This window comes from Myotis yumanensis, unplaced genomic scaffold (assembly GCF_028538775.1).
Source record: "Myotis yumanensis isolate MYYU_CA2020_CCGP unplaced genomic scaffold, mMyoYum1.0.hap1 SCAF_3, whole genome shotgun sequence".
NCBI lineage: Eukaryota > Metazoa > Chordata > Mammalia > Chiroptera > Vespertilionidae > Myotis > Myotis yumanensis.
Window position 1 is genome coordinate 120857068 of NW_027223754.1, and position 266962 is coordinate 121124029.

Genomic DNA, 266962 nt, shown 5'->3' on the forward strand with positions numbered 1-266962 from the left:
AGCTCAAGTGCTCAAACCCAATACAGACTTTCTGAAAACCTTCTTTGTCTAAGTTCATAGGTCCAGGCTATAAACTCCAGTGAGAGAACCCCAGCCATGCCACTTAACACTCAATCACTGTGGCATCTCAGCAACATGTCTCGGTTTCCAGACGGTGATGCTGGGCACTGATGAGAGTCAGAGCTGTTGGTTTCGGGTTTCTCAGTCTTGTTATCTAAGGACCGGCTGCTTGGGATTTGATCAGGGCTGGTTTGGGAGAGAGGCAGACGCCGTCTTTTCCCCAGAACAGACTACTCTTTGAGCTCTGCCGCCACCCGGACTGGGGATGGAAGAAAGAAAACAAAAATCCCCACTGTATGTGGTTGTCCGGAATTTAACTTGGCCCTGGAGAGGGAAAATGAAAAAGCAACATTGCTCTTCCACTTTTAACGCCCTCTGCAGGCAGCAAACCTCACTAACGCTGAGGCTGTCAGGACTGAGAAGGAAGGGGTTCAGGGGTGGGCAAACTTTTTGACTCGAGGGCCACAATGGGTTCTTAAACTGGACCGGAGGGCCGGAACAAAAGCATGGATGGAGTGTTTGTGTGAACTAATATAAATTCAAAGTAAACATCATTACATAAAAGGGTACGGTCTTTTTTTTTTTTAGTTTTATTCATTTCAAACGGGCCGGATCCGGCCCACAGGCCGTAGTTTGCCCACGGCTGGTTAGGGTCTGGACAAGAATGATTTCTGACTCTCTCAGCAGTGAAAGCGGCTCTCATCTCCTCCCTAGGTCAACACTGAGTGCCGAGTGGGAGTGTCTGATTTAAAGTCAGTTTGCAAAATATAATTGAAATAGAACATTCTCATCTGGCTAAGCTATGAAGAAAGGCCATGAACCCAATTTAGTGATTTGGATTTTTTTGTTTGTTTGTTAATCCTCACCCCAGGATATTTTTTCCATTTTTTTTTGGAGAGAGTGGAAGGGAGAGGAGAGACAGGGAGAGAAACATCGATGTGAGAGAGACACATCGATTGGTTGCCTCCCACATGCTCCCTGACGGGGCCAGGGATTCAGCCTGCAACCAAGGTACGTGCCCTTGACCAGAATTGAACCCGAGACCCTTCAGCCCGAGGGCTTATGCTCTAACCATTGAGCAACCGGCCAGGGTGAGGAAGCTTTATTTTGTTTTCCTGCTCCCTCTTGTATTAGCCACATACTGTGTGTGTGTGTGTGTGTGTGTGTGTGTGTGTGTGTTGCAAGGTGGTCAGGGCAGGTGTTTGGTATCCGAATGGTTTTTTTGAAAAAGCAAAGTGCTGAGTTCTTTCTAAACATTCATATTGCCCCGGCGCTTCCAAGTCTTCTGCTTAACGAAGATTCTACTCTTCAACCAGGCATTTTACCCTCCAAAGAGGACTGTCAGTGTAGGTCAGTGAGAGATGTGCATGGGAAAGCTTGCATGCTGTCACCCCACATCTTCTTAGAAAACAGTTCACACTCTCCATTTTCCTTCAGAGCATTTAGAAAGTAAACTCAGATACTTCCAATCAGTCTCTGAATTATTTTTCTCATCTAGGTCAGCTACCCTTTGCTATACAATGTCCGATCCCTGTGTTTTGGCTGTCTAGGTTGAATATTTTGCATTTAGGTAAGTTTCCCCTAAATTCTATAGTATTCTCAAGAGACCTTACTCCTGATTTTATTTTATTTTTTTTACTTTTTGGTTGTCAAATAATCTTTAATGGAAACATTTTCCTTTGTAGTTCTTAACTAGCTAGGCATTTCACTGCACCACTGTTGATATCATCTATGATGTCATGAGGGTGGCAGCCACAGACTGGGCAGTCCCCAGGATCCCTTTAATGGTTCCAGAGAGTTCTCTAGCTAAAAATCGGTGCTGCATCTGTCTGGCAATGCAGACAATCTCATCAAAAGTGCTTATTTCCATTGTGCTGCTTCCTTCTCCTTCTCCTTCTCCTTCTCCTTCTCCTTCTCCTTCTCCTTCTCCTTCTCCTTCTCCTTCTCCTTCTCCTTCTCCTTCTCCTTCTCCTTCTCCTTCTTTTTGCTTCTTTCTGTCTCTTGGCGATTCTTTGAAGGCCTTGATGATCAGGGCAGAGGCAGAAGGCACTACCTCAATCTGGGCCTGTCTGTTCTGAACGGTCACTTTCACTGTAATCCTCAGACCCTTCCAATCACTGGTTGCTTTGGCGATGTCATCACCAAACTTTTTTGGAGACAGGCCAAGGGGGCCATTCTTGGGGGCCAGGGCAGACGTGGCACCCACTTCCCCACCAGTGTCCCTCAGGTATATCAAGGGGGGAAAACAGTAAGTGCCTCTGCAGAGCCCCAGCCACAGCCCTCTCCACATTGCTCTGGGCTGACCACCCACACTTTGCCTCTTCTCTACTCCTGATTTTAGAGACCTTTAGGAAAAGAAACCCCAAATCATTCTCACCATTAGCAGTTGAAGTCATGGAAAAGCATGAGATCATGTAGGGAGAGGACACGGGTGACTAGTGGAGAGAGTCTCAGTCAGAATCCTGGGAACAGCAACATTGAGGAGACAAGTGGAAGAGAGGTCAAAGGAGTGGGCATGCCCAGCAGACACAGGAGTCAGATGAGCACAGAAAGCTAAGAAGCGGGAGAGCAGGGACAATGTCCGTGCAGATGTGGACAGGGCAGCACCCCCAAATGCCAGTGCCCAGGAGGTAAGGCTGGGAGACCTGCTGTGATGCACCAGGAGACAGGAGGGATAAACTCAAGAGGGATCTAGTCAGACTGAGTTGATGTAAAATGCAGAACCCTGAAGATGTTACAGAGGATCTAAGCAGAGAACATGTAGAGCAGCGGTTCTCAACCTGTGGGTCGCGACCCCTTTGGCGGTCGAACGACCCTTTCACAAAGGTCGCCTAAGACCATCCTGCATATCAGACATTTACATGACGATTCATAACAGTAGCAACATTACAGTTATGAAGTAACAACGAAAATAATTTTATGGTTGGGCCACAACATGAGGAACTGTATTTAAAGGGCCATAAGGTTGAGAACCACTGCATAGGGAAGTGATATTCACTCTACTTCTAAATCTGTCCCTTCCTCTCTATTCCCAATTCTCTTTAGCTCAGGCCTTGAATTTCTGTTCTGGATAGGGACTGTAGCCATCTCCTCTTGTCTGTTTTCTGTACGCAGTGAGCTGTGACAGCACTGTCTGCTCTGTTGCAAATATTATAGTAAATCTTAGTAGCCCAATTAGTGTGGTGTGGGTGGAGAGGCAGTGAGAAGCATAAGACTGGACCAAAAATAACATAGTCATAGGCTATTCTGTTGGAAAAAAAATCACATATATTTCAGTGGATAAAAAGGTGACTTGCCCTAGCTGGTTTGGCTCAATGGATAGAGCGTCTGCCTGGGGAATGAAGGATCCCGGGTTTGATTCCAATTAAGGACACATGCCTGGGTTGCTGGCTCCATCCCCAGTAGGGGGCGTGAAGGAGGCAGCTGATCAATGATTCTCATCATTGATGTTTCTCTCTCTCTCCCTTTCCCTTCCCATCTGAAATCAATAAAAAAAATATATTTTAAAAAAGGTATCTTATTATTAAGTTACTCATATGTAGGCTAGAAGAGAAAATTGAAAAGGCAAAGCAGATGACACTGATGGCTCTTTTGTAAAGATCTTTTGCACCATCCTTTGCTTTGTTCCTGCAGATCCTGAAGTAAATCCTGGTATTGATTGTTCTTTGCCTTAATCTGCAGTATAAGGATTTCCTAGGAAATAAACATTTCATTTATTTTTTTTGTTTTTTTTAATTAAATCTTTATTGTTCAGATTACATTTGTTCCTCTTCCCCCCCCCCCCCAACTCCCCTCCTCCCAGTTCCCACCCCACCCTCCACCCTCACTCCCCACCCACTGTCCTCATCCATAGGTGCACGATTTTTGTCCAGTCTCTTCCCGAATCTCCCACTCCCCTTTTTCCCCCAAGAATAGTCAGTCCATTCCCTTTCTATGTCCCTGATTCATTATGATCACCAGTTCATTCTGTACATCAGATTATTTATTCACTTGATTCTTAGATTCACTTGTTGATAGATGCGTGTTTGTTGTTCATAATTTGTATCTTTACCTTTTTCTTCTTCTTCCTCTTCTTAAAGGATACCTTTCAGCATTTCGTATAATACTGGTTTAGTGGTGATGAACTCCTTTAGCTTTTCCTTATCTGAAGCTCTTTATCTGACCTTCAATTCTGAATGGTAGCTTTGCTGGATAAAGTACTCTTGGTTGTAGGTTCTTGGTATTCATCACTTTGAATATATCTTGCCATTCCCTTCTGGCCTACAAAGTTTCTGTTGAGAAATCAGCTGACAGTCGTATGGGTATTCCCTTGTAGGTAACTGGTTTCTTTCTCTTGCTGCTTTTAAGATTCTCTCTTTGTCTTTTGCTCTTGGCATTTTAATTATAATGTGTCTTGGTGTGGTCCTCTTTGGATTCCTTTTGTTTGGGGTTCTCTGCGCTTCTTGGACCTGTAAGTCCATTTCTTTCACCAGGTGGGGGAAGTTTTCTGTCATTATTTCTTCAAATGGGTTTTCAGTATCTTGCTGTCTCTCATCTTCTGGTACCCCTATAATTCTGATGTTGGTGCGTTTGAAACTGTCCCAGAGGCTCCTTATACTATCTTCGTATTTTCGGATTCTTTTTTCATTTTGCTTTTCTGGTTGGGTGTTTTTTGCTTCTTCGTATTTCAAATCTTTGACTTGATTCTTGCGCTCCTCTGGTCTGCTGTTGGGTGTCTGCATAATATTCTTTATTTCAGTCAGTGAATGCTTAATTTCTAGTTGGTTCTTTATCACAACATTGAGGGTCTCATTAGATTTCTTGAGGCTCTCATCAAGTTTATCGGCAGTTTCTAGCAAGTTATTGAAAGCCCTCAAAAGTGCGTTTTTTAGCTCTATATCCTCCATTTCTGTCATGTTTTTTTGTCTCCGCATTTTTTATGCTTTCTTGGTGCACCCCCTTGTGGTCTTTGTGCGCAGTCTTGTTGTAGTTAAGCCTTAATTGTTGTCGGCAATACTAGGGGTAAATTGTCCTCCAGGCTAACTGGCTATGAGAGTCAGCTGTGTCTGCAGTGGGAGAGCTTCTGTGATGAATCTCTAGGGCGGAGCTAATCCAGCCTTTGCCTGAGGCTATCAGGCAAATGCCTCTGTGCAGGGCTTGGGCGGGGCGGGTCCCTGGGGATCTACAGGGTGGGCGGGGCGAGCAGTTATGGCTGCTCTCAGTTCCGTCCCCAGCGGCTCTGCAACCGCTGCAAACCTCGGAGAGAAAGCTGCCTTCTTGCTTCTCCCATTTGAGTCTGGGTCCCTAGAGACTCTCCCGGATCTGGAGCTCAGAGTCTGAAACTCCCTCCCGATTGAAAACAACAATCACGCCCTACGCCGCCGGCCCGCTCCACGAGCACCTCCGCACCTTGGTATTTCACCTCCACACTGCGCCTCCTCTGATTCTCGGTATGGATTTCTCTTTACTTCTAGTTGTAGAATCTCTCCTCAGCCAGCCTTCCTGTGGTTCTGGGTGATGTCCGTTCCGTCTTTTAGTTGTATTTTTGAAGTGGTTGTTCGAGGCAGCAAATTCCGGCGTTAACCTATGCCGCCATCTTGGTTCTCTCTCATTTATTTGTTAATGTGTGATGCTTCTGCTCCACCCTAACTTTTAAGAAAGTGAGTTTGCACTTCAAATTCTTTCAATGCATGAATATCACTAAATATTTCTGATGCCGTTTATTCCCATTTTAAGTTTTCAATTCATGCAAAAGGTAATGAAATATTTGACTTCACATTATTGCATTAAATGAAATTCATGTATTTCTTTTGTCCTATATTACATAACTTTGTCTCCTGTCCTTACACTTTCCAAAACATTCCATTCTTCCATGCCTTCATACATATTGTCCTTCTACCTAGAATGCCCAAATTCTTGTCTGACTCCAAATTCACTTTTACAATTCAGCTCAAATATGACCTAATTTAAGTCACCTTCTCTGCTGTTGTGTGTGTGGGTGTTTTGTTGTTAATCCTTACCTGAGGATATTTTTCCCATTGATTTTTAGACAGAGTGGAAGGAAGGGAGGGAGGGAGAGAGGGGGAGAAGTGAGGGGGCGGGAAGAGAAACATCAAAGTGAGTGACACATTGATTGGTTGCCTCCTGCATGTGCCCTAACCAAAGACTGTTTTCAAGTTCTCTATAAATTTAAGATTCAGCACAATTTTTAGTACATACAAAACACCTCAGAATAAGATGCTGAATGAAGAAATGAATGGTATTAAATGCATGTTGCACCCAGCTGGTGTGGCTCAGTGGTTGAGTGTCGACCCATGCACCAAGAGGTCGCCAGTTCAATTCCCAGTCAGGGTACATACCCGGGTTTCGGGCTCAATCCCTGGTGGGGGCTGTGGAGGAGGCAGCCAATCTATGTCTCTCTCTCATTGATGTTTCTATCTCTCTCTTCCTCTCCCTTCCCCTCTCTGAAAAATAAATAAAAACATATTTTTAAAAAGGATAAATGCATGTTGGAATTTGACTAACAATGGTGGGCTCTTGATAGGAAGTCAATTCAAGCCAAAATATAGATAATAGTTAACCATTATTGAATACCCACTATATGCTGGGCACAAAACTAAGCTATTTTACCAAGCTTTTAAAAAATATACAACCCATAAAATCCATCCTTTTAAAGTATACAATTCAGTGGCTTTTATTGTTTTGTAACCATCACCATTAATTCTAGAACATTTTCATGACCCCAAAAAGAAACCCTACACCTATTAGCAGTCACTCCTCACTCTAAACCCCTCTCCTCAGCCTCTGGCAACCACTAACCTACTTTATTTCTATAGATTTGCCTATTGTGACTTTTCATGTATATGGGCTTATACAATGTGTGGCCTTCTGTGTCTGGTTTCTTTAACTTAGCATAACATTCTTAATGTTCACCCATGTTGCAGGATGTTAGTATTTCATTCCTTACTACATCTGAATAATATTCTGTTGAATAGATATGCTGCATTTTGTTTACTTATTCACCTGTTGATAGACATTTGGGTTGTTTCCAATGTATGGCTATTATGAATAATGCTGCTATGAGCATCTGTGCACAAGTTTTTGTGAGCATGTAGATTTTCATTTTTCTTGGGTATATACTTAAGGAGTGTAATTAATGAATTATGTGGTAACTGTTTAACTTTTTGAGCAACTCCCGCCGTGGGAGTGCACTGACCACCAGGGGGCTGCTCCTGCATTGAATGTCTGCCTCCTGGTGGTCAGTGCACATCATAGCAACCAGTCGACCAGTTGTTCAGTCATTCGGTCACTTAGGCTTTTATATATATACTAGAGGCCCGGTGCACAAAAATTTGTGCACTCGGGAGGGGAGGGGGGTCCCCCAGCCCGGCCTGTGCCCTCTCGCAGTCTGGGACCCCTTGGGAGATAACGACCTGCTGGCTTAGGCCTGCTCCTGGGTGGCAGAGGGCAGGCCCAATCCCTAGGTGCAGCCCCTGGTCAGGCTCAGAGCAGGGCCGATAGGGGAGTTGGGGCACCGCCCCCTGTCACACACAGAGCAGAGCGGATAAGGGGGTTGGGGTGCTGCACCCTGTCACACTCAGGGCAGGGCCAATGGGGAGGTTATGGCTCTACCCCATCACACACAGAGCAGGGCCCACGGTGGGGGGGGGGGGAGGGATTTGGGGCGCCGCACCCTGTCACACACAGAGCAGGGCCGATCAGGGGGTTGGGGCGCCACACCCTGTCACACACAGAGCCGCAGGGCGATCAGGGGATTGGGGAGCTCCCCCGTCACACACAGAGCCGCAGGGCGATCAGGGGATTGGGGAGCTCCCCACTATCAGGCACAGAGCAGGGCTGATCAGGGGGTTGGGGCGCCTTCCCCTGTCACGAACAGAGCAGGGCGGATAGGGAGGTTGTGGCCCCGCCCCCTGTCACACACAGAGCCACAGGGTGATCAGGGGGTTTGGGCTCTACCCTCTGTCACGCTGATCCCGGTGCCAGGAGGCCTCGCGGCTCCGCTGATCCTGGTGCTGGGAGGCATATTACCCTTTTACTATATAGGATAGAGGCCTGGTGCACGGGTGGGGGCCGGCTGGTTTGCCCTGAAGGGTGTCCTGGATCAGGGTGGGGGTCCCCACTGGGGTGCCTGGCCAGTCTGGGTGAGGGTCTGAGGGCCGTTTTCCGGCTGGCAGGTGACTAAAGCTCCCAACTGCTCCTTTTATTCTTTTTTTTTTATTCTGGGCCAGCTTTAGCTTTGAGGCCTTGGCTGCTGAAAGCCGGTTTCTGGCCTTTGTTTTTCCTTCTGTATTTGATACAATGTTGCGGTCCGGCTGGCTGAACCTGGCTGACTGAAAGCCGGTTTCAGGGGTTTTGTTTAGCTTCTTATTTGCAACATAGTACATAGTTGCTTAGAGTTGCAGCTGAGAGGCCAGCAAGTTAGGCGGGGAACATTGGAGCCAGCCGTCACTGGAGCAAGCAAGCCTCCCTGTTCGCTTCAGTGCATGGCTGCCGTCCGCCATCTTGGCTGACAGTTAATTTGCATAAGGATATGCTGATTAGCCAATGGGAAGGGTAGCGGTCGTACGCTAATTACCATGTTTCTCTTTTATTAGTGTAGATATAGATAGATGATCTCTAAATCCTTCTTTCTTTGAAATTATGATTCAATAGAGTCGGTGTTTTGCCCAGCATCAAAACAGTAAGTAATGAAAAGCCAATTCCTAAAGTATTAGGACACAAGGAAGAACCATCCACTATGTACATCCCTCTAAAGCTTAGGACTGGTACCTCTGGGAATTTCTGTCCCAATTTATTAGCTGCTATCATCAGCTCTCTCTTTTTTAAAGGTAGCATCTCCTACCAACCACTTAATTACCCCTTTCCTTAACACAAATATGAAAACCTAAGTTCTTTCTATGGGTTTGTCCTGGGTAAATCATAAGATGCCATACTAAGCTAAGACCAACTAATTTCCCAGAGGCTGTCCAGGTACACTCACAATTACTTTGACTCAAATGCATAGCAATTTGCCTAAAAGAGGATATAGATGGAAAAATGGAAAAGTATTAGTGTCATCATCTTTAATACTATCTTTGCTACCTCCAATACCAGACAACTTCAAGGGACACATTTAGGAAAACTTTGATACTTGTTTGTACAGGACTGTAGAGACCATGGAACAAGTAAACCGAGTCACTAACAAAGTATAAATGTGCTTTTAACACGAAATTATAGAAAACTCAAAGAGAATATTTTCATTTACATATTTTATTAAAAAACAGTTAATTTAAAATATATAAATTATTTAAAAATGTTATTGGTACAATACTGAACTTTTCATACAAGGATTATTTAAGTTTTACTCACTCTTAACCAGAGTGGCAACTTTATTTTCCTAGATACATTTTGCCTAAGAGCAGGGTCTCTATCGCCCTCTGGTGAAACTTTGAGATTGGGTGTCCATAAAAGTAATTCAGGCCTCCCAACTCTCAAGTGAAGAAAATTACATAGCAGAATTACTGCCTATTCACACCCCTTTGTCTCCTCAAGGAAAGTGTTCCTCCTAACAACACTCAGCCACGCTCATAGCAAACATCCTTCCTTCTTAAGTTTTCACGGTCACTGTTTTCTTAAAAAACAAAAACCTCTCATTATAAAAGGGAAAAATATGTGGTCTCTAAGTAATTTAGGTTATACTCCAGACTAACAAAACACACATACAAAAAAGCAAAAACGGTGAATAGGACAGCAAAAATTATACAGTTTAGTACGCAAGAACGGCTTTTTTAGTGGTCCCTGATTCTTCACCCTGTCTTTATAATAATGGGTACCACCATTCTAGTCAACTCTGCCCAGTTTCTGGGAGAAGATGACATTTTTCTCAGATTTCACGAAAAAGACTCACTACAGACCAGGGCCGTTTCTAAAACTAAATATCAACAGAGTCTAAGTTCATTCTCCAGACCAAATACTTTGGACTTTAGGTTCTTCAGTTCTCCTTGTATCTTATGTGCTCGTTTATTGCTGTCACGAACCTCACACAGAATGGCAAGATCCTGGTTTGCCCGGGCATTAACTGTTACCTAGAGATTTAAAAAAAGAAGAAGAAGAAGAAGAAATGATTACAGCATATGCCAGAGGAGAGGAATCAGTCATAAAGACCAAACTATGATGGGACATCATAGTTTATAAGACATTTAGTACTCAAGGTAAATTCAGTTCTTAGTTTTAGTAACTAACAAAAAGATAGTAATGTAGAATAAAAGAGACAAATATAAACATCACTGGTAAATTTGTCAAAGAAAGTACCTCTTCTTTTTTACAACCAACTTTGGAGTATAGTGATGATAGGTGGACAACTGATTTAAGTCTCTGTAAAAAGGTTCTTGAGGCAACTTTGTTTCTAAATAAAGCTGTGTATGGTAGGGAAAATTACTTTATTATTCAATTACTCACTTTCCTTGCTTGTAAAAAAGACATGGTTCTTTTAATCTACTTCTTCAATTGGGAGGGATGAAAATTTCTGTTAATTTTAGCTTAGATGAAAGTATAATGATGCAGTCATTCAATTATTTTTGTCTTCTCTCTAGTGTGTACTTGTTTTAAAAATATATTTTTATTGATCCCAGAGAGGAAGGGGAAGGGATAAAGAGTTAGAAACATCAATGATGAGAGAGAATCATCGGTAAGCTGCTTCCTGCACGCCCCACACTAGGGATCGAGCCTGCAACCCAGGCATGTGCCCTGATGGGAATCAAACTATGACCTCCTGGTTCATAGGTGGACACTCAAACACTGAGCCACGCCAGCTGGGCTAGTATGTACTTGTTAAACTAATTTTAGTGAGACTGAAAGGATGCTGACCCATCAGTACCTACTATCAGGGAAACAGCACATCTTTCTTCTGAGGAGCCCTGTGGAGCATGTTTTCTCACTTGTACCCCTTTATCCCTTTTAGTAATTCAGGATTTGGAATTACCTTATAGAGCATTTGTTCCAAGTCTTTCAGTTTCTGCCTGAGAACCTTAATATCTGTTTTAAAGCCTTCTACTTCCAAGATACGCCGATTCTCCAAGGCCTCATAGCGTTTTGTCATTAGTTGTAAACGCTTCCCCATCTTGTTAGAGCGATCCTAAATACAGGCAAATGGGAAGGCGTATGAAGATGAGGGGAGCATTCCCTGAGCCATCAGACTTCACACACTATCATAAGTGGCAGAGAATTTTATACCTTGAAGATCTCTCTCCTCATTCCTTCTTCCTCACGAATCCGGGCAAGTTCTTCTTCTAGGGAAATGCACTGCTCTTGGTACATGTTGGACAGCTTTTTCTCTTGTATTAACTTATCCTTTAGGGACTGCAGGTCAAAAGTGAAAAACAACACAGCTCTATAATTTAGATAATTCAAATAGCATTTAGGTAAAGAGAAAAAGGAATGAAAGGATTTCCAGTACAAATGAGTTAAGTAACAAGACAGCAAGGGACTTTGGAGAACATTTGAAAGACGATTCTGTTAGTCTTTTTCTAAAGTATACACAGTAGCCGTAACCGGTTTGGCTCAGTGGATAGAGCGTCGGCCTGCGGACTGAAGGGTCCCAGGTTCAATTCTGGTCAGGGGCATGGACCTTGGTTGTGCAGGAGGCAGCTGATCGATGTTTCTCTCTCATCGATGTTTCTAGCTATCTCTCTCCCTTCCTCTCTGTGAAAAATCAATAAAATATTAAAAAAAAAAAAAAAGTATACACAGTAGAAATCCTTTAAAATAAAACAAATATTTTTGGCTCTTTGAAGAATAGATAATGAAGTTCAGAACTGTCCCAAGTAAGGCATAATATAGTCGACCCTCCTATCTACAGGTTCCACATCCATGGATTCAACCAAACAGGAAACAAAAACAAACAAACAAACAAAAGGTACACTGTTGCTGACACATACTGTGTAGTTAGGCCTACTTAACATGTACAGATTCCTCCGCAACCCCCCTGCTCCCCTCCGTCATTATTCCCTAAACCAATGATTTTCAACCTCTTCCATCTCATGGCACACATAAACTAATGACTAAAATTCTGCATCACACCAAAAATATATTTTTTGCCGATTTGAAAAAAAAAAGGTATAATTTTGGTTCATTCATATCAGATGGCGATTGTTGTGTTGGCTGTTGTCATTTTTTAAAAATATTTTTTTATTTATTTCAGAGAGGAAGGGAGAGGGAGAGTGAGATAGAAACGTCAATGATGAAAGAGAATCATTGATCGGCTGCTTCCTGCACACCCCCTATTAGGGATCGAGCCCACAACCTAGGCATGTGCCCTTGACCAGAATCGAATCCGGGACCCTTTAGTCCACAGGCCAATGCTCTATCCACTGAGCCAAATCACCTAGGGAGGCTATGGTCATTTTTTAATTTGACAATCTAAAGGAAAAGAGGTCAGTGCCCTGACCAAAGAGTCGGGTATTGAATATTTTAAAAGTCTTGCAGCACACCAGTTGATAATCGCTGCCCTAAATGATATAGTATAACAACCATTTACATAGCATTTACATTGTTGTTTCTTTAAAAAAATACTTTTTTCATTGATTTCAGAGAGGAAGAGAGATAGAAAAATCAATGATGAGAATCACTGATAGGCTGCCACTTTTGCACGCCCCCTCCTGGGGATGGAGCCCACAACTTGGGCATGTGCCCTAACTGGGAATCGAACCATGACCTCCTGGTTCATAGGTCAGTACTCAACCGCTGAGCAACACCAACTGGGCTACATAGCATTTACATTGTATTAGGTATTATGAGTAGAGATGATTTAAAGTATATGGGAGGATGTGTATAGATTAATACAAATACTATGCTATTTTATATATGGAACTTGAGCAACCATGGATTTTGGTGTCTGGAACCAATCCCCTGCAGATACCAAGGAACTACTGTACATGTTTGGGGCACATTTCTGAAGTTCTTTAAAAAGAAAGAAACATCAACAATACTTATACATGTCACACTGAGAAGTCAGAATGATCTTTAAAAAAAGCTAAGTAAGATCGTGTTACTTCCTTAAATACAGACCTGGGGAAAGAGCATTCTAGGCAGAGAAAAGAATAAGTTTAAAGGTCCTGGAGTATGGACAAGCAAAAGGAAGAATATAAGGTTAAAGAGAAATAAGCAAGGAGGAAGTGGTACACCAGGAGGCTGAGGGTGTGTGTAGCAACCAGTCATGGAGGGCCACCCTTCAACCTCCCTGTATACCACTTCCTTTTTAAACATACGTACTCCAGGGCCTTTAAACTTGCTCTTCCCTCTCCCTGGAATGCTCCCCCCTAGATCTAACGGCAAGCTAAATCCCATTTTTCAGGCCTCAGTTAAAACACCAGGCTTAAGAGAGTGTCTCGATGCTACTCCATAAAACTAGATTTCCAGCAACTACATATTATCTTCATATAATCCTTTTACTTCCTTAACATCAATTTATCATAATAATTTTCTCTTTTAAATTTTTTATTTTTATTTATTGATTTTAGAGAAAGAGAGAGAGAGAGAGAGAGAGAGAGAGAAACATCTACTTGTTGTTCCACTTATTTATGCATTTATTGGTTGATTCTTGTATGTGACCTGACAGGGGATCAAACCCACAACCTTGGTAATCAGGACAATGCTCTAACTACCTGACCCAGGCTCATAATCTATCCTTTTTTAAAAATATATTTTTTTATTGATTTCAGAGAGGAAGGAAGAGGGAGGGAGGGAGGGAGGGAGAGAGGGGGAGGGAGAGAGAGAGAGAGAGAGAGAGAGAGAGAGAGAAAGAGAGAGAGAAAATATCGATGAGAGAATCACTGATCGGCTACCTCCAGCCTGCCCCACATTGGGGATCAAGCCTGCAACCTGTGCATGTGCCCTGACTAGGAATCAAACCATGAACTCCTGGTTCATAGGTCGACACTCAACCACTGAGGCACGCCAGCTGGGCTATCCTTTTTCTTTTTTTCAGTATATTTTTTATTGATTTCAGAGAGGAAGGGAGAGGGGGAGAGAGTGATAGAAACATCAACGATGAGGGAGAATCATCGACCAGCTGCCTCCTGCATGCCCCACACTGGGATTTAGGCTGCAACCTGGGCATGTGCCCCTGACTGGAGTCGAATCCAGGACCTTCAGTTCATAGGCCGATACTCTATCCACTGAGCTAAACCAGCTAGGTCTGGGCTACCCTTTTTTGATTGTTAATGTTTCTGTTTTCTCACCCATTAAGATATAAATGCCATGCATAGCTGGTGCGGTTCAATGGCTGAGCCTGCACCCATGAACCAGGAAGTCACATTTCAATTGCCAATCAGGGCACATGCCCAGGTTGCAGGCTCCCAGGTGGGGAAGGGGGGGGGGGATATAGGAGGCAGCCAATAGATGATTCTCTCATATCATTGGTGTATCTATCTCCCTCTCTCTTTCCCTTTATCTCTGAAATCAATAAAAACATATTTTTTAAAGAGATGTAAATGCCATGATAGCCGACCTGGTCAAGCTTATTTACTGCTATAGACCCAAAGCCTAGCCCATAATAGGAGTGCCTTAATATCTGTTGAATGAGCCCTGACTGGTGTGGCTCAGTGGGAAAGCATCGGTCCAAGGACTAAAGGGTTGTGGGTTTGATTCCCAGTCAAGGGCACGTACCTGGGTTACAGGTTCAATCCTTGCCCCAGTCGGGGTGCACGTGGGAGACAACCAATCAATGTGTCTCTCACATCTATGTTTCTCTCTCTCTCTCTCTCTCCCCTTCCTTACTTCCTCTCTTCTACCCTCTCAAAAGTCAATGGAAAGGTATCCTCTGGTGAGAATTACAAAAGAAAATATTTGTTGAATGAATGAATGAATAAATCAATTGATTGATCGATCAATCAATCATTTCATTTTCTAAATCTCTAAACACTGTAATGATGAGCTATTCTTTGAAACCTGTTTCTTGAGGTTGTTGCTACATCAGCTCTTGGACTAAATGGATCTTGTATGATAATTCTGGGGTTCTTTGGAATTCTCTGAGTTTTTCAAATTCTTGCAGAAAAAACAAAAAAGAATTTCTGTAAATATACAGAAACTACCTTAATATATTCATTTTGCTTGCGATGACTCTCATGAACAACCGGGCAATCTTTTCCAATTTTATCTTCTTTCTTCTTACACTGTGCCCTGTATTGCTTAATCTTTGACATCAACTGATCCTTTTCAAGCATCCACGACTTCTCCTTATTTTGGTTTTCAAATCTAAGTTGCAAAAAGTCTTTGGTGCTCTCATAGAGCAGTTCTTGGGTGTGATGGAGACTATGAAAGAAAGTACAAAAGTGGACATGAAGATGCTTACATAGCACGTATGACATAGTTATTCCAAACAAAGAAAAGATACAGATTCTTTAAAAATTATATAATAAGTTTTGTAAATTATTATTAGCAGTTTTAAAAAATACAATCTGATTACTGACAACCACAGAGGTTTTACTGAACCAAGTGTAATGTATGTACCCATGCTCACTGTTTCACAAACTGGTCTTTACATATATTTTTCCAAGTACTAATTGCAGGGTATATAGTTATTAGGACTACAGAAATATTTACACATAGCCTGCATAAGTACGGACTATCCCAAGACACTAGACTACAATAAAGAAGTAACTCATAGTGTTCTGACCGAGGGTTAACACAAATTCTAAGATATCAAAAACAGCTTTGTGTTTGTTTATGCTGTGCTCCATATGTAAACTGCACAATATCAAATCTTGTTTTGTTTTCAAGATCAACTTCCTTTCTGCAGTCATCTTGACAACTTCAGGCCATTTAATTTCTCCATTGTCTGAAATTCTTTTTTTTAAAATATATTTTATTGATTTTTTACAGAGAGGAAGGGAGAGAGAGAGAGTTAGAAACATCGATGAGAGAGAACTTCGATCAGCTGCCCCCTGCACACTCCCCACTGGGGATGTGCCCGCAACCAAGGTACAAGCCCTTGACCGGAATCGAACCTGGGACCCTTCAGTCCTCAGGCTGACGCTCTATCCACTGAGCCAAACCGGTTTCGACCTGAAATTCTTTATCAGTTTAAATCTGGTCTCCTGTGTTATAATTCAACTTGCTTATAAACTGTCAGGTTCTAACTGTCAACATGCATGTTTTCCAACCTGAGTGAAAGCATATACTTACTTATCATATATCTTTGTCCCACTATCACCAAACTAACAGACATACACAAGGTACTAAACAGATTCCTGCTGATTATTGAAATATAGAAAAATGATGTTTCTCTCTATAACAAAGAATATCCCTAGAAGTAAGCAACCCATTGATTTAATAGCAACACCTAGAAAAATACTGTATCAAATAATCTAGCTGTTTGCAAAGAATATTAAACACTATGAGACAATCACTATAATTTTCCACAGAACAAATAATGTCAGATCCATTTAGTTCTTTTCATGAGTAAAAGATAAGAGAAAAATGATAGCCTAATGCCAGGCACAAGGTAGAATAACTGTCAGTAAGTTAAAATATATATATTTAGATATATGTATGTGTATAAAGAGGGAGGGACTGATTCAGTTACCACAAGGTTTCTCTTCCTTTCAATGAGTTATTTTATTCTATCTGACATTATGTTCTCAATTACAGACTGGGAAGTATGGTCTTGTTAATGTATCAATGGTTTGAAAGTGACACCAAAAGGGCACTTGGATTTCATGCCATTTAATATCCTTAGGATGACATAATGGAAGGAACTGATCATGTGGACAGACATGCAGATGATGCTAAACAAGGATGGTTATTAATATTCTGAAAAACAAATATAAAATTACAAATTACTATGACAATTAAAAAATACTGTTCCCAGGAGGAGGAGCCAAGATGATGGCATAGGTAAAAGCAGCTCTTGCATCCTCCCACGACCACATCAAAATTACAACTAAACCACAGAACAACCATCATTCAGTACCACCTCAAATCTGGCTGAATGGAAGGCCCCAAACTGCAGAATTAAAGCAGAAGCCACGTTGAGACTGGTAGGAAGGGGGGAGGTGTGGAATGGTTGGTCACACAGCCACGTGTGGAGTTTTTTTAATCCAGAGGGATAGCTTGGCCGCAGAGCCCCCCCTCATTTTCTCGCTCCATTGTAAGGAATAAGAGGTCCCAGCCCCACACCAGACTCCTCAGCCCAGGGTTCCAGTGCTGGGAAGAGAAGTCCCCATAACTCCAGGCTGTAAAAACCATGAGTGACATGGGGGCTGCTGGAGTACCAAGCAGTACCTCTTAAAGGGCCGGTCCACAGACTTACTCTGACTCACTCTCTCTGAGCTCCAATGCTGGGGCAGCAGCTTGAAAGGATCTAGGGACATACAGGGAGGAACTAAATTGTCTGGCATCAGGGCAAGAACTGGGGGGCAGCTTTCTCTCAGACAAAAGTGCTGGCAGAGGTCACTGTCCCTTTGCTGAGACACAGTGCCAACAGGAAGTTGCCATATCTGAGTTTCCCTCAACCTGGCTCACACTGTTAGCTCTGCCCTGATTGGATTCACTGAGACCCTGCCCCACCCAATTTGTAGCCCCACCCAAGCTGTTTGCAGTGGCTTTTCTATATGAATGGCCTGTCCTGGCTCAGGCTTCAGACTTTCCTAAAATCTCTCAAACAAGCAACAGCTGGTGTCAGTATGTCCCATACCACTCAATAAGAGGCCCCAGGCCCAGCACTAGAAGCAGCCTGCCTTGCTTCACAGCTTGGCCTCTCCAAACTCAATGCAAGTAGCAGCCATATGCAGATGACCCTGTAGCTCGTGCTGGGTGGCCCCAGGCAGGACACAGGCAGGAGGACCTACAGCCAGAGCACCTGGTGGTCAGCTTCAGACCACAACAGATTACAACCCTACCACATCAACCAGTGACATATTCAAGGGGTAGACTTGATGAGCACCAAAGCCCCACTGAAGTCCTGCTCCATAGAGGCATCTCCTGCAGAGCAGCTCTTCTTCCGCTGCAGTTGCAGCTGGTTCGCACAGCCAATTGGCCTGGAGGTCAATTCCTCCTAGTGATGCCATCAAGCTCAACTACAACAGGATGGTGCACACAGCACACACAGGGGCGCACCTAGAGGGCCCAACTCAGATGACTGGGGAGGCTGAGCCACTAGGCCCTACAGGACACCTACTACACAAGGCCACTCTACCAATTCCAGGAGACATAGCAGCTTTACCTAATATAGAACCAAATACAGCAAAGCAGCCTATATGCAGAGACAAAGAAACATGTAAGAAATGAAAGAACAGGAGAAATCTCCAGAAAAAGAAGTAAAAGAAATGAAGCAAGAAAACTACCATATACAGAATTCAAAACAATGGTTACAAGGATGCTCAAGGAAGTTGAGAACTTCAAGGAACTTAGTGAGAACATCAACAACATAAAAAATGATCAGTTAGAAATGAAGGATTCACTAACTGAAATTAAGAATAACTTACAAGGAATCAACAGTAGAGTAAATGGGCAAAGGACCTAAATAGACACTTTTCGAAAGAGGACATTCAGAAAGCCAAGAGACATATGAAAACATGCTCAAAGTCACTAATCATCCGAGAGATGCAAATCAAAACAACAATGAGGTACCATCTCACACCTGACATAATGGCTATCATCAACAAATCAACAAATGACAAGTGTTGGTGAGGATGCAGAGAAAAAGGAACCCTCCTTCACTGCTGGTGGGAATGCAGACTGGTGCAGCCACTGTGGAAAACAGTATGGTGTTTCCTCAAAAATTTAAAAATGGAACTGCCGTTTGACCCAGTAATACCATTTCTAGGAATATATCCCAAGAAAACAGAAACACCAATCAGAAAGGATATATGCACCCATATGTTCATAGCAGCACAATTTACAATAGCTAAGATCTGGAAACAGCCTAAGTGCCCATCAGCAGATGAGTGGATTAGAAAACTGTGGTACAGCTACACAATGGAATACTACGCTGCTGTAAAAAAGAAGGAATTCTTACCATTTGCAACAGCATGAATAAAACTGGAGAGCATTATGCTAAGTGAAATAAGCCAGTTAGTGAAAGATAAATACCACATGATCTCACTCATTTGTGGAATATAAAAAACATTATAAAGTGTTGAACAAAAATAGATAGAGGCAAAGAAGCATTGAACAGACTGTCAAACTACAGCGGGAAGGCAGGGGAGGGGGAGGAGGTAAGAGATCAACCAAAGGACTTGTATGCACGCATATAAGCACAACCAATAGACACAAGACACTGGGTGGGGAGAGGGTGAGGGCAATTGCTAGGGGGTAGAGGAGGCCGGGTGGAGGTCAATGGGGGGAAAAAAGGAGACTTATGTATTATTTGTAATACCTTAAACAATAAAATAAAATTAAAATAAAAAAACAGTAGAGTAGAGGACACCAAGAATCAACTCAGCAATTTGGAATATGAGGAACTAAAAACACCCAATCAGAACAGCAAAAAGAAAAAAGAATCCAAAAAATATGAAGACTAAGGAGCCTCTGGGACAACTTCAAGCAAACTATTCACATCATAGGGCTGCGAGAAAGAGAAGAGAGGGAGCAAGAAGTTAAAAACCTATTTGAAGAAATAATGACAGAAAACTTTCCTTACCTGGTGAAAGAAATAGACATAGTAGTACAAGTGCAGGAAGCACAGAATCCCAAACAAGATGAACCCAAAGAGGCCCAAACCAAGACACATTATAATTTAAATGACGAAGGTTAAAGACAAAGAGAAAATATTAAAAGCAGCAAGAGAAAAGCAGTTAGTTACCTACAAGTAAGCACCCATACGACTGTCAGCTGATTTCTCAACAGAAGCTTTGCAGGCCAGAAGGGAGTGGCAAGGACACTATTCAAAGTGATGAATAGCAAGGACCTACAACCAAGATTACTCTACTCAGCAAAGCTCTCATTTAGAATTAAAGGTCCGATAAAGAGCTTCACGGACAAGAAAAAGTTAAAGGAGTTCATCATCAACAAACCAGTATTACATGAGATGTTAAAGGGTATTCTTAAGAAAAGGGAGGAGGAGGGAGGAGGAAGGAGGAAGGAAAAAGGAGGAAAGAGGAGGAGTAGAAGGAGGAGAAAAAGATCACAATATAAACAATAAGATGGCAATAAATACAAATTTATCAAAAACTGAATCTAACAATCAAAATAAATGAACAAGAAATCTAATGAACAAAATTAATTGATGAATAAAATAGAACCAGAGGCATGAAAACATTAAATAGACTGATGAATCTCAGAGGGAATGGAGGAGGAGGGACGGGAAGAGATTAACCAAAGAACTTACATGCATACATGCATTACCCATGGACACAGACAATAAATAGGTTGGTGAATGCCTGGGGTGGGGCAGGATCCAGTGGAGGGGGACAATTGGGGGGAAAATTGTGGGGGAACATCTGTAATACTCAACAATAAAGAGCTAAAAAAATACTGTTCCTTTAAAAACAATTACAATCCAGTGAAAAGTGAAAATGCTATTATGCATAAGTACAATATACCTAAGATAGGAAATTTTCTAGCCTGCATTGGTCATAAATCTTAATTTGAATATCTTAATTTGAATATGCAACTTTAATCAAGAACACTTTAAAATGAAGGAAGAGACACTATGAAAGTTTGAGAAGACAATAAAAAAACAATGAAGGGATGAAGAATATATGAATAAGTATTTTAAAATGTAGGAATGTTTAACATAGAAAAGAGATGGTAAGATGCAACTTGATAAATATCACCAAGTATTCAACAGATGTTTATTGTGCACCTATTATGCACACAGGGCAAGACCCTGCAGGAAAAAAGGCATCCTATATAATAAAACCCTAATATGCAAATCAGACGAACAGCGGAACAACCAGTCACTATGATGTGCACTGACCAACAGGGGGCATACACTCAACGCAGGAGCTGCCCCCTGGTGGTCAGTATGCTCCCACAGGGGGAGCACAGAAGCCGGGCTCACGGCTGGCGAGCGCAATGGCGGTGGCGGGAGCCTCTCCTGCCTCCACAGCAGCACTAAGAACCCCTCGGGGGATGTATGACTGCTGGCTTAGGCCCGCTCCCCCTGTGGGACATCCCCCAAGGAATCCCAGACTGCAAGAGCACGCAGTCAGACTGAGGGACCCCCCCACCCCCCAGTGCACAAATGTTATGCACCAGGCCTCTAGTAATTACAATAGGCGATGATAAGTGTCATCGTAGAAGCATGCTAATCATTATGGGAATATGGAGGAGGAATAATTTAATTCTGCCTTGGGAAGTCTTCAGAGAAGAAGTAACACTGCATTGCAAGGTATCTACCACATAGCAAGTGTTCCATAAACAACAGATATTATTATTCTGGCTGAAGGACAAGGTGAACTACAGCAACAGAAAAGGAGGTGAGACTGAAAGGTTAATTTAGTGCCAGATGAAGTACCTAATAATTTATGCTAAGGTATTAGGCCTTTATCATAAGCTAAACAGGGAACTATCAAATGTTTTTAAGCACTTGATAAGTTCTACTGCAGGAGCTACTAGTAATAGTGAGGAAGACTATAGAATGAATACAAAGAGACCAATGCTAGGAAGAACACTTAGATTATTTCAACACTATAAACAGGAATATAACTTGAACCAATATGGTAAGAATGAAAAGGCAGAGAATGATTTGAGAGGCTTCTTAGACTTGCACTCAATAGGGCCTGGAATTAGGGAATAAGAGTGAAGAGTTGAAGATAATCCTGAAGTTTCAAGCCTGGGAAACTGGATGTGATGTCATTAAACTAAATGGGAAAGAGAATGAAGTGGGAGGTTTGAGATGGGGGAAGGGGTGCTTGTTGGGAAAAAAAAACAACACACAACAGATTGGTTTCATGGTCAATTTGAGGTGTTCAAACATATTCAACTGAAGATGACTTTAGAGCACAGGTCAGGCCACTGGAACCAGACCAAAAAAACGCTGAGAAGGATTAGATAGGTTAGAAGAACCAAAAAAGACAGGTGTTACAGATATCAAAAGAGATTAATTTCAAAGACAGAGTTATGGAAGGTTCCAAATATGCAAAAAGATACTAATTACAATGAGGACTGTAAAGAGATAATTGGTCAGCCCTAGGCAGTTTGGCTAAGTGGATAAAGCATCGGCCTGGGGACTGAAGTGTCCGGGTTCGATTCTGGTCAAGGGCACATGCTCGGGTTGCAGGCTCAATCCCCAGCAGGGGACATGCAAAAGGCAGCCAATCAACGATTCTCATCATTGATGTTTCTATCTCTCTCTCCCTCTCCCTTCCTCTCTGAAAGCAATAAAAAAAATTAAAAAAAAATAAAATCATAAAAAAAAAGAGAACTGGCCAGAGAAATGAAGAAGTCAGTGATGACCCTAGAAAGGGTATGCTTAGAAAAGGATGGGGATGAAACCACATTACAGAAAGGTGAGGAAAGGCAGGCAGGTAAGAAACAAAAGCAGTGAGTACAGAGACAATGTAAAGTCACGCTTTCCCAGATTCATGAAGGACCAAATAAAAGAAAAGGGCTCTACTATATTGTCAGATAACATATCAGTGGATAAAGTACAGTTCTTAATCACTAAGATCAAGCTGAAGTACTAAAATGGGTTAAATTAAGCATGTGAAATACGTACCCACCAGCTCTTCAAGAGAAGAACAGCATTCCTAGAAAAGCCTGGATCCCTACCTACCTAGGCGCAGGGGTGTCTGATAAAGGCAATTTTTTCAAGGTCCCTGTCAGTTCTATGACACTATGCTGCTAAAAGGATAGGACTGTTAACTTTAAAGCCACTCAGAAAAATTTAAAAATCTGTTAGGTACAGCTTTCTTCAACACTCACTTTTTGGTAAGCTCTTTGATTTTGTCCTGATTTCTTTGGTGATGAACCTGTATTTCCTCAATGCGGATCCGTCTATCCTCCATGAGCCCTTCAACTTGCTCTCTAGAAAGCTTGGTTTGTTCTTCCAGCTGAGCCTGCAGGGCTTCCACCTAGACAGGCCAGAAAGGGTGAGGTACCCACTCTTTTTTTTTTTTTTTTTTAAATATATTTTATTGATTTTAGAGAGGAAGGGAGAGGGAGAGATTGAAACATCAATGATGAGAGAGAATCATTGACTGGCTGTCTCCTGCACGCCCCCTACTAGGGATTGAGCCTGCAACCCAGGCAGTGCCCTTGGCCAGAATCGAACCTGGGACCCTTCAGTCTGCAGGCTGATGCTCTATCCATTGAGCCAAACCAGCTAGGGCAAGGTATCCACTCTTCCCTGCTCCCTCTTAGTCCTTATCTCTAAAAGTGAGCCATTCTCCAGAAAAATTTAAAAAACAAACAACCCCGCCTCCCCAAACAACCCTCGCAGGCATTACTCAGTGGTTAGAGGGTCCGCCCATCCACTGAAGGGTCTCAAGTTCAATTCCTGGTGAAGGGCACATACCTGGGTTGCAGGTTCCATCTCTGGCCTGGTCAGGTGTGTGCAGGAGGGAACCAATAGATGTGTCTCTCTCACATTGATGTTTTTCTCTCTCTTCCCCTCCTTCACTCCCTCCAGTGCGGATTTACACAAAAACAACAACCCATAGATAAAAAAAAAACAAAAGCAGAGCAGCAAAACAAATAGAAGAAAATCCTCAACAGGCACTCCTCTTTATTTAGTGACTTGTAAATGTGGTTAGGCTACACAAGGGCAGACTGTTCACACAGAGCAAAGCATTTGCATCACACAGAGAAAGCATGAAAGCCCTGTTTCCCCTACCCTAAGATTCTCACCTCTTCACTATCTCCTCTTTTAAATTTTTAGCATTGTCTCCTTTTAAATACTCCCTAGTTGCACAGAAACAGAATGATTCTTTTGTTTTTTTCATCTAAAAAGTGGACCAAAATGAGTTTAATGTAATTTCCTTTCTTCTCTGAGTCTGGCTGACTGACAACAAATGGAGATACAGTACTAGCCAAAGACAGAAACTGTCATTTAAATCAATAGATCCTCCCCCCTCCCCCAATAAGGACAGGAACTTGAGCATAAGTAGATGAAAATCATGGTTAAAATGACAGAGTATTGCTAGGTAGTGAGAGGATGATTCGTGACTTTCCCAGATTTAGAACACACACACTCAATAAATTTATATACCTCCCAAAGGCTGATCTATCAGCACAACTGCAACTACTCTGTGTATCCCTCAGGCAACCATAAAGGGAATGCTTACTGTATGATGGTTTTGTTCTGTAGGGCCTAGCATACAAGCTGAGTGAAATGAAGATTCAGAGTAACATCTCTAGAATGGTTAATACAAAATAATTATTTTCTGTAAAGTAGGAATAACCTCAGTTTTCTTAATCACATGATGCCTAGATATAACATGTGTGCAAGGAGATACTTACATGGCAGTGAAGGCGTGGTACGCAAAGCTAAGCTCATGGGTAGAAACTGCTCTGATCTGTCAAAATAAATTCTTTACCTGTAGGATGAGTGTTTGTATGTCTCTTTGGTACTTCTCAGAACGTTCTTCCTTCTCTCTCATTGCTGGTTTTCTTTTGCTCACTTTAGAATCTAAAATAGAAAACAAAAATAATACAGATCTTTATTTAGCTTTTGTTTTCCTCTTCAAGTTCAGCATTATTTTTGCAGAGGAGTTCGGTTTCCTTTACCTAAAAGAGAAGGAAAGGTAGAAAAAGGAAAACATACAATAACTTTAGTGCTTAATTTTTCAAATAGGAGTCTCTATAAGGGAACTCCGCTCGGATGTCACCTGGATAATAATATCCATCTTTCTGAAGAACAAACTACTAAATTTTCCTTTGAGGCTGTGTCTATTTTCTTTGCAAAATCTTAATCAGAAAGGGCAAGGAATAAAAAAAAACAAAATCTAAACATTTTGATTATGATGTAACACCCAGTTTTTAAAATTATTGTTAAAATAAGCAACACTGCACAGCTGGTGTAGCTCAGTGGTTGAGCAATGACCTACGAACTAGGAGGTCACAGTTCAATTCCCAGTCAGGGCACATGCCCGGGTTCTGAGCTTGATCCTCAATAGAGGGTGTGCAGCCCTAACCGGTTTGGTTCAGTGGATAGAGCGTCGGACTGTGGACTGAAGGGTCCCAGGTTTGATTCCAGCCAAGGGCATATACCTTGGTTGCGGGCACATCCCCAGTAGGGGGTGTGCAGGAGGCAGCCAATCAATGATTCTCTCTCATCATTGATGTTTCTCTCTCTCTCTCTCCCTCTCCCTCTCCCTCTCCCTTCCTCTCTGAAATCAGAAAGCATATACATACTAGAGGCACGGTGCACAAAAATTTGTGCACTGGGGGAGGGGGGGTCCCCAGCCCGGCCTGTGCCCTCTTGCAGTCTGGGACCCCTCAGGAGATAATGACCTGCTGGCTTAGGCCTGCTCCCAGGTGGCAGAGGGCAGGCCCAATCCCTAGGTGCAGCCCCTGGTCAGGCTCAGAGCAGGGCCGACTGGGGAGTTGGGGCGCCGCCCCGTCATGCACAGAGCAGGGCAGAACGGGAGGTTGCGATGCCACCCTCAGTCACGCTCAGGGTAGGGCTGATTGGGGGGTTGGGGCACCGCCCCCTGTCACACTCAAGGCAGGGTTGATGGGGAGGTTGCGGCGCCACCCCCTGTTACACACAGAGCAGGGCCGATCAGGGGGTTGGGGCGCTGCCCCCGTCACTCACAGAGCAGGGCCAATCAGGGGGTTGGGGAGCTCCCCCCTGTCACACACAGAGCCGCAGGGCAATCAGGGGATTGGGGAGCTCCCCCTATCAGGCACAGAGCAGGGCTGATCAGGGGGTTGGGGCGCCTTCCCCTGTCATGAACAGAGCAGGGCGGATAGAGAGGTTGTGGCCCCACCCCCTGTCACACACAGAGCCACAGGGCGATCAGGGGGTTGGGGAGCTCCCCCCTATCAGGCACAGAGCAGGGCTGATCAGGGGGTTTGGGCGCTGCCCCCGTCACAACATTGGTTGCGGGCACATCCCCAGTAGGGGGTGTGCAGGAGGCAGCCAATCAATGATTCTCTCTCATCATTGATGTTTTTCTCTCTCTCCCTCTCCCTCTCCCTCTCCCTTCCTCTCTGAAATCAGAAAGCATATACATACTATATGGTCACCCCTAACTGCTCGCCTGCCTGCCTGATCGCCCCTAACCGCCTCTGCCTCGGCCCCTGCTGCTGCGGCTTTGTCAGGAAGGACGTCGGAATGATGTCCAGAAGGTCGTTTGGCTATCTGGTCTAATTAGCATATTATGCTTTTATTATTATAGATACTAGAGGCCCAATGCACAAAATTTGTGCAGGGGAGGGAGGTCCATCAGCCCAGCCTCTACCCTCTCGCAATCCGGAACCCCTTGGAGGATGTCCCAATGTAATCTGGGACCCCTCACTCCTAACTGCCTGCCTGCTCAATCCTTACTGCTTGGCTTGCTGCTCCTTAGCACTGCCGTGGAGGCAGGAAAAGCTCCCACAACCACTGCTGCGCTCACCAGCTGTGAGCCCGGCTTCTGGCTGAGCAGCGCTCCAGCTGTGGGAGCACACTGACCACCAGGGGGCAGCTCCTGCGTTGAGCGTTTGCCCCCTGGTGGTCAGTGAGCATCATAGCAACTGGTCGTTCCATTGTTTGATCGATTTGCATTATTAGGGTTTTATTATATAGGATATTTTAAAAAGCAACACTAAAATTGTACAGAACAAAATTTAATTCCTTGGATAATTCAAGAAGCCCATGCTAAGAGAATAAATCTTAAAAGAACTCACCATAAGAAAATTTGTAACTATGTGTGATGATGGATGTTAACTAGACTTACTGTTGTAATCATCTTGTAATATATAGAAATATCAAACCATTATGTTGTACACTTGAAACTAATATAATGATATATTTTAAATTATCCTATATAATAAAAGGCTAATATGCAAATTGTCCCTTTGACTGGGAGTTCAACCAGGGCCCCCCCCCCCCCAAATCGGGGGCAGGGCAGGCAGGCAAACCACCCGGTCCCTCCCCAAGGCCGATCCGGCCCAATCGACCCCGATTGGGGCGGACTGGCTGGACCTCACCCGTGCACAAATTCGTGCACTGGGCCTCTAGTATATCAATAATAAGAAGAAAATTAAGATTTTCATTAAAAGAGAGTGATAAGATGACTGAGGCTTAGAGAGGCTAAGTAATACTCTGCTTCCAGAAGTTGTCTAAGTCTGTTTTATAACTTGTCACTATAAGCATTATATACATTATTTTTTTTTTTTAAAATACCTTTATTGATTTCAGAGAGGAAAGGAGAAGAGGAGAGAGATAGAAACATTAATGATGAGAGAGAATCATTGATCAACTGCCTCCTGCAGGCCCCACACTGGGGACCAAGCCGGAAACATGGGCATGTACCCTTGGCCAGAATTGAACCTGGGCCCCTTCAGTCCACAGGTTGACGCTCTATCTACTGAGCCAAACCAGCTGGGGCAATTATATATTCTTTATTTCTACTCCATTGAAACATCATGGAGCTCTGGCCAGGTAGCTCAGTTAGAGTGTTGGCCCAATACGCCAAGGTTGTGGGTTCAATCCCCAGTTGGGCACATAAAAGAAGCAACCAATGAATGCATAAATAAGTGGAACAACAGGTTGATGTTTCTCTCTCTTTCTCTCCCTTCCCCCCTCTCTAAAATCAATAAATAAAAATAATTAAATAAACAAACAAAAATATCATGGAAAGGTAAAAAAAAAAAAAAATACAAAACAACCTCAAGCTTACCAAGAGGCATTATTATAAACATTCATTATCACTGTATAGTAAGAAAAAAATCCTAATTATTTGCACTGTGTTTCTGAATTCTACACCAGTGAGAATTTATAATATAGTTGGTACCTGCTTTGAAAGCTGAAGATTCATTCTGTTCACAAATATCTACAGTCTGGATAGTCTTTTGGAGAATGCTGACCTGAAAAAGCAAAAAAAAAAAAAGTAAAGAAATAGTCTTTCTATATATGTAATGTTTTACTTTTGAGCTTTAGTGCCACAGATCAGCACTATTCATAAATTAAACTGGTCAAAATTGATATACTCACATAGGAATGTCACACATATGAGATCAAAGTGGACAAAGTAACAAACTAGATAAAACCCAGTGTTGGTAATATAAACTAAAAAAAAATAAAATAAAGAAAACCTTCAGGATAATTTCGTAATATCTGGTTTTTTAAAAAGTGGTCTTTGCCTGGCTGGTATGGCTCAGTAGTTGAGCATCGACCTAGGAAACCAGGAGGTCACGGTTTGATTCCCGGTCAGGGCACATGTCCCGGTGGAGGCTGGGCAAGAGGAAGCCGATCAATGATTCTCTCTCATCACTGATATTCCTATCTCTCCCTCCTTCTCCCTTCCTCTCTGAAATCAATAAAAAAAATATTTTTTTTTATTGATTTCAGAGAGGAAGGGAGAGGAAGAGATAGAAACATCAATGATGAGAGGGAATCATTGATTGGCTGCCTCCTGCAGGTTGGACCAAGCCCGAAACCCAGGCATGTGCCCTTGACTGGAATCGAACCTGGGACCCTTCAGTCCGCAGGCCAACGCTCTATCCATCAAGCCAAACTGGCCTGGGCAAAAAAAATATTTTTTTAAAAAGTGGTCTTTGCCAAAGCCGGTGTGGCTCAGTGGATAGAGAGTCGGCTTGCGAACTGAAGGGTCCCAGATTTGATTCCGGTCAGGGGCATGTACCTGGGTTGCAGGCACATCCCCAGTGGGAGATATGCAGGAGGCAGCTGATCGATGTTTCTCTCTCATCGATGTTTCTGGCTCTCTGTCTCTCTCCCTTCCTCTCTGTGGAAAATCAATAAAATATATTTAAAAAATAAAAATAAAAAAAAATAAAAAGTGGTCTTTGACAAGGGCCTTTAGGAAAGTAATGGAAACAGAGAAGTATACATATGTAGATATGGATAAAGATGCTCACTGGGGCACTGTTTAGAGAAGTAAAAAAAAGGAAATAGTATATACCAGTGATGGCGAACCTATGACATGCATGTCAGAGGTGACACGTGAACTCATTTTTTTGGTTGATTTTTTTTTGTTAAATGGCATTTAAATATATAAAATAAATGTCAAAAATATAAATCTTTGTTTTACTATGGTTGCAAATAACAAAAAATTTCTATATGTGACACGGCACCAGAGTTAAGTTAGGGTTTTTCAAAATGCTGACACGCCGAGCTCAAAAGGTTCGCTATCACTGGTATATACACATATATTCCTATATGAATGGAATGTTTACAATATGGGAGACTGCCATTTTTATGATAGATTTCTGTGTTTATTTTTAATAAAGACCATGCATTATTTTTATAGTCAGCATAAACAAAGATTAATAAAGAAACTTGAGTATTGAAACTTAAGTCTGGCCCTAGCCAGTTTGTCTCAGTGGATAGAGTGTCAGCCCATGGACAAAAGGGTCCCAGGTTCGATTCCAGTCAAGGACACATACCTCAGTTGCAGGCTCGATCCCTGACTCTGGTAAGTGGTGTGTGTGGGAGGCAACCAATCAGTGTGTCTTTCTCACATCAATGTTTCTCTCTCTGTCTCTTCCCCTCCCTTCCCTCTCTCTAAAAATCAATGAAAAAAATATCCTCGGTGAGGATTAAAAAACCACCACAAAACAACCAATTTTCCTTTCTTATCTCATCTAAAACATCTACTCCTCTGTGCTTCAGATTTCCAAGTAGTGAAATGGGTAAATAATGCTACTTTCCAAAAATTTTGAAGTAAAAGAATAAAATAAAAAAGCATTTTGTAACTATATAGAAAATGCTTTGAGAACTTATGTAGACATGGGAATATGATAACTAATTCTCCTTCTAACTTCTTTAGCAAGCACCAAAATATCTCTGATTATGGACCCAAGACCATAGTTTGTTAAAGCCATGTTTACCATGCTATCTATACCAAAGATTACTTACTTTGTTGGGAGGCTCCTTATAAAAATAGGTCACTTCTCCAGTGTCTGTTCCCACAAGGGCCAAGAGATTCTGAATCTTTCTCTTGTCTTCTAGCTCCCTGTAATTCTCATAAAGAGTAAGCACACATTATATCCAGAGTAAGTAAATTTTTTTAAAGGATCTCCCTTCTGACTTACTTGTTTAAATAATGATAACCTCAAACTAAAATTGAATAGGATTTATTTAGACCTCAGCACTAATTTTGAAAACATCAGGTACTTATACTTAGGAATTCAGAGAGAAGGGGCCAGAAACTAATTTCTTAGTTGGTTCTAGAAAAGCACTGTTGTGGGTGGTAGGCACATTGCTCCTCTTCAGGACTGATATAAGTTCACTAGAGGCTTGGTGCACGAATTTGTGCACGGGGGTTGGGGGGGGGAGTCTGGCTGGCCCACTCTGATCAGGGCCCATCAGGCCTGGCCGGCTGGGTGGAGGGGATGTGGGAGGTTGGCCAGCCCCACCCCCAGGTTGAACTCCCAGTTGAGGGGACAATTTGCATATTAGCCTTTTATTATATAGGACTAGAGGCCCGGTGCACAAAAATTTGTGCACTCGGGGGGCGGGGGGAGGGGGGTCCCCCAGCCCTGCCTGTGCCCTCTCACAGTCTGGGACCCCTTGGGAGATAACGACCTGCTGGCTTAGGCCTGCTCCCGGGTGGCAGAGGGCAGGCCCAATCCCTAGGTGCAGCCCCTGGTCAGGCTCAGAGCAGGGCCGATTGGGGAGTTGGGGCGCTGCCCCATCATGCACAGAGCAGGGCAGATTGGGAGGTTGCGATGCCACCCTCAGTCACGCTCAGGGTAGGGCTGATTGGGGGGTTGGGGCACCGCCCCCTGTCACACTCAAGGCAGGGTCGATGGGGAGGTTGCAGCGCCACCCCCTGTCACGCACAGAGCAGGGCCGATCAGGGGGTTGGGGCGTTGCCCCCTGTCACTCACAGAGCAGGGCCCATCAGGGGGTTGGGGTGCTGCCCCGTCACTCACAGAGCAGGGCCCATCAGGGGGGTTGGGGCTCCGTACCCTGTCACACACAGAGCAGGGTCAATTGGGGTTGGGGAGCTCCCTCCTGTCATGCACAGAGTAGGGCCGATAGGGGAGTTGGGGCACCGCCCCTTGCCACACACAGAGCAGGGCGGATCAGGGGGTTGGGGCGCTGCACCCTGTCACACTCAGGGCAGGGCCAATGGGGAGGTTATGGCTCTACCCTGTCACACACAGAGCAGGGCCCGTGGAGGGGGGTTGGGGCGCCACCCTCTATCATCCACAGAGCAGGGCCGATCAGGGGGTTGGTGTGCTGCACCCTGTCAAACACAGAGCTGCAGGGCAATCAGGGGATTGGGGAGCTCCCCCCTATCAGGCACAGAGCAGGGCTGATCAGGGGATTTGGGCGCTGCCCCCTGTCACGCTGATCCCGGTGCCGGGAGGCATATTACCCTTTTACTATATAGGATAGAGGCCTGGTGCATGGGTAGGGGCTGGCTGGTTTGCCCTGAAGAGTGTCCTGGATCAGGGTGGGGGTCCCCACTGGGGTGACTGGCCAGCCTGGGTGAGGGGCTGAGGGCTGTTTTCCAGCTGGCAAGTGACTAAAGCTTCCAACCACTCCTTGTTTTCTTTTCTTTTCTTTTTTTTATTCTGGGCCAGCTTTAGCGCTGAGGCCTCGCTGCTGAAAACATGGATTCAATGTTTCGGTCCGGCTGGCTTTCAGTCAGGCTGGTTTCTGGTGTTTTGTTTATCTTCTTATTTGCAACATAGTACATAGTTGCTTAGAGTTACAGTTGAGAGGCTGGCAAGTGAGGCGGGAACGTTGGAGTCCGCAGCATGCAAGCCTCATGCTCGCTTCAGTGCCTGGCTGCCGGCCGCCATCTTGGCTGACAGTTAATTTGCATGTACTCACTGATTAGCCAATGAAAAGGGTAGCGGTCATACGCTAATTACCATGTTTCTCTTTTATTAGTGTAGATTCTCCTAACTATCAGCCGTACTACAGGCTGATGCTCACAGCTGAATCTCTCTCCAGAACTGACATCAGTCAAGGGGGACTGCCTTAGCCAAAGGACAGTCTGCACCCAGTGCCTCGCTAAGGAGGGGTACAAAAGCCCAATCCCCTTATCTTAATTCAGGATATTGAGATACCCTGTGGCATTGGCTGAGTCAGCTGTAATTGAATCACAGTTCAACTTCTGCCCAAACTTTCCTTATTACCTCATAAGTAGTTATTCTTGAAAACACTCCCCAATAAATCTCCTGCAAGTAAATTTCCATTGCAGAGTATGTTTTCCAGGGAACCCAACCTAAGACAGTTTATATCAGACTAGAGGCCCGGTGCATGGATTCGTGCACTTGTGGGGTCCCTCGGCCTGGCCTGTGCCCTCTCACAATCTGGGACCCCCCGGGGGATGTCAGACTGCCAGTTTTGGCCTGATCCACACAGGCCAGGCCAAGGTACCCCACCAGTGCACGAATCCATGCACTGGGCCGGTTTCAACCCGATCCCTGCAGGCCAGGCCGAGTGACCCCACCGGTGCATGAATCCACGCACTGGGCCTCTAGTATGCATATAAGATATTTGGTTAATCTCTTCCCACCCTCCCCTCTGAGATTCATTAGTCTGTTCCCTGTTTCCATGCCTGTGCATTGAGCATCTGCCTCCAGCTGGTCAGAGCGCATCAAGCTACCGGTCAAACAGTTGAACAGTCGCTTAGGCTTTTATATATAAAGACAAACAAACTCTAAACTGAGTTTTCAGAGCCAGTGATATAGAGATGATTTATGGAACATAATACTCTTAGCAGCAAAACAGATGGGAGGGCTCAACAGGCAAACAGGATATAACTTAAACAACTGAAATAAATCAAAGAGGGAGGGAGTCTGTTCATGGTGTCCTATGTAAAATCACAATCTCCATTTTCCACACCTCAGCCAGTTTTAAGACCCAGAGACTATGACCTGAAAGATGAACTGGGTCACCCAGTGACACCAAAGCAAGTGTACATGATAACGATTTCCCTGGTCCTTCCCCAAAGGGCTTATGGCCATTTATTCAAGTAATTGTACAACGGGGAAAAAGAAATACCCAGGCATTTCAAAGATTGCTAGATATATGGTCTGAGCTAACATTGATACCTGGTGACTTGAAGCATTATCATGGCACTAGGGCATATGGGAACCATGTAATAAATGGAATTTTAGTCCAGGTCCAGCTCACAATGGGTCCACTGGATCCAGGCTCAATCAGTGATCATTTTCCCCATCTCCATATGAGTAAGTGGAATGAACATATTTGGTAGTTGCCAAACCTCCAAATTGTTTTTTTGGCTTCTGGGTTATGCTAAGTTGGAAGCCTCTGTAACTGCCCTTTCCTCACCCCAAGATGGTAAATAAAGATCCAAAGAATGTACAGGTGAAGGCCTCCATCAAACCCTCATTTCATTCACAAGTATGACCTATGCAAAACCAGACTGATAATAGTAGACAACTACAAAGTCGGTCCCAATTCAGTAACTATGCTCAATGTATTATTTTTGCTATAGCAGATTAACTTGGTTTTAGATATATGGTAATTGGCTACTGATTAAGCTCATGTATTCCTACCCATTCCTAACAGGACCATAAGCAGTTCTCACTCATGTGTGATGAAAAATAGTGTACCTTTGTAGTCTTTCTCTAGGACCAAGTCTTTTCTGCTCTCTATCAAATCCGTCCAAAGCGACCAAGATCTGACCATCCTATAGATCAGTGGTCGCCAACCTTTCGGACCTCACGGACCACCAGTGGGCCATGGATCACCAGTTGGTGACCGCTGCTATAGATTACATTAGTTCACTATTGGTGATATATTAAATCAGACTGGATAGACAAGAAATGGTGCCCAGCTGGTGTGGTTCAGTAGTTGAGCACTGACCTATGAACCAGGAGGTCAAGGTTCGATTCCCAGTCTGGGCACATGCCTGGGTTGTGGGCTTGATCCCCAGTAGGGGGCCTGCAGGAGGCAACCAGCCAAGCAATTATTCTCTCTCACCACTGATGTTTCCATCACTCCCTCCCTTCCTCTCTGAAATCACTAAAAAAAAAAAAATTAAAAGAAATGGCAAATGCATTAGAACCTTGGTAAGATACATGTGCTCCAGAAGGTCTGACGTAACCTTACAAAGCACATCAGTGAAGTTTTAGGGGTCCACTCTATGCATGCCAGAACATTCCCTTCAAAGTAAAGGAAAAATTACTGCATCTCACACCTACCATCACCAAGAAGGAAGTATAATGCTGAGAAGGACTCTTCAGGTTCTGGAGAAAACATGTTCCATACTTTTGAATAATGCTCTGACCCATATATCAAGTGACATGGAAGGTGAGCTTTCAGTTGAAAAGAAGTTCTGCATTAGGTCAAAGCTAGACCTATTAAGGAGATAGAAGGACTAATAAAAAACCTGACAAACAAAAACCCTAGACCTCATAGCTTCACTGGTGAATTATACCAAACATTTAAAGGTCTACACCAATCATTCCCAAACTTTTCGAAAAACTGAAAAAGAGGCGATACTTGCTAACTCATTCTATGAATCCAGCATTCCCCTGATACCAAAGCCAGACAAAGATAATGTAAGAAAAGGAAACTACTAATGACCAATATCTGTTATGAACACTGATGCAAAAATTCTCAACAAAATACTAGCAAACCAAATTCAGCAGCATACTAAAAGGATATACACCACGATTAAGTGCAGTTTATTCCTGGAATACATGCATAGTTCAACATAAAAATCAATCAATGTAATATACCACATTAACAGAATGAAGGGGGAAAACATACAATCATTAATTGATAAAAAAAAATGCATTTGACAACATTCTATACCCTTATATGACATAAACACTCAACAAACCAGGAATAGAAAAAAAATAACCTCTATAAAATAAAAGCTCTGTATGAAAAACCCAAGCAAGCATCATACTCAATGGTGAAAGACAAAGTTTTCCTCTAAGATCTAGAACAAGAAAAGGGTGCCCACATTTGCAAGTTTTATTTAAAACTAGAGGCCTGGTGCACGAGATTTGTGCACTGGGGGAAGGGGGGGTCCCTCAACCCAGCCTGTGCCCTCTCGCAGTCCGGGACCCCTTGGGGATGTCCGGCTGCCGGCTTAGGCCGGATTCCCCTAGGGCAGTGGTCGGCAAACTCATTAGTCAACAGAGCCAAATATCAACAGTACTTCTTCAAAATAGACTCGCCCAGGCCGAAAACCGATTTCTGCGCATGGGCTATGAAGTTTCAATCGCACTGTACGCGCACGCGGTATTTTGTGGAAGAGTCACACTCAAGGGGCCAAAGAGCTGCATGTGGCTCACGAGCCGCAGTTTGCTGACCACAGCCCTCAGGAATTGGAGACAATGATTTCTTGAATATGACACCAAAGGCAGAAGCAACAAAAGGAAAATACACAAATTGGACCATATGGAAATTAAAATTTATGCATCAAAGAACAATATCAACAGAGTAAAATGAAAGCCCTCAGAATGGGAGAAAACATTTGCAAATCACTCATCTGATAGGGGATTAATATCCAAAATATATTTTAAAATTCTTAAAACTCAACAGCAACAATAAAGCAAACAATCCAATTAAAAATGGTCAAATGTCTTGAATAGACATGTCTCTAAAGAAGATATAAGAATGACTAATAAGCATGTGAAAAATGCTCAATATCACTAATTAGGGAAATGCAAATCAAAACCACTTGAGTTTTGATTTGCATTGCCCTAATACAATGATGGCTATTATTTCAAAAAATAGAAAACCAATGTTGGTATGCATATGAAGGAAGTGAAACCCTTGTGCATTGCTGGTGGGAATGTAAAATGGTATGGCCAGTATGAAAAACAGTATTATGGTACCTCAAAAAAATTAAACATGGGAACAGCATTTGACCCAGCAATTCCATTCTGGGTATTTATCTGATGAAACCCAAAACACTAAACTGAAAAGACAGAGGGAGAACCAAGATGGCGGCATAAGTAAACTCTGTACTCGCCATATTCCGCAACTACATCAAAATTACAACTAAAATACAGAACTATCATTCAGAACCACCTGAAATCTGGCTGAATGGAAGCTCTACAACTAATGAATTAAAGAAGAAGCCACACTGAGACTGGCAGGAGGGGTGGAGGCATGTATCAGGCAAGTCCAACACCTATGTGTGGCATTTCTTTTCTTTTCTTTTTTAATCATATCTTTTAAAATATATATATATATTTTATTAATTCCAGAGAGGAAGGGAGAGGGAGAGAGAGATAAAAACATCAGTGATGAGAGAGAATCATTGATCAGCTGCCTCCTGCACTGGGGATCGAGCCCACAACCCAGCATGTGCCCTAACTGGGAATTGAACCATGACCTCCTGGTTCATAGGTCAATTCTTAACCACTGGGCCACGCCAGCCAGACACGTTTCTTTAATTGGAAAGGATTTAAGAATTTTAATATATATTTTGGATATTAATCCCCTATGTTGTGGAGGCCTCCCCTGAGGAGCAAGGGATCCTAGTCCCACACCAGACTCCTCAGCCTAGGGTTCTAGTGCTATGAAGAGAAGCCCCCATAATTTCAGGCTATAAAAACCAGCAGAGATTGTGGCTGGGTGACAAGGTGGCTAATAGAGACCCAGACAATTCCTCTTAAAGGATCATGCACGGACATACTCGGATTCACTCCCTCTGAGCTCCAGTGCTGGGGCAGTGGCTATGGGGGATTCAGGGACATACAGGGAAGAAGTGGATTGTCTGGCATTGGAGCAAGAACTTGAGGGTGGCTTTGCCCCAGACAGGGGTGCTTGTAGCAGTCATTGTTCCTATGCCGAGACCTCTCCCCCTCCCAGAGCTGACTGGCAGGGGCCATATCTGAGTCTCCATCAACCTGGCTCATACTGTTAGCTCTGTCCTGGTGATTCACTGAGACCCTGCTTCACCCAATTTGCAGCCCCACCCAAGCTGTTTGCAGTGGCTTTTCCATATAAATGGCCTGTCCTGGCTCAGGCTTCAGACTTTCCTAAAAACTCTCAATCAAGCAACAGCTGGAGTCAGCATGTCCCATACCACTCAAGAAGAGGCCCCACGCCCAGCACTAGCAACAGCCTGCCTTGCTTTACAGCTTGGCCTCTCCTGGGCACTTCCAAGCCCAACAAAAGTAGCAGCCATGGGCAGATCGCTCTGTAGCTCCTCATGGGTAGCCCTAGGCAGGGCACAGGCAGTGACTGACTTTGTACCTCCAGCAGGGCCCCAAAGCCAGTGCACCCAGTGGACAGCTTCAGACCATGCCAGATTACAATTCTACACATTCACGAGCGACACACTCAAGGGACAGACTCAGTGAGCACCAAAGCCCCACTGAAGAAAGTCCTGCTCCATAGGGGTGTCTCCCACACAGGAGCTCTTTCTCTGTAGTCACAGCTGGTCCTCAAAGCCAATTGGCCTGGGGATCAATTCCTCCCAGTGATGCCAACACCAATCAAGGCTCAACTACAAGACTGTGCACACAGCCCACACAGGGGCACACCTAGAGTGCCCAGCTCAGGTGGGGAGGCTGAGCCACTGGGCCCTACAGGACACCTACTACACAAGGCCACTCTACCAATTCCAGGAGACATAGCAGCTCTACCTAATACATAGAAACAAACACAGGGAAGCAACCAAACTGTGGAGACAAAACAACATGTCACAAATGAAAGAATAGGAGAAATCTCCAGAAAAAGAAGTAAAAGAAATGGAAGCAAGAAAACTACCACATACAGAGTTCAAAACAATGGTTATAAGGATGCTCAAGGAACTTAGTGAGAACTTCAAGGAACTTAGTGAGAACATCAACAATATTAAAAAAGGATCAGTTAGAAACGGAGGATACACTAACTGAAATTAAGAATAACTTATAAGGAATCAACAGTAGAGTAGGGGACACTGAGAATCAAATCAGCAATTTGGAATATGAGGAAGTAAAAACACCCAATCAGAACAGCAAAAAGAAAAAAGAATCCAAAAATATGAAGACTAAGGAACCTCTGGGACAACTACAAGCCAACTATTCACATCATAGGGCTTCCCAAAAGAGAAGAGAGAGAGCAAGAAGTTAAAAACCTATCTGAAGAAATAATGACAGAAAACTTCCCTTACACCTGTTGAAAGAAATACTCTTACAAATCCAGGAAGCGCAGAGAGTCCCAAACAAGATGAATCCAAAGAGGCCCAAACCAAGACACATTATAATTTAAATGCCAAAGGTTAAAGACAAAGAGAAAATCTTAAAAGCAGCAAGAGAAAAGCAGTTAGTTACCTACAAGGAAGCACCCATATGACTGTCAGCTGATTTCTCAACAGAAGCTTTGCAGGCCAGAAGGAAGTGGCAAGGACACTATTCAAAGTGATGAATAGTAAGGACCTACAACCAAGATTACTCAGCAAAGCTCTCATTTAGAATTAAAGGTCAGATAAAGAGCTTCAGAGACAAGAAAAAGCTAAAGGAGTTCATCACCACTAAACCAGTATTATATGAAATGTTGAAAAGTGGAGGAGGAGGAAGTGGAGAAAGAGAAGAAGGAGGAAGGAGGAAGAAGAGAAGGAGAAAGGAGAAGGAGCAGGAGGAAGGAGGAGGAAAGAGGAGAAAGAAGAAGGAGGAGGAGAAGAAGAAAAAGAAGGAGGAGATAAAAAATAGAACAGTAATATGGCAATAAATACATATCTATCAAAAATTGAATCTAGCCCTAGTTGGTTTGGCTCAGTGGATAGAGTGTCGGCCTACGAACTGAAGGGTCCCAGGTTCGATTCCAGTCAAGGGCACATGCCTGGGTTGCAGGCTGGATCCCCAGTGGGGGGTATGCAGGAGGCAGCCAATCAATGATTCTCTCTCATCATTGATGTTTCTATCTCTCTCTCCCTCTCCCTTCCTCTCTGAAATCAACAAAAAATTTTTAAAAATTGAACCTAAAAATCAAAATAAACAAGGAATCTAATGAACAAAATAAACTGATGAATAAAATATAACCAGAGGCATGAAAATATAGAAAAGACTGACATATCTCAGAGGGAAGGGAGGAGGAGGCAGGAAGAGATTAACCAAAGAACTTATATGCATAAATGCATTACCTATGGACACAGACAATAGGGTGATGAAGACCTGGGGTAGGGCAGATGAGTGGAGGGGGGCATTGGGAGTTGGGAAGGAAAGGAGGACATCTGTAATACTCTCAACAATAAAAAATTTTTTAAAAAAGGGAAGACATATGCACCCATATGTTCCACTGCAGCATAATTACGGTAGCCCAGATACAGGAGCAACCTAAGTGTCCATCAATAGATGAATGGATAAGAAATGTTGCACTATACAATGGAATATGACTCAGCCATAAAAAAATAATGAAGCCTTGCCATCTGCAACAACATGGACCTTAGCGAAATAAATCATACAGAGAAAGGAAAATGCCATATGATTTCAGTTATATGTGGAATCGAAAGAATAAACAAACAAGCAGAATAGAAACAGACTCATAGATAAGAGAATATTTGATGGTTGCCAGATGGGAGGGAGTTTGGGGAATGGGTGAAAAACAAAGGGATTAAGAAGTACAACTTGGTAGTTACAGAACAGTTATGGGATATAATGTACAGTACAGGGATTATAGTCAATAATATTGTAATAACTGCATATGGTGCCAGGTGGGTACTAGTTTTATTGGGGTGATCACTTTGTAAGTTATATAAATATCTGATCATTGGGTTGATCACATGAAACTAATGATACTGTACATCAACTGCAACTGAAAAGTACAAAATTATTGTTTTTTGGAAGTGTACTATAGTGGATGCTGTGGAACACTGCCCAGATACCACCTTCAGGACCAAGATCCCTAACCCTCAATTTGTTGAGGCCTTCTCCAGGAACTGCCTTTGGCTGAAGGGGGCTGCCTCTCTCAAGTTTACACCCCCTCTCTGGTGGCAGCCTACATCAAATAACTGATCACTGTGAAGGTACAAAAGTCTGCCTCCTTCGCCTCTGAAAGGCTGTCCCAGCCTCAGAGCTCCCTGTAGGGCTGGCTGAAGTCTCTGTTACCACTGTATCACAGTTCAAATTCTTCCCCTGCTCAAGTCTCCTCACAGATGTCATTCTTGAGAGTCTCCCTACTAACCTGCAGGCAAATCTCCATCTCAGAGTCTTTTCCCTGGAAAATACAACCTAACAGGGTTACCACAGAGAAACTTACCTTGGTTTAGAAATGTAACTCCCACATTTCCCTTCTCCTACTTGTTACCTGATTCTCAGTCGATCATTTTCTGAGTAGAGGCGCAAAACATGTTCCCGTTCCTGGAACAGGCAGACTTGCATATCACTTAGAGCTTTCTGCAATTCAGCAATCTCTTCTTCCCTCTGCTGCAAATCCCATTCTAGTTTGTGCTGGAAAAAAAAAAAAAGTAGTTGAAAAGATATTGAGCCTCACAGGAGTATCTCTTATTGGATAAGAGATATAACTTCTAAGGAACGGAAAAGTGAGTTTTTTAGAAATATTACAATGTGAATGTTTTCACCAATATAGACTTCAAATGACAGCAACAATAAGTTGTATACTGACTTGAGTTTAAAAGCTACAGGGTGAGTATGATATTTGCATATAATGTCAAAGCTCTCATATCTTCCTTCTACAGACTACAAAATCCAGAATGCCAGATGACTCACCTGTTCTATTCACAACTTTTAAAAAATGCTTTCTATTCAATAAGCATTATGAAATTTTGGAACACAAAGATGAAACGGTATGTTTCCTGTCTAGAGCTGAGGAATTTTGTGGACAGACATGCAAACAATTAAAATAATTATTTAATGGAGGAATATGCCTGGTAAAATGATAGAGGGGGAAAGTACAGCAGGAGTAAAATCTCTGAAGCCTTTCTGGAAAGTCAGAGACCACCATCAAAAAGTTGAAACTTGGCCGTGGCTGAATGGCTCAGTTGGTTGGGCATTGTTCCATACAACAAAAGGTTGCGGATTTGATTCCTGGTTCAGGGCACATACCTAGGTTGTGGATTCAATTCCCAGTCAGAGCACGTATGGGATGCAACAAATCAATGTTTCTCATGGGTGTTTCTCTCTTTATATCTCTCTCTCTCTGTCTCATTAAAATCAATAAAAAACGTATTCTTGGATGAGGATTAAAAAAAAGTTGAAACTTGAAAGATGAAGACTGCTAGAGACAAGATGAGGATGGGTACTCTCAGGAAAGAGAACAGTAAATACCGAACCATCAAAAAGTCTTAAATGTTTGGACAACTACAAGTATTTCAATATTACTGAAGTGAAAAGTGAGAGGCAGGCTGAAGAGGTACGAGACTGGAGGCTGGGATACTGGTTAAAGAGGATATTGCAATAATGCAGGTGAGTTATAATGAGAGTTTTAACTAGGGTTGAGGCAATATGATGAAGATATAATGGATTAAGGGATATTTAGGAAGCAGAATCAATAGAACTTACTAAATAACTGAATACGGGGGCTGGGCATAATTACAGGCAATCATACCACTGAGTAAGACACAGAATAAAGAAAAGTTAAGAGGTAAGAAATGGAGGGAAAGAAAATGGTAGGGGTATATGTGGATGTGTGGATAGAGTTGAAAAGGGAGGTTAGTTCAGATATAAACATATTAACATGGAGTTCAGGAAAAAAGACTCAACATTAGCCACTCGGATGTTATCATTCCTGAGGTGGTATGGACAAAAATAAGACCATTTATGGTGGAATGTGCAAAAACGTTGGCATTTAAGATTAAGGAAGGGGAACCATTAATGGAGACTGAGAGCTGAGATAAAAATGGGAAAAGAAAAATGACACAGAAATCAAAAAAGGAAGAAAGTTTCCAGAAAGCAGAGATCAATAGTGACAGATACTACAGAAGTCACAAAGAGAAGAGATCATTTTGGCAAATGGGTATTAGAGACCACAAGAGTAGTTTTAGTGGAACAGTAAGGAGAGAGACAAAACTGCAGTCACAGAGTCATGAGTGGGTGATAAAGTCAAACTACTCCAGAAGTGGGGCTAAGAAAAGAAAGAGCTATCTACACAAGAGAATAGAGGGGGAAGCACAGCTCAAGAATGGTGTTTATCATATAAATTCTAGACCTCCACATTACGGAGGAGTTCAAACGTCAATCCTTCTAGAAAAAAAAGAAGAAAAAGAAAAAGAAAAAAAAGAATGGTGGTTTTTTGTTTTTTTTTGTTTTTAAGTTGGGAAAGACTTGAGTATGTTTATGTAAACTACTGGGGAGAAAAAGCCCATGTTAAGCAAAAGGTTAAAAATAAAACACAAAGAGAAGAGAGATGATGAAGGGTTTATTAGGAAGAAAAAGGATGTGGGCCAGGGAGAGTGTTGAATCAATTCAGCTCGAAGAGGCAGAGATATCTTGTCCCTGAAGTAATAAGAAAGAAAAGAGATGGACACAGGGAGGTAACAGTGTGGATAGGTGGGAAGGAGTCATTCACGATAGCTGGTTTTTCCTCTGTGAACCAGGAAGCAAGACTGCTTGAGGAGAGATGGCTAAGATGGGGCTGCAGGCTGGAAGAGAGTAGAGAAGATACAGCAGCACAGGTGGGGAAGGAGAAGGAACTGATTAGGGATAGGTAAGGAAATTGCTGTATAGTGACTGAGAATACAGATGAATTTGTTTACCATGAATTTATTTATTTAATATATTTTATTGACTTTTTTACAGAGAGGAAGGGAGAGGGATAGAGAGTTAGAAACATCAATGAGAGAGAAACATCGATCAGCTGCTTCCTGCACACCTCCTACTGGGGATGTGCCCGCAACCAAGGTACATGCCCTTGACCGGAATCGAACCTGGGACCTTTCAGTCTGCAGGCTGACGCTCTATCCACTGAGCCAAACCAGTTAGGGCAACCATGAATTTATTTTCTAACAATTTGGGACCTTTTCTAAGACAATGATCCTTAACTAGAGGTGATTTTTCCTGTGCCCCAGGAGAAATTTGGCAATGTCTGCAGGCACTTTTGATGGTCACAACTGGGGGTGTGGTGAGGGTGTGTACGTGCATGTGTGGGCTACTGGTATCTAGTAAGTAGAGGCCAACGATGCTACTAAGCATCCTACAATTCATAGGATAGTCCCCACAGTAAAGAATTACCAATGCCAAAATGTTAATAGTGCCAAGGTTGACAAACCTTGCTCCAGGAGACTAGATTCCATTATAGCTAGAGCTTTAGTTATGCACATGGAGCAAAAGTATAAGCAAGGGGTCATGTGCAGGCAGTACAGTTATTACCAAAGTGAAGTGTGACGGGGTTCAGGTTAGAAGGGAAGAACATGATGTTAGAAACTGACATTTGGAAAACTGAAAAGTCAAGCAGCCATGGAGATAATAATAGTCAGGTGTACAGGGCTGAAAGAACTAGAAGTATAAGAGAGACCAAGACATAAAAGTTTAAGATTTTAGAGGTGAAGCAGTTTTGGGGTATTATGGTCTAATGAGGTACCCAAAGGGTAGGTATCGAGGCTGGGGTAGAAGGGAATTGAAAAATATCTGTTTGTGATACAAGTTGTCACTTTGAGATCTTCTCTCAGTCATAACTACACTTCATCAGAGTCCTAAAAGGAAATGCATCATCTCTTTTCACCTGTCCTTCACAAGTTTCTTTGTACAGCTCCAGTTTCTTCAGCAGGTCCTCATTTTCTGCCTCACACTCAGCCATCTTCTTTTGATAATATCCCAGAAGCTCCTGAGAAGGGCAGAGAACAGCCAGACGATCTTCGATGGAAGGCAAAGGAGTTGACTCCACTGAATCTGAGAAAGACACGCCCTTCCACCTGGTAGAACCACTGAAGCCATGCGCAGCACCATGCTTGGGAAGAGTTCTTGACCTATGTGAAATTAGAAAGGACATACTCATTAAACTGTTTAAACATATATAAAACAATTTCTTTTTTTAAAAAAATATATTTCTTTATTGATTTCAGAGAAGAAGGGAGAAGGGGAGAGAGATAGAAACATCAATGATGAGAGAGAATCATTGATCGGCTGCCTCCTGCACACCCCTACTGGGGATGGAGCCCGCAACCCAGGTATATGCCCTTGGCCGGAATCGAACCTGGACCCCTCAGTCCGCAGGCTGAAGCTCTATCCACTGAGCTAAGCCGGCTAGGACTAAAACAATTTCTTAAATAAAAAAAAAACAGGTTTATGTTCTTAAAGTGTGTATAATTCATGAATTTTTAAAATTCATGTTTAAAAAATGGAATATAAAGTAAGACCAGATAGTAACAGTTAGACATTTTAATACGATAAGATATACACTAACAGGAATAATTGTACACTGCTGGCGAAGTGCAACTTGGTGAAACTACAGATAAATGAATTGGCAGAATCTAGTAAAATTGCAATTCCTCTTGTTCTAAAGAAACTCATGCACGTATGCACAAGGCGACACATAAGAAAATGTTCATAGTAACATTATGTAAAGGGTCAGCATTAGGAACTATAGCCAAGTTACTAACCATACAACCACATCAAATTCTAATCTCTACCACTGGAGACATTTGAATGACACAGACCATGACTACTCAAGTTCTAAGGGTAATCAAAGGTTGAACAAGAAGCATTTTTAAGCCAAAACAATGAAAGTTAGAAAATAAATGATGCAGAAGTGAAGAAACCCTCATGTGAAAAGTATTCCATTTTGGCTAATTGACTGCAATTTATAAGGTAAGAAAAAAGACAGCAGAGTGGAGAAACTTGATACCAGAAGTCCAGAGTTGTAGTTAATGATTATGGTCAGCACTTTTAATAAGTGAGCATGTATAGAAGAGATATTAAAATGTACTTTCAACTAATATGAAGAAAAAAAATCTAATATTATCTCAATCATTAAAACCTCTTGAGAGCACTGGCCAGTGTGGCTCTCAGTTGGTGGGTATTGTCCTGTGTATAGAAAGGTTGCCGGTTTGGTTCCACCCCCAGTAGGGGTGTGCAGGAGGCAGTTGACTGATGTTTCCCCTCTCTCTCCCCTCCCCTTTTCCCCCCTCTCTCAAAATCAATTTTAAAATTTAAAAAAAAAGCTAGTGACAGAAATAGCATTTTACTTGATGTTTCATGTTTCCAAGGCAGCTGCCTAATAACTACTCTGGGGAACAGGTTAATAGATGAACTAAGAGGCATTCCTGAGATTTTGCAGATGAGACTGTGGCAGTGAGGATGAGGAAGATGTGTCATGTAGCAAGGTGACGGCAGAACCAGAATTTCCAAGTCCCCTGTGTATGCTGGCTGTTTCTTCTGTAATCCAAGAGGCACTGGCATCTACTAGGCCCATTCAAACTGTCTGGATTCTGGTATTATTATTTCATATGCACTACTTAAAAAAATAAAATAAATGCACTACTTTTTAATCTAAATTCCACATAAGAAGAATAGAGAAATGAGTCTAATATAGTTCAAATCCAGAGTTTGGAGGTATGTTGCCAAAACTCTTCTAGTTCCTAAACTAACTTGCACTAAGGCTACAGAAATTTTGAATTTTTTTAAATTAAATTTATTGGGATGACACTGGTTAGAAGTCTTGATTCTTTTTTTTTTTTTTTTAAATATATTTTATTGGTTTTTTACAGAGAGGAAGGGAGAGGGATAGAGTTAGAAACATCGATGAGAGAGAAACATCGATCAGCTGCCTCCTGCACACCCCCTACTGGGGATATGCCCACAACCAAGGTACATGCCCTTGACCGGAATTGAACCTGGGACCCTTGAGTCCGAAGGCTGATGCTCTATCCACTGAGCCAAACCGGTTAGGGCCTCGGTTCTTTTTTTAAAAATTGTTTTTATTTTTGTTAATCCTCACTGGAGGATATTTTTCCATTGATTTTTTTTTTTTTTTTTTTTTTTTAGTGAGAGGGAAAGAGAGAGAGAAAAATCGATGTGAGAGAAACACATTGATTGGTTGCCTTCTGCATAAGCCCTGACCAGGGCTGGGGAGGAGCCTGCAACCCCAGGTACGTGCCCTTGAATGGAATTGAACCCAGAACCCTTCAGTCCGCAGGTCAATGCTATTCCACTGAGCTAAACTGGCCAGGGCTTGATTCTTTTTTTAAAAAAATATATTGTTATTGATTTCAGTGAGAAACAGAGGAGAGAGAGATAGAATAATGAGAGAATAATTGCTTGGCTGCCTCTTGCACACCCCACACTGGGGATCAAGCCCACAACCTAGGCATGTGCCCTGATCAGGAACTGGGCCATGATCTCCTGGTTCCTATGTTGATGCTCAACCACTGAGCACAATGGCGGGACAGTCTTGTTTCTTGAACAACTCAAAAACTAAGCAAATGTCTTACTTTCTGCAGACAGGGGTACATGTTGGGGTAAAGTTCATGCTGTCCTTTTCACACCTGTCAAATACATAAAAATTCAGAATGAGAGGGCAGAAACAGAACAAAACAGTATAGAACACACGGACTGGATCCCTCTCCAACATTACACGTGCCTGCTGGTAGAATGTGATGTTTTAAAATGCAGTACTATTCTTTAAAGTAGTTCTGAATCCTGAAGTTCTATGACTCTTGAATTTTCATAAGGTATTCTTTGTTATTATTTTCAAATAAAATCAGAATGGCATTTATTATTTTAAATGGATAAGCACAAAAAGAAAACCCTCCTGAGTATGAAGGTTATCTGCAACAATGCAAAACAAACTTACAATCCTTTTGCTGAAATTATAGGAGAGGGAGATGCAAAAAGTTTATAATAAGCAAGAGATAGTAAATGGAAATTAAGGAAGAGGACCCATTATGCTAAATTTAAAATAAATACAAATGCCCTAACCGTTTTGGCTCAGTGGATAGAGCGTCAGCCTGTGGATTCAAAGGTCCCAGGTTTGATTCCGGTCAAGGGGATGTACCTTGGCTGCGGACACATACCCAGTAGGGAGTGTGCAGGAGGCAGCTGATCGATGTTTCTCTCTCATCAATGTTTCTAACTCTCTATCCCTCTTCCTGCCTCTCTGTAAAAAATCAATAAAATATATTTAAAAAAATAAAATAAAATAAATACAAAGCCATTAATATTATCTTTATTTAGTGTGTGCTGTAGCTACTGTTTTATCTTAGAGAAAGAAAAAAATATTACTTATAAGCTTTAAAAGGTTCATTCACAATCCCCATTCCAATTGATGATAGATCCTTTTTTTTCCTTAGAGAAAGTTTATTTATAAAGTTACAGAGGTAGCAGAAGTGAGCCAGCTAGGCTGTGTAGGCTCAGAAAACAAGTTATAGAAGCAAAACAGAGCCCTTGAAAGGAGGAGGAGAAAGGAAAGGCACTGAGTGCTACTGAGAGGGAGAGCTGCTGTGAAGACAGATCCTAAATTCCTCTACTTTGAACAATCTTTTCACAGAGATTTACAGGGAGAAAAACCTCAGCGAAGGAATACCAAAGTGAGGGAGGGAGAAGGAAAAGAGGGGGAGGAGAGAAGGGGAAGAAAGAGTAGGGGAGAAAAGGGGAGAGGGAGTTTTTTTTTTTAAATTAGCTTTGAGGAAAGCTTTCTTATCAAGCATACTTTATCAACCCATTCTGATTCTGAGCCAGTCTAGAGATGATGTATCCCTGGCCACTGCTGGTCAGTGGTTAAGCACTGACCCATGCACTAAGAGGTTGCTGTTTTGATTCCCAGTCAGGGCACATACCCAGGTTGCAGGTTTGATTCCCAGTTGGGGTGTAGAAGGCAACTGATTGATGTTTCTCTGTCACACTGATGTTTCTCTCTCTCTCTCCTTTTCCCTTCCTCTTTCTCTAAAAACCAATGAAAATATATTAAAGGAAAAAAAAGAGATGATGTCATGTCCTGTTCTTATGTTCTACCTAGTATATATCTGCTTACCATCTTCAGTCCTGTGGGGAAGATTTTTGTGAAAAAGAGTGAAGAGATAATCACTATTGTTAATTCTGTAACCATTTTTTTTTTTTTTAAATATATTTTATTGATTTTTTACAGAGAGGAAGGGAGAGAGATAGAGAGTTGGAAACATCGATGAGAAAGACATCGATCAGCTGCCTCCTGCACATCTCCTACCGGGGACGCGCCCGCAACCCAGGTACATGCCCCTGACCGGAATCGAACCTGGGACCCCTCAGTCCACAGGCTGACGCTCTATCCACTGAGCCAAACCGGTTTTGGCTGTAACCATTTTCCTGCTACGAACTCAAGTGCCTCCCCATAATCATAGAAACCATTTTTTCATTGACTTCCAGGACACCACATGTTCCTGGTTCTCCACCTTCCTCACAGGTCATTAATTTTCAGTCGCTGATAATTCTTCCTTGTCTTTATACTTTACTAGAGGCCTGGTGCATGGATTTGTGCACTGGTGGGGTACCTTAGGCTGGCCTGTGGGGAATGGGCCAAAACCAACTCTCTGACAACCCCCAAGGAGTCCCGGATTTCAAGAGGGCACAGGCCAGGCCCAGGGACCCCACCGGTGCACGATCAGGGCTGAGGAGGGACTGCGGGAGGGCTCCAGGTCATGTCTGGCCCATCTCGCCCAGTCCCAATCGGCCGGACCCCAGCAGCAAGCTAACCTACCAGTCGAGCCTCTGCCCCCTGGTGGTCAGTGCACATCATAGCGACTGGCCAAATGATCAAACAGTTGGACACTTAGCATATTAGGCTTTTATTATATAGGATTGCCTTGGTGACCTCATGAAATCTCATGGTTTTCAGGTGTACACCTCCAGTCCTTCCTCTACCCTCCACTCAATTCACACATATCTGACCACCTACTTCATATCTCCATTTGGATGTCTAACAGGTCTCACAAGCTTAAGTCCAAAACTGAGCTCCTGATATATACCTCCTACCACCAAACCTGACCTTTTCTCAGAATTCAACATTCCAGTAATGATTAACACTAATCCACCAGTTGTTTAGGACAACAAACTTAGAGAAATTTTACTCCTCTCTTTGTCTTACATTACTAGAGGCCTGGTGCACGAACTTGTGCATGGATCGGGCCGATTTGGCCAGGCTGGCCGGGAGGAGGGGCCGTGGGTGGTTGGTGGGCTGGCCCCGCCCCCATTGGGGTGGGGGGATCAGGGGCGGGGCTAGCTGGGGGGAGGAGCTGCAGGCAGTTGGCCAGCTGGCTCCACCCCCTGGTCGAACTCAAGTTGAACTCCCAGTCGAGGGGACAATTTGCCTATTAGCTTTTTATTATATAGGATACTCAATCGTTAGTAAATCCTGATGACTCGATCACCACCATATTTAAAATCTGACAACCATTCAGATTTTATTTATTTAAAATATTTTTTTATTGATTTCAGAGAGGAAGAGAGAGATAGAAACATCAATGATGAGAGAGAACCATTGATGGGCTGACTCCTGCATACCCCACACTGGGGACCGAGCCCACAACCCAGGCATGTGCCCTTGACCAGAACTGAACCTGGGACCTTTCAGTCCACAGGCCGATGCTCCATCCACTAAGCCAAACCAGCCAGCGCTTGCCCCCCTCCTTTTTTAAATATATTTTCATTGATTTCAGAGAGAGGAAGGGAGAGGGAGAGATAGAAACATCAATAATGGAAGAGAATTATTGATCGGCTGCCTCCTGCATGCCCCCTACTGGGGATTGAGCCTGCAACCCGGGTATGTGCCCTGACCTGGAATCAAACCAGGGACCCTTCAGTCCCAACGCTTTATCCACTGAGCCAAACCAGCTAGGGCACTATCTCCCTTTTTATTCTCTTGTTTAAAAGATTACTTTCCTTCTTCAAATTTACGTTCTTCTATAAAACTTCTCCAAATTGGACCAATTTGACTCTAGTAGAAAATAACCTAGAAAGTAAAAATGGTAATTGGGTTGGTATGATAGATACAGGTGACATTTTAAAATATAGTTTTATTGAGATATAATTCACATTCCATACAACAGAGTCATTTAAAGTGTATCATTCAATGATTAGTATAGTCACAGATAGGCCCAACCATCATCAGTCAATTGTACAACATTTTTATCACTTAAGAAGGAACCCTACATCCTTTAGCTATCACCCCTGTGCTCCACCCAGTCCTCCCTGAAGCAACCACTACCCTACTTTCTGTTTCTATAGACCTTCCTATTATGGGCATTCATATGAATGCAATCATACAGTATGTGATCTTTTGTGACTGGCTTCTTGCACTCAGTACAATGTTTTTAGTACTTGCTGTAGTCAGTACTTCATTCCTTTTTATGCCCAAATAACACTACATTTTATGAATATGGGTGACATTTTAAAGATAAATATCACTGTTCTAAAACTAATTAAGAGTAACTTAGAACTTTAAAACAGTCTTCCAACAACCTGCAATCTCTTCTCCCTCATAGACAGTCTCACTCCTTCTGGGCTATTGCAAATCTACAAAAAGTTGTTAGTACTCACATTTAATTTTTTTTTTATATAATCGCTAACAATCTAACTTCTACATCTGTTCTTGGTCAGCAGACATACAATTTAATAAACTTCGTTGCTCTTTTGGGTTCCTATCTATCATCCAACAAGTCCCTTCTTGATGTGTATGCTTAATTTGTCAGTGCTGATCACCCTTTTAAAAAAATACTGCTTTGTAGTTGAGAGCGTGGATTCTGAAATCAAACAGACTTGAGTTTGAGTCAAAGGTCTGTCCCTTTTTAGCTGTGTGACTTCAGGCAAGTTACTTAATCTCTCTAAACTTCAGTTACTTCTTAGAAAATGGGGAGAACAGCATGTTTTTTATAGGTCAGTGTAAAGATTAAATGAACTAATGAATGAAAGGGCTGACTGAGCACAATGTCTGGTACACAACAGGCACTCAGTAACTGCAGATTATTTTTACTGAAAATGTTCCTCCCTTGGCTCAAAGGTTCTGTCCTCAACTTTCTTGGCATTTTAATGATGATGTGTCTTGGTGTGGTCCTCTTTGGATTCCTTTTGTTTGGGGTTCTCTGCGCTTCTTGGACCTGTAAGTCCATTTCTTTCTCCAGGTGGGGGAAGTTTTCTGCCATTATTTCTTGAAATAGGTTTTCAATATCTTGCTGTCTCTCATCTTCTGGCACTCCAATGACTCTGATATTAGTCCGCTTAAAGCTGTCCCAGAGGCTCCTTACACTATCTTCACACTTTTGGATTCTTTTTTCATTTTGCTTTTCCAATTGGGTGTTTTTTGTCGAATCTTTGGTTTGATTATTGTACTCCTCTGGTCTGCTATTGGGTATAATATTCTTTATTTCAGTCCGTGTATGCTTACTTTCTAATTTCTTTATCGTAGCATCGAGGGTCTCATTAGTTTTCGTGAGGCTCTGCACAAATTTATGGCAAGCCCTCAAAATTGCGATTCTTAGCTCCATATCCTCCATTTCTGTCATGTTTCTTTGTCTCCGCATCTTTTATGCTTTCTTGGTGCACCCCCTTGTGGTCTCTGTGCGCAGTCTTGTTCTAGCCAAGCCTTAATTGTTGTAGTTACCACTAGAGGGATTTGACCCCCAGGCGGGCTGGCTATAGGAATCAGCTGTACGGAAAACGTCTGCCTTCTGGGGAGGCGCTAATCCAGCCTTTGCCTGAGGCGATCGGCAAATGGCTGTGCGCAGGCTTTGGGCGGGGCGGGATCAACAGGGCGGGCGGAGGGAGCAGTTATGGCCACGCTCAGTCCCGTTCCCAGAGGCTCTGCTTCTCAGAACCCCGGCAGCCGCTGCAAACCTCGGAGAGAAAGTTGCCCTCAGGTTCCAACTGATGCCGGATAATCCCGCTTCTCCCGTTTGAGTCTGGGTCCCTAGAGACTCGCCCGGATCTGGAGCCCAGAGTCTGAGACTCACTCCCGACAGAAAACGACAACCGAGCCCTCAGCCACCAGCCCGCTTTGCGCGCGCACCTCGGTACCTTTGTATTTTCCACACTGCGCCGCCTCTGAGCCTCGATTTGCTGTTCTCTTTCCTTCTAGTTGTAGAGTCTCTCTTCAGCCAGCCTTCCTGTGGTTCTGGGTGATGTCCGTTCAGTCTTTTAGTTGTATTTTTGAAATGGTTGTTTGCGGCAGCGGTCTCCGGTGTTTACCTACGCCGCCATCTTGGTCTCGCCCCCCTCAACTTTCTTTTTACTACTTCTTCTATCCATTTCTTTGGAAACATCATTATTTTCACTGCTTTTGTGATTATCTCTATCATTAAAACACTACCTGGCATAGAATAACAACTACTTGTTAAATGAACAAATAGATCTCTTTCAATCTCCTAATTTGAGTTTCCAACTATGTAATGGACATTTTCATGTTTATGTCCCATTGGAGCTTGAAATGTTTAACAAAAAGAGAAAAAAAAATCACTCAAATCATATATTTTTTAGCACCTCAAAACGAACACTTCCTAAACCTAATACATCCTCTTTTCCATCCAAACATGTTCCTTCTGACTTTCCTATTTTAGGTACTAAATTCAGCATCTTCCAAGCAACCTGAACTTGAAAATTTTAATTCATTATTTCATTACTACTTCTCTTGACCCTCTCATGCAACCATATAAAAGTCATCTATATCCTATCTCGACAATAACCGTGCTAATTCAGGATCTCCCTATCCTCTTATCCACTCCACTACAATGGCTTCACTGTTCTACACACACCTGGTCTCCCCTGGACCATCTTCTTAAACATCATAAAAGTCATCAATAGCTTCTCATAGCCAAATGCATTAAATCAAACTCAGCCTAGAGGTCACTGCTTTCTTTCTAAGGACCAAACCTATCTCTCCTGCCTTATTTCCCTATACTCCCCCTAAAAATATCCTTGGTTTCCAGATAGCTTTCTCGCCTCCAGTTCCTCCAACTGGAACAAAGCTCCCTCCACTTTCATAATTTCACTTAATGAAATCCAGTCTGTCCATAAAAACTCCAATAGTACCTCCTTCATCTCTTTCCTGAGTCTCTCCATCCAAAATGATCTATCAAAATTATCTAACTGCAAAAGGACTGCAGTTGTAATTCTCTAAAAGTTAACATATGAGAGTTCTTTGCTGCTATCATTTCTTCCATGATAGAGCATGTCCCTTGCAGGTAGAAACTCTGCCTCACTCTTCACTGTACCCCCTCCCCCAAAAAACGAATGCCCTTGCCCTTGCTTGATGGGTTTCAGCTGGCTTGTATTCCTACTCCTCCGTGACATCCTTGTTTAGGTATATTTTTTAGAGCCTATCTACTTACAATTAACATTTGTTTAGCACTTTGACATTTACTTTATCTAAGCCCACAACAATTCTGTGAAGTACTTTTTATTATCCCTTAATTTAACAAATGAGACTGAAGCTTAATTAGACTAGCTTGGCGTGAGGGCATACCGGAACCCCTCTCCAGGACGTCCTAATTCTGTACTCTTTTTTCAATTCCATCCCGTTTCCAACTCCCTCGTCGCTATAGCTCCTCAATGCTTTAGCACCCCGAAACCTTGGCATCTTGTAACTTTCCCCTTCCGGTCCCCAGCCCTCCTGACGACCCCCTTCCCCCCCATATTACAGGCTCAGACCCCTCTCTTCCGCAGTTACTTCTCCCTCACCTTGTTTTCCTCCCCAAGGCCCCTAGCCTAGCCCCCTCCCCGGAACCCGAAACTGTTACTCACGCCACGCTAAGCCACCGGGTCGCAGAACCCAACGGAAAAACAAAAGTTAAATAGGGGAGCGTCGCGGCGCCACCGAACGTGCACGAATTCGTCCAATCGCCCACAACTTTACACACCAATGGGTGTGCGCACCAATAGGAAGGTTAGTCACATAGGGGCACGCCCCACTCCACCCTTGCCCGCCTCTTACCGCGCAGAGATGCTGGGAAATGTAGTTTATTTCTGCATGTTGCTCTCTGGGCGGAGGATGTCAGGAGCCTATAACCCAGCTCTCCCGGTGTGATGTTTGAGGTCAGAACCAACTAGTTCTGGGCACTCCAAGTTTATTTTCGCTCAACTACTTAGTTTTCATGAAAAAATGATGCAGAAACGCGATGCATAGTTATGGAAAGGATCACAGGATTATTATGTGTTGTACAAGAAGATGAAGATAAGATAGTTTCTCCTTCGATGCACTGGTGTCCTGAGCCAACAGAGGGCCTGTGGCTCAATTTGTACAGTCAGGGGATTCTGTATATAAATGCTGTTATTTTTGTTAGATAGCAGATTCCTGAGATGTGAAAACTTGGCTTTAATAATATAAGCTAGTTAAAAACCCAATTGTGGTCTCATCTTTCCAGAAGAGAAGGTGTCCCAGGAGTAGAGGAAAAAGGAACTTAATTTTTTTACTTAAAATAAATTGATTTGAGAGAGAGAAACATCACTTTGTTGTTCCACTTATTTATGCATTCATTGTTTGATTCTTGTATGTGCCCTGACCAGGGATTGAAGCCACAACCTTGGTGTATCAGGACAATGCTCTAACCAATGTTTCTGGCCAGGGGAAAGAAACTTTAGTCTCAGAGCTGCAGCTACTGTTATGGAAAAGCTGAGACGCTTCACTGATATAAGACCTCAGGATGTCTAAAAGAAGCTTGCCATCGTCTCCTAAACCTGACTTTTCCCCTTTTGTGATCTTCTTTATTAGTTACATCAAGATCTTCCCAGACACCTTGGTTCAATATATATTTCTCTCTTTTGGCCCCTCTATTTTTTTTTTTTTTTAATCCTCACTCCAGGATATTTTTTCATTGATTTTTAGAGAGAGAGTGTGAAAGGGGAGGGAGAGACAGAGAGAAACTTCGATGTGAGAGAAACACATCGATTGTTTGTCTCCTGTTTGTGCCCTGACCAGGGCCCAGGCCTGGGAGGAGCCTGCAACCAAGGTACATGTCCTTGCCTGGAATCGAACCTGGGACCTTTCCGTCTGCAGACCAGTGCTCTATCCACTGAACTAAACTGGCCACGGTGCCCCTACATTTTTAAAAACCAAATCATGGTGATTATCTTCATGTTGGTTATTAAATATATATCTTCCTATTTATTTCCACTGCAGGTCTCATTACCTTTCACTTGAACTACTAAAATAAATATCTTTTCTCATTAACTTTGTTTTAATGAGTTTCAAAATTCTGTGACAGATTTTTGGTCAAGTTGTTTCCATTAAAAAGTACTGATGTTGCCCGGCCAGCATGGCTCTGTGGTTGAGCATCGACCTATGAACCAGGAGGTCACGGTTCGATTCCCAGTCAGGGGCACATGCCTGGGTTGTGGGCTCCATCCCCAGTGCAGGAGGCAAACGATCAATGATTCTCTCTCATCATTGATGTTTCTATCTCTCTTCTCCCTCTCCCTTCCTCTCTGAAATCAATAAAAATATATTCTGTTTAAAAAAGTACTAATGTTAAAAACTAATAAAAGCTGCCACACACAAAATACACAAAACATTCTTCTTTCCTTCTGAAGGTTTTGCGATGAATTGTAATCATTAACCTGTCTTATTCTATTAAACTTAAATGGCCAACCAAGAGGAACAGTTCTGAGACTGTTCTTTCACCACTGATTAAGACTCGGGTGGCGGGTATTGGGATAATATTCATTTAGCCTGAGCTTTCTGGGCAGACTTGGTGACTTTGCTAGCTCCAGCTGCCTTCCTGTCCACTGCTTTGATGGCACCTAAACCGTTAGTCAGACAACCCCCGAGGGGTCCCAGATTGGTGCAGGCTGGGCTGAGGGATACCCCCCCCTAAGTGCACAAATTTCGTGCACCAGGCCTCTAGTCTATTCTATAAAAGATGATTATTTAAAAATAAATAAACAAATAAAAGATGATTTTTTAAAAGCACACTTCTGGGCATGTCACACTCCTGATCATAAACTTTTGGTGATTCCACACAGAGTAGAAGATGAAGTCCAGATAGTAATATGGCATTCAAACACTGCCACAGCCAGACCCCATTATTTCTATTATTATAGATAACTAGTTATTTCTGAATGTAACATGGTACTTTTCAGCTTTGTCTAATACTCTTCCTTTTATCTGCTTTGACCCTTTCCATTAATTTACATCCAGAAAATTCCTACCAAAGCCAAAGCAAATACTGTCTCCTTGATTGAAAGTAACCTCTTCTGCTTTGATATTTATGTAGCAAATTGTCATTGTATTATTACAGCATAGCTTATACCCAAATGTCATCAATATTCCTATTTAATTTTTATTTATTTATTTTAGAGAGAGAGAGGGAGAGAAAACATGAATTTGTTGTTCCACTTATTTATGCTTTAATTGGTTGTTTCCTGTATGTGCCCTGACCAGGGAACAAAACCACAACCGTGGTGTATCAGGATGATGCCATAACCAACTGAGCTACCAAGCTGAGGCAAATGTCATCAATCTTGAGTCCTTCTCTGACTACCCTATCCTCCCTTACCATCCTCCACTCCCTCCACTCCCTCTCTTTTCTACTTTTATTTTTTAATTTTTTTCCTTTTCTACTTTTAAATAGATCTTATCAGCACCTAAAATAGTAAATTTTTATTTGCTTATGTTTATTATATTATCTCCCATCACCACTAGAATGTAAGCTTCATGAGTGGAGATAATTTGTCTTTTTGTCATATATCCAGCATCTAGGAGAGTGCCTGACACATAGCAGGTACCTAACTGGTTTTGGATGCATGCATAACATTTCTCTCTACATGTGTATTGCCTCTCCTATTAGATTGCTTTCTTTTCATTCTATATCTAGGTAATGTGTCATCATTCACTCAAATGCCAAAAGTTAATTCTCAACCCATCTGTCTCTTACAATCATTTAATAACAGATTGATAATTCTTTTTAAAAATATGGAATGCTTCAAGAATTTGCGTGTCATCCTTGCGCATGAGCCATGCTAATCCTCTCTGTATCATTCCAATTATTTTAGTATATGTGCTCCTGAATCGAGCATGATAACTTTTTAAAAAAAAATCATTCCATTGGCAGAGGATGAATTAAGAACAATGCTGGCCCTGACCCAGTAGCTCAGCTGGTTAGAGTGTTATCCTGATACGTCGTGGTTGCAGATTTGACACCCCCCCCCCCCACCCAATCAGGGAACATACAAGAATCAACCAATGAATGCATAAATAAATGGAACAACAAGTCAATGTTTCTCCCTTCCTCCCCTTCTTCCTCTTCCCCCTTCTCTTCTTCTTCGTCTCTCTCTCTAAAATAATTTTTTTAAAAAAAGAATAATGCTGGAAGATTTGGGAGGTTACAGTGATAATTCATGTGAAGCTAAAGGCCTAAAAAGAGTGTCAATGATGGGATTATGATGAAGGAAATGGGAAATATTTTAAAGTTCCAAATGACTGGACCCAGGACAGGGAAGCTAGCTAGAGTAGCTGACACTAATCAGAATGAAAAATACAAGAGGAAGAATATATGTGGAGGCTGTGAGAAGAGCAGCTTGGGGAATACTTGCTTGATATATTCTCTGGCCCCAGGGCTTTATTTTCCTACTCAGCTTAGTTCTGGGGTGCATAACATTGACTGTTCTTGCCAATCATCTCATCTCTTTTCCTTTGTCTTCCTGTTGTAATTGTCCTGATAATCTCATCACTTGAGATTATTTTTACCATCTGCCTTCTATGTATGCTGCTGGAGAATGGCTCACATTTATGGAAAATTATACTGTTACTGTGACAGTCAGTCGGAGTGCGGGGGAGCCTCCCCATTGGCCAAGATGATGACAGGGAGAGGTTTTTACAGTGAGCGCCAAAAGCTAGAAATATGAATGGACAGGAGCCCCATGTGTGCCAAAAGCTAGCAAGATAATTGGATAGAAAAAAAGCTCTCCCCTGTCTATCCCTATAAGAATGGTGGGCTTGAGCAGGAAGAGAGGTAATCTTTGAGTCAGGAGTCCACTATTCTCCTAGGACATGGCACCTGAATAAAACCTCTTTCCTTTTGCACCAGCACCTGCCTCAGGGTTTGGCTTTCACGGAAGGCAGCTAAACCTGTGTTTTTTTGTTCAGTTACAATACCACTATACATTTATGTTCTCTAACTTTAGTTAAACCCTCAGAAGTAAAAAACAACACTTCCTGCCCTAACTGGTTTGGCTCAGTGGATAGAGGGTCGGCCTGCGGACTGAAGGGTCCCAGGTTTGATTCCGGTCAAGGGCATATACCTTGGTTGCGGGCACATCCCCAGTAGGGGGTGTGCAGGAGGCAGCTGATCGATGTTTCTCACTCATCGATGTTTCTAACTCTGTATTCCTCTCCCTTCCTCTCTGTAGAAAATCAATAAAATATATTTTTTAAAAGTTAAAAAAAAAAGAACACTTCCTAGGTTCCTAGGATATGTTTGTTCCTTCTCCTAATTTCCACAGTCACCATTTTGGACACTCACCATTTACTTCAAGCCCCTAATGCAGCCCTTCCAGTACCTCCCTCTTTGTTTCCCAAAGGCACCAACTGCCTCAACTGTTTGTCTTCTTACCCACTTACTTACCATCTCTGTACTTGTAGTTCCTTCCTTCTTTTCCTTGCTTTGCAGACAGATGTGTTCCTCTTCTCATCATGCTCTCTTTCTTTTATCTCTTCAGAGACTTTGATTTTTCTCTTATATACTCAACGTCCATTTCTCCATTAGTTCTTCCTCCACAGCACTTAGATGTACTCATTTCTCCTAGCTTGTGAAAACTCTCTTTCTGCCAAAGCCGGTTTGGCTCAGTGGATAGAGCGTTGGCCTGCGGACTGAAGGGTCCCGGGTTCGATTCCGGTCAAGGGCATGTACCTGGGTTGCGGGCACATCCCCAGTGGGAGATGTGCAGGAGGCGGCTGATCGATGTTTCTCTCACGTCGATGTTTCTAACTCTCTATCTCTCTCCCTTCCTCTCTGTAAAAAACCAATAAAATATATTTAAAAAAAATAAAAACTCTCTTTCATTCTCCTTTATAATGTCCATACCCCACCTTTTCCTCTACAGCCAAGGAATCTTCAGTGTGTGGATGGCTCCTTTTCTTCACCTCCCATTCACCCCCAATTCACCAGGAACTGCATTTTGACTCCGTAAGTTTGTTTAAATTGCTTTATGACCTACTAATTGCTCAATTTAATGATCACTTATTATCTGTCTTATCTCACATGATCTCTTTCTGGCATTTTATGCTCTTGCCAATTTTCACCTTTCTCCAAGCTTTACTCACTCGATGACTATGAAAATACCCTCAAATCTCTCCCTTTATTCATTCTTAGAATCATGTACTAGGTTTTCTTTTTCTAGTGAAAGAATCATTACCTTTCTGGAAAAAAAATTAACTTTTAGTTAGTTCAATACAAATAACTAAAGAGTAAATTTCTGGCTTCTCTTAGTTGTCGGGAGAAATCATAGGGTTCACAGAAACAATATATCTCAGAGCAAGAATCAATAAAATTGAAGTAGCACATATTTAGTATGCTCCTATCTTTGCTTAATGCTGTATTTAAGAAGTAATAACTATTCTCTGAGAGCACACAGAAAAACAGACAAAGCACATACAAATACATTAAAGGAAATATGAGTATACCAAAAGTAGATGCCTATCCAGGGAATCTACACCAAGAAAACAAAGAAATAATTAGTAACCATTATTTTAATATTGAAAACCACTGTGCAGAGAGAAGGTAGAAGAAGGCTGTTTACCATCTCCTCTCCATAATTATTATTTTTATTTTTACTCTCCTATCTAGGTTGGTACATAGTAGAGAGAAAGGTCTGTGTTGTCTGTCCTCTTTAAAGTCATATGTGGTTTAGAAAATTATTGATAATGTCTTTGGAATAAATTTGGGCTAACAGAAATCAATTATGAGAGGATACTTCACCCATTTTTTAAATTTAGAAGCTCTTGGTACATTACAAACTACACAAATATTTTGGTAAATATAAATTTAGAGAGTCAAGTGACATGTTTTACTTAGCTAAATTACTTTTTTACAGTACATTTTGAAGTTCCACTAGTTACTCATATGGAATAAATTCAAATTGTCATTTACCCCCATTTGCAGTAGGGGATATAAAATTAAACACCAAAACTGAACCATAATCCAGAAAGATAGCAAAGGACCTTGTAAACTGAAAAATACAGACTATTTTCCTTGAAGCAGTAATAAGATGTTCTTTGATACATATCCATGGACTGCTGAAACAATTCATCATGCACTTAAATTCATTGGTAATCTTGTGTCTTGCCTTCCAACAGCCCTTTATCTCCTCAGTATAAAAGAATACTTGATTAGGAATACATTAAACTAAAAATGTAAATAAAATTCAAGTAAATAATACTAATATGTTGGGCAGACATAAGCTGTGGGCACTTTGAGGGAAGGTAGACATAAACTAAATATGAATGTTCAGATAACCCGATTGGAAAGTAGTTGTTACTTTAATTAAGGGAGGACAACAGACAGTGATAATTCACAAATAGTTTCTGCAGACCTTAATTTTAGGTACAAATATATTTACTCATTATCTTGAAGAAAAGATAAAATAACACTATCAATTCATATGAAGAATACGCAAAGGTTTAAATTGTTTTCAAAAATTGTGGAACTTTAAAGCAATGGTGACGTCAATGATAAGAAGGAATTATCTATGAAAGAAATAGATAATCAAACTGTAGGATCAGTCTAATAGTCTAATTAGTCTTATTAGTAAGAGATAGTATTCCAGAAGGAGAGAAAGAATGCATATACAGAAAAACTTTGGTTAAGAGGCTACATTTAGAGAGGCTGGATGAAAAAGTTGAAGGGATTAATCAGTATAAATTAGTAATTACAGCATAGTCACAGAGATGTAGATTATAGCATAAGGAATAAAGTCAATAATCCTATATAATAAACCTTAATATGCAAATTGACCGAAAGGTGGAATAACTGGTGGAAGGACAGATTGCTATGATGCGCACTGACCACCAACGGGCAGACACGCAACGCAGGAGCTGCTCCCTGGTGGTCAGTCAGTGTGCTCCCACAGGGGGAGCGCTGCTCAGCCAGAAGCTGGGCTCATGGCTGGCGAGCGCAGCAGTGGTGGCGGGAGCCTCTCCCACCTCTGCAGCAACACTAAGGAGCAGCGAGCCAAGTGGTAAGGAGCAGCGAGCAGGCGGGCAGTAAGGAGCAAAGGGTCCTGGACTGCGTGCGAGAGGGCGCAGGCTGGGCTGAGGGACCACCCCCAGTGCACGAATTTTGTGCACCAGGCCTCTAGTATCATGATAAATATGTATGGGGCCAGTTGGGAACTTGAAGCAGCAGGGGAACCACTCTGTAAAGTATATGATTTTCTAACCACACTTTTGTACATCTGAAACTAATATAGAAGAATATTAAATGTAAATTATAATTGAAAAAAAATTTTAAAAGTAAAAAAAAGAGAGTACATTTATACCAGAATTTTGAACATAGTGACTAACAGATCTTTCATTTAAACATTAAGATATATAAAAGAAAGTTATAAAGGAAGGGATTAGTTCAATAATCCATGGTGGCATTTCATAAGAATTTGGAGATAACATAAATCTCAGGCCTATGTTACATTCAATGACTCTGGTAAATAAAATGATCTAAAAATTTTTAATGCCATATTTCAAATGATTTTTTAATTAATGTCATGATAAAGAAAGAAGGAATATTTTAAATCACAGCTTTCCAACTTTATCTCTATATATAAAAGGCTAAGGGACTGACTGTATGTCCATTCGACTGTCCGACCAACTGACCAACTGGTACATATGATGTGCACTGGCAATTTGAAAATAAATGTTGACTCATGCACGCGTGATACATATAAAGCTCTCACTGGCCCCAATCGCATGTGTGTTTTAATTTTATAATACTATATTATATATACTATTTTGACATGTAATTTTTTGTAGTAATGTAATTACCTCACGAATCTTTCTTCTAATTAATTTCCTTTCAATGTGCACAAATCCGTGCACTGGGCCATAATAGTTCATAAAAATTGAATCTCTCTCTCTCCTATTCTGATTTGTCTCCTATAAAGTAGATAAAGTCTGTTTTTCCAAACCCCACTTAAAAATGAGTCTTAAGTATATCATATGTGTACTCATATTGAATTTCTTGACTTTTACTTTCGGTAGTTTGTAATACTAATAACCATTTTTGTCTGTTTTCTAAATGTTAAATCTAGCAATAAGGCCTTTCCCAAACCTCATTCTGACCCACATTAAGAAGCACTGATTTAAAGTGATGTTCAAACATAGCACTAGGTGAGAACTAAATAGAAATGTTTACTGAATTGAATTGTTGAACTCAACTGAATTCAATCACAGATCATCAAATGCAAAATAAACTCATTATTTTGGCTTAAATGAATTTAAAAATTTGTTAAAGAATATATGAGAACTTATTGTATTATAGAAGAATCTAGTAACTATACAGTGTAAAATTATTATATTTATTTTAATGTTACAAAATCATAACTGACTAAACAAAATCTACTCAAGGACAATGTTGATTATCATTTTAATGTAACAGAGTAAAAAAAAGTTTATTTTAAAGCTTTACATTCCACATTGCCAACCTTTAAGAAATTATAATTATCTGACAAGGCAAAATATTTATTTATTTTATGTTTTTACAGAATATTAGCATTTTTATTTGTAGAAAAAATAGACACATTTCTGTCTCCATCAAGGTGTCACAAGAAATTAGGTAATAAAAGCAAAAATGCAAATCCTAAAGTCATCTAGTGCTTTTCTTCTAATTCCAAATAGAAAACAACAATGAAAAAATGTTCTCAGATTTTTAAATCTCTCTAAATAATACCCAGGTGCAAGAAAGCTATAGGTTTCTCTCATCTCATTTTTAAGTTTAATATTCTAAAAAAGTATTTCCTCCAGGGAAAACTGAACTGATCAATTACAGAATTTAATAACACAATTCCACTTTACCTAGTCTTAAATTCATCCTTGAGAGACAGAATTGCTCTTGTTTATATAGTACGGTAGTAGCTAGTCTAGTATTTTAAAAACATTACCGTCCTTTATATTAGAGTGCCTTCCCTAGTAATCTCTGAATAGTCTGAAATAGCATATTAATCATAAACAATATGGTTTAGTAGATAAATACTATATGGAGACTAATAAAAAATCCTCTTTAAAAATAAAATATTTAGCCTTTTGTACATCAAATTAGAACCTGAAAGCTCAAGAATGTACATAGTTTCAAATATACAAACTACGTACTAAAGTAATAAATATAAAATGTCTTTTAATTCAAAGCTCTGTGGGTGTTGCTGTCAGTGGGAAGTGTGCTGGAGACGGGGTCTCCACACTGAAGGTTGTTCCTGCCTGTTTCTAGTAGGCTGTTAGTTTTTACCTGCATTTTCTTTATAACTGGCACCACACTGTGGCACAGATTAGTGGAGGACAATGGTGAATTGCTCCCAAATTCTGTCTTAGCCTTGTACAGTAATACTCAAATTTGCAGCCAAAACACTTCCACGGCCTGATTCTGGAGCGGGCATCTCCTGCACATCCTCAAGCTCTCTCCAACATCCCAGGACTCTGATGACATCAAGTTTACACTTTGGACATGTGTGATGATCCAAAAGCCATGGGTCAACACAAATTCTATGAAAAATATGCTTGCATGGCAAATTCTGAAAACATCCTTCACTTTAAATTTCTCAATACACACTGCAAAATTCTCCAACGTTGACATTGATTCCCTTTTCTCCATGCTTTGTAGTATGATGTGGAAGCTGGCCAATAACTTTCTTGTTTTTTTCTATGCTCTGACTTCCAAACTGTGAGCCAATATATAGAAAACACTGTATAAAGTAAAATATTAGTGAAAAGACTAAATATTTAAAATATATTTCCCCCTTTTTTCAACTACATATTTGTGTGATTCTGGATTTTCTTCATATATTTCAACCAAAACATATCACAACAGATTGAAAGCAGAAACAGATATGAGAATCCAGCTCAATCTTACTAAGATGAACATTTAAAAAATTTTCAAAAATGTAAATAAATGCCACACTTCTCATTACATTTTGAAAATATTATTATTTGATTTTTTTATTGTCTAAAGTTTTACAATTGTCTCCTTTTCCCCCACTTGATCCCTGCCCCCTTGCCCCCAAGCCATTCCCACCCCGGGCAAGCCCCCACTGCCCCAGTGTCTGTGTCCATTGGTTATGCTAATATGAATGCATACAAGTCCTTTGGTTGCTCTCTAACCTCCCCCTCTCCTGCTATTTGTCTCTGGATCTATTCTTTTTTTTTTTTAAATATATTTTATTGATTTTTCACAGAGAGGAAGGGAGAGAGATAGAGAGTTAGAAACATCGATGAGAGAGAAACATCAATCAGCTGCCTCCTGCACATTTCCCACTGGGGATGTGCCCACAACCCAGGTACATGCCCTTGACCAGAATTGAACCCGGGACCCTTCAGTCCGCAGGCTGACGCTCTATCCACCGAGCCAAACCGGTTTCGGCTATTCTTTTTTTAAAAAAAATATATTTTTATTGATGTCAGAGAGGAAGGGAGAGGGAGAGATAGAAACATCAATGATGAGAGAATCATTGATCGGCTGCTTCCTGCACGCCCCCCACTGGGGGTTGAGCCCACAACCCATGCATGTGCCCTTGACCAGAATCGAACCCAGGACCCTTTAGTCCCCAGGCCAATGCTCTATCCACTGAGCCAAACCAGCTAGAGCTTTGGATCTATTCTTGTTCATCAAATTATGTTGATTATTATATCCCACATATGAGATCATGTTATATTTATCTTTCTCCAACTGGCTTATTTCGCTTAGCAAAATGCTCTCAAGTTCCATCCATGCTGTTGCAAATGGTAAAGGTTCCTTCTTTTTTATAGCGGCGTAATATTCCATTGTGTAGATGTACCACAGTTTTCTAATTTACTCATCTGCTGATGGGCACTTAGGTTCTTTCCAAATCTTAGCTATTGTATATTGTGCTGCTATGAACATATGGGTGCATATATCCTTTCTGATTGGTGTTTCTGGTTTCTTGGGATATATTCCTAGAAGTGGGATTACTGGGTCAAATGGGAGTTCCATTTTTAACTTTTTGAGGAAACTCCAAACTGTCTTCCACAGTAGCTGCACTAGTCTGCACTCCCACCAGCAGTGCATGAGGGTTCCTTTTTCTTCGCATCCTCTCCAGCACTTGTTTGTTGATTTGTTGATGATAGCCATTCTGACAGGTGTGAGATGGTATCTCATTGTTGTTTTTTTAAAAATATATTTTATTGATTTTTCACAGAGAGGAATGGAGAGGGATAGAGAGTTAGAAACATCTATGAGAGAGAAACATTGATCAGCTGCCTCCTGCACACCCCCCACTGAGTACGTGCCCGCAACCAAGGCACATGCCCCCGACCGAAATTGAACCCGGGACCTCTCGGTCCGCAGGCCGATGCTCTATCCACTGAGCCAAACCGGTTAGGGCTCTCATTGTTGTTTTGATATGCATCTCTCAGATGATTAGTGACTTTGAGCATGTTTTCATGTTTCTTGGCCTTCTTTCGAAAAGTGTCTACGTTGCCCTGACCGGTTTGGCTCAGTGGCTAGATCGTCGGCCTGAGGACTCCAGGGTCCCAGGTTCGATTCCGGTCAAGGGCATGTACCTTGGTTGCGGGCACATCCCCAGTAGGGAGTGTGCAGGAAGCAGTTGATCGATGTTTCTCTCTCATCAATGTTTCTAACTCTCTAAACCTATCCCCTCCTCCCTGTAAAAAATCAATAAAGTATATTTAAAAAAAAAGAAAAGTGTCAATGTAGGTCCTTTGCCCATTTTTTGATTGGATAGTTTGAAAATATTATTATTAATAAAATATATTTTATTACAATGTATGATGGCTGCTTGGCCAGAGTGGCTCAGTTGGTTGAGCATTGTCCTGTGCACTGAAAGGTTGCCGGTTTGATTCCTGGTCAGGGCACATACCCAGGCTTCGGTTTGATTCCCAATCAACTGATTGATGTTTCTCTCTAAAGTCAATGTTTCTCTCTCTCTCCCCTTGCTCTCTCGCTGGTGAGAATTTTTTTAATTTTTAATTTTTAATTTTAATTTTAATTTTTATTTTTTTTCTGGTGAGGATTAATAACAACAACAAAAAGAACCACATGTATGATGGCTAATTTTATGTGTCACCTTGGAGAGTGTTTTTGAGTGAAGTTTACATTTAATTAATGAATTTTTAGTAAAGCAGACTGCCCTCCATAATGTGGAGGGCCTCATTCAATCAGTTGAAGGCTTAAATAGAAACAAAGCCAGCCTCCCCAAAACAAGATGGAGATCTGCTGCAGACTGCCTTCCGATTTTATCTGTACTGTCAGCTCTTCTGGGCCTCTAACCTGCCAGCCAACACTGCAGATTTGGGACTTGCCATCCTTCCTAAGTATGTGAACCAATTGCTCATGATAAATTTCTTTCCATCTATATACACATCCTATTGGTCTTGTTTTTCTGGAGAATGCTGACTAATCCAACATGTAATGGGTTTATTACTTTTATTTTTAAATGAATATTTTAAACACTTAGTTTTAATGTCTAACATAGTAAATATCTATGCCATATAATCCATATAAACAAGATCTTATTAGGGTTCTCAATAATTTTTAAGAGTGTAAAGGGATCCTGAAACCAAAAAGTTTGAGAACCACTGGCAAATTATATTTAAAATACAATGGCCTTTCTTTTTTTTTTTAAATATATTTTATTGATTTTTCACAGAGAGGAAGGGAGGGGAATACAGAGTTAGAAACATCGACGAGTGAGAAACATCGATCAGCTGCCTCCTGCACACTCCCTACTGGAGATGTGCCTGCAACCAAGGTACATGCCCTTGACCGGAATCAAACCTGGGACCCTTCAGTCCGCAGGCCGACCCTCTATCCTCTGAGCAAAACCGGTTAGGGTTACAATGGCCTTTCTTTAAAAAGTTAGTAATTTTGCCCTGACTGGTTTGGCTCAGTGGATATGGTATCGGCCTGCGGACTGAAAGGTCCCAGGTTCGATTCCGGTCAAGGACATGTACCTTGGTTGCGGGCACATCCCCAGTGGGGGGTGTGCAGGAGGCAGCTGATCAATGTTTCTCTCTCATCGATGTTTCTAACTCTCTATCCCTCTCCATTCCTCTCTGTGAAAAATCAATAAAATATATATATTTTAAAAAGTTAGTAATTTTGATTTTTTTGCTTTTTAAAACTAGCTCTCTATCAATGAATCTAAATTTATGAAGTTTGATTGCATCTTTAAAAAATCCAGAGACCACAGCCTCGCCAATGATGACCGCAGTTTTCATTTTATTCTATACTAGCACTAAGATAAATAAATAATACTCCAATATTATTTATTTTCTCTGAAAGTTTCATTTTAAGAACTATTTAAATAATGAAAACACCTTTGAACTACAGCTCTACTCAATTATTCTGCCCAAAACCCAAATACCTGACAGTCAATTTAACATCATGTGTGAAGAATGCCCTCAGAAGGGCTGATAAAACACAAGTTTTGGATCTTTGCAATAGTGATTCAAAGGGGTGGGTATGAGGTGAAGGGTAGCATCTGAATCTGAGGTGGGAGCAACTGGAGAAGGTTTTTTCATCCCCAGCAGATACTTACTGCCCTTCTCTTACAGACTCACTGCTAGTGTGACTGCTACAGATTTCTCAGGAGTATCAAGGCAAATAAAAATGAATGAGAATTGCCCTGGCTAGTGTGGATCAGTGGTTAGAGCACTGACCCGGGCACTGAAGGGTCTCGGGTTCAATTCCTGATCAAGGGCACACACCTGGATTGTGGGTTCGCGCTCTGATCCCTGTGTTTCTCTCCCTGCCCCACACTCCACTCTCTCTGAAAAGCAATGGAAAAAATATCCTCAGGTGAAGATTAAAAAAAAATACTGAGAATCGTTACTTTATAATTTTATATGCTACTAGGAGGATAGTTTAGATAATAAGTATAACTTTAAAGAATAATAGGAAATCAACAGGAACAATACAAACTTTTGGGAGTTTGTGCTTGTACTGAGGGTCTATCAGGGCCTTGCTGCTCTAATAATGTTAAAGCAAAACCATTATATTTTAATTCAATGTTTGATGAAATGAATTATTTCACTGTTACTTGTTTTACTTAGAATTTCATTACTTTTTCCTTTTTGTGTGAATAACATGGTTGTCCAAATTTAAGTAGTAAAAAATCTCAAATTTTGTTGTAAATCATAATTGTATGCAATGAATCACATCTTTCTTTCTCTATATCTTTGCAATGTAGTATTGTTGCTCTTCCTGTGAAGAAATGGAGTTAATTTACCACCCTCTTGCTTCACTAATAGAATGTCATAGAAGTGATTTTGAACATTTTGGAGGCTAGACTTTAGGATTCCACTTTCATACTTAGGAACACGAAGACCACCATGCCATAAAAAAGCCCTATAACCCTACCAAGGATGAGAAGTCATGTGAATTGAGACCTCACAGATAACAGCCAGCACCAACTGCCAGCCATGTGAGTGAGATCATCTTGCATCCTCCAACTCTAGTCAAGCTGTTAGATGACTATAGCTGCATGAGTGATCTCAGGCCATGCCATGAGAACAGATTACCAACTCACAGAATAGTAATAATAAAATTATCATTTTCAGCCACAAAGTTTTGAGGTGGTTTGTTACACAACAAAGGCTAACTGAAGCAGAAATATCCCCTCAAAGTGTTTGTGTATGAAAATTAGACTGGTGGGTATAAGTAACTGGGCATCAACTTTTGGATGCTATAATCAAATGGAGGGATATATTACATCCTAGTAGAGTCTCAAATACAGTTTATTAAATGTAAACGTAATGAGGCAATGAAACACAAAGTGAATCTATTAATTCATTAATTCAACATATATTTATTGCACACATTCTAAACACCAAGTACTATTCTAGGTGATGGAACAGACACTGCCCCTGCCTTCGTATAGTTTATAGTCTGAGGAAGAAAGTAATTAAGTAATTTCAAAAAGTTTGATAAGAAAGCACAGGTTGCTGCTCACTAAACAAACTTAGAGCATTAGGGAAGGCTTTCCAGAGGAAGTGATCTTTAAGCTGACAGGTGAAGGATGAGTAGAAATTTAGCCAGAAAGGGGTATAGGAAACTGGGGTCAGAAGACTACAAATATGCTCCAACAAAGGAAACATTACCTATGAAGGCTCAGAGGTGAGAGAAAGCATGGTGCATTCAAACCATCACAATAATTTCTGTGTAGTATGTATATGAAAAAGCACAAGAGATGAAGCTTGGGAGTAGAGCAGCAACTAGTAAAAAGTTTGGAACTGTTGAGTTTGGAGATGAAAAATGACATGACTGCTTTTAGATGAAGCATTATGACAACTGAGTAGAGAGGGATTTGACAGGTGCAAAAACTGAGCTATTATCAACAGTTCAGATGAGAAAAAATTTTAATTAGGAAAGTGATAAAAGGGATGGAGCAACATGGATGGATTTAAGATTTTTAGGCGATAAAATCTCCAAACTTGATACATCTATAATAAAAGCATAATATGCTAATTAGACTGGATAGCCAAAGGACCTTCTGGATGTCATTCCAGACATCCTTCCAGATGACCTTCTGGACGAAGCCCGGGTTGCAAGGGCCGAGCACCTAGCACAAATTTCGTGCATCGGGCCTCTAGTAATTATATATGGATAGTAAAGAAGCAGAAGTGCCTGGCAGGTGTGGCTCAGTGGTTGCCAGTCACCATTGGATTCCCAGTCAGGGCACATGCTGGGCTAGTGGGCTCCACCCCCAGTAGGGCGTGTGCAGGAGGCAACCCATTAATAATTCTCTCTCATCATGGGTGTTTTTATCACTCCCTCCTCTCCCTTCCTCTCTGAAGTCAATAAAAAAAAAAGAAATATATATATATATATATATATTTTTTTTTTTTTAAAGAAGCAGGAGTTAAGGATTATTTTTATATTTCTGGTTCAGGCAACTGAGTAAATGGTTGAAGTCATTCATGGAAACTGGAAACACTGAAAAAACACTGGAGAACTCACTATGAGTTTAAGGTACTTTACGTTTACCACGTGGAGTTGTCCAGTAAGTAGCTAGGTACAACTCGGGAGAGAAGCCCAGGCTGGAAATACAGATTTGAGAGTCATCAGCCATAGTTGGCAATTTTGGTCCCGGGTAAGCTCAGAGCGAACAGGGAGGAGAACAGCCCTGGGAAGCTAACTAAGTCTTCCTTCAACAAATATTTGATTCTAAGAAATACACTCTCATGGTTTCCGTAGACATTTCTGCGTTATTCTCCACAATTTGTAGGAAGTGGAGATGGATACAGGCAGAGAGATTTTTGACAAGCAGGGTCAGAACAGTTGTCATAGCTTTTACAGCAAACTGAGAAAGGATTACGGAGCGTGTGGTGCTAGAGGAAAGTGGCCGCTGTTGAGATAGATGACTTGGGGGCTGGCAACAGTTGGAAAAGCAAGGTCAAAGCGGTTGCTTCTACGTGAACAAAAAAGCAATTCTGCCAGCCGTTAGGATTTGGGGCATGGGTTCCACCCAAACTTGTCACGGAGATGGGGCGATATAAAGTGGCCGAGATTATTATAAGAGACACTAAGAGTCAAAGGGCTAAAAACAAGAGAATCTGCAAAGATTAGTTACGTGGGAAAAGACAAGTGAACCAGCAGCGAGGCGGGGTGGCTGAGGTTGGGTCGGGCTGGGTTTTCCGTCCATTTATACACAAAGGGAAACTGGTTTGCCGCCCCCTCCCACACACCGGAAGCAAAACCTTTGCACTCTGGCGCATTACACATTCCTCCGCGCCGGAAGAGCGCGTCTCACCTCATTTCCGTGTGCTTCCCCCACCCCCCAGGAGAGATCATGGAACCTCCCAGGCGTGCCGGTTGAAGTCGTAGGACAGCGCGGAGCTTTCACTGACGAGGAGACCAGGAACAACACTGAACTGCCGGGAAAGGGAGGAAGAAGGAAGGTCGTAGGACGAGGCGACGTGCTGCTGCGGAGGGATTCTGTTCTTGGCGTGGCGGAGGGATTTGACAGCACGTTCACTTCCGGAAAAGTCCCAGCTCTGTGAGGAGAAGCCCCGAAGGAAACAATAACAAACGAAGGAGGAAGCGATTCTGCGGTTCCTGTGTTGAGCAGTTCTGGTCCCAGAAGATGCGCTTCGGCCCCCGTCAGGGAACGTGAGAGAGTTCGGTGGGCTTCAGCCAGCCTTCGCCCGCCTGCTTCCCCGCGGGGCCCCCTGGGCTTGGCCATGGCGGGCGCGGGGCCGGGGGGCTACGCGGCGGAGTTCGTGCCGCCGCCGGAGTGCCCGGTCTTTGAGCCGAGCTGGGAAGAGTTCACCGACCCGCTCAGCTTTATCGGCCGCATCCGGCCTCTGGCGGAGAAAACCGGCATCTGCAAAATTCGACCGCCCAAGGTACCTGCGTCTGAGGAGAGGGGAGAAGAGGAGAGTGGGGGAGTCGATGCATTCGGTTTAGTTTTACTCTTCCGGTCCTTCTGTCTTTCCACATTCGCCCTCCTTTATTTCTCAACAACTAGAAGCTCAGTTTCTGGATGTTTGTGCCTTGGTTTCTTTTGCGGTCTGATGTACGCTTGTCTGAACACGGGAGTGGAGTCCCTGGGGCCTTTCCGCTTCGAACGTGGGAACTGATACGTTTCTTCCTGGATTGTGGGCAAGGGTAACAAAAGGCTTTAGGTTTTTTCGTTGGCCGATGAGGTGTTCGAAGTATTAATGGCATGATGTGTCCTACACTCCTGTACAGTCATTACAGAACGAGAGTAAAAACTCCTCCGACGGCTGTTTCTTTACCCAAGCCTTATTATTGCTTAATTTATTAAATATTTGCAGGCCTTGTCTCACGGCTAAGGTTTCTTAAGCAGTAATCTGAGCTCTCGTCGTCCCCCTAGGACGGTATCACCAAACAAGAACCCCAGCCTAATTACTGCTGCAATGAAAAAGTCTTCCCTGGGGAAGAGAAGGGGCAGCATTTATTTTTTAAATGTAGAGGTTTAGGAAGAGTTCTCAATGATAGACGTGGAAGAAAACGAAACCTTCTGATGCTAGGAACGGTGGATTAAAGATTTACGAATCGCAATTACTGCAAATAACCAGCTTTGCTGATAGGTTAATTACATCAATCTTTAAGGTAGAGAAAGCAGTTACTCCTACCCGTTTGAGGCAGTTAATGCCCAGAGACGCTGAGTGATTTAATCAAGGTCAGTAGACCAATGCTTTTCCAATGATGTTCCTGGTGCACCGGCACCAAGGTCAGCCTGCTGCGTGTGAAAATGTAGGTCCCTCGGCCTCATTCCCAGGCCAGAATCAGTGTCTGTATGTGGAAGACCTGATAGAATATGCTTTTCTAGCAAGTACTCGCAAATGATTCTTAATGCACATTAAAGTTTGGGAACCACTGCCTTAGTGCTTCTTAAAGCTTCTTGCTTTATGTTTTGTCTACTAATAATACAACTAAAATGTTAAGTACTGTTACCCGTGTTGCATTTTAAAAAGCTTCTACTCGCACTACAGACTACCCTGGTGATGTGCACCCCAGTGAATAAAAAGAGATAAGGTGGGAGGGTGGAGAGAGGAGCCAATATAGCACCTACAAACTATTTCATTTAATATTCTTTGAAGCTCTAGGAGGTAACTAAAGTCTCATTTTACAGATGAGGCAGGTCTGGGTAAGTTAAACAACTTACCAAATGTATGATTTTGGGCAAGTAGCAAAGTAGATTTTGAACATAGACCCATTTGTTTGCTTCTCCTATTCCTATTGTGCTACTCCTATTGTGCTACTCCTATTGTGCTAAATGAATTTAAGATTATAGACTATCAATTGCAAGTAAAGCATTAACAGATAGTTGCTATGGTGACTGATGATACAGGCATTGCCATCCTCCAAAAGCTTCATTTAACATTTTTCTACCAAAATTACCTAATATTGACAAAACCTTAAGCACTGCAGTTTTTCTTAAACCATATTTTTTACTGTTGCCTTCATGAATTAGAAATTCTGTTCAAGGTTCCTTTTGGTAAAACAAAACACAAGTTTTTTTATTACTTAAAACAAGGTTGAAATAATAGACCTTCTCTTTGTATGTCACCTTAATAAAAATTTAATTTCAATTAACTTAATTTCAATACCGGTGGATTTCTTTAGTTTCCAAGGTAAGGTAAATGTTTTTGATTACTCAGGTTTTCAAACAGATTTACTAATATTTTGGCCAAATCAGAGTATATTTTCTAGAACCCTACTTGCATTCTGCTATCTCATTTAGTTATACTGCATCTCCAATCTGGAAATTGTCCTTGTTCTATGGGTTTGCTTTTAAAAAAATTATTTGGATGCCCATTTATATAACATAGACTATAAAGTGCTGTGTCACATTATACATGAATGAAAAGCATATCCAGCCCTAACCGGTTTGGCTCAGTGGATAGAGCGACGGCCTGTGGACTGAAGGGTCTCAGGTTCGATTCTGGTCAAGGGCATGTACGTTGGTTTCGGGCACATCCCCAGTAGTGGGAGTGCAGGAGGCAGCTGATCGATGTTTCTCTCTCATCGATGTTTCTAACTCTCTATCCCTCTCCCTTCCTCTCTGTAAAAAATCAATAAAATATATTTAAAAAAACAAACAAAAAACATCCAATTATTTAAGTACTTAAAAATTATTTTTAAATCTTTAATTGTACTCTTTGTTTCTTTCAAATTCTGCTTTCTTTTTTATTTGTAAACTTGAATGTTTATTAGACATTGTATTGAGATACATGAGCTCACTGCATTGTACTTGACTAATTGGGGAAAGCATAATGTGGGATGTAAATAGTGGTACTTGTGAGATATGAGGATTTATAGATAAAATTTTAATACTAAGAATATTAGAGATAAGTAATTGGAAATAAGTAATATTTTATTTCACCTGACTGTTGTGGCCCAGTGGTTGAGCGTTAACCTGTGAACCAGGAGGTCCTGGGTGGATCCTGATCTGGGCACATGCGTAGATTGCGGGCTCAATCCCCAGTGTGGGGTGTGCAGGAGGCAGCTGATCAATGATTCTCTCTCATTATTGATGTTTCTATCTCTTTCTCCCTCTCCCTTCCTCTCTGAAATCAATAAAAATATTTAAAAATATGACTCTTTCTGTCTGTATAATAAAGAAGACTTATTAGTTGTTTGTTCTCTTGTCATCATGATTTGTGATAACTCAACCCTTAAATTAAGGGGAGGAATAATGCATTCCTTGCTTATATACCGATATATTTTAAAATGAAAATCTTTCTATTTAGGATTGGCAACCTCCATTTGCATGTGAAGTAAAAAGCTTTCGTTTCACACCCAGAGTCCAGCGCCTGAATGAACTTGAAGTGAGTATTTTATAGCCATTGCTACATTCTGATTCATTTTTTTATGTTAGGGCTCTTGGTGGAGAACTTTGAGAAGTTCATGTACCAGTGCTCAGAGTTAATGTTAATTGGGATTGAATGGAAGGATGTTTCTGATTAAAAAAAAAATGTTTCAGGTAGTTAATACTGTTTTTCCACTTAACTGGGATTATGGGAAATTATCTCTAGCCATATTTTTCGTAGATGAAATATCCAGTTTAGTTAATTTCAGAAACCTGGAATTCTTTTTTTTTTTTTTTTAACCTGGAATTCTTAAGTTGTACTTTATTCAGCACTTGTTTTAATAAAAATTTTTGTTACTGTTAGAAGATCGGAAAATAGTTTTATAAATTCTATCAAAACTAGTTTTCAGAAGTCCCACCCCCCTCCTTTGGCTAACAGTACTTTTCCAGGGGAATAAAGTTTTAATTTTTAAATTAAAATCTTAATTAAAGTTAATTTGATTTGTTAAGATGTCCCTTTAAATATTACTAATCTCTATTTAGATATTGTTGTTCTTGTCTGCCAGATTTTTAGGAGATTCTTTAGTGTGATAGAAAACTGTTTCAGAGTACAAAAGAGAGATCTTAGCTAAGGCTTAATATGTCATGTGAGGCTTTTTTCCCCTTGATGCTCCTAAAACATTTTCTGAGATTTTAATATATATCTTTCTCCTGTACGCTCTTGTAATTAGATACTTGATGAAGGATTTTAATATCAGTGAGGTAGAGAATTGGTGTTCCTTAAGCATATTATCTACAGATGAAATGGCAGAATGCTTAATGAAACAGAATAATTTGATTTAAATTTTCTGGTTAGCTTAAATTTAAGCCATCTTCACCCAGAAAATTGCTTTGGTTGATAATATGAAAACCGTTCATATATATTAGAGTAACTTTTTTGCCTAAATCAGGGGTCCTCAAACTTTTTAAACAGGGGGCCAGTTCACTGTCCCTCAGACCGTTGGAGGGCCGGACTATAGTTTAAAAAAAAACTGTGAGCAAATTCCTATGCACACTGCACATATCTTATTTTGAAGTAAAAAAACAAAACGGGAACAAATACAATATTTGTATTTGCATGTGGCCCGCGGGCCGTAGTTTGAGGACCCCTGGCCTAAATGAATAAAGTTTATTAGAAATATTTTGCTTCTTTATTATTAGCTTATTTTACAAAGTTGGACTAAGCAATAATGAAAAATCTGAATTTCTTTTGTGAAATGAATACCTTTGTTTAATGCAACACATTTATTTTCAACCATAATGTGCTTCTTATTTCTGATTTCTGTATTTTAATAATCTTAGGCAATGACGAGAGTGAGACTGGACTTCTTGGATCAACTAGCAAAATTTTGGGAACTTCAAGGATCTACTTTGAAGATCCCTGTGGTAGAGAGAAAAATCCTGGATCTGTATGCCTTGAGCAAGGTGAGGCTTTTACTGGGTTTAGAGATTGGGAAATTTCTAAATTTATTAAATTATTTATTAAATTTCGAAATTTATTAAATTAGGAATTTTAAATACACTTGATAGAAAAGGGAACATCACTGCCTATGTAGGATTTGTTTAACAGTGAAGTGCAAACATGAATAGAAATGAGAGATCTCAAAGTTATCTTTAAAATCTATTTCATAGTTTCTTATGAGGTTCATACTTAATGACACTCAGATTAGTAGGCTCTCTTGTACACAATAATGGAAAAGAAATGACACCAACCTACTAATAATTATCTTGTGTTGAGTGTATAATGTATTGTGTTGAGCTTGTCATTTTTTCTACTTCTTAATGTAAATTTGGTATATTAAAGAGATTGATGTTATTCAACATTCTTATGTGTGGTGCATATCGGTTGTATTAATACCTCTAAATAGTGATAATAGTTCACTGAGGCCAGCATTATCCAGTGGAATGAATAATAGCTCACAAACGTAAGGTTAAAGTGCTTAGACTAATTTTTGCTTAAACTTAGGTTAACTTTGTTTAGCCTGGTAAACTTAGATTAACTTCACATTCTCTAATGTAAAGAAAACTAACTGACCTGCAACAGGATTTATAGTAATTATCTTGAAGACATATTTTGTAATACAATAATAAAAATTTATGATTGCTCTAATTTGTGAGTGAAGACAGCTTGATTATCTGAGGAATTTTGCAAATCACCTTATTTATTTTTTTAAACAATTTTTAAAAATCTTTATCTGAGGATATGCTTATTGATTTTAGAGAGAGGGAAAGGAGGAGAGACAGAGACATTGATATTCATTTGAGAGAGAAACAGTGATTGTTCGGTTGCTTTCCTGTGTATGCCCAGATCAAACCCGCCATGTAGGTATTTGCCCTTACTGGGGAATTGTGTCCTCAGTCTTTTGGTGTACAGGACAATGCTCCAACCAATTGAGCCACACTGACTAGGGTTCAACTTATTTCTGTGGCCTTTTATATCCTTCTAGTGCCCCACTGCACAGATTCGTGCACATTGGAAGGAAATTAATAAGAAGGTGACCGGTGGGGCAGGACTAGGCGAGACGGGCTGGATGCTCTGGAGCCAACCTCCCGCAGTGGCTGCACCTGGGGTAGCACCGTGGCTCAAAGGGCGTCTGCGGAGTGAGCAGGGTCCCTCCAGCAGGTGGGGTCTCTCGGCCTGGCCTGCAGCGATCGGGCCAAAACTGGCTCTCTGACATCCCCTGAGGGGTCCCAGATTGCAAGAGGGCAGTTCTTGGGTGACACACCCTGGAATCTGGCTCCCTCCTCTCTGGTTCCGGGGTGCATCACCCGAGAACCGCCGCTGCCTGGTCACCGCAGATCGCAGCTCTTGTGTTGAGCGTCTGCCCCCTGGTGGTTAGTGCACATCATAGCTACTGATTGGAGCATCTGCCCTTTAGTGGTCTTTGCACGTCATAGTTACCAGTTGGACGGTCGCTTAGCCCTTTATATATATAGATGATTGATGTACTATTTTGAAATAAAATCTTTTTTCTCATTTGAGTTACGGAGTTAATTTTGGAAGATTTCACTTTCAAGAAAAAAGTGAAAATAATGATATTTAAATTATTATTTTCAAACTGTGTTTTTATTGATTTTAGAAAGGAAGGGAGAGGGGGAGAGAGAGATAGAAACATCAGTGATGAGAGAGAATCATTGATCAGCTGCCTTCTACATGCCCCCTACTGGGGATCGAGCCTGCAACCCAGGCATGTGCCCTTGACTGGAATCAAACCCAGGATCCTTCAGTCTGCAGGCTGACGCTCTGTCCACTGAGCCAAACCTGCTAGGGCTAACTTATTTTTTACGATACATTTGAAAATTAATATCAGGTCAAAATTCTCTAAAAATTTTGTTTTATGCCAAAAATTCTGGGAAGTATAATCTTATGCTAAAATGTAGTTCTAGGTTTGTTTTATCAGTCATGTAATGATGTCAACAACTAAGCACTGTGCTGAGAATTATCTAGTTCAGGTGTATGAAAACCTATGATACCAGTGGATAAATATAGTGAATTTGAGGGATGGGTTTGTATCTTGTAGGGAACCATTCAGATAAAAATAATTTGTTTTAAGAACTTTCTTTTTTAACAGTTAAAAGGTAAATATTAAGTTTAAGTTAGATGGTAAATTAGGTTGCATTCTTGGTTTTATACAGTTATAGGATTTCAAAATTAGGAAGGGGCTTTGGAGCTAAACTAATCTGAATACCTAGTTGTTCACAATTCTATGTAACATTTATCATCTGGATTGTTTAACTGTGTTTTGAAAAAATCCAATTCCTTTTTGTTCAAAGGGAGAATATAGCTAATAAAGTATATCTTGTTTAAGTACTTACAGAATGTATTGAAAATATGTTGATTAAAGGTTAAGTTTGATTGTTCTAGGGTTTATTGGAGTCTTGTCTTTACGTCCCCATGGACATCTCTTTCCCCTAATCTTTGAGAATGCTTATAAAACTGACTTAAAGATAAAAGGCAGACAGGTTTTGATTTATAGATATTTTGTTTATAATACTTTTGTTCTCTAAATGTCATAGATTGCTGCCTCTCACATGAATATTTTTTCTTTACATTGAGGTGTAACTTGGTGCACAGTGCACAAATCTTAAATGTCAGTGGGTTCAATCTTTATCTACACTCATGGAACCACCACGCACATCAAGATATAGAACATGTACAGCATTCTAGTGGGCTCCTTTATCTCCTTCCCAGTCAGAACTCTCCCCCAAAGTAACCACTATTCTGATCTCTATTATTGGGTGGTTATTTCATTAGCATGACATTTTAGTTTGTAGCAAGAGGCTCAGGCTGAAAACTACAAAAAACATTGAGAGTTCTGATATATATATTTTTTCCTTTTTTAAATCCTCATCCGAGGACATGCTTACTGATTTTAGAAAGAGGGATGGAGGGAAAGAGAGAGGGAGAAACATTGATGTGAGAGAGAAACATTGATCTATTCCCTTCCCATATGTACCCCAACTGGGGGATCAAACCCACATCCTAGGTATGTGCTCTGACTGGGAATCGAACCCACAACCTTCCCATGTACAGCACAATGCTGCAATCAACTGAGCCACACTGGCCAGGCCTGGAGTTCTGATATTTTTAGGATGTTAGGTATGCCCTTTAAAAAATATTTTATTTTTTGGCTGACAGTTGATGAACACCGTTTGAGCTTGTGTTATACACATGATTTTGAAACACTTTGATTTTGACAACTTTTTAATGGGAAGCAAATTTTCAGTCTTCTGAATTATTAAATTGTCAGTGTGATGGTTCCCTGTTTTGGTTAAATCACTTTGTCTTTCTCCCTTATTTTTGACTAGAGGCCTGGTGCACAAAATTTGTGCAGGGGGGGAGTTCTCCTCAGCCCAGCCTGCACCCTCTCCAATCCAGGACCCCTCGGGGGATGTCCGACTGCTGGTTTAGGCTCGATCCTGGGGGCAGTCAGACATCCCTCTCACAATCCTGGACTGTTGGCTCCTAACCGCTCACCTGCCTGCCTGCCTTGGCCCCCCTCCCCCGCTGGCCTGATCGCCCCTCACTGCCTTTGCGTGCCAGCCTGATTGCCCCTAACTGCCCCCCTTGCTGGCCAGGTCGTTCCTAACTGCCTCCACCCCCGCCGGCCTGGTCACCCCTTACTGTCCCCCCTGCCAGCCTGGTCACCCCTAACTGCTCCACCCCCCCGCTGGCCTGGTCGCCCCCAACTGCCCCCCCTGCTAGCCTGGTCTCCCCTCACAGGCCCTCCCCCCCGCTCCCCCTCCGCCTGGTCGCCCCATGCAGCCTGCTGTTCAGTCGTTTGGTCGTCCCTCACTAACCCCCCTGCTGGCCTGGTCGCCCCACACAGCCTGCTTGTTCAGTCGTTTGGTCATCCCTCATTAACCCCCCTGCTGGCCTGGTCGTAGGCAGCCATCTTGTGAGGGCATGAGGGTTAATTTGCATATCACCACTTTATTATATAGGATAATAAAAAGTGTTATTTGGAATGTCTGTATTTTATTGGAGTTTTACCTTAATAATTTCTGTTTATAATCAGTGCATCAAGGAACATTTATTCTAGCCCTTAAACATTTTTCAAAAATTTATTTTAAAGACTAGCATTCTGCCTTCTTTATTTTCATTCCCATTTCCTCAGAGCTAATCACTTTCAATTCTTTTAGCTGTTTCCTATTTTAATCTTTATATTTCAAAATAAAATGTTCATTATGCTACTTATTCATTTTTTAGTTTTAAATATTATATACTGATTTTCTACTATTATAAGTGGGGAATGGGTGTAAGAAATCTAAATGCTCACAAATTCCAGGTCCTCTGTTCCCTTCTAGTGTAGTTAGATCAATTTTTCTTTCTTTTTTAATTTTTTATTTACTTTTTATTTTTTATTTTTTTAAAATATACTTTATTAATTTTTTACAGAGAGGAAGGGAGAGAGATAGAGAGTTTGAAACATCGATGAGAGAGAAACATCGATCAGCTGCCTCCTGCACACTCCCCACTGGGGATGTGGCCGCAACCCAGGTACATGCCCTTGACCGGAATCGAACCCGGGACCTTTCAGTCCGCAGGCAGACGCTCTATCCACTGAGCCAAACCGGTTTCGGCTCTTTCTTTTTTTTAAAAAAATAAATCTTTATTGTTCAGATTATTACAGTTGTTCCCCCTTTTTCCCCCCCATACCTCCCCTCCACCCAGTTCCCACCCCACCCTCTGCCCTTACCCCCCCACCCCCCACTGTCCTCATCCATAGGTGTACGATTTTTGTTGCTGGGTCAAAGGTCATACACATGGAAACTAGCTATTTCCATCCGCAACATGTCCCTGTGCTCGGAAAGGTCTCACGACTGTTCACGCTTTACTCAGAAAGGGTACGGAGCCACGTAACGGCTTTTTAAAATAATGTGTCCTCTTATGTTTAACATGAGGATTTCGCTACCAAAAGTGAGGAGAAAGCAACACTACAGCTGCTCTTGCCCCTCTTGGCCTTCTGGTGATAGTTGTGCGTGGGGCTGCGAGCTGGTTCTCGGGCCATCAACGAAGCCGTCTGGGCGGCTCTCGCGGTTCCGCTGGCTTCCCAGGGGCCGTCGCAGCCTCGCAGGGGCTGTCGCAGCCTCACGCAGCCTCTTGGGGCGTCGCAGCCTCGCAGGGGCTGTAGATCAATTTTTTATTAATCAAAAATTATTACTGTGACTATAAATACAAATATTACTTGTATTCCAGCCTTATGACGTGCTATGATTGTTTCCTTATACCAATTTTTATTTTCTTTGGAGTTAATAATCTCCCTTTTTCCATTTTGTACACTTTGTTTATGACTATCAAAAACATATTTTCAGATTTTTCAGAAGTGTAAATCTCTCAGTATGCTTTTACCCATCAGATAATCTGTCAGTTTCATTTTCTTGGAGCCATTTCTCTGGAGTTTTCTTTCCTGCTCCAGTGCAGACTGGTTGTTTCTTAATGTCAGCTGTCAGCCTGGAACTTCATTTCACTATTATTCTGGAGATTCCCTTTGCCTCTCCATGTTTCAAGTCTGGTTTACTCCTATTTTGGTGAAACATTTCTAGTTTAGTGAGCAGGAAGGTAAATTTTTGGCTTATTTAAAAATGTTCTAAAACTTTATTGGTGGTTTGGTGGGGTTTAGAAGTCTAAATTGTAAATCATTTTACTTCAGTATTTTGAAAATATTACTCCATAATCTTCTCTGGCTTCTAATGTTGCTGTTGGGAAGGTGCTATATTAATTCTTGTTCCTTTCTATATGATTTTCTTTTTCTTGAAGACATTAGGACCTAATCTTTATTCCCGGTGGTTTGAGATTTCACAGTTATACTCATTGCTATGTGTTTATTCTTATTCAATATTTTTACTGCACTTGATAAACTCTGTAATTTGAATTCATGTCTTTGATTTGTTATTACTTCTCTTGTATTAGTTTTAAAAAAATACATTTTTATTGATTTCAGAGAGGAAGGAAGAGGGAGAGAGAGAGATGGAAACATGAATCATTGACCAGTTGCCTCCTGCATGTGTCCTGACCGGGAATTGAACCATGACCTCCTGCTTCATAGGTCAATGCTCAACCACTGAACCACACTGCCTGGACTTGGGCAGTTTCTTCCATTTGAACTTTTTTATTAGTTGGATGTTGGACTAGTAGCTTGATGTTAAAATGTTAGACTGATTAGACTATTAGATTGATCCTATAGTTTACTTATTTCTTTCTTAGGGTAGAGTCCCTTATTTTTGAATTCTCCTGAGAGTAAATCTCTAGTCTTCTGCTGGTTGGAGAGGGATAGTTGCCTGGCTGTGCTTTTAATACTGGTTTTCAGCCAGTCCTGTTCTTTGTTCATTGCCATCTCTAATTTTAAAGGTACTGATGCTCCCATTTCATAAGCCTTTTCAAGTTCTGTGTTGCAAAAGCTTCTCCTTGGCTTTCTTCTTTTGCAGATGCTTGGGTTTTTTTTGGTTTTTTGTTTTTTTGCTTGCTGGGTTATAACATGTACAACCTGCTTGTACATGGCCTGTCTGTCCTCTTAGGATTATGCCTTTGTGCTCCTTTGCTGTCTTTTTAGTGAAGTTTTGATAGGGAGCTTTTAAGTGTAATACTACTATTATTTCTGTTATAATTGTCTCTTGTTAGCCAGACTTAGTTTGTCATTGGACTGAAGTTTTGGCTTTGATTGACAGTACTCTTCAGTCAAGTTTTGATTAAAGTCTTCTCTTTGTTGTGTTTAATTTAAGTATATGCCATCTATGTTTTTATAGGGCATGGTTCTTAAGTGATATTTTTCTTGTGACCATTGTGATATATTGCATTGCTAATGTTTGAAATAAATGGTTTACATTTTGAAGTTACGCATGGTAATCCTTGAATTTGTCTGCTGAATAAAAAGAAGTGTAAGGCTTTGTGTTTTTACTAGGTGTACCGGTTAATAATGGTGGATTTTGTGATCTAAGAAAACACGATAATTTCAAGAGAAATATCAAAAGTGTTTTATTCAAAGTAATGTCCATTGCTAGGTATAAATTTCCCCCATCTTTCAGGTAATTTAATTTGTGGATACTGTCCCAATAGAACTTTTCTTGTTTTGAGGCAAACCATTCAGAGATCCAGTTTTTCACTTCCTACGTTTTGAAGTGCTACTCAGAAAGTGCGTGTGCCATCTATCGGAACAAGTGGTAATTTGAAGGAGCAAGGTCTGGTGAATACAGCGGATGGGTTAATACTTTGCAGGCAAGATCTTTTAACTCGTCTTTAACTGGTTTTGAAGTGTGTGATGCGGCATCATCATGAAGCAAAATTACTTTGCCGTGTCTTCTGACGCATTCTAGTCGTTTCACGATCAAAGCGTGGTTCAAACTGATTATTTGTTGTCGGTAGCGTATTCTGGTTTTAGAAGCTCATAATACACCACACCTTCCTGATCCCACCAAACGCAGAGCATTGTCTTTTTTCTGAAGCGACTTGGCCTTGCAGTCAATGTTGATGGTTGACCTGGATTAACCCATGATTTTGTGCATTTGGGATCCTCAAAATAAATCCACTTTTCATCGCCAGTCACAATTCGATGCAAAAAAGACTTCCTTTTGTGCCATTGAAGCAACATTTTACTGATGACTTTTTGGTTTTCCATTTGTCTTTCGTTCAGTTGATGTGGCACCCATTTTCCTTCCTTTAAAATCTTTCCTATTGCTTGTAAACGATCGGAACTGGTTTGCTGAGCACCGCTTAATCTTTCTGCAAGTTGTTTTTGAGTTCAACACGCATCTTCATCCAATAATGCTTGTAATTGTTGGTATTCAAACTTTTTCGATTGACCTGGATGTTCGTTGTCTTTCACATTGAAATCATCACTTCTAAAGCATTTAAATCAGCGTTCACAAGTATCTTGAGATGAAGCACGTTCACCATAAGCTTCCTGAAGTATACGATAACTTTTTCTTCAAAATAAAGTAATGAATTAAAACTTCCCGCAAATGCTCTTTTTTTGGCACAAAATTCAACATTTTTAAGCGTAAAAATATCTATGATGTTAACACCTTCAGCAAATTTGACATATGAAGTTTTGAAGCTTGCTGTCAATACAACAAAATAGCATACATATCAAATCGCATATATATAGCCCTAACTGGTTTGGTTCAGTGGATAGAGCATCAGTCTGCGAACTGAAAGGTCCCAGGTTTGATTCCAGTCAAGGGCATGTATCTTGGTTGTGGGCACATCCCCAGTAAGAGGTATGCAGGAGGCAGCTGATCGATGTTTCTCTCTCATCGATGTTTCTAACTCTATCCCTCTCCCTTCCTCTCTGTAAAAAAATCAATAAAATATATTTTTAAAATAGCGTATATATCAACATATGTGTAACTCCATCTATTGAAAAAAAAATCCGCATTATTAGCTGGTACACCTAGTATATAGTATTAGGGCTGGTTAGATTGTTAGAGTATTGTGTGCATGAAGCCAAACTCATGGCTTTTATTTCTGTGTGAGATAGCTTTGTCTTATTCTTTGGCCAGACCCTGATTCTGTTGAGTGTCGTTTTCACAGCTAGCTATGTGCCAGTAATCAGACTGGTTGGGAAAGCATGACTGGATCTGTGCATCATTACTAATGGAAATTTAGCTTGAAGTGCTTTGAATGCAAAGCAGATTATTATGCAATGGTGATCATTGTATTGGATAGTAAAGATTATTGAGAGGGCTTCTGTTCTCCCACTTCCTTTACTAGTCCTCTCCACTTGCTTCAGCCAAACTGGCTTCCTTATTGTTCCCCAAACACTTGGCATGCTTCTTAACTTAGGGCCCTTGCTCTGGCTACTCCCTCTGTATATTGCTAGGGTAACTGCTTTATTTCCTTCACATCTTTGCTCAGATTTCAACTTTGTCATGAGGCTTTTTGTGACTAAATAATACTTCAATTTACCCTCATTCTGCTCCTTGTGAGACCTTTTAAATGCTTTTTAAAATTTCTTCTACAGGATTTATCACTTCAAAATTTACATATTATGTTTATTGTGTGTCTTCATCCACTAGAATATAAGTTCCGTAAAGGCAAATATTTTTGTTTTACTCATAGACATATCTCAAGCACCTAGAATAGTAGCTGACAGTATAGAAGCACTGGAAAGATTTGAAAGAAAGGCATTTTAATTCATTCATTTGCTTCCAGACAACCCTTTATCTAAACCACCCTCATTGTCTTCTACACTATAAAATCTGAAAATAAATTTTTTCTCTTTATAATTTTTCTGGTTAGCTCTTAAAAAAAGAGTTTCTTTGAGGGTATGATAAAAGAAGCTGAAGAATTAGAAATGTGTTCAACTCTGCATATGAACTTATGTGTGTTTCTACCAAGCTTTCAGATATTTCACGAGTGGAAAATTTTGCTTTGGCTATAGGTTTATCTTTGTCTTCAGTTGTATCCTAGATCACAAGAGTTGAAAACATTTTCTTCCACTTATTTATAACATATGCACCCCTCTTCATTTTTTAAGCACCTTTAAAAAAAAATTGATTTTAGAGAGAGGAGGTGGGGGAGAAACATCGATCTGATGTTCCACCCATTCATGCACCCATTAGTAAGCTCATTGTATGTGTATATCACATTTTTTAATCCATTAATTTTTTGATGATTGTTTCCACCTTTTGGCTATTGTGAATAATGCTGCTGTGAACATCGTATGCAAGTATCTGTCTGAATCCTAGCTTTCAATTCTTTCGGGTATATACCTAGAGATGGAATTGCTGCATCATGTGGTAATTATTTGTTTAATTTTTCTCCTAACTCTTGATACAGTAAAATAGTAATGTATATTCAAAAAGGAAAATTACTTTGAGTTCAAATAACTATGTCACAGTCCTTTTTATTACGTTGTCAGTGAAACTGGAAACTGCCTATATGCAGGGGTGGGAAACCTTTTTCTGCCAAGGGCCATTTGGATATTTATAACATCATTCACAGGCTATACAAAATTATCAACTTAAAAATTAGCCTGCTCTATTTGGTCAAACATTTAGTTAACTCACCCCTAATGCCTTGGCAGGGCCAGACCAAATGATTTCTCAGACCTTGTATGGCCTGGTGGCCGGACATTCCCCACCCTTGTTTTATAGAGTGTGAAAGATATACAATATCAGCTTCTGGAAGATAGGGGGCCTTGATACATGTATATTATATACAATGCCAGGTTTGATGTTAGCATTCGGCCAAATTGGCCAGTTTATCTCATTACTTCCTACATTATTACATTCTATGCTACATTTCAGTAAATCTAATATTATAATCCGTTCTTTCCATGTTATTCCTTTATAATCTTCCATGTAAAACTTTTCTCCTTTTGAAAAATTATAGTCTCTTTTTCAAAATAGCCTCTGAATCCATTGTTTGCTTGACATTTTTATTAAAATTGAAAATTTTTTAGTACATTTTCTAATTTCAGGGATTATGTTTCTTTTGTACTATATATAATATTTATTCTCATGTCTATTTTTGGTCTGTATTATTTGATATTTTTAGGTCCTTGAGGATATGGAGTACATATATGTGCTTAGTTTTCTCAAGGTATATAATGTACAAAGTGTAAATTCATTAAATGTTTTTGAATGCCTGGTTCATTTAAGGTAGGTACAATAACAATTAAATAATAAAGTTTAAAACTTTCAAAAATCATTGTCTCATTCCATACTTTAAAATGTTGACAAGTTTTAGTTTTGCCAGATATTTATTGGAAGGAAATTTGAACTCTAGGCCCAGAATAATTTTTGTATTTAGCAAGTATGATGTAGAGTCAGAGTACATGAATCTTTCTTTTCCTAAATAATTTTTCTTTCTTTTCAGATTGTTGCCAGCAAAGGAGGTTTTGAAATGGTCACCAAAGAAAAGAAATGGTCTAAAGTGGGTAGCCGCTTGGGATATCTCCCAGGAAAAGGAACTGGGTCTCTTTTAAAATCACACTATGAAAGAATTCTCTACCCATATGAGCTTTTCCAGTCTGGTGTCAGCCTTATGGTGAGATGCATCATTTTTTTTTTTTTTTTTTTGGAGTGGATAAATCCAGTCTGCTATGTATAAACTTTAGACTGTGTTCACCATAAGTTAGCAGTTGACTGTGCATAGAAAGTTGAAAAAGATTTCTCCATGTACCAGAATTTTGGGGAGCAAGGTGTAGTTTAAAAATCAGCTATTTTTGGTGGTTTACAAAATAAAAGCTAATGGGAATGAAAGCTCTTTTTCTTATTTAAAATAAAGTCCTGTACGCTTTTTGAAAAATTCCTTTTTTAAAAAAAAAAAAATACTTTTATTGATTTCAGAGAGGAAGGGAGAGAGAGAGAGAGAGAGATTGAAATATCAGTGATGAGGGAGACTCATGACTACCTCCTGAACGCCCCTTACTGGGGATCGAGCCCACAACCCAGGCATGTGCCCTGACCAGGAATCGAATCCAGGACCCTCAGGCTGATGCTCTATCCACTGAGCAAAACTGGCTAGGACAAATTCCTCCTCTTTGTTTTATGTATTTTTTAACAGCTTTATTGAGGTATAATTTACATACCATAGAATTCACTCATTGTAGGTACTCCGATAGTAAGCTTTAATGAATTATACAGCACAATCTAGTTTTAGAACACTTCCATCAGCCTAAAAAGTTTCTTTGTGTTCATTTATAGTTGGTTTCTACTTCTACCTCCAAACCTAGACAATTCTTGACCAATTTTTTGACTCTATAGTTTTGCCTTTTCTAGATATTTTACATAGATGGCAGCATACAATATGATTTTGTGTCTGGCTTCTTTCACTTAGACCAGCGGTTCTCAACCTGTGGGTCGCGACCCCTTTGCGGGTCGAACGACCCTTTCACAGGGGTCGCCTAAGACCATCGGAAAACACATATATAATTACATATTGTTTTTGTGATTAATCACTATGCTTTAATTATGTTCAATTTGTAACAATGAAATTGGGGGTCACCACAACACGAGGAACTGTATTAAAGGATCGCGGCATTAGGAAGGTTGAGAACCACTGACTTAGACTAATGTTTTTAAGGTTCATCCATGCTTTAGCATGTATTAGTACTTCATTCCTTTCTATGGTTGAATGATATATGGCTATACAGTGGGGCCTTGACTTACGAGTGTCCCCACCAACGAGTTTTTCCGAGATACGAGCCGTCTCTCGGCTGTTTTTTTTGCTTTGAGTTGACAGAGTAATTTGTTAACGAGCTCCGTCACGAAATGAATTAAACTCGTAAGTCAAGGCCCCATTGTACCACATTTGTTTATCCATGTACTAGTTGATGGACAGTTGGGTTCTTTCCAGTTTATGGTTATTATGAATAATGCTGTGAAATCAAGTACAAGTCTTTGTGTGGACATATATTTTCATTTCTCTTGGGTGGATACCTAGGAATGGAATTGCTGGGTTATATGGTAAGTTTATGTTTAACTTTTTAAGAAACTGCCAAACACTTTTCCAAAGTGGCTGAACCATTTTACATTTGCATCAGTAATGTAGAGGCTTCCAGTTTCTCCATGTCTTTGCCAGCAGTTGGTATTGTTAGTTTATTTGATTATAGCCATTTTAGTGGGTGTGTAGTGGTATCTCATTGTGATTTTAATTTTCATTTCTCTAATGACTAATGGTGTTCTGCATCTGTATGTCTTCCTTTATGAAGTGTCTGTTGAGATATTTTTTATTGGGTTGTTTCTCATCTTATACTTATTCTGAGTTCTAGATACAAGTTCTTTATCAGAAAATGATTTTACAAATATTTTCTTGTTGTCTGTAGTTTATCTTTTCATTTTATAATGGTGTCTATTTCTAGAGTAATTTATCAACTTTTTTCTCTCCCCATTTGTGGATGGTATTTCTGTTATAACTAAGAAATCTTTTCTTGACCCAAGACCACAAAGCTTTTCTTCTTTATTTTCATCTAGACTTTTAGTTTTAGCCTTTTGTTGAAGTCTTTGATCCATTTTGAATTCTTTTTGTGTACAGTATAAGGTAAAGGCATATACGTTTTTTTTTTGATGGGCACAGGGTGTATGAATATCGAATTGTACTAGCACTATTTGTTTAAAAGACTACCCTTTACTCATTGATTTCCTTTGGCACCTTTGTTGAAAATCAATTGACTTTAAATATGTGAGTTTATTTCTGGTCTCTGTTTTGTTTTTTGATCTATATATTTACCCTAACACCAATACTATGTTGTCTTAATACTAAAGCTTTTTTAGTACATTCTTTTTACATTTTCTTTTCTTTTTTTATTGAGTTTACTAGGATGACATTGGTTAATAAAATTTATAGTAAATTTTGATACCCAGTAGTGTAAGTCCTCAAACTTTGTTCTTCTTTTTTCCATAATTTCTAAAAACTTTGCATTTCCAGATAAATTTTAGGATCAGCTTCTCATTTTCTACAAAAGCCTGCTAGACTTTTGATAGGGATTATCTTAAATCTATAGATCAATTTGGTGGGAGAATTGTCAACTGGTTTCATGGAGTATTAGGGATTTATTGGAAATTTACTATTTTTCTTGAGTCTCAAATCTGATCTCTTATCAGTGAATCTGCTCTCTTTCTGTGCTCTGATTCTTTAGGGTGTACAAATGCCTAATTTAGATCTTAAGGAAAAAGTGGAGCCTGAGGTTCTTGGCACTGAAGTCCAAACTTCCCCAGAGCCGGGCACAAGAATGAATATTCTGCCAAAGAGAACAAGACGTGTCAAGTCTCAGGTATCCATTTCCATGGGCCATTTTTAGCAGGAATTTTAAATGCATAACTGTGCACCTGGTTATGGGAGGTCATTCAAATACTGTTATTCATTAAAATTTAAATAGACCTATCTTTAAATTACTTTTGAGATGAATGGGGAAGAAATTATAAAATTCAGTGTGATTTGATTTAGAAAGCTTTTTGGTAATTTTTGAATAAAAGCTTTTTGGTAATTTTTGAATAGTTTTTGACAGGAATGGCAAATCAGAGGGTGGTTCTGGATATTGTAGGGCCAGTTTTCCAGACATGCTGATGAAGTGGTTAGCAGAAATGAGAGGAGTAGGAAAGAGTGGTCTTGTATATTTCACTTGTCATTCCTTTAAAAACCAGAGTATAAGTTTCTTAGTGTCTTGATCATTCCAATGTAACTTCTATACTGTTCTTGTAACCTAAAATAATTTCAAAGCCTAATGGATGCATCAGAGAAGTGCCCTAATTTCTTTTGGTCTGCTCTTCCTTACTATTCCCATTTCTCTGTGGTCCCAAAAGTTGTATATTTTTTAGAATTCTTACCCGAGGATGTGTTTTTATTGATTTTTAGAGAGAGAGCAAGGGAGAAACATCGATGTGAGAGAAACATTGATTGGTTGCCTCCTGTATGCGCTCCAACCGGGGCTCAAACCCGCAATCTAGGTATATGCCCCGACTGGGAATCGAGCCACCTGGCCAGAGCCCCAGAGTTGTCTTTTTTAAGGTTTTTGTTAAAGACAAGTCAGTAAGCTGGGACAGTGAGGTGCCCTTAGAAGTCTGAGATGTGGTCCATTTAAATTAAACATAAGAGTAGATCAAAATACAGCTTAATTGGATCTAATCATTGACTTGAACATATCTAAAAAATAATGTGTTGAAAGAATAGGAATGGTTTACACTGAAAGTGGGAATCAGAGAAGGAAGATAGTTCATGACAAGAGACACTGTATCAAGAGACACTGTCTAGGTGGTAAGGAGTCTTGTCACTGTAGAGGTAGGCTAGTGATAACTTTATCCTGCCTTTTTAGAGCTCAGGGGACATCTCTCTTTCATACCATGTCTCCTTCCATTCTGAGTTTATGCTTATTAAATAACCTCCTGATGTAATCAATTAGTGTCTTGGGTATTTTGATAGTAGAAAGATAGGTGTCTTGGATGGGAATATGAATTTAATGGAAATTGTTGGAAGGTGATAGTCCCATTATAGATTAGTAAACTCTGGTTTAGTAATTAAGTGATTTTTCTTGCTATGATTGATATCAGAAGTTCTGATCACTTTGGGGTCATGATTTATTTTAAGATCTGAAACACTTGAAGAATAGTCTTGTTGACATGATGACTCAACTCTGAAAAGCTGCCCCGGGTAGCCCTGCCCATCTAATCAATTGCCAGCTTGTGATGAAATCCCTTTTGATGTTTTTTCTAAAACCATGAAAAAGTTCTGCTTACTTTTAAAGTGCATTTCTGGATATAAGAATAGGGACTACATAGAATGCTTTTACCCATTGTAATAATTGTCATAGAGTCACATTGGTTGATATCAGATAGATACTAGAACCATTTCAGGGTTTGCAATTAAGAATTTCTTAAACTTATTTATTATTACTACTAGAGGCCCGGTGCGTGAATTCGTGCATGGGTGGGGTCCCGCCGGCCCACCCCCTATTGGCGTGGTGGTAGTGGGGGGCTATTGGGGGTGGGGCAAGCTGGGGGGAGGGGCCTCAGGCAGTTGGCGGGCCGGCCCCGCCCCCTGGTTGAACTACCTGTCGAACTCCCAGTTGAGGGGACAATTTGCATATTAGCCTTTTATGATATAGGATATTGTCAGTCTGCCTCATTTCTAGTTTTCTTTCTCAGTAAGAAAGAAAAAGGCTTTCTGGTAGAACTCTTAACTCCTTGCCCCATACACAAAACTGTTGGTATTTATTTTTAATCTTTGCCTGTCTGGATGGGCAAAGTGTACCTTTCTCTCTAAGGGTATTCTGCTTCCATCCTTTTTAGCTTCTTTAGTGATTTCAGTATATCAGTAGTGAATTCTTTCTCTTCTGCCTCCTTTCCTGCTATATATGTGTTCAAGTCCCTATCATCTTAAAAACAAAAACAGTCTTTCTAGATAGTGCCTTACTTATTGACTCTTCAGGGACAAGTTTCTTGAAAAAATAGTGTATATTGTTTCACTTTTCTCAATATCTGTTTAATTTTTTTTTTTTTTTTTTTTAGAATGGGGAAGAGATCATGTTTTATTCTTTATTTCTTGGAGCATAGTCCAATACCTTTTACGGGGCAGGTGCTCAGTTAATTTCTGTCCACCGAGTTGCTTTAACATTTAAGCTTCACTGCTTCTGTTCTTGTGTCACATGTTTACCTGCCTTCACAAGCATGATTTCTCAGCATGACCGCACCCCCTGGAGAGCCATTTAGATCCCCATTTTACGGCCTTTCATGTTTTCAGTTTTTTTTTTTTTTTTGTTTGTTTTTTTTTTTTTTTTTAATAATTTTTATTTCTTAAAGTAATACAAAGAGTATTACATATGTCTCCTTTTTCCCCCCCATGATATTCCCCCGGCCCCTACCCCCCCGCCCCCCCCCGCACCGTGTCTTGTGTCCATTGGTTAATCTTATATGCATGCATATAAGTCCTTCAGTTGGTCTCTTAATCCCCCCCCCAACCCTCCCCAGGCTCCCCATTGTAGTTTAACATTCTGTTCAATGTTGCTCTGCTTCTGTATCTACACCTGTTCATCAGTCCATACTGGTCCCCTTTATTTGTCCCAACCTCACTGGAGTAGTCTCAACCTCACCAGGGCCGTCTGAGCCTCACCAGGGCCGTTTCAACCTCACCGGGGTCGTCCCTACCTCACGGGGGCCGTTTCAACCTGACCGGGGTTGTCCCTACCACGCCGGGGCCGTTTCGACCTGACTGGGGTCGTCCCTACCTCACGGGGGCCGTTTCGACCTCGCCGGGGTTGTCCCTACCACACCGGGGCTGTTTCAACCTGACCGGGGTTGTCCCTACCACACCGGGGCTGTTTCAACCTGACCGGGGTTGTCCCTACCACACCGGGGCCGTTTCGACCTGACTGGGGTCGTCCCTACCTCACGGGGGCCGTTTCAACCTGACCGGGGTTGTCCCTACCACGCCGGGGCCGTTTCGACCTGACTGGGGTCGTCCCTACCTCACGGGGGCTGTTTCAACCTCACCGGGGTCGTCCCTACCACACCGGGGCTGTTTCAACCTGACCGGAGTTGTCCCTACCACACCGGGGCCGTTTCGACCTGACTGGGGTCGTCCCTACCTCACGGGGGCCGTTTCAACCTGACCGGGGTTGTCCCTACCACACCGGGGCTGTTTCAACCTGACCGGAGTTGTCCCTACCACACCGGGGCCGTTTCGACCTGACTGGGGTCGTCCCTACCTCACGGGGGCCGTTTCAACCTGACCGGGGTTGTCCCTACCACGCCGGGGCCGTTTCGACCTGACTGGGGTCGTCCCTACCTCACGGGGGCTGTTTCAACCTCACCGGGGTCGTCCCTACCACACCGGGGCCGTTTCGACCTGACTGGGGTCGTCCCTACCTCACGGGGGCTGTTTCAACCTCACCGGGGTCGTCCCTACCACACCGGGGCCGTTTCGACCTGACTGGGGTCGTCCCTACCTCACGGGGGCCGTTTCAACCTCACCGGGGTTGTCCCTACCACACCGGGGCCGTTTCAACCTGACCGGGGTTGTCCCTACCACGCCGGGGCCGTTTCGACCTGACTGGGGTCGTCCCTACCTCACGGGGGCTGTTTCAACCTCACCGGGGTCGTCCCTACCTCACGGGGGCCGTTTCAACCTCACCGGGGTCGTCCCTACCTCACGGGGGCCGTTTCAACCTGACCGGGGTTGTCCCTACCACGCCGGGGCCGTTTCGACCTGACTGGGGTCGTCCCTACCTCACGGGGGCTGTTTCAACCTCACCGGGGTCGTCCCTACCACACCGGGGCCGTTTCGACCTGACTGGGGTCGTCCCTACCTCGCGGGGGCTGTTTCAACCTCACCGGGGTCGTCCCTACCACACCGGGGCCGTTTCGACCTGACTGGGGTCGTCCCTACCTCACGGGGGCCGTTTCAACCTCACCGGGGTTGTCCCTACCACACCGGGGCCGTTTCAACCTGACCGGGGTTGTCCCTACCACGCCGGGGCCGTTTCGACCTGACTGGGGTCGTCCCTACCTCACGGGGGCTGTTTCAACCTCACCGGGGTCGTCCCTACCTCACGGGGGCCGTTTCAACCTGACCGGGGTTGTCCCTACCACGCCGGGGCCGTTTCGACCTGACTGGGGTCGTCCCTACCTCACGGGGGCTGTTTCAACCTCACCGGGGTCGTCCCTACCACACCGGGGCCGTTTCGACCTGACTGGGGTCGTCCCTACCTCACGGGGGCTGTTTCAACCTCACCAGGGTCGTCCCTACCACACCGGGGCCGTTTCGACCTGACTGGGGTCGTCCCTACCTCACGGGGGCCGTTTCAACCTCACCGGGGTTGTCCCTACCACACCGGGGCCGTTTCAACCTGACCGGGGTTGTCCCTACCACGCCGGGGCCGTTTCGACCTGACTGGGGTCGTCCCTACCTCACGGGGGCCGTTTCAACCTGACCGGGGTTGTCCCTACCACGCCGGGGCCGTTTCGACCTGACTGGGGTCGTCCCTACCTCACGGGGGCCGTTTCAACCTCACCGGGGTTGTCCCTACCACACCGGGGCTGTTTCAACCTGACCGGGGTTGTCCCTACCACACCGGGGCCGTTTCAACCTGACCGGGGTTGTCCCTACCACGCCGGGGCCGTTTCGACCTGACTGGGGTCGTCCCTACCTCACGGGGGCTGTTTCAACCTCACCGGGGTCGTCCCTACCTCACGGGGGCCGTTTCAACCTGACTGGGGTTGTCCCTACCACGCCGGGGCCGTTTCGACCTGACTGGGGTCGTCCCTACCTCACGGGGGCTGTTTCAACCTCACCGGGGTCGTCCCTACCTCACGGGGGCCGTTTCAACCTCACCGGGGTTGTCCCTACCACACCGGGGCCGTTTCAACCTGACCGGGGTTGTCCCTACCACGCCGGGGCCGTTTCGACCTGACTGGGGTCGTCCCTACCTCACGGGGGCTGTTTCAACCTCACCGGGGTCGTCCCTACCTCACGGGGGCCGTTTCAACCTGACTGGGGTTGTCCCTACCACGCCGGGGCCGTTTCGACCTGACTGGGGTCGTCCCTACCTCACGGGGGCTGTTTCAACCTCACCGGGGTCGTCCCTACCTCACGGGGGCCGTTTCAACCTGACTGGGGTTGTCCCTACCACGCCGGGGCCGTTTCGACCTGACTGGGGTCGTCCCTACCTCACGGGGGCTGTTTCAACCTCACCGGGGTCGTCCCTACCACACCGGGGCCGTTTCGACCTGACTGGGGTCGTCCCTACCTCACGGGGGCTGTTTCAACCTCACCGGGGTCGTCCCTACCACACTGGGGCCGTTTCGACCTGACTGGGGTCGTCCCTACCTCACGGGGGCCGTTTCAACCTCACCGGGGTTGTCCCTACCACACCGGGGCTGTTTCGACCTGACTGGGGTCGTCCCTACCTCACGGGGGCTGTTTCAACCTCACCGGGGCCATCCCAGCCTTACCGGGGAAACAGGAAGTTTGGCCCTCTGTCCCCTGCCGGCGGCTCCCCACTAGACAAAATCTCCAGGCATTCCTGGTGGTTGCACATCCAGCGCTCCTGCCCTCCACCAAGTGCACAGACTGCCTGTCTGCTGTCCCGCAGCGCCCCACCAGAGACTGGGACCAGTGGGCATGTTTGTGCGCTTGCTGGTACAGCAGTTCCACAGTGCCGGCCAAGTCAGGCCCAGCCCTGGCCAGCCCCGGACCCGACTCTGCCCCCCGATTGCGTCCCTCCCAGATGCAAGGAGCTGAAATCTGCAACCTGCTGGGATGGGCTCTGTACTTGGTGCTTCAGCACATCCTACTCAGTCTCTATGCGCTTCTTTCTATGCGAGGAGTTGAAATCTGCAGTTTGTTGGGTTGGGCTCTGTACTTGGTGTCACATCCTACTCAGTCTCAATGTTCTTTCTCTCCTTCCAGTTGTAGAGCTTCCACTGGGCCAAGTTTCCCATGGTTCTGTATGATAGGTGTTTGTCTGATATTTGGTAGTTTCGATGTTGTTGTGCGAGGTAGCACGCACAGGTCTCTTCCTTATGCCGCCATCCTGGTTCTCCTGGGTCTGCTTCTTGAGTGTGTCTCTCATGGCTGCGAGCAGTTGAAGTCTGCAATTTGTTGGGATAGGCTGCAAAAGCGCAGGTGGGTCTTTTTGTGCACCTGGCACAGCTTGGATGGGGATGTAAATTGATTAAGGCTGAGACTCAGGGAGTTGCCATGGCGGAGCAAATAGCACTGGCTGAGTCTCCGCGGCCCCTTGACTCTCTGCCAGGGCTTTGTGTCTCCCAGTGCCGGCGAGCAGCTGTGCAACAGAGTCTCCCTCGCTTTCTGATGGCTGCAAGGCTGTGCTGCCTCTCCCCGTAGGGTCTGGTGCTTCATGATCCCGCCTGAACCAGCTCAGCGGATTTGAAAGTTTGCAGAAGAAAAGGCGCTTCTACTTGTGGGTCTGGCACAGCCCAGATGGGAATGTAAATTGCGTAGGGCGGGGTCACAGGGAGTCGCTGGGGCGGAGACTCAGCGGCCCCTTGCCTATCCAGGACTCCAGGACTTTGCGTCCCCCAGTGCCGGCGAGCAGCCGAGCGCCAGAGCCTCCCTCGCTTCCTGACCGCTGGAAGGCCGTGCCGTCTCTCGCCTTGGGGCCTGGGGCCTCAGAGACCCGCCCGAACCAGCTCAGTGGATTTGAGAGTTTGTAAAAGCACAGTCATTCCCTCTTGTGCCTCTGGCACAGCCCTGAGGGTAGGGCGGGGTCACAGGGAGTCACCAGCATGGATGATATAGCGATGGCGGCGTCTCCGCGCCCCTCGCCTCCCCGGGACACCAGGATTTCTTGTCCCTCGGTGCCGGCGAGCAGCCGCGTATCAGAGCTTCCCTCGCTCTCCGACCACTGCAAGGCCGTGGCCGCCTCTCCCTGTGGGATCTGGGGCCTCAGAGACCCGCCCCGGGCAAGCCCAGAGGATTCGAGGGTTCGTAAAAAACCGAGAATCCATTTGCAGCCCGCGTGGCGTGTGACTGCGTACCTCTGGTTTTGGTGCCTCCGTAGCTCCCATTCAGTCTCACTGCGCTTCTTTCTTTTCCTCCAGTTGTAGATCTCCCACTGGGCCAACTTCCCCATGGTTCTGAGTGGCGGTTGTTTACTTCATAGTTGATAGTTTCAATGATGCTGTGAGAGAGCAGCACACACAGGTCCGCTCCCTACGCCGCCATCTTGGTTCTCCCTGTTTAATTTTTATATGTTGTAATCGATTGACTTTGAGCCAAATAAGTTTGCTGAAACTGCACTGTCCAAGTTACCACTGAGTTAGTGATTGTCAAATGCGGAGGCCCGTTTTCATTTCTTATTCTACTTCATCTCTGGTCATGTATACATTTAATATGGTAGTTGATTCCTCTTCTTGAAATTTGATTAATTTTATTTTTCTTTGACTTTTGTGACATCTCTTGGTTTTCCTCTTCACACTGACCACTTTTCAGTTATCTTTGTAATATCTTCTCTGCCCCCTGCCCCCTGCCCCCTTTTTTTGGGGGGGGGGGGGTTAATCCTCACTTGAGGTTACTTTTTCCATTGCTTTTCAGAGAGAGTGGAAGGGAGGGAGGGAGAGAGGATGAGGAGAAGGAGGAGAGAGAGAGAGATAGAGAGAGAGAAACAACATCAATGTGAGAGAGACACATCGACTGGTTGCCTCCCGGACTGGGGAGTGAACCTGCAACATAGGTATGTGCCCTTGATCGGGAATCGAACCCATGATCCTTTGGTGCAGGGGCTGATGCTCTAACTGCTTAGCACACTGGCTAGGGCTTCTCTCTTTGCTCTTTACATGCTATTTTTAGTCCTTTCCTAGCTTTATTCTCCCATGTGATCTCATCTGCACTATGATTTCAATTAATACTTATACACTGAGGAATTCTAAATATGTCTTGAGGGTATGTGTGCACATGTGTGTATGTGTGTGTGTGCACACATGTGTGTACATGTGTACACGTGCTCCTTGGTGACCACAGTTCAGGTATGCTAAATTCAATACATCTCAAACATTATCATCTTTTCTAAATCTGTTTTTTCTTTAATATTTTCTATCCTGGCGACATTGATAAGCACAGCCATCAGTAGTCTCTCAAACAAGAAACAAGTTATGAAAGTTATCCTTCTCCCCTTTCTTATCTCTATCACATTACTTGCCATACTCTAATTGTTTGTTGTTGTTTTTGTTAATCCTCACCCGAGGATATTTTTTTTATGGATATTTTTTCCATTGATTTTTTTTTAGAGAAAGTGGAAGGGAGGGAGTGGGAGGAAGAGAGAGAGAAACATCAATGTGAGCAAGACCCATGGATTGATTGCAACCCTGGTGTGAGCACTTCACCAGGAATTAAATTGAACTGAGATCCTTTGGTATGCAGACTGGTGGTCTAACCACTGAACAACCAACCAGGCCTATACTCAGAATGATTGTTTTTTCATCTGTGATTCTCTAGAGCAAGCATGTCAAACTCAAAGGCTAATGTGGGCCAAATAAACAAGGTTTAAGTTTATGTGGGCTGCAAAAAAACTAAAGCTTCAATTTTCATAGAAACGTAGGTTTATTTCGATAGAGACATGCTGAATTCAAAGGGCTGAAATGAGTAATCATTAACATAAAATAATAGAACACTTTAATAGAAGTTAATATTTTTTTCTTGAACATTAACTTTCTGGACACTGAATAACTGCACAAATTAATTAGCATAACACAAATAAACTTATTTATTTTGTTATCCAAAAGCGAAATATTTCCTGTTGCGCACACCAAACAAGTCAGTCCAAGACTTATGACGTGGCAGTTGGCTGCTAAAATATTCGCTGCTAGTATTAGTGGAGAGAAATGGTGCCCCTGCGCATAAGGTGCGCAAGGTAAATGAATGCAACACGATTATAATAATCCGTCATTAGTTAACGTTGTAGTTCGTTATTAATAATTACGTATAGCAGGATATTGTAAAAATTAAGTTACAATATTTTTATTAAAATGTTTCTTACATACCATTATATTGGCTGGGCCACAAAAGTATTTGTTGTGGGCCATGAGTTTGACATGCTTGTTCTTCGTGTATGCCTTGAAAGCTGAAATTGCTGTTTGTCTTATCAAGAACTAGAGGCCCGGTGCACAAAAATTTGTGCACTCGGGGGGGGGGAGAGGGGTCCCTCAGCCCATCCTGTGCCCTCTCGCAGTCTGGGACCCCTCAGGAGATAATGACCTGCTGGCTTAGGCCTGCTCCTGGGTGGCAGAGGGCAGGCCCAATCCCTAGGTGCAGCCCCTGGTTGGGCTCAGAGCAGGGCCCATTGGGGAGTTGGGGCGCCGCCCCCTGTCATGCACAGAGCAGGCCGGATCGGGAGGTTGTGATGCCACCCTCAGTCACTCTCAGGGTAGGGCCGATTGCGGGGTTGGGGCACTGCCCCCTGTCACACTCAAGGCAGGGTCGATAGGGAGGTTGCGGCGCCACCCCGTCATGCACAGAGCAGGGCCCATCGGGGGTTGGGGCTCCGTACCCTGTCACACACAGAGCAGGGCCGATCAGGGGGTTGAGGAGCTCCCCCCTGTCACGCACAGAGCGGGGCCCATCAGGGGGTTGAGCAGCTCTCCCCTGTCACTCACAGAGTAGGGCCGATAGGGGAGTTGGGGCACCACCCCCTGTCACATACAGAGCAGGGCGGATCAGGGGGTTGGGGCGCTGCCCTCTATCACCCACAGAGCAGGGGCAATCAGGGGGTTGGGGCGCCGCCACTGTCACATTCAGGGCAGGGCCGATGGGGAGGTTATGGCTCTACCCTGTCACACACAGAGCAGGGCCCGTGGGGGGGGAGGGGTTGGGGCGCCACCCTCTATCATCCACAGAGCAGGGCCGATCAGGGGGTTGGGGCGCTGCACCCGGTCACACACAGAGGCGCAGGGCGATCCGGGGGTTGGGGCGCCTTCCCCTGTCACGAACAGAGCAGGGCGGATAGGGAGGTTGTGGCCCCGCCCCCTGTCACACACAGAGCAGCAGGGCGATCAAGGGGTTTGGGTGCTGCCCCCTGTCATGCTGATCCCGGTGCCAGGAGGCCTCGCGGCTCCTCTTATCCCAGTGCTGGGAGGCATATTACCCTCTTACTATATAGGATAGAGGCCTGGTGCACGGGTGTGGGCCGGCTGGTTTGCCCTGAAGGGTGTCCTGGATCAGGGTGGGGGTCCCCACTGGGGTGCCTGGCCAGTCTGGATGAGGGGCTGAGGGCCATTTTCAGGCTGGTGGGTGACTGAAGCTCCCAACCACTCCTTTTTTTCTTTTTCTTTTTTTATTCTGGGCCAGCTTTAGCTCTGAGTCCTCGGCTGCTGAAAGCAGGTTTCTTGCCTTTGTTTACCTTCTGTATTTGATACAATGTTGCGGTCCGGCTGGCTGAAGCCCGGCTGACTAATGCAGGTTTCTGGGGTTTTGTTTAGCTTCTATATTTGCAACATAGTGCTTAGAGTTGCAGCTGAGAGGCCGGCAAGTCAGGCGGGGAACGTTGGAGTCCGCCGTCACTGGACCAAGCAAGCCTCCCTGTTCGCTTCAGTGCATGGCTGCCGGCCGCCATCTTGGCTGGCAGTTAATTTGCATATCGCCCTGATTAGCCAATGGGAAGGGTAGCGGATGTACGGCTAATTACCATGTTTCTCTTTTATTAGATAGGATTAGCAAATGATTTTTTTAAAAGTACTTTTATTTATTTCAGAGAGGAAGGGAGAGGAAGAGATAGAAACATCAATGATGAGAGAGAATCATTGATTGGCTGCCTCCTGTACGCCGCCCACTGGGGATTGAGCCCGCAACCCCGGTATGTGCCATTGACCGAAATTGAAGTCAGGACCCTTCAGTCCCCAGCCTGATGCTCTATCCACGGAGCCAAACTGGCTTGGGCAAGAATAGCAAATTCTTAACACCTTTACACAGGAGAATGAAGCTCATTATGCCAATAAGTCCCATTAATGGTGACACTAAGTTTGAGCCAGATTTCTCCATTATAAAGTACTTACTCTTTTTGTAATAAAAGAGTAAATCATGATAGAGTGTGAATAACCTCTTTTCCAGTTATGATTTATCCAGTAATCTTAACATTGATTGATGATCTTTGCTTGAATTAGTTATTATATTGGTGATTGCAAAATGGGTGGTTTTTTAGTTCTGTCATTCCTTGTATATTTATAAGTTAGCCTTTTCCTTTAAAGAACAGCCCATACTTTTTCTTGAGCTATATTTTTCATACAGTAAAATGTGTATATATTGAATCTACTTTTTGATGAATTTTTATACCTTTGGAACCATGACTGTCCCTTTTTATATCACTGTAGATTATGATTTTTTTGATACATGTCTTATAACCTTTTACTTGTTTTTTTTAAATAAATATTTTTATTGATTTTAGAGAGGAAGGGAGGGGGGGAGAGAGAGAGATAGAAACATCAGTGATGAAAGAGAATCATTGATTGGCTGCCTCCTGCATACCCCCCACTGGGGATCAAACCCAACACCCAGGCATATGCCCTGACCGGGAATGGAACTGTGACCTTCTAATTCACAGGTTGACCCTCAATCACTGTGCCACACTGATTGGGCCCTTTTATTTCTTGTTTCAAATTTGGCTAATGGGAGCATCTTTAAGCTGATTCATGATGTCCTCTTGACCATGTTTCTATCTGTTTTTGAGCACTTATTTAAGCACAGAAAAGGCTGGTCTTGCCAGCTTTAGACCTGGAATCAGCCATTTATCCAAAGAATCCTGGTTAATTTTAGTGGGAAATGGTATTTAGAAACCAAGATCTGAGCACAAAGTGTGTTTGATCCTACTAGGATACCATTGTTTATAGGCTCTTTTAGTGGTCAGGGCTGGGAAGTAAATTTTAAAGACATTATGACTTTATATTTTGAGTTCATACTGATAATTCCACTTCTAATCCAATATCACAAAGTTCTTTTGGTTTTTTTGGTAGTTCTTTTCCTAGCATTTTCCGTTGGTAACTTAATTCTTTTATTTTTATTCTTTTGTTTTGATTCGTATGTTTAACACTAAAGTTTCCTGTGATCACTGCTTTAATTTGTTCCAGAGATTCTGATATATAGCCTTTTCATTATCATTTAAAAAATTATCATTTTTTAATAGTTAAATTCTAGGTGGAAGGGCCTTCTGATTTTTAATTTTATGTCAATTGTTTTATTTCAAGAAGATTAGATAATGTGTTTTTATTTTTATTTCTGCTTTTTGGAACTCTATTGCCTATCTATAAAGATTGTTGTTAGGATTAACTGAGTAAAATATTTTGATATGGCACATACTGTTAGCTTTTATTATTATGTATACTTTACATTAGTGGGGGTAAAGGATGTGTGTAGTGTTGTATTTAACATTGGATTAACTGTAGAAGTTGATAAGTATAGCCAAACTTTAGCTTACTAAAGTTTAAAGATAAATTTTGGAAATGCCATATGTTTGGTTTGATTCTTATATGATCCTTTATTAGTCTAATCTGCATATGTCAGCTGTTGTGTAGCCATAGATTTATAGAGTAGTCTGTATTATATCCTGGTTTATATTTATTTTTATTTTATTTAATTAATTACCTAATACCTGCAGTTTATTTTATAGGAAAGTTTTTTCTAAGAGTGTGATTATCTTTTTTTAAAAAAATTATTTGTTTCAAGTATTAAGTATGTCTCCTTTTTCCCCCATTGATCTCTTCCCGGTTGTTGTCAACCCCCTACTGCCTATGTCCATGGGTTCTGCTTATATGCATGCATACAAGTCCTTGGGTTGACTGCCCTCTCAACCCCCGCGCCTTCCCTCTGAGGTTGGATGGTCTGTTTGATGCTTCTATGTCTCTGGCTCTATTTTCGTTCATCAGTTTATGTTGTTCATTATATTCCACAAATGAGTGAGATCATGTGATATTTAAATACTTTATTTTTTATTGATTTCAGAGAGGAAGGGAGAGAGAGAGAGAGAGAGATAGAAACATCAATGATGAGAGAGAATCATTGATTGGCTACCTCCTGCACCCCCCCCCACTGGGGATTGAGCTCCCAACCCGGGCATGTGCCCTGAGCGGAAATTGAACTGTGACCTCCTGGTTCATAGGTCAGCTCTCAACCATTGAACCATGCCAGCCGACCTTGACTAAGTATATTTTAAATTAACTTTGATTATTTACTTAGCATCCATTCAAGATTATGGTTCATCTAAATCAGCGGTTCTCAACCTGTGGGTCGCGACCCCTTTGGCGGTCGAATGACCCTTTCACAGGGGTCGCCTAAGACCATCCTGCATATCAGATATTTACATTTATGATTCATAACAGTAGCAACATTACAGTTATGAAGTAGCAACGAAAATAATTTTATGGTTGGGTCACAACATGAGGAACTGTATTTAAAGGGCCAGAAGGTTGAGAACCACTGACTAAATTCAAGGTGTAACGGCGGTGTCTGTCAGGATGCTCTCATCTTCAAGTACTAGAATACCAAACGACAGTAGCTTAAACTTTAAAAACAGTTTTCACATAAGGACATATTTTTCATATAAAATTTTCAGAGATATAGGTAGTTCTAGGATTGATAGCACCAACTGCCCATTATCTTCAAGGGCCCAGCCTCTTTTCATCTTTCTGCTTTGCTTTCTTCAGTGTATGGATGATACATCTCCTCCGGATTGCAGTGTGGCTGCTGTATAGTTCAGCACCATGCTTTCACCAGCTGAGTTTCCTAGTAGTAGGAAAGGAAGTTGGGGCAAAAAGGCTTACTTTTTGAGAAGATTTCTCTTTTATTAGAAGACTAGAGGCCCGGTGCATGAATTCATGCATGGGTGGGGTCCCTCGGGGTGGCCTACGGAGATCGGTGCCCAGCCTGCGCCCCCAGCCTTGCAGCCTCAGCTCGCACCCCCAGCCTCGCAGCCCTGAAGACCCGCCTGGCACCCCGCCTTGGCCTGGTGCCGCCCCCTCACCTGCTCCACCATCCTGTCTGTAGGGACGATCGGTTAGGGCTGGGCCTCCCGCCCGGTTCCCTCAGTGCCTGGGAGCCAGGTGGCAGCCCCGCCCCCCTCTGCCATCTGCGGGGTGATTGGCAAGGTGATTGGGCACCTGCTCACACTGCCTTGGCCTGGTGCCGCCTGCTAACCTGCTCCACCATCCTGACACAATCCTGCTCTCCTCGGGGCCCATCGGGACCAGCAGCGCCTCCACTGCTGCACGCTGCCAGTACTGCGTCGCCGACCCCCGCCATGTTCCGCGTCGCCCCCTGGTGGTCAGCGCACGTCATAGTGAACGGTCAAACTCCTGGTCTCCTGGTCGAACTCCCGGTCCACGACCGCCCGAGGAGACAATTTGCATATTAGGCTTTTATTATATAGGATGAAAATCTTTCCCAGAGGCTTCCAGTAGATTTTCCTTCTGTCTTATTGGCTAGACCAAGATAACATTCCCATCCCTAGCTAGGTCATCACCAACAAAGAGAAATGGCATTGACATAATTGGCTTACAACGTTTATATTCATCTGTTGGGATAGGCATTTTGCTTCCTAATCAGAGTTGGTGTTCTTAGCAAGTTAGAAGTGGGGCTTACTATGGAGTTATTATCTATATTATAACCAGTTATTACCACTACTGTCTGTCTCTGGACAGAACCTAATTGACAACTGTGCTTTATGAAAGATAGATTTTCTTTTGTGGAAAGGAATCTGGGTGTTGCATAGTGTTTTGATGACGAGTGCTTAAGTGTTGTAATGAGGCAGTGATTGGAATTAGAGAAGAAATTAAATAATTGTTTTCTTCATTTTGAAGAGGACCTTGAAACTTTATTTCTTTGATAAGAAATAAATGTGTGAATCAGAATAGACAGACAGAATAACTAGACTAACATGTCTCATTTTTTATTTTTAGTCAGAATCTGGAGATGTGAATAGAAACACAGAACTGAAGAAACTTCGAATTTTTGGAGCTGGGCCTAAGGTCGTGGGCCTGGCAATAGGAGCAAAAGATAAAGAAGGTAAAAATCTATTGTTTGGTCATGAAAAGAAATAAGGTATAACAGTGTGGTTATAGCAAGATTCAAATGATATTTGAATTGCAGTCTGCCTTGGGATTTTCCTAAGACTTGTAAACTTACAACTTGGTTCCTAGAGAAATCTTTTTTTGTGTCAGATAATCTTAAATTTAAGGTGTGAGGAGCCATATTAGGTTGAATTTTTATAATATTTTGGGGGAGAAATTTTCCTCCTCCATGTTTTAATATGTGGCACAGAGATTTATTGTAGTTTCTAAAGGCTAGTTTATGAGAGAATGGTGAAATTAATGGTTCTCACCTGGTGATCTAAGTCTTACAACTTTTAAATTCTAAGAGAAATAGAGGATTCTCTGGCCTTTAGTATCAAAAGATAGTGGGGAGAACTTATGACTTATATTCTAACTATAATTTTGATATTTTTCTGTAAGCCGTGATATGTTATTACACTTCATTTAAATGAACTCTTTGAGGAAAGCCTGTTAATCTCAGCTTAGCATGTTTGAAACTTTTAATTAGTAAAATTACTAATACAAGGATCAAGTTCCATCTTTACCTGTAGGTATATGTCAGTTTTAAAACTCAATTTAACAAAGATTGCATTGGAGCTATTTTTAATGTGTAAGAATTTAATGAAATACTATACTCACAAATCATATTAACTATACATTTTATGATATTATTAATTAACTCATAATTCAGATTGTGGACTGAACTCTGGAGGATCACTCTCAAAAAGTTCAGTGTGATAGGACAATACATGATAATGTTTTAAGAATTAAGCATTTTGATTATCTTTTCCATTCTTTTAATTATTGTATTACCTGGCAGTGATCATAAAACTAGTCTCAAATTAGTACATATGAAGTATATGATAAATACTTCATATAGTCAGTATAGAATTAGTACTTAAGATCTCTGGAGTATGATTGCCTGGATTGGAATCCCAATCTGCCATTGACTGGCTGTGTGATTTTGGGCAAGTTATGTAATTTCTTTGTACTTCAGATTCTTTATCTTCAATGGGGGATAATAGTTTTTTACCTCATAGTGTTGTGAGATTTTAACTAATTTAAATAATTTTAAATAGTGTCTGGTCCAGAGTAAGCTCTCAACATTAGTTTTTGCTATTATTATATAACTATTTTTATTTTAAGATGAGGTCTCCCGAAGACGAAAAGTTACCAACAGGTCAGACGCATTTAACATGCAAATGAGACAACGGAAAGGAACTCTCTCTGTTAACTTTGTAAGTGTTCTGAGATGTGTCAGGAGGGAAAGGATTTACTTTTATTTAGTTTTGCACTTTTTACTTTGCTCTAGTATCTTAGCATGCCATTTAGTTAATTAATTTGGTTAGAAGACTTAATGGTGAACCTGAAGTTGCATCTTTGGTTATGTAATGCTAATCTTACTTTGTTCCATATACATAGACTATTTCCCTAAGTCGTAGACTTGTGAGTAACTAAGTAAGAGAATGAATATGAATCTGTAAGTCCTTGAGCTGTATTATAGACAGGGCTCAGTATTCATTCTCTAACAGTATTTGTTTATAGGAAGGATGACATGGTATATTTTATTTCTATAAATTGACTTTCAAGTACCCTAGATATGTAGTCTTTTTTTTCTTTATTCTAATAACTTAATATGCTCTTATTAATTTTTCCATAGAAGCTCTGAGGAAATTTATGACATTTTATGAAAAGCTATTTAAGAACAATTATTTAAATATTCAGGATTTACGTTGTATTTGCTTTTTATTAGTATACATTATTTTGTTTCAATTAAGGAGTTTCTGGTAAAAATTTAATGTTACTTATTATGGAAAATAGACTTTTATTTTACTTCGTTTTTTAACAGGTTGATCTCTATGTTTGTATGTTTTGTGGTCGGGGAAATAATGAAGATAAATTGCTTTTGTGTGATGGATGTGATGACAGCTATCATACATTTTGTTTAATTCCCCCACTACCTGATGTGCCCAAAGGAGATTGGAGGTGTCCTAAATGCGTTGCTGAGGTACAATTTACAGATTCTTTTTAAGCTAACAACAATAACACATGCATACACACATATAGTAAACACATTCCCAAAAGCTTCTTCCATTCTGTTTTTGTTCTTTACTGTTTAAAATCACCAGAATTTTTAAAGAGAGATATTGAATGGAACTGTAAAAATTGTATTGTGACAGCTTGCTTTTCAAAGTTTTTTTTCTGACTATGGTTCAACAGTTCTGTTTATTGCTGCAGATGAATGAAACTTTTGCTCAGAATTTTCATATTCCTAGAAAACTATAAAAATAAAGGCTGTAGGTTATTTTGTTTTCTTTTTTATTTTATTTTGTGTGTTTTTTTATTTTAATCTTTATTGTTGAAAGTATTACATAGGTCCCCTTTTTCCCTCATTGACCCCTTCTAGTCTGCCCCCATCCCTCACCCAAGGCCTTCACCACCCTATTATCTGTGTCCATGGGTTATACATATATGCATACAAGTTCTTTGATTGACCTCTTCCCACCCACTCACCCACCCACTCTGAGATTCCACAGTCTATTCCAGTGATGGCGAACCTATGACACGCGTGTCAGAGGTGACACGCGAACTCATTTTTTTGGTTGATTTTTCTGTTAAATGGCATTTAAATATATAAAATAAATATCAAAAATATAAGTCTTTGTTTTACTGTGGTTGCAAATATAAAAAAATTTCTATATGTGACACAGCACCAGAGTTAAGTTAGGGTTTTTCAAAATGCTGACACGCCGAGCTCAAAAGGTTCGCCATCACTGGTCTATTCCATGCTTCTATGTCTCTGGATCTATTTTGTTCAGTTTATTTTGTTCATTAGATTCCACATATGAGTGAGATTATGTGATACTTGTCTTTCTCTGACTGGCTTATTTTGCTTAGCATAATACTCTATTTTTCTTTTTATTTATTTTTTTAAATAAATATTTTTTCATTGATTTCAGAGAGGAAGGGAGAGGGAGAAAGAGATAGAAACATCACTGATGAGACAAAATCATTGATTGGCTGCCTCTTGCACGCCCCCTACTGGGGATCGAGCCCACAACCCGGGCATGTGCCCTTGACTGGAATCAAGCCTAGGACTCTTCAGTCTACAGGCCGATGCTCTGTCCAATGAGCCAAACCAGCTAAGGATATTTTTCTTTTTTTAATTAAAAAACAACAACACACCAGACATGAAACTCTAAAACTTAGATATTATGCATTCAGTTTTCATGCTACCAAATAAACTGTTAGCTTGTTTAAATTTTGATTTGATTGTATAAATTATTCATATTGGAAGATTATATTGATGTCATTGTCATGAAATGCTTAGTCTGTTTACTTATTTTAACAAAATATGATAGCATATTGAAGGAAAGGAATTGGCTGGGTGTATCTAGATGTATTCAGAGGTCTTTTATGGCCTTTGAATTATTACTTTTTCATCTCAAATAGGTTAGATGGTTCAGAAGCAGTTCTACGCTGAGTATTTGTGTGAAGATATTTGTAATGGTGATTGATAGTTGAAAAAAACATTCTAGCTAGATATTCTAGCAATCTAGTGGATATACCTTTATCCATCATCTCTCCTTCCTCCATGAACATTTATATTCTCTACAGCTAGATGCAGTAATATACTGATAATGATAGGCATCCCTAGGCTTGATGCAAATGAGTAGTCCTATTGGTGTTTGTCATAGTGCCAGAGCTTAATGTCAACTCCAAAGTTTAAATGTGTCTTATTACCACTTTCCACTGGAAGACTGCGAAAAGTGCAGGTGAGGTTCTATCTAGAACATTATCTCCTAATTCCATATTGAAAGTAATTAACACTTGTTTTGTTTTGGTTGATTGGATTAGCTTTACCTAGGGAAATATGATCAAAGAAGGTAGTATCTGAGAACCATAATACTTTGTTCAGTTCTGTTTCAGTGAGTTAATCTTAGATATTTTTTTCTTCCCAGGAATGTAATAAACCTCGAGAAGCCTTTGGATTTGAACAGGCTGTACGAGAGTATACACTTCAGAGCTTTGGAGAGATGGCAGATAATTTTAAGTCTGACTATTTCAATATGCCAGTCCATGTGAGTATATTTTGTCAGTTGGGAAGGTATGAAGTCCAAAGCTTTTGGTTTGCTTTCTAGTTATGTTATTTTGTAGAAAACAGGGACAGCATGTAAAAGATGATAGACCACCACATCTAAAGACTAGGGGCCTGGCATCTGTTTCAGTTTCTTTCACTCACTAATGTGGCAGTGTGCACTCACCTGTTAAGAAAAATACTTTGATCTTCAAATGGTTTACTAGCCCTCTGTGAGTAATCCTTATAGAAAAGCATGAAGTATGTGGTAGTTGCTGCTTTTGTTTAGTTATTTGTAATATAAGCTTTGCTTCTTTTCCTAGGGAATCTTGGGCTTTTAAAAAAAATGTTATAATTGATTTTTAGAGAGAGAGGAAGGGAGAGGGATAGAGATAGAAACATCAATGCTGCCTCCTTGCATGAGCCCTTCCCTAACCACCCCCCCCCCCGGGGATCGAGACTGAAACCCAGGCCTGTACCCTGACTGGGAATTGAACTGTGACCTCTTGGTTCCTGAGTTGATGCTCAACCAATGAGCCACATTGGCCAGGTGGGATCTTGGGCTTTTAAAAATCCCTATAAAAAAAAATTTGCCAAAGCTCTTAAAATTAAGCCTTGATTTTTGTGTTTCCTTTTTCTTCTTTGATGACCTAGGTCTTTAGTCTTTTTAGTTAGGAAGCAGCTTGCAAAAAAAGGCAGTTCGAGTTCACTATGTTTTTCTGGACATTTAAGTTGTCTTTTGTTTTTCCCTATCCTCAGTGGAAAAGATTAGGACCTAGTGTTTTTAGCTCTGGGACAGAATAAGGTTTTCTATTTTATCATGGGTTTGTGTTAAACTTGACCTGTGTATTAATGTTATAGTGGATTCTGGTTATAGCGAGTTAGTAATATATGATCTTTGTTTTCCTTGTGTAGATGGTTCCAACAGAACTAGTAGAAAAGGAATTTTGGCGGCTGGTGAGCAGCATTGAAGAAGATGTTATTGTAGAGTATGGAGCTGATATTTCCTCAAAAGACTTTGGAAGTGGATTTCCTGTAAAGGATGGTCGGAGAAAGATGCTGCCAGAAGAAGAGGTGCATAGCAGATAGTAGTCTAAATTTCTCCTCACCCCTAGCTGATTAGTTCTTTGCATAGTAGAAAACTAGCTTTCTCATTAGTCATAAGGGACCATGTTTGTTTAAAATATTAAATATGTAAGATTTGGACAATATACTCTTCAGTTAAAAAAAATTCAAAGTACCTTTAAATATTAATTAACTTTGCATTTCAAAACCAATTTAAATGCATGGGTTTGGATTTATCCCCTGGGTCTCATAGTGCTCATGCCAGAGCAAATCTGTGGCCTTCAACCATGACCTGACCTTTGCCCGTAGGCTGCTTCTACACAGTAGAAGAAATAAAAATAAAAACCAATTCAACTAGTTTAAAACTTCAACCTCATTTAAATAATTTTACCTTTCTGTTTGAAAATCTAGATGGTGATTTAAGATTTAAAAAAATATATATTTCATAGATAGGTCTGCAATTTAGTTTCCTTCAACACCTGAGGAGATAGGATTTCAAATATGCATTTAAATTATAACATAATAAAGTCCCATCACATAGGAGATGACCTCTATGTAGAAAGCTGAATTAAGATGATCATTTATTTCCTTTTCTCTCTACTTTTGTCCTTGTCACTTTCCCTCTATAATTGGCAGTAAGTAGTTTTATCTCCTATTACAAGAGTTATACAGAGTTTTTTTTTTTTAAGTTACATCGTGCAGAAGGATTTACAATGAAAAGTGTAGTTACTTCAGCTCTTTCTCTGTGTTTAAAATATATTTTTATTGATTTCATAGAGGAAGGGAGAGGGAGAAAGAGATAGAAATGTCAATGATGAAAGAGAATCATTGATCAGCTGCCTCCTGCATGCGTGCGCGCCCCGCCCCCCATGGGATCGAGCCCACAACCCGAGCATGTGCCCTGACCGGGAATAGAACCGTGACCTCCTGGTTCATAGGATGAAGCTCAACCACTTAGCCATGACAGGCCACTTCAGCTCTCTTAAAACTATTTACATGGTATATCTTTTATTTCTTTTAAGCCATCTTTCTTGTAGCCAGCATGTGATTGGATCTTGAAATCTAGTCTGACGTGGTCTTTTTATTGTGGAGTGTTTAGTCCATTTTACATTTAATGTAATTATTGACATGGTTTATTTTTTTTATTATTTTTTTCACTTTATATTTTTTTCTTTATTGATTAAGGTATTACATATGTGTCCTTATTCCCCCACTACCCCCCAAACCTCCCTCGCTCATGCTCTCACCCTCCTAGTGTCTGTGTCCATTGGTTATGCTTATATGCATGAATACAAGTCCTTTGGATGATCTCTCCCCCTTCCCCCTACCCTCCCCTGCCTTCCCTCTGAGGTTTGATGGTCTGATAGATGCCTCTCTGACTCTGGATCTGTTTTTGTGCATCAGTTTATGTTCATTATATTCCACAAATGAGTGACATCATGTGATATTTATCTTTCTCTGACTGGCTTAGTTTGCTTAGCATAGTGCTCTCTAGGTCCATCCATGCTATTGCAGATGGTAGGAATTCCTTCCTTTTTACAGCAGCATAGTATTCCATTGTATAGATGTACCACCATTTTTTAATACATTCATCTGCTGATGGGCACTTAGGCTGTTTCCAAATCTTAGCTATTGTCAATTGTGCTGCTATGAACATAGGGGTGCATATATCCTTTCTGATTGGTGTTTCTGTTTTCTTGGGATATATTCCTAGAAGTGGGATCACTGGGTCAAATGGGAGTTTCATTTTTAGTTTTTTGAGGAAACTCCATACTGTTCTCCACAGTGGCTGTATCAGTCTGCATTCCCATCAGCAGTACACGAGTGTTCCTTTTTCTCCGCATCCTCGCCAGCACTTGTCCTTTGTTGATTTGTTGATGATAGCCATTCTGACAGGTGTGAGATGGTACCTCATTGTCGTTTTGATTTGCATCTCTCAGATGATTAGTGACTTCAAGCACGTTTCCATATGTCTCTTGGCCTTCTGTATGTCCTCTTTTGAAAAGTGTCTGTTTAGGTCCTTTGCCCATTTTTTGACTGGATTGTTTATCTTCCTTTTGTTAAGTTGTATGAGTTCCCTGAAAATGTATGTATGACATGAAACCCTTATCAGAGATAACATTGGCAAATATGTTCTCCCATGCAGTGGGCTTTCTTGTTGTTTTGGACATGGTTTATTTATGGTCTGCCATCTTGCTTCTTTCTATGTCTGCTGTCTTTTTGTTCCTGTTTCTCCTTTATGATTTTTTTTTTTGTGTGTGTGTTGAGCAGATATTTTTCATAATACCATTTTAATTCCTTTGGGGGTTTTTTTTGGCTATATATTTTGAGTTACTGATTCTAAGAATTACAATATGTAGCTTTTTTTTTTCCTTTTTAAACTTTGACACTGTACATCTTTAACTTATCACAACCTACTTCATGTTCATATTGACTTAATTCTGATAAATATAGCAACTTTGAAACAGTGTCTCTTCATTTCCTGCTCTCTTTTGTGTGTTGTATATTGTATGTACATAGTGTATAAACACAACACAGCAATATAATTATTGCTTTAAACAACCTTTTTTTTTTAAAGTAAGAGAATAAATACACTTCTTTACATATCTACTGAGATATTTACTATTTCTGGTTCTCTTCATTCATTCATTCATTCATTCATTTTTTTAAAAAGACTTTTTTATTGATTTTTTTAGAGAGAGAGAGAGAGAAACATCAATCAGATGCCTCTTGCACATTCCCCTGTTGAGGATTGAGCCCGCAACTTAAGCATGTGCCCAGACCAGGAATCAAACCAGCAACTTTTCTGTGCATGGGACGATGCCCAACTAACTGAGCCACACCAGCCAGGACTCTTCATTCTTGTAGATCAAAGTTACTATTTGGAGTCATTTGCTTCTAGCCTGGAGGACTACATTTATTTATAGTGCAGGTCTGCTAGCAATGAATTCTTGTAGTCTTTGCTTATCTGGGAATGTCTTTATTGAGTCTTCTTTTGTTTTTCAAGAGCAAATGCTTTTCAATTTGTTTTTGCCTTTGGTCAATTTCTAGTGCTTTGAAATGGTTATTTTGACAATTTTCTCCAAATTTATCCTTATTTTCTGTGAAGAGGAATTGGGCCAACCTTTTCTGAAAGTCTTTTACAATTAAAAAGTTTCCCTCCCACCCAAATTTACAATTTGACAGAGGAAGATTCTATTTCATCTTCTAGTATATCCTTCCAGATATAGTATATCTATACAAGCAGTTATATATCATGCATACATAATTACACATTCCTTTAAAACAGAACTGGGAGTATACTACTTACAAGATTCTGTACCGGGTAAGAAGTCTGTTTTTGTGTTGAAGGTTAGAATAAGAGAACCCATTTATCACAAAAGGATTGTAAGGACTTATTAGAAAAATTTGTATAAAATCTTCAGATTTTTTATACTTATATTTTATGTCAGTTTGTTACTCTCTTCTGAAAGTGACTCTACTAGAATAATAGATAACTAGTATTTCACCAGGAATTGTACATTTGTGTTAAACTTCTGTATGAGTTAGCCTTTTGATATCTAATAGCATGCGTCCCTGGTGTCATAGCTTAGTGGAAAAATACTTTTGAAGTTAATACATTTGTCTTATGAATACAGTGTGTTCTGTAAACATGGCTTCTGAGGAATAAAGATAGCATAGAACTTAAAACCTTGGGAATATTGTTTTCTTCTTATCCTCATTCCATATTAAATCATTGAATCCTGTTAATTCATTTTTCATTATTTTTTATAGGATTGGCCTCTTTTCATTCCCACTACCATCCTTGTCTCGGTCATATCACATCATGTTGGGATGGTTGCCATGGTCTTACATAATGACCACTCGTGTTGGGGGTTCCCAAGACCATCTCCAGGTTCAGTGATTTTCTAGGAAGACTCATGGCTATGATTTTTTACAGTGAAAGGGGTACAAAGTATAATCAGTAAAGGGAAAAGATGTGTGGTCAAAGTCCAGAGAAAACCCAGGTATAAGCTTTCAAGAGTCCTCTCTTAATGGAGTCATTCACTTACGCACTTAGTTACTTCAGTATCGGATTGACAAGGAGTGAAGTATTGCCCACCAGGAAGCTCATTCGAGAGTCAGTGCTTAAGGTTTTTATTGGGGGCTGCGAACTAAGCACCTCTGCCTAACACACCCCAAAATTCCAGAATCCTGGAAGGAAAGCAAGTGTGTATAAACCACGTTGTACTGTCTAGGCTCTGTGAGTCACTCCATCAGTGTAGGGCAGTGATCGGCAAACTGTAACTCGCGAGCCATATGCGGCTCTTTGGCCCCTTGAGTGTGGCTCTTCCACAAAATACCATGTACAGGCACGCACGTACAGTGCGATTGAAACTTCATGGCCCATGCGCAGAAGTCGGTATTTTGTGGAAGAGCCACACTCAAGGGGCCAAAGAGCCGCATGTGGCTCGCGAGCTGCAGTTTGCCGACCACTGGTGTAGGGGAACTATTTACCATACAAGTTTTCAGATGCCGACCAAGGGCCAACCTTTAAGCAAACCCTTTGAAGGAAAGCAGTTGTAGGCTTGCTATGTTAACTTTTTTGATTACTGCTTCTTTCTGCAGTCTTTTTCATGTTTTAATTTTACTTAAAATTTTAAGATTTTGATATCTTTGGGAATTGATTATCTAAATCTGTCTACTTTTGTTTATATTGAAATTTTCTATAATCAAAAGTTTAAAAATGTTTAAAATGCATTGTTCCCCCTTTTGAATGTAAGATTAAATTCCAGGGTTCTTAGTTTGAAACTTAAGACTAAAGATCCAATCTTTTTTCTAAGTCTTATTTCCTGTATTACTGAGTATCAATATTCTACTGCCCTTTCATCAGCCAGACCAGTATATTTTGTCTACCTTCAAATCTTACCTATCCTTTCAAGTTCTACTCAGGTTTTTCATTTTCCATGAATTTTTCTTAACAATCCAAACCCACGATGATAGTATTCTGTTGTCCTCTGAAGAACTATAGAATTTACTCTCTTGTCTGTATTTGGAGTTTAATATATGTTGCCTTGTCTTGGAACTTTTGTATGTAGGCCTTGTCTCTTCAACTAGATTCATTATTTTTTCAGCCAACCAGCTAATCAACCAACTAAAAACATATTGAATAGTATTTTGGAAAGTCTCTCTCTCTCTCTCTCTCTCTCTCTCTCTCTCTTTTTAAAGCATTTTGAGGGTAAGAATCATATCTCTTTATTATTTTTTATTGGAATTCTAGTTAAACCTATGTTGAATTTTCTTATTTTATCCTCTCTGATTCTTTTTTTTAAAAAAATAAGAATTTATTGATTTTAGAGAGAGAGGAAGAGAGAAGGAGAAACATTTAGCGAAACATCTTTTTGTTGCCTCCTGCAGTGCTCCCTACTGGGGCTCGAGCCCCTTTGCCCCCCATGTGCCATGACCGGCTATCACATCGGTGACCTTTTGGTGCATGGGACAATGCTCAACCAACTGAGCCACACTGACCAGGGCTTCTCTGACTCTTACACTTTTATAGTTTTCATATCTATGTGCTGCATTATGGATGAAATCCTCAAATCTATCTAGTTTACAGATTTTCTCTTCAGCTTTGTCATTAGCTGTTTAACTTCTTACATTGAGGGTTTTATTTTTAAAGCCCGGAATTATAGAAAGTCTCAAATGTATAAAAGTAAATGTAATACACTTCCGTCCTTCCATCCAGGTTCAGCAGTTATCAACCTTCCAGTGGAAGGCAATTGGATTCTGTTATCTGTTTCTATATTCGATTATTGCGATATCACATATCATATATCCTCTGGAAAACACACTACATTCCTTTTAGAATGATAGTGAAAAAGGCAAATAACATCTTAGAATTATTATGAAAATAGTTTGAGTTTATGGATCCCCTGAAATAGTTTTGGGCTCCCTAGACCCTGCTTTGAGAACTGTTCTCCACTAGCATAAGAACTTTTAAGTCTTTACCTCATATGGCTTTAGGGTGGGTGTTTGAAACTCAGTGCCTAGTGCTTATATTCAGTTAGAAACTTCTATGAAAAGTCAGGTTACTGTTTTTTTTCATTCTGGCTTTGCTTCCTTTCTTTATTTCTGGAAAGTAGAAATTCTTTTTTTCTATTGAATTCATCTATGAAACAAATGTTTTGTTATAATTTATCTAATAATAAGGATTTATCAAATTCAGGGTTATGTATCTCATTATGTCCTCAATATCTGGTACCATTCTAAAAATGTAGTGGTAGACTACATTTTGGGATGTTATGCTACTTGGGGATAAAATAGTGACCTATTAAAATTAGTCTCACACTATTTTCTGGTAAGTTGGAGGGAGTAATAAAAAGCCTTGTTTATTTTCTTAAGAATGAACCAGAGGTATCTGAAATAATTAAAAGGAAATCTAAATACCACCTAGAGAGGAGATAGGATTAAATATTTAGGTATATCAGTTACATGTATGAGAGAGCAAAAAGCACAGATTCTGTGGAGGAGCTTACTGTAAATATAAAAGTTTTACTTTCTTTTTTGAATACTAGTACTCCCTTGAGATTTCTGTTGGCCACTGGTCATCTCTGATCTCTCATTTACATTTTTTTTTTTATAGGAATACGCACTTTCTGGTTGGAACTTGAATAACATGCCTGTCCTAGAGCAGTCTGTTCTTGCACATATTAATGTAGACATCTCAGGTATGAAAGTACCATGGCTCTATGTGGGAATGTGTTTCTCTTCTTTTTGCTGGCACATTGAAGATCACTGGAGTTATTCCATCAATTATTTGCATTGGTATGTATAATCTTTGTTAACAGCATTCATACTTGGTAACCTTTTGAAGGTTTACTAATCTTAGATTATATTATTATGGAGAGCTGAACTTAAAAGTATTTTTTATCAAAGTAGCGTCATAGCCCAGTTCGTTGGGCTTTCATCCTATGCGTTGAAGATTGCCAGTTCGATATCTGGTCAGGGCACATGCCTGGGTTGTGGGCTCGATCCCAGGTAGGGGGCGTGCAGGAAGCATCCAATCAATGTGTCTCTGTCTGTCCCTCTCTTTCTAAAAGAAAAATCAATAAAAAAAATATTTTTTTAAAGTAGGATAATATATTAAAGAGAGAAATACTGTGGTCTAAGGATACAGCATCTTAGACACCTTCCCTTTTCAAGTATGTGCATGCCCAGGAGCTTAGAGTTTTAGACCAAATGATACTTGTTTGGTATACATGAAAATTACTTTGGCATATCTGTTGATATGCAAGGGAGGATGGTCAAAGTTTATATACTTAAGATCTGATTAAACTTCTGTATTTGAAAATTTCAAGTGTTTTTTTCCTTTTTATATGACATTTTCCCTAGACATGCCTGAGTTACATATATATTCATTAAATTATTTTGTTGAATTTTTTGGTATCTTACCAACAGCTTACTTAGTTCCTTGTCCAGTATTATCTTAACTAAATGATATTTTTCTCTTCATATCCAAACTACTACTTAGATTACACTTGCAATGGAAAACTCTAGTGGTTTTCATGCTCTACTTTATCATTATGCTGTGTAATGTGATAGCTGCTAGCCACATGTGGCTGTTTAAATTAATTAAGATTAAGTAAAATAGCTGTGGCCAGTGTTGCTAAAGGGTTAGCATTGGCCTATGCACCGTTGGTCAAGGGCACTTGGGTTTTGGGTTCCCTCCCTGCTCCCCGGTTGGGATGGGTTGGGGTGCATGTGGGAGGCAACTGGTTGATGTGTCTCCCATATTGATGTTTCTCTTTCTTTCTCTATCCTTCTCTTTCACTGTCTCTAAAAAAAGCAATGGAAAAAATATCTTTTGGTGAGAATTAACAAACAAACAAAAAAGATTAAGTAAAATAAAAAATTTACTTCCTTAATTGCACTAACCACATTTCAGGTGCTTTATAGTCACATGTGACTAGGGACCCCTGTATTGGCCAGTACAGATATAGAACGTTTTCATTATCATAGTAAGTTCTATTAGAGATGGCACTGTAAATTGTATTGGGATTAAGAAATTGAGCTATTCTATAAATAGCATGAGTACTCTTAGAAAATTAAATCCATTTCCTGAGAGTACAACTTGGTATTATAAATGAACTCTAGTGCACTAAAGTCTAGTACATTAATGATGGCAAGTTTTCGGTCCTTAAGATTTATAGATAGAAGGTTTCAACAATTTCTAGCCTTGTCTTATTTCCTTGGATAGTAAAGTTGAACTCAGTGAAGTTATGTAGAGGTATTCTAGAAAGCATTGACTTTTACTTTCATCATTATGCTAATAATTAGAATGTTCAGTGGACCTGTGAATTGAGATATGTCAGTATCCTCACATAGCATCTTTCCTGTTTGAAGATACTATTTACTGATGCACCTTAAAGAGTTCATATGTTTTGGAAACACTTTTTTTAAACAGTGATAAGTGTGTATCTATTATGAACAATAGTACAGGTTTATGAGATGGTTGCCAGGATTCATGGCTTATAGTCTGTGGCCATAAAATAAGACAGTTAATTATAATTTAGTGGATTTGAATCAGAGAACTTGGCCTCATTGGCACCATGCTCTACCTGGCTAAACAGTTAATTTCTTTTGCTAGGGGGGAGCCAAAGACATGGTATGGTGTACCATCTCATGCTGCAGAACAACTGGAGGAGGTGATGAGGGAGCTGGCTCCTGAGTTATTTGAATCTCAGCCTGATCTCCTACATCAGTTAGTCACCATCATGAACCCCAATGTATTAATGGAGCATGGTGTACCTGTGAGTCTTTTTGTGTCTCCCTTTAGTATTTTAAATTTAAAGTTATTTTAGCTTTTGATCAGTAGAGTTGCAGTGCTTTGTTTTATAACTGGAAGTAAAAGGTCATGTCATCCTCTGTTTAAATTAGAATTTGTACTCTGAAGGGACCAACATCTATTAGATTGAGAAAAGGATGTTTTAAAGTATTAATTATGCTTTATGTATAGCTATTTATTAAAATAGCTTTCTGTTCTCAGTAAACAATTGTATCCTGGTTTTAGCAAAAATCTTACATTCTTTACTAGAGGCCCAGTGCATGAAATTCGTGCACGGGTAGGGTCCCTAGGCCTGGCCAGCAATCAGGGCCAATCGGGGCCTTCTGGCTGCCGGCCAGGGCCTCCCTTCATTTTGCGCCATCTCCTGGTGGTCAGCACACATCATAGTGAGCAATAGAACTCCTGGTCTCCTGGTCAAACTCCTGCGGGGACACTTTGCATATTAGCCTTTTATCCTATATAATAAAAGGGTAATATGCAAATTGACCCATAACAGTGAACGACCAGGAACCACCAGTCACTATGATGTGCACTCACCACAAGGGGGCAGACACTCAATGCAAGATCTGCCCCCTGGTGGTCAGTGTGCTTCCACAAGGGGAGCGCTGCTCAGCCAGAAGCTGGCTCATGGCTGGCCAGTACAGCAGCAGTGGCGGGAGCTTCTCCTGCCTCCACAACAGTGCTAAGGATGTCCGACTAAGGGCTCGGGCCTAAGCCAGCAGGTGGACATCCCCCGAGGGCTCCCGGGCTGCCAGAGGGATGTCTGACTGCCAGCTTAGGCCCGATCCCCCCAGGGAGCCTTCATTCGGACATCCCCCGAGGGGTCACAGTCTGGGCTGAGGGGATCCCCCACCCCTGAGTGCATGAACTTTCGTGCATCGGGCCTCTAGTATATATAGATTATCCCTATTTAACCAAAGTTTAAATATTTTAAGTGGTAGTTCTAGTAACTAATGCTTATTCTTTTGGATATCATATTTCATATAAAGATTTCACAGCTTTGTTTTCTACATGCTATGATAAACACAATATCTTTTCTGTTTTTCAACTTAGTTTTGAAAATTATTATTAAATTTAAGCTACTAGCACCTGATAAAGTATAAATTTGATAAGTTTGTTATATTCAGTCAAATATTCATCAAACCTTAATGAGACTAGATTAGTGGGAGTGTTACTTTGTCCTTATGAGTGAATTTATATTAGAATCTGGGGCTTTTAAAAAGATAACATAGTATTACAAAATGAAGTGAGATTTAGAAAAACTGATTTTGGGGATATCTCCATATTTATATGAGATAATCAGTTAGACCAGTTCCAAAAAATTATCCAAGAGTAGGAGGAAGTTCTATCCTTTACCTCTATTTACAACACAAGAATAAAAGGAATTAAGTCCTCTTAAATGTAAAATTTTATCAAGTTACTAGAAACTAGTAGCTTAGTGAGAATAACATTTTCTCTTTGAGAATTTCTTTTGGCTGCTAATTTTTGTCATGAATTATTATAATTTTGTTATTAGTGACTGCTAGTACTTTAAGAAGGTGGAATTCTGGCTGCTTCTTAAACCTGATACTGTTTTCTAGTGTGTGTAGGTTAATTCTTTATTGTTTTCAATTTTAGAAAATGCTTCTGAAACTGACTAATCAAATCTGTCTCCCTTTTTTGTTGTTTTTATTTTGGTTTGTATCACTATTTTGAATTTGCATTTAGGTGTACAGGACCAATCAGTGTGCTGGAGAGTTTGTTGTGACGTTTCCTCGTGCCTATCATTCTGGATTTAATCAGGGCTACAACTTCGCTGAAGCTGTGAACTTCTGTACTGCTGACTGGGTCTGTTCTATAGCAAGTAGCTGTTGTACGTCTACTAACATCCCTGGAAAATGCATCTAGTTGCCATATTTCCTTAGGTGGGGAGGGGAGGGTTCATGAATATTTCAGTAGAGACTGGAGTGGCTGTGGTAATTTAGAAAGTTCAGTTAGAGTTTCCATTATGGTTTTTGGAAAATTTTCCAAATTTTCCATTTGGAAGATTTCATAGTTCTTATTTATTCATTATTTTCCCCATTCTGTTTTAATTTTAAATTGTAGTTTATATTTTCTGAATTTCTCTTTTCTGAGAGAATATGGTTCCTTAAGTCTTTGCTTTCTCTGAGCACTTTGGGATTTTATAAAGATGACCAGATCTTCTTAAGAATTCTACCATATTTTCAAATATCTAATTCTATGCTTTTATTTTTAAATATCCCTTTATTATTTTCTTCTGGTGGACAATTTGGTGTTTTATTCTTCCTGCCATTTAATGTTTCTTTATTCCCTTTCCTAAAAAATTATTTTAAAGAGTAACTGTAATGTTGAGATCTCTATGGACTGAACTTCATTGTAAATGATAATGCCAGTAATTGCTATTTTGTTTTTGTACAAGGTAATATAAAAAATATTCAGTTATAATTATGTCATGTTTGTTGGGGAAAGACTCCAAATTTATAATACAGTCTTGGACTTTGATTTTCTTAGTGATGTTATTTTTCTATCACCTCTCAACATTTTGAAGGATATTCTTTAGTAATATTGGATCTTATACTTTTCTGTGGATACCTTAATTTATTAAATTTCATGATTAATCATTTTTGTTTTCTTGGCTAGAGAATGAAATGATATAATGAACAATCTTATTTGATCTAATAATTTTAAAATTCTTTCTTATTAGGCTTAGGAAGCAGTAAGAACAAGACCAAATTTAGGACTTTGCCTTGGGTTTGAGCTCTACTTAAAAAATTAGCTAATACTTATTAACTGTTTATGATTTACTTGCTCCTTGGTTAGGTGTAGGGTGGGCAGTGGAGATGATTCAGAGATTAGTTAGAGATGGTTTCTGCCTTTAATTTGCTTTAAAAAATGTTTTTATTGATTTTAGGTGGGGGGAGGGGGGGAGAGAGAGAGAGAGAGGAAGGAAGAGATAGAAACACCCAGGAGAGAGAAATATCATTGATCGGCTGCCTCCTGCAAGCCCCCTACTAGGGATTGAACCGTGACCTCCTGGTTCATGGGTTGACTCTTAACCACTGGGCCACACTGGCTGGGTTAATTTGCTTACTTTTATTGTTATTTGGCCTTGAGCAGCTTTTTAAATTTCATTGGACCTATGTATGTAAAGATACTAAAATTTACTTAATAAAATCACACATGTGAAATGATATACGTGAAAGCTCTTGATACTCTTTAGAAGAAGGCTGTGATATAAATGTTCAAATGGAGTTTGTTATTCTGTGTTCTTTATAATAAAAAAGAGGATCTGGAGGGTAAATAGTGGTTCTGTTCTGGAATATGCTATAAGCAAGTAATGTAATTTAAGAATCTTGTCTTGTTTTCAGTTGCCCATTGGGCGTCAGTGTGTCAATCATTACCGACGGCTAAGGCGCCATTGTGTCTTTTCACACGAGGAACTCATTTTCAAAATGGCAGCAGATCCAGAATGCTTAGATGTGGGGCTGGCTGCAATGGTGTGCAAAGAATTGACTCTGATGACTGAAGAAGAGACACGATTAAGAGAGTCTGTTGTACAAATGGTGAGCACATGTCCGGTACTTGATATTGTTTATGAAATAGAAAAAAATTGAACCTATAAAAAAGTATCGTTGCTGATCAAGTTCATCCTATCATGTTGATGGCGTATCCCAATGGAGATGGCTTCTTCCAACAAGACAATGCACCATGCCACGGTACTCGTATTGTGCAGGAGTGGTTTCAAGAACATGAGGGAGACTTTACCTTGCTTAGGTGGCCCCCACAATCACCAGATCTCAATCCAATTGAGCATTTGTGGGACGAAATTAAAAGAGCCATCAGGCAGCTGGTTCCACAACCATCAAATCTCACAGGACTGGACAGTGCTATTCATCAGGCATGGTGTCAGATTCCTTGCATCACCTTTCAACATCTCGTGGAGTCAATGCCAAGAAGAATTGCCGCAGTATTGAAGGCAAAAGGTGGCCCAACGAAGTATTGATGGGGTGGTCATAATAATCTGGCCACTCATTGTGTGTGTGTATCCCATGTTCAAAGGCTGTTAAATCGCATTGTTTACCCATATCTTCAGAAAAAAATCACTTCTGTCGTAGTAAACAACCTGCTTCCCTATTTATAATGTTCTGGCCCTCTAGCAACTTCAGCACGAAATTATAGCTAATTTGCCTGCAAATGTCAGGTGGTCTTAATCATCTGGCCACTCAGTACATATTAAATGGAAGTCTTTGTAAAATGCTACTTTAAATGTTTTTATTTTCTTAAACTACATGCTGATTAACTTTCTTTTCTTTTTTCTTTTTCTTTTTTATTGATATTAGAGAGAGAAGGGGAGAGAGAGAAAAACATCTCCTATCGATTGGTTGCCTCCTGTACATTTCCTCGGCTGGGAATCGAACCCACAATCTTGTGGTGCATGGGACACACTCTAGCCAACTGAGTCACACCGGCCAGGGTGATTAACTTTCTTTTTGCTATCTTTCTGAAGTAGATTACATTTGATTTGCACAGTTTAAGTAATTTTATACTTCTTTATCCTTGCATATGTTTGTACATATCAGCATTATTTTCAGATCATAGATTATTAATGTATCTGGTTCAAAGACATATTGTCCATGGGGACAGTAATTTTTTCTTATTTTAAAGAGAACATAAACATATGGCTTTATGAGTTGTTACACGGTAAACTTTGTTGTTATCACAATTCTGGTCAAGAAATAGAACTTTGTCAGACACTCAAAAGTATCTCCCAATTACAACTTCCCTGACTGTTTTGACCTTTGTAGTAATAACTTCCTTGCATTTTAAAAATAGTTGTATCAGTCAGTCAAATGTACATTCTTAGATACCAAGATTAAGTCCTGCTCACTTAAAATTACTAATGATTATTTTTAGAAAGTATTTTGATGAAGTGCCATTGTACCTCCCACATTTATATCTTAAGTCAGAGATTTACCCATAGAAAAAAATGTAGGCACTGGCTGGTTGGCTTCGTTGTTTAGAGCGTTGTCCCAAGAATATACCAAGGTTGTGGGTTCGATCCTTGGTCAGGGCACATGAGAATCAACCAATGAATGCATAAAAATGTGTAACGACAAATTGATGGTTCTCTCTCTCTCACCACCTCTCTTTCCTTTCCCCTCTCTCAAATCAAAAGATAAAAATTAAATTTAAAAAAATTTTAAAAGTAGGTTCTTTGATGCTTGAAGGACTAGAAAGACTTGATCTTATGACATTAATTGTATTTCAGGGTGTCCTGATGTCAGAAGAAGAAGTGTTTGAACTTGTTCCTGATGATGAGCGACAGTGTTCAGCATGCAAAACCACATGTTTTCTCTCTGCTCTCACGTGCTCCTGTAATCCTGAGCGGCTTGTGTGTTTGTACCATCCAACTGATCTGTGCCCCTGCCCCATGCAGAAGAAATGTCTTAGGTATCCAGAAGTTTCTTGTTAAACTTCCATTACCCTCTTTTAAAACCAAGGATTAATGTTGCTCTTTTTGTAATTCCTTTCCCTTTGTCTGGGCTGGTAATTTCTTATCTATCTACCTTTCTGCTTGAGAACCAGTCCTTTAAAGTTGGCCCTAAACTTGGGCAACTAAAATTAGTTTATCAGTTGATTTCACATCTTTTTTATCTGTGGTTTCTCTGATTTCTCTTTATGTGTACCAAGACCCCATTCCTCTGGCCATTGTACTTTACTTAAGCTGATTGTACTTTAAATTTACTTTCAAGTTGTTGGTTTTTGAAGTTTTTATTTCCATGTTGTTTTGTTTTGTTTTTAGATATCGCTACCCATTAGAGGACCTCCCTTCTCTGCTATATGGTGTGAAAGTCAGGGCACAGTCCTATGACACTTGGGTCAGTCGAGTTACTGAAGCATTATCTGCCAACTTCAACCACAAGAAAGGTTACACTGAAATTGTCATTTTGAAAGAGGCCTTTTTAAATGTGTTTTTCCTCCATTAAGCAAAAATCCTAGGCTTTGTATGAGATTTGAGACTAATGGATTGGTTGATTATAGTCTTAATTTTCTGTTTGAGAATCTTTAAGTGAAAAAGTTGATGTAAAATGGGATAGATGACTAACTTGCAGTAGATATATGTTTTGAAGAGCCATTATTACCAGTAGACCTAACATTAAAGGTTTATTGAGAAAGAAAAATTGCCTTACCTGAGAGACATTATAAGAATTAGGAATATGCTTTTATTGCATTAGTGATGTTCTCTCACAGCTATAGTAGGTTTTTGCTATTAGGTTGATGGTTCACTTAAGAGAGGTTAAGATTTACAAGTGACTTTTTATGTCTATGGTCATAGTATATGGCTTTTTTATTTATTTTTACAGATTTGATTGAATTACGAGTAATGCTGGAAGATGCTGAGGATAGGAAATACCCAGAGAATGATCTCTTTAGAAAACTCAGGGATGCTGTAAAAGAGGCTGAGACCTGTGCTTCTGTGGCTCAACTGCTTCTGAGCAAAAAGCAGAAACACAGGTAAGACTAAGAAGAGTTGAATTCTTTAATGGTTTCCTTTTTTTTTTTTTTTCTTCCCAGAGTAAAAGCCAAAATTTCAACTTGCTTTTGAGGTCCTTCAGCTTTGACCTCTTCTGTCCATGTCCCTCTCTCCTCCAATAATGCCCTAATCTTATCTCCTACTACTTCCTTTCTTGCTTGCTTCATTTTGCAACCCTCTTCCATTTACTGTTCATACACACCAGAAGTGTTCCTGCTTAGTGTCTGCAGAGTGAACCTGTCTTCACTCTGTTTTGAGTTCTCTTCCCCTGATATCCAGATGTCTTGTCTCCATACTTCTTTCAAGTCTTTTTCAGATGTCACATTCTTGTAGAGGCCTTCTCTGACAGCCCTTTATAAAATTGCAGCCTTCTTATGCTTCTGCTTTATTTTTCTCCTAGCCCTGTCACCTCCTGATACACTAATTTTCTTATTGTATTTATTGTCTATCACCTTTCATTCCCAACTAGAATGTATGTTTTTTCATTGCTATATATTTTTTCATTGCTATATTTCTTGTGCTTAGAACAATGCGTGACACACAGTAGCTGTGCAATAAATATTTGTATGTAAGTAAATAAATAATACGGTAGGCTGAAGGCAGATGGCAGCAAAGGGTAACCTTGTGGGATTCAGTGGAAGCTTGTTATTAAGGAGCACAAAAGCATTTGCCCTTGAATTAGTGTAATTCATATGTGTTACATTTTCTGTAGTGTTTCATATTCATCCTAACACATTCTTTGTGTCCGAATGGCTTTCTCTATAGCAATTTACATTGGGTTTTAAATTATTGTGCACCTTTTATCTACCATTTTATCAGAAAACTTTTCTTAGAGACATTGATCAGCAAATCTTCACTTTGCAACCCTCTTGGGTCACTGACTCCCTTAGAAAATCTGTTGAAAGCTTAGGAGCCCCTCCCTCCTTTTTTTTTTTTTAAAGAAAATATACACACAAAATTGTGAATGAGCTTCAGAGGGTTTATTGTTTCCTAAGCCAGGTAAATTGCCCTTGTTCCTCATCTTAAGCTTCTTGAGATAGAGGATTTGGTTTTATCAGTGAACTTAATATTTTACTGTGAAGAACTTATTGAATGTTTAAAATATTTAGTACTTGTAAGATTGGAGGAACTAGAACTTGGAGAGTTGAATCTTTGAGCCATTAACTGTAGAGCTAAAAAACCTAATTTGGAAGTGATCATCACCATTGCAAGTCAAACATAGTATTCTGGGATTGCTTGGGTGAGAATTATAAAGAGATTAGAGGCCCTTTTGATATCAGAATAACTGAATTTTTCTTACTTATGTCTTTTTATTATTTTACATCAGGCAGAGCCCTGATTGTGGGAGGACTCGGACCAAACTGACAGTGGAAGAATTGAAGGCCTTTGTCCAACAACTTTTTAGTCTTCCATGTGTCATCAGCCAAGCTCGACAAGTAAAGGTGAAATATTACATTCTTTAATTGGGTAATATCTTTTGTATTATGGGCTACAATTTTGGGTAAACAGAATAGTGTGTCTAGACTAGTTTTTTGTTCTCTTTTCTTACATAAGTGCTGCTATTTAAGTTTTTTTTAGTGGGCAGTAAGGATCTCTTGGTTTCATTCTTTATTGTAATTCCCACTTTTAAATTCTGGAATTAAAGCTAGTTTAGAATTTTTTTTCTGTATTAAATTTAGGTCAGAAGCCCCATTAAACTTAGATGTAATTGAAATGCAAGAAATTAGTTAAAATAACCTGAATATATCAGTGAATTATTAGTTCATGAGTTTTAAAAAATGAAGAGCTTTGACATTATCAGAGCCCTGATGGTTTAATGACAATGTGAAGTCAAATATATTAAGTAGTATATTTCAAATATATTACTCTGCACAGTTAGTAATCTTTTGATAGTTTGTGGGTTTTTTGTGTGATTTGGCTGTGGGTAGAATATCTAAAATGTTTTTTATCATGGTTAACAACTTGTGAAATCTCATGTCAATAGTGTTTTGTCTTATTCCAGTTTGTAAAAGCATTTTGATAATTAAACATACTTCCTTCCTGAGAGATTTTCTTTTGACTTAAAACAAAATGTTTTTATTGTGGTTTTTTTGTTTGTTTTTTTTTAAGAGAGGAAGGGAGAGGGAGAGAGAGTTAGAAACATCAGTGAGAGAGAAAAATCACTTTGATTGGCTGTTTCCTGCATGTCCCACTGCTGGGGATCAAGCCTGCAACCTGGGCATGTGCCTGATCAGGAATCGAAACGGTGACCTTTTGGTGCTTGACCCAACGCTCATCCACTGAGCCACACTGGGTGGGCCCTGAGAGATTTTCTTCTTTAAACATCTGTGACACTGTATTCTTTGTTTTTCTTAGGTCATTCATAATTCCTTTTCTTTAGTCTTCTTTGTTGATTGTCTTCTCCTTGGTTTGATTTCTGGTTGTGGAGTATATAAGGAGTCTCAGTTCTTTTTTAAATCTTCACCTGAAGATATTTTTTCTATTGATATTTAGAGAGAAGGGAAGCGGGGAGTGGGGCTGATGTGTCTCATATTAGAGACACATCAATTGGTTGTCTCTTGCATGTGCCCTGACTAGGGCCAGGGATCAAGCCAGCAACCCGGACATGTGCCCTGAATGGGAATCAAACCCTGACCTCCTGCTTCATGGGTTGACACTCAACCACTGAGTCATACCGGCTGGGCATTTCAGCCCTTCTTTTATTCTTGGTCGTGATCTCTTCTTATTTGTCCAGTCACATTGATATTAAATATCACCTATATTCAGCTGAGTTCCAAATCTCCAGCTGCCATTCTTTTTTTCCACAGACTTGACTATCCAGTTGCATGTTTTACGCTTCCCTTTGGAAGACTAAAAGGCATCTAAAAGTGCTTTAATGAGTCAAAAATTTTTATTCCTTTATTGCCCTCCTACCCCACATCCAATCTCTAAACAAGTGCTACTATTATCTCCAAAATGAATCCCAAAGTAAACCATTTGTCATTAATCTCATTGCTTAAACTGCTCTAAACCACTAGAATCTGTCCTTTAGATTATGACAACAACCTCTTACCTGATCTCCTTTCTATTCTTGTCCTGACAGTTTATTTTTCCTTTAGTAGCCAGAGTGATCATGTAAAATATAAATCAAATCACATCAGCCCTAGCTGGGTTGGCTCAGTGGATAGAGTGTTGGCCTGTGGACTGAAGGGTCCCAGGTTCAATTCTGGTCAAGGGCACATGCTCCGGTTGCGGGCTCGATCCCCAGTAGGGGTTGTGCAGGAGACAGCCGGTCAGTGATTCTCATCATTGATGTTTCTATCTCTCTCTCCCTCTCCCTTTCTCTTTGAAATCAATAAAAATATATTTAAGAAATTATAAAAATCAAATCATATCACTTCCCCATGGTTAAAATCCTCCACTGATTCTCCAAAATCAAGTAATTGAAATCCAAACTCATAATCTACAAGGCACTATGTAATCTGACCTCTGCTTATTCAACTACATTTATTCTTCAACTACTTTGCTCCCTATCATTCACTTTTGAGCACCAGGCTCATTTCTATTTAAAAGCTATTGCAATTATTATTTGCCCCGCCTGAACTACTCTTTCCCAGCTCTTCATAAGGTTCCCTTATCTACCTTTTCATTTTTATTTTGGTTCATCTGTCTTTCAGACGACCATTGCAAAGTAATATGCTCCCCTTCTGTTCATTCTCTATTGTTGCCCTGTTTTATTTTTATTATTACTATTTTTTATATTTTATTGATTTTTTACAGAGAGGAAGGGAGAGGGATAGAGAGTCAGAAACATCGATGAGAGAGAAACATCGATCAGCTGTCTCCTGCACACCCCCTACTGGGGATGTGCCCGCAACCAAGGTACATGCTCTTGACCGGTATTGAACCTGGGACCCTTCAGTCCGCAGGCTGACACTCTATCCATTGAGCCAAACAGGTCAGGGCTGCCCTATTTTATTTTTATAGCATTTTAAAAAACCCTGACATTTTATTTATGTATCCAGTGACTGGCCACTTATATTGAAATGTATGTTTTTGTAAGACAAGGACTTTTTATGTTTTGTTTAATGCTGTATTTGTTTAGTGCCTGCATTTAAGTCAGAAGTCATTACATATGTTTTAATTAATCATATGTTAAAAGTAGGACTATGTAAGTAATTATAGAGAAGCATATTTATGCCCTTAACTATCATATCCATTTGGTATTATCATGGTGAGATTATTAGATGGTCTAGAATTGATAATTTTGCCTATCAAAACTATGTATTTTATTGCCTATCAGATATGCTTATTACATAAACATTTTTTTTATTATTTTTTTATTTTTTTAATTAAATCTTTATTGTTCAGATTATTACATTTGTTCCTCTTTTTTCCCCCCATAACTCCCCTCCTTCCAGCTCCCACCCCACCCTCCACCCTCACTCCCCACCCACTGTGTTCATCCATAGGTGCATGCATGATTTTTGTCCAGTCACTTCCCGCATCTCCCACACCCCTTTTCCCCCCAAGAATAGTCAGTCTATTCCCTTTCTATGTCCCTGATTCTATTATAATCACCAGTTCATTCTGTACATCAGGTTATTTATTCACTTGATTCTTAGATTCATTTGTTGATAGATGCATGTTTGTTGTTCATAATTTGTATCTTTACCTTTTTCTTCTTCCTCCTCTTCTTAAAGGATACCTTTCAGCATTTCATATAATACTGGTTTGGCGGTGATGAACTCCTTTAGCTTTTCCTTATCTGTGAAGCTCTTTATCTGACCTTCAATTCTGAATGATAGCTTTGCTGGATAAAGTAATCTTGGTTGTAGGTTCTTGGTATTCAGCACTTTGAATATTTCTTGCCATTCCCTTCTGGCCTGCAAAGTTTCTGTTGAGAAATCAGCTGACAGTCGTATGGGTATTCCCTTGTAGGTAATTGAGCCTCTTTCTCTTGCTGCTTTTAAGATTTTCTCTTTGTCTTTTGCTCTTGGCATTTTAATGATGATGTGTCTTGGTGTGGTCCTCTTTGGATTCCTTTTGTTTGGGGTTCTCTGCGCTTCTTGGACCTGTAAGTCCATTTCTTTCTCCAGATGGGGGAAGTTTTCTGCCATTATTTCTTGAAATAGGTTTTCAATATCTTGCTGTCTCTCATCTTCTGGCACTCCAATAATTCTGATATTAGACCGCTTAAAGCTGTCCCAGAGGCTCCTTACACTATCTTCACACTTTCGGATTCTTTTTTCATTTTGCTTTTCCAATTGGGTGTTTTTTGTCGAATCTTTGGTTTGATTATTGTACTCCTCTGGTCTGCTATTGGGTATAATATTCTTTATTTCAGTCCGTGTATGCTTACTTTCTAATTTCTTTATCGTAGCATCGAGGGTCTCATTAGTTTTCGTGAGGCTCTGCACAAATTTATGGCAAGCCCTCAAAATTGCGATTCTTAGCTCCATATCCTCCATTTCTGTCATGTTTTTTTGTCTCCGCATCTTTTATGCTTTCTTGGTGCACCCCCTTGTGGTCTCTGTGCGCAGTCTTGTTCTAGCCAAGCCTTAATTGTTGTAGTTAACACTAGAGGGATTTGACCCCCAGGCCGACTGGCTATAGGAATCAGCTGTATGGAAAACGTCTGTCTTCTGGGGAGGCGCTAATCCAGCCTTTGCCTGAGGCGATCGGCAAATGGCTGTGCGCAGGGTTTGGGCGGGGCGGGCTCAACAGGGCGGGCGGAGGGAGCAGTTATGGCCACGCTCAGTCCCGTTCCCAGAGGCTCTGCTTCTCAGAACCCCGGCAGCCGCTGCAAACCTCGGAGAGAAAGCTGCCCTCAGGTTCCAACTGATGCCGGATAATCCCGCTTCTCCCGTTTGAGTCTGGGTCCCTAGAGACTCGCCCGGATCTGGAGCCCAGAGTCTGAGACTCACTCCCGACAGAAAACGACAACCGCGCCCTCAGCCACCAGCCCGCTTTCGCGCGCACCTCGGTACCTTTGTATTTTCCACACTGCGCCGCCTCTGAGCCTCGATTTGCTGTTCTCTTTCCTTCTAGTTGTAGAGTCTCTCTTCAGCCAGCCTTCCTGTGGTTCTGGGTGATGTCCGTTCAGTCTTTTAGTTGTATTTTTGAAATGGTTGTTTGCTGCAGCGGTCTCCGGTGTTTACCTACGCCGCCATCTTGGTCTCCCTCTTACATAAACATTTTTTATCTTTTATATTTATTTTTATTTTTATTCCTTTGGCCTTTTCAGAATCTGCTGGATGATGTGGAAGAGTTTCATGAACGTGCTCAAGAGGCCATGATGGATGAAACCCCAGATTCTTCTAAACTCCAGATGTTGATAGACATGGGCTCTAGTCTCTATGTGGAGCTACCTGAATTAGCCCGTTTAAAGCAAGAGCTACAGCAGGCTCGATGGTTGGATGAAGTAAGACTGACTCTATCAGATCCACAACAAGTCACTTTGGATGTCATGAAGAAATTGATAGACTCTGGGGTGGGGTTGGCTCCCCACCATGCTGTGGAGAAAGCAATGGCTGAACTACAGGAGCTCCTTACAGTCTCTGAGCGATGGGAAGAAAAGGCTAAGGTCTGCCTACAGGCAAGGTGAACACATATTGGTGACTGTTGCCTCTATAATAACTAAGCCAGATAATAGAATGGGAGGAGGAGCATAAGGGTCTATTTATTTCAATAAATATTTTGTGTCTTCCCTGACCAATCACTAAGTTATCAAATGAGTCTACATATAGACAGTTTGTAATATTGTGTGCATACTATATGCAGAGTACTTTGTTAGGTACTTTAAGTGATACAAAATAGTATTTTGTTTAGAGCCTTCCATTACTGATTTTATAGTTAGGAGCTAAGAAATATAAAGCTCATTGCAGTATGTTATTAACTGAGGGGTACAGAAAAGTGCTATAGGAATTCAAAAGAGGAGAGATCATTGTTAGCTTAGATGATCAAAAGAGAATTTTGAGAGAAATGTAAGAACTGAGAGCCTTGAAAAATGAGTAGGATTGAAGTGGAAGAGGAGGCAAGAGAAATGTCATAAGCTAAGTTTAAGGTATGAGACAAGCGTTAAATGGGCTTTTTTGGAGTGGAGGATTTATGTAGGAAAGTAGTGGGAGATAAGAATCAGACACAAGAACGTTAAGCAGTTGCATTATTGTTGGCATCCCATTGGATTTGTGAGATTTAAGTAAAGCATATTTGACTATATATCAACTAATTTGACTAATGTTCTTTTTTTTTTTTTTTTTTTAATTGGTTTTTTACAGAGAGGAAGGGAGAGAGATAGAGAGTTAGAAACATCGATGAGAGAGAAACATCGATCAGCTGCCTCCTGCACATCTCCCACTGGGGATGTGCTCGCAACCCAGGTACATGCCCTTGACCGGAACCGAACCCGGGACCCTTCAGTCCGCAGGTCGACGCTCTGTCCACTGAGCCAAACCGGTTTCGGCTTGACTAATGTTCTTTGTGAAAGTCTTTTTTCAGCAGCTAAGGTTTATATTTATATAATTTCTACTGTGAATATGAGAAAACTGGGATGCTTAAAAGAGAGATCACATAGTTATTAAATAACACAGCTCAAATTTAAAGCCTTTTCCACTTTATTCTGAAGTCTCCATGTACTTACTGCTATGCCAGCCACTTATTTTGAATGGATTTGTTAGGAAAGCCTTAGATGATTTAATTACCACAGTTCTGCTCTGCCAAAAAAGGCTCCATATATATTGGATATTTTGCTCTCCAGATGCTATGGAAAATACAAACTATATTTATTTATAGCTTTTCCTATCTAAAATATTCCTGTTCCTTCAGATTCATGACACTTCGGGAAGTGGAAGCATATTAAATGGAAAAAGCTAAATGACTTTGGAATGCAAAATTAGGATTTGGTATATCTGATGCAATTGATCATAGTTGAATGAAATTTGTTTATAGTGATCTTTAAAAACTTTATTTTTTCCCATTTTTCTACATTTAATTAGTCACCAAGTTTTAGTGATTTTTGCCTCTACAGTGTCTTTTATATCTTTCTTTAAGTTCCCTGCTCTAAACAGAACCACCATTCTAGTGGGGAGAGACAGTTGAATAGTGAAGGAATGAATGAATTTCAGATATATAGTGTCACAAAGAAAATAAAATTGGTAAAGAAGTAGGGGGTGATGGGGTTGGGGGAATGGTGGGAACTAGAATCTTCCCTTTTCTAACTCTTGTCAAAGTTACCTTTCTGAAACATATTCTTACTATTTTTCATTTCTTAGTACTGGTTAACTACTGACCTTTGTTTTCTTTTTAATTTATTGATTTTTAGAGAGGGGAAAGGAGAGAGAAACATCGATTTGTTGTTCTACTTATTTATACATTCATTGGTTGATTCTTGTACGTGCCCTGATTGAAGATCGAACTCCTAACCTTGGGATATTGGGATGATTCTCTAACCAGCTGAGCTATCCAGCCAGGGTCTGATCATTTTTTTAAATATCTTTCTTCTCTCTCTGCCTCTTAAATAATGACTTTCCTCAATATTCTGGCCTAGACTGCTTCTTTTCTCACTTTGTATACCTCTCTGAAAATTTTTGCTAACTTCTTGGCTCCATTTACCATCTTTATACTGATTAATTCCAAATTCTCATCTATAGATTTTTTTTCATAGATACCATTTGTCTATTAGATAATTCCATTGGATGTTCCTCAAATTCCCATATCCAAAATTGGACACATTAATTCCTTCCCATAATCTCTTCCTTTGTTCTCTGAATTATACTATCTTTCACTCATTTGAACAAGTCAGTACTTTGGAAATTAAGTTTGATCCCTGGGTTCTATTTTCTTATCAAATTCAGTTAACTACGAAGTCATACTGATTCTAATTCCTCAGTTTTTCACTTTCATTCTTTTTTGTTGCTGATCTGGATTGTAGCTGTAGGTCCTGTCTATGAGCTCACCCCTCTCTAATCCATTCTCTACACTGCAACTAGTATTTCCCTAAAATACAGATGACTATTTGACTCCCTTGCTTAAAGCCTTGTTTCCCATTCCCCTTGGGATGAAGTTCAGATTCCTTAACCTGATTTATAAGGCCAGCTATAATCTAGCCCCTTGCTTTAATATCTTGCCTCATATCTTGCCATTCTTCCACTTGTATTCTAACAGTGATTGTCCCTGCCTCCCACCATTGCTTCCTCCAACATGCCATGTTCTTTCTCATCTCTGGACCTTTGCACCTTTTATTCTCCTATGGAACAGCCTTCCTCTCTGCTCATCCCCTGTGGTGTACCTTCACCACCCCCACCCTCCCTCTGGCCCCAGCTTTTCTGACTAACTCCTATTCAAAAAGGATAAGAAAGCTTAGAGGCCACTTCTGGGAATCCTTCCTTCACCTACCAAGTCAATTAGGCCCTCCTATATATCCTGATAGCGTCTTTATTTTCCTGTATCATTGTACTTATAGTGCATCTAACTCATTAATATTCCCCTCCTCCACAAGATTAAAATTTTTCATAAGGCAAGGACGCTGTCACCCTTGTGCATTAATAATCTCCCAGACCTAGCACAGTGCCTAGTGAAATTCATGGCTCTTAAGACCTCTTAATCTGTTTACATCTTTCTTTCCTGCCAAATCCCCCTACTTCTTGGTTTTACTCTTGCTCACCGCCCCCCCAGCCCCAGTCTTCACACCATCTCTGATCTTAAACTAAACTACCAACTCATATTTTAAATCTTTCTCTTTGTCTTTGTTCATTATATTCTTGTGTTTTTTTCCTTTAACCTTTTACTTGCAATATCACAATTCTTCAAGGCTTAACTCAAAGCCCTTCTCAACTCCCATAGGCAGAATTAATCACTCCCTCCCCTATAGTAATTTGTTCTTAGTTCCCAGTACATGCCTATCTTGTATTCCGATTAGTTGAGGATAAAGGTTGGTTTTGTTCATCTTTGTGTAACTAGGTATTATGAATGTAGTTGAATTTAATGTACATAGCCAACATTAATTTCTAGACTATTGTTTCCACATTGCTATTTAATATGCATCTCTGACAGTTTCAGATATTGTGGAGAACTCAGGTAGAGGCAATTTAGTGTAGTGAAGAGCATGGGATTTGAGACATCAGTATTTCAGGTGTACCATTTACTACATGACTTTGGGGAAAATAAATGATCTTTACGTTAAAGGTATCTGTAAAATGGAAATAGTTATTTTGCCTCATTTATAGGATTGTGGTAAGAATTAAATGAAATCATGTATATGAAAATTCTCTACATTCTAAAATGTTATGTAAATGTTGATAGTTGTTTGATTTCTCATGCATCTGCCCTAATTTTTATGTTTTCGTAGACCACGGCACAGCGTGGCAAGTTTAGAAAGCATTGTGAACGAAGCTAAGAACATTCCAGCCTTTCTACCCAATGTGCTGTCCCTGAAAGAAGCCTTACAGAAGGCTCGAGAATGGACAACTAAAGTGGAAGCTATTCAGGTAAGGAGTTTTTTGAATTCTCTTACCATTCAGATAATGCTATTTCACTAGTGAATCCTTAAAACGTTTAATTTTTTAGAATAGATAAAATAAAATAATTACAGTACTTAAAATTCACTTGTTTTTGCAACTGATTTTATAATTCTAAATAAATATTACCGGTTTAAACATTACTTGTCTGTATTGACTCCCTGCTGTAAAAGTTGACAGAATGAAGTAAGTGCTAGTGATAAAAGTTTGCTTGAATACATAATATTTCTTCTGAATTATACAAACCATTAGGGCATGCACAGTACTCAGGATATAAGTGCTCTTTCTTATAGAGCTATACTCAGAGGAAACCAACTCTCTTCTACTGAACTGCTGCACAAAGAAAGAACATATTCTAGGTGTCAAGTTCTAATGACTTCTTTTTTTTACTTCCTTTTCAGTTGACTTTTTTTCTAGGACCTGCTTAGATACCTTTCTATGCTGTTTTTAAAATTATCTCTTACTTCATCAGGAAAGCTCCTCCATTTCACCTTTGACCTATTTCAGCAATTGATTGTCCTTAAATGTCTGATAATCCTTACTTGGCTGTTTATTTATGAAAGAAGGACTTAGTCAGGAAGTACAGGTAGCTTTCTTGGTTCCCTCTAATTTTGAAGGACTTTTCCTCCACCGAGCCCTTTCCTTCAGTGGGAGGACTGACTTGTAGACTGTAAATAAGTGGACAGCTCTGTTCACAGGCAAACTCTTCTTTAGGATACATAGCTTGGGAGCAGGCTCTATCTAGGCTTAGCCAGAAGGTATTCTGTAGTCAAATGGCTATAGTTGGCTACAGAGAGATTAGCAGTAATTAAGGTATTTCTTGACCTATCTGTATCTAGGTTTTATCTTTCAATTAGCTGCCTTTTCTTATTCTAACACCATTCCAATTTAGTTATACCATTTTAATATCTCAGGATGAGAACCTTATTATTCTTTTCCAAAGTTTCCTGCATGTTTATTTTCCCATGTTTCAGTGTAACTTTCAAAATGAATTTGTAGGCAGATGAGTCAGTTAATACATGGGAAATAACCTTTTAAAATATATATTATTGATTTCTGAGAGGAAGGGAGAGAGAGATAGAAACATCAATGAGAGAGAATCATTGATCGGCTGCTTTCTGCATGCCCCCCCCCCCCCCCCCCCCTCACTGAAGATCAAGGGCAACCTGGGCATGTGCCCTTGACCAGAATCAATCCAGGACTCTTCAGTGTGCAGGTGGATGCTCTATCCACTGAGCCAAACCAGCTAGGGTGGGAAATAACCTTTTAATGGAATATCAACATTTAGCACTTAATACTATATCTTTCCTTCATAGCCTCTGAATAGCAATGAATGTTGTGAGATATATACAGTTTCGGAATGCTAACGTGTTTATCTGCTAGGAGATTCATCCAATCTATGATATCACTTTCAATTAATGTCTACAGCCTGCCAACCCACTTCAGGTGTTCTTAATAAGACCCTAGAATGGATTACTTGTTAACTCACATGTTGTGATGATTTAATTATTTAGTGAATTTAAAGTTGTATATAAATTTTAAAAACAATGACATCATTATATGGAAATGTTGAAGCATTGTGGCTTAGAAGGAAAATATCCATTCTCGTGTTTGTATAACATAAAATAGAGGTGGTTATCAGAACTAAAGCAGCGTTTTGTAGTTGTTGGAAAAATTGTGAAAGACTTTGAAACGGGAAAGAGATTACTGGATGTCTTTTCAGTGGAATATTGGATGTTTAGTTCAGTGGTCGGCAAATTATCTTTGATGAAGCTATTTAACAACTCTGTCAATTATTTTAAAATGATAGTGATACAAATGAATTATGTTCATAGAGAAGCAATTACATTTGTCCTTGTATTTGGAACAGTTGATTTCCACACTGTAGAAAAGATCATTCCATTGTCCTGTATGACAGTGGTTGCCAACCGGTGGTCCTCGGACCACTGGTGATCCGTGAGGTCCGAAAGGTTGGCGACTGCTGCTGTGTGATATTAAATATCTGTTTCCATCCATTAGCAAATTCCTTTTCTCATTTCTAATTGCACATATATGTCTGATCTTACATTGTCCTTTGAACTGGTTTTTATATCTAACTGATCCCCTCATTGATTAATAAAATTAAAATCTTTATGACAACATGAATTTACTTAAAATTAAATTTATTGAGGTGATATTAGTTAATATATCATTTCAAGTGTACAATTCTATGCATCATCTGCATGTTGTATTTGCACATACTTTTTAAGAACATTAGTATCTGTTAATTCAAGGGCACAATTACATTTAAAGAATAATATTTAATTAAAAAGGTCACTCTAAACTCCGTAAGTGAATGCAAATTGTGTGAGGATGTACTTTTGTTTTTCAGAGTGGCAGCAACTATGCTTACTTGGAGCAGCTGGAGAGTTTATCTGCTAAAGGGCGTCCTATCCCTGTGCGTCTTGATGCATTGCCCCAGGTAGAATCACAAGTAGCAGCAGCTCGGGCGTGGAGAGAACGGACTGGGCGGACCTTTCTTAAGAAGAATTCTAGCCATACATTGTTACAGGTAAAGAGTAGTTTAATTTTTGGATACATACTTCAATCTCCTTATCAGAAGTAGGTAGTAGTATTGTTTTCATTTTATCTGGTCATGATTATACAAGTGATTCCTATTAGGTAATATTAAATGTTGACCAGAAATCTGGAGCCTATGACAAACTTATTTCTGGTTCCCCCTGTGCTGTGTCAATTAGCCTGGATCTTATCTCTGTTATTAATGGATTCTGTCACTGAAAAGACCTTTCTCAGAAGCACAAATTTAAATACTCATTACCCTTTTCATCTTGAGCATTTAAACATACTAGTTGGTCAATATGGCAGCGCAGGTAAACATGGTACTTGCGTGCTCCCACAACCACATTAAATCACAACTAAACTATAGAACAAACATCATTCAGAACCATCTGAAATTCAGCTGAATGGAAGTCCTACAACTAGGGAATTAAAGAAGCCCCATTGAAACTGTTAGTGGGGCAGAAACACAGAACGGGCTGGTCCCACACCCATGTGTGTCGGATAAAAATCAGGAGGGATATCTTAGCTGCAGAGGTCCCCACTGAGGAACAAGAGGTCCCAACCCACACCAGATCCCCCAGCCAAAGTTCCAATGCTGGAAGAGAAGTCCTCATAACTCCTGGCTATAAAAAACCAGTAGGGATTAAGGCTGAGGGACATAGAGACTGCTGGAGTCCCAGGCAGTTCCTATTAAAGGGCCCTGCACAAGGACTAACTCAGACTCACTTTCTCTGATTGCCAGCATGGGGCAGCAACTTACAGGCTGGAACAGGGAGGAACTGAATTGTTCAGCATCAGGATGAGAGCTAAGGATGAGAGCTAAGGGGACGGGAGCTTTCTCCCAGACAGAAGTGCTGGCAGAGGCCACTGTTCCTTTCATCAGCCCCCCCGCCCCCCGCCGAAAGCTGGCAGGTGAGCACCATATCTGAGACTCCCATCAGCCTGGCTCACAATGTTTGCCCCACCCTGGTGATTCCCTGAGGCCCCACCCATCTTTTGGTCCCACCCAAGCTGTTTCTTTAAAAAAAAAAAAAAAAGTTTATTGATGGATTGAGAGAGAGAAAGAGAGAGAAACACACACATCAGTTTGTTATTCTACTTATTTATGCATTCATTGGTTGATTCTTATATGTGCCCTGACTAGGAATCTAACCCAAAACCTTGGCATATCGGGATGATGCTGTAACCAACTGAGCTACCTGGCCAGGGCCTGAACTGTTTCCAGTTGCTTTTCCATATGAATGGCCATCTTAGCTCATGTTTCAGATTTTCATGCTTCAGAATTTCCCAAAACAAGCAGCATCTGTCCCTCAGTAAGCTGCACACCTCTCACTAAGTTGGCCCCAGGCATAGTGGCAGTTAGCCTTGGGTCACAGCTTGGAGGGCACTTCCAAACTCAGCACAAGTAGCAACCGTCTGTAGATTGCTTTGTAGCTCATACCTGGTGGCCTTTGTAGTTCATGCCCCAGGCAGAGCACAGGCGGCAGCTGATCTTGGTTTGCACCTCCCTGAAGGTCCCAGAGCCAGTGCACCCAGTGGCAGCTTTTAGAACACATCGAAGCACTATCATCCAACCACCTCAATGAGCAACAAACTCTAGAGGTGGACTCAGCAGGCACCAGACCCCTGCTGAAGTAAGTCCTACTCTGTGTAGTTGGCCTCTGCATAGCTGATCCTCCATGGTGGCTGGAGGCTAGTGGTCAGTGGTTACAGCCAGTCCTTTCAGCTGATCCATCTGAGGATAAGTCCCTCTCATTGATGTGCCAACAGCAATCAAGACTTAACTACTACAGGGGTTGTGTACAGCCTACACGGGGAATGCACCTCAAGTGTCTAGCTTGGGTGTTCGGGGTGGCTGTGCCACTGGACTCTAGAGCAGTGGTTGCCAACCTGTGGTCCACGGACCACTGGTGGTCTGTGAGGTCCGAAAGGTTGGCAACTGCTGCTCTAGAGAATACCTACTACATTAGGCTACTCTTCCAAGCCTGGGAGATGTAGCAGCTCTACCTAATACATAGAAACAACCCCCCCACCACACAAGGGCTAAATGCTGCCACATGCTTGAGCTCAGAGAAAGTTTGTCTCATTTTGGAGGCTGTCATAATGAGACAAAGAAACATCCCAAATGAAAGAACAGAACAAAACTCCAGAAAAAGAGCTAAACAAAATGGAGATAAGCAATCTACTAGATTCATAGTTCAAAATACTGGTTATAAGGATGCTCAATGAACTTAGTGAGAACCTCAACAGCATAAAATAGGACCAGTCAGAAATGAAGTATACACTAACTGAAATGAATAATTTACAAGGAATGAACAGTAGAGTAGATGAAGCTGAAAATCACATCAGCAATTAGAATATAAGGAAGCCAAAGAGACTCAATCAGAACAGCAAAAAGAAAAAGTACAAAGAATGAGGATAGTATAAGGAGCCTCTGGGACAACTTCAAGTGTACCAACATTTCCATGGGAAATGAGAAGAGAGAGAGCAAGAAATTGAAACCTGTTTTAAAACATAATGACAGAAAACTTGCCTAACTTGGTGAAGGAAATAGATACAAGTCCAGGAAATGTAGAGTTCCAAATAAGATGAATCCAAAGAGGCCCACACCAAGATATATCATAATTAAAACGCAAAAGCTTAAAGACAAAGAGAGAATCTTAAGAGCAGCAAGAGAAAAGTAGTTAGTTACCTACAACAGAGCTGATTTCTCAACAGAAACTTTGCAGTTCAGAAGGGATTGGCAAGAAATATTCAAAGTGATAAAAAGCAAGGACCTACAACAAAGATTACTATACCTAGCAAAGCTAATCAAAGGACAGATAAAGAACTTTTTATACAAGAGAAAGCTAAAGAAGCTCATCACCACCAAACCAGTTTTATATGAAATGTTAAAGGGTCAAAAAGAAGAAGAAAGGTCAAGAAGAAGAAGAAGAGGAGGAAGAGGAAGGCAATAAATACATTTCTATAAACATTTGAATATAACAAAACAAAAGTGAGTAAGTAGAACACAAATAGACTCATAGATACAGAGAACGTTTTGGCAGTTCCCAGCTGGGAAGGGGATTGGGAGAATGGGTTACAAAGGTGAAGGCATTAAGAAGTACAAATGGACTTCTTCTTTTCCCACAAAACACCAAATGGCGGATGACGCTGGTGCTGCAGGAGGGCCCGGAGGCCCCGGAATAGGGGGTCGAGGTGGCTTCCGTGGAGGATTTGGCAGTGGCATTCCGGGCAGGGGCCGAGGCCGCAGAGCTCGTGGAGTAAAGGCCGAGGACAAGGAGTGGATCCCTGTCAGCAAGCTGGGCTGCCTGGTCAAGGACATGAAAATCAAATCCCTAGAAGAAATCTATCTATTCTTGCCCATCAAGGAATCTGAGATCATTGACTTTTTCTCGGGGGCATCCCTCAAGGATGAAGTCTTGAAGATCATGCCTGTGCAAAAGCAGACAAGTGCTGGCCAGAGGACCCAGTTCAAGGCATTTGTGGCCATTGGGGACTACAATGGACATGTTGGTCTGGGTGTGAAGTGCTCAAAGGAAGTAGCCACTGCCATCCGAGGAGCCATTATCCTGGCCAAGCTCTCTATTGTGCCAGTGCAGCGAGGCTACTGGGGAAACAAGATCGGCAAACCCTACACCGTACCTTGCAAGGTGACTGGCCGCTGTGTCTCTGTACTGTTGCGCTTCATCCCTGCCCCCAGGGGTCCGGCCATTATCTCGGCCCTTGTGCCTAAGAAGTTGCTGATGATGGCCGGTATTGATGACTGCTACACCTCAGCCAGGGGCTACACTGACACCCTGGGCAACTTTGCCAAGGCCACCTTTGATGCCATCTCTAAGACCTACAGCTATCACCCCAGATCTCTGGAAAGAGACTGTGTTCACCAAGTCTCCCTATCAGGAATTCACTGACCATCTTGTAAAGACCCACATCAGAGTTTCTGTGCAGAGGACCCAGGCTCCAGCTGTGGCCACCACATAATATTATACAAGAAAAATAAAGTGAGTTAAGCTAAAAAAAAAGTACAAATGCACATATAGACCAATGGAACAGAACAGACAACCCAGAAATCTACCCAAGCCATTATGCTCAATTAATATTTGACAAAAGAGGCAAGAGCATACAGTGGAGTTAAGACAGTCCCTTCAATAAAAGGTGTTGGGAAAATTGAACAGATACATGCAAAAAAATAAAAAGAGACCACCAACTTACACCATACACAAAAATAAACTCAAAATGGATAAAGGACTTAAATGTAAAACGGGAAACCATAAAAATCTTAGAAGAATCCATAGGCAGCAAAATACCAGACATATGTCGTAGCAATGTCTTTACCAATATAGCTCCTAGGACAATGGAAACTCAGGAGAAAATAAACAAATGGGACTACATCACAAGAAAAAGCTTCTGCACAGCAAAAGAAACCATCAGCAAAACAGCAAGAAAGCCCACTGCATGGGAGAACATATTTGCCAATGTTATCTCTGATAAGGGTTTAATCTCCAAAATTTATAGGAAACTCATACAATTTAACAAAAGGAAGATAATCCAATAAAAAAAATGGGCAAAGGACCTAAATAGTCATTTTTCGAAATAGGACATACAGAAGGCCAAGAGACATGAGAACATGCTCAAAGTCACTAATCATCTGAGAGATGCAAATCAAAACAGCAATGAGGTACCATCTCACACCTGTCAGAATGGCTATCATCAACAAATCAACAAACGACAGGTTCTGGCGAGGATGCGGAGAAAAAGGAACCCTTGTGCACACACTGCTGGCAGGAATGCAGACTGGTGCAGCCACTGTGGAAAACAGTATGGAGTTTCCTCAAAAAATTAAAAATGGAACTTCCATTTGACCCAGTAATCCCACTTCTAGTAACATATCCCAGGAAAACAGAAACACCAGTGAGAAAGGATATATGCACCCCTATGGTCATAGCAGCACAGTTTACAATAGCTAAGATTTGGAAACAGCATAAGTGCCCATCAGCAGATGAGTGGATTAAAAAACGGTGGTACATCTACACAATAGAATACTACGCTGCTATAAAAAAGAAGGAATTCTTACCTTTTGCAACAGCATGGATGGAACTGGAGCGCATTATGCCAAGCAAACTAAGCCAGTCAGAGAAAGATAAATATCACTCATTTGTGGAATATAATGAACAACATAAACTGATGAACAAAAATAGAACCAGAGACATAGAAGCATCGAACAGACTGTCCAGTCTATGAGGGAAGGCAGGGGGTGTGGAGGTAAGAGATCAACCAAAGGACTTGTATGCATGCATATGAGTATAACCAGTGGACACAGACAGAAGGGGGATAAGGGCATGTGCTGGGGGGTGGGAGTGGCCAGGGAGAGGTCAATTGGGCAAAAAGGAGACTCATGTAATACTTTAAACAATAAAGAATTTAAATTAAAAAAATGATTATTTCAGAATATTCATGGGGATGTAATGTATAGTATAGGGAATAAAGTCAATAATATCTAATAGTTCTGTATCGTGTCAGATGGGTTCAAGATTTATCAGGATGATCACTTAGTAAGTTATATAATGTCTAATTACTGGGATGTATACCTGAAATTAATATAGTAATGTATGTCAACCATAATTGAAAATTAAAAAATGATAAAATAAATAAATAGTAGTTAAGGGCATAGGCGTTGAAATATGATAGTTTCATGTTTGAGGACTGGCTCCCTAATTACTAACCCTGTGTCCTTGGGCAAGTTGTTTCCTTTCTGAGCCTCAGTTTTCCCGTTTGTAAAATATAGACCAGGGGTCCTCAAACTACGGCCTGCGGGCCACATGCAAATACAAATGTTGTATTTGTTCCCATTTTGTTTTTTTACTTCAAAATAAGATATGTGCAGTGTGCATAGGAATTTGTTCATAGTTTTTTTTTAAACTATAGTCCGGCCGGCCCTCCAACGGTCTGAGGGACAGTGAACTGGCCCCCTGTTTAAAAAGTTTGAGGACCCCTGATATAGACAATACCTATTTCAGAGGACTGTTATGAGAATTGAATTAGGTAATGTGTGTTAAGCCCTTAAGAAAGTGCCCAGGACTTGGTGAGTAGTCAATAAATGGTTCCTTTTATTATTTTCAGTTTTAAGAATTTTTTTTTTTAAACCAGAGCTCAGTATTTGGTTTTATTTTTGTAGGTGCTAAGTCCCCGAACTGACATTGGTATATATGGGAGTGGTAAAAACAGAAGGAAAAAAGTAAAAGAACTAATAGAAAAAGAAAAAGAAAAGGATCTGGACCATGAGCCTCTGAGTGATTTGGAGGAAGGATTGGAGGAAACCAGAGATACAGCCATGGTGGTAAGAAATTATGATATGCATTTTGACTTTGTATGGTGAATACAAAATTCTGTGAAGATATTAGTGCATTAACTGTTTTTATTTTTATATACTTTCTCTGGCTTTATGGTTATATATATTTCAAATATTTTTAAAATATTTATAATCAAAGTATATAAAAAATTTACTATACTGTTCTCTCCCTAAAATTTTTTCTATATCATTCTTTATTGTTGTCTTAATAGTTTAATATTTTATCAAATTTTCTAATATTTACTGATCATTTTTCTGATATTGAACATTTGGTTGTTATTAAGTGTTTACTATTATGGATACTAATAAAGTGAACTTCTTTGTATATAGCTTTTTGTTTTTTTAAAAAAATATATTTTTATTGATTTCAGAGAAAAAGGGAGAGGGTGAGAGAGAGATAGAAACATCAATGAGGAGAGAGAATCGTTGATTGGCTGCCTCCTGCACGCCCCCTACTGGGGATCGAGCCTGCAGCCTGGGCTTGTGTACCTGACCAGAATCGAACCTGGGACCCTTCAGTCCGCAGGCGGACACTCTATCCACTGAGCCAAACTGGCTAGGCGCTTTTTCCTTTTACAAGTTCTTTTCCTACACTTGACTCTTAGGAATGGGATTACTGGGTTAGAATTTAATGGCTTAATACTATTGTGCTTTTCAAAGGAATTGTATCAGCTTACTGATATCTGCTGCTGTTTAAAACATCTTCCTTCTCTCAGTAGCATTCAACAGTATAGTCAGTGCTCAATAGAATATTTGTAGGTAATTAGGTGAAGGCATTAAGAAGTACAAATTGGTTATTATAGGATAGTCATGGGAATGTAATGTACAATATAGTGGTGGTTTTTGTTTTGTTTTGTTTGTTTTTGGATTTTGTTTGAGAGTAGGAGGAATGTTGTTAAGATTACTAGGAGCCTGAGGAAAGAGAAAAAATAAAAATGAATTTGGTCAATATGTAGTAAGGAGTTGCATATGGCTGTTACTGCCTACAAATGATCCTGTGTTGTTTTTTTCTTCCCCATTTTAGTTTTCAATTACAGTTTGCATTCAACATTATTTTATACTAGTTTCAGGTGTACTGCATAGTGGTTAGATAATTATATACTTTACAAAGTGTTCCCCCCAATAGTTCAGGTACCCACCTGATACCATAAATAGTTATTACAATATTGTTGCCAAATGATTGTGTTTTGAGGCCAGCAGAAATGATTCCTCATTAGGGAGCCTGCCCAACAGGTCATCTTACCAGGCAAATAGAATAGGAAATTATTTCTAAACTAGAGGCCTGATACACGAAATTCATGCAAGAGAGGCCTTACTTCTCCCGGCTGCTGGCACTGGCTTCCCTCTGGCACCCCAGACCCGGGCTTCCCTCACAGCTCCGGCTTTGTCCGGTAGGTCGTCCGGAAGGACGTCTGGTCTAATTAGCATATTATACTTTTATTATTATAGATGGTTTCAATACTATAAAAGTTTTAAAAGAAAATCTACTGACAGTATTTGTGATAATTAAATGTTATTTGCTTTCATTTACTTTTTTGAAATGAGCTGCATAAAATTTTGTTATAATTGGTCATCAGGCTGTGTTACTCTACTATTACATAAGTTGGAGAGGCCTTCTAGAAATAAATAAAAATTGATTTGTATAGAACTTCCTCCCACGGGATAAATTGCTAGTGGATGGGAAGCTAGTATTTATTGAGTGTTTACCTTGTGCCAGGCACCAAGTTAAGCATTTTGATGTATTATCTTATTTAATCCTTAAAACAACAAAATGAGTTTGGTGGTATCCTCATTTTTCAGAAAATTGAGATTCAGAAAACTTGTGCCCCAGATCAACAGTATATAAGTACAAGAGCCAAGCTTCATACTTAGGGTCGCTTGACTTCAAGGCATACTGTCTACTGCACCCTACAGAGTAATTCAAAGTACTCTACTGATGAAATTGTCAAATATAGTAGCATTTTGCCCATTTCACACAGGAATGTTTACATGGAAACTGTCACACTGCCCCACATTTTACGAAATGATTAACAACTGATTTTTTTTTTTTAAAGGACAATGCTTTGTTATTATGAGGCCCCAACTTGGAGATGATCCCTCAGCCTTAAGGATTTGGTATTTTTGGAGTATTTTGCAGTGACTCCTTTCTTTTAAATGTTCTTTGTGTACAGGTGGCAGTTTTCAAAGAACGCGAGCAAAAAGAGATTGAAGCCATGCATTCCCTCAGAGCAGCCAATCTAGCGAAGATGACAATGGTGGACCGCATAGAAGAAGTAAAATTTTGCATTTGCCGCAAGACAGCCAGTGGATTTATGCTGCAGTGTGAGCTCTGCAAAGACTGGTTCCATAATAGCTGTGTTCCCCTGCCTAAGTCAAGTACCCAGAAAAAAGGGTCTAGTTGGCAGGCTAAGGAAGTAAAATTCCTTTGCCCTCTTTGTATGCGCTCTCGAAGGCCAAGGCTAGAGACTATTCTGTCACTCCTAGTATCCCTTCAGAAGTTGCCTGTACGGTTGCCTGAAGGAGAAGCCCTACAGTGTTTGACAGAACGTGCTATGAGTTGGCAGGATAGAGCCCGGCAGGCTCTAGCCACAGATGAACTGTCTTCTGCCCTGGCCAAACTATCTGTGTTGAGCCAGCGTATGGTGGAGCAGGCAGCTCGAGAAAAAACTGAAAAGATCATCAGTGCAGAACTCCAAAAAGCAGCTGCCAATCCAGACTTACAGGCAAGTTTAGGATTTTCTTTTTTTATTTCATGAGATAATGATTGTCAGTGTGTAAGTACTAAATCAAATCTACCTTACCAGTTGATTAGGAAGACAACAGTAAGTTGCCAGCAGTTAGATTATCTATAACATCTTCTTTCTATATACACCTATAGGATTTTGAATATATAACTAAGTCATTTTAGTGAAAAATTACTTGGAAATATTATTCAGGTGGACCTTGGTATCATAGGCAAATAATTTGCTCTGTACTAACTGGTGAACTCTGTTTAGCCACTTTGCAAGTTCATTACATTTTGGTAGTCATAATCACATATTACCCATGTTTATTCAGTGTGTCTCTCTGTTCATCCTGAAATTATTTGTTGTTTAGGGACACTTACCTACTTTCCAACAGTCTGCTTTTAACCGGGTGGTGAGCAGCGTATCTTCTTCCCCTCGACAAACAGTGGATTATGATGATGAAGAAACAGATTCTGATGAAGACATTCGGGAGACATATGGCTATGACATGAAGGTAATTACATGGTCAGGTGTATGGGTACATATCTGATCACTGGGTTTGTTTAAAAAGATGTTTGAGGCTTAAGAGTAGAAGAGAAAGCTAGTAATCTATTTATCTTGAGTTTATGGTGATAGCATTTTTTTCAAAGCTCCAAAAAAATATAGATTGATGAACTAACAGGTTTTTTGTTTTTTTTAAGAGTGGAATTTTAAACTTTATTTTTCTCACCATGTAACTCCTTAGGTCTTAAGAGGGACTAGCAAAATTATTCTTTTAGTTACTGAAAGCTTTCATGGCTGATTTAGTATTTTTTCTTTGATTGTTAACATCTATCTAGTTATTTTTTAAAAATTTCATTGTATCTTGCTTTGAGTACTTTGCTTTAGTCTCTCATCTGGATGGTGCTAGATTGAATATCATAGTCAGAGATGGGTTACACTTGGGCTTATGGTTTGAATTTGTAGTTACAGTTGCAGTTAGAATATATTATTTGCCCTTAATATGATTATTTTGATAATGATACCACACTGGTGATGAAGAGAAAGTTTTGGCAAGTTTGTTTTGTGTTGGATTTTATTGGCCTTTTATTGTTATTTCGTGTCAGGCCCAAATCCTTGTCTTTTACCTAGTAATATTATTTGTTATTCTATTTACAGTCTGTGCCTATAACCAGGGAGTTTGTACTCTTTTATATGAAAACCTAGGGTGCAATCTTTTCCATACTCTTTAACTATCTTTTTTTGGTCTTTTCAGCATGCAAATCAGGTAGGTAAGCTCATTCTTAGAGCAATGAATATCATCAGCATTGAATTCCCAGGATATAAATTAAAACCATCCATCATAGATGATTGTAAATTATTTGCTGGAAATATTTTTCAAGATAAAAATGGATCCAGAGGCCCTAGCCTGGTCGCTTGGTTGCTTGGAGCATTATCCTGTACACCAAAAAGGTTGTGGGTTCGATTCCTGGTCAGGGCCCATACCTAAGTTGTGGGTTCGATATCCAGTTGGAGCAAGTATGGGAGGCAACTGATGGATATTTCTCTCCCACATCAATGTCTCTCCCTTTTCCTTTCCCACTCCCTCTCTCCATTTCCCTCTCTCTTCCTCTCAAGTCAAACATATCCTCAGATGAGGATTTAAAAAGCAATGGATTCAGGGGATGTTTTAATGAGGAAATTTATAGTTATATGAAATAGACGAGAAAAGTTGAAACTTGAATTACCCTATTAAAATAAGGTTCTGAGTACCTTGAAGTTACCCTGAAGTTAATGACCATCTTTGTTTGTATAGGATGACCAGGAGCAGCTATAAGGAAATGCAGCCCATGCCACATATAAGTTAGTTACTTAATACTAGAATTGCTTGTTTGCCATAACTTACAGGCCTCCAATACTTGGGTTATCTTTCTAGCACATTAATAATCAACCACTACTATAGAATTGCTAAATAGGATGGGCTTTGCTTGGAAGTAGATTGTTGATACGATTGTAAGCAGTAGTCCTTTTCTGTAAAATTTATATGTGTGTCTCAGCCTAGTTTCTTTTTTGATCCGGGGGTATTGGCAACGTGAAAAATAAAATTATGGATTTTACAGTGTTAGTAATGTGTTTGATAGCTTGAAGACTGGAAGAATGGTGGCAAGACTTAATGGTAATTCAAAATAAAAGTTACCTGGATGTAGGTATTTTTGCATTAAAAAAAATTATATACTCTTGAGTATTCTCCCATAGAACAAACACTCAGTGTAATGAAAATTATATTTGACAATTTATTTGCATTTGGCTTGGTGATTTTTCCCTTTGATATCCCCTGATTATGTCTCCATGAATTCATCCTTAAAATAGGTTGAATTTAATGTCTTTACTTAAGGAAGAGTCCCATACTGGTTTAGGAAGAAGAGTACATAATTATATAGAAAAATCAAATCAGTCATTTGATCTTATTGTAGTACTTAAATGTTTAAAACAGATGATTTATGCTTTGCATTGTTTACTTCGTTTTGTATGTAACTTTCTGTTATCACCACTAAAATACTCTGAGCAGCAATTCAAGAATTTTATTACTTAGGAAATATATATTTAATGAAGCAATATGTCAGATCTTTTGTGATTGTGTCTCAGATAACTTTCTTTCAGATATTCGTATAATTATTCCCTTTTAAGGCATATTCTTTACCTTTACTGAAACTTTTTATTCATATTATAGTTTGTATTTTACAAATGAAAAATGTGCAGAATTACAAATATGTGCAGAATTACACATTAGAAAGGAGAGTATAAAAGAGTAGTAATTATTACCTTCCAGGAAGTTCTTTTTTGTATCCCAGTACTTGCTTATTTTAGAGAAAGACAAGTTAAACACTTAGATTTTTTTATTTTTTTCTTCTCACCTTTGTTAATACTTGGGTGGCTTGAGCTTTAGTGGAAATAGAGTAGGTTTTGTCTTGACTTTAATCTGACCTAGTACCAGATAAAATGGAATGATAGATCTATATATAAAACCCATTTCTCACTGAGAGGCCATTCCATCCTGCATATTTGCCATTGGTGAGACTGAACTATAATTTTCCTCCTTAGGAAAAGTAATTTGTTTAAACTTGCTATTTATCAACCTATCTGTGTCCTTTTTTTAAAAAAAATCTTTATTGTGAGAGTATTATAGATGTCCCTCTTTTTCCCCCCATTGCCCACCTTCACCCAGTTCCCACCCCAGGCCTTTGCCACCCTACTGTCTGAACATAGGTAATGCATATATGCATATAAGATCTTCGTTTAATCTCTTCCCACCTCTCCACCCCCCTTCCATCTGAGAATTATCAGTCTGTTCCATTTCCATGCCTCTGATTCTATTTTATTCACCAGTTTATTCTGTTTATTAGATTTCTTATTTATTTTTAGATTCAATTGTTGATAGATAATGTATTTATTGCCATTTTATTGTTCATTTTGTTGTTACTCCTCACCTGAGGATATTTTTCCATTGATCTGTTAGAGAGAGTGGAACAGAGAGGGAAAGATAGAAACATTGATGTAAGAAAAACACATTGATTGGTTGCCTCCTGCAGGTACCCTGACCAGGGCCTGGGTCGGGGAGAAGCCTGCAACTGAGGTGTGTGCCCTTGACTGGAATCAAACCCAGGACCCTTTGGTCCAGAGGCTGACAGTCTGTCCACTGAGCCAAATCGGCTGGGGCTATTCATATTTTTTATCTTCTTCTTCCTCTTCTTAAAGAATACCTTTCAACATTTCATGTAATACTGGTTTGGTGGTAATGAACTGCTTTAGCTTTTTCTTGTTTGTGAAGCTCTTTATCTGACCCTCAATTCTAAATGAGAGCTTTGCTGGATAGAGTAATCTTGATTGTAGGTCCTTGCTCTTCATCACTTTGAATATTTCTTGCCACTCCCTTCTGGCCTGCAAAGCTTCTGTTGAGAAATCAGCTGACAGTCATAGGGGCGTACCCTTGTAGGTAACTAACTGCTTTTCTCTTGCTTTTAAGATTCTCTCTTTGTCTTTAACCTTTTGCATTTAATTGTGATGTGTCTTGGTGTGGGCCTCTTTGGTTCCTCTTGTTTTGGACTCTCTGTGCTTCCTGGACTTGTAAGTCTATTTCTTTCACCAGGTAAGGGAAGTTTTCTGTCATTATTTCTTCAAATAGTTTTCAATATCTTGCTCTTTCTCTTCTTCTGGCACCCCCATAATGTGAATGTTGGTAAACTTGAAGTTGTCCCAGAGGCTCCTTACACTATCTTCATATTTTTTAACTAGAGGCCCAGTGCACAAAAATTTGTGCACTCGGGGGTGGGGGTCCCTCAGCCCGGCCTGCGCCCATTTGCACTCCAGGACCCCTCGGGGGATGTCCACCTGTTGACTTAGGCCCACTCCCCGGGGGATCAGGCCTAAGCTTACAGTCAGACATCCTTCTGGCAGCCAGGGAGCCCTCAGGGGATGTCCAACTAAAGGCTTAAGCCCCCAAGGTATCGGGCCTAAACCATTAGTTGGACATTCTTAGTGCTGCCATGGAGGTGGGAGAGGCTTCTGCCACCACCTCTGCTCTGGCCAGCCATGAACCAGCTTCTGGCTGAATGGCACTCCCCATATGGAAGTGCACTGACCACCAGGGGACAGCTCCTGCATTGAGCGTCTGCCCGCTGGTGGCCAGTGTGCATCATAGCAACCGGCCATTCTGCCATTCAGTCAATTTGCATATTAGCCTTTTATTATTATTATATAGGATGTCCCTATTTCCCCCCTTTTGCCCCCTCTACCCAGCTCTTGCCCCCCACTTCTCTCTGGCCATCACCATACTGTTCTCTGTGTCCATGGGTTGTGCATATATTTTCTTTGGCTAATCCCTTCTTTAAATTCACTTCTTTAAATTTTTATTTTCAGATTAAGTGCTTATAACTGCACTATTATATATTTTCTATTATATCATTTAGAATTAAGATATCTTTTAATTGAACCCTTGTAAATTTTAGCACAATTTAATAAATTATGCTGGAAGCAATTAGGAGATTTTTCATGTAATGCAGATACATTTCAATTAATATTTTATTAATTTTTAATTTTTTAATATTTTGTGAAATAATCTCATACATGTAAAAAAAACTGTAAAGTACTACAGCATATTATATGTACCCTTCACCCAATTTCTTAGGTGGTAAGAATTCAAACATAACCATTGTACAACTATCAAAATTTGGAATATATTTTTCTTATAATCTCTTTAATGTTACTTAATCCATTTACTTTGTTTTTGTTAATCTTCACCCAAGGATATTTTTCCATTGAATTTTATAGAGAGTGAAGGGAAAGGGAGAGACACATTGATTGGTTGCCTCCTGCACATGCTCTGATAGGGACTGGGGATCAAGCCAGCAACTGAGGTACATGCCCTTGACTGGAATCTAACCTGGGACCCTTCAGTCCACAGGCTAATGCTCTATCCACTGAGCAAAACAGGTTTCAGCTTAATTCATTTACTTTTAATCTATATGTGTCTTTATATTTGAAGTGGGTTTTGTTTTTGATTCACCCTCATAATCTGTCTTTTAATTGGTGCATTTATGCTACTGACTTTCAGAGTGCTTACTGATAGAGTTATTGCCATATCAGGTGGCTTCTGGGGCTTCAGGGGCCTGCCTGCAGCCTGGGACCGGATCCGATCACGGGCGGCAGGCAGGCGGCTTCTGGGGTTGCCCACGGGGGCCTGGATGGCGGCTCACACTGGCGGCTTTTGCTGTCCCGACTTGCCTGCAGTATGCAAATTAGCCGCCATCTTTGTTGGCGGTTAATGTGCATATCTCGCTGATTAGCCAATGGGAGGCGTAGCGAAGGTACGGTCAATTACCATGATTGTCTATTTTTTAATTCTTTTTTCTTTTTGTTCTTCTGATTGGGTGTTCTTTGCTTCCTCATATTCGAAATTATTGATTTGATTCTCGGAATCCTCTACTGTTGAATCCCTGTAAATTATTCTTTATTTCAGTTAGTGTATGCTTAATTTCTGACTGGTCCTTTTCCATGTCTTTGGCATTATTACTAAGATCCTTGAAAGTCTCACTAAGTCTCTTGAAGGTCTCATGAAGTTCCTTGAGTAACCTTATTACCGTGGTTTGCTTTCTTTCATTTCTTTTATTTGTGACATGTTGCTTTGTCTCTGCATTTTGGCTGCTTCCCTGTGTTTGTTTCTATGTATTGGATAGAGCTGCTATGTCTCCTGGAGTTGGTAAAGTGGCCTTGTGTAGTAGGTATCCTATAGGGGCCCAGTTGCTCAGCCTCCCCAGTCACTTGAGCTGGGCACTCTAGATGCAGTCCTTTGTAGGCTCAGTGCACAGTCTTGTTGTAGTTGAGACTTGATTGCTGTTGGTGTCACTGGGAGGAATTGACCTCCAAGCCAATTGGCTGTGAGGACCAGCTGTGACTACAGTGGTAGAGCTGCTGTGCAGGAAACACCCCTATGGAGTAGGACTTGCTTCAGTGGGGCTTTGGTGCTCACTGAGTCTGCCTCTTGAGTGTGTCACTTAGGGATGTGAAGAGTTGTAATCTGATATGGTCTGAAGCTGTCGACCAGATGCACTGGCTCTAGGTTCTCCAGGGAGGTGCAAAATCAGCGACTGCCTGGAGCCACCTGGTAGGAGGTACAGAGAGATCTGCAGATTCCTCCTATTTGTATCGGATTTGGATATACCCAGGTGAGGCTCAGCTGTGAAGTAAGGCAGGCTGGTGCTGGATCTTGGACCTTTTATTGATAAACTAGAGGCCTGTTGCACGAAATCTGTGCATGGGGTTGGGAGAAGTCCCCTCAGCCCAGCCTGCACCCTCTCCAATCCGGGAACCCTCGGGGGATATCCCTCTCACAATCCGGGACCAGTGGCTCCTAATCGCTCACCTGCCTGCCTGCCTGATCGCCCATAACCACTCTGCCTGTCGGCCTGATCACCCCTAACTGCCCTCTCCTGCCAGCCTGGTTGCCCCTAACTGTTGCCCTCCCCTGCCGGCCTGGTCGCCCCTAACTGCCCTCCCCTGCCAGCCTCATCGCCCCTAACTGCCTCAGCCCCCGCCACTGAGGCTTTGTCTGGAAGGGTGTCTGGTCTAATTAGCATATTACCTTTTATTAGTATAGATTTAGGCATGCTGACACCAGCTGCAGCTTTTTTTGAGAGATTTTAGCAAAGTCTGAGGCCTGAGCTAGGATAAGCCATTCCTGTAAAAAAGCTGCTGCAAACAGCGTGGGTGGGGCTGCAAATTGGATTGGGCAGGTTCTCAGAGAATCACCAGGGTAGAGCAAACAGTGTACTCCAGGTTGATGGGGACTCATATATGATTGCCAGTCAGCCCTGGAACAGGGGAGTTCATGGCCTAGGAACAATGACTTTGGTGAGCATCTCCGTCTGGTAGCAAGCTGCTCCCAAATTCCTGCCCTGATGCCAGATAATTCAGTTCTTCCCCTTATGTGTCTGGGTCCCGTAACTTCTCTTGGCACTGGAGCTCAGAGGAATCGCGTCTGAGTAAGTTTGTGCCTGGCCCTTTAAGAGGAACACCTGAGTCTCTGGCAGCCTTTGTGTCCCTTGGCCACAATCCCTGCTGGGTTTTACAGCCTGAATTTACAGGGACTTCTCTTCCCAGCTCTGGAACCCTGGGTTTGTGTGTGTGTGTGTGTGTGGGGGGGGGGGTGTGGTGTCTGGTGTGGGGCTGGGACCCTTTGCTCCTCACGGGGCCTCTGCAGGGACGATCTCCCTCTGGATTATAAAAACAGCCTACATGGGTGCTGGACCAGCCCAATCCATGCCTTCACCCCTCCTAACCAGTTTCAACGTGCTTTCTTTTTTACTTCTCTAGTTGTAGGACTTCCATTCAGCTAGCTTTCATGCGGTTCTTAATGATGGTTGTTCTGTATGTTAGTTGTAATTTTGACATAGTTGTGGGATGCAATGAGTACCGGCATTTACCTATGCTGCCATCTTGGTTCCTCCTATCTGTGTCTACATAATTAAAATGTGTCTCTTGAGATAGCATGTAAATAGGGTCCTTTCTTGTTTGTATTCTGCATATATATGTAACTTAAAATATATGGTTGAGTCTTGTTTTTTGTGGGTTTTTTTTTTTTTTTAAGTAACATGATCTGTCTTCTCATTGGGGGTGTTTAGTCTATTTACATTTAATATAATTGTTGACATGGTTGGGTTTAAGTTGGCCATCTTGCTATTTATTTTTATTGATTTCAGAGAGGAAGGAAGTGGGAGAGAAAAAACATCAATGATGAGAGAGAATCATTGATTGGCTGCCTCCTGCATGCCCCACACTGGGAATCGAGCTTGCAACCTGGGCATGTGCCCTGAATGGGAATTGAACTGTGACCTCCTGGTTCATAGGGCGACCCTCAACCACTGAGCCATGCTGGCTGGGTTCTTGCTATTTATTTTTTATTAAGCCACGCCCCCCCTTTTTTTGTTCCTTTATTTTACTTTTTATTGGTTTCTTATATTTTTGTATTTATTTAATTTTTTTTCAGTGTTTCCTCTAGGGCTAACAATTTATCTTTAACTTATCAAAGTCAATATTGTACCTCTTCACATTTCATACTTCACTTGGGGAAGTAATTTTTTAAATTTGTTCTTCTTACTTATGATTTTCCTTCATTACCTCCTGTTCACCATTCTTTCCACTTTGAAAGCCTAACAAAGTTTCTTGCTTGAGTTACAATGAAATGAGTAGAATTAAGGTCAGAAAAGACAATTCCATTCTAAAAAGCAACAGATGGTGCAGGCTATAGTACAGATATGTTACTTTTTAGAATTTGTTTGAATAGGGAAGAAGATAATGAACTGCTATCCCTAAATTTTCAGTGAGTGGTATTGTCTTCCAGAATCCTGTTATAAAACCTTTTAAGTACCCTGTTTAATTAAGGATAATCTCATGCACCCTACAAGGAGAATCAGGTGTTATATTAGTCATTAAGCTTTTATCTTTCTCCTAACTCACTCTTTTATAATTTTTGTGCTGCTGGGGGTAGGACTCTACACCAGGGCTTTGTAAACATTTTCTGTGAAGTAATAAATATATTAACATATTAATGCTTATTAATATATAATATTATTATGTATATTAATTATTTTAGGCTTTGAGAGGCACAAGTGGTTCTAATTTTTAATACCCCTCTTTGTTTCTTCTTCAGGACACAGCCAGTGTGAAGTCCTCCAGTAGTCTGGAACCCAATCTTTTTTGTGATGAAGAGATTCCCATCAAGTCTGAGGAGGTGGTCACTCACATGTGGACAGCTCCTTCATTCTGTGCAGAACATGCTTATTCTTCTGCTTCTAAGAGTTGTTCTCAAGGTATTACCCTTTAAAACATTGTGGAGAAGATTAGCCTGAAACCAGTGAGAAAAAAACCATTGTATTAATCAAGACTGTGCATCCCTCTTAAATACATAATCTTTGCCATGAAATTTTATTAGAACCTGAAAATGTCCCTATTTGCACTTTCTGTCATTAGGTTGATAATCTGAAAACTTACATAGAATTATTGAATTCTAATTAGAAGAACTTTAGAGGCCATCTAGTCCCATCTCTCATTTTTATAAAATCTCTGATAAGGAATCATTTAGTCTTTTTTTGTTTTTGTTCATTATGAGTTCTTAAGGAACTTGCTGCTTTTTAAGAATATTCATTCTAGTTTTGGAAAGCTTTAATTGCTAGAAAGTTTTTCCTTTACTTTGTATATAATTTCTCTGTTATGTTCACTTTTTCCCCAGTGAAAATAAGTCACATTGCTTTAGGATACATCTCTGGAAAATGGAGGGTGTTCATCTCTTCATAGTAAAATTCAGAATTTTATGGGACAGCATATTACAATTTACCTTTGAACAGTGCAGGGGTTAGGGGCACTGATTCACCGTGCAGTCAAAAATTAGCACATAACTTAAGCCAGCCCTGTGCATACACAGATTCCCAATCTCAGATAAAAAATACAGTTGACCTGCTCTGGGTGGGGTGTCTCAGTGGTAGAGCCTTGGCCCATGCATCTAAGGATCATGGGTTCGATTTCTGGTCAAGGGCATGTGCCTAAGTTGCAGGTTCAATCCCTGGCCCTGGTCAGGGCACATGTGGGAGGCAACCAATTGATATGTCTGTCTCACATCGATGTTTTTCTCTCCCTTTCCCCTCCTCCCTCCCCCCTCCCTCCCTCTCCTCTCTGCCTCCCTTCTTCCCTCCCTTCCATTCTCTCTAAAAATCAATAATAAAATATCCTTGGCCAAAGATTAACAAAAACAAAAAAATAGTTGACCCTTGAATTTGAACTGCACAGGTCCACTTATACACCAATTTTTAAAATCTGCTTTAAAATGGACACAGTTATTCATATATAAGTGGGCCATGCTCTTTGTAGTTCAGACCTGCCTGTCCAAGGGTCAGCTGTGTTTGTTGTCTGTTCATTAGAAAAATAATCACTTACTTATGTAGGGCAGGTATATGCTTAATCTGTTGGTATCCTCTAAAAGGTAGAGAGCATGGGTTAAGAGACTCTTTTCTACTAGGGGCCCACTACACAAAATTCATGCAAGGGGCTCGGCCCTCACAGCCCTGGCTTTGTCCGGAAGGTTGTCTGGAAGGTCCTTTGGCCGTCCGGTCTAATTAGCATATTGTGCTTTTATTATTACAGATTCCCCTTCTTCAGTCACAGGATAAACAATAAGGAACCAGTTTTGTATTCTAAACCAGTATTTTAGAGTGCGTATTAGAATTCTAGATCTTTTTGTTCCATATTTGTTTTTAATTTCATTTTCACTTTAATACTGATGCAATCAATTAGAATGTCTAAATTATTGGGGGTGAAAGAACCATTCCCCTAATTATTTACTTTGGAAACATTACATTTTTTCATAGTTTTTCATTTTTATTTTGTCTTACAAATTTTTGGAAAGGTTCTAGCACCCCAAGGAAACAGCCACGGAAGAGCCCTTTGGTGCCCCGAAGTTTAGAACCTCCAGTGTTGGAGTTGTCACCTGGAGCTAAAGCCCAGCTGGAAGAACTTATGATGATTGGAGATCTCCTGGAAGTATCTCTAGATGAAACTCAACACATATGGCGGATTTTGCAGGCCACACACCCACCCTCTGAAGACAGATTCCTGCATATCATGGAGGTATGGATTTAAAGCTTACTAGAACAGTGATTGTAAAACTATTTAGAATGCCCAACTTCCTTGGAAGAACCATAAATGCTGGCAAGGCAAGATGGCTGAGTGTATTATTCTGGCTCTCCCACTTTCTGATTAAATCAAAGTAGTTCTGTTTTATGGTTTTCTTTATTGAGATTTTATGTGATACGTAATTTTGGGGAAAATAGACCATTTCTGCTAAAAAGAAAGCGGGTTACTGAAAATCACCAGCTTAGAACAGTTTTCTTAGACCAGACTCCTGTTAATCAAAGGCCCAAAAGTTAGGCAGGGGAAAATATTGTGGTTAAAAAAAGAAACATACCATGTCTTGGCTCATGCTACCAACTTTTTAAAAATCTCTCACGGAGCTTCTGATCTTGGCATGCCTCATACCTCTTGGTAAGTGGCCCCAGGCTTGGCATTAGTGGCAACCAGCCTTAGTTTGAGGCTGCCAGCCTTAGCTTGGCCTGTTCTAGGCACCTCAAGCCCAGCACACGTAGCAGCCATCAGCAGATTGCTTTGTAGCTCATGACAGGTCATCCTGGGCAGGACACAGATGGCAGTTGACCTTGGCTTGCACCTCCCGGTAGGCCCCAAAGCCAGCGCACCCAGTGGACAGCTTCACACCACGCTGAAGCACCATCCAACCACCTCCATGAGCAGCACACCCAAGGGGTGGACTCAGCAGGCATTAGAGCCCTCCTTAAGTGAGTCCAACTCCATGGGGTCGACCACTGCACAGCATGTCCTCCATGGTGGTTGTGGAAAGTCCTTGCAGCCAATTGACCTGGGGGGAAAATCCCTTCCATTGACATGCCAACAGCAATCAGGAATCAACTACAGTAGAAGGGTGCACACAGTCCACATGGGGAGCACATCTGGAGTGCATAGTTTGGGTGACTGGGGAGTCTGTGCCACTGGGTCCTACAGGGCACCTACTATATAAGGCCACTCTACCAAGACCTGAGATGTAGCTCTGACTAAAACATAGAAACAAACTCAGGGAGGCTGCCAAAATGAGAAAAAGAAACATGTTTCAAATAAAATAACAGAACAGGACTCCAGAAAAAGAACTAAACAAAATGAGATAAGCAATCTACCAGTTCAAAACACTGGTTATAAGGATACTCAAGGATCTTGGTGAGAACTTCAACAATAGAACCAGTTAGAAATGAAGTCTACAATAACAAATTAAGAATATATTACAAGGAATCAGCAGTAGAGTAGATGAAGCATAGGATCAAATCAGTGATTTGGAAGATAAGAAAGCAGAAAATTACCCAATCAGAACAGCAAAAAGAAAAGAAAAAAAAGAATAGGTTAAGAAGCTTCTGGGACAACTTCAAGTGATGATGGAAAACTTCTTTAACTTGGTGAATGAAATAGACACACACATCCAGGAAGCGCAGAGCATCCCAAACAAGATGAACCCCAAAAAACCCATACCAAGACACATCATAATTGAAATGCCAAAGATGAAAGACAAAGAGAAAATCTTAAAAGCAGCAAGAGAAAAGCAGTTAGTTACCTATAAGGGAGCTCCCATAAGATTGTCAGCTGATTTCCCAACAGAAACTTTGCAGGCCAGAAGAAATTGGCTTCTTATATTCCAAGTAATGGAAAGCAAGGATCTGTAACCAAGATTACTCAACAAGGCTCTCATTTAGAATTGAAAGACATACAAAGAGATTCTCAGACAAAAACAGCTAAAGGAATTTATCACCACCAAATCATTATTACAAGCAATGTTAAAGGGTCTTCTTGAAGAAGGAAGAGGAGGGTCAAAAAATATGAACAATAAAATGGCAATAAGTACATCTATCACACTTGCTGGTTTGGCTCAGTGGATAGAGCGTTGGCCTGCGGACTGAAGGGTCCCGGGGTCGATTTCAGTCAGGGGCACATGCTCAGGTTGCGGGCTCAATCCCCAGTAGGGCGTGTACAGCAGGCAGCCAGTCAATAATTCTCTTTCATCATTGATGTTTCTGTCTCTCTCTCCCTCTCCCTTCCTCTCTGAAATCAATAAAAATATATTAAAAAACAACAACAAAAAACCACTTATCAACCATTACTTTAAATGGAAATGGGTTAAATGCTCCAATCAAAAGATAAATGGTGGCTGAATGGATCACAAAAGAAAACCCTTACATATGCTGTCTATAAGAGACTCAGTTCAAATCAAAAGACACATACACACGTAGACTGAAAGTAAAGGGATGGAAAAGGATATTTCATGACAATGGAAATGAAAAGGAAAATAAAAACTGGTGTATTAATACTTTTATCAGACAAAATAGACTAAAATAAAGATTATATAGAGACAAAGTAGGACCCAGCTATTTCACTTCTGGGTATTTATCTGAAGAAACTCAAAACACTAAATTGAAAAGACATGCATCCATATCTTAATTGCAGCATTTTCACTAGCCAAGATAATAGAAGCAACTTAAGTGTCCATCAATAGATGAATGAATAAAGATGTGGTGCATATATAGAGTGGAAAATGACTCAGCCATTAAAAAAAGATAAAGAGTGAAATCTTGCCATCTGCAACAACATGGATGGACCTAGAAGGTGCTGTGCTGTGTGAAATAAGTCAAACAGAGAAAGACAAATCCATATGATTTCACTTATATGTGGAATCTAAAAAACAAAATAAATGAACATGCAAAACAGAAACAGAACCATAGATACAGAGAATGTTTTGGTGGTTGTTAGATGGGAGGGGTTTGGGGGTGAAAAAGGTGAAGTGATTAAGAAGTATGAATTGGTAGTTATAGAAAGTCCATGGGGATATAAAGTACAACATAGAGCATATAGTAAAAAATATAATTACTTTGTATGGTGTCAGATAGATGATCACTTTGGAGTGAGCACTTCCTAAGTTATATAAATGTCATGCCGAAACCGGTTTGGCTCAGTGGATAGAGCATCGGCCTGCGGACTGAAGGGTCCCAGGTTCGATTCCGGTCAAGGGCATGTACCTGGGTTGCGGGCACATCCCCAGTGGGAGATGTGCAGGAGGCAGCTGATCGATGTTTCTCTCTCATCGATGTTTCTAACTCTGTATCTCTCTCCCTTCCTCTCTGTAAAAAATCAATAAAATATATTTTTAAAAAAATGTCCAATTGCTGGGTTTTACACTTGAAACTAATGTACATTAACTGTAATTGAAACATAAAAATTAGTTAAGAATTAAAAAATTATTTTTTTAAATGAAGGTTTCTAATGAAATGGTTATATAGAAGTGGAGATGGAGAGTCCACATTCGTCTGTTATACTTGCGTAACAGTTTATAATATATTCAGTGTTTATAGATCCATGATCTCATTTGATCCTCACCATAATCCTGAAAGGGAGGGTGAAAAGGATAGACAGAGCAAGTATTTAGCCCTTCTGTATGTGAAGAAATTTAGGATCCAAGAGGTGGAAACTTGCCTAAGGTCACACATGTAGTAAAAACAGAGGGACCTGGTTTCTAACTCTGGCATTTGATTTCTAATATTCTTTTCATTATTTGTTTCCATGTAATGGAATGGTACAGTGTCACCAATAGTTGATACAGATTCACTTAGCATATTATAATTTGCTAATAATTACAATTTAGTTTGATTTTGTTTGGAAGTCAGATCCCAGGTGTAGCCTAATGTAATGTTTTCCAGTCTATAGAGCACTTTCTTCACATTCATTGTCTCATCTGATCCTTTTATTTTATATGTAAGGAAATATAAAGTATTCAGAGGTTAAAAATTTTGTCAAAATGTGATAGACCTAGACATCTATAATACAGTGGGTTGTTGTTGTTTTTTGGATTCTGAAGATTTTTGGGTTCTTATCAAAGATTTTCCAGTCTTGAATTTGTGGGAAAATTCTATATTCTTTATCCTTTACTACTCCCCTATCACCCAACCCTTCCCTTTGGTAACCACCATGCTGTTGTCTGTCTATGAGTTTATAGCCCACATATGAAAGAAATCATATGCTTCTTAGCTCAAATGTTATTTCCTAAGTAATTATCAATATTTTCAATTTTTTTCAACCTCCCTCCTTGTTCTTCCTGTTACTAGATATACCTTTACTATTAAAATTTTAACATTTATTGCATTGGCACATAATAGCAACAATATTCGGAAGTTGAAAAGAAAAATTATATATTTTTTGCTTTGTCACATCAACTATTTTCTAGCTCTTGCTAAAGTCACTACATACCTTTTGTATTGAGATCATGATACAATTTTGTATGTTTTGATAACATTTCTAATAACTTCTTAACCATCTAGAATTTATTGAATTAATGAAGAACTATTGTAGTAGTAAATGAAAACCAAAAAAGTTATTATGTAATTTAATGTACATTCAGTACATTTAGCTTTCTGTGTATGATTTCATCTCAAATGGATGCTACAGGTTATGTTAATATACTAGAGGCCCAGTGCATGAAATTTGAACATGGGTAGGGTTCCTAGGCCTGGCCTGTGATCAGGGCTTGGCTGGCCTGGGGCCTGCGGGCTGGGGGCAGCTCCTGCGTTGAGCATCTGCCCCCTAGGTGGTCAGTGCGCGTCATAGCGACGGGTTGTTTCACCGGTTGTTCCACTGTTTGGTTGATTTGCATATTAGGCTTTTATTATATAGAATGCTAACAATGAGTTTTTTTTCTCTTAGCAAGCTAAAAATAAGTGAGATATTTTATTTAGGGCTTGCCATTATTTTTTACTATTGATTATCTTCATTGAATATTACATTTGCCTTCTTAAAGTGATTTTTAAATATCTAGGACAGCGTTTCTCAACCTGTGGGTCGCGACCCTTTTGGGGGTCGAACGACCCTTTCATAGGGGTTGCCTAAGACCATCGGAAAACATATATAATTACATGTTGTTTTTGTGATTAATCACTATGCTTTAATTATGTTCAATTTGTAACAATGAAATTGGGTGTCACCACAACATGAGGAACTGTATTAAAGGGTCACGGCATTAGGAAGGTTGAGAACCACTGATCTAGGATATTCATTGTAGTACAGTGTACACTACACAAAATTTACCATTTTAACTTTTTAAGTATACAATTCAGTTGTATTAATTACCTTCACAATGTTGTGCAATGATCACCATTATTTCCAGAACTTTTAAAATTAGCCCAAACAGAAACTCTGTACCCATTAAACAATAAATCCCATTTCTGTCTCCCCCAGTAACCTCTACTATACATTTCTCTATGTATTTGACACTTCAAGATACCTCACATAAGAGAACAAAACTGTTTTTAAATATCTTGCTTAAAAATTGTTTCTAATTTTATATTTTTGAAGGATGACAGCATGGAGGAGAAACCATTAAAAATAAAAGGAAAGGACTCTTCAGAGAAGAAAAGGAAACGGAAGCTAGAAAAGGTAGAACAACTTTTTGGAGAAGGAAAACAGAAGTCCAAAGAGTTAAAGAAAATGGATAAACCTAAAAAGAAGAAATTAAAATTAAGTGCAGAAAAAGCAAAGGAGCTGAACAAACTGGCCAAGAAACTAGCAAAAGAAGAAGAGAGAAAGAAAAAGAAGGAGAAGGCTGCTGCAGCCAAAGTTGAACTTGTAAAAGAGAATACTGAGAAGAAGAGAGAAAGAAAAGTGCTGGACATCCCCTCAAAGTATGACTGGTCAGGAGCAGAGGAATCTGATGATGAGAATGCCGTGTGTGCAGCACAAAACTGTCAAAGGCCTTGCAAGGATAAGGTGAGTTCTAATGGGGTGTAGTCAAGTGTGAGAGAGGACAAGGAACAACAGGCGTGGAGACATGTTTGATATAATGTTAGTCTGTTTTTGATCCCAGGGTTTGGGCTTCCAACAAAATATGTTTTCTACAGTTTCTATAAAGTGTTTTGAATTATGAGGCTCTTAGATCAATGTGATTAGTAGAAGAAATGTTGTGTTTTAAAAATCATATATTTAGTGAACGTAATGCGACAAGAGCAGAGAGGAGCTATGTGATTACCCGGAGCAGCAGTACTTTTCATATGCAATTGGCATAAAAAGTTTCAAAATAGTCTTACGCCTTTCCTATAGGGTGACTCGGAGAACTAAATATCTTGTTAGTTAGCCACAGTGGCCTGAAAAAATCCTGGGCCAATATTCTAAGAGTTCTGGCAAATTGCATTAGGATTTGTTCTAACGACATAAAGCTTAGGGGTAAAGTCTTCCCTTTTTGGTCTGTGTCTTATCTACACTCAGGCCTATTGTACTCTCCTCAGTGGAATATGATTTTATGAAATCCCTTGTAAAAAAATAAATAAGACCTTTAAAGATAATGCTTAAAAATTTTAGTCCTAAGTTTTAAGTATAATAATTATGTATATTGGCCATTCTTTAAGTAATATTTATGTTCTGAGAAAGTTCAATGGACTTTATGAAAAATCTCAGTTCATAAAAAGACTAGAGGCATCTGTTATGGTTCCCATCAAGATAATTAGTAAATTCATAGTTCTAATTTTATGTTCATTATACCACTTGGTATTTAGAATTTTAATAGCTCTTCAATTTGAATATATGAACAGAGTAAATACAACTGCATCAGTGTTAGAGCTTGAAGAGGTCACTGTACCCAAGTGTTCTTCATTTTATAAACAATGAAACCAGAACTCAGTGAAGATAAATGATGTGACCAATGTCCCAGAGCTAATTAGTGGCAAAATTAAAAGTAGAACCTTAGTTACCTGCCCCCACACAGCAAGTTCTCTCCACTAATATCCTTACCCCACCATTAATTGAGATGTAAATACAAAAACACATTCCAAAACTTAACATTTATATTTATATAGTTATTAAAGTTTTATATAGTAAAATACATAGCCCATAGTCTTACTTCCCAAGGATAGTAGCTATAAAAATTTTTGTATGTTTCCTTCTAATCCTTTTTTATAGTTTATTTTATATCATGTTACACTGTATTCACTTTTGTATCTTTATTAATTTCATAAGCATTTTTATATACTATAAACATTTTAATAGGTACATTATATATGTGTGTACTGTTTTTATCTTTTATTTTGAACTTATTCTCATCTGAGTTTGTTTATTAAAGAGGCTGCTGAAAGGCTGTTTCTCTTTGGGTATTAGTAGCTCAGTGTTGGCAAAAACTTTTTTTCTTTCTCTTTAATTGTATGGCAGTCACCAAAATATGGTATTCCTTTTTCAAGCTTTCCTGTTATCCTTACAGTGTTTAAATCTATCATGAATCTTTTACCTTCTCTTTTTTTCTCCTTTTCATTTAATAATCTCTTCCCTCTTTGCTCAGCATTTTAAATATGGCTTAGTTCATTTATTGTTATCTCTGTTATCTTCCTGTAGCATATAAACACTACACACAGTTTTTTTGCATCTGTTATAAAAAATTTTTTAATACTTTTTTAAAAATAGATTTTTAGGGAGAGAGGAAAGGAGAGGGAGAGAAACATCCATCGGCTTCCGGGGATCTAGCCCGCAACCTGGGTATGTGCCCTGACCAAGAATTGAACTGGCAACCTTTTGGTGCACAGGATGACGCCCAACCAACTGAGCCACACCAGCCAGAGCATAAAAATTTTTAATTAACTTGCTTATTCTGAGGGTTATAAGATTACAGGTGAGATAATCCCTATGAAAGCACTTGTTAACCAAAAATGCAATGTAAATGTTAAGATGTGATGATTATTGCCCTGGCTGCTTGATTCAGTTGGTTGGAACATCATCCTGTACACCAAAAAGTGGTGGGTTTGATTCCTAGTCAGGGGACATACTCAGGTTGTGGGGTTCAATCCCCAGTCAGGGTACATGCAGGAGGCAACCAATTGATGTTTCTCACATTGATGTTTCTCTCCCCCTTTCCTCTCTCTCTCTAAAATCAATTAAAAACACACACCCACACAAACATATCCTCAGGTTTGGATTTAAAAAATCCAAAGTGATCATTATTATTAAATGAGCCCTAAGATTTGCTCCTAACATTATAAGAAAGTTATGTACATTGTGATGGAGTAAAAGGAGATTTAACATTCAGAGAAAATGTTTATTTTTTATTGATTTCAGAGAGGAAGGGAGAGGGAAAGGAGTGATAGAAGCATCAATAATGGGAGAGAGTCATTGATCAGCTGCCTCCTGAATGCTCCACACAGGGGATCGAACCCACAATCTGGGCATATGCCCTGACCAGGAATCGAATCGTGACCTCCTGGTCCATAGGTCAATGCTCAACCACTGAGCTACGCCGCTGGGCGAAAATGTCTATTTTAAATTGTTAATACATATGCAAAGGTGAGCAGTGTGAGCCTTAACATAAAAGGAACAGTAAATATTGTATTTCTGTAATGTGTTTAATTTTAAACATTATTTCAGATTTTAAACATTTTGCCTATCCTAGCTGTTGTGCAGTTTTTGTGATTCTTCAAGTTTGTTCCTGATACCAGTTTGTTTGTTTTTTTAATTAATCTTCACCCGAGGATATTTTTTCCATTGATCTTGAGAGAGAGAGTGGAGGGGAGAGAGGAGAGGGAGAGAGAGAGAAAAAAAAAACAATAGATGATGTGAGAGAGACATCGAATGGTTGCCTCCCGCATGCACCCTGACTGGAGCAGGGATTTAACCCGCATCCAAAGTAGATGTCCTTGATGAGGAATCAAACTCGGAACCCTTTGGTCTGTGGGCCAATGATCTAAGAACTGGGCAAAACTGACCAGGGCTTAATACCAGTTTTAATACATAAAAGGTATATTTCTTTACAAGCTGTGTAAAGATTTTACAACTTACTCAATTTGAAGTATAGTGTTTCTCTAAGACCAAATTAATGTATAGCACACATCTTCAGAACAAAAGGATAACAAGAAAAGAATGATTTTTAGGGAAGTCTGTCTGCTTTAAAATATGCAGTAAAAAAATAACAGGGTTTGTTTATATTTAGGTAAGTGTATATTTACAATTTTTCTAACCAGTATTACTACTTTTTCCCCCAAATGTGCAGATTGAGAAAACATTGAAAGGTTACCTAAATGTTACTTAGCCTCAATTTTAAGATGTTTTAGAAAGAGAAAGGGAAAATATCAGAATAGATTATTAAAAAACCTTTGTCCCATCATATTCTAACTTGCAACTTTCCTAGTTTAGCACTGAAATTATGTCTTGGGAAACTCATCAATCTTTGGCAGACTGAGAGGATCCAGTCATTTAATGCTCCGAGAACCAAAAAAATTATATACAAGGGTTCTGAACATATGTTATGTTGTACTTAATTAAGAGGATTTAAAAAAAGTTTCAACTCTGATTTTTGCAAGGAACTTTGGTACAAAACAGATTGAATGCCAAAATGGCAAAATATCATTAAGAATATCACTAAATCACCAGGCACACACACACCCTTCTCATTGGAGTAATAATGCTATAAAAAATGAACAAAATATAATATGCCCAAATATTTTTTCTTAAATGTAAATATGTAACCATATAGCAAAACATGAAGTGTCAAACTTACATTATTTTGTCTGTTTAATATATTTCTCTTTAAACACACATTTCCAAAAATTCAAATCCAATAACCTATTTGTTCTGTAATGTTAATCTCCTATTACTTAATATTTAAACAGCTCATAGCTATGAAGTTTTTAAATAATTATTTTTGTAATTTGATAAATGCATTCACCAGAAGTAATGAAAGGGGAAATGACTATGAGAACTTAATATACAGTTAGCCAAATTTTGTGTTCTTGACTTTTTAGGCTACTACATAGTCTACCCCTCATGTGTCAAAGTCATTTGTAGATTCTGTTGACATTCCAAACTTGAGTTTGCTTTATGATCCGGTGGGCCTTTTCATACAAATGGAGTTTGATTGTTAGTAGATGAATGTGATAAAAAGATATTAGTAAAAAAAGGACTGTTTTTTCCCCTGCTAGATTACCAGGGTAAATTGCTAATATAACGTGTAGCCTGGGAGAGCATCTGTTTACCAATGAATATCTTAAGAAAACTTATATACTCTTGGAATTCAGGGGCGGAAGAGGTAGGCCTAGGAATGGACTTCTAGCCAAAATTACAAAAGGGAAAATGTTGTCTTATTTGGGAGAGATGATAGATTTAATTTTGGGAAACTGGAAGCCAGTGAGTATAGTGCAGAACTAGGTTTTAAAAGACATGAGACCACTTTTCTTAGCAGCAAATATGGGTAAATTGGCAATTTCTTATCCTGTGGATTATCATGAATGGGACTGGACTGGATTAAGAGGTTTGGAGGTAGAAGTAGAGTTATCTATTTGCTCAGAGTGGCATAATATCTCAAATCTGGGCAGCCCAAAGAAACACAATTTATCTTCCCAATTACCTTTACCAGCTCCAAATAGCCAGAACACTTACCCTGAGTTCACCAACTACTAAATTAGTACTTTATAAACCTTCATTTGCTTACAGGACCTTTATTTTGTTGCACAGAAGTCATCATCTCCTTTTTCTATCTCTGATATATTTTGCCACAATAGGAACATTTTGATCAATTATTTTCTTTATTTCCAGCTTCTGAAGCTAATATATACAAACAGTTACAGAAAAAAACCCACAATTTATTTTAGGAAGGAATTGTTAAGTTGCTCTAATTTACAGAAAGCAGTGTCACAAAGTGCCAGTGATGATCAAATTTAGACTATGTAAGAATTCCCTGGGGGCTGATTGAAAATGTTGTCTTCTGGTTTGTACCCCCAAGATATTCTGAGTTTGTGGGTTTAAGATCGGTCTCAGCTACTCTTCTAACAAAACCCAACAGCTGTAACCGGTTTGTCTCCGTGGATAGAGCGTCGGCCTGCGGACTGAAAGGTTCCAGGTTTGATTCCGGTCAAGGGCATGTACCTTGGTTGCAGGCACATCCCCAGTGGGAGGTGTGCAGGAGGCAGATGATCGATGTTTCTCTCTTATCGATGTTTCTAACTCTCTATCCCTCTCCCTTCCTCTCTGTAAAATCAATAAAATATATTTAAAAAAAAAAATGCCTCCAGGATCCCAGGCAGTAACTAGGTGTTTTGCTATACATTATTTCATTTGATCTTCAAAATATTCTGTAAAAAAGATGTAATCTCCATTTTTACAGATGAGAAAATTGAGCCTTAATGAGATTAAATGACTTGCCTCAAATTATGCACCTCAGAACTCAGAACTTCTGACCAAATTCAGTAATCTTTATACTACACAACATAGTTCAGTAAGCTCTAGAATTCTAAAATAGGAACAATGAAAGCAGAAAGGTTATTTTGAGCCCTGGCTGGTTTGCTCAGTGGTTAAAGTGTTGGCTCGTGGACCAAAGGGTCTTGAATTTGATTCCTGGTCAAGGGCACATACCTCGGTTGCAGGCTTGATTCACAGCGCTGGTCAGGGCACATGCGAGAGGCAACCAATTGATGTGTCTCTCTCACATCAATGTTTCTCTCTCTCCCCCTACTCCCTCCCCTCCACTCTCTAAAAAAAAATTTTTTTTTTGACAAATAATTTCTCCCACCCTTTATTATAACCCTAAAACTATTAACATGACTATCATAGTTTTGATCATTTTTTATAGTACATGGAAACTAATTTTGAAAACTCCTCACTTTCCTTGAAACTCCTTTACCTAGCCAAAACCTTCCTCTGTTCTTTTTTTTTTAAATTAAATCTTTATTGTTCAGATTACATTTGTTCCTCTTTTTTTTCCCCCATAACTCCCCTCCTCCCAGTTCCCGCCCCACCCTCCTCCCTCACTCCCCACCCACTGCCCTCATCCATAGGTGCACGATTTTTGTCCAGTCTCTTCCCGCATCTCCCACTCCCCTTCCCCCCCCAAGAATAGTCAGTCCATTCCCTTTCTATGGCCCTGATTCATTATAATCACCAGTTCATTCTGTACATCAGATTATTTATTCACTTGATTTTTAGATTCACTTGTTGATAGATGCATGTTTGTTGTTCATAATTTGTATCTTTACCTTTTTCTTCTTCTTCCTCTTCTTAAAGGATACCTTTCAGCATTTCGTATAATACTGGTTTAGTGGTGATGAACTCCTTTAGCTTTTCCTTATCTGTGAAGCTCTTTATCTGACCTTCAATTCTGAATGATAGCTTTGCTGGATAAAGTAATCTTGGTTGTAGGTTCTTGCTATTCATCACTTTGAATATTTCTTGCCATTCCCTTCTGGCCTGCAAAGTTTCTGTTGAGAAATCAGCTGACAGTCGTATGGGTATTCCCTTGTAGGTAATTGAGTCTCTTTCTCTTGCTGCTTTTAAGATTCTCTCTTTGTCTTTTGCTCTTGGCATTTTAATGATGATGTGTCTTGGTGTGGTCCTCTTTGGATTCCTTTTGTTTGGGGTTCTTTGCGCTTCTTGGACCTGTAAGTCCATTTCTTTCACCAGGTGGGGGAAGTTTTCTGCCATTATTTCTTCAAATATGTTTTCAATATCTTGCTGTCTCTCATCTTCTGGTACCCCTATAATTCTGATGTTGGTGCGTTTGAAACTGTCCCAGAGGCTCCTTACACTATCTTCGTATTTTCGGATTCTTTTTTCATTTTGCTTTTCCGGTTGGGTGTTTTTTGTTTCTTCGCATTTCAAATCTTTGACTTGATTCTTGCGCTCTTCTGGTCTGCTGTTGGGTGTCTGTATAATATTCTTTATTTCAGTCAGTGAATGCTTAATTTCTAGTTGGTTCTTTATCACAACATCGAGGGTCTCATTAGATTTCTTGAGGCTCTCATCAAGCTTATCGACAGTTTCTAGCAAGTTATTGAAAGCCCTCAAAAGTGCGTTTTTTAGCTCTATATCCTCCATTTCTGTCATGTTTTTTTGTCTCTGCATTTTTTATGCTTTCTTGGTGCACCCCCTTGTGGTCTTTGTGGGCAGTCTTGTTGTAGTTAAGCCTTAATTGTTGTCGGCAATACTAGGGGTGAATTGACCTCCAGGCTAACTGGCTATGAGAGTCAGCTGTGTCTGCAGTGGGAGAGCTTCTGTGCTGGATCTCTAGGGCGGTGGTAATCTAGCCTTTGCCTGAGGCTATCTGGCAAATGCCTCTGTGCAGGGCTTGGGCGGGGCGGGTCCCAGGGGATCTATAGGGCAGGGCGGAGCGAGCAGTTATGGCTGCTCTCAGTTCCGTCCCCAGCGGCTCTGCAACCGCTGCAAACCTCGATGAGAAAGCTGCCTTCTTCGCTTCTCCCGTTTGAGTCTGGGTCCCTAGAGACTCGCCTGCATCTGGAGCTCAGAGTCTTAAACTCCCTCCAGATTGAAAACAACAACCGTGCCCTCCGCTGCCGGCCCGCTCCACATGCACTCCGCACCTTAGTATTTCACCTACGCACTGCGCCTCCTCTGAGTCTCGGAATGGATTTCTCTTTCCTTCTAGTTGTAGAATCTCTCCTCAGCCAGCCTTCCTGTGGTTCTGGGTGATGTCCGTTCCGTCTTTTAGTTGTATTTTTGAAGTGGTTGTTCGAGGCAGCAAACTCCGGCGTTAACCTATGCCGCCATCTTGGTTCTCTCTCTCTCTCTCTTTTTTTTTTTTAAATATATTTTATTGATGTTTTTACAGAGAGGAAGGGAGAGAGATAGAGAGTTAGAAACATCGATGAGAGAGAAACATCGATCAGCTGCCTCCTGCATACCCCCTACTGGGGATGTGCCTGCAACCAAGGTACATGCCCTTGACCAGAATCGAACCTGGGACCTTTCAGTCCGCAGGCGGACACTCTATCCACTGAGCCAAACCGGTTAGGGCCTCTGTTCTTTTTTATAAGCTGTACTGAGGTACTTATTTAATCTCTTCATATGCCTTACTTTGCTCTGATATCGGGCAAAGCTCATTGTTTTAAGTGGCTTCCTATGTTGCCAAGTGAAATGATCAACTTTTGTGGTGTGTACTGCATCTGCCATGGAATCAGCTTTAAAAACTACCACAATCGCCCTCCAAATATAAAAAGCCAAAATCACCTTATTTTTTTTTGTAGGTCCAAGGCTTAAAGTCACTAAAATGATAGTGCTTTTCTAACCTCCACTATTATCACAATACTAGAGGCCCGATGTATGAAATTCGTGCACGGGTAGGGTCCTTAGGCCTGACCAGTGATCAGGGCTGATCAGGGCCTTCTGGCTGTCAGCCAGGGCCTTCCTTCATTCCACCCCACCCTCTGGTGGTCAGCATACGTCATAGCGAGCGATCGAACTCCCGGTCTCCCCGGTTGAACTCCCAAGGGGACACTGCATATTAGCCATCTACACTAATAAAAGAGAAACATGGTAATTGGCGTACGACCGCTACCCTTCCCATTGGCTAATCAGCGTATCCTTATGCAAATTAACTGTCAGCCAAGATGGCGGCCGGCAGCCATGCACTGAAGCAAACAGGGAGGCTTGCTTCCTCCAGGAACTGCAGACTCCAACGTTCCCCGCCTCACTTGCCGGCCTCTCAACTGCAATTCTAGGCAACTATTACTATGTTGCAAATAAGAAGCTAAACAAAACTGGCTTTCAGTCAGCCCCGGACCGCAACATTGTATCAATGTTTTCAGCAGCGAGGCCTCAGAGCTAAAGCTGGCCCGGAATAAAAAAAAAAAAAAAAGAAAACAAGGAGCGGTTGGGAGCTTTTAGTCAACTGCCAGCAGGAAAACAGCCCTCAGCCCCTCAGCCAGCCTGGCCAGGCACCCCAGTGGGGACCCCCACCCTGATCCAGGACACCCTTCAGGGCAAACCAGCCAGCCCCCACCCGTGCACCAGGCCTCTATTCTATAAAGTAAAAGGGTAATATGCCTCCCGGCACCGGGATCAGCGTGACGGGGCAGCGCCCAAACCCCCTGATCAGCCCTGCTCTGTGCCTGATTGGGGGGAGCTCCCCAATCCCCCAATTGCCCTGCGGCTCTGTGTGTGACAGGGTGCGGTGCACCAACCCCCTGATTGGCCCTGCTCTGTGTGTGACAGGGTGCGGCGCCCCGCCCCCCCGCCCCCACGGGCCCTGCTCTGTGAGTGACAGGGTAGAACCATAACCTCTTCATCAGCCCTGCCCTGAGTGTGACAGTGGCAGCGCCCCAACCCCCTGATCGGCCCTGCTCTGTGGGTGATAGAGGGTGGCGCCCCAACCCCCTGATTGGCCCTGCTCTGTGAGTGACAGGGGGCAGCGCCCCAACCCCCTGATCGGCCCTGCTCTGTGGGTGACAGGGGGTGGCGCCACAACCTCCCCATCGACCCTGCCTTGAGTGTGACAGGGGGCGGTCCCCAACCCCCCAATCGACCCTACCCTGAGCGTGACTGAGGGTGGCATCGCAACCTCCCAATCCGCCCTGCTCTGTGCATGACAGGGGGCGGTGCCCCAACTCCCCAATCAGCCCTGCTCTGAGCCTGACCAGGGGCTGCACCTAGGGATTGGGCGTGCCCTCTGCCACCCAGGAGCAGGCCTAAGCCAGCAGGTCGTTATCTCCCGAGGGGTCCCAGACTGCGAGAGGGCACAGGCCAGGCTGGGGGACCCCCCCCCCCCCCGAGTGCACAAATTTTTGTGCACCAGGCCTCTAGTATATATATATATATATATATATATATAGAGAGAGAGAGAGAGAGAGAGAGAGAGAGAGAGAGAGAGAGACTGACTGACTAGAGGCCCGGTGCATGAAATTCGTGCAGGGGTGGGGGTCCCTCAACCCGGCCTGTACCCTCTCCATTCTGGGACATCGCTCCCGCAATCCGGGACCTCTGGCTCCTAACTGCTCACCTGCCTGATTGCCCCTAACCACTCTGCCTGCCTGCCTGGTTGCCCCTAACTGCTCTTCCCTGCTGCCCTGGTTGCCCCTAACTGCCCTCGCCTGCTGGCCTGGTCGCCCCTAACTGCTCTCCCCTGCTGGCCTGGTCACCACTAACCGCCTCTGCCTTGGCTCCTGCCACCGTGGCTTTGTCCAGAAGGATGTCTGGAAGATGTCCGGTCTAATTAGCATATTACCCTTTTATTAGTATAGATTCTCTGAAGGGTCTGCCAATGACCTGACAGTTATGCAGACTAATTTTAATCCCAAAGTGATCTATTGACCTGTGTCTTTAACTGTTTTAATTGGTTAATTTGTATTTATCTGATATTTGCTAACTTTTTATAGGGAGTTGTATTTGTAACGGAAGAAGAGAAGAATAAAAAATATTAGTTTTAAAAGTGGCCTATGTGACTGCTTTTCTAAAAAGGTATTTAATGCTCTTAGTACTTTGGCTTATCTCTTTGAAATAAAGCTAATACACAAGATTGCCTTCACATTGTTGTACTCTTCCTTTCTTGATTGATAATTGCATTGCCTAGAAATTGTTAATACCAGCTAAAACTAGTTGGCTGCTCTATTCCTTTTTTGTCAAGTTTTTCTCATGTTTCTGCCTTCCAAGGAGTCTCAGGTATTTATGAGGTAATGGAGTACCTAAGAGGCCTAATTTTGTGGACATGCTATGGTAAAATATAATTTTGAGGTATTAGCTTCCCACCTTCTTTCTTTAAAAAAGAACCCCATAAGAAGTCATTGTGTGTCTCTGGACATCTCAATTGTTGCTGTCATTTAAATAAGAAAGCTCTTTGGTTTGCTTTTATTTTAGGCTTAATGATTATATAACCTAAACATTTCTCAATCTTGTCTCCTACAGGTAGACTGGGTACAATGTGATGGTGGCTGTGATGAGTGGTTTCATCAGGTTTGTGTGGGAGTATCTCCAGAAATGGCTGAAAATGAAGATTACATCTGTATAAACTGTGCAAAGAAGCAGGGGCCAGATAGCCCAGGTCAAGCACCAGCTCCTTCCTTCATAATGAGCTACAAACTACCGATAGAGGATCTTAAGGAGACCAGTTAGCATATACTAAGTTAGTTTGGGACATGGGGAAAATGGACCACATTAAGATCTTAGTCATAAAATTGAGTGGATTAGATCCACTCACAATGTTGCTTCCAAAGACGACTGGCCTTCAGAGAAAGTCCTTATAGCTGACTTCCTCTTTGCATGGACTGTGTGATCTACATTCTCTATCAACACGTCTGTGCAGAGGGTGTCTTCTTTGGTACAGCAGCCAATGTTTCAGTTCATGTCTCTGTTGAGTATGGTTTGTTACATTAAGGCCAGACATTTGATTGACCTCCAGGGTGGTTGGTGTGCCATCAGGGAATGCAAGATGTGTCTTATGGCCAGTTGGTATTAGAGGTTTATGACCTAGAGGCAGCACCATCTGAGGTGCTGATTATGTGGCTCTTTGTTAGGATAGTTACAGAGGAGTCAGAGTACCACTTTCCCCACTATTACCTGGCATTTAGGGCCCTACAAATACAACTAGGAGAGGAACAGGGCCAGAGTTAACTCCTGTTAGAAGTCATGGGATGGTAGCACAGTCTAGACCTCAGCTACTTGTGCTTGTTTGTACCAAGAAGAAAACCCCAAGTGAGAGGCAGATCACCTTATCTTCCCAAGGAGGATGTCTTGTAGTTCAGAAATCTGACTAGATTGTATTCTGGGAAGAAGAGCTTTTCTTATTTCAAGGCAAGGAGCCTTTTTTTTTGCTTAGAGAAGTCTTGCTGTCTTGGGTCTACATTTTAGAGCAGAGAAAGTCCATGGATCCAGACTTCTGCAAAAGAAAAGAAGACAAGTTAATGTTTTACTGAGCCACAGGGATGCATGCTTTTGGGGGAAACCTTCATTCACAAGTATACTAGATACCACCAGGCTTCAGGCATGGCCATGAACAAGACCAGCAAATAACATTTTGCCTTGCAGCCCCGATGCCAATGTCTGCTGTTCCAATATTGACAATTTCTGATTGTGGTCCACACCAGATGCTGTTGAATAACACCATGGCTTCATCAGAGGATGTGGGATTGTAGGACCTCTGGGTGATGAAGTTGTTTTAGTAAATCCATTTTTTAAAAAAGAAAAAAGGACTTGTTTTTACTTTTTTCTAAATGTCTCTGACTACTGACTGTTCTATAAATAGATTATTTTTCCTTTTTTAATATACATATATGAATATATAAATATATATATATTTACTGTTACCAGCAGCATATGACAGAGTTCCTGTGTCAGAAATCCTTTTGGGGGCTTGCTTACTCTTTTTTGCTTTTTCATAAAGAAGTCCCATTCCTCCTTGTAGTACAAGGAGTTAGCACTTCCTTGTCCATCCTAGCCTAACCAGATCTTCCATTTTGTTTTTGTTCAAATAAATAATTATATTTCCTTTGTGCGTTGGAACTTGTCCCTGTCTGTTGGGAAACTTGGTCTTACTGTTTCTGTGATGGCTGTTTTTGTTTTTGTATGTGAATGTTTGAAACTATGGTGCTGTGTCCTCTTCCTTCCTGTTGTGTTCTCTTTTCTTGTGAAGGTGTTAGGTAAGCTGTATGGAAACTCTTACTAGAAGGGGACTAATTTTTTTTTTTTTTTAAAGAAAAAAACAAGCAAACTAAAAATAGTGTTTTGTCTTTACTGTCCTGTGTCCCTTTAATTTGGTTTAAAAATCTTGTTTGACTTAATCAGTTTTACTTTAAAGAGGGCAGGAGCAGGGTGGACCTAAAGAATAGCTTCTAGTCTCCTTCCCATTTTACCCCAATTTGTTTGAAAGAGATGTCTTCTAGTAACTAGAAGTAAAATGTACTGTCCAGTCACAGTTTAAGTGGGTATGAGATTTAACTCAAAAGCCATCTTATTTAAAACACACACACACACACACAAGAAACACAAAAAGCTTTTCTATAAAATCCAGTTTTTATAAATGTGTTCTGTTTTCAGGCTACCTACCTATTTTTGAGTCACATATTGAGTGTTTTGACCTGTTGAGAGGTTCGTAAGTGTTGCTGTGCATGTGTCTTGAGAATCTAATCTCAGGTGTGTGAATGATTTAAGATTTCAGTGGATATTGCAAGATAACCAATATTATAAGTTTTCATTTTGCCAAACTATATAAAGATACTAAGAATTTTTTCATTTGGTCAATGTTACAGAAGAAAGCACAGTATTTTTTGCCTTTTGGTCTTTGTAAAAGTAATCAAATACTCGTGGGTTAAAAATTGAATGCAATTTTACGTGATGGCGGTCTTGGAATACATTTTTAAATATTCTGTTTTTTTTCCTTCCTAGTCACCCATTAACTACTCAGCCCAGTGGAGGGGCATGAGGATGCTAAGAAAGATAGCTAAGGTGCTTTGCTTCTTGAAGTATGATAAATGGATATAGGTGGCTGTTTAAGGAATGCTTTATTTTCTGAATATGGCATTTGCCTGCTAGAAACCTGGGAGAAAAATGCAGGGCAGTCTCCAACCATGAACAAATAGCTTCCTCTTTTTCTTCTGACATTTTGAAACTTACATGTATCAATTAATATATACTGTGGGATTTTCTGTATTTGAAAATCACAGAGGATTTGGTCTGACTCTTGACCATAAATTTGGATCAAGGCTGAGATAAACAGGTGAAATTAGTTTTTTTAAGAGAGAGAGAGAGAGAAATTAACATACAAATCAATTTGGAATTAATGGACTAAGATTCATCTACTTGAAGAAATGCTGATGCTCTAACACAAGATATTGTTTTCAGTTAGAAGAAATTACTACTTACAACTTATCCCATTCTGTGGTATTGAAACATTTTTATATTAAAACTTAACTTAAAATGTTTCTTTCCCCAAATATCTCCTCAAAGTTGTAATTCCTCACCATGAGTATTTTAACTTATATGTCAATCCTTTCAAAGATATATCCTACTACCTTCATTATAAACTATTTTGGCAAAGGTTATAGAACGAAAAATGAAGAAATGCTAGGTCTTTGATAGTCTCAAAGGATGGGTAATTAGAACTATGCAAGCTGCTAAGTTTACAAGTACAACTAATAAATCAGTAGTAGCTTTCTTGTTGGGGGAACAAGGGGCATTTTGCTGTCACAAATGTGTATTTTACTGTGATAGTTACTGCAACAAAGCGATGTTGAGATGTGGATGCTAGGCTCCCTAAATTGCTGCAAACCAGCTTTGCACTGCATGAGTCAAATTTGTACCTCAATAAAATTACAAATTACTGTATATCATACTTTGAATAATTGAAAAGGCAAGCATTAAATCTGATTCACCGTAATATACTTCAATCAAAACTCTAGCAAAGGCTAACAGATTTGTAATATTAGAACAAAATTCCCTTACTTTCACTTCTGTTCTCTGCTTTCGTCTTTAACAAGTATCTAAGAAATTATTTGTTTTTCTTCTTTTTTTTAGTTTGGGTGCAATTCAGTGCACGTAAAAGAAACTCCCTGCTTGTCAATATTTTGATTCTATAATCATTTCTGTGAACATCAGCAACTACTTAAAATAGGAGGATGAAAGGAAAAGTTGAGAAAACCCTTCCAAGTGAGATTATCTACTTTTTAAAGGAGAAAGTGACAGTTTTGGAGTGGGATTTGTAAATTGTGGAAAAATTAAGCAGTTAAAGTCCCACGTATAACCAAGTTTAATAAAGGGTTTATGTGTGAACAGTGTGTAGTAAGTTGCTTTTGCAGTATGTCCTTAAGTATAGATTTTAAAAAGCAGGTAAATGATTTGCTGTCCTCCATGTTGTTTCTTAAAGTATATAATTACTTTTTTGATATGGATGTGCCAACTGGTATTTATAGCATGAGAAGGAAAGGATGAATGTTAATCTATTTTGAAATTGCAGTCTTCTCTTGGCTTGGGTCATATCCAGTCACCACTATGCAATGAATGATGTGTACTGGGAAAGGTTAGGATGGGTTTTTAAAGATGTATCCTACTTATCTTTACCATTGCAGTACTCCAAGATGTCTAAACAGGAATGTGTTTTGTAAACCTCAAGACCCTGTGTTGGTTATTCCCTTAAATATTTATTTATTTGCTAGCGAGACACTTAAATATGATATGGATTATAATTTGCCAGGGTTTTTGGTGGTGCCTTATGAAAAGTATAACCTGATTTCTTGTTTTTTGAGCATGTTTTGCAATTTTTGTTTTCTGAAAGAATATTAGATATGGTTATTTGCATTGCATCTAAAAAATAAAGAACATTTTTATGTGTGCTCAGGTTCCCCCCTACTTCATCATTTACAGTGGTGGCAACTCTGGTAATCGAGTAAAGGTAAATTTTGGCAGTGAGTTATTAATGATCCTGAGGAATACTAGCAAGTATATGAGAGCCACTTTTAACCTGTGCCAAAGCAGTTTCTAATGTTGTATTTGCTCTCTATAAAATAAAGAACTGGCTCAAATAATTTGATCAGTAGTGTGTTTAACCTACTGCATTGCTGAGAATAGTGTACTCAAAAAGTATGAAGTTGGAAAAGTGATTCCTGAAGATTTCACTTGCTTTCAGCAAGAATCCAGTGATTCCCAACAGACATTTCCCCACCTTTGATTCTTGAGTGATTTATTCATTTGCAACAAACCAGTAATTTGGAAAATGAAATATAGTTGACCACTGAACAACACGGGTTTGAATTGTACAGGTCCACTTATACATAGATTTTTTTTCGAGAAGTATTATACATGTATTTTCCTTACATTTTCTTAATCGTTTCTTTCCTCTAGCTTGCTTTATTGTAAGAATACAGTATATGCTGTATATCACACAGAGTACAAGTGGAACCTTAGTTCTCAAACTTAATTTGTTCCAGAAGACTGTTCGAGAAGTGATTTGTATTTTTAATATTCTTTTTTATTGATTTCAGAGAGAGGAAGGGAGAGGGAGAGAGAGAAACTGATCAGCTGCCTCCTGCACATCTCCTACTGGGGATCGAGCCTGCAACCTGGGCATGTGTCCTAACCGAGAATCAAATAGTGACCTCCTGGTTCATGGGTCGACTCTCAACCACTGAGAACAATATAAAGAATACCGTCAAATACTATATCATGAATAAACTTAGAGTGATTTTTAGAGCTTAATATTTCCATATAGTAATTCCATGAAATTACTAGGCAAGGATTTTTCTCTAACTTTGTCTTTGGAGGTAGGTAGTATGTATATCTTGTTAATGGGAAAAAAAGGCACCACCACGAGAAGCTTTTAAGGATGGCTTGTGATGCTAGCTGAAAGCTTGTATTAAAGAACCCTGATGAGTTAGTTGTAAGGGACATAGGAAGGAAGTCAGAATTTTCTGTAGTAAAAAAACCAACAAAACAAACTTCAGAAGCCCAGATGAAGTCTTCAGGTAAAGAACACTGATTTTAGGAATCAAGTAATCTGGTTTTTATAATTCTTTGTATGACCTTATGTTAGTTACTTAGCTTTTTTGAGTCCTTTTTTTTTTTTTTTTACCATCTGTGGGTTATATATAGACATTTAAATTACAGCCCCTCTCCTTAAAAGAGGGTAAAATATAGATTATGAATTTTAAGGATTTTTTTGAAGTGAACATATCAAGGTTTTATTGTCATACAATAAAACAAAATATGAAGCTTAGAACTGGATCACTTGGCCCTTTTGCTTATCTCCTCCCAGTTCAAAATGCTTGCATCTCTTAATAGCCAGATTTTCTTAGCTCTGCAGTTGGGCTCAATGCATTCAAGCCTCAGCACAATCTTCTTTGTAGTTTTAGCCTTTTATCGGAAATCGGCTTAGTCTGCCCACCTTAGCCACTCTGCTTCCTGTCATAACGCCGCTTTCCCTGCACATACAGAGAATCCCTGCCTTTCTTGTACGGTGTTACTTTGTGGGGTTGATGCTTGCCACACTTCTTACAGAAAGTTCGGTGGGTTTTAGGAACATTCACCATGTTTGCGAGCGCTATCAACAGGGAAAGAAGGATATTTTTAAATAAAACTTTATAGAGTTTAAAGAGTAAGATACAGGTGGGTTTTAGACATGTAGTCCAATCCCCATTTAATGATAGAAAAATCTATTCAGCACTTCTGAGGAGGGAACATACATCCTATATTGAATATCTAGTCTCTAGAAAAAAATGTTAAGTGTTGGTCATTAACAAATTCATATTAAAGATTACCCATAGTTTTACCTTCACTTGGGTCTTTATTGTGCAGTTCATGAAGCACTTTCATGTGTGCCCCAAAACCGGCATCTTGCCATTTATTCTGTGCTGAACTCTGAAGGTAAGGTGAGGGTATCAGACATATTTTCAGACACTCCCTCCTGAATTGCCCTGGCCTTTGTAAACTTTTCCCTACTCAAAGCATAGGCCCATTTCCTCTCCATACTAGGATGCACCCTGCTGAAACAGGTAGACCACCTGCACCCGGGCAACTTTAGTCTTCCTGGCCTAACCCTACCATCCTCTCTACTTGGGGCTAAGCTTCATTGAGACCCCCAAACAGATTATCACTAGTGTTCTATTTGGAACCCAGAACAACAATTCAAGCCATAGCCTTGGTCCAATGCTCAGTGCTTCTGTTTGTTTTGTAATAGAAATTTACTCCGGAGTTTTAATTGGAGCAATGAGGATGGTTTAATTCACTTTGCTTCTCATCCCTGTAATTCATTGCTGCCATCTAAAGTAGAAACCTGTCTACTGACCAGCCCTCCCCTCATATTCCAATGTTGTAATCTGCTATCTTCACTTTATTTTCTCACTAGAGGCCTGGTGCACGAAATTTGTGCACAGGGCGCTGGGGGGGGGGGGGGCGGGGGGGGGGAGGGGTAAGACCCCTCAGCCCAGCCTGCACCCTCTCCAATCAGTGACCGGGCCTAAACTGGCAGTCGGACAGCTCTTTCACAATCCTGGACCAGTGGCTCCTAATCACCTTCCTGCCTGCCTGGTCGTCCCTAACTGCCCTCCCCTGCCGGCCTGGTTGCCCCTCACGGACACCCGCGCGCCCCCCCCCCCCCCCCCCCCCCCCGCCCAGCCTGGCTGCCCCATGCAGCCTGCTTGTTCAGTCGTTTGGTCGTCCCTCACTAACCCCCCTGCCAGCTTGGTCATAGGCAGCCATCTTGCAAGGGTGTGAGGGTTAACTTGCATATTACCGCTTTATCTAGGATTGCTGCTCCCTCCCCCAATTTGCATTATAAAGACTTCACTTCCCTATTCTTTTATAAGTAAACTTTTCTACTTTTTTGATTAACTGTAATGTGGCTCTAAGCCACACTTCTCTTAGGATTTTTTCAAGTCTAGGGTGCTCATTTTCTCACTTCACTACTACATGGTGTGAGTAGGTGGATTATAGAGGCTGTTGCCCCTATATTCCTGATTTTCAAGGCCACACTTTGAGGCCTCTGCTATTCAGCTGTACTGTGTATCCTCATCACTGCCATCTCATTGCATTCACTGAGGACTTTGATGGTTCATGGCCTGTCTACCCCTAGGCCTTCCATCATTCTGGGTCATATTATTGGTCATGAATGACCTTACAGTTTCTGGACCTTCACTTTCAATAATCATTTTCAGATCAGTTAGCCAACCACTTTTAAGGACATATTATGGACTCTCAAAACTTATTTCTGAAATGTTAAATTTTAAGATCCCATTCATACTACTATGGTTTTTAAATGTCCTTTGAGCTCTTCCTCTCATATATTTACTCTGACCTCAAGAAACCTCCACTTAATCGCTTTTTTCTCCCAATCTGTCAGTTCACTCTAGCTCAGTGATGGCGAACCTTTTTAAGTTCGGCGTGTCAGCATTTTGAAAAACCCTAACTTAACTCTGGTGGCGTGTCACATATAGAAATTTTTTGATATTTGCAACCATAGCAAAACAAATACTTATATTTTTGACATTTATTTTATATATTTAAATGCCATTTAACAAAGAAAAATCAACCAAAAAAATGAGTTCGAGTGTCACCTCTGACACGCGTGTCATAGGTTCGCCATCACTGCTCTAGCTTTGCCCCTTGTCCATTTAGCATAGACTCACTCATGATCTGTTGTTTTCCCTACCCTGCAGAACCTTGTCCCTTGGTCATTTTAGCCATCTGCTTTCTTTGCTCCCACGGGCTGCTGAATACTACTGAGTTCACACCATTGATTGGTAGCACCACAAATTGACTTTGAGAAGCAGTTTAGCAGCCCCAATGCTCCAACACCTCTTCCATTCTTAAAGGCTACTTAAGACTCATCTGTTGTCAGACCCCTATGCTACCACCTCTTTTCCTTCAGCAGATGCCTCCCCTCTTGACACTGGAGAAATGGAAGCTTACAGGAGAGCTCTAAGCTTCCTTAGTCACCTCTACCATCAGCATCCTCAACTGTCTCAGAGTGTCTGTCTTCTGGCCAACACTATGAATGTATAGATGAATGAGCAAGTCAGTGAGTCTCGTCCCATCTTAACTCCTCAGAGACCTGTTCCATCATCTGTCCCTCTCTTCTTTATCTTCAGTGTCTCATCTCTAAGTCATTTAGCATATAATAATGCTAGAGTCTCCTATATTAATATTCTCCCTTGAATCTGTCTTCTCTCTAATTTCCTTGGTAGTCAAGCCCCATTTGTTTTCTCTGCTTTCAAATCACTCCTTAGTCATTGTAGTCTTGATTCTGCCCTCAACATTCCATTGAAATTACTCTTACTAGAGCCATCAGCTAACTACATATTACTAAATCCAATGGATAATTCAGTTCTTGACTTCTTTTTTTTTTTTTTTAAATATATTTTATTGATTTTTTACAGAGAGGAAGGGAGAGAGATAGAGAGTTAGAAACATCGATGAGAGAGAAACATCAATCAGCTGCCTCCTGCACATCTACTGGGGATGTGCCCGCAACCAAGGTACATGCCCTTGACCGGAATCGAACCTGGGACCCTCTAGTCCGCAGGCCGACGCTCTATCCACTGAGCCAAACCGGCTTTGGCTTGACTTCTTTTCAGCATTTGACACTATTGTTCTCTCCCTTTTAAAAACTCCATTGGCTTCTTGATCACTACTTTTTCCTAATTTTTCTTCTTTTTGGCTGCTCTTTAATTAGTCTCCTTTTCTGTTTACCTTTTTTAAATGGTGTCATCAGAGACCCTTTTCTATATACCCTCTTTGGATGCCCTCTATACCCAGCAACTAAATTACTAAAACAATACCCTGCATATAGTAAACGTTCAATAAATAACTTGAATGATGTTTCATGCCTTTGTTCCTCCCTTGGTACTGTTTTTTCTTTTATTTATTTATTTACTTTTTAATTTAATTTATTGGGGTAACATTGGTCAATAATTTTTTTTTTAAAGTCTGACTTAGCCCGGCTGGAGTGGCTCAGTGGTTGAATGTTAACCCATGAACCAGGAGGTTGTGGTTTGATTCCTGGTTAGGGCACATGTCTGGATTGCGGGGCTGATCCACAGTAGAAGGCGTGCAGGAGGCAGCTGATCAGTGGTTCTCTGTCATCACTGATGTTTCTATATCTCTCTCCCAGTACCTTCTTCACTCTGAAATCAATAAACAAATTTTAATTAAAAAATTTGAACTTAATTTTTTATTATTTGAGTACTAACAGTCTCCTATCATGTTCTCATTCAAATTTATAGTGTATTCTATCACAAATTCAGTGTTGTTTTTTTATTGATTTCAGACAGGAAAGGAGAGTGAAAGAGAGATAGAAGCATCAATGATGAGAGAGAATCATTGATTGGCTGCCTCTTGTACTCCCCCTACTGGGGGTCGAGCCCGCAACCAAGCCATATGGCCTTGACCAGAATCGAACCCAGGGTCCTTGAGTCCACAGGCTGACGCTCTATCCACTGAGCCAAGCTGGCTAGAGCACAAATTCAGTGTTTTTATTCTTCCAGAAAACTTTGGACATCAATGAACCTCACCTGATGAACTTTGTCCTTTCATCTTAGTAAACCCTCCCCAAATGCCTTTATGGTGACATGAAAGAATTGTAATAAAATCACAAAATCTCAAGTTGAAAGTTATCAAATAGCAATGTAGCTATTTAAAGAAACTTCAAACTGTTAAATGAAAATTTAATAAAACAAAAGTAATGGGGCCTTTCCACAGTATCCTTGCAACTCTGAAAGCCATTATACGTTTCATGATTTTTATTTTAATGACAATGCCAAATTTAACTTGAATAATCTTTGAGAACTGAGAGCATTAGATTTTCTCTAGTGTGATTTATTTGAAGGGTAGTTTGTTGTGAGAAACAATTTATCAACAATTTATCCTTGGCCTTGCCACATTTGATACATTAGTACAGTGATGCGAACCTTTTGAGCTTGGCGTGTCAGCATTTTGAAAAACCCTAACTTAACTCTGGTGCTGTGTCACATAGAAATTTTTTGATATTTGCAACCATAGTAAAACAAAGTCTTATATATATTTTTAAATATATTTTATTGACTTTTTACAGAGAGGAAGGGAGAGGGATAGAGAGTTAGAAACATCGATAAGAGAGAAACATCGATCAGCTGCCTCCTGCACACCTCCTACTGGGGATGTGCCCGCAACCAAGGTACATGCCCTTGATTGGAATCGAACCTGGGACCCTTCAGTCCGCAGGCCAACGCTCTATCCACTGAGCCAAACCGGTCGGGGCAGTCTTATATTTTTGATATTTATTTTATATATTTAAATGCCATTTAACAAAATCAACCAAAAAAATGAGTTCGCGTGCCACCTCTGACACGCATGTCATAGGTTCGCCATCACTGCCTTAGTATGTTTTCTCCCAGTATGAGATCTCTCATGACCCCAAAGGTATCAACATTTGATAAGAGCTTAACATATTCCTTACATTAGTAAGTTTTCTCTCCAGTAGGCATTTTAACATTACATTAGGCCCGGTTTTGGATAAAAGCTTGTGGTACCCATTATATGTTTGTATTTTCTTTCAAAGATGTATATTCTGATATTAACTTAAGTATGAGCCTGTTTAGAGGCTTTGACAAATACAGGACTTTTACAGATTCTGTTCAGTATTGATTATTTGTTGTCGACTAAGAATTGAACACACTTGAAAGGCTTTGCCATACACATTACATTTGTGAGATTTCTCTCCACTACCATCCACTTGCTACATACATTACATTTATATGGGTTCTCTCCAGTATGAATTCTGTAGTGTCTAGTGTGGTGTGAGTTGCAATTAAAAGATTTGTCACACTCATTACATATATAAGGTCCCTGCACAGAATGCATTTTCTGATGATTAGTGAGATTTCAGCTTCCTCTAAAAAATTTTCCACACTCATTACATTTATAAGGTTTCTCTCCAATATGGATTCTCTTATGTTCCACAAGGCTTGAATGCTCAGAAAAGGCTTTGCCCACTCATTTCACTTGTAAGTTTTCTCAATAGTTTGAATTTCTGATGACTTGCCATATTTGAATTTCTACTATAGCCCTTGCCATATATATTACATTTATATGGTTTCTTTCTGGTATGGATGCTCTGATATCTAGTAAGGTTTGCAAATTGGGTGAAAACTTTCCTACACTCATTATATTTATAAGATGTCTGCCAGGAATAAATTCTCTGATGACTAGTCAGGTTTGAGCTTTCTCCAAAAGCTTTCCCATAGCTTGTGGGTCCTTGTTTCCAAGATGACCAAGAAAAGAAGGAATAACGGTCATGCCAAAAAAAAGCTGAGGCCATGTACAGCCTATTTGTTGCACCAACTCCACCCAATGCGTGCCCAAAGACAAGGCCCTTAAGAAGTTTGTCATTCGAAACACTGTAGAGATTGCAGCCGTTAGGGACATCTCCGAAGCGAGTGTCTTCGACGCCTATGTGCTTCCCAAGCTGTAGGTGAAACTACATTACTGTGTGAGCTGTGCCATTCACAGCAAAGTAGTCAGGAATTATTCTCATGAAGCCTGGAAACACCGAACACCCCCACTCCGATTTAGACCTGCGGGTGCTGCCCCACAACCTCCACCAAAGCCCATGTACGGAGCTAAGTCCTTAAGGACTGAAGAAAAGTTCTCTGGGGGGGAAATAAATGTACTTTTAAAAAATTATACTTTAAAAAAATAGCCTTCCCATAAACATTACATTTGTAAGGTTTTTCACTAATATGCATTTTCTGATGCTAAGTAATAAGGATGTATAAAAAATTCCCCAGATTTATTACAAATGTTGATGTTGACACTAGGAGGAATTTTTTTGAAGTGGTGAAGCAGAACAACTATTATTGTTAATAAACTTCTCAACTTGATTACTTTCATAAATTTTCTCTTCAGTTTGAAGAAAGAGAAAAAAACATCTATTGGTTGCCTCCCGCATGCGCCCCGTCTTGTGCTGGAGATTGAACCTACAACTCAGGTCTGTGCCCTTGGCTGGAAATCAAACCCGTAACCCTTTGGGAGCATGGGCTGACGCTTTAACCACTGAGCAACCAGGCCCTATTTTCAGAACATTTTATAAACTGGTACTTATTTCCTGCATTGATTATTTTTTAGCTTTAACAAATCCTTTTTATGTGACTTATATTTGTAATGTTGATAAGTATTTTTCCTTAATGAAGCACTCTGATTTAGAGGAAAATTATTTCAGGGTTTGTTACACTATTGATCTTTTCTACCATTATGATTTTTCTTTTTCTTTTTTTCATTATGATTTTTCTTATGGGATGTACTCACACCTTTGTAACTTGTTTCATCATATCCACACTGACTCAAACTCGTGCGTATTTTACTGGACTTTCCTGAAATAAAAATCCTTGATGTCATAATTTTGTCTTTCCATTATCAATGTTTGGACTATTTCTCCTTTGTTATATTATGTTTGATGATAATTCCTTGATCACACATTTAATAGAGATATCGATTTCTGGAAAGACATTACCCTCACCTGGAAAGAGCAGGTTCCTGTAGTTCTGCAACATCATGTCCCTGGGCAAGTCCCTCTGAGCAGGGTCTAGGCCAGTGATGGCGAACCTATGACACGTGTGTCAGAGGTGACACGCGAACTCATTTTTTTGGTTGATTTTCTTTGTTAAATGGCATTTAAATACATAAAATAAATATCAAAAATATACATCTTTGTTTTGCTATGGTTGCAAATATCAAAAAATTTCTATATGTGACACGGCACCAGAGTTAAGTTAGGGTTTTTCAAAATGCTGACACGCCGAGCTCAAAAGGTTCACCATCACTGGTAGGCATTCCCACTCCTGAGAGAATTCAACTTCCACATCCCCTCAGGTCAACAGCATCTGGGAAAGAGTTATTTCTGGCTCCTCTTTCTTTCCTCTCCCTCTAGGATTCTTTCTCAGTCTTGATAACTCCATCCATGTACGGGAAGATAGTAATGGTGTTTTGAATATCCAGAGAGTGCTCTGGGGCCATGAAGCATGGGTTTGAAACAGAAAAAGTGAAATTTGTTCACCTGAGCATATCTGATGTTTGGATTTATTCATTTCCAGGTCTGCAGGCCTGGTTAATAAAATTACATAGGTTTCAGTTATACAATTCTACAATACATCATCTGTACATTGCCTCCCTGTATGTTGTTGTCCCTCTCCATTTACTATTCTCTGTTTGGATTGTCATGTCATCACCTACTTTTTCCTTACTATCTCTTCATTCTTCACAAGTCAGCTGATCCCCAAAACTCTTCCCCAAAACATTCAGATTAGGCCTAATCTTATTTAGATGCTCTTTCATGGAGCTCTGGTATCAGTTAGATTGTACAATGGTTCTCAAAGCATGGTCTCTGGATTAGCAGCATCAGTAGCACCTAGGATTTGTTAGAAATGCAAATTCTTGAGCCCTACCCCAGACATCCTGAATCAGAATCTCTGGAGCAGAGCCAACAACTTGTATTTTAAGAAGCCCTCCAGGTGATTGGGATGCATGCTAAAGAGTGAGAACCACTAGACCAGTGATGGTGAACCTATGACACGCATGTCAGAGGTGACACGTGAACTCATTTTTTTGGTTGATTTTTCTTTGTTAGATGGCATTTAAATATATAAAATAAATATCAAAAATATAAGTCTTTGTTTTACCATGGTTGCAGATATCAAAAAATTTCTACATGTGACATGGCACCAGAGTTAAGTTAGGGTTTTTCAAAATGCTGACTCGCCGAGCTGAAAAGGTTCGCCATCACTGCACTAGACTGTATTATAATCACTGCCTTTATATTTTTAGTATCTAACACAATGAAAATGATTATTATAAAGATCTAACCTTCCTCCCTCCCGGCAACTGTCAAAATGTTCTCTGTATTTTTGAGTCTGTTTCTGGTCTGCTGGTTTGTTTATTTTGTTTTTTAGGTTCAATGGTTGATAAATATGTATTTATTGCCATCTTATTTTTAATATTTTAAGTCTTCCCCCCTCCTTTTTTTAAAAAAAGAAGACCCTTTAACATTTCCTATAATATTGATTTGGTGGTGATGAACTCTTGTAGCTTTTTCTTATCTGAGAAACTGACAGTTTCTCTATAGGGGAGCTCCCTAATAGGCAACTGACTGCTTTTTTCTCTTGCTGCTTTTAAGGTTTTCCTTGTCTTAATCTTCTGTATTTTAATTATGATGTGTTTTGGTATGGGCCTTTTTGGGTCATCTTGTTTGGGACTCTCTGTACTTCTTGGATTTGTATGTCTATTTTCTTCACCAGGTTAGGAAACTTTTCTGTCATTATTTTTTCAAATAGGTTTTCCATTTCTTGCTCTCTCTCTCTTCTCCTCCAGCATCCCAATGATGTGAACGTTGGTATGCTTGAAGTTGTCCCAGAGACTTGTACTATCCTCACTTTTTGGGGATTCTTTTTTCTTTTTCTGTTCTTATTGGGTGTTTTTTCTTCCTTATAATCAAAATCACTGATTTTATTCTCAGCTTCATCTACTCTACTGTTGATTCCCTGTAAATTATTCTTCATTTCAGTTAGTGTATCCTTCATTTCTGACTGGTTCTTTTTTATGATTTTCATGTCCCTTTTTATGCTGTTAAAGTTCTCACTAAGTTCATCTACTCTACTCCTGAGTTCATTGAGCTTCCTTATAACCAGTGTTTTGAACTCTGCATCTAGTAGATTGCTAGTCTCCATTTGGTTTAGTTTTTTTATATAGAGTTTTGTTCTGCTCTTTCATTTAGGACATGTTTCTTTGTCTCCTCATTTTGGCAGTCTCCCTATGTTTCTACGTTTCTATGTACTAGGTGGAGCTGCTATGTATCCTGGGCTTGGTGTAGTGGCCTAATATAGTAGGTGTTCTGTAGGGTCCAGTGGCACAGCTCCCCGTTTACCTGAGCTGGGCACTCCAGGTGCACCCCCACCACCCATGTGGGCTCTGTACATCCTCCCATAATAATTGAGCCTTGATTGCTGTTGGCACATCCACAGGATGGATTTACTCTCCAGGCTGATTGGTGGCAAGGACTGGCTGTGATCACCATGGAGGGTCAACTGCACAGGGGCCCACCCCATAGAGCAGGACTTACTTCATCAGGGCTCTGGTGCTCATTGAATCCACCCCTTGGGTGTGTCACTTGTGGAGGTGTTTGTTGGTGCTTTCACATGGTCTGAAACTGCCCGCCAGGTGCACTGGCTCTGGGGCCTCCCAGAAGGTACAGGCCAAGGTCATTCACAACCCGTGTTCTGCCTGGAGCCACCTAGCATGAGCTACAAAGTGATCTGCAGATGGCTGCTACTTGTGCTGGGCTTGGAGTTGCCCAGGAAAGGCCCACCTGTGAACCAGGGTTGATGTTGCTAGTCCCAGGCCAGGGAAAATTACTACACTGAAGGGGTCTATTTGCCTGTGTGCATCAAAGCCCAATAAGAGAGACTCGCTGGAGAGAACCCTGATACCTAAGGATGGAAAGTGGAGACTGCACAGAGACTTGTAGGAGGAGTAGAGGTGCGAAGGGGCTGGCCGGGTGCCCACAGACAGCAAGTAAAATTCCAGAGAGATATCTCAGCTGTGGGGGGGTTGCCATTGAGAACTCTGGGATCTAATCCTCAAGCTGCACCCCCCCGCCCCAAGAGCACCAGAACTGAGAAGGATACCCACATAACATCTGGCTATGAAAAGCAGTGTGGTTGCTGCCTGCCTGGGAGTAACGGCTGAAAATTTGGACACCCTCTTAAAGGGCCAATGCACAAAATTCCCTGTGGAGCCATCTATCTTGTGCTTCAGCAGAGGAAGGGAAGAGTGGACTGGAGCTGTGTGAGCAGACCCCAGGACTGGAGACTCAGGGGATAAAGCTCAGAAGGCAGACACCCCAAGTTTCCTGGGCTGAGTCATTCCCTCTCACAGTGGAGAACATCTTTCCCACACAGACATTTGCCTTGCCTGGGGGGAAGACAGTTGACTCCCCCTATTGGAAAATACCTTGCCCTGAGGCCACTTAAGATACTAAAAGTAACAATTAGCCTGAAGGCAGAAGCAACTTCCCCACCCTGTTGAAAAAAACTCTCACCATATCTGAGGACGATTGCCTGGGGGGCAATTCAAGTCAGAATCCTATCATTCTGTAGGCAGAGGTGGTCACTTGGAGACTTTGAGTCTTTGCCCAATCTAATTAATCAGAAACAGCGTTTGACGTTGCCCTGCACTAGAGATTGAGAGGCATAGAGTATCTACCTAATACATAGTCACAAATCCAAATAGGCAGCCAAAATGAGACAAAGAAAGAACCCCCAAATGAAAGAACAGAAAATTCTCCAGAAGAAGAGATAAATGAAGCAGAGATAAGAAATTTATCTGAAACAGAGTTCAGAGTAATGATGGTAAAGATGCTAAACAATATGATAAAAGATATAGTAACTATGAAAACAAAAATAAAGAATGACATAACACAAATAAATAACACATTGGAAGGAATACACAGCAGATTAGGGGAAGCTGAGGATCGAATTAAAAGCCAGGGTTGAAAAAATCATCAGAGAACCAAAAAGAAAAAAGCAATTAAAAAACAGGAGGACAGCTTAAGGGAGGTATGGATACCAAAACATGACCCAACTATATGCTGTCTACAAGAAACCCACCTCAGAACAAAAGACACACACAAGATGAGAGTGAAGGGAGGAAAAAAATTTTTCCATGCAAATGAAAGAATGAGTAGCAATACTCATATCTGACAAAATAGACTTCAAAATGATGGCCATCACAAGAGACAACAAAGGTCACTACATAATACTAAAGGGATTGATCCAACAAGACATATAACCCTGGTAAATATATATGCACCCAATATAAGAGCACCTCACTATATTTAAAAAACTTCTAGAGGACTTTAAGGGAGAGATTAACAGCAATGCAGTCGTAGTAGGGGACTTTAACACCCTGCTGACTTCACTGGATAAATCTTTCAGACAAAAACTTAAGGAAACAGTGGGTCTAAAGGACACACTGGATCAGGTGGATTTAATTGACATTTATAGAACATTTCACCCCAATGCAGCAGAATATACATGTATTTTTCCGTGAATAAGACGCCCCCCCATGTATAAGATGCCCCCCACTTTTCCAGCCCAAAATTTAAAAAAAATCAATATTTTAAACATAAAACAACACATTTTTATTTCATAATTACCACAGGTAATGTTTACATACCAGTTCTATGATATTATGTAGCATATCACTTTATTCAGCCTCTGTTGCATCACTGCTCTCTTCTTCATCACTATTAGTTCCAGACATATCAATTTCTTCAACTTCTATTGTATCACTGCTGTCTTCTGGGTCACTGCCTATATATGTAAGGTCATCCTCATAACTGGTGGCATTTTCTGAGCTAACTTTGTTCGTGTTCTCATGGCTAACACTTGTCTCCTCATGAAATTGAAGCACCATTTTGCCTTTCCTGCAAAATCAACAATGTTCAGTTTGCTTGCAAACATTCTTGCCTGACATTGAATAAGCTTGGTTGACACACATAAGCCACTCTGGCACTGCTCCATAATCCAAGTCTTAAGCCTCTGCTCCAAGTTTGCCCAGTTTGCTGGTTTTCCTCTTAAGGGCCTTCTTTTTTTTGGCATCTTAAGGAGTTGTTCTTCCTGTTTTCTCCACTGTCTGATCATACACTCAGTCGGAGGAGGTCCAAATTGTCTCTCTGCAGCTCTATTTTCATGCTCTTTTGCATAGCTGATTACATTCAGTTTGAATTTTGCAGAGTAAGACAATACTTACAGGTATTTTTATTTTTATTTTTTGACATCTTTATGGGCTCAGAACACTCAGGTCCCTGTTGCACACTCTCCACATCCATCTCTAATTAGGGCATCAGCTGATGTCAGTAATAATAAGGCTCGTGATTGGAGGAAGCCTGTTTGACAAGGTGTGGGCAGCTACACACCCATGCAGCTCCCTCCTCGGCTGACTTCTGTGTATAAGACTCCCCTCGATTTTCAGTCTAACAATTTTAGAAAAAAATAGCATCTTATACATGGAAAAATACGGTACATTCTTTTAAAGTGTACATGGATCATTCACAAAGATAGACCACATGTTAGGACACAAAACAAGACTCTACAACTTCAAGAAGATTGAAATCATATCAAGCATCTTCTCAGATCACAGTGGAATGAAATTAGAAGTCAACTACAGTAAAAACACAGCCAAACATTCAAACACATAGGGACAAAATAGCATCTTATTAAAAAACTAGAGGCCCGTTGCACGAAGATTCATGCAATAAGCCTTCTTTCCCCTGGCTGCCAGCACCAGTTTTCCTCTGGCACCGGGGACCCAGACCTTCACTCTGGCCACTGCCTTCCATCTTCGCTCTGGACACAATCTTCGCTGTGGCTGGAGCCTTCAGTCTTTGCTCCTCGCTGTGGCTGGAGTCTTCAGTCTCTGGCCAGAGCTGCTCCTGTAGTTCCTTCCGCCCCCCACCCTCCCCCTCATAGCTTGATCGCTGCTTCGCCTGCAGATCTTGCCAATGGGCTCCTGGGTCCCAGGGGGCCACCTTGCCTGCGGCCCAGCTTTCTGATCATGATCACGATCACGATCACGGGCCGCAGGCAAGGAAGCTCCTGGGTCCCGAGGGGCCGCCTTGCCTGTGGCCTGGCTTTCTGCGGCTCCTGGGGTCACACACGGGGGCCTGGATGGCGGCTCCCGGTGCCCTGCCCTGCCTGCAGTATGCAAATTAGCCGCCATCTTTGTTGGTGGTTAATTTGCATATCATGCTGATCAGCCAATGTGAAGGTATGGTTAATTACCATGTTTGTCCATTATTAGATAGGATAGGATAGATGGATTACCAACAAGATCAAGAAAGAAATCAAAATCTTCCTGGAAACAAATGAAAATGAACACACAACAACCCAAAATCTCTGGGACATAGCAAAAGCAGTCCTGAGATGGAAATTCATAGCACTACAAGCCTACCTCAAAAAAAAAAATCAACAATAAACTATGTAACCCTACAACATAAAGAACTAGAGAGAGAACACAAGAAAAGCCCAGAGTAAGTAGAAGGAAGGAATAATAAAGACTAGAACAGAAATAAATAACATAGAGACTAAAAATACAATACAAAAATCAATGAAATCAAGAGCTGGTTCTTTGAAAGGATAAATAAAATTAATGAACCATTAGCCAGACTCATCAAGAAACAAAGAGAGAGGACCCAAATAAATAAAATCAGAAATGAAAGTGGAAAAGTAACCACTGACACCACAGAAATACAAAGATTGTAAGGAAATACTATGAACAACTATATGCCCATAAGTTGGATAATGTGGATGAAATGGACAAATTCCTAGAAAAATACAATCTCCCAAAACTGAATCAGGAGGAATAAAAAAACCTTAATAGGCCAATAACAACTGATGAAATAGAAGCAGTAATAAAAAAAAACTCCCAGCAAACAAAAGCCCTGGTCCGGACGGCTTTACGGGAGAGTCTTACCAAACATTCAAAGAACTAACACATATACTCCTCAAACTATTTCAGAAAATCCAAGAGGAAGGAACACTTCCAAACTCTTTTTATGAGGCCAGCATGATCCTAATTCCAAAATCAGATAAAGACACTACAAAGAAAGAGAATTACAGGCCAGTATTCCTGATGAACATAGATGCTAAAATCCTCAACAAAATATGAGCAAATCAGATGCGGCAATATATCAAAGAGATCATATACTGTGACCCAGTGGGATTTATTCCAGGGATGCAAGGCTGGTACAATATTTGCAAGTCAATAAACGTGATACATCACATAAACAAATTGAAAGATAAAAATCACATGCTCTTATCAATAGATGCAGAAAAAGCATTTAACAAAATCCAACACTCATTTTTGATAAAAACTCTCAGCAAAGTGGGACTAGAAGGAGCATATTTCAACATAATAAAGGCCATATATGACAAACCTACAGCCAACATCATTCTCAATGGGCAAAAACTAAAACCATTTCCCCTTGGAACAGGAACAAGACAGGGATGTCTGCTTTCACTACTCTTATTCAACATAGTACTGGAAGTCCTAGACACAATGATCAGACAAGAAGAAGAAATAAAAGGCATCCAAATTGGAAAGGAGGAAGTAAAACTCTCATTATTCCCAGATGACATGACATTGTGCATAGAAAGCTCCAAAGACTCCACCAAAAAATGACTACATTTAATAAATGAATTTGGCAATGTAGCAGAGTACAAAATCAACACCCAAAAATTGGTGGCTTTTTAATACACCAATAATGAATTCTCAGAAAGAGAAACTAAACAAACAATCCCATTTACCATTGCAACAAAAAATTAAGATACTTAGGAATAAACCTAACCAAGGAGGCAAAAGATCTGTACTCAGAAAGCTACAGGATGTTGAAAAAAGAGATAGAAGAAGATATAAACAAGTGGAAGAATATACTGTGTTCATGGAATGGTAGAATCAACATCATTAAAATGTCCATACTACCTAAGGCAATCTACAGATTCAATGCAATCCCCATTAAAATACCAACGGCATATTTCACAGAGCTAGAACAAACTCTCCAAAAATTTATATGGCATCAGAAAAGTCCCCACGTATGCATATTAGCATGACCAATAGACACAGACACTGGGGTGGTGGGGGCTTGCCCTCAGGGGTGGGAGTGGCGGGGGGGGGGGTTAATCGGGGAAAAAAGATGTGTAATACTTTAAACAATAAATAGATAGATAAATAAATAAATAAATAATAAAGAAGACCCCAAATAGTTGCAGGAATCTTGAGAAAGAAAAACAAAGTTGAAGAAATCACAGTAGCAGATTTCAAATTATATTACAAATCCACTGTAACCAAAACAGCCTGATAGTGGCCCAAGAACAGGCATATAGATCAATGGAACAGAACAGAGAACCCAGAAATCGACCCAAGCCTTTACGCTCAATTAATATTTGACAAAGGAGGCAGGAGAGTCTCTTCAATAAATGGTGTTGGGAAAATTGGACAGATACATGAAAAAAAAAAAAATGAAACTAGACCACCAACTGACACCATACAAGAATAAACTCAAAATGTAAGGGGTGAAACCATAAAAATCCTAGAAGAAACTGTAGGCAGCAAAATCTCAGACATCTCTCGTAGCAATATGTTTAGATTTATCTCCTAAGGCAAAGGAAACTAAGGAGAAAATAAACAAATGAGACTACATCAAAATAAAAAGCTTCTGCACAGCAAAAGAAACCATCAACAAAACAAAAAAAGAACCCACTGTATGGGAGAACATATTTGGCAATGATACGTCTGATAAAGGGTTGATATCCAAAATATATAAGGAACTCATATAACTTAACAAAGGAAGACAAACAATTCAATTAAAAATGGGCAAAGGACCTAAATAGACACTTCTCCAAAGAGGACATACAGATGGCCAAGAGACATAGAAAAAAATGCTCAAAGTCATTGATCATCAGAGAGATGCAAATTAAAACGACAATGAGCCCTAGCTGGTTTGGCTCAGTGGGTAGAGCGTCGACCTGCGGACCAAAAGGTCCTGGGTTTGATTCCAGTCAAGGGCACATGCCCTGGTTGTGAGCTTGATCCTCCATAGGGATGTGCAGGAGGCAGCCAATCAATGATTCTCTCTCTTCATTGATGTTTCTATCTCTCTCTCCCTCTTCCTTCCTCTCTGAAATCAATAAAAGTATATATTTAAAAAATAAAAATAAAATAAAACAACACTGAGGTATCACCTCACACCTGTCAGAATGACTATCATCAACAATTCAACATATGACAAGTGCTGGTGAAGATGTGGAAAGAAGGGAAGCCTAGTACACTGCTGGTGGGAATGCAAACTGGTGCAGCCATTATGGAAAATAGTATGGAGTTTCCTCAAAAAATTAAATATGGAACTGCCATTTGACCCAGTGATCCCACTTCTAGAAATATATCCTAAGAAATCCGAAGCACCAATCAGAAAGAATGTATGCACCCCTATGTTCATAGCAGCACAATTTACAATAGTTAAGACCTGGAAATAGCCCAAGTGCCCATCAGTAGATGAGTGGATAAAAAAGCTGTGGTACATTTATCCATGGAATACTATGCAGCAGTAAAAAAGAAGACCCTCTTACCCTTTGAGACAGCATGGAGGAACCTGAAGAATATCATGCTAAGTGCAATAAGTCAGTCAGAGAAAGACAAGTATCACATGATCGCACTCATATGTGGAATCTAAGTAACAAAACAAAATGATAAATGAAGTGATCCAGAGACATGGAAGCATGGAACAGAGTGCAGAATCTCAGAGGGAAGGTGGGGGGGGGGGGGGCCAGGGGTGGTAATCAATTAAAGACCTTATATGCATATATGCATAACCCATGGACACAGACAATATGGTGCTGAAGGCCTGGGGCTGGGGGGCAGGAGCGGGTTGCAGGGGGTCAATATGGGGAAAAAGAGGGACATATGTAATACTTTCAACAATAAAGAATTATTTTAAAAAACAGCCCAGTAAGACATGAATAGGTATTTGAAGCCGAGGAAGTAAGGATTTGTTAAGGAGATGATGTCATACCCAGAGCCACAGGTAGCTAATGCTTAAAAACATGGCTCCCCAATGGCTTTCAGGGGATGGGTTATATAGGGAAAAAATTCATTAATCACGGTGACTATTAGAATTAGGGTCATGATCTCCACTGATTTGTTGGTGCTAGGATACAGGGTAATTGATCTTTGCATTTGGTCATGAGTCAACCATGGAGTTATTTTGTCCAATTTCTCAAGGATTTGTTCTGTGGGATCATTCCACTTGCCTGGGTCCAGAGCTAAAATGCAAGTGAGGCCAAGGTATTATGTTTAGTTTGATTGAAAACTCTTTCTCAATAGTCAATAGACTCAGGACCTTGTTTCTAAGACAACTGGATGCTGACCAGAATCTCATTGTCCTGAGGGCTTAATGATTAAGCAAGGGGAGAGAGGTGGGTGAGTCAGAATTTGGAGTGAGGCCAGTTTGAGTCAAAGGAAAAATAAATAAGTAAATAAGTAAATAAATAATCAAATTAAAGAAAATAAAGTTTCTGCACAGTTACAGGGCCACTTAGTGAGAGGCCAGATGCTGCTTGTTTGAGATATTTTAGGAAAGTCTGAAGCATGAGGCAAGATGGCATTTGTTAGAAAAGCCACTGGAAACAACTTGGGTAGGCCCACAAGCTGGGTGAGGCGGGTGGGTCTCAGGGTATCACCAGGGCAAGGTGAACATTGTAAGCTAGGTTGATGGAGACTCAGATAATGGCACCCACCTGCCGACTCTGTAGTGGGAGTGGACATCTCAGTAAAGGAACAATGGCCTCTGCCAGCACTTCAGCCTGGGAGAAAGTTGCCCCTCCAGCTCTCATGCTGATGCCAGACACTCCCCATATGTCCCTGGTGCCTTCTGAGCTGCTGCTCCAGCTCAGAAACTCAGAGGGAGAGTTCATGTGTGGGCCCTGTAAGAGGAACGCCTAGGACTGCAGCAGCCCTTAGTCTCACTCAGCCACAATCCCCACTGGTTTTCACAGACATAAGTTATGGAGACTTCTCTTCCTGGCACTGGAACCCTGGGTTGGGGAGCCTCTCTCCTAAGGGGGGACCTCTACAGTTGAGATAACCATCCCAATTTTTATGTGCCACACATGGGTTTGGGACTAGCCTGTTTCACATCTCCACCACTCCTACAAGTCTCGATGTAGCTTCTTTATATATTTAACTAGATGCCCAGTGCACGAAATTTATGCATGGGTAGGGTCCCTAGTAGCTGCTGGCTGCCAGCTGGGGCCTCCCTTCCCTCAGCAGCTACCTGCCACCAGCCAGGGCCTCCCTTCCTGTGGTTGGCCAGCCGGCCCTGCCCCCTGGTTGCCTTCTGAGCTGCTGCATATTAGGCTTTTATTATATAGGATGGTAGGAATTCATTTCAGTTAGATTTCCGGTGGTTCTGAATGATGACTGTTCTGTAGTTTAGTTGTAATTTTGATGTGGTTGTGGGAGGAGGCGAGTACTGCATTTACCTATGCCACTATTTTGACTGGAAGCCTGTTCACATTTTTAAAAAATATATTTAATTGATTTTTTACGGAGAGGAAGAGAGAGGGATAGAGAGTTAGAAACATCGATGTGAGAGAAACATCGATCAGCTGCTTCCTGCACACCCTCTACTGGGGATGTGCCCGCAACCAAGGTACATGCCCTTGACTGGAATTGAACCTGGGACCTTTCAGTCCGCAGGCTGACGCTCTATCCACTGAGCCAAACCGGTTAGAACCTGTTCACAGTAGGGGGATGAAATAGGCAGGTTTAGGGAATTTTTAAAATTAAGGGGGTCCATGGAAAAAAGTACAGGCTACCAAGCTGCAAAAAGTTACATTTCCATAAGACAAGGGAATTGGGGGAGGCAGAAGTTACATTTCCGTAAGACAAGGGAATTGGGAGTAACCAAAGGTCTATATTTACAAAATGATGAAGGAGGGCCTCACATGTCCCATTTGAGGTTTGACCTTTGAGCTCAGGAGTTACTATAGCAGCGGTTCTCAACCTGTGGGTCGCGACACCTTTGGGGATCGAACGACCCTTTCACAGGGGTTGCCTAAGACCATCGGAAAACACATATATAATTAAATATTGTTTTTGTGATTAATCACTATGCTTTAATTATGTTTAATTTGTAACAATGAAATTTGGGAGTCACCACAACATGAGGAACTGTATTAAAGGGTTGCGGCATTAGGAAGATTGAGAACCACTGTACTATAGTGACCAAATCAAAGGGGAATAGTGGACAATCAGAGGGGATATCAAGGCGCAAAAAAACTGCAGCCTTTATAAACCGGGGAAAAAGGGACTCGGTGGGACTCTTTCCTCCTCCCCACGTGGGAGTCTGTGCTTGTTCTTCAATAAATTTCCACCTTTGCTATACCATCTTCCCTCTGTGGTTTCATTCTTCCACCCCAACAAATAACGAACCCGGGGAAGCCATCCTGCCCAGGGGAACACCGCGTGTTCCAGTCCCCAAATCCTGTATCACGGGGGAATGATGTTCTTTCAGGCAGTCGCAAGGAAAGCATTCCAGGGACCCATGAATGGGAGGATGTGCTGTAGTTGTAAGATTTATTAAAGAAGCCAGAGCAAACACAAAGGACTGTCCTGAATTCAGCTCTGGTGTCTTGTCTCTGTCTTGTATGAAAGAAGCTCAGCCTTGTGGTCATCAGGCCCAGTACAAAGGCCAGTATCCAAAAGTTCTGTGCCATGTCGTAGCTTAGTTCATGTCTGTCCCCATCTGGCTGGCACAGTCTGTTCCCAGCTGTGCTCCGGTCAGTGCTGGAGTTGCACTTGGAGTCCCTTGGGGTCCCTACCTCTGCTGGAACCGCATGGTTGCTATGGAGAGAAAACGCAGGAACCAAAGCACTTTGTTAAGCTTGAGTTATATTATCTCGGGCTTGGGAAGGACCAGGCACCCTTTCAAACCAACCAATCGATTTTCCAGTCTTTCCCAGACTTCTGATGGGTCCATCCCCTAACCCAGTGGTCAGCAAACTCATTAGTCAACAGAGCCAAACATCAACAATACAACGATTGAAATTTCTTTTGAGAGCCAAATTTTTTAAACTTAAACTATATAGGTAGGTACATTGTTATGAATTTAATTAGGGTACTCCTAAGCTGGCCTTTGCTAAAAACGTCCTCAATCTGATTGAGCTACGTTCGCTGAGATCGACCCTTTCCAACTCTCCCATCCACACTTGTCTTGTATACTTGTTTCCTCTATCTTTTGTCACCCGCGCGCGATTTGCGGACCCGACTAGCACTAACCACTGCACAATGAGACTGCTGACTGACTGGCTCACTCAACTCGTGCATGAATCACGTATCTGGCGGCCTGCCTGTGCCATGTCTCCCGTCTCCCGACCGACCGACACCCCCCACTTCTTCTAACGCCACTTCTTCAAAATAGACTCGCCTAGGCCGAAAACCGACTTCTGCCCATGGGCCACGAAGTTTCAATCGCACCGTACCTGCCCGCCCACACGTGGCATTTTGTGGAAGAGCCACACTCAAGGGGCCAAAGAGCCGCATGTGGATCTCGAGCTGTGGTTTGCCGACCACTGCCCTAAAAAATCTATTTCCTATATCTGGGCGTGAGGGTCTGGAGGCTGGTGTTCTATGTTCCTTACCCAACCCCATCCTTTTCCCAGGCTAGACAGACAGGCCTCTGTCACCAACATCTTGGCTCCTACTGGGCATGCTGCAGCAGAAGAACTTCTGCTTTATTGTTCTGTCCCTCCCTGCAGTCATCTGCTGAATGGACCGGTGGTTCCCTGGGGCGTGTGTGAAGCTGAGTTTCCCTAGTGAAGCAGGCCCAATATTGCATTCAGCTTCCCAGTTTATTAGGCTTAATAAAGTCCAATTTCCTTTGCTCCCTTCCTTTATTAATATCTAGCTACCTACTAACAGTGCTGGTGTGAGAAATGCTCACCTGTCCGAATTCAATAACAGACTGGGAGACAGAAGTATGGCGAAAATGAGATTTATAACACGTTCTCCAGAGGGGTGTACAGACACACCTGGAGCAGGGAACACAGCCCGTTTATTCAGCCCCTCCTCTGGTTCCTCATTGGCTGAGTACTATGGGGTCACGTGTTTTCTCAAAGGTCGCCTAGATCTTGCTGTCTCCCATTGGGCCATTCAAAAACATTGGGCTGAGGCCCTTTTTACATAGTTGCCTCCCCCTCCCCCTGTCTAGCTGAGGCAGGCACCTGGGGGTTGCCATGTCCACAGTTCCTTGCTCTTACATCCTCCTCCCTCTTCCCTACATTCTGTTTGCCCTGGGGAAATTCAGCAACCGTTTCCATCAAAAGCCGACCGTGCTGGAGATGGGTCACAGAGGCCCATTTCCGACACCAGTCAGGTAATCTGCAGAGCCCTCGCACTCCTTAAAAAGAAAGATGAGTTTGCCTGAAATAATCCACTCTTAGTTGGAAACTTCCTTTTTCCTCTACCCCTTTTGGCCTTGAAAACCTTTTCATTTAGGCTCTTTGCAACTTAGGGAAACAGAGAGGGAGAGGAAACTTTCAGTGCCTGGTATTCTCAGAAAATCCCCCTCCAAGTACTAGCCAGGTCCAAACATAATTAGCATTTGTCAGCAGTTTGTGTACCCAAAGAACCCACACCTGGCCCCAGGCTCAGCAACACGGAGCGGCTTGTAGTTTTCTTTCCGCACTCCCCTCTGGCTTCCTAGGACCACAGTTAGGGTCGCCGAAGGAGGAATGCATGAGGCCAAAAGGGGTGAAGAATTATGAATTTACTAGGTCATCTGGGTACCAGATGGGCTGAGCCCCCAAATGGTGCCAACTCCCAAAGACGGAAGGAGTCAGAGGTTTTTAAAGAACTCTAGGCGGGCTTTTTCTGGGCGGAGAATTCTCTGTGCAGGTCCTGAGGGGAGAGATAATGGAATGTGGTCTCAGCAAGTAAAGTGTGGTCTCAGCAAAAGGGAATGTCCACAGTGAAAAGGCCTGAAAAGCCAGTTCCCGGGGGGGAGGGGTATGGATTCAATTGCTGGATCAAACCTAACAACCACCCTGTGCTTCCACTTGACCCTAACTCCTCTGCTTCAATTAGGCTGGAGCAAGTACATGCCTGGCCTGTGATTTCCAATTCAGTGGGGTAAATGGGGATCCTCCCCCATTTCTGGAGTCAGAAGCTCTTCCGGATCTGGGTGTTCTCTCCACAGCCCGGTGGCCCCCTCTCCAGTGCAGGAGGAGAGCGTCACTTTTGGGGTGCGGGGTGCACGGCAGCATAGGGCACTCACTCTACAGGGCATCAGGTTTAGCACCGGGCGTCTCTCTCCCTGGCGCTGGGGAGAAAAGCCTCTCGCTCTGGTAACTGGATTGTCCAAAGTGCAAGGGGATCTCTATTTTTGTGTGGGAGTCGGGACCACTCCTGAGGGGCATGAGCAATCCTGCAGAAGGAAAGAAAGACAGGGCACCTTGTTCTGCGGGGTGTGCTTCTATATGTGTTTGGCCTGGCTGAGGAGGTGACCAAAAGAGGGAGGCAAAGCCTGCAGCGCGGGTGTTCGCAGGCGGTCCCCCATCCCACTTCCCGCCGGGCCCTACCCTGTTTAGCTTCCGCTAGGAGACGAGATGGGGGTGGTGATGGTGGTGTTCAGGCTGGGAGGGGGGCAAATGCTGGCGGAGTCCTCCCGTTCCCCAAAAGCTGCTGCCCCAGCTTTCAGCCTGTCTCCGGGGCCGCCCCGCTGCGTGCGCCCTCCCCTCTCCCAGTTCTGCTCTGGCTGCGCCTTCCATCTGCCCCTTCCCACCTCCTCAGGTTTGAAGGGAGGGAAGAGGGCACCTCCTAAGGGGCCTGGGATCCCCTCACCAAATGGACAGGACAGAGCCACCTCCCAGAGCACCCTCCCAAGAGCGGGCGCCGGGCTCTCCCCCCTGGGGGGCAGCGGGCGCGGGCTCCGGCGTTTGGGAATGCCGGGTTTCCTCCTCAGCCTTAGCGAGGGGTTTCTCTCCCACTCGCGGGGGCTTATGCCCCACTTGGGAGGCGCCGGTACTCAAAGTAGCCGTGGGTTCCCACTGCGGGGGTTTTAGGACACCTCTGCGGGACCCGGGGTCCCAGAGTGGCGTGGGGCGCACCCTCCCCTGCACGCCGGGGGGCGGACCCTCTCAGGGACTTAGGGTTCTTTTCGCCAGTTGGGGAGGGTGAAGGTAGCTCCCTCCGCAGAACGAGGTACATCCCCCTGTGAAAGAAAGGAGGACGGGAGGGGAGGGGAGGGAAGGGGGACACACTTTCATTTTGTATAGCTCCTGGGAGCTCCTTTCTACTTGCTAGATGAGATGTTGCCTCATTCATGAATTTTTGAATAAAGCCAATTAGATCTTGAAATGTACTCAGTTGAATTTTGTTTCTTGACAATTGTTTGGAGGCCGAGGAAAATACCTTTCACTCCTTTTAATGTTTCAGGTGTCCGCTGAGTGGACTGAGCTCTGGAGGCTTTTTACTCTATTCAGGAGATGACACTGTACTGTCTTAGAGAAGCTTCCACACCAGTGGGGAGGTCTGGACTGTAATCACCACCCAAACTGGGAAATAATAATCCTTGGAACGACTACAGCTGCTGGGAGAACCATGGGCAGATCAAGTGGAAGGGGAGTGATCAGACGCACTGTTTCTCGCTGTTAGAGCTGCGAACAGCTGTGGGAGATTCAGAGCTGAAGTGAAACCTAGAGATATCCAGTCTTGCCCTCTTATTTTACACATGAAACACTGAGGACTAGAGAGGTGAATTGTGTACTGACTAGGGTCCTATCCAGGACTAGAATTATGGAGTTCCCCCTCCCCAGCTATCCATTTTCCTCCCCATCACACTGAATTTTGCACTTGCCTCATTCTCCCTTTATGCGCTCTCTTTTTGCCTCCCTCCCCCCTGCAATGGTCACCTAGCAGACCGCCCTATTACAATAGTTGCTTCTTCTTTTTAAAAAATTTAAATTCTTTATTGTTTAAAGAATTACATGTGTCTCCTTTTTCACCCATTGACCTCTCCCCGGCTGTTCCCACCCCCCAGCATATGCCCTCATCCCCCTGCTGTCTGTGTCCATGGGCTGTGCTTATGTGCACACATACAAGTCCTTTGGTTGATCTCGTACCGCCCCCCTCCCCCCGGCTCTCCCCCCCATCCCCCCAGGTTGGACGGTCTGTTCGATTCTTCTATGTCTACAATAGTTGCTTCCTTAGGCTTTTGTTTCTTAGTTGGCTAGTGAGAATGTAGAATCCCTCAATTGCTGAATTTCTTGATTGGTGGAAACCAAGAATTCGGTCAGCAATGCAGAGCTGTTGTTGACACAAACACAAGACTAGCCAATCAAAGGACCAGCCATGAAGTTTGGGACACTCCAGCTTGACGGGATGTTAAGAACCTGGAGAGCATCCAAGGAGGAGCAGTGACACAGTGGGTGGGGTAATAAATAAGAATGTTTAAGGAAGATGAAAGGATTTGTGATTATTTATCTTGGAGAAGAAAGGCCGAGGGTGGCTTTCAAAAGAGTGTCAAGCCCTAACTGATTTGGCTCAATGGATAGAGCATGGGCGTAGACTGAAGGGTCCCAGGTTCGGTTCCGGTCAAGGGCACATGCCAGGATTGTGGGCTCAATCCCCAGTAGGGGGTGTGCAGGAGGCCACCAATCAATGATTCTCTCTCATCATTGATGTTTCTCTCTCTCTCTCTCCCTCTCCCAAATCAATAAAAATATATTTTAAAAAAATAAAAGAGTGTCAAGCCTGGCTGGTGTGGCTCGGTTGGTTGGCATTGTCCTGTGCACTGGAAGGGTACTGGTTCGATTCCCAGCCAGGGCACATGCCTGGGTTGTGGGCTCCATCCCCAGTAGGAGTCCATTGATGTTTTGCTGTCACATTGATACTTCTCTCTCTCTCCCACTCCCTTCCTCTTTCTAAAAGTTACTTTTAAAAATCCTTTAAAAAAATAAAAGAGTGTCAAATATAAGATCAGTGCAGTACATCTTCCCTGAGGATGGCATGAAAAATAAGATAGCAGCAGCAAGAGCAGTTAGGCTTCGGGGGTTTTTAACTTTAGCTGCTCATTAGAGTCACCCAGGGAGGTTTTTTTTGTTCAAAGATTGAAATTGCTCTTTTTAGATATTGTCTTCCTGCCCTAATCCCTCACTATAGCTCCGGGCTACAGTGTCAGGACGTAGGAGCCCTGTGGAGAATTTCTTCATTCACTCAGAGCCCCTGATCACTGTTAATCAGCCAAGCCCTCCTGCTGAGACTAGTTACATAAATGCTGCAAGCTCTCCTCTCTGTACTCTGGGAATCAACAAGAAATCAGGGAGACAGCGATCAGAAGAAACTGGATACAATTGGAAAAGAGTGACAATTAACTCTCCGGAGTTAAAGAGAAAGGTATGATTTTCCTCCCTTGACAGGGAGGACAGTGTAATGGGGGAGGATTGTAGAACACATGCTGATAGGAAAGAGAGCCTTCTCATTAGATTAAAAAAATATTCTTCAGGTCTGATGAACTTTTCAGTGAAAGTAACATTTTTCTTGTCATTTCATCACTCACCTCTTGTTTAAGAAGTTTATATTTAATTTCATGGGCCAGTGATAGCCTAAATAAACACAGTGCTAGAGCTGAACTTGTTAGCATCTCATCTCACCACCTCTGCTTCCTCTCCTCCCCCCGCCCGAGTTAAAGTGTAGCATGAAATTATAAATAATGGACTTTAGAATCCTACATGCCTGAGTTCAAGTTCTGGGTCTCCCATTTTCTAGTTATGTGACCTTAAGCAAGTGACTTAATTCTTTCTAAGCCTGTGTTTTCTCATCTTTAAAAGGTCATAATAACCATCTCTGCTTCATAGGCTTGTTCTGAAGGTACCATGAGATGGTGCCTGTGTAGCACTTGGCACAGTGCCTGGCATGTTGAAGTGCTTAATAATCATTAGTAATGGTGATGATCAATGGTATTAATGTTCTTTGTTGTAAGTTTTATTTCTTTAAGACTTTGTGCTTATAGAATTTAGGCTAATTATCCTATCTGAAATTAAACACAGCACAAGAGAAGTTACCAAAGTTTTCAGTAACACCACTGGTTCCTGAGTGTAATATCCTGCACTTTTCACAGCAAATTCAAGTTCTTGGCCTGCAATAGTCAGGGAGAAAACCATATCTTTTTTTCTTAAAAAAACCCCACATTTTTATTTTAAATTAATTGTAGACTTACAGAAACATTGCAAAAATAATACAGAGAGCTTCCATATATCCTTCACCCAGCTCCCCTAATGTTAATATCTTACATAACCACAGTGCAATTGTCGGAACTAGGAAATTAACATGGGCTGAGTACTATTAATCTAAAAATTTTATTCAAGTTTTGCCAGTTTTCACTAATATCCCTTTTTTGTTCTAGCATCCTATCTAGGATTCTCTCCAGAATCCCATTTAGTTCATTTAGTTTTTATTTTCCCTTAGTCCCCTGTAGCCTGAAGATGTTCCCCGTCTCTCTGTCTCTCATGACTTTGATGTTTTTGAAGAGTGTGATCAGTTATTTTGTCTAGTTTCCCTCACTCAGGGTTTGTCTGTTTTCTCATGACAGGGAGGACAGAGTAGTGGGGGAGGATTGTAGAACACATGCTGATAGGAAAGAGAGCCTTCTCATTAGATTTTGAAAAAATATTCTTCAGGTCTGATGAAATTTCCAGTGAAAGTAACATTTTTCTTGTCATTTCATTACTCACTTCTTGTCTAAGAAAGTTATATTTAATTTCATTTAATATTACACCCAGGAACCATTGGTGTTACTGAAAAAAAAATTTTTTTTTTGCAAGAACACCACAGACATTTTATTGTGTCCTTCTTAGTACATTGTCTTACGAGGTTTGTGATACAGTTATTGATGTTTTGTTACTGACTAGAGGCCTGGTGCATGAAATTTGCGCACTGGGTGGGGGAGGGGTCCCTCCTGGCCCATGCCCTCTTGCAGTCTGGGACCCCTCAGGGGATGTTTGACTGCTGGCTGCTGGCTTGTGTCTAGATGGCCTTCTGCTGCTGCACGGCCTGCTGCTTGAGCTTCAGCAGCTCCTGCATGTGCATGGGCTGAGCCACCACAGTCTGTCCTGTGAACACCATTGAGTGGGTGAGTCAAGTGTGGTGGGAGGCTCACCGTGAGTTCCCTGCGCTTCCCTGAGTCATTGAGTTGTTCAGACTGACTGCCTTCTACAGAGAATGGCACCAGGATCAGGCCTAAGCTGGCAGATGGACATCCCTCTTGCAGTCTGGGACCCCTCGGTGGATGTAGCAGTGTGCTAAGTGGCAGGCAGCCAGGGTGGAGCCCGAATTGGGACTGGGCACCACATTGCTTGTGCTCATCCTGGCCCGCTGTGCCTGCTGCCACTGTTCGTTAGTGCTACTGCAGAATTGGTAGAGGCTCTCACCATGGCAGCTGCACTTGCCAGCTATGAGCCCAGCTTCTGACTGGGCAGCGCTCCTGCTGTGGGAGTGCCCTGACCACCAGGGGGCAGCTCCTGCATTGAGTGTCTGCCCCCTGGTGGTCAGTGTGCATCATAACGACTGGTCGTTCTGGTTGTTCTGCTGGAACAGTTGCTTAGGCTTTTGTTATACAGACTAGAGGCCCGGTGCATGAAATTCATGCATGGGGGGGGGGGGGGTTGTCCCTCAGCCCAGTCTGCACCCTCTCCAATCTGAGACACCTTGAGGGATGTCCGACTGCCCGGTGGGATCAGGCCTAAATGGGCAGTTGGACATCCCTCTCACAATCCAGGACTGCTGGCTCCCAACTGCTCGCCTGCCTGCCTGCCTGTCTGCCTGATTGCCCCAACCGTTTCTGCCTGCCAGCCTGATCACCCCCTAACCACTCCCCTGCCAGCCTGATCAACGCCTAACTGCTTCCCTGCCAGCCTGATTGCCCCTAACTGCCCTTTTCTGCTGGCTTGGTTGCCCCTAACTGTCCTCCCCTTCAGGCCTGGTTGCCCCCAACTGCCCTCCCCTGCTGGCCCAGTCGCCCCCTAACTGCCCACCCTTGCCAGCCTGGTCGCCCCTAACTGCCCTCCCCTGCCTGCCTGGTAGCCCCTTGCCAGGAGCCGGTCCATCCTTGCTGTTTCAAGGGACCTGGCGTATATGGCATACTGTTCTTAATATGTTTGCTCCCCTTCTTGGCGCTATGTGTTTTAACCAAAGTCACCTCTCCGAGAAAGGTTATTTCCCCAGGTAGGAATTTTTCCCTGAGGTTAGGGAGGGGATACAACCCCTTAATTAAGTGCCAGGCGGGTAGTTAAGCTACATAATCTTTACTCCCTGGAATGGAGATAAGAAACGCCCTAACCTTTGTAATAGAAATTGACAGGATTAAAATCGGCTGGTATAAATACGGATGTAACAAGACAATAAACATCAGATCCTAACCAGAACCTAGGGAGAGAACATGGCAAAAGATCCTGGACAGAACCTGGCTACAGAACTTCACTGGAGAACCTAGACAGAACATGGCAAAAGATCCTGGACAGAACCTGGCTACAGAGCTTCACTGGAGAACCTAGACAGAACATGGCAAAAGAACTGGAGAGAACCTGGCTGAAGAACCTAGAGACAGAACCAGAGACAGAACCTAGCGGGAGAACCTAGCAAGAGAACATGGACATACAACCTGGAGAGAGAACCTTGCTAGAGAACATGGCTATGCTGATGGACTGAATGCTGTCTCCGTGTCCTACCTTCTTCGCCGACTCCGTCCACACCTTTGGGGACCCCTGGACCCGCTGGGGCTGGACCCCAACAGCCCCTAACTGCCCTCCCCTGCCAGCCTGGTTTCCCCTAATTGTCCTCCCTTGAGGCCTGGTCACCCCTAACTGCCCTCCCCTGCTGGCCTGATTGCCCCTAACTGCCCTCCCCTGCTGGTCTGGTCACCCCTAACTGCCCTCCCCTGCAGGCTTGATCACCCCCAACTGCCCTCCCCTGCTGGCCATCTTGTGGCTGCCATCTTTGACCACATAGGGGTGGCCATCTTGTGTGTTGGAGTGATGGTCAATTTGCATATTACCTCTTTATTATATGGGATGATGTTGACCTTGGTCACTTGGTTAAGGTGGATTTTACCTAATTTCTCTACTGTGAAGTTACTACCTTTCTGTAGTTAATAATATCTTGGGAGAGATACTTTGAGATTATATAAACTCAGTTCTTCCTCAAACCTTCACCTATTAATTTTATTTATTTTTATTTTTAAATATATTTTTATTGATTTCAGAGAGGAAGGGAGAGGGAGAGAAAGATAGAAACATCAATGATGAGAGAGAATCATTGATTGGCTGCCTCTCACATGCCCCACTTGGGGGATCAAGCCCACAACCAGGAATCAAGTTGTGACCTCCTGGCTAAACTACTGAGCCATGCTGGCCAGGCACCCATTAATTTTAGTATTCATTGGCAAATCTTGTTTTTAACAATTATTACAGTGGTATTTGATTAATGATGATTTTCTATTTTTCTCTTTCCTTATGCATTTTTAATTGAATCCTAGTTTTCAGAACTCTAGTTTATTTATTTATTTATTTATTTATTTATTTATTTATTTATTTATTTTAGTATAAACTCATGAGTGTATTCTGTTCTTTGGGTTATAATCCAATACTATTGCTATTCATTTTGTTGTTCAAATTGTTCCAGATTTAGAAAACCATAATTTGTTGTTTAGTTTATTATTCCACTTGCTCCTGTCTTTCTTATTAGTGTGATATTTGAAAAGAGATAAGAAAGGTCAACAGAGTCTCACCCCTGTGATTAAACAGAACTATGCCTATTAATGTAAAGGTCTCCAGGGGAGAGGAGCCCACCACTGCCTACACCAACCCCTTCCAATGCTGAAACTAATGTTGCTCAGAAATATTCTTTTTGAAATGAACCATGCTCTTTCTTCAATTTATTCACTCGTGTTCCACTCTCAGTAGAGACAAAAACTTGCTGGGAGAGTATATCATGGCATATGATCATTGAAATATGTCCAGGGTTAATTTGATAGGAACCAGACCTCATAGCCTGCTCTTTGAATGGTTCACGTTGTTTCACACAGATGCTGGGGAGCACAGCCTTCAGTATCCTTGCTAACAATCTCCAGTGAGTCTTCAAACTAATGCAGCCTCTTGATAAGAACTCTTGAATATTGACTCTACTGTGACCTGTTTCCAGGTTTCCTGACCCTGCATCCAGGAGACCGAAGGATGATGGTGGCATGAAGTAGACAGAAGGCTAATCATGCCTGATTGTGCTAAACCTCCAACAGGGAATCATGATGAACTAACACTCATCTTCCAGTAGTTCTCAAACTTTTAAAAACTACAGTCAACCTAGACAGGGCAAAAGACCCATCACATCCTATGTTACAGAGAAGAAGAATTTAGGAATAACAAGGATTTGGAGAGAAATGAAACAACAATCAAAATGGCAATTTGGCAGCAGTTATATAAAAAACAAGATCAACTAGTAAAACCAAGCATTTCGCAATATAAGAGCAGCCACTCAAAACCAACTCAGGCTGATCCTGATGGTGCCTGATGATCCCCGGTCTTTCCTAGAAACTGGAGATTCCAAGTGCTCACATGTACGAGGACACAGGAGGGGCGTACGCCATTGCCAAAGGTGGATGGTGTCTCAGCTTCTTAGAGAACGAATCTGGGTCCTCAGTAAACTCCAGTTGTCTCGTTATTTTAGATTACAAGTGCCAGAATTTCCAGTGCTTAGTAACTCAATTAATAGGTCATTAGTCTTTCAACAATAATGATTTAATTTAAAAAACAGGTCATTAGTAAGTACTACTCATTGAAAAGTAAAAATGGGAGCTTAAGCCCTAACTGGTTTGGCTCAGTGGACAGAGCATCGGCCTGTGGACTGAAGGGTCCCAGGTTCGATTCTGGTCAAGGGCATGTACCTTGGTTGTGGGCACATCCTTTGTAGGGAGTGTGTGGGAGGCAGCTGATCGATGTTTCTCTCTCATCGATGTTTCTAACTCTCTATCCCTCTCCCTTCCTCTCTGTAAAAATCAATAAAATATATATTTTTAAAAAGGGAGCTTAATAGCATTGCCTTTGAAGAGGGACTCTTTTTGAATGTATTGGCAGCCTCTCTCAGAGGACCCTGTTGGTCTATTGCTTTACTTTACACAGTTAAATCAGATGGACGGGTGGTTATAAGAGAGTAAGTAAAAGGGGCAGTGGAAGCATAAGAATAACAATCTCCACCAGGTTCCCTAGGAATTATGATGTGCTTCCCTGTCCCTGCTCCCATGCCCTAGAGATGGATGAGGGGTGAGAGAGACAGAAACTCCCTTAGACTTTGTGCTTTACCTTCCTTTCCACACTTTGGGATCCTTTCAGGCACATTGTTATTTATCCCATTCAGTCCTCCACCCCACCCCCGGCCTTAGCCCCTACCCACGACTCATTCCTTCTATCTGGCCTGAGTCCAGCTTTGCTCTGGGGTCTCCCATCCCCTTCAAGAAAACTTCCCTGCTCATTGGGAATAGTTCCTTAAGGATAAAACGTAGCTACCTTTTGAGGGCTTGCTATGCATGGTCCTTTACATACAGGACACATGTTCTCCTGAAACCTCACACAGCCTTGCAAGGTAAGGAATATTCTACCCTTTCTGTGGATGAGACAACAAAACTTGCAGAAGCCCTGACCGGTTTGGCTCAGTGTATGGAGCGTTGGCCTGTAGACTGAAAGGTCCCAGATTCGATTCCAGTCGAGGGCATGTGCCTTGGTTGTGGGCACATCCCCAGTAGGAGGTGTGCAGGAGGCAGCTGATTGATGTTTCTCTCTCATCGATGTTTCTAACTCTCTATCCCTCTCCCTTCCTCTCTGTAAAAAATCAATAAAATATATTTAAAAAAAAACTTGCAGAAGTTGAATACCTTGCTCAAGCCACAAACTGGAAGGCGACAGAAGCAGGATCAGCAGCTTCTGCCTGGACCATCTGGCTCCAAAGCCTAAGCAGCTTTCCACTGCACTGCTCTTTGGCCAGTGGTGAGCGGGGCCTCTTCCCTCCACCTGAAAGGAATGGTCCTCTACTCAGCACAGATGCCTCCTGGCTGCGCCTGCCTCAAAGCAGAGCTCCCCTGACTGTCTCTGCCTCCTCTTCACAGCCAACTCCTTGCTTATGATGGGTTTAAGGCGTTGTATTATTTGAAACATTAGCACTTTCTTTTCTTTATTGGCTTAAATATTATTTAAAAATCAATTCTAGCACATTGTTTAAAAATTCAAACAATACTGAAGCTCAAAAAGCAGAAGTGAAAATGTCTGTTTACATCATCTCCTGGCTCCAGCCCTATTCTACTATAAGCTATTTGATGAATACTTTTCAGACTTTTCTATATGTATAGCCTATATAATAAAAGGCTAATATGCAAATTGTCCCCTCAACTGGGAGTTCAACCGGGAGTTCAACCAGGAATTCGACCAGGGGACGAGGCCAGCCAGCCAACTGCCTGTGGCCCCTCCCCCTGGCCACCCCCCCCTCCAAATGCCCCCCCCCCCAACTCCGATCAAGGGTGGAACCGGCCTGCCAACCACCCATGGCCCCTCCCTCTGGCTGGCCCAGCCTGATCAGCCTCTTGTATATATACTAGAGGCCCGGTGCACAAAATTTGTGCATGGCTGCAGTCCCTAAGCCTGGCCAGCAATTGAAGTGTGAGCATCTGGCGTGGAAGGGCAGGTCCCAGCTGACCTCTGGGCCCTTGGCAGCACCTGGGTCCCCGGACCCCCGTGCGCCCCCCTCCGCCAGAGTCACGGTGCCCGAGTCCCCACTCGGAGATGCGGTGAGGACGGCTGAATGCCGTGGGCTGGGGCACAGTGTGGGCGGGGGCACAGCGTGGGCCTCTGGGCTGCCAAACGACACCGTACAGAAGCTGAGCAGGCAGCACACTCTCTCCTGGCTGGCCTCACAGTCTGGCTCCTGCACAAACCCATAGGGAGCCTGACCAACCCCTGCAGTCCTGGCGGCTGTGGCCTGGCTCACCCAAAAAAGGCTGTGCAGGTGCCCAGCACCTGAGCATGGGGGCTTCCCCTGCGTGAGAGCCCTGGTGTCCCTGCGGGGGAGGATAGCAGGAGGAGTGAGAGTGAGCTCGGGCAGACACTCCGCATTCTCACCGCACCTCTATCTGATCACCCCCGCCCCAGGTAGCTGGTGAGAGGTCGCATCATGTCACTGATGCCCACCATGCTCCGCACTGCCCCCTGGTGGTCAGCACACGTCATAGCGAGCAGTCAAACTCCCAGTCGAACTCCTGGTTGAGGGGACAATTTGCATATTAGGCTTTTATTATATAGGATTGCGCGCGCGCGCGCGCGCGTGTGTGTGTGTGTGTAAGTGTTTAGGAAGTTTTTCTCACTTCTTAGAGTTCCCATAATCTATGTATCTTTATTCTAAATCATTGTCCATTCCAAAGCATAAGCTGTAAAGGATAAGATAAATGTACTTTTAAATTAATCTGTATAGACTTGACCAAAGGAACATCTCTTTTTGCTGGATTTATGGGAACACTTGAATAGGAGAAAGGGATGGAAGGCAGGATCCCTCTGGAGACCCCACGGTCACCAAAAGGGGAAGAGCATGTGAGCTGCAGGGAGGAGCGTGTGCTGTGGATAAGCTCACAGGCAGTTGGCCTGACCTGCCAGGGCGTGAACACACTCCACGGGCTGTGAAATCACTCACGTGTGAGTTGTCTGGTGCCAGGGGAAGGGAGGTTGTAGGAAGGGGAGGTAGGAGGGCAGAATGTGGGCTGGGCCAAGTTTAGAATTACAAGTGCCACAGGGGTGTTGGAAACACACTTTAAAAAGGCAGCACCTTCCCCTTCCCCCTTAGATAATTCTTCTCCCCGTGCCTGGACCTCTGGTAGCAACTGCAAGAAGGTTAGTAACATTTTCTTCTTTTCTTTTTCTGTTTCTGGGTCTCAGACTACAGGTTGGTGGGATCCCAGGACTTATAATCAAAGGGTTTTTTGATGCTCTCCAAGAAAATGTTCCTGACATTTCTGTGTGCCCATGCAAAGAGTATGTGCTATTTTCTTTCTGAAACTTCAGTGGTTGTTGACTTAAGGGACAATGTGATTTGGAGAAAGAGAATCCTAGATTGAGAGGGAAGACATTTGGGTTTAATTCTAAGAAAATGAAGGCTTTCTTCTCTGTAAAATGAGTTAAGATTGAAGAACATAAAAATTTTGATAGTATTGAAAGAAAAGAAAAATTTAAATGCTTGTGATTCTACTAAGTGATTTCATATATATATTCTCATTTAATCCTTATAGCTAAGTACATCCTATTATTCTCACTGTTACAGATGAGCAAACTAAGACTCAGAGTACTTCTTTTTCCTGAAGTCAGGCAGCAAGTGATATGGCTCAAAGCTAAAACCTGAATCCAGGCTTGTTTGTCTCTATTCCTAATGTCCTTTCAACTGCACGAGGCTACCTCTGAGAAGCAGAACCCTAACGAGGCCAAGGGACCCAGGATAGGGCTACTGTTTCTTATGGGATCTGGGAAGATGATGAAGTGAAGGGAGATGGTATTCCACCATCTGAAGACATCATCAGATGCTAAAGGGAGGCCCAGAACCAGCGCAGGACATTAGGCAACCTTCTCTAAAGGACTGAAGAATCTTCTTGGAACCAGCTGCTTGTGTTTCTCCTTCTTATCCCACGAACAATCTCTGGAGTCCATTCCCTATTTATCAAATAAACAAAGGTCCTACTGTTTCCTGATGTTCTGGATCCCTCGGGTAGCTCAGCCTCAGGAGAGTCTGTGCCCAGCCAGGGCTCCGGCTGAGAAAGTTCCGTTAACAAGAACTTTTCTTGAGGTGTAGGAAAAAGTCCATTTGCCCACTGTTCCAGAAAAGGAGCCACTGTATACAATCAGGGAGAGTCATTAGAAGATGCTTATCTTCGACATGCTGATAAATCTAGGCAGCCAGTGCAATCAAGGAATGTAATTGAAAAACCAGGAACAGAGTGGGTTTAGGTCCTGGCTGTGCAATTACCAGCGGTATGAAAGCAGACACGCTATTTAACCTCTCCGAGCCTCAGTCTCTGCATTTACAAAGCAGAGGTAACACTGCTTACACCTCAGGGTTGTTGTGTGGATTAATGAGATAAATGTAGGTAAAGTGCTTTTTCCATAGTAGTTGCTCGCCATGTATGAACCACATCCAATCTTATCCTCAATCCCAATAAGAGTCTAAAATAGAGCAGTGAAGTGTTTAGAATTCTTGTTCTTTATTCATTTTGTGTTGTCTTCTCTACGGTAACAGTTTCCTACATTTGTTATCACCCAAAAAGAAAAGAGCCCAGAGTCCATCTTTTCCTTAGGCTGATTTCAGAGAGAGACGGAGGAAGGAGCTGGAAAGATCAGCTCATCTTATTCAGGGCTCCTGGTCCCACTCAACCTCTCTCATTGCTTTGGAAGGAGTTTTTTAAAAAACTGGTTTACGAAATAAAATGTGTTCTTTGATAAAAGTGTAGAAAATATAGATAAGAAAAATCCCTATAATCGAAGGAGAGAAAAACATTTTTCTGGACATCCTAATCTTTCAATGTATATAAATATAAAATATTTTTCCAGCATAATCATATTGTATGACTTATTTTATAACTGTTTTCACTTCACATCTTATGAACACTTTCATTTCATTAGACTTTCTCCTTCAACACAATTTTTAATGATTATATAGTCGTCCATTGTATGTATGTACCATAATTTATTCATCTATTTGCCATTCTTACACATTTATGTACGTTCTAATTTTTTGGTGTTAAAAGCAATGAATATCCTTAAGCCAAAATCTTTACCCACAATCAGAATTGTTTTCTTTGAATAAATTCCTGCAGCAGAAATTGGTAGTTGTGAGGATTTATAAAAAGTCCATCCCTTCAATCGCCCCCAGCATACTGAATAGAGACACTGAAGCTCATGCTGATACAGACAAGGGGGGTTGTGGGGTGGCAGGGAAAACGTAGCCCATCTGGAGCCTGTGTGAGTTCTCCCATGTCCACAAACCCAAGAGCCTGTGTGGTGGAAGCAGCAGCTGTACTCAGCAGCAGCCTTTCTTCCCGGCACAGGAAAGGAATATACATTTTCAGCAGCAGTTTCCCAGCCTCCACCCATAAGAGAGGCTTAAGGAGGACCTGCATCTGCAGACCAGGGAGTAGGAATGCGCTCTCGTCCAGTGCACTTATTCCCTTGGACATTTGCTGGTGAGGGATGGGGAGCGCTTTCCTCCCGGAGTTCCCAAGTGACAGAGTGCCCTGCTTGTTTTCCAGGTGGGATGGATAGCCGGGTCTCGGGCACAGCCAGTAATGGAGAGACAAAACCCGCGTACCCTGTCGTGGAGAAGGCAGAGGAAGATGGCACCCTGGAACGCGGGCACTGGAACAACAAGATGGAGTTTGTGCTGTCCGTGGCCGGGGAGATCATCGGGCTGGGCAACGTCTGGAGGTTTCCCTATCTCTGCTACAAAAACGGGGGAGGTGAGAGCCGCCGCACCACCCCACCAACCCTGGAAGGAGGTGTCCCTGTCGCCTGCACTTACTGCCCCTCTGCGCGGTCCCAGAGACACACAGAATGCTGGCGTTGGAGAGACCCTTCCTTAGAATTCATTAAGGACAGGCACTGCAGGAGCCTGCGACCTAAACAGATGGCGACTCTCCCAGGGGTGTCCTATGTTAGCATGGCACCACGGAAATAGGAGTGCAGGCTCGGAACCAGATGGGCCAGAGTTTGGGTTTTGGCTCTGCCACTTTCTCTCTGTGTCATCTGGGGCACGTTGTTTGAGTCCTCAGAGCCTCCACTGCTGCACCTGCAAAATGGGATAGTAATACCTGCAGGGTTGTTGTAAGGATTAGAGACAATGTATGTAAATGCCTAACGAATGGCAGCTGTGTTGAAGATGATGTGAACACCAAGCTGTCCCATGATCTTGAGATTCCTTAGCCGTGGCTTTGTGTCTTCCTCTATTCTCCTGGTACCATGACATCCCCTAAGCCATTCACTACCTAACCCCCACCAGTGTCATAACCTTTGATTCCAGTGGCTCTTCCTTTATATATTTCCCACTGAAAATGTGTGTGGGGGAAGCATGAACTCTAACTTTAGTTCTTTGTTGGCTTCTCATTCCCTTCCATTCTCACGCTGGGGTAACTTTGCTACAGCAGTGGTGGCCATTTCCCGAAACTTTCAGGGAATCCCAGCTCGCCGGGGGAAGCCCCAGGGGTCTTTCTCAGGTAATGAAGGTTCTGGGTGAGCAGCGGCTTAGGAAGATTTCCTTGCTGATGGTTGGGCTCCCAGGTCTGGTTTTGAAGTGAGGCTGCAGTCTGAGCTGGAAGAAGGAGAAATGCAGAGGCAGGTCACAGGGGGATATGGTGAGGGGAGTAGTACTTTCATGGGCCACAAGGATTAGAGAGTACCCTAATGCAACACCTACCATCTTGCAGGGGAGTAGCGGCCTCCAAAATGCATCGAGCTGTCTCACAATGGTTTTGGAGAGAGAGAAAACCTACAACACAGAGTGGAGGTGGGAGGAATGGGGAGGAGCACAGAGATGCTCTGAGCTCATAGTGTTATTCTCAGGGTTGTGGCAATTGGGGGTTGATTGGCTCTGGGATTGGAGGCTAACTTGTGTTTTTCCAGAGGGGTGGGGAGGGCTGATATGGCTTTTCTGTCCAGGAATTTCTGGCCAGCAGCCTGAACTCACAGGACTTTGTTCAGTCTGCATTGTGAAGGGAGGAGGGATTTTCACTTTTGACCTAGCCCTGGACACCCCACATGCTTGTTTAGGAATTTAGGCCCGAGCACTTTCCCTTCAGAGAATTGGGTGGAGGGACGGGGCTGGCCGAAGAAGGAGGAGGAGTCTTCGGCCTAAGCTGGGTGTTGAGACCCTCTCTGGAGCCTAGTAACCAGCTTAGCTCCTCACGCGGCAGAAAGCTTAGGCTGTGAGCAGCTTTCCCCAAGCCTCTCTGGAATTGGGTGAAGGTTGGCTTGGGAATTAGCAGAACCGGCATGAAGATGTGGGAAAGAGTGATCCCCAGGCCTAGTGTGAGGCCACTAAGTGAAGAAGGGGAAGCCAAAGGCAGCAGTGACAGGAGCAGCGGAGGGTGTGGGGCTCACCCTGCTGGAGGTTGTGGTCTGGCAGCGTTTGGGTCTGGGCTCTGCCTCAGGGCTCTGGGGTAAGTCTGTGCAGACCTGGGTGGAAATGCAGGCCCAGGAAGAAAAGAGTGTCCAGGCCCTTGGTTTTTCACATGGTGTTTGCAGGGGCGGTGGAGGCAGAAGGGTGGCTGCTGTGGCGGCTCCCTCCCGGATAGAGCCTGCCCTCCAGCACGCAGGCCACAATGGGCAGGGGAGACTTTTCTCGTTATTGACTCCTTACACCACCAGCCACAATCCCTTCCCTTGGTCAGCGCAGGGCCTCAGGACCCTCTTCTCTCTCCCTGAGGAAGGACAGCAGCTGGAGGGAAGTGTTCTGAGGGGCTTTGGAGCTAGAGGCTAATGCTTAGCTTTGCTGAAGGGCATGAGTCATCGGGGCCACCTGGTGAATTAATGAAAAGGCACCTTTGCCAAAGTAAGGGGGACTAACCAAGGATCCATATGATCGCTGGAGGAACCTGGACATGCCTGTTTTTCTGGTTTTGGGTGCTCCCAGTGGTTTAACCCCTCTGTCATCATTTAACTCCCTTCACCTCCCAAGCAGTACAAGCTCTTACAGAGAATGGGCCCGAGCACTTCTTGTCATCTCCTTGTCTCCTTGTCAATAAGAGACTGAGTCTCTTTTTTTAAAAAAAAAGTAATTAATTAATTTTGTTAATCCTCACCCAAGGATTTTATTTTTCATTGATGTTTTTAGAGCGAGTGGGTGGGAGGGAGGGAGCAGGCAAAGAGAGAGAGAGAGAGAAGGAGAGAGACATGGAAATTAGTTGCCCCCCACATGCAGCCCAACCGGGGCCAGGGATCGAACCTGCAACCCAAATAGGTGCGGGGGAATAGAATCTGCAACCCTCCCGTGTGCACACCGACATGCTAACCACTGAGCCGTTGGCCAGGACTATTCTTTTTCTCTAATTTTATGTTTATTATTGAGAGTATTATAGATGTCCCCCATTTTTCCTCCTTTGTCCCCCTCCGACTGGTACCTCTTTATGACAGGACCCTTTGCTGCCACTGTGAGGAAGGAGGGGGAAAGAATGGAGAGCATTTAGATTGGTTTGGCCCCCTTTCTCCTGGTGGAGTTGTTTTATTTAGACCTGTGGTTCTCAGATTGGGGCTCGGACTCTCAGCGGGTTAGGGGAATGTTCTGAACAAGTTCTGAAGAAGGATGCTGGGGTGCTGTGGGTGTACTGTGCTCAGGAACGTGTGCTCTCAGCCTGCCTCTGATAGCACCCATCCCCGTTCTCTAACGTCATAGCTTTAAATAGCTGCTTTTGTGCTTTGGGGTGAGGATAAGCTAGGACTTTATTATAACTAATATTTGTTCAGTGGCAAGGTCAGGGATGAAAAATTCCCCAAAACATAATTTCAGTTCCAAACTAGAAATATAAGTGATGTCTTCTTCTGTTCCCTGAAGCTCTAACATTTGGTAGATCCAATCTGAAGTGAGTTCCAGACCAGGGAAAGGGCTGAGGCAAGATTATGATCAAAGAACAGGTAAACATGTAAACATTGTAGCTGTAAACCAGAGAAGCTGAGAAAGTGGTATAAAGGCCATCCTGCCCTGGCCGGGTGGCTCAGTTGGTCGGAGTGTTGTCCTGTACACAAAAGGTTGTGGGTTCCATTCCTAGTCAAGGTGCACATGGGAAGCAACCAATTAATGTTTCTCTCTCTCTCTCTCTCTCTCTCTCTCTCTCTCTCTATATATATATATATATATATATATATATATATATAAAGAAAGAAAAGAAAGGGAAAAGGAAGCCCATCTGAAATCAGAAGCAACTAGCAGGCTTTTTAGGGAGAGAGATGGGAGGGATGCCTGCTCCCTCCAGGGCCTGTGGCCGATCCACTCCAAGCTCCTGCCTCATCCTAATGGCTCTCTAGAGTCTCTAATCTCAGTCAGGTGCCCCATCACATAGCCAACCACCCTGACCCGGACCCTGTCATTCAGTAACCATTACTGAGTACCGAGCATGTGCCAGGAATCATTCGATGTGGTTGGGATGCATTTATAAACAAAAAGACCAATTCACTGTCCTTGTGGACTTATATTCTAGAAGAGGGAGACAAACATAGGAAATAGGGAAGTTACACAGTCTATCAGAAGTGAATGAGAGCTGTGGAAAAGACCAAGCAGAGCTGGGTAAAGGGGGTCAAAAGTGTGGGTGGGTTGGTCACATTGGTCACATTGGAGCAAAGGCTTGCTGTGGTGGGAGAGTTGGCCGTGTGGTATGGGGCGGCGGGGGGTGGGGAGTTCTTCAAGCAGAGGAAACAGAAGGTTTAATGGTCCTAAAGCAGTGGTTCTCAACCTTCCTAATGCCGCGACCCTTTAATACAGTTCCTCATGTTGTGGTGACCCCCAACCATAAAATTATTTTCGTTGCTACTTCATAACTGTAATTTTGCTACTGTTATGAATCATAATGTAAATATCTGATATGCAGGATGTATTTTCATTGTTACAAATTGAACATAATTAAAGCATAATGATTAATCAGACAAACAATATGTAATTATACATGTGTTTTCTGATGGTCTTAGGCGACCCCTGTGAAAGGGTCATTCCACCCCCAAAGGGGTCGAGACCCACAAGTTGAGAACCGCTGTCCTAAAGCAAGAGGCTGATTGGCTTGTATGAGGAGCTGCAGAGAGGGGAGTAATTAGAAGGTGAGGTCAGAAAAGCAAAGAGAATGAAGTGCAGATTGTGTAGGGCCTTGTCAGCTATTGTAAGACTGGCTTTTACTCAGTGACCCGGGGAGTCATGGCAGAGTTTTGAGCAGGATTGGCATGGTCTTACATTTTATTTATTTATTCATTTATCTTTATTATTTATTTATTTATTTTTAACATTTAAGGAACAAAATTCTGTTTTTCTTTTAAAAAAATTTTTTTTTTATTGATTTCAGAGAGGAAGGGAGAGAGATAGAGAGATAGAAACATCAATGATGAGAGAGAATCATTGATTGGCTGCCTCCTGCATGTCCCCTTGCAAGAATAGAGGGGATCAAGCCCCCAACCTGGGCATGTGACCTTCGCCAGAATCGAACCTGGGACCCTTTGGTCCACAGGTCAACGCTCTATCCACTGAGCCTGACCGGCTAGGGCATGACCTCACATTTTAAAATAATCTCTCTGGCTGCTGTGTTGAGAACTAATTATAGGGAAGTAAGGGCAGAAGCAGACCACTTTCAGCTGGAAGGCCCATGTTCTGAGACACCCAGGATTTGGGGATTTGAGAAAAGCCAACAAAAGAGACAGAGGAGAAACCAGCAACGGAGGAGGAAAACCAAGAAAATGAAGTGTTTTGGAGGCAAGAAAAGCAATGCTTGCAGGGAGGAGGGGTAGAGAACTAACCAGATGCCGCAGATAGCTTAAGAAAGATGAGAAATGAGAATCGATTATTAGCTTTAGCAGGGTGACTTTGGAAGAATAGTTACAGTGGAGTGTGGGGCAAAGACTGGTTTAAGATCATGGGAGAGAGAATTGGAAATAGGAAGTATGAGTTATTTAGGCAACACTCAGGAGTAGGTGAAGTTTATCTCTTCTCGGGGTGGGGAGTAAGCCGATATGAGTGCTGTGCTACGTAGTTGTAGCCATGTACCCTGTGTCTCTGGCGGTGGCGGGGATGGGTCATGACTGACGAAGTTGCTGAGAAGCTGCACATTTGAATTATTTTCCTTGCTCTCCACCCTCAACTCCCTGGAGGGAAAAGCAAACATAATCATCCACCAGGGCCTGCCCCCCCTAAAGCTCGGGCTATAGGGCTGGGGAGACTGGATCACCTGAGGCCCAACGTAGGAAAGGTGGTAGGAGAGGGTTTAGGCAACATGATTTGAATCTGCCAGGAGGGAATTTAAATTACTTGCCTGCCAATCTCAGTTCAGACAAAAGCAAATAACCTGCCAATTATTTTATACTGAATTTCTTAGTCCAGGTTGCTAAAAACCAGGGGGCAGAGGTCACCTGTGCTGAGAATCTTTTGTTGGTGCAAGTCATAGGCCACCAGCTGGAGACCACCTCATGTTAGGACAGGTGCTCCCCTCTTCCTCACCCCACTTCCCATCTCTTCCCTCTCATCTTCAGTCCCTGAACACCCAGGGCCTGGGTGCTTCGGAACATGGGCCTTTCAGCAGGAACCTCTCTAGCTCCTTGGATCCTGGCTGCCAGCTGACTGAGTTCTTCAACACCCAGAATGGACCACCACAGAGTGTACCACAGCCGGATCTCTCAGAACTAGGGCTCTTGAGGGTAAGGACTGTGGGGGAAGGGCAGCGACAGAGTAAACCTCAGCTCTAACTGTAGGGAGAGAGAGCCTAGGGACACCACTGTAAAGGGGACTAAATGACACCCGGCACCAGGGGACACTGTGCTCCTTGATGCTGCTTGTAGATACTAAAGAACAAAGAGAGACAAGGAGCACGGTTCTTTCTGTAAGAGTATCTACATGTGACAGTTTGGTGCCACTTCGAGTTAATTACTTAATGCTCAGTATTGGACAGACTAGTGTAGGTTATAGCATAATTGATGTACGCTCATTGTTGTGTTGCTCATGTGGACTATCATCAGTTTATGTCTTTAAAAATGTCACCTGGAACATTACAGGTGACACTACATAGTGTGCTTTTGCAAAGGGTGGCCAGCAGAATGATGCCTTTCTAGGATGGGCATGTGGTCTCTCCCATCCCATGGGGAAGAGTACCAGGGCATTTTAGAATTTGGGGAAGGAGATGAACATGGTGGATATGGGGGAGCAGCAGGTAGCTGTGAATGCCAACCTCTATCTCCAGTACTAACTCCATCTTTCAGTGGTGGTGACCGGGAAAAAGCCAAAGTGGCTCAGGGGACTCCATGGTCTGCACTTGGGTCCCTCTTGGGCTCCACCCTGACCCTCACTCCTTCCCCACTTTTAGGGCCAGTGGCTCTGCTTGGTAGGTGTGTGGACCTTGTCCCCTGGGGCAGGTTGCCCAGGTGCACAAGGAGGCAGAGGAGTAAGGGAGCAGAACCGACCACAGGACCCACAGCAGTTAAACATTGGCTTGGCTTCTTGGGAAAGAGCAGGTCGCATAAAGATGGAGAGAAAGGGCTTGTGTTGGGCTGAAAACTCACTTCTCTCTCTCTTCTTTCTCTGCAGTGTTTCCAACTCTCAGCAGCAACTGTTCATATCATCCACTGTGTTATCTCTTCCCTAATTTTCCCCTCCTGCCTTGGATGATTTATATACTTATCAGACTAAATTGTTTATGATTTTAATTTCTTTGCCCTTGTGGTAATTAAGTGCTTCCCTCAGTGCCTGAATTATGGATGCAGGGATATGGGCAGTTAAGAACTAGTGAACTCTACTCCCCATAGACTTTTGTTTTAAACAGTTTTATTAAGGTATAATTGACTTACAACAAATTGTACATATTTAAACTATACAATTTGATAATATTGACACATGTATACACCCTTGAAACCATTGCCACAGTCAAGGTAATGCACATATCCATCACTCCCCTATATTTCCTCTTGTCCATTTCTCCCACCGCTGACCTCTGCTGCCCTATCCAAATGTCACCATAGACCTGGTTTTTTATTATATATATATATATATATCACTGTCATTTTAATTTCCATTTCTCTGATGGCTAATGATGTTGAGCATCTTTTCATGGCTTTTATGAACCCATATATCTTCTTTGGTGAGAACCTGTTCAAATCTTCTGACCCTTTAAAAAAATGGTTGTTTTCTTACTATTGAATTTTGAGACTTTTTAAATATTCTGGATACAAGTTCCTTATCAAATATGCATTTTGAAAATATCTTTTCTCATTCTGTCTTCTTTTTTTCATGTTACGAAAGCAATATATTTCAGTTTCAAAGATTTGACAAGTTCTATAGAATCCCTTTCATCATTAGATGAAAAATTTCAAACTTCACAATGTTCCGCCAGGTAGGACTGGCTGTCACTCACTCGTTTGAGGCCGAACCCATTTCAAGGCATGTCGTGGTGGCAGATAATGGTGGGATGGTAAAAGGTGCAGGCAGGTCGTGTACACTGACTGTTAAATCTGCAGTGTTGTGGATGATAGAAGGGACATTCCATTTTCTTATAAGCAGAGAAGTAACGGCAGAGCTGACTGCTAGAAGGCGGTGTTGATGTTATCACTGGTTTTGGAGGCAGCATTGGCATTCTCATATGCGTGAAGGGACCATCTGGCTTAGTACATTTTGCATCATGTTTACACTTTGGATGGACAAGCAAACATTTTTTAGCAAATTTACAACTGGGGAAAGCTACGCAAGGTGAAACAGAGTGGTGGTAAGCACATTCATGCCCATTTTCACAGGCAGGCCAGCGTGTGCCACGGGCCCCAAACTTTTTCCAAGTTCACTCGCCTCAGCTGGGCTGATGTGCAGTTTCTGCCATTCACGGGTCAATCTGCAGCCAGCGAACAGAGCCTCTGTTGAGTTCCTTGACTTTTAAAAAATATTATCTCCTTTTGTTTTTTCTTCTTTAATGGGGGAACTTAGTCTAGATGTCCTGCTTTCCCCTGGACCATTTCTTCTCCTCCTTCTCCTTCTCCTTCTCCTTCTCCTTCTCCTCCTCCTCCTCCTCCTCCTCCTCCTCCTCCCCCTCCCCCTCCTCCTCCCCCTTCCCCTCCCCCTTCCCCTTCCCCTTCCCCTCCTCCTCCTCCTTCTCCTCTTCCCCTCTTCCCCTCCTCCTCCTCTCCCTCCTCCTCCTCTTCCCCATCCTCCTCCTCCTCCTTTTCCTCCTCCTCCTCCTCCTTTTCCTCCTCCTCCTTCTTCTTCTTCAATAATTCTTTATTATTGAAAGTATTACATATGTCCCCCTTCCCCCCCCATTGACCCCCTCCAGCCCACCCCTTCCCTCCCCCTCTTTCCCTGCCCCCCCCCCCCACACCCCCTGCCCCTGGACCATTTCTGCCAGCAATTCTTCTTGAGAAGTTCGAGTTCCGGGAGCAACTGAAAATGTCTGTTTCTGTGAAACTGTAGAATAGTTAGTTGTTTCTGTTACAAGTTCTTGAACTTCAGATACAGCCTTCAAAATCAGATCCTTGTTAGCTTATTTAGAAGGAGGAAGCAGGGTGTCCTCTGGGCTTTGCTGGCACTGACAATGGGAGACGCTTCCTGAACGGGACCCATAAGCATCCTCTTCTTGCTCCTCTTCTCCACCCTGATTGCATTTTTTCACCTTAACCACTGAACTTACCACCAGCAACTCTCTCTTCCGAAAGTTTTCCCCTCAATCCTCACTTTTTCCTGAGTTGTTTCTGAAGGCGGGACTGTCTTTTCTAAGCTGGTAAGCACTTCTGGTTCACACAAATGTCCTGTTTCATCTACCCGGCTGTTCTGTATACCGAGTTGCTTGGCAGCATGAATACTGTTTTGCTGCTGTTGAGATTGCTGTTTAAATGAACACCACTAACTGCAGTTCGACTTGCAGATGGTCAATAAATTTCATCGGAAGGCTGAAAAGAACCCCGTGTGTCACGGTAGGTTTTTTTCTGAGATAAGGGATTCTCCTGCACAAAATTGAGGTCTTCATTGGTGAGGTCACCTGGTTCCGGCTTAATATCAATCGCATCTTCAGAGGCTGCTGGCTCCCTCCGAAGTTTCACTGTTGACCTTAGTCGGTTGCAGCGCCATCATCATACACCTGTCCGACATTAGTGGTGTTCTGCTTCTGTGAACTTGGAGAAACTCTGGGATCTCTTTTCTGAGGTCTCGTGCTAGAAACCGCCAGGGGTGGCAGTGCAGCGGCCTGCCGTCTCTCACCTCCCCGACTGACTGCTCTTGTTTGGAGGCATGTTACTATAGAATATGCTGGTGTCAGAGGACTGTAGACTAGAGGGGTTAGTTGGATGGAGTAAAGCTTATCTAGTGCACCATGGAGCTATAGGTGAATTGAATTGTACTGTCCCCTAGAAACAGGGACAGGTCCTGACTTTTCTTGTTGGTCACCATCACCATAATGTAACCAGGATATTCTTCACTGAACCATGGCAGATGCAAATGCCAGAAGACCTCAAACATCCCATATAAAAAATAATTCAACATAAGCTCCTAATTCTTGCAATTTTCCCTCAGGGCACGCCGGATCTCGTGGCTGATCTCAGGCCCACCTCCAGGGCTGCGAGCTCAGCACTGCTGCGTGGTGCTTCGCTTAGCCTAGCCTCAGCCCTCTCCCTGCAGGCCTGCAGCCACAACTGCTGCCACTTCTGGCTCTGTTTTTATTTTTTCTTTCTTTCTTTAAAAAAATATTTTTATTGATTTCAGAGAGAGGAAGGGAGATGGAGAGAGAGATCGAAAGATCAATGTTGAGAGAGAGAATCATTAATCAGCTGCCTCCTGCACCCCCTACTGGGGATTGAGCCTGCAATCCAGGCATGTGCCCTTAGACTGGAATCGAACCCGGGACCCTTCAGTCCACAGGCCAAGGCTATATCCATTGAGCCAAACTGTCTAGGGTTGGCTGTTTTTCTTAATAGTGTCTTTGGAAGTGTAGAAATTTAAAATTTTGATAAATCCAGTTTGATTAATTTATTCTTCTATGAATCATGTTTTTGGTGTCACATGAAAGAAATCTTTGCTTATTCAAGCTCTTTTTCCCCCTAGAAATTTCATAGTTTTAGGTCTTATATTTAGCTCTATATGATAATGAAGATATGGATTAAAGTTCATTTTTTTTGAGTGCATGAATATCCACTTGTTCCAGCATCATTTGTGGAAAAGACTATCTTTTTTCCCCATTAGTTGCCTTTACACCATTGTTGAAAATCAGTAGTCCAGCTCTGGCTGGTTTGGCTCAGTGGATAGAGCGTTGGCCTGTGGACCCCTGGTTGGATTCCAGTCAAGGGCATGTACCTTGGTTGCAGGGTCCCAGCCCTGGTCCGAGGCATGCCAGGAGGCAACCAATCGATGTGTCTTTCTCATATCGGTGTTTTTTTCTGTCTCTCCCTCTCCCTTCCACTCTCTCTCTCTCTAAAAGGAAAAAAAAAAAAAAGATTCAATGGGAAAAATATCCTCGGGCAAGGATTAAAAAAAGAAAGAAAGAAAGAAATCCGTTGTCCATATACATTTGGGTGTGTTGTTTGGCTGTATTCTGTTCTATTGAATTGTTTATTTTGACACCTACACCATATTGTCTTGATTACTATAGCTTTATAATAATATGAAAATAAGGTAGAATTAAGCCTAAAACTTAGTTCTTCTTCTTCATAGTTGTTTGGCTATTTTATTTCCTTTGCATTTTCTTATGAATTTTAGAATCGGTTTGTCAATTTCTGCAAAAAAGTGTTCTGGAATTTTGACTGGGATTACAGTGAATCTATAAATTAACATGGGAACAATTGACATCCAAGTAATATAGAGTCTTCTGACCCATGAATAGAAGGGAACTATGCCTCACTATTTATTTAGGTCTTAAATTTTCTCTCAGCAATGGTTTGCAGTTGTGAGTGTACATATCTCAATATCACATCTTTTGTCAGATTTGATCCTGATGCTGTTATGAATGGTATTATTTCTTAAGCTGAATTTATCATTTTTTGGTTGCTAGTATATAGACATACAATGGATTTTTGTATGCTGATCTTGTATCCTGCAACCTTGCTAAATTAACTTATTGATTCTAGCAGCTCTTTGGTACATTTCAAAGGATTTTTCCTTTCTTTTAAAAAATACTTCATTGAGAAATGATTGACACAAAAAAAGCTGTGCATATTTAATGTACACAACTTGATGAGTTTGGAGGTAATATCTATCATCTCCAAAAGTTTCTGTTTGCCCTCTTATTTTTAGCCTCACCTAAGAATATGTTTTGTTTTTAATTGATTTTTAGAGGGAAGAAGGAAGAGAAAGAAACATGGATGTGAGAGAGAAACATCGATTGGTTGCTCTGCACCCTGTACCAGGGACCGAACCCACAACCTAGGAATGTGCTCAGACTGTGAAGTGAACCCAAAACCTTTTGGTGCACAGGATGATGTTCCAACTAACTGAGCCACCTGGCCAGGCCCTATGTGCCCTCTTTTAATTTTTTTCCTTTTTTTTGGTGATAGGAACACAACATAAGATTTACCTTCTTGGTAAATTTTTAAGGAAAAAATGCAATATTGTTAACTATAGGCACTATGGTGTATAGTAGATCTCTAGGACTTACTCATTTTGCCTAACAGTTAGGCCCTAACTAAAACTTTGTACCCTTTGACCAATGCCTGGCTCTCTGTTTCCCCCTTTCTCAGCCTCTGGTAACCACCATTCTACTCTCTGTTTCTATGAGTTCGACTATTTTATTTTTTAAAAATATTTTTATTGATTTTGGAGAGGGATAGAGAGATAGAAACATCAATGATGAGAGAGAATCATTGATTGGCTGCCTCCTGCACGCTCCCTACTGGGGATCGAGCCTACAGCCCAGGCATGTGCCCTTGGCCAGAACCGAACCTGGGACCCTTCAGTCCGAAGGCCGATGCTCTATCCACTGAGCCAAACTGGCTAGGCAAGTTAGACTATTTTAGATTCCAAAGGACTTTGTACATAGACTAGGGGCCCAGTGCATGAATTCGTGCACCTTGAAAGGAATTGTGGGTCACGAGGCTGCAATGGGCACAGGGGCGGGTCTCGGCCAATCCTCCATGCCTTGGCCCTGCCCCTCCTGCTGCGGCCCCCAGTCCCCTATTGGCTGGCAGCCCTGCTCCCACTGCCACCACTCCCACACGCTGATAGCACTGGCCCTGCTCATACCGCTGATGGTGTGGAGCAATTGGGGCTGGCGCCAGCAGCCAGTGCAAGCAGCAGCTCTGGAGCCAGCCATGGGTGTGAGTGGGGCTAGCGCTGGCAGTGGGTGAGACCAGGGGCTGCCGGCCCTGATTGCCCCTCAGGAGCAGGGGGAGGTGGAGAAGCCCTGAGAGACGATTGGGGCTGGCAGCTGCTCGCACCCACTAACAGCACTGGCAGCAGGTGCGATTGCAGCTCGGGACTGCGGCTCATAGGAGCAAAGAATTTTCAGTAACCACTAGAAGCTTGCCCCTATGACAGTGACTGGCACCCCACCTTGGTCTGGCACCCCCTCTCACCTCCTCCACAATCCCGCTGCGGCTGACGCCTGCCACGTTCCGCGCATGCCCCCTGGTGGTCAGCGCACATCATAGTGACCGGTTGTTTGGTTGTTCAGTTGTTTCTCCATTCGGTCTATTTGATATTAAGGTTATATATATATATATATATATATATATATATATATATATATAGCCCTGTGCATGAATCTGTGTGCCAGTATGTTGCTGCTGCCCTCCTGTAGCTCTCTGCCCACTGCACTGCCCTCCTGTAGCTCCCCCCGCCCCCCATAGCTTGTTGCCCTGCCCTCTCTTGTAGCTCTCTGCCTCCCTCTTGCTTGCTGTCCTGCCCTGTCCTATAGCTCTCTGTTGCCTGCTTGTAGCCAGTAGGTCGCTGCCACCCTCCTGTAGCTCCCCTCTTTCGCCCCCCTCCTCATAACTTGCTTCCCTGCCCCCTCCTGTAGCTCTCCGCAGCCTGCTTGTACCTCGCTGGCCTACTCTCCTGCTGATCCGTGATCTGGTTGTGACATGCTTGGTCGTTATGCCTCAGGGTGTAATGGCTAATTAGCATATTCCTCTCTTATTATATAGGATAGATTATTATGTCATTTGAGAATAAAGCAGTTTTTTTTTCCTTTTCCAATCTGAATAACTTTTAATTCCTTCCTTGCCTTTTTGCCTTGGCTAGAATCAATATTTATAGAAACAATGTTGAATAGAAGTGGTAAGAATAGACATCTTTATCTTTTTCTTGATTTTAAGAGTTAAGCAGTCACTCACTATTAAGCATGATGTTATCTGTAGGTTTTTTGTAGATGCCCTTTATCAGGTTGAGGAATTTCCCTTCTACACATCATTTGCTAAAGGTTTTATTTCTTTTCTTTTCTTTTCTTTCTTTCTTTTTTTTTTTTTTTTTTTTAACAGAAATGGCTGTTAGATTTATTAATATTATAAATTATATTGTTTTTTGAGTGTTAAAACAACCTTGTATTCCTGGGGTAAACCCCACTAATGTAATGTATTATTCTTTTTATATATTGTTAGATTTGACTTGCTAAAATTTTGTTTAGAATTTTTGCATCTATGTTCAGATAAGGTATTGGTCTGCACTTTTCTTATAGTATCTTTGCTTTTGTTATGAGGAAAATGCTGACTTCATCGAATGAGTCGGGAAGCATTCCTTCTTTTTAAATTTTCTGGAAGAGTTTGTGAAGAATTGGTGTTATTTACTCCTTAAATGTTTGGAGAATTCACTAGTGAAGTCATTTGGGCCTGGAGTTTTCTTTGTGGGAAGGTTTTAAACAACAACCAAAAAAATTTATTTAATAGAAATAGGGCTATTGAGATTACCTATGTCTTCTTGAGTAAGCTTTGATAGTTTGCATTTCTTAAGAAATGTGTCATTTTACCTAAATTGTTACATTTATTGACATAAAGTTATTCATATATTTTCTTATTATCCTTTTAATACCAGTAGAATCTATACTGATGATACCTCGCTCATTTTTCATACAGGTAATTTGTGTCTCCTAGAAGTTTATCAATTTTATTGGTTCTCTCAAAGAAGCATTTTTTTTCATTGATTTTCTCTGTAGTTTTCTATTTTATTGATTTCCACTCTGATTTTTATTATTTCTTTTGACTTGCTTAGAGTTTCATTTGCTGTTATTTTTCTCATTCTTAAGGTGGAAGCTAAAATCATTGTTTTGAGACTTATTTTATAATAACATTTGGTGCTATAAATTCTCCCTCTAAGTACCACTTTAGCATCATCCCACAAGTTTTGATATGTTGTGTTTTCATTTCATTTCATTTCATTTAAAATACTTTCTTATTTTCCTTCTGATTAGCTCTGAGTTATTTAGAAGTGTGTTACCTCATTTCTAAATATTGGGGAAATTTCCAAGTGTATTTGTCTTATTGACTCCTAATTTAGTCAGAGAACATACTTTGTATGACTTGAACTCTTTGAAACTTATTGAAATTTGCTTTGTGGCCCAGAATATGGTCTATCTTGGCAGCTATTTCAGGGGCTTGGAAATCATGCTGTTGTTGGATAGTGTTTTATAAATGTCAAGTAGGTCAGGTTGGCTGATGTGGTTTTCAAATATTTCATATTCCTATTGATTTTCTATCTACTTGTTTTTATCAATTATTTAGAGAGAGATATTGAAATTTTGGACTTTAATTAGGAATTATTTATTTTTCCCTGTAGTTCTAGCATTTTTGCTTCATGCATTTTGAAGCTCTGTTATTAAGTACATATGCATTTAGGATTGTATGTCTTCTTGATTAAGCTACCTCTTTATCATTATGAGATGACCTTCTTTACCTCTGGTAATAGTCTTTGCTCCAACATCTATATTATGTTATATTAATATAAACACTCCAGCTTGCTCTTGGTGAGTATTAGCCTAGCAAATATTTTCCCACCCTTTTACTTTGAACCTATTCATGTCTTGATATTTAAAATGCATTTCTCCTGCCCGGCTGATGTGGCTTAGTGGTTCAGCATTGACCTACGAACCAGGAAGTCACAATTTGATTCCCGGCCAGAGCATATGCCCAGGTTGTGGGCTCAATACCGTGTGTGGGGCTTGCAGGAGGCAGCCGATCAATAATTCTCTCTCATCATTGATGTTTCTATCTCTCTCCCTCTCCCTTCCTCTCTGAAATCAATAAAAATATATTTTTAAAAATGAATTTCTCCCAAGCAGCCTATAGCTGAGTCTTGCTAGTTATATTTACTAGAGTCCTGGTGCATGGATTCTTGCACTGGTGGGGTCCCTCAGCCTGGCCTGCGCCCTCTTACAATCTGGGACCTCTCAGGAGATGTAGTAGAACACAAAGCAGCAGGCAGCTAGGGAGGATCCTGAGCCCAGGCCAGGTGAGTGCTGCGCCTGCTCATCCTGGCCCCACTGTACCTGCCACCACCCCTGGGTAGTGCTACCATGGAGGCGGGAAAGGCTCACGCCACCACAGCTGTGCTTGCCAGCTGTGAGCCTGGCGTCTGGCTCACATCGTCAGCTCAGCGGTGATCCTGCTGTGGGAGTGCACTAACCACCAGGGGGCAGCTCCAACATTGAGCATCTGTTCCCTGGTGGTCAGTGCACATCATAACGACCGGTCAAACGGTCGACCAGTTGAATGGTTGACCGGTAGCTTAGGGTTTTATATATTCAGACTAGAGAACCGGTGCACAAAAACTTGTGCACTCGATGGGGGGTCCCTCAGCCTGGCCTATGCCCTCTTGCAGTCTGGGACCCCTCGGAGGATGTCCACCTGCTGGCTTAGGCCCACTCCCTGGGGATCAGGCCCAAGCTGGTAGTCAGACATCTCTCTGGCAGCCCAACAGCCCTTGGGGGATGTCCACTTGCCATCAGGGAGCAGACCTAAGCTGCAGTCAGACATCCTTAGTGCTGCTGAGGAGGCGGGAGAGGCTCCCGCCACCACCGCTGTGCTGGCAGCCATCAACCTGGTTTGTGGCTGAGCAGAGCTCCCCCTGTGGGAGTGCATTGACCACCAGGGGACAGCTCCTGCATTGAGCATCTGCCCTTTGGTGGTCAGTGTGTGTCATAGTGACCAGTCATTCCCAGTCATTCTGTTGTTAGGGTCAATTTGCATATTACCCTTTTATTATATAGGATAGAGTCCTGGTGCACGGGTGGGGGCCGGCTGGATTGCCCTGAAGGGTGTCCCGGATCAGGGTGGGGGTCCCACTGGGGTGCCTGGCCAGCCTGGGTGAGGGGCTGATGGCTGTTTTCAGGCTGGCCACACCCCCTTTAGGGTGGGGGGTTCCCACTGGGATGCCTGGCCAGTCTAGGTGAGGGGCTGAGGACTGTTTTCAGGCTGGCCAAGCCCCTCGGCAATGGAAGCTCCCAGCCTCTCCTTTTTTTCTTTTTCTTTTTTATTCTGGGATTTATTTACCTTCTATAATTGAAACTTGGTAGCCTTGAGTGGAGCTCAGAGCTGGCCAGGGCAGGCGGGAAGCTTGGCTTCCTCCATCGCCAGGGGCAACCCAAGCCTCCTGCTCGCTCCAGCTCCATGGCCATGGCCGGCTGAAAGCAGGTATCTGGGGTTTATTTATCTTCTATAATTGAAACTTTGTTGCCTTGAGTGGAGCTCAGAGCCGGCCGTGGCAGGCGGGAAGCTTGGCTTCCTCCATCACTGGAGCAACCAAGCCTCCTGCTTGCTCCAGCTCTGTGGCTGCCAGCCGCCATCTTGGTTGGGTTAATTTGCATATAGTTGCTCTGATTGGCTGGTGGGCGTGGCTTAAGGCGTAGTGAAGGTATGGTCAATTTGCATGTTTGTCTTTTATTAGTGTAGATTTACTAGAGGCCCAATGCATGGATTTGTGCACTGGTGGGGTCCCTCGGCCCCCTGTGGGGATCAGGCCAAAACCGGCCTAGTGGATGGATTCGTCCAGGGTGTGTCTGGCCCGTATCACCCAGTCCTGGTCAGCTGGACCTCAGCAGCAAGCTAACCTACCAGTCAGAGCGTCTGCCCCCTGCTGGTCAGTGTGCATCATAGTGACTGGTTGAAGTAATGGTTGGACACTTAGCATATTAGGCTTTTATTATATAGGGTTTTTTTTTTTTGAGTAATGCTTTTATTTATTATTTTTTTAATTTTTAAAAATTTTTTATTGGTTAAGGTATTACAAATGTGTCCTCATTTCCCATTAACCCCCAACCTCCCCGCGCGCACCGCCCCCCCCCCCCACCCCCCCCCATGCTCTCATTCCCCTGTTGTCAGTGTCCATTTGTTTGGCTTATATGCATGCATATAAGTCCTTTGGTTGATCTCTTCCCCTTACTCCCTCCCTCCCCTACTTTCCCTTTGGGGATTGATAATCTGATCACTGTTTCTCTGTCTTTGGATCTGTCTCTATTCATCACTCTATGCTGTTCTCTATATTCCACAAATGAGTGAGATCATGTGGTATTTATCTTTCTCTGACTGGCTTATTTCACTTAGCATAATGCTCTCTTATTATATAGGATTTTTAAAAAAACAATCTGACAATCTCTACCATTTATTTTGGATATTTAGACTACTTACATTTAAATGCACTTATCCAGCTCTGGCCAGTTTGGCTTAGTGGATAGAGCATCATTCCATGGACTGAAGGGTCCCAGGTTTGATTCCACTGGCAATCAATCAGTGTCTCTCTCTCATGTCAATGTTTCTCTTTCTCCCTCCCTTCCAAATAAAAAAATAAAATAAAAATAAATGCAGTTATCCATATAGTTAAGTTTAAATTTTTAAACATTTTATTTTTTTCAATTACAGTTTACACTCAATAGTATTTTATTTTAGTTCCAGGTTTAAAGTATAGTGGTTAAACAAATTATCAAGTGATTCCCTGATAATTTTAGTGCCCACCTGGCACCATACACAGTTATTACAATATTATTGACTGTTTTCCCTATGCTATGCATTGCATCCCCATAACTATTTTGTAATTACCAATTTGTTAGCTAAGTTTAAATTTATCATTTTACTATTTGTTTTCTATTTGTTCTATTAGTCCTTTCTTTCCCTTTCCCTCTCTTTCTGCCTTCTTTTTGATCAGTGATTTTCAACCTTTGTCATGTCATGGTGGACATAAACTAATTACTAAGATTTCTGCAGCACACTAAAAAAATATATTTTTTGCCCTAGCTGGTTTGGCTTGGTGACTAGAGCATTGGCCTATGGACTGAAGGGTCTTGGGTTCAATTCTAGTCAAGGGCACATGCCCGGGTTGTGGGCTTGATCCCCAGTGGGGGGCATGCAGGAGGCAGATGATCAATGATTCTCTCTCATCATTGATGTTTCTATCTCTCTCTCCCTCTCCCTTCCTCTCTGAAAATCAATAAAAATTATTTTTAAAAAATATATTTTTGGTTGATCTGACAAAATAAATATACTGTTGACTTACTCACATCAGATGGCTATTGTTGTCATTTTTTTATTTGACAACCTAAGGGGAAAGAGGTCAGTGCCCCGACTAAATAGCCAGGTATTGCATGTTTTAAACATTCTTGTGGCACACTGGTTGAAAATTGCTATTTTAGATTAATTAGATATTTTTATTATTCTATTGTCAACTTTCTTCCTTGTTGGCTTATTAGCTATCACTCTTTGTTGTGTTAGTTTCGTGATTGCTTTAGGTTTTGTAATATGCATCTTTAACTTATCACAGTTTACCTTCCAACAATATACCACTTTACAAATAAGAATCTCACAATAATACACTTCCATTTCTCTCCTGACCTTTGTGCTCTTGTTGTTATACACTTTACTTTTTCATATGTTATAAACTCCCCATTATGTTGTTATTATTTTTGTTTAATCAAATAGATTTGAATAATAGCAAAAAGTTCTTATATATTTACCTATGTATATACTTAGCATTTCTAATATTCATCATTCCTTTGTGTAGATTCATATTTCTCTGTGGCATCGTTTCCCACTGCCTGAAGGACTTTCTTTAACATTTCTTCTAGTGCAGATCTGCTTACTGATGATGGAGTCTTTCTGGTTTTGCATGTCTTAGGAAGCATTTGTTTCATTTCACCTTTTGAACAGTATATTTATTGGGTATAGAATTCTAACTTGACAATTGTGTTTCCTTTAGAAACTTTAACAAATGTGCTCCCTCATCACTACCTTCTCACTTGCATTGCTTCCAATGAGAAATAGGTTGTCTTCCTTATCTTTGTTCTTCTGTGCATATGTCCTCCCACCCTTTTGGTTCCTTTTAACATTTCTTGTTAAAAACTCTTAATCGCTGGTTTAAATAATTTGACTACAATGTCCCATGTTCACATTTCTTATTTAGGGGCTCAATGAGCTTCTTGGATCTGTGGATTTATAATTTTCATCACATTTGCAAAAGTTTCAACCATTATTTCTTCAAAAAATTTTGGCCCCTCTCTTTTGTCTCCTTCAGAGCTTCAATTATAAGTATAGTAGGCTGCTTAAAGTTATCCCACAGTTCACTGACACCTGTTTGTTTGTTTGTTTTAATTCTCTTTTTTCTCTGTGTTTTATTTTGGATAATTTCTTCTGTGGGTCAAGATCTGCTATGTCTAATCTCCCATTAATCCTATCCATTGTATTTTTCTTCTTTTTAAAAAATCCTCACCTGAGGACATGTTTTTATTGATTTGAGAGAGAGAAGAAGGCAGAGGGAGAGGGAAAGAGAGAAATATCGATCAGTTGCCTCACACATGCGCCCCCACCAGGGATCCAACCTGCAACCTGGGTTTGTACCCTAACTGGGAATAGAACCTGTGATCCTTCTGTGCACAGGATGACACACTAACCACTTAGCAACACTGACTAGGGCTATTGTATTTTTCATCTCATGCATTTTGAGGTTTATTTCTAGAAGTTTGATTTGGATCTTTCAATATCTTTATTCTCTTTTTGAGCACATGGAACACAATTATAATAACTATGGTATCTTAATGTCCTCATCTACTTATTCTAACATCTGTGCAAGTCATGGGTTGGCTTCAATTGATTGATCTATCTACTAATTATGAGTAATATTTTCCTGGTAATTTTTGCTTGGATGTCAGACCTGGTGTTTGCCTTACTGGTTGCTGAGTATTTTTGTATTTCTATAAATATTCTTGAGCTTTTTCCTGGATCAGTGAAGTTATTTGATCCTTTGGGTTTTGCTTTTAAGATTTGTTAGGCAGAACTAGAGTCATGCTCAATCTAGGACTAATTATGCCCACAACTGAGAAAATGCCTTCTCTTCCCAATGCCCTTGAGTCCTGAGATTATCCAGTGTGGCTGGTGGGAACAGTCACTCTTCCAAGCCCCATGTGAGCACCACAATCTCAAGGGCATTGAATGTTTTTCCCCCTTCACCTTGGGTGGTTTCCTCACACATAAGTGCTGACCAGTACTCAGCTGAAAGCTAGAAGGGGACCCTCTGCAGATATTTGGATCTCCTGCTCTGTGCTGGTCTCTCCTCTCTGGTACTCTATGAACTCTCCTGTCTACTTTGCCACACGATAAAGGTCCCTGGTGGAGAAAATGTTAGCACTTCTAGCATCAGTAGACTTCTCTCATGTAATGATTATGAAAACAAAAGCAGAAAGGGTTACTAAAGCGAAATGTGATTTCAGCCCCCTTAAAGTTCCTATTTAACTCTAAGGGCAATCATTTTCTTGAAAATAATTAAAGTCCCTGGGCTGTATTAATGCTCCTGGACATCCATCATTCAGTGAACCCCTTGTTATTGCCACAGGTTATGTGTTATTTAGGCAATAATTGATGTTCATCAGGGAGCAAAGCTTGGTAGGTAATAGATTGAAACTTCAAAGTGAAAAACAGACTGACTAGATTCTAGATAACTTGGTGACTCTAGATCTCTGCTATGGTTCCAGACACCTGGACAGATGCCCCCTGCAGTGTTTCATGACCCCCTACCCTGGGATTCTGATGGGCAGTATGGGGTGGAAATTGGAAAAGATGAATGTGGACCATGAGGAGGCTAGTGCTAGGTAATGGACAGCCTGTTTCCCACCCACAGGTGCTTTTTTCATCCCCTACCTCATCTTCCTCTTCACCTGTGGCATTCCTATCTTCCTTTTGGAGACAGCACTGGGCCAGTACACTAGCCAAGGAGGCATCACAGCTTGGAGGAAGATCTGCCCCATCTTTGAGGGTGAGTAGCTGTGTTATGACTCCGGGGTATCTGCATTGGGGATAGTAAACCTATTTGAAATGACTGAGTGGCTTAGCAGCCATGCTGATTGAGATAAGATTCTGTGTCGTTATGTTAAACCCTCCATTTATGGGTCCAGTACTGAGCTATAGAGAAGATAGTGATGAGGATGTGATAAAGGCTTTAGGTTAAATAAGTAGAGTGCAAAGCTATTTTAGTTATATATTTTAAATATATACTAGTATATGTGACAATTATTTTATATTTTCAAAATATATGTAATCAATTATAAAACATTTTAAAAGAGAATTTTAAATAGGAAAATATAATAAGTCTACCATCTTGACACAACAGCTATTTAAAATTTAGGGTGTTTTATTTCAATATTTCTTTTTATGTAGGATTTTCGTAAGTTTCTATTTTGAAATAATTATATATTCACAGAAAGTTGCAAGAATATAGTACAGAAAGGTCGTCTGTACACTTCATGCAGTTTTCCTCAATGGTAATATCTATATATATATAAAAGCCTAAGTGACCATTTGACTGTTTGACCGTTCAACCAGTAGCTATGATGTGCACTGACCACCAGGGGGCAGATGCTCAACACACAGGCATGGAAACATGGAACAGCCTGATGAATCTCAGAGAGAAGGGGAAAGGGGGAAGGGGGGAGGATGGGAAGAGATTAACCAAAGATCTTACATGCATACTAGAAGCCTAGTGCACGGATTCGTGCACCAGTGGGGTCCCTCAGCCTGGCCTGTGGGGATCAGGCTGTGTCCCTCAGCCTGGCCTGTGCCCTCTCGCAATCCGGGACCCCTCGGGGGATGTCAGACTGCTGGTTTCTGCCTGGTCCCCGCAGGCCAGGCCGAGGGACCCCACCGGTGCACGAATCCATGCACTAGGCCTCTAGTGTTGCATAACTATAGAACAATATCACAAACTGGAAATTGACATTGGTACTATCCACCTTATTCAGATTTCACCAGTTTTCCTTGCACTCATTTGTATAATTCTCTGTAATTTTATCACTCTGGTGTGCAGCTTTGTGTAACCACCACCACAATCAAGATACAGAACTGTTCTATTGCCACAAAGATCTGTTGTGCATCTCTATAATCACATTACCCCACCGCCCTGCCCCCAACCTCAAGCAACCACTAATTTGCTGTCACTAATTTGAGAATGCTGTATAGATGGAAACATACAAAATATAACCTCTTGAGATTGGCTTTTTCACTCAGCATGATGCCCTTGAGATTCATCTAGCTTGTTCTTTTATCAATAGTTGATTCTTTTTCATTGTTGAGTAGTATTCCATGGTATGGATATATCACAGTTTAACCATTCACCCATTGAAGAATATTTGGATTGTTTCCAGTTTGGGGGGGTGGGTATTTATTTTTGTCTACATAGAGTTTACATATCTATTAACATGGAATACGCACAGTTTATAGCTCTGTTCTACAGTCAGTTTATTTTCTATTTTATATACAACATTTAATGATTCTATAAATTTCCAGCAAGTAGATATATTATAATTTACTTAACAGTTCTTTGTTTTGGGCTTTTTCTTATTTTCAATTACTTATAAAATTGTTAAGTTCTGCTATCATGTGTATTTGTTGACATAGATTTCTCCCACCCCCTTTTTGGGGAATTATTTCTTTGGCATAAATTTGCAGGATTAGGATCACTGGATCAAATGGACGATCAAACTGATGTCTCTTAATCTGGCTTATTAAATTGTCCTGTGGAAGTGTTATACTGATTTACAGTGTGGATAGACATGAGTAAGCATCTTTCCCCTCTATTTTTAATAACTCTGAATTATGTGTGCTTCCTAAACTCCTCCACATATTGGAACCACCTGGGGACCTTCAAAACATCCTGTACCACACCCCCAGATTATGATTTAATTTGTCTGGGGTCTGGTCCAGGCTTTGGAATTTTTAAAGTATCTCCAGGTAATTCTAATATGCAGACAAGTTTGGAAATTATTGAGCTATATCATTTGTAAAAAATTTCACCCTGGCTGTAGTTGCAGAATGGTACCTCAGTCTTGTTTGATTTTGCACACCTGCAATTATTAGGGAGGATCTATTTGTATTTTCTCCTATGAAAATTATCTGTTCCTGCTCTTAACAGATGCTTTTATATTTCAGAAATATATCAGACTAATTCTGGGGAACATTAACTATTGGAATCTTGGAGTTGGTCTACACGTTTACAAAATAACCTTGACTTGGTGAACTTTCAGAACCTAATAGAGATGTCAGTGCACAGGAAGCCAAGGCAGGGCAGCAGAGTCTGGGAGAAAGGTCCCCTTCAGACCAGGGCTGTTGGAGTGAGCAGCACACTCCTGCCTGCTGGGGAGGGAGAGGAGAGCTGGGAGCCACGGCTCCAGCACTACTACTACTTCTTCTCCTTCTCCTTCTCCTCCTCCTCCTCCTCCTCCTCCTCCTCCTCCTCCTCCTCCTCCTCCTCCTCCTTCTTCTTCTTCTTCTTCTTCTTCTTCTTCTTCTTCTTCTTTCTTTATTAAGGTATTACATATGTGTCCTTATCCCCACTTTGCACCCCCCCTCCCATTCATGCCCTCACCCCCCTGGTGTCTGTGTCCATTGGTTATGCTTATATCTAGCACTTCTTGTTTTAGGACACTGACAGTGGAGCCCAAACCCTCTGCTAAGCAGCGGTGGGCAGTGTGTGAGAAATCTGTCCACTGTCCCTGGCTCAATTCTGCCCCTTTCCCTCCAGGCATCGGCTATGCCTCCCAGATGATCCTCGTCCTCCTCAATGCCTACTACATCATTGTCCTGGCCTGGGCCCTCTTCTACCTCTTTAGCAGCTTCACCATCGACCTTCCCTGGGGAAGCTGCCGCCATGAGTGGAATACAGGTAAGGTCATCTCCGAATCCATTTCCTCCAGCTGCTCTGCCACATGAACCAGGAGTGAGACGGTCCCCTTATTCCAGGCAATCCAATTCCAAGCCATAATTTGGGACTCACTAGAAATCTGGGAAGTGAATACCAAAGATAAGAGTGAGATTTCACCAGCATCAGAGGCCAAATGTATTCAATTAATGTATTATGAATTCATGTATGCAAATAGAACTATTTATGTAGTTTAGCTACTAGTATTTATTTATTCCAGTTTGAAATATTGTTAGTTTGGTATCTGTATATATTGTTTGTACATTTTCTTGTTTCTCATGCCTTCTCTCTGATACTGTTTTAGGTCTTTCCAACTCGCAATTCACCTGGCTTTAACCAGGGAAGGAGCTGTTTTGTATGTCATCAATACAATTTATAATAGCAATAAATTTTCTCTTGTGCCTGCAAGACTACAAGAGCCACCTGTGGCATTAGAACTACTAAGTCTAATGAATTGAAAGTAATGAAAACTTAAAAATACCTAGGGTAGTGCTATCCAAAAGAACTTTGTGATGAGGTACTGTCTGGGATGGTAGCCAGCATGTGATTATCGAGTACTTGAAATGTGGCTCATGTGTGTGAAGAACTGAATTTTTAAAATGTTTATTTAACTTTAATCATTTAAATGTAAAGAGCCACCTGTGGCTAGGGGCTGCCCTTTGGCTAGCGCAGATGAAGAGCTTACTGGACGTGTCCCGTTGCACTCATTGCCCGGATACCTCTCAGGGCCTGTCAGTGAGGCCCTAGCTGTGCTCCTACTAATTTTTCTGGTTCAGGTAAATTACTCAGCTCTGAACTGGAGTTTGAATCAGTTACTGGCCAGGGAGGTGCATTTCTGCAATGGTTGGCATCGTGTTCAAGGCCCCTCTTGCCCTCAAACCTTATGCTCCCTTTTCAGGTATTCCCTGGCCGAGCTCTGCCACCCCCTCCATTCCACTAATTTTGAGTGAAAAGTCAAATCTTGGAGGTACTTCCCCTGCCACCCTCAGGTGCATTAGGTTCTTGGCAGTACCTGCACTGACCCCTGGCCCTGCTGTGGCTCCTACATGCTTTTCATCTGTTTGTTGGTCTGGTTTTCCCAAAGGTCAGCAAGAGCTTGAAGGCAGAAAAGATGTCTTTATCTCTATGGCCTTTGTGCCTATCACAGTGCTGGCTACATTACAAGCACTAAAATATTTGTTGAATGAATCAAGTTTTAAAAATATGTTATATTCTAATATTTTCTTTATGTGATATATTTTCCCTCCCTCCCTCCTTCCCTCCCTCCCTCCCTCCTTCCCTCCCTCCCTCTCCTACCTTCCTTCCTGCCTTCTTTCCTTCCTCCCTTCCATCTATGTGCACTGAAATACCCTTGACAACCAGCTTGTCAGATGGTGACTTTATCGAGATCTCAGTGGAGTTCCTCTTGTAAAATTGTGTGACTCTTTGGTGGCCTAGGACTTTTGCTTTAGACCTGCCTTTAGTTTGATTGGGGGTGGGGTCTCTCTGAGACAATTCTGAGGCAAATGCAACACCCAAGTCTCTTGCTCCCTGACATTTTGGACATTTCTCCTAGTGAGTCTGGTTTTACTCTGAGCCGGGCATCTTGAATAGTGCAGGATGGCCTGACCGGCCGCGGTGAAATGCTTGGTGTGCTGAAGCTTCGAGGAAAGTGACATGTCTAGTAAAAACAGTGCCGACTGGCATTGCCATCCAACAGATATTATTGAGCTCCAACTCTGTTCTAAGAACCGAGGATGTGGTAACATGTAAAAAAGAAGGTCCCTGCCTGCATGGAATTGTCATCCTAGTGACAGGAGACAGACAGACCATACACAAAATAAATGAGAAATAATAGTTATCATGTGAGAAGGCCTGTGGAGAAAAATAAAACAGGGAGGAGGTTTTAGAAATTTTAGGGGTGGGGGTGTAATTTTAAATGGGTCATCAGTGAAGGCTTTACGGAGAAGATGACAGGAGTAATGCTCCAAGGAGGATGGGGAGTGAGACACTGAGACAACAGCAGACAGACATGAGGTGGCAAGGACTCCTAGTCAAAGGCCCTGGGGCACCAGTGCCAATAGCACCCAGGGAGCAACAGGGGTGGTGTAGCTGGGGAAGATGAGTAGCAGCAGTGGGAGGTGAGGCCAGAGGTGATGGATAGATTAAATAGGGCCTTGGAGGTGAGTGTAGGGGTTTTGGCTTTTTTCTCTGAGTGGGATAGGAAACCTGTTGGAGAGTTTTAAACTAGGGTGTGACATAAAACGTGACTTACATTTTAACAATGTCACTCTGACTGCTGTATGGAGATTTGACTAGGGAGGCAAGAGCACAGGAGTGGGGAGGCATGAGATGGTGGTGATCTGCGGCAGGGTGGTGGCAGTGGTGATAATGAGAAAGGTCAGATTCTAGGTATTTTGAAGATAGAACATACACAGCTCACTGGGCTGGATTCTAGCCCTCAGTCACTTACAAGCTAAGACAGGCCATTTCTAAGCGGACTCCCTTTCTTCATGTGTACGATGGGGAAAACACTATCTGTCTTAATATTTTTGAAGATTACCGTACTAACAAAATAGAAAAAATACTGTCGACATGCTTTGTGAAACTCCAAAATTATGGACAAATAACTAAGAGCTACTGCTTATTGAGTACTTTACAGACATGTTTTCATTTGAGTCCCTGTCGGTCCTACAAAGGGATGTTCTCATGTCATTTAGGAGATGAGGGATGTGAGGCTTGGAGAGAGGGCCGGGGTTCCAGCCAGAGCTTTCTTGCACCTGTCTCCATGCTCTTCAGCGACTTGGGTGCGTTACGTCCCTAGAAGCCTTCTTAGTATTCTTCAAAGGTTATGACTTTACACACAACACTTACCTGGGAATGTTTGTGTACTTTGAAGCGTGTCTTTCCTGATGCCACCTGATCACGCTTTAGTAAGAATATGCACCCAAACATTTAGAAACTGACAAGTAAAAGCATGTGGGAGAGGGTGGTGTGGGCTTGTCGAGGTTACGTGTTTAAGGATGTTTTGTATGGACAAGGTCAGCCCAGTTCCTTCCAGATACTTCACTTCCATTCTCCTGAAATTTCACCCCAAATGATTTTCCTCTTGCTTCCTTCCCTGGGACCCATGAGTAGAACACTGTGTGGAGTTCCAGAGGACCAATGGCTCCCTGAATGTGACCTCTGAGAATGCCACCTCTCCTGTCATCGAGTTCTGGGAGTAAGTGAGGCCCGTTTTTTATCCCCCACTGTGGGCTGTGTGTTTGGAAGAAGGCCACAGGGATGGGCTCAGCCAGTAGTGTATCGGTTCTCAACCTGGGTCGCCTAAGACCATCGGAAAAACACATATATAATTACATATTGTTTTTGTGATTAATCACTATGCTTTAATTATGTTCAATTTGTAACAATGAAATTGGGGGTCACCACAATATGAGGAACTGTATTAAAGGGTCGCGGCATTAGGAGGGTTGAGAACCACTGCTAGTGACTCCCAATGGACGACAAGGCAAGATTTTCTATATCCTTCATTGGTGGCCCTGTCACATCAGCGGCTTTTTTCTGTTGTGTACATATTTGTGGTTAGTGCAGAACAGGTTTCAAAGATGAGAATTTTGCAGCTCTCCTGACTTTCCTCTCCCACGTGTTCACCCCCTGTTAGCTAGTACACACCCATGTGTGTCCACACCCCTAACTACCCTCCTCTCTTCAGCTGCATGTGCATTGTCTCTTATCTTCCCTTCCCCAATACTGACATTCATCTAGGGCACGATTCCTCATATCAAAACATCCTATATATATTGCTGAAGCCGGTTTGGCTCAGTGGATAGAGCGTCGACCTGCGGACTGAAAGGTCCCAGGTTCGATTCCGGTCAAGGGCATGTACCTGGGTTGCGGGCACATCCCCAGTGGGGGATGTGCAGGAGGCAGCTGATCGATGTTTCTCTCTCATCGATGTTTCTAACTCTCTATCTCTCTCTCTTCCTCTCTGTAAAAAAATCAATATTATATATATATATATATATATGTATATATATATATATATATATAAACATCCTATAACCCTGGTTGAGAAAATGTGTTTGCACCTCCTTCTCTAGGTTAAATTGGTACTCAGCCTCCCAGAGCAAACTTACCTGGGAGCAGTTTATATTTGCCTCACTTTCTATCTACCCCCATCTCTGGGCAAAGGAGAGCCTCATGGATTCAGGTGACAAGAGCTGACAAGCCTTTGGACAAGAGCTGGGAGGCATGGCTCCACTGCCTGAGATGCAAGGGCCACAAAATGGAGGCTGGCAACAAAGTGGAGCCTGGCTCAACCTTCTCTCCCCAGGAGGCGGGTCCTGAAGATCTCTGATGGCATCCAGCACCTGGGGGCCCTGCGGTGGGAACTAGCCATATGCCTCTTGTTTGCCTGGGTCATCTGCTACTTCTGCATCTGGAAGGGGGTCAAGTCCACGGGCAAGGTCCGTGTTAGGGAGCTCCTGGCCCTCCCATCCCAGGACTCCCTGCCTTCACTGGGGGTTCAGTTACCCAAGAGTTTCCTAAGTTGTAGCTTAGTCAGGGATGGGAGGGAATGACCCAACCAAGATTTGTATGTCTTGCCCTTTGATTCTATGCCTCTCTTGAGTTCAATCCCAAATCCTTCTGCTCTTTGGGGAAATTAAATGGAAGAGAGAGAGGGTGGGTGGGTGGGGGACACTTCCAGAAGAATTTGACCCTGGAATATACCACATATGCAGGCATATTGCAAATAGAACATAGTTCATGGCTCCCTAGCTCAACATTTCTTTGGAAAAGGAATTCCATTAAGATCATTAGTCTCAACATGATTCCAAATCAACCTGAGAAGCTGGGGGGACTCTTTGCCCTAGGGGGTGTGTAGGAATTGGAAGGGCATTCTGAGTTCTCCAGACTCTCCTGCCTTGGAGACCTCTGATAAGGCTTTATTCCTAATCTGGTTGCACAAAGCTTGTAAACTCTGTGAGGACAGGGATCATGTGTTACAGATCTTTTCATACCTGACATCCCTCGACATAATTCCAACATGCCTGTTGGGAGAACGCCTAAGTTCATTCAGGCACTCAAGGAATATTTATTGGGTATGTGTTGGGGGAGGGTGAGTGGTTTAGGCAGGAGGGGGGAGAGGAGAGGTTTGGTAGGGGAGGTGGAACTGAGGTGAGAGGGTAGGAGCAGATGGGGAACTCCTCTGACCTCTTCTGTAGCTGGGGAGCTCCTGCCTCCAGTCTCACTGCTGGGCCTCCAGCCCCCTCTCTCCTACTCACAGGTTTCTTATCTCTCATCTGCCCCTTGGCCAGGTGGTGTACTTCACAGCCACATTTCCTTACCTCATGCTGGTGGTCCTGTTAATCCGAGGGGTGACACTGCCTGGGGCAGCCCAAGGGATTCAGTTTTACCTGTATCCAAACCTCACACGTCTGTGGGATCCCCAGGTAAGAAGCCACAGACAAGGGCTGTCCTGTGGCTCTGGAGGTGCTGGAGCTACAGACCTTCCCTGTGTTCTGTGGGCCAGCCCTGCTCCTGGCCCAACCCTAAAGCATCCACCATGGGCCAGAAGATCGCAGGCATCTGTTGGCAGCTGAGTGTGGTCCCCCTCCTTGGCTCACAGCTGCCAGGGAAGCCAGGGGGGCCTGAGGCCTGAGTAATATTTCTCAGGAGTGGCAAATATGTCACTTACAGCCTTTGCTAACCGGCTGGACCCTATCTACCCCCATCCCCTTTGTGCACTTTTCCCCTTGGCCATCTTATTTCACACCTAGCTTCTTCTCTGCTTCCTAACCCTCCATCAGCCCCCTCTGGCTCCCTCCCTCTGTCAGAAGACCCATCTCTAGGCCCAGTTCCCAGCTGGGCGGGTGTTGAGTTTCCTGTCGGTCATCAAGAGGCCCCGCCCCTCCCCTCCCCTCAGCCAGCTTCCTCCGGGCCCTCACAGGGACGGGGCGCGGGGTGGCGGGGGGGGGGGGGGGGGGGGGGGGGGGGGGTGGGGGTGGGGGGGGGGTGCTGCTTGCTGACTGGAGGGGTTTGTAAAGCGGGGCCTTTAGTAAGGAGCCGCTGCCTCTGGCGGGTTTCTTATCTCCTGTTTGGCTGCCAGTCACTGAAACTGCTGGGAGGGAGCAAGAGAAAAGGAGTGGCACTCGCGTCCACAGTCCCTCAGGGCGACTCAGTTCACGCAGAGGCAGTGGCTCCCCCTTGCGCGGAATTTGGGGTGATACAGAAGCTCAGTTATCCCCAGTCTCCCAGCCGCCTGGCAGAGTTATGAGTTCTTCCATCCTGAATCCTACCAGGGCTGCCGGGGCTCCGCAGTCAGGAACATCCCCATGGAGTCGAGAAGCCTTGTGGTGGGACATGAGCTCCTCCTCCGCCTCTCGCACGTCTTAGTCACAACAGCGCTGCAGATGGCTGCTGCGTCAAATCCAGTGGGGCGCAGGGTTGCAGTCGGCTTTAGCCACAAACTGTAGAGTCATGGCCATTGGAGCTGAAAGGGCTCCAGAAGTCATGCAGTGCAAACTCCTCTTGCACAGATGAGCAAACGGGGCCCAAGGTCACACAGCCAGAGGCAGGCCAAACAAAGTGCACTTTTATTTTGTGACTCATAAGCCCTATGGCTTATCTGGAACCAAAGGGCTGTGATGGAGAGGAGGCAGCAGGCAGGTCTGGCCAGCAGAGCGAGGGAGCCATTGAGGTTCTGGAGCAGCTGAGCCACAAATCCCACCTTTGTTTGGAGGTCAGGCTGGGAAGGAGGGAACATGTTCAGGCCAGGAGACAGGCAGGTGGGCTGAAGGAGAAAAAGGAGAGAGGGTCCGGTATTTCTGGAACTGATTTATGGCTTCTGTGATCAGTGCCTTGTTTGTCCTGATCATCGATTTACCGCTAAACACTGTTGAGTGCTTACAGTGTCTCTGGCATTAAGAGGTTTACATGCATTATTTCAGCTAATCCTCATGGCAGGTCAGCGAGGTACCCTTATTTTATAAATAAGGAAATGAAGGCCTGCAGAACTTAAAGAATTTTCTGTCCTTGCACCTGCACCTGGAATCCAGGTCTGAATGATAAAAATTCCATATACTTTGTCATCTCTTGAAGGCAAAGTCCCCGTGTGTGTGTGTGTGTGTGTGTGTGTGTGTGTGTGTGTGTATCTTCCAGCAAACATAAAGAAGGTGGACCAGGTAGCTTTAAACGCCGAGAGTTAATAAGGCCATCATTCTGTGTCTGGGTTACTGGAGGGAATAAGACCTCTTTTAAACCCGCTCTCCAGGATACCATCTTTCCACCCCCAGCCAGCACAGGCTGTGCAGGAAGCATGAAGTTTCAAGGGCCTGGCTTGGCCCTGCGCTTTCGAGCTGCCTGCCTTGTTAGCTGCCTGGTCCTGGCCCCATGCTGAAGTGAGGCCCTTGTTGTCTGCGAGCAGAGCAACCCCTGCAGGGTGGATGCCCTGCCAGAGCACTAATTGAATGTAGTTGGCACCCCCCAGGAAGTGTGATAATTCCAACTGGCATTTGCCTGGCACTTGAGAAAGGTACAAATTCCTGCTAGCCAACACAAAGACCAAAGACATCTCTCCGGTGAGCACTCGGGTGGGAGTGGGGAGCCAGGCAGAGACAGTGCTGGGTCATCTGGTTCCCTCTTTTCCTGCCAGGCTTTGTGTGCAGGGGGGTTGCTGCCTGTCCCAGTGCTCCCCAGGGCTTGTCTCTGTCCCATGAGGAACGGCCGCTGGTGCAGTGTGTGCTTTATCCGGGCACTTGTTTCTTTCCTTTTGTCGGTCCTACTGTCCTCTGTTAAGGGCAGGGTAAGGGCATGGGCTGGGGGGTAGGGTGTCCAAAGAGCCTTTGTTGAACCTTTTAAATATCTGCTAAATGGTTCTAATGAAGGATTTATTTAGGGAGGAGGTAGGAACCATTGAGTCTTTTAAAAATTGATATCGTACATTGAAATCTATGGGACCTCATATACACCTGAAACAAATATAATAATGTTTGTCAACTTAATTGGAAAAAAAATTTTTTTTTAAATTTAAGATTTATGAATTGGGTGTCATCCCATCTAGTAAACAGAGGGTGGCCCAAGAGGTTGTACAAACTGGAAGGTTTTTGTGGGCAGACACTGGGCAGGGTGGAGACGTTATTAGCAGAAGAAAAGAGGGTTGTTTCTGGCAGGGTCACCTTTGCGTAGGAAGGGGTGGTTGGGGTCTTTAGAGGGCAGATGACTCTAAGCCAGACTGGCTTAAGGTCACATTCCTGGGAGGAGCTGAAAACTGCAATTACGTTTTGGCTCGTTGTGGAGTGGGAGGTGGGGCAGGTGACACCACCTCGTTTCTTTTTCTTAACCATTGGGAAAAGAGAAGGAAACCTGCTCAAAGGATGCAGCCCGCTCACATTCCTATTGCTCACTGGCTCTCCCAACCCCATGGCCTTGATGACAGGGTTTTGAACCAAGTCACTTGTTCCTCCAGGCTGATGAGAACCCTATCCAAGGACAAATGATCCACTGGATGGATAATGACCGGAGGGGAAATCTTCTGGCCTCCAGTCTCCTGCAGATATTTCCCACTGCCTGAACCCATGGAGACAGAAAGGAGGCGAGGGAGTCCATTGGTACAATCGGACAGGGCAGCCTTCCCTGGCACAACAGCAGGAAAAGGGTGGAGAGCAGATACGGAGGTGCAAATAGAAGACAGGCGAAGTTGTTTCTAAGAGGCAGTTATGTGGAAGCAGAGTCATTAATATGTGTTTAGAAGACAGACAACAAGTAACTATCTTCGTTCACTGACATTATAGGCATCCCAAACACCCACTGCCGAGTTCTTTAGAGACCCTGTGAGAACACATTTACCCTCCAGTTCTCTCTCTGCAAGCACAACCTATTTCCAAGAAGTCCTCTTGTGTTTCTTCAATAAAGTACCTTTATGATTTTTCACTTTAATAAGAAAAGCAACAAGCAAAACCACTAATTTTTTTTCTAATTTTTATTGATTTCAGAGAGAAAGGGAGAGGGAGAGATAGGAACATCAATGATGAGAGAGAATCATTGATCAGCTGCCTCCTGCACACCCCCTACTAAGGATTGAGCCCGCCACCCGAGCATGTGCCTTTGACTGGAATTGAACCCAGGACCCTCCAGTCTGCAGGCCCATGATCTATCCACTGAGCCAAACCAGCTAGGGCCAAAACCACCATTAAAGAGAAAACCACAGGCCCAAAATGGTGTCACTTGTGCTAAAATCCCATGATACCAAACCTAGATTAAATATCTATTTGCAGTTTCAAACTCTCTTAGAAACATAATCTTGATCAACCTGTCTGGGATTTTCTGGTCAAGACCAATGAGGTAATTTCTATAGAAGAAAGAGGCAATCTGCGAGGTAAAAACCTTTCACCAAATAAGACATCCTGGCCCATTTCTTTTGCTGACTGATTCCTTCCCCTGCCCTTCTTCCTATGGGAACCTGGTATTTTGTACAAGCCCATCCGAGTGCCCTTTTAGTTGCTACGGGGCACACTGCCTGATTCATGAATTGCTTAGTAATTGCTAATAAATCCAGGGGACCTCATCATCACTGAAAGGTGGTTGCTTTTTAAAAATATGCAGCCCAACAACAAACCAGCAATAGCTGACATATCAATCATGTGTTTATTATTTGCCAGGCACTTTACCGAGTGTGTGACTCAGTGGAATCGTCCCACTAACCCTGGGAGTTAGGTGTTAGCCCCCCTTTACAGATGAAGACACCAAAGCTTAGAAACCTGAAGAAACATGTTCCAAATCACAAACCTAGCATGTGTAGGAGCTTGGGTTTTACACCAAGTAGTTTTTGAAGTCTGCTCTATTACTCACCATGATATTCATTTTCCTAAGAATAGTAATTATTTGAGAGTTTTCATGGCTATTTTTTATTATTCCAGAAGGTGGGATAGGGAACTCATATTTATCTTAGGCATTTTACATACACTATTTAATTTATTATTGTTGCCATTTTCCCGATGAGAAAAGTAAGGTTCAGAGAGGTTAAGTGACTTGCCTAAGATCATACAGCTAGTAGTTAATAGAGTTATTAAATTATCCCAGCTCATTTTGACTCTAAAACCCAGGCTTTTTCCATTACACACTATTGCCGTCCTAAAAATAGTAAGGATAAAATCCTTGGGGTTGGACTCCAAGTTGAAAACATCTTTTCTGTACCTCCCAGAGCTCACTCTCTCTTCCTTGGTGCCCCCAGAGAACTCGTTTCTGCCCACACTCCCCCAAGGGTCTCTCACACTTGTTTCATTCTTGGTTAGTCTCCTGCCCCAGCCAGAGACACATTGGAGCTTTGTTCCAGAAACCAGGGCTCCTGGCACAGGCGGGGAGTGGGCCGCCTGCAGTGGGAACAGAACAGCTTGCTCTGCTGGTTCCTTCAGCCCTTCTTCTGACCCCATTCCTTCCTCCTATCCCAGCAGGCTTGTCAGGCAGCAGCTGTGCAGAGAGCTGGGCTTGCCAAGCTCCCAGTGAGGGGGCCTTAGTCAGAGGCATCACATCTGACCTCGCACTCTGAACGCGCAGCCCCCTGCTGCATTCTCCTCTGTTCTCAGTAACCTCTCCTCCCAACTCGGTCTTAGTCTGTCCCCCTCAGGGCGAGGTAAACTACCAAGTCACAATTTTTCTTCCCAAGCCCAAGTTTACAAAACTTTATAAGCACAGGATTTGCATCCCTGCCAGCACGTGGGCAGCCACAGACATCTCTGAGGGCACCCGGCAGTTTCCCTAGCAATGTGTGGGTCCCCCTCACCCTGTGGCTGAGAGGCACAGAGAGCAAGCCTCCTAGGCCGGATGGCCTGTTATGAAAGATCACCTGATCTCACGACAGAGGGAGCCCCCAGGCAGAGAGGCATCGCTCCCCACCCCGCATCTCTGACCCCGGGTAAATCCATGCTGTAAAGCTCAGTGCTGCTCATAACCGACTGAGTGAGCAAGAGGGAGGCAGGACAGGGTGACCTTCAGACCAGAGGTCAGTGAGTTTTCCTGAGTTGACCACCTTACAGTATCTGGGGGGCAGAGTTTTAGAAGAAAAAATGATTTAAAACATCTCCTCAGCCCCGGCTGGGTGGCTCAGTTGGTTGGAGCGTTGTCCTGTATACCAAAAGGCTGCGGGTTCCATTCCAGGTCAGAGGATATACCCAGGTTTTGGGTTTGATCCCGGTTGGGGGTGTATAGGACACACTGATCAATGTTTCTATCTTCTCTCTCTCTCTCTCTCTCTCTCTCTCTCTCTCTCTCTCTCTCTTCTCTCTCTCTCTCTCCCTCCCCCTTCCTCTCTAAAATCAATAAACATATCCTCATGTGGGGATTAAAACAAACAAAAATCTCAAACTTTTGTCATCAAACTGAATTTTGTAAACACTCCATCCTTGTGTGCAGGTTCTTTCTTGTCATTTTTACCCTAACCTTTCTTTTGCTTTAGAAGTAAATCCTGATGAGCCCTCTCCTTCCCATTATAATTTCTCTCATGTTCAAAAAAGTCCCCCGGTGTTTCCACCCTCCATACTATTCCTTGGTAGTGGCCCTTCTGGATCCGCCTCCGAGCCCTGTTCCTTGGTGGCAGCTTCTGCCTCACAGAATTCCTTGGGGATGGGAGCCACAGTGAGCAGGGGGAGAGGAGGCTAGATATTCCCCCCTCGCCTTCACCACCTTTCCCTGCTCTTTTCCCATTCCTGCAGAGTGCCAGGATGCATCTCTGACGCCAGCCTGGGGGCTGTAGGGCAGGGATTTCCACATCTGACTGCTCAGTAGGATCACCCAGGAAGCTCTGGACACGATACAGATTTCTGGGTTCTCCTTTAGCCCTAGAGACTCAGTGTCTCTACTGGGGATGCTGGCTGAGGAATCAATGTGATTCTGATGTAGTCAGCTTGCCAGCGGGCCTCTGGGACCCACTATCATGCCGAACAAAATGGCACTTTGGTGGGTGGGTGTGACGAGAGAGAGCAGCGGAGGCTGAGGCTGGTGGCGATGTTAGGGACGCAGGGAGGACAGGTAAGGGCCGTAGGAGCTTTGGACAGAATGAAGCTGAGGCTTGGGTGTGTTTGGGCATTGGAAACCTGATACAGTGAAAGGAAATGGGGCAGGTGTGTGGGGGCTACTGGGGTAGAGCCAGACAACAGTCAAGAAACTGGAACACAGAGATGTTGGGACAACTATTGGCATCCAGAGCTTGGTGTTCCCTTGTAGAGCTCACATCCTCCGAAGGCAGGAGGTGCCTGGGAGGATCTGTCGCCCCAGGACCCCACCTCCTGCCAATCTGCAGGGTTGCCTGGTCCTGTTTGCCTTGATGTGCTTTCTCTTTGGGATGTTATTCTAGCTGTTAGACCTAAATCATAACACGCGCAGGCTGGGCCAGCAGCTGAGACAACAGTGACAACAACATACCCTGTGTTAGCTGGAGAGCTCTTTCCCCCCCAAGGAGAACAAAGCCCTTTGCAGATGCATTTCTGTTCATCCTCTTGACTTTCTGGTGAGCTGAGGATTACTCTTCCTGCTTTTCAGACCGAGGGTTTGGGGGCACGAGGGGAAAAGCTTCATCCCACGTAGCACTGACATTACGGACCACTAGCTCAGAGATCCTGTCTCTGGTCACACCTCCAGGAGAGCCCAGGACAGGAGATGGCGGAGGCAGAACCAGGGCTTTGTTTCTTTGATAGAAACCTGGTGCCAGGCCTCGCTTAGTTCCAGGGCGCCCTCCCACTCGCTCACCCTCTCCACCATGGTCCTTCCATCTTCTTCGAATGCCTAAGGCCGATGCCATGGTGGTAGCGCTCGAGAAACCCCATCTAGGGGCTCAGGAAGTAGAGCCCATTGGGGTTGCAGGGTCGCAGTGGGGCCTACACAGGCTGAGGACAGGATTCTCGTCATCCCTAACCAGTGCCTGGTTCAGCCATGGTCCGTGTGCTCCCATGGAGCCCAGATGCCCTGGTTCCCTGGGGTGCAGCTTTCTTGCCTTTTCCCTGTGTAGGTGTGGATGGACGCGGGCACCCAGATCTTCTTCTCCTTCGCCATCTGTGTAGGGTGCCTGACAGCCCTGAGCAGCTACAACAAGTACCACAACAACTGCTACAGGTGACTGGGGAGTGGGCCTGAGCCACAAACCCACATCCCACTGTGCCTCCGGCCGTGCTGGGTCAGGGGTGATTCATGGATTCGCCCACCCCCACCCTTCACCCCACTTTCCAATACTCCAGGGCTACCAGTTGCTGAAAGGGGCCAACTGCAGCCTAGGCAAACGGTTGGCGGGGGAGCGCAGCGGGGCCCAGCCTGGGCCCCAGCTAATGTAGAGGTCATGGGGCTCAGGATGCCAGCGAGCCTGAGGAGTAAGTAGTCATGCCATGCAGTGGGGCCTCCGTCTGTCCTGCTGTACGGGAGCCCTGGCAAACATGGATTCCTTACCCACCCTCCTTCACCCCTGCCCCAGCTAGTGTCCCCTCCTCATGGTTCCCTTTTCATACCTGGTTCATATCAGAGAATTTAAGTCAATTTTTAAAAAAAAATATATTTTATTGATTTTTCACAGAGAGGAAGGGAGAGGGATAGAGAGTCAGAAACATCGATGAGAGAGAAGCATCGATCAGCTGCCTCCTGCACACCCCCCACTGGGGATGTGCCCGCAACCAAGGCACACGCCCTTGACCGGAATCGAACCTGGGACTCTTCAGTCCCCAGGCCGACGCTCTATCCAGTGAGCCAAACTGGTCAGGGCTAAGTCAATTTTAATATCAGCCCCAAATAGCATAAAATTTCAGAGTCAGATTTAGGTAACTAAGAACCATTGGTTGCTTGGGACTACCCAGGCCTGCGTCCTGGGCGTTAGCACAGCGCACTGAATTGTGTCAGTGATGGTGTCCCAAAGGTGTGGTGAGAATGTGTCGGGGAGGGGAGGCTGTGTGGCAGTTTGTAATTTTTCCATTAATATTTTACTTCCTCAGAGCCTCATTCTTTTGGGATGACCTTGCTTTATGCCAAGTCTAAGCCAGTGGGGTTGGGGGATCAGCATGGTTCCTGGAATGCTCATCATCATTCCGCCAGGCAGCCCCTCTGGCCTGTCTGCTGGGAGGGCCCGAGCTCCCCTGGGGCTCCCACTGCTGGACCTCAGGCCTGAGGCACTGCAGCTCTTTCTGACCTACCCGTCCCCCGCCGCCTCCCCCCCCCCCACCCCCCCCCCCCCGCTCCATCTCGCCCACAGGGACTGCATGGCCCTCTGCTTCCTCAACAGTGGCACCAGCTTTGTGGCTGGGTTTGCCATCTTCTCCATCCTGGGCTTCATGTCCCAAGAGCAGGGGGTGCCCATCTCCGAGGTGGCCGAGTCAGGTGAGTGTTGGGGAGGTCTGAGGCTGAGGATTCTGTGAGCTTTGAACCTTGGCCAGCTGGGTTCCCGAGGCGTTTCTACTGTCGCCTTCACGTAGGTGAGCTCTGGTCACCTTTCAGTGGGTGTCTCCCAGGAAGACCTGGGGGAGGACTTAAAAACAGCAATTACGGCTTCAAAGGGTTAATGGGTATAGAGTGAACATTTTCTTCCCACCCCAATGTTATCAGGCCACCAGTGTTATCAGGTTCATGTTTGTCCCTACAGAAATAGCTTAGGCATATGAGAAAAGCACATCCCCATATATACATGCACACACATTCACACATAGGGACATATTGCTATTGCTACTTTTCACCCCCTTTTTAAAAATGAATTGATAACACACTATATACACTGTTCTTCACCTTGACTTGTTCACTTTAAAACCCCCGAGGTAAGTTGATGATGGCTCATAGAGTGTCTTCCTTTTTCAAGTGAATGCTTTTCCACTACGCAGTCTTCTTGTTGCTTCTTTTAGATAAAATCCAGGACTGGTCTCCTATCTGGGTAAGCTCTAAATGTTTCTTTTGCTCTTCCCCTATTCTTGAAGACCATCCACTTATACTCTGTAGCAAGACAGTTTTTTTTATCATAGCATTCACAAGCACACCCTTGTCATACATAGTGCCAAGCACTGGGCAACTAACATCACTGACTCTTATTAAAAGTGATAATATTTTGCGCTGGCCAGTGTGGCTCAGTTGGTTGGGCATCATTCCCTGCACCGAAAGGTTGTCGGTTTGATTGCCAGACAGGACCCATGCCTGGGTTGCCGGCTCAATCCCCAGTAGGGGGCATGCAGGAGGCAGCTGATCCATGTTTTGCTCTCACACTGATGTTTCTCTCTCGTTCCCTCTCCCTTTCTCTCTCTAAAAAACAAAACAAAAAAACAAACCAGTAACACATCTTTTAAAAAAAGTGATAACATTTCACTTTTATTAAGCACTTACTATATGCCAGGCACTGTGCAAAGCATCCTGCCTGTGCCATGCGGTGGGAAGCTGGGAGGCAGGTGCTAGTACTGTCCCCCTGCTCACCAGTGTGGGGAGCGGGGCTTCAAGAGGTAAAGGACTGTTGAAGGTCACAGGTTCACACCCTTTTGCTTTTCAAAGGAAGCTTCCTACAGATGAATCCAAGTGCTGGCATGTGACTCTGTTCCTGCTATTTAAGCCAGCTGAGAGGAACACTAATTTATTTGAGAGACTGAATGTCAGTGGTATTCTGGAAATAATGCCAGTTCACTGCTTGTAGGGTGACAGAAAAGGCCCAGGGAAGTGTGTGTGTGGGGGCAACTGGTGGCCTCAGGAGCAGTTTAGTCTTGGGGGAATTCTCTTTGGAACCATCTCCTCTATAGAAAGAACACAGCAATTGCCTTAGTTGATGGGGGAGCACGAGGGCTCCAGGTCTCATCAGACCCTGCCGCTCCCTCATTTTACCCACACAGCCTGCCTAGTCCCTGAGTTCTTCTACAACCTCTGGTTTGGGGCAATAGATCTGGAGAGTGAGGCTGGACGATTTGGGATAGAACTTACAGAAATGCGAGTGATATACCCCTTTCTATTTTCCAAGACCCTTTATACACACAGCCTCTAGGTCAGTGATGGCGAACCTATGACACGCGTGTCAAAGGTGACACATGTGTCAGAGGTGATACACTTTTTTGGTTGATTTTTCTTTGTTAAATGGCATTTACATATATAAAATAAATATCAAAAATAAAAATCTTTGTTTTACTATGGTTGCAAATATCAAAAAATTTCTATATGTGACATGGCACCAGAATTAAGTTAGGGTTTTTCAAAATGCTGACACGCTGAGCTCAAAAGGTTCACCATCACTGCTCTAGGTTCTATTCCTGCCAATGAGAATACAATGAGTGGTGCCTTGAAAATTTGGGGACCAGGTAGAGGTTTGGGTGGTTTCTCCTGGGTGAGGATGGTGGTGGTGATAGTAACTTTGGGGTGAAGTTTCCTCTGGCTCCATATATTCCATGGTGCCACACTGAAGCTGGCCCAGGCACTGGGTTCTGTTCTCTGCTTCCTGCTGCAGGCCCTGGCCTGGCTTTCATCGCCTACCCCCGGGCTGTGGTGATGCTGCCCTTTTCTCCTCTCTGGGCCTGCTGCTTCTTCTTCATGATCATCCTCCTGGGACTGGATAGCCAGGTATCAAGAGGCAGCTCCTCAGAGACTGAGAGATGAATCGGTGTGGGTGGGCTGGGCCAGGGGGAGCAGAGGCATGTGTTTGAGCTTGATGCCATGATGGACCTTAAAACAGTTGGGGACTCGGTGAATGTCAGACGTGGGTGCCCTTCCAGGGACCAAGAGGAGCTTGAAGGGTACGTCTAGACCAGCGGTTCTCAACCTGTGGGTCGTGACCCCTTTGGGGGTCGAACGACCCTTTCACAGGGGTCGCCTAAGACCATCGGAAAACACATATATAATTACATATTGTTTTTGTGATTGATCACTATGCTTTAATTATGTTCAATTTGTAACAATGAAATTGGGGGTCACCACAACATGAGGAACTATATTAAAGGGTCACGACATTTGGAAAGTTGAGAACCACTGGTCTAGACCTAACTATGCAAGGATTGCTCTGGAGACCTGAGTCAGGGAGCCTGGCTGGGCTGAGCCAGAGCTAGTTGATGGAGCTTATTTTGGGAGCTCTCTTTCCCTCCAATTTTTTTGCCCTGTCATCCAGTTTGTGTGCGTAGAGAGCCTGGTGACGGCGCTGGTGGACTTGTACCCCCGTGTGTTCCGCAAGAAGAACCGGAGGGAGGTCCTCATCCTTGGAGTGTCTGTCATCTCCTTCCTTGTTGGGCTGGTTATGGTCACAGAGGTGAGGCTCTGGGAGGCTTGAAGGTGGGGGCAGGGCGAAGAGGTGGAGCAAAGGTGGACAACTGCCACCTGTCCGGTGGAGCAGGCTGCTGTGGCTTCAGGGCACGGGGACTCTCCTTCCCCAACCACAGGAAGCACAGAGTAGGCCAGTCCCTCCTCTGGCCTTTGGGCATTGACCACCTACTCCTGGGGAATGGGTGAGGGGTAATCTGGCTCCATGTTAAACTAAGAGGTGTGGAAGGGATAGTCTTGTATGAGGAAAAACTGCCTGTCCAACAAGTTTTCATAATTTCCCAGGCGGCTGCACCAAGTTCTGGGGATAAACTTCAAAGGGAGGAAGGTAACCCTGGGAATGGGTGCTATTCTGTGTGACGTCTCAGAGGAGAAGGAAGGCGATGGGGCTTGTCAGCCTGGTAATACCAATGCCAGCCCCTACCCTGATCTGTGCCAAAAAAAAGTGCACATTATGTCTTGGATGTTTGGGTCAATCCCAAAATGTTCTTGGGGACAATCTAATAATAGCTGTCTTTTTCATCTCTCATCCGTCTAAAAACAATAATAAAAAATAATTATTGTTTCATACCTGCCTAGTGCCGTACAGCTTACAAACTACATTCTCTTTTAATATCTGTCTTCTGTGATCCCCACCAACTCTGTTCTGTGCCCTGAGGGTGTGAAGCTGGATGGCGAGGGGCTAAGTCTGTCTGTTTCCTCTGAATAAAGTTCTGTTTTTTATCTCCTCCCCGGCAGGGCGGTATGTACGTGTTTCAGCTCTTTGACAACTATGCAGCCAGTGGCATGTGCCTCCTGTTCGTGGCCATCTTTGAGTCCCTCTGTGTGGCTTGGGTCTATGGTGAGTGACTCTCCCTAACCCAGTACTCACCTCTACCCCAGCCAGGGCCCTTAGACAAAAGAGAGGTGCCCACTGCTCACACCCACCTTTTCTTTGGACCCCTCCTCTACCCAACCTCAAAAAATCTCAAGAACCATAAGTTTCTACCATTGGAAGGGCCCTCCAAAGGTTATCTTGCCTACCCTCCTGGTTATGGCTGCACCGAAACCATTCAGATGGGCCCATATCCTGTCCTATCCAAACCTTTTCAGCCTGTAACAGCCTTAACAATCAGAAAGTTATTGCCTCTGAATCCCAGGGAAGAGCTTTCCTCCAGCAGAGATCTGTAAAGACAGCCATGATATCTCCTGTGCATCGGTCCTTGCCCATCTTGGTACTTTGGATGCTGAAGAATGTCCTTTCTCTCCCTTCTTTCCTTCTCTACATTGTAGGAGCTGGGCGCTTCTATGACAACATTGAAGATATGATTGGGTACAGGCCTTGGCCTCTTATCAAATATTGTTGGCTCTTCCTCACACCAGCTGTGTGCACAGTAAGATAACCTTCAGGGAGGGAAGCCAGAGGAAGGGATAGAGAGATGGTAGCAGGAGGCTAGGTAGGCTGTTAGTCCGAGAAGGGGCTTCTCTGTGGGCATCGAGAGTCATTTTAGATTTTCATCCATCCTCCTGTTGGATTTTAGACAATGACAGCAGAAGCATAAACTGAGGTCCAGAGCTGTCAGACTGTTTGACCAGCAACACAATGTGAGTGTAATGTTGCAGGTAGGATGGAAACCCAAGTGCACTGGGCCACTCATGATAATACTGAGAATCACAACAGTAATAATAGCAAAAGTTACAGAGCACGTACCTTGTGCTGGGCACAGAGTGCTTTATATATCTTAACCTATTTAATCCTCACAAGGACCCCACAAAGTAAGAATTGCTATTATATTTATTTGACAGAGAAACTGAAGCCAAAGGGGTTTAGCAATGTCCCCAAGCTAAAAAGTGGCTGAGGGCTAGGCTTCAAGCCCAGGTGCTGGGCTCTAGAGTCTGAGCCATGAACCACCCGCTTCCTCCAGTTTATCCATCTGAGTCAGCCACTCCCCAGCACGCACTATATTCAGGATCTAAGTGGGGCCTACCCTCTATCCTCGAGGTATGCAGAGCCTCACCAGATGGTACAGGAGACTTAAACAACTGAAAGCACCAGCAGGAACACTGTCATGTCTTAATTGGGAGCCAACCATGTTTAGAGGTGCCCATGGTTCACAGGAGCCCTGGAGGGACAGGGTAGGTGCCCAGGAAACACCCACTGGGGGTATGTGGATTCTGAGCAGTGTGTGGATGGAGGCTGTTTGGCCCAGATGAGCCTGGAGGAAAATCCAGGCTGGAGTGTGATCTCTGCCAGTTCCTCTAGGGGGCGCTGAGAGCACAGGGTCCCTGCTTCCCAGCCCCTTTCTCTTCTGATCTCACCCTCAGGCCACCTTCCTCTTCTCCTTGATCAAGTACACCCCGCTGACCTACAACAAGAAGTACACGTACCCCTGGTGGGGGGATGCCCTGGGCTGGCTCCTGGCTCTGTCCTCCATGGTCTGTATTCCTGCCTGGAGCTTCTACAAACTCAGCACCCTCAAGGGCTCCTTCAGAGAGGTAGGAAGTGAGTGGGGAGGAGGGCAGTCAGAGGGGTAGAAACCCTAGTGGATGATGGTAGATGGCTGCCTGCCAGGGTAGACCCTGGTGCACTGGGGGTTTGGTGTGGGGACCGGGGAGTGATGGAGTGAGTGCTTAAAAGTCTCAGAAAGAGACTGGATGCCTCCAAGACACCGGCTGTGATTGTAGGGCGGCACCTGGAGGGCATGATTGTGTATGGGGAGCAGGCAGGCATTGGTGATGAGGGCAACTGGAGACCTGCTACCCCCCTTCCCCACTCCACCTCAAGGCAGCCACCTCCACTCTCCTTCCAGAGAATTCACCAGCTCGTGTGCCCAGCTGAGGAACTGACCCAGCGGAACCAAGCAGGACCCTCTGCCCCTGCCACACCCAGGACATCACTTCTCAGACTCACAGAACTAGAGTCCCACTGCTAGGGGGCAGGCCCGTGGACAGTGCCTGTGGGCCTGGCTGTGGGGACAGCTGCAGAAGGGGAGGGCAGGAGCAGTCCCTCTGTGCTTCTGTCTCCCACCTGGGGTAGATAAGACAAAGGGGCATTTTGGAATCCACCTTCTGAGCTGGGTGCCTCTCATTCCAACTTCCCTGCCCCAGGGGTAGCTAAGCAGGTGTGAGCTGCTAGTATCCACAGCATCCCCTTTGAGGTGGGTTGGGGCAGCTGGGTGAGGACTGGTGGGTGGGTTGGGAGGTCTGTTTGGCTTCTGGGCCTTCTTTCCCTTCATTCCATTAAATCCAAGTTCTTCCCACTGACCGCTAGGAGTTCTGCCTGGTTCCTGCCCCTCCGCCTTGCTCCCTTGACCCCTTGATCACTTTAAAGCTGTGGCTCTAGGAGACCCCCGTCTCCTTCCCTCGCTGAGTTCTTGTGGACCATGAGCAGAGGGGATTGCTGTGGGGAGAAGGGTGATGGGGCTGACTGAGGTCTTCCATCACCAGACACTCGGAACAGAGCGGGTGGTATCTGTCACACCTCTGTCCGTGCTTCTATTAGAGTCCTCCCCTCCTCCTCCCCTCTGTGGAATAAGGAAGGCAATGGAGAGGAGAATGGAGGAGGAGCCCTTCCTAGCTACAGGAAGGAAGTGGAAAAAGTGGTTGGGCTTCTTCTGCCCACGTTTCCCTTGCCTGACCCCGCCTGCCAACCCCGTGTCTGTGTGCCTGCCTGCCCAGGGCTTGGTGTCAGGGTCCTAAGAGAGGGACAGCAGGGGCACTACCCGAGCTCAGCCAGCAGAGGGACCCCGCTTCCTCAGGACTCCAGGCTCCCGCTGAAAAGAGGATAGCTACCACTGCAGCACCACCAGACGTGGCCACGAGGGGGTGGCCTTTGCTGCGAGATGAACTCTTAGGGTTAGGCTGCAAAGACCCAGGTGGAAGGCCAAGTGGGCATGGCCTTGGCCCCAGAGAATCCCACAGGTGTGTCCCACAGCCTCACCTCTGAGCTGTGTGTGGAGCATGTATCTGTGTGTGTGTGTGTGTGTGTGTGTGTGTGGCTGAACACACACAACTGCATTTCTCCCTGAACATGTGGAGGCTTTGATGGTTCTTTTTTTTTCTTTCTTTATTGATTAAGGTATTGCTTATGTGTCCTTATCCCCCATTGCCCCCCACCCCCACCCCCACTCATGCCCTCAACTCCCTGGTGTCTGTGTCCATTGGTTAGGCTTATATGCATGCATACAAGCCCTTTGGTTGATCTCTCACCCCTACCCCCACCCACCCTCCCCTACCTTCTTCCCCGAGCTGTTCCAGGGGAGCATTCAACGATTTCTGGAGCTGCAGGAGAGGGGTGCACGCATTCCCTGGGTGGTTTACTTAGTTGTTGTTTTACAAGTTTGTTAGTGGGAAAAGGCACTGGAATCTTTTCTGGTCTTCAGGGTTTGATTTGTTGTTGTTGTTGGGAGAGTTTATAAGAATTAGTGAAAGCAGCCCTGCTGTCTGTTGGCCTTGGCTGCTCCTTCTGGACATGACTGGGCGGGTGTCCCCCACATGTGCCAGGGTCAGTCACAGGCCTGAGGTGGGAGGAATAAACCTGCTAGAGAAACGTGCCGAAGCTCGAGACACCACACACCTGGCATCTCCATCCATCTGACAATATTCCCGGAACACCTACTGTGTGGCTGTGCTATGCTCATGACACATGAGGAGCAAAAACAGAATATTTACGTGACAGATTGTGACAAATGCAATGACAGAAAAGAGCAAAGTGCTATGAGAAAGAATAACTGGGGTGTGGAAGGAACCCAATGAGTTGGGTTAGGTGGTCTGGGAAGGCCATTCTGAGGGTGTAATATCTGTCTCTCTAGTCATCCATTTGATCAAAGTTGCAAGAATCTGCTAGGCCTGGGGAGGGATGCAGGCAGTTCAGTAATGGTGATTTGAATCCCATTTAGGAGAGGCATTAATGGTGGATATACTGTGAAAAGAATCCATTAGTATAAGAACTAAGAGATGCAGACTCTAGTCCTGACCTGCCTCTGTATTGCTGTGTGTCTCTGTGGAAGTTGCTTGGAATTCAGGTCTTTGGTGTTTTTTTTTGTGTGTGTTTTTTTTTCAGGTGGAGATAACACCATGCACCCCATCCACCCATAGGTTTGTTGTAGGGCTCAAATGAGGCAGTGGGCGTGTGAGCCTGAGGTCATTAAATCAGTTGGAGGGTGGATGAGAAGGATCTGCTCCAACGACCAACGGGGTTAACAGGCAGAGATGAGCAAGAAAAGCCACTTGCCTGGGTTAGCATGGGGAAAGGGAGCAGGAACGCGCAGGAGTGGTTTTAGCCCAGGGAGGTGTGGACAGGGTGAGCTCAGTCCATTTGCTCTCTCTGCCTGGAAGGTTTGATACCAGATCCTCTGTTCTCAGAGGAAGAAGATATAAAAGGCAGGGGAGCCTTCTCTTGTTTAGAGACCACTCCTGTTAGAGAAGAAAGTCAAAGGAAGAAAGGCAGGCAGAGAGCCTTGTGGCAAATGAGAGCTGAATGGAGAGAGCAGAAGCATAGGAAACTGAAGACTTACAGACAGGGCCTTTGGAGATAGGGAAGTAACTAGTCATGTACCAAGCCCACCAGGCTGCCTTGGGGCCTCAGATCTCATACCTCGGATCTGGCACACATCTCAGGTTGATCCATATATCTGCACACAGACACACTCCTTCATTATCATCAGATAAATGTGCACAAGCTCAGCCACGCCACTGGCAGCCGAGTACACTCCCTCATAGCAGCTGCAGTCCCGAAATGTAGGTCCTAGCCTGCGTGTACTAGCTCTGTGACCTTGGGCAAGTCAATTTCTCTGATCATTTGTTTTCTCCTCTGTAAAGTGGGAATAAGAATACTTACATGATTGAGTTGTTGGCGTCCAGTGGAGGAGAGCTGCTCTGGGAAAGCATCTATCCTATTTCCCATGACTCCAGCCCCACCATATTGGGTTGTCAATGAAACAGAAAAACCCAGGAGTTCAGAGACATCCTTGCTGTCCTCTGGCTTCCTGGCCTCAGGGATCTGGTTGCACTGGGCCCCAGAAAGAAGGCTACACATTTATTGAGCTAAGCATTTTTGCTAGGAGGCAAGGGAGAGGTAGCCCTAAAATAACCCTGCCTCCTGTGGGCCTCGTGCCCTTTCAGCACCAGGAATGTTGTCCAAGAAAATCAGGTCTGAGTCCTCCAAGCCCCAGTCTATCCCCTGGTTCTGGGAGACCAATGCCTTCCCAGAAGAGAGAAGACTAAGATCATTCCCTCCCCTCAAGCTGCATCTATCCACCCATCCACCCACCCACACACCCATCCATCCACCCGAGAAATATTGAATGCCTACCCTGCCAGCACTGTAATAAATGCTAGAGACAAAAAACACAGAGTTATAGAATGTGACACCTGCTCTTAAATATTCAGGATCTGGGGAACAGTATGCTGCAGTATAAGCATAGATTTTTGGAGCCAAGGGTTCCAGGTTCAAATCCTAGCTCCATCATTTAGTTCTACATGGCCTTAGGACAAATCACCCCAAAGTTCTTATCTGTAAAATGGGGCTAATAATTTCTACATTTCAAGGTTCTTGTGAGGAGCAAATGGAGTAACATGTAAAGTACCTAGCCTGAGTGAGATGCTCAGGAAATAGGTTCCATGCCAGGCCCACTAAAAGCAGACATGGGGGTAGGAGATGAGAAGATTCTATGGGGTTCACGGTTCTCACTGCAGCGAGATAACTGATTTATTTAACCATATTCTGTCTTATCTCTGGACCCTTCCCAGTATGAAAACTGCCAGTCTCAGGTAGGCTTTCCAGGTAGTTTAGGGATCCTGCATTTTGCACAGATGGGGGTCTCTGGCATGCAGGAGTTTACCAATTGCTCTGAATGTCTAGTGGAGGCTGGAAGTGGGGGGTGGGGAGTTGGAGTGGGCTTGAGTTTGTGAGGTTTCAAGTTCAAGGGAGGCCAGGTCAAACAAGGCAGCTGTTCTACAAGGTGAAGGAGAGATGACAAGACTGCTGAACCATGCATATCTCCAGGTACTAGCAGAAAGTGTGACACCTTGTAGGCATAAAATACAGTTTTTGAATGAATGAATGGCTAGGATATTCGCCCTCTGCCTCATCTGATTCTCTTCCCTCTCGCTCCCCTTCACGGAGAGGCCGGGTGGGTATTTTGTTCTGGAATAGCTGTATTGACTTTGGTGTCCCTTCTGCAGTAAGCTCCATGGTTGACACACGGTGGCCCAGCATGCTGAACAGGGCAGATGCAGCAGTGCAGGCCACAGCACCCCAGGTGAGCACAGGGTGACTGGTGTGTGAGTTCCGGCTGCTCTGCTCACACCCTGCTCTGCTGGGCGTGAACCCCAGCCTGCCTCCTGCTTTCTCAGAGGCAAAGGTCTGAGAATTGAGATTCACTCTGGCTTCCCCTTGACAGGGAAACCCACAGGAGGTGCTG

General features: G+C 42.2%; 3 protein-coding genes, 1 non-coding gene and 4 pseudogenes across 9 annotated transcripts; 4 read left to right on the forward strand and 4 right to left on the reverse strand.

Annotated features, from left to right (window-relative positions):
- Window positions 1-1748: 1748 nt before the first annotated feature.
- On the reverse strand, window positions 1749-2350 carry LOC139006311 (large ribosomal subunit protein uL11-like; annotated as a pseudogene).
- A 6963-nt stretch (window positions 2351-9313) lies between these two features.
- On the reverse strand, window positions 9314-53700 carry CCDC77 (coiled-coil domain containing 77). Of its 2 annotated transcripts, XM_070409508.1 has the most exons (12): window positions 53686-53700; window positions 46413-46466; window positions 43706-43949; window positions 40334-40476; window positions 30008-30104; window positions 27924-27996; window positions 24519-24610; window positions 22906-23054; window positions 15129-15348; window positions 11272-11397; window positions 11021-11173; window positions 9314-10124 (listed from the first exon to the last, which is right to left on the reverse strand). In XM_070409508.1, the coding sequence occupies exons 2-12, from the start codon at window positions 46448-46450 to the stop codon at window positions 9978-9980; spliced, it is 1482 nt and encodes a 493-aa protein (XP_070265609.1). In that variant the 5' UTR covers window positions 46451-46466; window positions 53686-53700; the 3' UTR covers window positions 9314-9977. The 2 variants fall into 2 exon arrangements, with proteins under 2 accessions (XP_070265609.1, XP_070265608.1); XM_070409507.1 differs by lacking the exon at window positions 53686-53700 and having other exon boundaries at window positions 46413-46625.
- Window positions 53701-56845: 3145 nt separating this feature from the next.
- LOC139007782 (U6 spliceosomal RNA) lies at window positions 56846-56955 on the reverse strand. Its single transcript, XR_011470944.1, has one exon. It is a non-coding gene; the product is annotated as a U6 spliceosomal RNA (small nuclear RNA).
- Window positions 56956-70904: 13949 nt separating this feature from the next.
- KDM5A (lysine demethylase 5A) lies at window positions 70905-178145 on the forward strand. Of its 3 annotated transcripts, none has more exons than XM_070409511.1 (28): window positions 70905-71461; window positions 74336-74413; window positions 75736-75858; window positions 86753-86923; window positions 89517-89651; window positions 104770-104875; window positions 106048-106139; window positions 106751-106909; window positions 108864-108983; window positions 109895-110053; window positions 116667-116848; window positions 118671-118833; window positions 120576-120695; window positions 122237-122431; window positions 124138-124319; window positions 124672-124796; window positions 125234-125384; window positions 126731-126845; window positions 131630-131985; window positions 135731-135869; window positions 138271-138450; window positions 144637-144798; window positions 146982-147533; window positions 147907-148050; window positions 156721-156880; window positions 158470-158690; window positions 164016-164426; window positions 174791-174875. In XM_070409511.1, exons 1-28 carry the CDS (start codon window positions 71297-71299, stop codon window positions 174833-174835), a joined length of 4911 nt encoding a protein of 1636 aa, XP_070265612.1. In that variant the 5' UTR covers window positions 70905-71296; the 3' UTR covers window positions 174836-174875. The 3 variants fall into 3 exon arrangements, with proteins under 3 accessions (XP_070265612.1, XP_070265610.1, XP_070265611.1); XM_070409509.1 differs by lacking the exon at window positions 174791-174875 and adding an exon at window positions 175317-178145 and having other exon boundaries at window positions 70907-71461; XM_070409510.1 differs by lacking the exons at window positions 89517-89651; window positions 174791-174875 and adding an exon at window positions 175317-178145 and having other exon boundaries at window positions 70907-71461.
- LOC139006813 (small ribosomal subunit protein uS5 pseudogene) lies at window positions 140489-143846 on the forward strand (annotated as a pseudogene).
- Window positions 178146-182702: 4557 nt separating the features above from the next.
- LOC139005254 (small ribosomal subunit protein eS26 pseudogene) lies at window positions 182703-188226 on the forward strand (annotated as a pseudogene).
- Window positions 188227-206790: 18564 nt separating this feature from the next.
- Window positions 206791-262695, forward strand: SLC6A13 (solute carrier family 6 member 13). Of its 3 annotated transcripts, none has more exons than XM_070407557.1 (15): window positions 206791-206867; window positions 217792-217998; window positions 239268-239402; window positions 242163-242303; window positions 245457-245541; window positions 246655-246787; window positions 247640-247774; window positions 255322-255425; window positions 256546-256670; window positions 258757-258869; window positions 259411-259548; window positions 260298-260400; window positions 260832-260932; window positions 261864-262034; window positions 262349-262695. In XM_070407557.1, exons 2-15 carry the CDS (start codon window positions 217797-217799, stop codon window positions 262469-262471), a joined length of 1809 nt encoding a protein of 602 aa, XP_070263658.1. In that variant the 5' UTR covers window positions 206791-206867; window positions 217792-217796; the 3' UTR covers window positions 262472-262695. The 3 variants fall into 3 exon arrangements, with proteins under 3 accessions (XP_070263658.1, XP_070263657.1, XP_070263659.1); XM_070407556.1 differs by lacking the exon at window positions 206791-206867 and adding an exon at window positions 215349-215389; XM_070407558.1 differs by lacking the exon at window positions 206791-206867 and adding an exon at window positions 215349-215389 and having other exon boundaries at window positions 256576-256670.
- Window positions 225617-227751, reverse strand: LOC139005255 (zinc finger CCCH domain-containing protein 14-like; annotated as a pseudogene).
- Window positions 262696-266962: the final 4267 nt, after the last annotated feature.

Excerpts from the sequence above, each read along its gene's own strand:
- SLC6A13 (XM_070407557.1), top strand. The coding sequence starts at position 217,797 with ATGGATAGCCGGGTCTCGGGCACAGCCAGTAATGGAGAGACAAAACCC. Across the intron at positions 260,933-261,863 it reads TCACACCAGCTGTGTGCACA|GCCACCTTCCTCTTCTCCTT; the intron begins GTAAGATAACCT and ends TCTCACCCTCAG. Across the intron at positions 262,035-262,348 it reads TCAAGGGCTCCTTCAGAGAG|AGAATTCACCAGCTCGTGTG; the intron begins GTAGGAAGTGAG and ends CTCTCCTTCCAG.
- KDM5A (XM_070409509.1), top strand. The coding sequence starts at position 71,297 with ATGGCGGGCGCGGGGCCGGGGGGCTACGCGGCGGAGTTCGTGCCGCCG. Across the intron at positions 75,859-86,752 it reads ATCTGTATGCCTTGAGCAAG|ATTGTTGCCAGCAAAGGAGG; the intron begins GTGAGGCTTTTA and ends CTTTCTTTTCAG. Across the intron at positions 148,051-156,720 it reads CATATGGCTATGACATGAAG|GACACAGCCAGTGTGAAGTC; the intron begins GTAATTACATGG and ends TTTCTTCTTCAG.
- CCDC77 (XM_070409507.1), bottom strand. The coding sequence starts at position 46,552 with ATGTTGGAGAGGGATCCAGTCCGTGTGTTCTATACTGTTTTGTTCTGT. Across the intron at positions 43,950-46,412 it reads TGTACCCCTGTCTGCAGAAA|GTCAAGAACTCTTCCCAAGC; the intron begins GTAAGACATTTG and ends AATTTCACATAG. Across the intron at positions 11,398-15,128 it reads AGCAAAATGAATATATTAAG|TCCCTAAAGGATAAGTTAAT; the intron begins GTAGTTTCTGTA and ends TTTGACCTGCAG.